Source organism: Podarcis raffonei, chromosome 7 (assembly GCF_027172205.1).
Source record: "Podarcis raffonei isolate rPodRaf1 chromosome 7, rPodRaf1.pri, whole genome shotgun sequence".
Taxonomy (NCBI): domain Eukaryota; kingdom Metazoa; phylum Chordata; class Lepidosauria; order Squamata; family Lacertidae; genus Podarcis; species Podarcis raffonei.
Genome location: NC_070608.1, coordinates 25,369,452 through 25,643,881, shown reverse-complemented (window position 1 = coordinate 25,643,881; position 274,430 = coordinate 25,369,452). Strand labels below are relative to the sequence as shown.

Genomic DNA, 274,430 nt, shown 5'->3' with positions numbered 1-274,430 from the left:
CATAGAAGTTGCATAGAATCCGCTCCTGGGAGTAAGCTCCTTTAAACAGTGAGAATTGCTTCAACTGAACCTGCATAGGATCCAACTACGCTCCTGTGCATACAGTGGTACCTCGGGTTACATACGCTTCGGGTTACATACGCTTCGGGTTACACACTCCGCTAACCCAGAAATAGTGCTTCAGGTTAAGAACTTTGCTTCAGGATGAGAACAGAAATCGTGCTCCGGCGGCGCGGCAGCAGCAGGAGGCCCCATTAGCTAAAGTGGTGCTTCAGGTTAAGAACAGTTTCAGGTTAAGTACGGACCTCCGGAACGAATTAAGTACTTAACCCGAGGTATCACTGTACTTGTGTCTGAGTAAACAGCGATACGTGCTTCTAAATGTGTGTAGACTCGCTGAAAGTAATTCTATAACCCTCAAAACATTGAACGTTGACAATAACAAGAGCGCCACATCGCAGGCAAACTATGATGTGATAAACATTTATTTACAACCATACTGTTTATAAGCCATACTGTACTTGTAGAAGATCTCGTAAAAGTCAGATCCAGGATTTTAAAAATCCTTTTGAATTCACATTATTATTATTATTATTATTATTATTATTATTATTATTATTATTGACAAAATATCATACCATCCACCACCACCCCTAAAAACCTACCATTGAATCACAGACCACATCAGTCTCGGAGGACTGAGCGGTATAAATCACAGGTCTTGTGCTTTCGGGGGCAGAAACATGGATCCAAAACCATACTCCGTCATGCCTGACCTTGCCCATGTCGGCGGAGGCTGATGGGACTTGGGAGCCCTATAACATCAGAATGGAGAGAAATGCCCTAACTATTGCTACATCGGGATTCTCCCTAACTCCCAGAGGCCCAACAGGGATACCTGTTAGATAAGATTGCTCTGTGACTCTCTTCCCCGCAGCCACCCCCTTTTGGCACGGCGACTCTGGCCAGAGGCTAAGAAGGAGCTCTTCGAATCCGAAGCAAGCTCCCACGCGCAACAATCTCGCAGGCGAGCGAGCTGCAGCGCAGTGCGCAGACTCAAAATGTTCCATTGAGAAGAGATGTTGGTAATTTTTTTATGAATGGCAGTCGGTGCAGAGACAGTTCGCCCGTAGCTGCTGTGTGCAGACAGGCAAGAATTGCCTGTCTGGAATGACTGACGATATTTTCCCTCCGTGTGTTAGTGTGTGTCTCCGATTGTTGCTTACGGTGCGAAATCATTTGCCCTGAAAAAGAGGGCGGGGAGTGCTGGAAACACTGAGCAAGTTAATTCCGAGCGCGGCGGCTCCCTCCTCCCAAACCTGATCGCCCAGTCCGGCGGCGCCACAAAGCTCCTGCTCGGGCACTGCTTCCTGCAGGCAGCTGCCCGCCCGGGACTGCGCGCACGGCTTTGCAGCTGCTGCTTCTCCCGCAGAGAGCGGGAGGGCGGCACGAAGGAGCTGAAAAAAGGCTAAAAAGTGGAATCGGACAGGGATGGGATGGGCATGGAAGGCGGGTCGTCGCGACTCGCGGCTCCTTTCTTCTGGAAATCGCATAAGCAAGTAGGAGAGCCACCAAAGAGCTCCAAAATAAAGAGCACACTGTGAGGTTCTATGAAAAGAGCACACTGTGAGGTTCTGTCTGAAATCAGTGGCCAAAGCACGCACCACCACCCCTTCAAAAAAAAGGGACAGTGTGCTTCGTATTAACTTGTAAAGGAAATATATATAAGCCAGCAACCCTGTCTTGAAAAAGACAACAAGGGGCAAGACTATTCCCACGCAAAATACTCCCCTCTCCGCCCTTGTATTTTCCTGGTTTTGTTTTGCGCTCTGCTGGTGAGTCTGTAGCGCGCAAATCTTAGGCACTCCGCAAAAAAACATTAATGCTCTTGTGCCGTCATCATGTGGGAAGAGACCTACCACGCCAAGTTGGTTGTCTAATTGTCTCCGCCTTGCCATTCCCTAGAAACAAAAAAAGCTGCCTTATTCCGAGTCAGAACAATGGATCGATCTAGAGATGCGCCCAAACTGACAGGGTTTCTCCAGATCTACTTAGGGATGTTGGGAACTGAACCTGGGGAACCTCCTGCATGTGACCCTTCTCCATTGTTTCCGAATAAGCGTCTGGAACTATTATTATTACATTTATTGGTCACTTTTTTGCCACGGCGACTCAAAGCGACTTTTGAGCAAACAAACACACACCATGGGATGGGACTGTAAACCCGCATTCAGTTCAATTGTAGGTATTCTAAGGCTGAAATCCTATGCCCACTTTATTGGGAGTAAACCCCGTTAAACTTAAAGGGACTTAACCTTTGGGTAGGATTACACTGCAAGTGCTCAGGAATTGGGGTTGTTTTTCACAGAAGCAAAGAATAGGAGAGTTGGAAGGGACCGCAAGGATCATCTAGTCCAACCCCATGCAATGCAGGAATCGCAAGTGGATCATACATGACAGAAGGCGCCAGCCATCTGTTTTAGGGCACTGTGTGTTCTCAATTTATGTTTTGTCATTTTATGCTTCATTAAGCCGCCCAGAGAACAGTGTTACTGTCCAGCCTTCTATAAAAATAAGAAACCACGCTTAATTCGGAAGTAGCTCCCAATGGTGTGAACATAAGGCTCTTGTAGTGGGGTCGGAGAATTGGAACCTTGGAGACCAGGGTTCAAATCTGCACTTAGCCATGAATCTCAGTGTGTGACTTGGGAAGAGTTGTGCTAATCTACCTTCTCAGCGTTGTTGTGAGGAGTAGAGGAGAATATTGTACGCCACCTTGAGCTTTTTGGAGGAAATAGGGATTTAACTGTACAGTAGTAGTAGTAGTAGTAGTAGTAGTAATAATCACTTCCTTGCTCAGAAGTCAGTCCCGCTGCTATCAATGGAGTTTCCTTCCTCTAGGAAATGTGCGAAGAAATGCCTCCCGATTCCACGCGTGTTCGTGGAAAATCAGTCACAGGGACTCACTCTTAGTGAAGAGTGCAGCTTATTGAGACTTACTTCCTGGTAAGTGTGCTATAGATTTGCTCAATCAGTCCCAGTCGATTCGGTTTCTCACCCCCATCGTCACCATCCTCTCTGTCTAGCAGATTCGGAATGAAATGTCTCGGCAACAGTTGTTTTGAATTGTTCTCTTTTGACCTCGAGCACTCGGAAAAAATCTGTCAAAATCTTTCTCTCATTTCTAGTTTTAGCTAAGTATTATTATTTATCTACTTGATTTGGGAAGGCAGCTGCGCCCATGGCGGACTCTTCAAACTGCTAGCAGCCTGTCAAATCGCTCCGCAGGAAACCAGCGCTACCCACGGGACAGCTGTTCATCTCCAATCTTTTATTCCGCAGCTTCGGGCCCAGTGGGCGTTTTCTTGGGCTGCAAAGGCTGCCACAGAGGAACTATTTCCAGCTTCTTGAAAATCTATACAGGCTTCTAGGAAGTCCTTTTGGGTCCCCAGCTGTTGTTGGACGACTCCCATCAAGCCTGCCCGCTGGTATTGCTAGCTAGGGAGTGTAGAGTTGCAGCCCAACACTAGCCAGGGACCCCAGGTTGAGAAACACTAGGGCGGCAGCGAGCGAGGGAGCGCGCGATCCAAATCCTAGAGATCTTGCGCGCACTGGGCCAGATGATCCTGAAAGGAGCTGCTGGTTTCCCCGCTGCACCCAGGAATGGATCCTTTCCCCACCGCTGATGCCCGGAGACGAACCGGTCTTTCCATAACCCGGAGCGCAGGGCATCTCAAGCACAGAGTTAAAAGAACCATAGAATTCCAGAGTTGTAAGGAAACCCGAGGGTCATCTAGCCCAAACCCCTGCAATGCAATATTCCCCTCCCCATAAACTTTTTTTTAAAGGAGGGGGGCACTAGTAGCAGGTGGGAGGGGACAGATCATATCCTTCAAGGTTATGAAAACCAAGCCTTACGAGGAGCGCTGAGAGGAGAGATGATAGCCTTTTGCAAGTATCTTCAGGAGGGTAGGACAGGAACCCATGGCTTCGGGTTTCAAGAAAGGAAGTTCCGACTGAACATACGGGAGGAAAAACACTTTCTGGCAGTAAGCTGTTCAAACAGTGGAACAGTCTCCCTCGGGAGGTTGTAGACTCTCCTTCTTGGGAGATTTTAAAGCAGAGGTTGGATAAGCCATCTGTCATGGATGCTCCAGCTGAGATTTCTGCATTGCAAGGGGTTGGACTAGATGACTCTCGGGTCCCTTCCAACTCTACGATTCTATGAAGATGAAACCTGGATTGGTCAGACCAATGAGTCTAATCGTGGGAAAGAGGAATATTCATGTCTAAACGGATAGATCCGTACATATCTTTTTGTTGTTGTTGGGGTGGGTGGAGGGGGAACCATAGCCGCGGAGGACGCAGATCACATCCTTTGTGTGCAGAAGGTCCCCGGTTAAATCCCCAGTATCGCGGGGTAGGACTGGGAAATGTCCCCCGTCGGGACCCCAGTTGAGATGCTGCCCGTCAGTGTCAACGGGACTGGGCTGGATATAAGACAGCTTCCTGTGTCCTTAAAACGGCTGTGGAGCAACAGGGAACCAGCCTCTGCTCCAACTTTTTTGCACGACAGCCCTTCATATATTTGGAGGCAGTTCTCCTTTAACGTTACTTGACTATATTGTTTCCCGGATCCTCACCAATCTGGGCGGTCGCCTCTTCTCTGTGTGGCTGATCTCTGCCATCCTTTCAGATTCCATTTTTTGACACTACTCCGTATGTTCCGTTGTGCGTGTCCTTCCGTCATCCTTGGCACCCAAACAAGAAGCCTGACCTTGTGCCTGTTTACTTGGAAGTAAGCCTCACTGGGCTCCTTTCCAAATGAGTGAACATAGCACTGCAGCCAAATACAACCTTTATTAGTAGGCTAGTCATAGACAGTTAATGGCTGGTGCATTTGTTAAAGGGAAGTCCCTGGTTCAAGTGTTATTTCTGCCATGAGCTCACCGGGTGGGTCCTAAACAAGGCCGCCGCCCCAGCCTTCAAACACTCTCATCCTCTATACGAGGAAGAACGCTGACCTACCTGTCAGGGTTGTTGGAAGGATCACAACCAGGTAACGCACGTGAAATGCTTTGAATAATGCCCATAATGGATTACTGTTGTTATTGTTTTGCTAATTATTACTACTACTACTTGCATTTATATCCCACCGTTCCTCCAAGGAGCTGAAGGCGGCATAGTTCTCCACCCCAATTTATTTTCACAACAACCTTGAGAGGTCGGTTAGGCTGAGAGTGACTGGTCCAAGATGACCCAGTGACCTTCATGCCCTTTTGTTTCCCAGGTCCTATTAATAATATTTTTAATTCATCAGAAGAAGATCCCAGGCCGGTTCACAAAAGGGAAACACAAATTGAGAACCCGGAATACACAATAAAGCAAAGCAAACCAATAACCCCTCTAGTCCTAGCCCAACACTCTTACCACTACACCACACTCTCAGCTTTGTAAAATACATAAAACCAACACAGCACTTTATTTCTTTATTTTGCAGCTCCATACAAAGAAAGAATAAAAAGGCTCCGCTGTGGAGGTGAGCCGGCCAGCCTTTTCCGGGACTTCCAAACTCACGATCGCGTGCGCCTTAGTCCCAGGCAGATGTCCCCTGGCGCCTCTCCGGGGCGCAATCTCCGTCCCTGGGTTAAAGCCCCTCGGCCTGCTCCCCTGACCCGCCCTCGCCTCCTCCCCCCGCCCGGTTGCCACGTCCCTTGCGGGGAGAGAAGCCAATGGGCGGCCTCCCTCAGGTGTGTCTCTCTCACCTGCACCACGTGGGGCGGAGGAAGGGGCAGGTACAGCCACATCCCCAAACAGCCCCGGCCCGCAGCCATTTGCGCGCCTCGCAGGGGTGTAGCCCGCCCTGCGCTGCCGAATTGGCTCCTGTTGCAATTAAGCTACAAAAAGAGGCCGCGTGGGGCAGGCGCCTCCCCCCACGCCCCCGCTCTCCTAAATGCAGGTGCGGGGCAGGGACTGAGGGAGAGCTGAGGTGGCTGGAGGTGTAGGGTTGGGAAGGGGGTAGTATTGCTCCCCTGCACAGGAGAGGAGGAGGAAGAGGAGGGCGGCTTGGGGGGTGGCTGGGTTGGGGGCTGGCTGGGCTGGTTTTGCCAAAAGTTTGGTGAAGGTCCTTCTTCCCGCCCCTCCCTCTGTGGGGCTCATCCCCGTCGGCATGACGACGTCTCCGGGCTACCTGGTCATCTTGTTCGGGACCACCGCCGGAGCCAACGGAGTTCGGCTGGGCTCCGATGAGAGAGAGTTGATCCAGCTGCTGTGGAAGGTGGTGGATCTGACCAATAAGAAGGTACTCCGCTTTCTTTTTTGTTTTCTGCGCTAGGAAGTGTGGGCAGGAACTTTTGTGCCCTCGGCAAAACCGAGGTGGGTCGGAATTAAGGTTGTGTACACTATCTATTTAATACCCCCAAATCCCATTGGGAACTGCAGTTCACCTCTCACCGAGCTACAATTCCCAGCATCCTTAAACTTCTGTTCCCAGGACTCCTTTTTTGGTGTGGGGGGTGCTTTAAATGTGTGAACGCAGCCCAGCTCCCATCCAGTGCACGGTTATTTGGGAATAAATCCAATTAGATTCCGTAGGATTTACATCTTGAGTTGTTAGTGGGGTGTTATTTTTTTAAAAAAAAATATATGCACGGATTTTGACCGTAAAGGTGTTTGAAAAGAAAGTAGACTGTCCCAATAAACCCTTCCGGCTTAAGGAGTGTGCTCGAGGGGTTGTTCAGGCCCGGAGCGGTGCTGCTGGAGCCAGCCTGGCGTCAGAACGCCGCGAGCCCCGACTTCGGATCTCGGCCCGGCCGCGTGTAAACTCTCCGCGTGGTCCCAGTGACTGCCAAGGAGCTTGAAAGCAAGGCTCGATTTGTGCCCCGCGCGCCCTGGGTGACTCAGAAACCCGACGGAACCGGCCTGCACGTGTCTACTCGGAAGTAAACCCTTCCTTACTCTCCCAGATAAGCGGCCGCAGTGTAAACAAACGCTCGAAGAAACGAGGGCCTTGACTTCCAGAGGCTTGGGCCTACATGGGTCAAAGAGCCCGGCGCTGGCCCAGGTTAGATCCGGTTTACCAGCAACCAGCTTGGCCTGTCTTATCTGGGAATGCCTGCAGGGGAGACCTTGGGTTGGAAGGATTTATCTCTTCCTTTTGTCTTCCCCCTCTTCTCTCCGACCCCTCCCTTAATTCCATGGAGTTGGGAAATCTGCATGAGGAGTTGATCGGGCCCGATCACTTGGAGCTGACGGACGAGTGCAAAGAAGAAACCGGCCTCGCCGAGGACCGCCTGGCGCTCGCCCCGCAGCTGGAGCAAGCTCTGAGACAGGTAAGCTAGGCTGGGTCGTGGGAATTGGGTGCATGCAGGTTAAAAGGGGGAGAAGTGCTAAGAAGACGCTCCATTTCTCTTCAGGGATGGGTTGGGCTTGTTTTGGGAGGGGAGGGAAAGCTGAGTCACCGCAGAAGGAGCAGGAAAAAGTCGACCTTCCTCGCCCACGTGTGCCTAAGGAAGGCAGGAGATGGCTTCAGACTGTTTTTCTGGTGTTTCAAAGCTCCATGGCCTTGACATTTGTGTGCGCGCTTGCAAGTAAAGCCAGGAGGATGGCTGTTGCTGCTGTAGAGGCATCACTTCAAAATAGGAACACAGAAATCTGCCTTGCTCTGAGCCAAAACATGTGTCCATCTTGTTCAGTATTGTCTACTCTGACTGGCAGCTCTCCAGATTTTCAGGTAGCAGCTTTTCTCCAGCCCTGCCTAGGGGCACCAGGGATTGAACTTGGGACTTCCTGCATGCAAGGCAGATGCTCTATCACTGAGCTGTGGTCCGTCCCCAACTGCCCCACAGTGACACTTACTCCCAGATAAGTGTGGCTAGAAATGGCAGCCTTGAAAGGAAGGTGGACCCTGTGATTTCCCTACTGCTGGGCCAGAAAAAAACCCCAATTCAGAGTTGGCACACTTCCTTTCCACCTTGTTTACTCAATTCTGTCATTCCATAAGTCTGTGGTTTGTTTTTGGAGTTGAGTAGAGGAAAGACCCGAAGAGTGGGTGCAGTAAATTAGGTCTCTCTAAAGTTGTTGGTCACTACTAGTCACTTCCACACAAGCTGGTGGACGCCACAGCTGACTAGCAAATATATTAAACATCCCCCCCCCAGCTAGCTAACTGATAATTGAGCAATTGCACCTTTCTCTAGGGACGCGGGTGGCACTTTGGTCTAAACCACAGATCTTAGGGCTTGCCGATCAGAAGGTGGCACTGTGGGTTAAACCACTGAGCCTAGGGGTTGCCGATCGGAAGGTTGGAGGTTCAAATCCCTGCAACGGGGTGAGCTCCTGTTGCTCTGTCGCAGCTCCTGCCAACCTAGCAGTTCAAAAGCAAGTCAAAGTGCAAGTAGATAAATAGGTACCCCTCCGGCGGGAAGGTAAACGGCGTTTCCGTGTGCTGCTCTGGTTTCGCCAGAAGCAGGTTAGTCATGCTGGCCACATGACCCAGAAAAGCTGTCTGCGGACAAACACTGGCTCCCTCAGCCAGTAAAGCGAGATGAGTGCCGCAACCCCAGAGTCGTTCGCAATTGGACTTAACTTTCAGAGGTCCTTTTACCTTTACTTTTTTACCTTCCTCTAATGAGGAGGGAACTGCAAGCATACAACTGCCTACAAGGTCTTTCCAAAACGGATAAGAGGTTAAATAATAACTCAAGTTACTAAACAAACTGATATGCCCTCATGTGGAACAATGGGCACATTTTCCTTTATTGGTGGATTTTAAGAAGAGTTTGGGTCTGTAGTGAATCATAGAATACATGATGTGCAAGTATTGTAAGGAAATAAGTGGATGTGGAGCCAAGCTCTTAGCTTGCCATGTTAGGGGCAATATTGTGCTGCTTGTACTATGAGTTAAAGAACCTTTTTTAAAAATCGTGTTGTTAGAGAGTTATGAAACCCTACTGATGGGCTAATCCTACCATGCAACATAGTGAGGCAGTTACCTCGAAACAATTGCTGGGGATGCAGGGAGTGGCCATTCTTCTTGAGCCAGCTGGGATAGCTCAGTTGGTAGACCACTGAGACTCTTTAAGAGTTATGGGTTCGAAGCCCACATTGGGGAAAAGATTCTTGCATTGCAGGGGGTTGGACTAGACGACACTTGTGGTCCCTTCCAATTCTATGATTTTATGATTAAGCAGCTATTTGCAAACTTCTGAGCTGGCAGCAATAACTGTACAGTCATACCTTGGGTTGAATATGCTTCATGTTGAGCGCTTTCGAGTTGCGCTCTGCGGCAACCCGGAAGGAACGGAGCACATTACTTCTGGGTTTCGCCGCTCGCGCATGCGCAGACACTCAAAACGACGCCTCGTGCATGCGCAGAGGCGGCGAAAAGTGACACACACGTGCGCAGACCTGCCATTGCTAGTTACGTTTGCTTCTGGATGTGAACGGGGCTCCGGAACCGATCCTGTTTGCATCCCGAGGTATTGCATCACTGTACTCTCTTTCCACTGTTAGAGGCAATATGTCTCTGAATACCGGTTGTTGGGAACTGCAGGTGGGCAGAGTGCTGCTGTGCTCATGTCCTGCTTGCAGGCCTCCCACAGAGATGCGGTTGGCCACTGTGACGACAGGATGCTGGAGTAGATGGGCCATTGGCCTGATCCAGTGGTGGTGGTTCTTACATTCAGTGCTTGCGTGTTATTGATTGGATCTGGCTCTCTCACTTAATTGCCTTCTTCCAGTATGTCACAGACATGCTGATTTTCCTTTGGGGAAAATCCCTGACCAAGCAAGCAGGACGAAAGGCCACCTGCCTAGCCCACACCTTGCAGCTTTCTTCATGTGATGCATATGGGTGCCGCTGCACTGATGCATTGCATTACAGTGGTACCACTGGTTGCGAACGGGATCCGTTCCAGAGGCCCGTTTGCAACATGAAAAGAGTGCAACCCGCAGTGGTGCATCTGCGCATGTGTGGGTTGCGATTCGTCGCTTCTGCTCATGCATGTGACATCATTTTGCGATTCTGCGCGGGTGGCGAAACCCAGAAGTAACCCTTTCCGGTTCTTTTGGGTCACCGCAGGACATAACCTGAAAGAACGTAACATGAAGCAAACGTAACATGAGGTATGACTGTACATCAGCTGTCTTGAATAAGCAGCACACTGATGTTAATTGGACAGTGAGTGAGGGTCACTGAGGTGTTGGAGAACTGAGTGTGTGTGTGAAACATGTGGTCTACCTTGTACTGGGTCATCTTAGTCCAACCCCCTGCAATGGAGTGGAGCATTTTGTCCAAATGCCAGATTGAACCAAGATCCAGTGGTTAAGTTGGTCAGATTCTGTTTTGGGGATGACGTGAGGTTCATATTCACCTCAGGAAGCAAAGTAACTTGGGCCAACCCTGTGTAAAGATTTGCTGAAGGTTGCTCATATTTAATTGTGTATGATCAAATGCTATTTAAAAAAAATCCTGCCTCTCCAGTAGAAATTGTGTGTGTGGTTTGTATTAATGGCGTTATTAGCTATTCAGACATAAAGCTCACTGCTTGACTTTGGCCAGTCACATACACTTGCCTATCCTACATCACAGGCTATTATGAGGGTAAAAAGGAGCAACGCTGTGTTCTGCTCAGTTCTTTGGAAGAAGGGCAACTAAATCCACAGTGCAAAAAAAATCTTAACAACATCTGTCTAACTTGCAGCCTTGAAATACACCTAAATCTGCTGAAGTTCAAATATTCTTTATTAATTTTGCTGTACCTACACTATCTTTTGCATGGTTGTTTGCTGTTGTGCATTTTTGTGATTCCTCTTGCATTTGTTAACATGTTTTTAACAGAAGCCTATTTGGGCATTAAGTGGTATAAAAATTAATATGTATTAATGTTTTGTTGATAATTTTACTGTTTCATGTAAACCATTTAGAGGTTTTAATGCAATCAAGAGGTATATACGTTTCATTAAATAAATAAAAATAATATTTTGGTTTGAAAGCCACTTCTGGGACTTTGTGATTGAAAAGCAGGATACAAAGTAACGTAAGCAGCACTCTGATTTGGGCAGGTAGTGAATCCTACTGAAAGCATAACTGATAAAAAATATTTATCTAGTATTGCAAAATGTACTTTCAGGTTGTAAGTGGATTTTTCTTTTTCTTTTTGTGTCTTGTAACTTTTAGTTTAACCAGTCTGTGAGCAATGAACTAAATATTGGTGTAGGTACTTCGTTCTGTCTCTGCACAGATGGGCAGCTTCATCTAAGGCAAGTTCTTCATCCTGAAGCTTCCAAAAAGGTAAGAATACTAAGATTTAATTAATTCTGACCCCTTCTGACAATCAGGATATGCATGAATCTATTGCACATAGTTTTGCTTAAAACGAAGTATTTCTCGTCACATTTCCCGTTTTCTGAAATCACTGATGTACAGGGATGTGTAAAAGAAGAGAATGGTTTGTTTTTCACAGTACAGTCTTGTTCTTTTTTGAAAGAAAAAAAGTTACAGGACTAAATATTCATTCTTTACATATTTCTGTTACATACTAACTGCAGTTCTTGCCTGTAATTTCTATTGAGTAGTATAATGACCCAACATGAATTTTAATGTTGAGCACAATTGCATTTTCAAAGCAAAATTGATTGTTAGATAGCATGGTTGCAAGTGTTCCCAGATCTTGCTGCCATAAACAGTATTTAAATCCTAGATGCACTTAAACTACGTACACTTAACTTTTGATTAAGACTCATTGCATTCAGTGGGATTTACATCTGAATAAAGTATGCATAGGATCAGGTTGCATATAACAATACTCATTTTGGCTTGGACCTAATCTTTGGTTGGAAATCCCGCCAAGTTTAATCTGGCTGTGATCATCTACTCTGGTAGGATCATGTTTGCAAACATGCAGTGTACTCTACTTGGATCTTCCTCTGAAAATGGTTTGCATGTTTCATTTAAGTTATAGCTGGCATTGGAGACTTGGATCATATATTGCCAGTCTTAAAAACAACTACACTTTGCTGGCTAGTGTTTGCTTCCAGGCGCATTGCAGAGTAACCTTTAAAGTACCGAACAACTTGGGACCCATGTGCTTGATGATGCCCACTCCAAATCAACCTGCCTACATATTAAGTTTATTTTCTGATGCCTTTCTTCAAATGCTACTTTTATCACAGGGGAGAATTGCTTCAACAAGGGAGGTGGCCTTTTTTTGGTACCCCAGTTGGGTACCTTTCCAGGGGGGTATGTCTGGTCCCAACCTTGTTTACTTGTAGGTGCCAGACAAAAACATTTTATTTCTGATGACTTAAATATTTTGAAACTTGACAACAACTACTGCCTGCCTATATCTACTGCTTGTTTCCTTATATTGTCTATTTTGTTTTGCTTTGTGTCTTACTTTTTGTAAATTACCTTGAAATCCATTGAGATAAAACTTATATAAATATTACCAGTAATGCAGTGGTCGATCTTCCTTCCCAAGCAATGCTTGCTTGGAATTTATGCTGCTTCTGTATAAGAAATCTACGTATGCAGCGTTGCGTATGTACTACATCGCAGGTACACTGCATGTAGATTTCCAGCGCATGTGACAGCAATGCCAGTAAAAATCACATGTGAAGCAATTTTTACTTTGGCTGTAGCTGATGCATTTTGCTGCTTAATCTATCAGTCATCTTTTCAAAGAGATTAAATCTGTGCTCCGCACCTTTCAGATCACGTTGTTGTAGATCTTGAAATTCTGGTCGTGAACAATCTGTGCTTTCCAAGGGTTCCTATTGCCGCTAAAGTTACAGTAGCAAAAATACATGCACGTTTTGAGTCTTGTTGGGTTTTTCGTAGTTGCTTTCAAAAATAAGGAAGAACACCAGTAAACTCATCTTTCAACCCATTATAAAGAGAATACATATTCTCTTAGTAGTTGGGTGGGCAGTCTGGAGTTTAGCACCACCTGGAGAACCCTACAGTTTTCATCAGCTGTGAGGCTTGAAGCAGAGGCAAAACAGAAATCAATCTGTCACAGAAGTATGCCTCTTTTTTTTTTACTTTTCACTTCAGCCCACCCTCCGCTATGTAAATCGGTGCCTGAGGCGTATTGCCCTATAATAGGATCACATTGCACTAGTGATGCGCCAACAGAGCGGGGGAGGGAATGAAGCTTTTTAGCCATGCCCAAGGTTCTAAACCATGTCAACTGCAGCTAAAATAATAACCCCATTCATAAATATAAAGTGGTGCAATGCATTTGTCCTTTCTCAAAAAGGGGTTGAGTTGATATGAAGCATAGCAATATACGGTACATACGTGTGTGAGAGAGAAATAGACGATACTATTTATTTGATCCTTAGAGCAGTCTTTAAACTTCTATAAAATAACATAATAATGGGTGCGTGCAAAATCTGGTGTTCATTTGGGATGAGCTGCATAGCTCGTCCACAGTTCTTCTCGTGAGCATTGCAGGCTCTTCCAATCTTTTATCTTCCAATATATGCACAGGTACAAAAAATGCTGTGTGGAAGAGACTTCTCTCTGTCTCTCTGCTATACAGCCAGGCCAAGCCAGGGTTCAGGGAGCTCAAGCCTGCATATGAATGAGAGAGGAGGTTTTAAGTTGGGAGGTTCTTTATGGAAATGTTTTCCAATAAGGGAGCTTATTGGAAAAGATGGAGAGTTTCTTGCAAGAACGGGGTATCCTTTGATCCTCCAGATCTTGCTGGCCTCAGACTTCAGCATGATCAGCTGTTGGGGCTAATGGGAAAACAACAACATCTGGAAAGCCACAGGTTCCTGAAGGAATGTGTGGGTGGTGTTTTCTTCTTCTTTCTTTTGCACAAGACTATAAATGTGGCCTAGAAGGACTATGGGAGGAATCCAGCATAATGCAATGGCAATTGTTCCATCAGTGCACAAGCTTTTCAGCTTGCCAGGTGGAACAATACCCCCTCTCCCCCCTCCGCATGCTAGTCTGGGGGTTCTCCTAATCCCCCCATCATTTTTGGGAGTGTTGGGTGTGTACGGAGGGAGGCAAGAAGCCCCACTCTATTAGCAGGGACCCTTGCACTGGCTTCTGCTCGTGGGGCTTGTTAGTTGAATCCTGCCCTTAGTCTGAGATGATGTGTTTGCCTTTTCAAATGGGTTCTGCAAAACCTTTCTTGGCTCTGTTAGTCTTCATTTTGTGAGTAATTGTGAATGGGGCACAATTTCTTATTAAAGGACACTGAGGGTGAGCTCTCACGAGGGGAAACTTAGATACCGGTAAGTGATAAAAAGTTGACTTGCCACTTACAAAACGGTTTCCTGTAAGGCTAACTGAGCATGCTTTCAACCTGATAGTGTACAAGCTACACACCTTGACTTACTAGAACTAACATGTCATTTTTGCAGAACATCTTGTTGTCTGAATGTTTCTACTCATTTTTTGATCTGCGGAAGGAATTCAAGAAATGTTGTCCTGGCTCACCTGAAATCGACAAATTAGATGCTAAAGCCATGGCGGAATGTATCCTTTTAAAATGAATGAAGTGTTAAGAGCAGTGCAAGTTTAATCTTTAGAGCGTCTGGAAGAATTGTGTTTCAGTTCAGCTTGCCTCTGAAGCTCCTTTCTTCAAGGTTCTCCTCTTTAAGACCAGTCAGAGTGTCCTTGGAGGCAGAAACATTCTCTGGTTCTTGAATGTTGCCATTTCTGATGTTAGATTTTTGCTACAAGACCACGTCTTGTTTGCTGCAACAGACTTGGCACAGGTACCCCTCTACTCTATCAGTTCCAAAGTTTACCCTTGGAAGTCTCCCGGCTTTTGTGTTATTTGCACACAATTCTGCCTGGCAGGGTGTATCGTGATTAGGTGCAGAGCTTAACCATTGGGGCTGGGGTTGAGGGGAAGAAGGGGGACTGTTCTTGGGTTTCTTCACTGTAGTGTTCCTAATTACACCACTATTGCAAGCACAACATTATGCTGCTTGGTTGCTCTGTGGACTTCTCTGCCTGAGTTAGAGTTCAGCAACATCTAGAGGGCCACAGGTTGACTACCCCTGTCCTGTTCAGATTGGTTCTTTAGGTTCCACTGCCCTGGGGATTTGGAAACTCTGAATTTCATCCCCAGCCAGCATGAGCTGGGGATAAGGGATCATGCTATTGTTAAATCTACTTTGGTTACCTCACTGTGAAATTTTGAAATTTTAAAAAAGGAAAGGTTGGGAAATAATTAACATGCCTTAGCCATGGGACATCTAATCCAACCCTCCAAGGTCTCTCTTGCTTTGCCATCTGCCGTTTCTTTTGAGTGGGAGGCATAACTAGCCCTTTTTATACAGTATCCTGGCCTTCCTCCCAAAGGAGCCTAAATACAGGATTTCAAACAAGATCTACCGGTAACTAACATCGAGTCATTTTCCTTTCTAGTGTATTGGCAGCAATGCTCCTGTTAAGATACGACATTGGCTTTTTGTGCTGCAGCATCACCTTGCTGACTCAAGTTCCCTTGGTCCATTACAACTCATGTGCCAGCCTTAGTTGCCCATCATGTTATATAGCCATAAATGTTAAGGCACTGACTTGTGGGTTTATCAGCCTAGTTCTTTGGTGTGAGATCTTCCCACCACGTTGACCAACAAGCTAAGGAACTGACTGTTCCAACTTGGATCCTAAAGTGGCCCTGTGTTTTATAGCTATCTGCTTGCATTCCCTGCCCCTGCTTCAGTTCATCGCCGTTCTCCACTTGCAAAGCTCGCTCAGCTAGTTTCTGGTTGCAGATGCCTCAAGGGTGGAGTGAATCAAGCTTGCATGGCTGCCCATAAATCATGTGCCTTCGGAGGATACATTCTGCTATTCCCTTAACAGTCAGACATGCAGAAACCATTACATGGCCAATATGAGTATACTTGCAACTTGAAATGCCCACATGACTTGTTTGGGTCAAGGCTTTTGAAATTCCATTCAAATGTTTGAAGGAAATACAGTTTCATCCTCCTAGCACTGTGCCACTTAGGATACAGGCTAGGGGCAGTAGCCTTTAGTTGCAATGTCAAATTACACAAAGATGGTGATAATTTTATTATTCGTACCCCACCCATCCGACTGGGTTGCCCCAGCCACTCTGGGCAGCTTCCAGCAGATATAAAAACTTCCCTATACAATGGTACCTTGGTTTACAACCATAATCCGTTCCGGAGGTCGGTTTGTAAACCAAAACAGGTTGTAACCCAAGGCGCACTTTCGCCAATGGGGCCTCCCAAAAAAATTTGTTTGTAATCCCCAAAAAAAGGGTTGTAATCCAAAAAAAGGTTGCAAACCGGGACACGCACTTCTGGGTTTGTTTGTAATCCAAAACGTATTCAAACCAAGATACCACTGTACAGGACAATTATTTGATTATTTATTTATTGCATTTATATCTCACTGTTTTTCCAAGGAGCTCAAGGTAGCATAGATGGTTCATCCCCCTCATCAACCATCATAATCTTTCCCTCATAATCCCCACAACAACCTCTGTGAGGCAAATGAGGCTGAGAGGCAGCGACTGAGCCAAGGCCACCCAGTGAGCCTCATAGTTTGGCAAGATCCTAAGTACTATACCATGCTGGCTCTCAAGTTATCGGAACGGTGTTCTGAAAAGCAACCTGAAGTAGCTATGGGAGGTGAACCAGCACTTGTGCTACATGATGTGTAGGCTTGAACACAGGAGGGCAGAAGTGTAGAGAGACTGAGGAATGTGCATTGCACCGAATCCTAATTTTGCCAAGTGCATCTCACATTCTCCTAACTTTTGCATATTTAGTCTTACGAAGGTTCCCAATTGCAAGGAAGGCAGGAGGTGCAGCACACCCCACCACTGTTGGGAGTGGGACTGACAAACACACCCCTCTTCCTCTAGTCATTTTTGCCTCTGCTATTAAGCAGTATGCTGCTCTGCAACACAAACATCTTGTGCGTGAATAGCTAGTACATCAGGTAAAAGCCCAGGTAGAAGTCTCTCTGTCTCAAGATGCTTCTCTTCCATTTGCAAAGAGGTTCTCTCTCATGGGGAGCATTCAGGGAGATGCCTCCTCCTGCCTTCTGAAGTGGTACAGCCCTAGGAGGCAGTCTTGCAAACAGACATGAAAGCTAGGAGCTAAATGTCACCTTAAACCTAGTTTATGGACGCAGCAATGGAATGTCTAGGCACACTTTTTTATAAGAAGAATACAAAGCTGAAAATGAATGAACTGCCCCTAAAATGTTATGTTCATTTTTCACATGGTGTAGTCCTTCCCCTGCCGAACCCCCTAATACAGTGGACCCTCTGGTTACGTACTGCTCTGGATGCGTAACTTTCAAGTTACGAGCGCGGCAAACCCAGAGGTATATTCTTCTGGGTTGCGCCACATGCACAGGAGCGGCGCCTCTGGTTACGGACCCCCCAGAACAAATTAAATCCATAACCAAAGGGTCCACTGTGTTCTTAATAGGGTCTCTTCTCCAGTCTTCAGAGAGTAGCTGGAAGTGGGGAGGCAGAAGAAGGTTCTCCTTTCCTTCCACTTTGCAGTTTTAATCTGAAATCTTAGGCGCAGTACTATGCCCAGAGCTCAGAAACTGCTTGCACTAATGAAATTCCCTGTCACCAGATGCACCTAAAACAATGGGAGTTTTGAACACTGCTGGGAGGATTGTGTTGGGTTCTCCCCCCACCCCCCGGAACATTTTTCATTGGCTTTGAGATGTTAATGGTTTGTGGGAAAGGATAAATGCTAGTCGTAGATCTGCTAAGAGTCTAGACTCTGACTTCATCAAGCATGTCTGATTCAATTTCAACCAATGTTACACTGACAATTTGAGGAATCGTATAAAATGGAAGAAATGCTGTGGTTGGTAAGCTGCAGGAGCAGGAGGGGGCTACTGTAAAAACAAAATGCTAATCTGTTGGAGTATCAAAGAGGAAAAAGTCTAATAACGATGTGCAGATCAATGGCCAGAACTAATAATGCAGCATGGCAATTGCAGAGCCATTAATTGTGACTAACTGGGAACAAAACCATTTTATGTAGGAAAAGAAATATTTCTCATGCAAATGCTTTCATGCAGAGGTTTGCAGTGCTGCAGAAGCAAAGAGTCTCATTTTGTGTTTGACAATCTGTTTTATAAAAATAAATCTGAAGCATAAGGAGTGTAATGGATGTACTTAGTTCCAATATACAAAATTACTTTTCATATTTTTTTTGTGTGTGATATATAAATACAGATATATATATATGGATTACAATGACTAATGAAGTAGTAGGGACACGGGTGGTGCTGTGGTCTAAACCACTGAGCCTCTTGGGCTTTCTGAACGGAAGGTCAGCAGTTTGATTTCCTGCGATTCCCAGCTCCTGCCAACCTAGCAATTCGAAAGCATGCCAGTGCAAGTAGATAAACAGGTACCGCTTCAGCGGGAAGGTAAACGGTGTTTCCGTGCGCTCTGGTTTCTGTCACAGTGTTCCGTTGCGCCCGAGTTGGTTTAGTCATGCTGGCCACATGACCTGGAAAAGCTGTCTGTGGATGAAGGCCAGCTCCCTCGGCCTGAAAGTGAGATGAGTGCTGCACCCCAAAGTTGCCTTTGACTGGACTTAACCATCCAGGGGTCCTTTACCTTTTACCTTTAAAGAAGTAGTTCTTCACACAGCACATAGTCAAACTATGGAACTCGCTCCCCCAGGAGGTAATGACGGCCACCCACTTGGATGGCTTCAAAAGAGGATTAGACAAATTTGTGGAGCACAGGGCAATCAATGGCTACTAGCCAGGATAGCTGTGCTTTAACCTCCACGGCTGGAGGCAGCAGTGCTGCCAAATACCAGTTGCTGGAAACCAGGTGAGGGGAGAGTGCATGTGTGCTCACGTTCTGCTCGCTGATTTCGCACACACATTGGTTGGCCACTGAGAACAGGATGCTGGACTAGATTAGCCATTAGCTTGATCTAGCAGGCTTTTTCTTATGTTAAGCATAATGCCTGTTTTGTTACTGTAATAGATTTATGGCTTTAGTGATTAACTTCATCATTCCAAGATCAGAGGAAACACGTTTGAAGCTTTAAAATTTTATATCGTGCGTCAGATCTCATCAAGATTGCGAATATTTTCCTTTTGTACATTTCCAGCTCTTACGTTTCTAATTACTCTTTTAACAGTATGGTGGGTGGGCAGATACCTAGATGTGGAGGATATGAGAGAACAGGCCTAGGGACAAACACCACAGTGAATCAATACAGGTTGATAGCTGGCCCTGAAGCATAATCTGTTTAAATTGCCACTTTAAGATTCTTGACTTAACACCAATGCTCAGATCTGAATCTTGACAAGAGCAGTTCACCACAGAATTTTGGAGTGTCTCAGGTGGAAGACATGGGAAACGTCATTTTAACACTCATCTCAGAACCATACAGTAAGCTGTTTCTGTTTTTCCGGTTGCCTGTTCCTGGTAAATCTGTCATCACTTTGTCCTTTGCGTCTGATTGACAGGGATGGCTTGTTTTTTTAAAAGAAATTTAGGATATTCAGGTGTGCCATAATTTCCTCCCTTCCCCACTGACTATCCAGATACTAAAGGCTGCTGAGCCAGTTCTGTTGCAAGATTAAATGTTTCGAACTAGACTACCAGAAAACCAGCTTAGGAACTTAGAAATCAGCAGAATGAAAAGGAAATTGTGGCGCAGTGGCAGGAAATCTGTGGATCTCAAGATGCTGGTGGACTCCAGCTCTCATCAGCCCCAGCCGGTATGGCCAGTGGATGGGTGTGATGGGAGCTAGAGTCCAGCAACATCTGGAGGGCCACACAGCTCCCAGATTCTGCTATAGCCCTCTTTCCTCGCATGAAAGTACAACACGGATGCAAAGAGGCTGTGGGGATCACATGCTCAGCCTGAGAGTTCTAAATCACATGAGGAACCTACACAGAAATAACAAGACTTCCTGCCATGGTCATCCATGGTGGGTGGACCATAATTTCCAGTTTCTCAGCTTCCTTTCTTTTTTAAAATAGATTCCACAACATGCTAGAAACTTACCCCTAACAGATAAGACAAAATATGCAGACACGATTCCCATTTTTGTCTGCTCATCATATTTTAGTGTTTTACTCCTCACCCCAGAGAAAACTTCCTGCGGGTACACATGCTCTTTGCTTTAAATATTCTCATGTGAGGGACTGAGAGGAGCTGCACAACTTTGGAGGCAGAGACTAAACATAGAGCCCTGTAACCCCACTGTTGCCTTTTTGCACAAGTGACACTCCATTGCACACCAGCTTCAGAAGCAGTTCCAGGCTTAGTATGGTTGGCAGAGAAGAGGCCCCATCAATGTGTGATTGTTGGGTTGACTTGAGGAATCATGCAGCAGTTCTTGAGACAAGAAGTGCTTTTTCGAGGTGTGCAATTGTCCCCTTCTTTGGCAGCATGTTGGAAGGTATATATTACTCTGGGTCTAGACATGTCGCTAACTTCATGCTGCTGTGTTTTGTAGATCACACGTTTTCGGATCCAGAAAGGGTGAACTACAAATTTGAAAGTGGGACCTGGTAAGTGCATGCTCTTTTTGTAACGTGGGAAAGCAACAGTTTCTTTCCATTTTGAATTTGGCTTGCTGTTTTCCTTAGAATACTGTAACTTTAGGGGCAGGGAAATGGATCCATACCTCCACTGCCAGGCATCTTGCTTGTGAACTGACCTGTGATGTCTGGGTGACTATGGTTAAGAGCTTAAAACGTTGTGCTAGGTGGACTAATGTTCTGACCCAGCATTTTTTAAAAAAATTATCATTACAATTAAACTCAACCCTTCTTCCCAGGAGCACAGGATAGCATACTTTGTTCTATTCCTCTATTATCCTTGTAACCACCCTGTGAGGTAGACTTAAGCGATAGTGACTAGCTAAGCAGGTCAGTTGAAATTAAGGGACATAAGTGAGGCATGGTTACTAACTTTAGTGGGTCTACTCTGGGTAAATGTTAGTTTACTAGAACCCATAGCCTTAAATACATTTCACTACCTGCAAGGAGCTTACAATATAAAAATGATAAGGTAGGAAAGAGACAAAGCAGCAAGACTGCCACAGAGCCTATTCAAAACATCTGCAGCCTAGTGGTGACAACATTGGCTCTTGGTTTTTTCCTCTACTTCCATTTTTGAAGATTACAGCATATTGGAGGACAGGCCCATAATTTCAAAACTGGCTGAGATTCTCTTTTTTGGGGGTAGGGGTGGGGATAAGTCTCTCCCTGACTTGTTGCGAAAGCATTTTGAAGAATGTGGGATGTGAGCCTATAGAAGATATCCTTGGCTCTGGTCATGGTTCATGATGATAGGTAAGTTTTAAATATATATCCTTCTGCTTGATCTGCAGCAGCAAGATGGAACTTGTAGATGATAACACCATAATCCGAGCAAGAGGCTTACCATGGCAGTCATCGGACCAGGACATTGCTAGGTTTTTCAAAGGCCTTAATATTGCCAAGTTAGTTCTCTCATTTAGTAACGTTTCTTATTTTCAGCCATGTTCCCAAACTGTTTCCTGGAGTTGACGTGTTGGCTGCCCTTGGCGACCAACTGAAATTGTGTATTTGGCATGACCCTGCTAAATACAATGAAGGCTAAATGCAACTATTGTAGGGGTGAGATCCTGCTCCCCAGCTCATGGCTAAGAAGGAGGCCTGGAAATGTACCTCCCTTGCACTAAGCCTTAGACCAAGTGTGGGGACTGGACACGCTTGCTGAGGTTAATGGGAGTTGTAGTTCAGCAACATCTGGCAGGCAAAAGCTTCTGCACACCTGCCTTTGGCACTCAGGAAGCAGTGGGAAAACTCAGGGCTTTTGAAATGTCTCCAAGGCTCAGTGAAGGAACAGAGCCTCCCTGGGCCTAGGTGAAAGGCAGGGGCTCTCCTTCATCCTGTGTTGTTGCCAGAAGAAAAGATGCACTTGCCAGTGGCAAGCTAGTGAGTGCATTTGTGGATCCTTTATCTTACTTTTTTTTTCATTTCTTGAGTTGCCCAGCAGCTGAGTTAAAAACCAGGTAAAATACAACCACAATGCAGCAAACCCACAGCTAAAATAGTTTGCTTTCTGTTTGAAAAAATGGACTTTAATGTCTTTTTCTGGACTTTCTGAAATTGGCGTGGATGCAAAGGTGGTCAGCTTATGGCCCTCCAGATGTTGGCGGACTATTACTCGCACTGAACCTGTGGCCCAACTGTTGCCAGTCACTTGATTCTGTCATAACAACGGATGACAACTTCAGATGGGCTTGCTGTCATCTGATTGGCGCGGACAGCAAGCCCTGATTTGCCTTTTCGCAAGTGCGGTTTGCATTCAGACCACAGCTGTGAGCAAAGTTTGTGCAGAGAGGGAAAATGTCTGTTGGAGAGCCAATTTGAATGAACAGCACTTTAGCCTCCTGTTTGTTCCTTTGCAAAGACCTCTTTACCTGACATCTGGTGTGGGGCTGGCAGGAATGTTTGGCGGACCCTTCTCAGACATCCTCTTTTCATAGTCCCTTGTTTCATATGCATGAATAAAAAAAAATCCTTGTCTGTACTTCCTTGAATTAATTATTTTTTAAAAACTCTGCAGTAAGAGAACCCCTATTCTATAGCAGGAGTGAGTAGCTGAATTCTCAGTCTGTATACAATTATGTAATCTTCTTGCTTTTTAGGGTAGGGTTTTTTAAAAGCGCACACTATTGATTAAAAAGGTGCTTAAAAAATAAATAAATACTGAGTATTTTTAAAATGCCAGTAGTGGGAACATTTCAGAAGTGAAGGACTTTGCTGCTGAGGTTCACATGCAAGTAGCTACCGCAACCCCATAGTCACCTTTCAAAAGGGAGGTGTGAATGCAGCTAAGAATATCTAGTGCTGCTTGCCTTTGATTTATGTAAGTGCTGGTTTTGTAAGGTGAGACATAATGCTTTGTGTGGCTTACGGCTGCCTCTGTTTGCTGCCTTAACTCTTTAGAGGAGGGGCCGCACTTTGCCTCAACGCACAAGGCAGGAGGAACGGAGAAGCTCTTGTCAGGTTTGTCAGTGAGGAGCACCGAGATCTGGCGTTGCAAAGACACAAGCATCACATGGGGAACCGGTACATTGAGGTATGTTGCTCAAGCTCCAAAATTGGTGTTTGGATTAAATGGTACGGAGGGCTTCTCCAGGCATAATCATTTCCCTTTCCGTTTCTCAGGTGTACAAAGCGACTGGGGAGGACTTCTTGAAAATTGCTGGAGGTAATTGTTCTTTAATCTGGTGATGGGTGTTTTTTTATGGTAGGGTTTTAAAGTATGAATTTACTATTCTGTACACTACTTTGACATTTTATGATATAAAGCAGTATATAAATGTTTTTTGCTTTGCTTATTTATTGCATTTATATCCCACCTTTTCCTCCAAGGAGCTCCAGGTGGCATACATGGTTGTCCCCCTCCTTGTTGTCATCCTCACATCGACCCTGTGAGGTCTGTTAGGCTGAGAGGCTGTGACTGGCTCAAGGTGTGAGTTGCATGGCTGAGTAGGGATTTGAACCCTGGTCACCCTGGTCTTACACTCCCAACTGCTATGTCACACGGGCTACCTAGCATGTTATTACATGGTCAAATGAAACTGTACTATGGAGCTGAACGTTTTGTCTATCCAGCCAAATCCCTGGGCCAGATCTCTCCCTGCTTCCAGAGTGGTCTGAGGGACAGCCTCCCTGCCCCCTCAGATCAGGTATTCTCTCTTTGGAGGTGCAAGGAGGTGCATTTTATATATCTTGGCACTGATCCAGAGGGCACCAGTCATATTTTGAGAATGTGCAGTAAGGTAAGGTTCCAGGGCCGCAGTGGCGCTGTGGTTCAAACCACCGAGCCTCTTGGGCTTGCCAATTGTAAGGTCAGTGGTTCGAATCCACATGACGAGGTGAGCTTCCGTTGCTCTGTCCCAGTTCCTGCCAATCTAGCAATTCAAAAGCATACCAGCATGAGTAGATAAATAGGTACCACTGCGGCAGGAAGGTAAATGGCGTTTCCGTGCGCTCTGGTTTCTGTCACGGTGTTCCGTTGTGCCAGAAGCGGTTTAGTCATGCTGGCCACATGACCCGGAAAGCTGTCTGTGGATAAACCCCGGCTCCCTCGGCTTGAAAGCAAGATGAGCACCGCAACCCCATAGTCACCTTTGACTGGACTTAACCATCCAGGGGTCCTTTACCATTTTACCTATAGTAATGTGGCTTCAAAAAGAATGGGGCACTTTTGGCACACTGGCCAACATAATACAGTGGTAGCTCGGGTTACAAACACTTTGGGTTACAAACTCCTCTAAGTAGTACCTCGGGTTGAGAACTTTGCCCCAGGATGAGAACGGAAATCGCGCGCCAGCAACAGCGGGAGGCCCCATTAGCAAAAGCGCGCCTCAGGTTAACAGTTGTGGGTTAAGAACGGACCTCCAGAACGAATTAATTTCATAACCCGAAGTACCACTGTTTCTGTGTAGGTCTATTTGGGGGGGGGTGTTGTGGGGAATTATTGCTTGTTTGTTGTTTTGTTAAGTATTTTCTGTTTACATGCTGTAAACCGCTCTTTGATCTTCAGATGAAGGGCGGTATATTATTATTATTTATTAAAAATAATAATAGACTGGCATAAAACTGGGTGTGCAGAGAGCAGCCATTAAGGTCTCAGCTATTCAGACGCTACCAATGCAGTGTAGATGGGACTTGCATTGTACAACATTAATGTATGAACTGGGCTTTAATGCAGAACTATTCAGTTGCAAGTATGAAGTGGCTGGGCCTCAAGCTCTCCTTGCCCTGCCATTGTCATGCAACTCTGGCTGTACTTTTTCTAAGCTCCCTGCGTAATTTGGAACCCCGAGCACCCAGGGAGCGAACATGGGTGCAGCAGGTTCCCCATTGCAGATGCTTTTTATGAATGTTGAAGCCAGAAGGAGCCACATGAGAATAGGGAGTCAGTTAAAAGTATGGCCCTGCAGACCCTCACACGGCAGGCCTGTATTTGCCTTGCAGCTGTTTGGATACTGGGGGAAGGCAAAGTGAAGGATATGATAATACATCATCGGAGGTTACAGAAATTGCTTCACTATGGAGTTAGGTGCAATAAGCTTTTAGGTGCCGCTGAATGCTGCTTGGATATGGCTTGTGCAGTAGCGTGATTTACGAGAAAGAGGTCTGCTTCCTGCTGTTGAGAGAAAGTTCTGGTGCTGGCCCAGTTTTGCAAGATTTTATCTGGGTGTGATCATGCTATTATAGCCTTTGATCATGTCACTATAGCCTTATGTCTTTGTAGATGAAGGGCTGTGGCAAGACAGGCTGTTGGCTCATCTGTTGCGCAGAGCGGGGATGTGGAGCCTGTGGCCCTGCAGATGTTGCTGGAGTACAGCTCCCCTCACCTTTGACCTTTGGCCATCCTGGGGGTTGCGTTGTACCTAGAGAGTTGACTGAGGACCTTCTGTCTGCAGATTGTGTGCTCTGTCCCTGATCTATGGTGCATTCTCAAAGCTCCTTGGCACGAATAGTCAGCATTCTTAAAAGTAATAAGATTTCCACACACCCACAATTGGGGGAGGCAGGAGGGACTAGCTGCCATTCAGAATGCTGACTAATTATAGAAAAAATACCATAACTGCAACAATCTTTATGGGAAACTCCCCTCCTGATCTGCTACATATTTCAAAAAGTTGCTTGTTTGAATTTGGAAACCTTTGAAGATATTGCAATCAAATTTCGTGGGTGGTTCCTGAGATCAAGGAGCAGGTTTTCATCCACACTTGGATGCAACTGGACACCGTTTCACGTTGCAGTGGCTGAACGAACCTTTCAAAACAGCAATGATTCTAGCCACCTGATTTCAAAATGGCACTGGGTTGTTTCTTCGAATTCCCAAGCAGCCTTGGACCTGGCATTGCTAATAGGCAAAAAAAAAAAGTGATTGTAGACTCTTTGGGGCAAAGGCCAGTCCCCTTGCATTTATAAGGCACTCCGTACACTGATAGGGCCATAAAAATAGCTTCTAGATTTGGAAGCTTAGCATTTCAAAAGCACTAGTTGCGTGCAGGCTCCGAAAAACTAAACAAATCCCACACGTTGCCTCAGGTAAGGGTGGACCTCACAAACAGCCAAAGGAATTTCATTGCCAGACTTGTCGGGGTGTGTCCCTTGTGGTGGTATTTCTGTCTCTAGTATAGAAGTAAAGAAACTTCCATCCACTGCATACATTGAAGGGCACCCTTCTCCCAGTCGTAGAGAATGCTGGGAACTGTTCCCTCATAGAGCTACAGTTCCTTTACAACCTACAGTTCCCATTATTCTCCCTGACAGGTAAAGTGGCACTGGAGTGCTTTAAATGTATGTTGTAGATGTGAGTCTTCTTAAAATGAGCACAGGCCACACAGGGAGAGGAGTTGCTACATTACATTTCATTATTGATTGATTTAATTTATATACCGCCCTATACCCGGAGGTCTAAGGGAAGTTCACAGAAAAGATCACAATATATAAAATCAAAATAAAAACAATAACCCAAATAACACCCCCCCCCAAGAGCCACATTTTAAAAGCGTATAGGATGTCCATCAGGTCAACCAAAGGCCTGGTTAAAAAGGAAAGTTTTTGCCTGGTGCCTAAAGGTGTATAATGAAGGTGCCAGGCAAACCTCCCTGGGGAGAACATTCCACAGATGAGGAGCCACTGCAGAGAAGGCCCGTTCTCGTGTTGCCACCCTCCAGACCTCTCTAGGAGAAGGCACACGAAGGATGGCCTCAGAAGATGATCTCAGGGTCTGGGTAGGTTCATATGGAACAAGGCGGACCTTGAGGTATTGCGGTCCTGAGCCACTTTACTCTGTCATAACTGTGGGAAACGGAACAACTATCTCAACTTCTAACTTCCTTGGTTCTTCAAGGCACGTCCAATGAAGTGGCTCAGTTCCTTTCGAAAGAGAACCAAGTGATCCTTCGTATGCGCGGCCTCCCGTTCAACGTAACCACCGATGAAGTGTTGGCATTCTTTGGTCAGCACTGTCCCGTGACGGGTGGAAAAGAAGGGATCCTTTTCGTGACGTATCCTGACAGTAGGCCAACAGGGGATGCGTTTGTGTTGTTTGCCTGTGAGGAATATGCACAGAATGCACTAAAGAAACACAAGGACTTGTTGGGCAAAAGGTACATAGAGCTCTTCAGGAGTACAGCTGCTGAGGTCCAGCAGGTGAGTTAAGGACTTGATTTAATGTCATAAAAGGAATCTGTTGTGAAACTGAAGTTTTGTGGGACGGAGGAAGTTATAGCAGGAGTCCATTCAGTGTTGGGTCCAGGGCCAATACAAGATTATTTACTGTTTTATTTCATAAAATTTCTATTTTGCTTGATTGTATAACAACTTGGGTATTCCTGAGCTTCAACTGTCAAGAGGTATTTAGGAGATGAGTAACTATATAACCTTCAGAAGACATCTGAAGGCAACCCTTTATAGGGAAGCTTTTTAATGTTTAATTGTGTTTATATATAATATGTTGGAAGCTGCCCAGGGTGGCTGGGGCAACCCAGTTAGATGGACAGGGTACAAATAATAAATGACGATGTCAGCTTTTAAGTCTTGCTCAGAATTGCGCATTCAGATCCCGGCTGCAACATCTCTGAGGAATGGGCTGTAGCTTGAGAGAAGAAGCATGATCCAAGAATGTAGAATTACAAAAGTGATGATTGGAAAGTGTGTTTGTAGCGTACCAGTAACTCATTCAGTAGTCCCTTTCTGTTTTCATTCTAACAAATGGGAGCGGGAATGTTGTGGTTGGAGTGCAGTGGATCACAGCAGAGGGTTTTTCAGAGGCCAATTCCGCTATCATCCTTGCAAACTTTTTAAATTGCCAGGGAGCCATTCCTCTTTTACAGTTTAAAACCTTTAAAAGGTCTGGTGGTGCTGGTGAGCCTGGAGAATGCTTGCCTGATGGTTCACCAAGCCCAGTCCCTCTTGCCACCCTTCCTTGGTCCCTTTTGGGATCCAGCACCCTCACAAGCACCCTTGGCAGGGTTGCAGGGGAGGGCCTTCTCAGTGGCTGCTCTTCGACTTTGGAACTCCTTCCCTAGAGAAGTTAGGCTGGCTCTTTCCTTGTTGCCCTTCAGCCAGCAGGTGAGGACCGTCTTATTCCTAAGGCTTTTGGGAGCAGACGGCTTTTAATGAAAGGGCTGGTGCTGTGCAGCTTCTATTGTTATTATCTGTATGTTTTTTATAGATTTTTAAAATATGGTTTAAATTATATTAATGTTTAATTGGTTTTTATTTATTCCCCCCTAATGTTTTTAGCTCTTCTTATTTTATCTGTAAGCCACCTTGAGTTGCTGTCAGTGGGAAAAGTCAGGGTACAAACAAACACACACACACACACACACCCAGCCATATTATTTATGAATAATAAAATGGTTGTTATTATTCTTATATGGGCCTCATGCTGGAAGGATGAGGCAGATCATTACTGCGTGCAAATGTATAGTTTGCCCTTCTGCCCTAAAGGGAGCCCAGGGCGGTTCACACCAATAAAATCACATGAACACAAATTAAAACGCTCATCTACTAGTACTACAGTCGGCAGTTTAAAAGCAGCAGTATAAAACCTTTGCCAGGCTACTGTCTCAAATGGCAGGCCTAACTCGGGTGGGCTGAGAGTTTGATGCCTCTGTGCTGCTCTCTGCTGTCAGCGTTTGGGGATGCAGCATGAGACGTGCAATAGGCAGCCTTTACCTCCTGCCGGTTCACAAATGGAAGAGTCCTTTCATAATCATAATTTATTATTTACACCCCGCCCATCTGGCTGGGTTTCCCCAGCCGCTCTGGACGGCTCTCAACAGAATATTAAAAACACGATAAAACGCCGAACATTTAAAACTTCCCTAAACAGGGCTGCCTTCAGATGTCTGCTAAAAGTCAGATAGTTGTTGATTTCCTTGACATCTGATGGGAGGGCGTTCCACAGGGTGGGCGCTGCCTGGTTCCCTGTAAGCTCACTTCTTGCAGGGAGGGAACCGCCAGAAGGCCCTTGGCGCTAGACCTCAGTGTCCGGGCTGAACGATGGGGGTGGAGACGCTCCTTCTGGTATACTGGACCAAGGCCGTTTAGGGCTTTAAGGGTCAGCACCAACACTTTGAATTGTGGTTGGAAACGTACTGGGAGCCCAATGTAGGTCTTTCAGGACTGGTGTTATATGATCTCGGTGGCCATTCCCAGTCACCAGTCTAGCTGCTGAATTCAAGAGTACAGGATCTTCTGGTGTGCCTTGGGATTCCTCCTGCCAGTAAGAAGCCACCTCTTCTTTTTTCTCTTGGCCTCTTTGTACCCCATAAACCAGCTGCCCACTCAGAGGAGTGATCAGGCATGAGCTGTCTTACTTTGCTTTTAGTTAAATGGGAACTTAACAATGCTAACAAAATACGATGTGACGGTGCAGGCTATAGTCCGAAATACAGGGAAGCCACTCGGCTGTTTTTATTTTATTTTATTTTATTGCAGGTACTGAACAGATACTCATCTGTGCCTCTCATTCCTCTCCCCGCTCCGCCCATCCTTCCCGTACTACCTCAGCAATTTGTACCTCCCACCAACATCAGAGACTGCATACGGCTGCGGGGGCTTCCGTATGCCGCCACTATAGAAGACATTCTGGGATTCTTAGGGGAGTTCTCTGGAGATATCAGGACTCATGGGGTTCACATGGTATTAAATCACCAGGTAAGTGGAGAGGACAACCCCATTTTTCTCACAAGGGCGCAGTAGCAGTGGGGAGCCTCTAGCCTAATCGGGCCCACCAGGCCTCTCCACTTGGCGCTCTTTGAGGCCATTTCAGCCAAGCCACTCTCTCCTCCCTATGCCTATAAGTTTGGAAGATGTGTGACCGAGCCAAATAGGGGGTTATTTTCAGATGCTGATGATCAGCTGATGTGGGGGGGGGTGGCTTGCAAAGCACTGTGCACTGAGGCTCCCAGTTCCCCACTACTGCTGTATAGAACCCCCTTCCTGTGTGTTCTTGGCTTTTATAAAGGGTTGTCCTCAGAGAACTAAATAGTGGTGAACTCTGCCGTGGCTCGCGGCTCCTATGTATTATTATTATTTATTTATTGAACTAAAAAGGAACGTTTTTGCCTGGCACTTAAAGGTGTATAATGAAGGTGACAGGCGAACCTCCCTGGGGAGAGCATTTCACAGACGGGGAGCCACTGCAGGGAAGGCCCGTTCTCTTTTTTTCTTTCCAAATTTTTTAATTGATTTTAACATATAAAACATACAAAAGAAAACACACTACAATAGTACAAAAAAAAATAGAAACATATTCTTTCAAAAGTTCATTTTAAATTTTATTGTTAACTGACTTCCTCAAATCCCCTCTAACTGAATTTCATTGTATCACCTTGTAACAGTTCTCCAAAATCATCTTACTACTACAATTAACTCCTTCAATTCACTATCTTCATCTCTTTTCTTATTGACTTAGCTCCATATTAATATACAACATTCTTATTCTAATTCTTGGCCTGCTTGGTATTTTCAAGTATTTTCTACTTATCCTATATTACAATATTTAACTAAATAGTCTTTAAATTTCTTCCAGTCTTCTTGGTATTCCTCTTCTTTCTGATCGCGGATTCTTCCAGTCAGGTCTGCCAGCTCCAAAAACTCCAACATCTTCATCTGCCATTCTTCTACCGTTGGCATTTCTTGAGATTTCCAATTTTTAGCAGTCTTGCCACTGTGAGAAGGCCCGTTCTCATGTTGCCACCCCCTGAACCTCTCGAGGAGGGGGCACACGAAGGAGGGCCTCAGAAGATGATCTCAGGGTCCGGGTAGGTTCATATGGAAAGAGGCAGTCCTTGAGGCAGAATTCACGGCACGTCAAAATTTCTACCTCCCACCTCGTTATGATGCTAACTGGGCACTACTCCTGCAGCCCTTGGTTGTGCCACAGCTGTTCTACACTGGTCGCATGATTATGGGATGGAGTTGTACAGCTGACTTGCTTTCTCGGGTGCCTAGCAACGGCCAGCGATGTTTCCCGGCTACTGCTTGTCGATGTAGAGATGGGTTTGGGTTTCACATTGACTACAAGCCTGGCTCAGAAAGATGTCCTGCAATTATTTATCCTAGGATGTAACATGAACTGTTTTAATCTGTGCTCTTCAAAATAACTTCCTGGTACATAGGAACTCTGTCGGACTGTCGCCCAACAGGCATATTGCTGCTTTACAGCAAGGAATAAAAGTTATACTTTCCCCCCACTATTGAAACATAACGGCTGCTAGGTAAAACTTAGAAGAGCTATCATCACGGATGTTTTTTTCTTTAAAAAAATGAGTAAATCCTTTTGTCTTGATGCTTCAGCCTCTCACCTTTCTCCTTTTCCCCTCTTAGGGTCGTCCCTCCGGAGACGCTTTTATCCAGATGAAATCTTCAGACCGAGCATTTATGGCTGCTCAGAAGTGCCACAAGAAAACCATGAAGGACAGATATGTCGAAGTCTTTCAGTGTTCTGCAGAGGAGATGAACTTTGTATTAATGGGGGGCACTTTAAATCGAAATGGCTTATCCCCACCACCATGTAAGTTACCATGTAAGTTTAGCTTGGGTCTTGGCGCTACTTTCTGCTGTACGCTGGTAGGTGTTGGAGCTTCTTTCACCCATTCTGTTTTTGTGTTCCTCTCTTGGAAGGGATCAGCGTGTCTGTGGGGTCTGGGATGCAAAGCTTTTCCCATCTGAAATCAGTAGCAGCCTTTGATTTTTGTTCTCCCTTTTGGCTGTGGACTACTGTGATTTGGATAGTGATTGGCTTCTTTACTCTCGCTTTTCTGCTGACCCACACCTTCCTACCCTCACACCTTCTGGAGTGTAATTTGCACTGGGCAAGTGTTGATTTCGAGCACTTCAGCTCAGAATTGCAGGATCATGTTTTAAACCAGGGGTCCCCAACCTGCGGCTCATGGGCCGGAAGTGGCCCACGGAGGCCTTTCAACCGGCCCCCGAGCCGCCCCCGAACTGAGCCGCCCACTCGGCGAGTCCCCATTTGCTGTGCTAAATCAGTGCGGTGCGGGGACTCTCTTTCGTGGCTCTGGAAATTGCGTCTGCACATGTCTGTGGCACTGGAAATCGCTTCTGCACATGCCCAGATGCACAAAAATCGTTTCTGCACAGGTGCAATTTTCAGCATCTGGGCATGCGCAGATGCGATTTCCGGCGTCATGCTGCTCTGGTCAGGCCCACAGAGGATCTCTGCGGGAGCAATCCGGCGCATGCCTGGTAAGCCTTGCCGACCCCTGTTTTAAACTGACTGGCAGCAGAAGCCAATATCAAATATGGGTGCCTGGAAATGCAGAGGAGCATGTACAGGTCATTTCGTTACACCAAAGTTAGCCAAAATTCATGATGGATTGTTAGGGAACAAAGAGCTTTTAGCTCAGATGGGTGAGACCTATGTATTCTGGCTGACATAGTAAAATCCTACAAGTATGTATATTTCAGTATATTTATGCTTAAGAACCTCAGAAGGTATAGGTGACTATTTTCAATAGTCGCAGCCTGGGTCAGAGAGGTAGTTAATTTAACATGGAGTCCAGGAGTGCTTTCTAATGACATGGGTGATTTGCCAGTAGTCACATCTGATCATAACTGTTCTACGTCAGGCTGAAAGTGGAATAGCATCTTAGCTTCCAGAATCCAAATGGTACCCAAGTGGGCAGTTCCTCAGTCCCAAATGACTTTCAAGTGTGGTGACTTTCATTGGGACCACTGAGTGCAAGGGGTGGGGAGAGAGAAATCCTCCATTCTCTCTGCGCTCTGGATCTGGCCCAATCACCTTCTAAATCCAGCCCGCAGATGGTCTGGGAATGAGCGTGTTTTTATACGAGTAGAATGTGTCCTTTTATTTAAAATGCATCTCTGGGTTATCTGTGGGGCATAGGAAGTCCTTCATTCCCCCCCCCCCAAATATAGTTAGGCCCCCAACAAGGTCTGATGGACAGTGGACCAGCCCCCTGCTGAAAATGTTTGCTGACCCCTGTTCTAATCACTGTGTCGATTAGATTCCCCATTCAGAAATGAGTGAACAAAGCCTGGTTATTCCACTATCAATGGCCAGTGAGAAGCTTCCAAGTTGAGTTTAGTCCAATATTTCTCCCTCTGTTCACATTCACAGAGTAGTTGCGCCTGGTAAAAGTCTCCCAGGTGTATTGATCGGTTGATCTTGGACTAGCTTCTGTTTGCTCTGCAAAGTAAAACATAAAGCGAAAAAGCTGTGTCAAAAGAAATCCAGATTTGGAAGCCAGCAATACTGGGTCTATTTGCTTGTTTTGTTTAATTCCCATTTGACCAGCTCATGATCGTCACTAGGGAGTTACTTGGGGAGGAGATGGACTCCAAATGCCCTGAGCCTGATCCAGCCCTCAGTAGATCTGTTGCCCCTGCAGGCGTCTTCCTTCCTGTTTGATTTTATTGCCTGAAAGCCTTCTGTACCCTTAACTCCTAACCATCAGTAGTGTGAAAAAGAAGCCGAGTGGGACTCTGGGAAGCAGGAAGGGCCCCTTCCTCCTTGTGCAGTGTCTCCTCCACCCCTTCTCCACTGAGGATCCAAACTGCAAACTGGCACAGGTGTCATCACAAAAACTGATGCCAGAAAGATATGCCACAGATCCTCCAGGGATTTGGGGTCTGGGCAGGGGGAGAAATTTGCACAGGACAAACTCTTTTCTCAGCTAGCAAGGAAATGCCAGTTAAGTTGAATTAAAACTAATAGTTACAGCAGGGATGGCAAACATGGTGTCTTCCAGATGTTGATGGACCACAACTCCCATTGCCCCAGGCAATCTGACCAATGGTCAGGGAATGATGGGAGTTGTATTTCAGCAACATCTGGAGGGGATACCATGTTTGCTACCCCTGCTGTACAGTATACAGTTGTACCTTGAAGTCGAAAGGAATCCATTTCGGAAATCTGTTTGACTTCCAAAACGTTCGGAAACCAAAGCGCGGCTTCTGATTGGCTGCAGGAGGCTCCTGCAGCCCAGTTGGAAGCCATGCCGGATGTTCGGCTTCCAAAAATAGTTCACAAACCGGAACACTCACTTCCGGGTTTGCGACGTTCGGGAGCCAAAACATTTGAGAACTAAGCTGTTTGAAAACCAAGGTACGACTGTATTGTTATGCCTGCCTGCTCAGATGTAAGCCCTACTGAGCTCAATGAGGCTTGCTCTCGCCAATAAGGTAGCATCTGCAGGGTGAAATATGTCCAGCTTCTTTCTTTGTTTCTTTGTTCCCCTCCCTCTCTCCCCCACCCGCTTTGGCCAGAGTGAAGTTGAGTGTCACCTGCTTGGGGATGGGGAAGGCTCTCTGCTGGAACTGAGAATGCAGAATGTCTTTAAGTCAGGAAAGAAGTTTGCACAGGTCAAGTGTGTGTGGATTGTGAAATGATTTGTCAGGTGACTTCAGTGGGGGATTAGGATTACCTGGTAGTTCTGGGAGGAAGACTAGCCAAATCTGTAATGGCCTCAGCTTTTGTGGACTCAAGCCTACTTCATCAGATGCATCTTTGATTTGTTTTTGCTGTAAGAAGCTAACGCAGCTACAGCTCCACAAATTATTTTGCATTTCAAAAGCCATCTCAAGGGCAGCCTTCTCTTTTCAGGATTCTTGTCCAAGGGAAGCTTATCAGCTTGTGCTCTCTTAGTTTTCAGGAGGTCAGTTAAGACTTGGCTCTTTTATAAAGTAATTGGAGTAGCTGGTTGTGTTGGCATGGAAAGGTTGTAGCTCAGTGGTGGAGCACCTGCTTGGTGTGCAGAAGGCCTCAGGTTCAATCCCTGGCATGCCCAGGTAGGCCTGGGAGAGACATCTGCCTGAAATCTTGGAAAGTCACTGGCTGTCAGTGTTGACAGCCAGTACTCAGCTAGATGTAGCTAATGGTTTGACTCAATATAAGGCAGCTTCCTATGTTTGTTGGATACTGGTGAATTGTGCAGTACTTCCATTTTTATTGGGTTGTATTGGTTTGGCTTTATTATTATGGGTTTTCATGTTATATATGGAATTTTAATTTCTATAAGCTGCCTTGGGGGTTCTGCCAGGGCCATAAAACAGAGTGTAAACATTAATTTCAGGGCAGAGACCTTTGAAAACACATTCTTTCTAGAAAGGCTTTGATCCTGACTTATTCCTTTTAGAAGTTAAACACTCCATACTCCAGTATATGCCAGTCTCAAAAACAAGGAAGGCATTAAGTCTGGAAGAGGATGGTGGAACACATTTTTCATCCTCATTGTTGAGAACAGGACTATAATATGCAGACAGAGCTCCTTTTTCTGTATTGTGTATCTTCTACTAATCCTGCAGCTTGACATGAGATAACATCCACTTCAAATGGGTGTAGTTTGGGTCAGTGTTTTGTCCCAAATTCCCAACATGTCAGCTACTTAGGTTTGTGTCTGATTTAGGAATAGCCCAAACTAAACGTGCAATAAGATCTTGGAGGCAGACCAGTGTTCAGACAGAAGAACTCTTTGAGTGATCTTCCTTTATGTATAAAGTTGGCGTTCACAGGGGCTAGTTTGGTTGTAATGCTAAACATGGTTCAGCACTATGAGAACAAACCTACCACTCCTTGGGCTTCCATGCTCTCCCCTCAGCTCGCATAGCCACAGGTGGGAGTCTGGAAGATCTCGCTTCCATTTTACCAACCACAGCCTGCCTTGCCATCTGGTTAAACTTAACTGGTTAGTAGAACTAAATCTCCAAACCATAGTTTGTGAAACTGGCTAGTTTTTGCTAACCATGGTTTTAAGTTCAGTCACAGTTTAGGGTTCATGCGGCATTCTAAACTAATCTAATCTAAAATAGCCCCAACCACCATGACTACTAGTGGTCAGATGATGGGAGTTTATAATCCCAAACATTTGGAAGGAAACCTACACTAAATGATCAGGCAGGATTCTCCCTAGGCCACACCTCTCACCACCTCTGCACCCTCTTTGAGTGTGTGATTGGTTTAATTGTTTTTTTAGATTTTTGGATCTGAATACTTCTTTCCAATGAAGGCCGCAATATGACTCAACAGATTAAGAACAGTGGTCAGCAAGAAGTATGGCCTTTTTGTGTATGTGTCAATTAGTGTAGCTTTTCCTAGAAGTGTAGTAGGATGTGTGTGGCACTGTGGTCTAAACCATTGAGCCTCTTGGGCTTGCCGATCAGAAGGTTGGCAGTTCGAATCCCCGCAACGGAGTGAGCTCCTGTTGCTCTGTCCCAGCTTCTGCCAACCTAGCAGTTCGAAAGCATGCCAGTGCAAGTAGATAAATAGGTACTGCTGCGGCGGGAAGGTAAATGGTGTTTCTGTGCACTCTGGTTTCCGTCACAGTGTCCCGTTGCACCAGAAGTGGTTCAGTCATGCCGGCCACATGACCCGGAAAGCTGTCTGTGGACAAACGCTGGCTCCCTCAGCCTGAAAGCGAGATGAGCGCCGCAACCCCATAGTCCCCTTTGACTGGACTTAACCGTCTAGGGGTCCTTTACCTTTACCTCCTAGAAGTGTGAGGGCAAAATATAGCTTGTGGTATAATTGCACCTTTCTGCTGTGAAATGACCACCTGGATCGGGAGTGTAGCCTGGCCTTAATCATGCTTTGTGCTTTTAAAAAAGGTTGCGCCCAGAAGCACTGACCTTCTTCATCTCTGTCTTGTTCTGTCATTTAGGCATGTCTCCTCCTTCCTACTCCTTCCCTGCTCCTGCGGCAGTTATCCCGACGGATGCAGCACTCTACCAACCCTCCATGCTCCTCAACCCACGGACGCTTCAGCCTTCTACAGCATATTATCCAGCTGGCACTCAGCTCTTTATGAATTACACAGCATATTACCCTAGGTAAGCAAAACGCCAAAAAAGAGAGAGTGAGGGACAGACTTCTTTTGTAGCGGAATATAGCAAGCTATGAACATGCTATGTTGCAGCAAAACAAGCTGTTGCTTATCACTGATCAGGATGCATTGTGGATTGCTGCTGTTGTGTTACGGGTAGGGAGAGTGAGTTTGGGCTTGTGACCTGTTTGAAATGTTTTACCGGTTGGAAAGGATGTTGACCTGTCTTAAAATAACGCTGACTTGGATCCTAAGTGGCTTTCTTGTCCGTGCAAGGAAAGGGTTTGTTTGTATATGTGATTTCTGTCAACTCCCTTCTTGATCTGCTACATCTCCTCCTTACAATACCCCCACACTACCCTAAAGGGCTGCTCAATCCTTAAGAGCAGGTTTTCAGGGGGCTACAAAAGGAAGCAGGGGAGAATTCTGCTCCATGGGCTCTCTTCATTCATGGAAGGGAAGTTGGGATCCAAGCTAATGTCTTGAGAGATGTCCTGGTTTATAGGAGCCAGTGCTGGAAGCGCATCTCTTTCAGTGAGGCAAAGTTAGTAAAAGAGCTCCAGAAATTAGTTGACACTTTTTTTGGGGGGGGGGGAGACTGAGGTTGCAATCTTGTGCACTGGCATTTCCTAAAACTATGGATCTCCAGATGTTGTTGACCCCACATCATAACAACCAGCCACAGCCCTATGGTCGAGGATGAGGGAAGCTGTAGTCCCTTAACATCTGGGAACCCAAGTTTGGAGAAAGATTGCTGTACACGCACACTTACCTGAGCGTATGTCCCAGATAACTCAATCAGACATATATAAGAGTACAGAGCACCTGTAATTGGTCAGAAATTATGTACAAGGGTGCATTGCACTAAAGCAAGGGTAGCCAGTATGGTCCTCCAGATGTTCTATTCTGTAACTCCCATCAACCCCGACCACTGACCATGCTGAGTAAAGCTGATGCAGTGATTGGCTACCCCACTATTTCCCAAACTTGGGTCTCCAGCTGGTTTTGGACTACAGCTCCCATCATCCCTAGCTAGCAAGGGCCACTGGTCAGGGATGATGGGAATTGTAGTCCAAAACACTACAGTTCGGAAACACTGGACTACCCCCATACTATTTAGTAAATGGACTTTTGGAAGCACCTGGTGGGGAATATCTGAATATTTACTCTGTGTGTTGGCAGCCAGTCTAGCAGTGACCGGGGGGGGGCGGCATGTGCCACAGGCATTCCCCTTGGAAATTTAATGGAGCCTAGCAGGGTTAGAGGGGATGAGCCCCAGAGAGCAGCATAAATGAAAAGGAAGTCCAGAAGCTCAGCATATCGGAGGAATGGAGGCTCATATGATGGTGGAGCTGTAGTAGTTCTTGAGCACTAGGAAAGGAGCTGGTTTGTGATCCTGGAAAATGTCCTGGCTGAGACTAGGATGAGGACAGAAGAAGGTATTGAAATGGAAGCCAAACCAAACCCGAAGTCTTTTGGGAAATATTCTAGTACCCAGTTAGGCTGCGACTCTTGAGGTCCTGAACTTCCTTATGGAGTTGTATTTTTAAGTTCAAGTTCGGTACAGGCTGTTCACTAAAACTCCGCTGGCTTTCCTTGCCCCAAGTGCATATTCTGAGAGCCTGACCTGAGTAACCAAGCACATCTGGAAAAGATTGCTATCTAATCAATCTTCTCTACAATAATCGTGATTAATAGAAATCCATGTGTACCTTGGGGTCTTTATTCAAGACCACCGGATGCAGGGGGGGTAAAACTGTGAACATTTGATAGCAATTGCCATTTTGTGGTTGCTGAAAGCCTTCTCTGGAATCCAACTTTTACTTAACTGTAAATGTTAAACAGACACTAGGAATCAAGTAATAGTGCTAGCAGACAATAGACACACCTTACGCTCTTTATGGAATGAGCCTGGGATGATGTTACAAGCTATGCTTTGTGTTAACAACTGTTCCCCTTGCAACACATATTAACTGTAATTTTTATAGTATGCAGCAGAGAATGGATCTGTACACACAGATGAATCGGCCAGGTCAGTGGCCAAAGAACGGATTTGTCTTCAAAGGTCCAAGCAGTTAGATTTTCCTAACAAAGGTAAGGTTCAGCAACATCTTCTCCCAAATGCACAATGTACGCACTGAACTTTGGGAGTAGCTATTGGGGAGTGGGTGCTTACAATTGCCCCCAGATCTTTTTCCTTCCTCCTTCCCTTCATTCCCCTCCATGTCCTTCCAAGCCTTTTGAAGCCAGGATCGGCAGCTTAAATAATCCTACGTTGCCATTTCCAAATGTTGAGGGGTGGCACAGTGCTTTAGTAGATGACTGCCCTTGTGTACATGCCAACTTGTGGTTGTATGCTTGGCATATTGTATTTAAGGCTGCATCTGTGTTCATGCTCAGCTTATTGTGTTTAAGGGTAGCTGTTGCCTGAATCCATCTATTGAAGGACAGCCCTCACATGGTAATGAACTGGTAGATTGGGGCCGGCAGGGTGGAGTCTGTTTAAGACTATAAGCAAAATGAATTTCAGCACTAGTTTACAGAACTCTCAGAGCTTGGGTGTAACCGACGCCTCCCTTTCCATGGAGGCACAGATTGCAGCCACAGCAAAGGTGGCATTTTTCCCTCTCCGCCGTATTAAGCAGTTGGACCCTTACCTTTTTCGCCCTGATCCTGGCCACAGTGATCCATGCGACGGTCACCTCCAGGCTTGATTATTGTAACTCGCTCTATGCAGAGCTGCCCTTGAAGCTGACCCAGAAACTCCAGCGGGTGCAGAATGCCACGGCGAGGCTCCTTACGGGGTCCTTGCCACGGGATCACATTCATCCAGTGCTATACCAGCTGCACTGGCTCCCAGTGGAGTACAGGGTCAGGTTTAAGGTGCTGGTTTTGACCTTTTAAGCCCTATGCGGCCTAGGACCCATGTACCTACGGGACCGCCTCTCCTGGTATGCCCCGCGGAGGACCTTAAGGTCCACAAATGACAACACTTTGGAGGTCCCAAGTCGCAAGGTGGTTAGATTGGTCTCAACTATGGCCAGGGCCTTTTTGGTACTGGCCCCGACATGGTGGAAGGCTCTGTCACAAGAGACTAGGGCCCTGCAGAACCTGACATCTTTCTTCAGGGCCTGCAAGACAGAGCTGTTCCGCCTGGCCTTTGGTTTCGACTCAGTCTGACCCTTATGTTTCCCTCCCCTTATGGTTTTGATCTATGGGCCACTATTAAAATGAGACTGCATTTTAAATTGTATTTTAACCCGTATTTTAAATTGGTCTCCCCCCCCCCCCAATTATGTTTTTATCGTAATTTTACTGGTGTTAGCAGCCCTGAGCCCGGCTCTGGCCGGGGAGGGCTGGGTATAAATATATTATTATTATTATTATTATTATTATTATTATTATTATTATTATTTGCCTGTTTCTTTTAGGCTCCACTTAAACTTCCTGCACAACTTCAGCCAACCAAATGCCGGTCCCTCTGACTTCACTCCTAATTCTACAGTGGCTGAACCCTTCTAGCACATGGGAAGTTTCCACTGTCTTGGATATCTACCTGTCATTTTGTGTTTTCGTGGTGTTTTCTAATTATTATTTGGAAACAAAAACTAGGCATAGGCACAGTTGGCCATAGGGATGCTTCTCTCCCTCCGCACACCCCAGGTGCAAGCTTGCCATTTAAAGTTTCTGGGACATTCACTACTTTGATAGCACAGTTGCCAAATTCACAAGGGAGGGATATTGCTGAATGTTTTCTTTGCCCTGGCATTCAAAGTGTTAAATTCACCTATCACACAAAGGGTCCTCCTTGAGATTAAATCACTACAAAAACAAAACAAAAACCCAAATTGTTTAAAAAAACATATCATGACAAAACCAACCTTTCATTTTTATTTGCACACAAAATTATTATTTTTATATATCCATAAAATAAAGGCTTCTTAAGACCTTGGGATTGTGCCTTTTGGGTTTTTTTATATATATAAAGAATTGTTTGCTTTGTGTTTGTATATATTTATTTGTTTAAAAAACTGGATTCTAGCCAGGCTTACTTGACAGTCTAGATTTGGTTAAGAATGTGAAATGCAATACTTTGAGGGAGAAAATGCTGTAACATTTTTGTAAAATAGATTATATATTATTATATGCATATAAAGTATAAAATGTAATGTTCTAAACTTGTATATTGCACATTTGGACTACTGTATATTTAAGTTGCTGTCCCATGATTATTTTAATGTGGGGGAATGAGGGTATTGTAACAATACACAAAACCCTTCAGTTCTTCTCTCATAATATACAGAACTTAGAATTACTGGTATGATAATAAAATCTGACACTTGGAAATAATGGGAACACAATACTTGCTCACAGTGGTCTTGACTACGGAGGCAGTAATTAGATTGGATGGTATTGGAGGTTTATCGGAGATTATTGGGAGAATTGTAACCCAGAAACTCTCCTTTTAACTTTTAGTACCTGCCCCGTCTGCTGAGTTAAAAGAATGAATTGTTACCAAAAGCATAAAAAAAAATTAAAAAACAGACCATATCACTGTTGTAGAAGTGCGTTTTTTTGAGCTGCTCTACATGGATTTTGTACCACCCTGCTATGTGGATGTTTTGCTCCTTGACTTACTTTGCATTTGCATCTTCAACAAGTATTAAAACTGTTTTAAATCCATTTGTGGACCCCTTGAGTTGCATTCTGTACACACACCATTATTGCTTGATTATTACTGAATGTTGGTCACCTGCTCTCCCAGCAGAGCAGAACTGGCATCCTTCAATGGGGCTGGTTCTTGTAAAAGAAACAGCTGCAATCCCGAGCTGTGTGGAAATACCGTATTTTTCGCTCCATAAGATGCACCTGACCATAGGATACAACTAGTTTTTAGAGGAGGAAAACAAGAAAAAAAATATTTGGAACGAACATGGATGTATGATTTTTGTGGTTCATGCTATGGCCAAAGACATGTGATTTGATGGTGAGTTTGGGAGTAGCCCAATGCTAAAATCCTGAGAATCCATGTAGATCCGTGCTTTGTAACCACGTTTTTGTGTCATTGCATGATCTGGGCAATTCGGCCCCAGGGACCGTGCATTCGCTCCATAAGACGCATAGACATTTCTCCTTACTTTTTAGGAAGAAAAAAGTGCGTCTTATGGAGCGAAAAATACGGTAGTTTCCCAAAGATCATTGCGCAATCCAGACCTTTTCCGCAAGATTTCCTGGCTGGCACATGCCATCTTCATAACATATGCATCAGGTCCTTCGAATGCAAGGTTCTTTATAACCGGTATTATACTAAAGTGCCGAGGGTTTGCTGCGTGTCCATTTATTAAGGAAACATCACTTCAAAACATACAGCCTCCTGCCGCCACCCCTCCCTTCTGGGAGGAAGAGAGAACACAACTGCCATGAACGAGACCAAATCACTTCTTCATAAACCTCTGTCTGAGGAGGGAGGGAATGAAGTTGGGATAAAAGTGCAAGTTGGCCCTCTCCTTCCCCATCTATGTTCAAAACCTGACCAGAGTGACAGCTGACACTTCAACGCTAGCAGTTGGGACAGCATCCTCCACTCCACCTGAGAACAGCAGGTTGGTTTGGGGAATGAAGAGGGGCCGCATTTGCACAGCTCTGTCCTCCCAACAGCAATGGCCAGCCCTGTTAGCAGCAGCAGTCTCAGCTGCTGTAAGGTAACAGTATTCTAAATTGCAGCTGAAGATTCTTTCCCCCCTCTTCCTTTCAGTTTACTGCTGTAATAAACATCTTTGTTGTTGTTTAAAAAAAGATGTGTTTAAGTTTTCAAAAAACCTGCAGACAAGACAAAAAAATGAAAACAGAGGTCTCTGTGGAGCACACTATTGAGGTCTATTCTTAACCTGAAACTGTTCTTAACCTGAGGTACTACTTCAGCTGATGGGGCCTCCTGCCGCTGCACGATTTCTGTTCTCATCCTGAATCAAAGTTCTTAACCTGAGGTACTATTTCTGGGTTAGCAGAGTCTGTAACCTGAAGCGTCGGCAACCCGAGGTACCGCTGTACAGTAGAATCTGCAAAGGGGCATTTTGGAAGTAACAGTCCCATATTGATATGGAGTAGCCTTGCCGTATAGGGCCTATGCAGTGTACTATCTTTATAAAGCATGTAATTGGAAACCATACAATATCAAAATGGTCTTGTTTTGTAACCCCTCTTAAAGACCTCTTCTGATTGGCTAAACGCATAGACATGACGATGCTCCACACCTGCTTGGACCATCCCTTTCTAGGGGGATCTGATGCAGACTCCAAATGTCTGTCAAGTTCAAGTCTGGCATAAGAGCATTCTACTGTGTACAGAAGATGTGCCAGAGGGAACAAGAAGGCTTGGCCTCACCCCTCTCTTTAGTGCCGGAGAGCACATGTACCCCATTTTGAGAGGGGGGTATTGGTGAGCAGGAAGTACAGTGCTTTCCCCCTTGCAGTAAGTCTGCCATTGTTCCCTACCCATGAGATTGCAATAGGAATTTATTTCTGGGTTGCGGCTAGTATAATACGTAAGTTAGGTGGGTGGGAGGGAAGGGAGAACTGCCTCTTTTAAACATCTGGTGGAAGGCGCTTTTGCAAAAGCTGTTTGAAATAGGAAACACCTGCATTCAAAACATGAAGGCCTCGCGTACGATATTTCCACCTTGATTTGTTCAACTCTGCAACCTAGTAATAGTGGGGAAGGCCACTTCAAAAGCACCATCCGCATTAGATTCTCCAACATTTTCTTAAAAGCTCATGTGGTGCAAAGGTGTGTAGAGAAGTAGCTTTTGCTTTCATCTGGCTTGGCTGCTTCATGGTGCCATTTCATCTCATTAGCAAATAGTGTGCTTTACTGGCCCAGCTTAGTGGTTTTAAAATTTGCTGCTAGTAGTTAAAAGTACAGAGGGATTTCCACACACCCTTCATCTAAGAAAAGGTGCTCTCAGCAAAAGAGTGAAATCGTTGCCCAGGTGACCATGTGCCCAGCTTTATAGAAGACAGCTCTCTGTTGAAGGGCAGTCTATTTCAAGACCATTTTAAAGATAAAGAACCATAAGAAGGCAGAGCAGGTACCTTGAAGTTGTCCTGAGAATCTGGGCACAGATGATCAATCACCTGATCAGGCACACAGGTCACCTGATCAGTCTTGCCCACTATGGTGAGATGAATTCTGCAAACCTTCATCATTTTTGGTTATACCGTTAGGCCACCCTTACAGTCGCATGCATAACTTACATAAGTCATCTGTCTGAGTATAAAGCGAAACAGAACTAGAGATAATTTAGATTTGAGTATTCTTTCTCTCTCTCTGCATCAGATGTACATTAGCACTTATCAAAACTGCCATGAAGATTTGCCCATACTTTCTAACAAACTGACACCAGCGAGCATCAAGCTCCACAAAACGACAAATTACTAATTTTCTCGGCAATATAGCACACACTGCTGTTCTGAGCCATTCCAGAAGAGGGAGCAGGAAATCAAACAGCTAACCTGCTATTTCTTCTATATCTGCATAAGCAAAAACTTTCTAATAGCAACAGCTGCAGACAGTGGAACAGACAGCCTCTGGAGGTAGTGATGTCTCCTTCACGGGCAGTATTTAAGCATAGGCTAAATGGTCATCTGCCAGGGGTGCTACAAATTTGTGCATTGGGCATGGAATTTACACCAGATTATCTTCCACATCCCGTGATTCTGTGATTCTACAGCCAGCATGAAAATGCAAGCTGCTAGCCTCTTGAGCTTAACATGACTTCTATCCAGAGAATTGGTGGAACAGGGGTAGACTTCCCTTCCTCCGTGGCCATCACAGAAACCAAGTAGACTAGTGGAGGCGGGAGAATATTTGTTCCCTCCCCACCTGTACTGGAGTTCCTTGCTGCCAGTGGATGCTAGCTGAGTTGTTAAATACAAGGCTGATTAAAATGGTTTGGGCTTGCTGTGGTGGAAGTTAAAGGCACAGAGAAGTTCTCTTGCACAAGCTTTGTTGAAATGGAGGGAAGTTGATCTACCCTGAAAAGGGTGTCCCTTAAAAAAAACAAATCCCTCTTGATTGCTTTCTTCCCTACTTGTCAGTATGGGGGGAAAAGATTTCCAAACTGGCTAACAACAACAATCTACTGAAACATGTAACAGAAATGTAACGCCAGTGTAAAGGTCAATGATAAAACAATAAGCAATTTAAAAATACCATAATAAGAGCAACATGAAAATATTGCCCATTAAGCCACAGTGCCAGGGCAGGGCTCGGCTCAGCTTGGCCAGTTTGAGTCAGAGGCAAATGATATGGTCCAGACGGGACTGGTTGGGTTCTGAGTCAGGCAGATGTTGATCCAATATGTGCCAGAAGTGGAGGACGTGATCTGGGATCCAGATCAGTTAAACAAGGACCTATAGATACACTCTGGCCAAGAATTGCCCTAGTGGTGCCTGGGCCCTGCACAATTTGAGATCCCTGGTGCCTTATACAATGTAGGCTATAGTGAGTGTTTTCTCAAAAGAGCATTCCACAGGGCCTTCTTTGTGGTGGCCCCCCAAATCCCCAGCTGCCAGTCACCTAACCTACAAAGTCTTCTGATACAGCTTTTAAGGTATGGGCAGGTTCTTATGCGAGTCCTGTTAATTAGAAAGGAAGAGAGCATTTGGACTTCCTCAGGTTTGTAATATCTTCAGACAGCTCTGATCTCTCTGTGTGCTTCTAAGCAAGCACTATTTGAAAACACCAAGGGGGCAAAGAACAATGCGCTATGGGGGTGGTGGAGATATATGGATTTGAATCTAATTCTGCAACAGTCTTTGCCCAGCCATGTCTAAGTGTCGTATCTTTGGGGAGCAAACATTGGCAATGCTTGTGGAGCGCAAAAGCACCAAGTTATGTCTATTCCTTTCCTCCCTCCTCCCCCTTTATCAAATGCCATGCTGAGACTCCGTCGCTCCACACACATCAAATTGTTAGAACTTAGCATGAAAGCAAGCAAGGAGCTCAAGAGCTGGTGCCGTCTGATAAATATTAATGATCTGAAACGGGGAATACGGGAAAATGAAGTACCCTTAAAAAGCTCTGGAGTTGAAAATTGTCAGCACTATTATGGCTTTCTCCTTCAAATAATAAATGATTCAACAACTGTACGGTTGCCATGGGGACAGCTTCTCATTGAGCCTAAAATTACCAAGCTGCTGACAAGCCCCTATTTTTAGTACCACCAGATGTGCCTCTTTAAAAACAGTGGAGGAGTTCTCTCTCTCTCTCTCTCTCTCTCTCTCTTTGTGTGTGTGTGTGTGTGGTGCACGCGGTGTGTATACAAATCAGTGAGTGAGTAGTCGGAGTTGTGTTGTTGTTATTCATAGAGGGCCATCCATGTAAACATGAGCCAAAAAAGAAGAAGAGAGTGAGAGTGGGGAGAAAAACATGACCAAGAAAATGTCATGTCCCTGCCCTTGAGGAATTCGTAATTATAAATTTCAATATGAGGGAGATCACAGTGGAAGGGACAAGGGGGGATATTGGTAAGGAAACCAATGCAGAATATGTCCCATCGCCATCTTCAGCAAGGGCCAAAAACAGCATGCCGTGGAAGATCCCTGTTCGTGTACCCCAACTTTTTAAAGTACAAAGTAGTCACAGGGAGGCTCCTGCTTCAATAGGAGAATCATCATTAGTGGGATGAAGGACGATGCTTAACCCTTTCCCCCTGCACTGTTTTCTCAATCTCAAAATTGTGTCTTTGTGCTTTCCTCAGGTGCTGTTAACCTTACTTTTTTGCTGTGGGAGAGTGGAAATAATGCAGGCCACATATACCTCCGTGTAAATTGAGGTTCATCGATCAAATAATTCTTGGAGAAATATTGATTTAAAAAAGAGAGAAGCAAATGAAGGGGCAGAATTTACCAGAATGAAGCTGAACGAGGCAGAGGATTGTCAATGATTAGAACTAGATGATCTGCTGTAGTAATAAGAGCGTTGCATTGTCAGTATATATTACATCAGCTGCTGGGTTTTCTGTTGCATTTGTCACATATACTCGTTGGAGATATCCTAACTTGACACACCTTTTCATCTGTCAAGTCCCGTGACATGTAATTTGCACAAAATGGAACTAAAGCTATTATTGATTCTGGCCATTATTTCACACACCAGCCCTACCTGTTCTTTCAGTGGGTTATCAGTCTAAGATCTCTCTGGGACAGACAAGGAAACCCATGCATTAAGACTTTGGAAGGCATTCTAAGAGTATTTAACTGGCGGGTGTGTTTATTTATTTTATGTATTTATTAGATTTATGCTCTGCACCTTCCCCCAAAGGAACCCAGGGAGGTTTTGTTAAACATATGGAAAAATAAACATATGGGGTTGGTGTCACATGTACCTTTATTCCTTGGTTGTGCATACAAATTGTACATTAGGCCTGACACTCAACCAAGTCTGTGGGTATTGTGTTTTTGCTAATAAAGAGTTAACTCAGTCTTTGAACTGTGCGATTACTAACCAGCACACTCCTGTGGCCTGATCTAGGAGGGCTTTTCTTATGTTCTTAAGCTGAATTGGTTTGGGGTCATCATCATCAACCTTTTATTCGACCGTCAGTCAGAAAAAAGTACATTTGTCAATACACAGTTAAAACATCCAGGAAGATTTTAGAACTTAGCCAACACTAAAATGGGCTAAACAGATAGCCCCATATCAATACAGTCAATTATAGTCTTGCGACGCTTAAAAGCTAAAAAAAGAAATTTGGCCACCAAGGAAGGTATAGCTCTAGTGACATTATTCAGCAAGTGTAAAACCTGGTTTTCTCCGGGTAGGAAGCTAAATTGACATAGGAGTGGGTCTATAAAATTTTGTCTAAGCTCTGCATAAGAAGGGCAAGTCAAGAGAATGTGTTCGGTGGACTCAACCACACCCATGGCACAATGACAGGTTCTTTGGCGTATGGTACTCCCCTGTACCTTCCCCACAATATCGCAGAGTCAAGGACATTTAATCTAGCCGCTGTAAGAAGTCTGCGGTATTCCACATAGTGGATTTCTGCAAGGTAGGGGGCTGGTATGGTCCGATAAATCTGGTCCCCTAGGAACATCCCTGGTTTTACCTGGGCTATGTCCTCTTGTCTGGCAATGTCACTCAGTCTCCGGGAGATCACAGCTCTAGCTTGATTGTACGTCATAGACTCAAAGTAAAGGTGAGACAATCCGCAGGATTGAACCTCGTTAATGACCTCCCTTTCCCACGATGATTGGAAATCGTCCCTCAATATCAAGGGGGCAATACCCACTGGTTTAAAACAAAGCTTGAGCCATAGCCAGAGCTTCGTCTTCAAGGCCACATACTGTAGAGCTTGCCAGCTGACCTCTAATCTCATAACCGCACCCGCTACCGAGGGGGGAATCCTAAGGATGGCTCTAAGGAATCGCGTTTGGATAGAATCCAGTTTCAAAAAATCCCTACGGGAGCCTAAAGAGATGCCCACCAAAAGAAGGGGGAGGACTTTCATTTGAAAGAGTCTCAAAGCTATCTTCACTGATTGAGCCTGATTCTTAGCATATAGAGATCTAATCTGGATGGCTGCTTCAGATGCATTAGTTGTTATATAGTCTCTATGGGCCAGAAAAGTCCTATTTGACCGTATTACTTGTCCCAGATATTTAAAGCAGTTAACCTGCTCTAGGGGGATCCCGTTCATCGACCATCGATGGAGTCTCAGTCGGGCAGAGAAGACCATGATCTTGGTCTTAGCATAGTTGGGTTGGAGCTCATGCTGATCACAGTATTCATGTAGAGCTTGCAACATTCTCCTCAGTCCAATAGGGGATCTGGCAAGAAGTGCGGCGTCATCCGCATACAGAAGAACATTCAGAGATCGGCCTGCTAATTTGGGGGGGTGGAAAGCATCATTGGCCATGTGAGTCACCAGTGAGTTAATGTAAAAGCTAAACAATGCTGGGGCCAATAGACAACCCTGTCTTACCCCTCTAGTGGTGGTAACAGGGTTGGAGACTAGGCCTTTATTGTCTAGCCTGATTCTCAGAAAGGTGTTTGTATGGAGGCTGATAATCAGATGAGGGACGTGGGTGGCGCTGTGGGTAAAAGCCTCAGCGCCTAGGGCTTGCCGATCGAAAGGTCGGCGGTTCGAATCCCCACAGCGGGGTGCGCTCCCGTTGTTCGGTCCCAGTGCCTGCCAACCTAGCAGTTCGAAAGCACTCCTGGGTGCAAGTAGATAAATAGGTACCGCTTACTAGCGGGAAGGTAAACGGCGTTTCTGTGTGCGGCTCTGGCTCACCAGAGCAGTGATGTCACGCTGGCCACGTGACCCGGAAGTGTCTCTGGACAGCGCTGGCCCCCGGCCTCTTAAGTGAGATGGGCGCACAACCCTAGAGTCTGTCAAGACTGGCCCGTACGGGCAGGGGTACCTTTACCTTTACCTTAATCAGATGAAGGAGACGACGATCGATCTTTGTAGCAGCCAGTTTTGTCCATAGCTGCTTTCTAGAGATTCGATCAAATGCCTGCTTAAGGTCAATAAAAGCCACATGAAGAACCTTTGGGGCTTTGCCGGCATACTTTTCCGCCAGGTGATTCAAGGTTAATATTTGGTCTGTGGTAGATCTTCCAGGGCGAAAACCCGCCTGTTCATCGGCAATGATATTGTCGTCTTCCAGAATTGGTTTGGGGTTTTCTGAATGGGAGTTGAATGTCTGGAGATGAAATAATTTCCAAGGTAAACTGATGTCAGGGCTTCAGATTCCACAACTACAGTGGTACCTCGGGTTACATAAGCTTCAGGTTACATACGCTTCAGGTTACACACTCTGCTAACCCAGAAATAGTGCTTCAGGTTAAGAACTTTGCTTCAGGATAAGAACAGAAATCGTGCTCCAGCAGCACAGCGGCAGCAGGAGGCCCCATTAGCTGTTGCTTGTCTTCAACTGCACTCCTAGAAAAGTAGCGAAGCAGCATCCGAGAGGCTCTCTCCCTGATATGATAGTTGTCAGCAGGAAGGAAGCGTCTCCCCTGCCCCCAGCTGTGTGGGGGTTTTCAAAGACGCAGCTGAAAGTGATAAGAGCCTGGCCAGAACTGTAACTCCTGATCCCTCTGTCCATAACATGCATAAGATTGGTTAGCAAGAAACCCATACTTAAGAAAGCTTGTGCCACACTAACCGTTGGGGAGTCGATGATGTAACATTTTGCAAGACCAGGCTAACAACAGCTGCCCTGGAATTCATTTCTGTATTCTCTTTGAAAAAAACACACCAAAGCACTTTACAGTTCTGATCACCTGGATCAGATTAATTCCAGGGTAGCTGTTTTAGCTGCTGAGTCTTGCAGAAAGGAAAAATGGTGGCATTGCATCATATAGACCAATAGCTGTCACAATTCAGAGGGAAGGAAGCTGTGATGCCAAAAATGTTAACTCCCTGCCTCATTCAAAAATGACTCAGGAAGAGAAAGGGAGGGAAGGATAAGAGAGATAACTGGCAAAATATACTGAAGCCCTGTGTGGATTTCAACCTCCTGAAGAAAGAGCAAGGCTTCATCTTTTGCTTCTCCTGTTCGCACTAACAGTCCGAAGGCTCTCAAGCAGTTTGCATTCAAAACACTTTTCTGTATGGGCACCATCTAATCACAGTTGCTAAACTTCTGCGGTTAGTGATATACACCCTTGAATTAATTACTTTAATTAAAAAACAAAACCCTAGTCATCAAGCAAGATATTCAAGATGCAAGGTGTTTTCTTCAGGTGTTTGTTTACTAACAATATTTATATGCTGCCCAATGACAAAGCTGGGATATAACAGAGAGGCCACAATAAACAGTAAACTATTGGCTATTGTGGGAAGTAGTAATTGGTCATTCTAAGTGGAGCTCTGACCTGATCCAACAGGGCTCTTTCTTTCTTTCTTTCTTTCTTTCTTTCTTTCTTTCTTTCTCTCCCAGCTTTGATGATGCCTACAGTTCTAAATGGTCCACTGAGTAATGCTTTAACAGCTAAACTGGTTTCTCTATCAGTTATTTCAGTCTGACTCATAGAAGCCCAAATAAATTTAATACATAAGAAACCACATACATTTTTCACAATCCAGCACAGAGTAAGGCACATGTAAGCCTGTTGATATCAGAGTGACTTGTATGTGTTAAACAATAACATTTGTTAACATTTTCTGAGAAGGATCTCACTGTTTCATTTATAATACTATTTCATTTGTTTCATCCTGCTCTCTGTCCTTCCCAAATGGGATGTCAGGCATAGCAATACAAGAGACAGGGTCTTGGTGGTGGTGGTGATGATGTACTGATTGTGGAATTCCTTCCCAGCAGAAATTCACTCATGTTCCCCTAATCCCCTTCTTATGGAGGATAGTAAAGACTTTTAAAAATCAAGCCAGCTTCTAAATCAGTGACCTGCTATGTGTGTTAATAAAGTGTTAATACTGTTGCCTCTCATTGCTTTAATTCTTGCAGGCAGTGTGCATTTATTTATTTATTTATAAAACCATTTATATATTGGTTTGCAGCCCTCAAGGCAGTTTACAACATGGTTGCATTGATATTTTTTATTTTTGAATTCATAAGTTTCTGCCTATGACTTGGATCTCAAGCAAAAGGGGAGGGAGGCACAAGGGGAAACAGGCACTGTTTTAGAAGCTTCTTCACCTCTTAAAGCAGATATTCAGGGGCAAGAAAGGGATGCAGGGGGAGAAGGAGACTTAGTTAAAGTTGCCTCCATCATCTTCTGCTGGTGGGAGCGTTCTGTGAGCAAACCTCTGCTTGGGCAGCATTCCTTCCAATGGGCATAAACTCAGGGTCCCAGCTATTACCCTGTTATTCTGAATTTTATTTATTGTAAATTGGTTTGGCTATCATCTTAATTGATAAATAGTGTACAAATATTAAATAGACTAATCCAAGTAGCCCAGCAAATAAAATACAAGCTGCCTTCCTGGCCTGCCTGTGGGCTTTGCAGAAGAGTCTAGTTGACCACTTTGCGAAACAGTATGTTGGGCTTTTGCAGGGAAGCAGGTGGCGCTGTGGGTTAAACCACAGAGCCTAGGACTTGCTGATCAGAAGGTTGGCGGTTCGAATCCCCGTGACGGGGTGAGCTCCCGTTGCTCGGTCCCAGCTCCTGCCAACCTAGCAGTTCGAAAGCACGTCAAAGTGCAAGTAGATAAATAGGTACCGCTCCGGCGGGAAGGTAAACGGTGTTTCCGTGTGCTGCTCTGGTTCGCCAGAAGCAGCTTAGCCATGCTGGCCACATGACCCGGAAGCTGTATGCCGGCTCCCTCGGCCAATAAAGCGAGATGAGTGCCACAACCCCAGAGTTGGTCACGCCTGGACCTAATGGTCAGGGTTCCCTTTACCTTTACCTATGTTGGGCTTGATAGACTCCTGGCTCTGGTGCATGGGTCAGTCTCTCTGCTGAAACTATTTATGCAAGTAGATAAATAGGTACTGCTGTAACAGGAAGGTAAACAGTGTTTCCATGCGCTCTGGCTCTCGTCATGGTGTCCCGTTGTGGCAGAAGCGGTTTAGTCATGCTGTCTGCCTGTGGACAAACACCAGCTCCCTTGGCCTGAAAGCGAAATGAGTACTGCACCCCATAGTGGCCTTTGACTGGACTTAACTGTCCAGGGGTCCTTTACCTTTACCTTTTACCTATTTTAGAATGAAGAATTGATCCGCTACACTAGTTCTTCCTTTTTGCCAACTTTTTTTTTTTTGGCCTGTTTTTGTAACTGTTGGGAAAGGCCACGTCACCCTGAGCCAGCCAACATGCTATTTTAATTAGTAAACAAGGTTGCAATTTGCAAAACGAACAGGACAAACCTATGCACGTTTGCTTAGAAGCAAGTATCATTGTGCCTATGGGGTTAACTCCCTAATTACTTGTGTACTTGGGCTTATAGCCCAAGTTGGAAAGAATTTTTAAAAAATAAGGCTTAAATTGAAAGGCATATAATTCTCAGTGACACAGAGGACTGGTTACGAAAGCAAGTATTTGTCTATCCCTTTTGCAGCTAGGCTTCTTTGTATCTGAAGAATACAAAATCTTTACATTAACGTGCAGTGAACATCCACATTTTTATTTTATCTGATGAAGAGGTCTGTGCTTCTCATATACCTATATATTCCTTTAGTGAGAAAATGTTGCCATAATAAAAGTGACTTGGCAGATGCATAAAGAGATATTAAAAAGACAGAAGGTTTCTGGGAATTGGGAAGGACAAGGGACTGAATTAAGCTTAGATTTTCAAATTTTGAAAAGCTTCACTATAAGGGGGTGGGAGGGAAATAAGCTTGCTACATGACAGTGTTGATTTTGGAAACACCTAAGCTTTCTGTTTGTTTTACCTTTGCTATTCTTGGCTTTAATAATCACTGAATAACATTTACTCTCATGTTGCTGTAGAGCAGGGGTGGGGGCTAAATGCAGCCCCCTATGGCTGAAGGTTCCCCACCTATGCTATACAGAATACAAGGAGGAAACAAACAAACAAATAAAAAAGGCTTTTACCACAAAAGCTTGTTCAATAGATGCTGTATATTGCAACAGCTTCCCTTCCACATTCGCCCCAAACAGGAGTTGTGAACCAAACTTGTCCATTAGCGTAAAGAGTTATGAAACTCTATTTCAAGATCAATTTGCCTAGAGCACATGTAAGGAATACATAATTACTCAGTGATACAATTTCAAACATCTGCTTTATATGAAGCAATGACAAAATGAGTTACATAAGTGCTGAGCTAGATGGGACTGAAACAGATTTAAGTATTTAAACACTAATCTGCCCAAGTCATGTAGGTTCCGTGATTCCATTCATTGTTGAAAAAGGGGGTGGGAGCCTATGCAAAAGAGAAAGAGGGGCACAGGACCCCCATGTTCCATTTCTCTAGGTCCTTTTCTCCTTAGCCAAACCCTAATATTGAAAGTGTGCTTGGTTGGAAGAAACACACTGGGGGTAGGGGGAAGGTGCAGCCAAGTGAAGTGGTCTACGCTCCTTACTTCTTGGTACTGCAATAGACTCTTACTCTCCAATTCTGGTGCGATTAGAGCATACCAAATTGGTGTTTGCAATTAAATCTGTGTTCACATCCATCTGACCATCATGTTTCGTTTGACCCCAAGACTATACAACTAATTCCTTTACCATACCAAGCTGCAATATTTCCTTATAATGCAGAATTTGTACATAGGTTTAAAGAAGATCCACTCCAAGTGTGCTGAAGCAGAATCCGCCTCCCCCCACACGTAGGTTATCAGTTTTGCAATTAAAACTTAATTGAATATCCTATCAAGCTTTGCCAGGCCTTAAAAAAAAAGATTTTGCTGGCACCTTTTGTAAAGAGAGAGTAAATTACACAAGGATTCATTTAATTTTTTTACCCATTTACCTTCAGATGAGACCATATTGACAAGGTACCCATCAAAGTCAGATTTGTCCAGAATTGTAGTGGTAAAGGCCTGGCAATCCTGTTGAACCATCAAATCTACATTTGTTACTAGAATTTTATAAGTCATGGGTTCACACTACTAGTTTACTACCTGGCTGGCTAAAAAAAAATTGGCAAAAAATAGCGAGGTAAATATACATGTGTCCTATGTTTAACACTCTATTTATTTAGTAGTAGCAGCCATTACATATGACTTTTTGTATAATTATTACTCGTTTGTTGGGTAGGATCCAATCATCTTCTCTCCCTCATCTTCTGCAAAGGGAAGGGCTATCACATTCTTGCAGCATCTACCAATCATTTGTGCGCACAGATAGTTCTAGCAGCAAGTAAGCTATTCCTGTCATTGCTTCCAATTTCTTTTCTAAAACTCTAAGAAGTAGTAATCTTAACATAGCCCTTCTTTTATTGCAAAGCATTAGAGCATGAGGCAAGTACATTTTCATAGCTTTATTGCCTTCCATTTTCTTCTCGACACAATCACCATCTACTACAAAGAAGCAGATTTTGTTTGCAATTGTGACACAGAGGCAAGAGGTGGAATAGCATGCTTTAGTTCATTTGTACCTTGATGCAGAATAATCCAGGACAAATGCCTTAATGTGAGAAGTGTTCTGAGGACATTTGATTTAATTGGCATCTAGGGAAGGCCATTCTTCTCTCACTAACACGAATGAGCAGCCTCCTCCTGATGGCAGTGGATCTGGATTGGGTCCAAGATTCCTGCATCTCAATATTAATCAAGAAAAGAACTGCTGCAATGAGAACTACATCATCCTTTCTGTTCTTACCACAAAAGTGGGCAGGGGAGGGAGATGGGGTGAGAATAAGGGGTTGCACAAACACAAACACACACCCTTTATAGTATTCTAAATTTTCAGTGGTTGCATCAAATAAACTAGAATGTGCACATTCCAAGAACAAAACTACAAAATGCACAAGAGGATTTCCGAGCCTGGAAGAATGTTGCTGGCAAACAAAGGGACTGAGTTGCATTCAAAGACTTTGTAACCAGCTCTTTGCATCGCACAGCCCAGGTTTAGTCCCAACCCCCATACTCCCTCGCCCACCTCGTGAAGGCTTCACAGAAGAGGAAACAATTGATCATATATACAGCAAGTGGGAACACTAAACCACTCTAGTGCAAAGACGACAGAACACAGAATTTCTTTTTCATATAAAAGTCTACCACGTTTATTCAATACAGACATATTAAAGACAAGTCCTGAAAACCAGGAACACAACTCCAACACTCCGTTACGAAGTGTATATATATATTTATATTTTGTCAACAGCCGCTTCTGCTGATTGAGCCATTGAGGTTCTGTGTGTATTTATTCATTTTTATTTTTTTGCTTTTAATTTTAAAAAGCTCATTTTTTAGCTACCTTCTGTGAACAATGTGCCTCTTCGCCCTCAGCCTCTCACTGCATGTTAGCCAACCACTTTCCGGCATGAATATTCACATTTTTAAACGGCTACATACAGCCGCAAAACAGATTTATGTAAAAGATAAAAATGATGAAAACCCCAAGAGTCTCCAAAAAGAGAATTTACACATAATGCAAATGGTTCCAGTTGAGACAATCCAAAACAAGAGGCAATGTTTCTTTTCTTTCTTTTTGTGTGAAAGAGGATTGACTCACAAGGGAAATTTGGGGATCATAGACGGTGTAAAAGAGGCAAACCAAACACCCTTGGCTGGCCAGAGCCCCAGAGATTTGCTTATGACTGGTGGGGAGGGGGGGAGATTTCTTAGAAAGACGGCTGTAACATGACCTCCTTTCTCAGAATCCTGTTTGTAGGGAGAGGAGGAGCTTTTAGAGAGAGAGGAAAAAAAGGGGGGGGGAGAAAAGCACAACAACTCGGATGGCAACGTGTGCGTCCTCAGGAGACTCCCAGCCGTTACAAAACACACAGGGTTCGCCCACAGCCCAGTCAAAACAAGCTCGGATAGGATTACGATCTCCAACTGCCTGGGGAACGCAACATGAACAAACAGAGCCTGGACGGGGAAGGCAGAAAGGGGTGACCTTGGCAGAAAAGGGTGGGGGGCGCAGCTCTTCAAACCAATTCATATTTGCATTCAATAGTGTACTGGCTCCACCCTCCCTTTCCAATAGAAAACATCTGACATGCCTTTACTGTTCAGCACCCCTCGCCCGCCCCCCTCAAGCAGCACACCGGCGTGTGCGTAAAAATGATTCCACACTAAATAATGCCATGCGGGATGGTCCCTTTTTGTTGTTGTTGCTCGCCCCCCCCTCCAAAAAAGAGCAGGCTACTGCGGCGGTGGGGCACTAGCGTTCAGACGGAAAGCACACATCCTGGCGCAGGAGGCAGATTCGGGTCATCTTGGCTGGCTCTTAGCTAGTCGACGGGAAAGGCTGCGAGGGCAACCGTCCAGGGCTGCATAGCACCACAATTTTCTTAATAAAGAGAGAACAGTGAGTCAGTAGCAGCCGTGGCTCCGTCCGTAACGACGAGCTACAAAGAATAATAATCGTTCAGTGTCTCGTAGCAAATAGACAAGTCTGCTTCAAGTATATACGGCGCTGCCTCGATAATCCGCGTCTGGGGATTTGCAGTCGCACCTCGTCGCCGTCGCGTTTGGCCTCCCCCCCCCCCCGCCGCCATAAATCCCTAACTGTGTGTAGCGGAGAGGAAAAAGGTGCAAAGCCTCTTCCCATAGTCTGCCCCCTCGTGAAAGAGTCTGTCGGCGATCGGGAGGGCACGGCTGCATCCCGGACGGGCAGGGTGGGGGCGTCAGGGCCGGGGCTGCAAAGCGGAGACGCCGTACGCCGAGGCTGCCGCCGAGTCTCCTTCTCCGCTGCTGCTGTGACAGCAGCAGCTGCCGGTAGACGAAGCCGAGCCGGGGGATGCGGTGGCGGAGGAGGCCTCGGCCGGCGCCGTCGAGGGCGTCGTGGCCGCTAGCTGCAGCCGCCGGACGGCTTCTTTGATGAGGTTGCCGGACAGGATGAGTTCTTGGAGGAGCCGGTGCGGGTCGTCGTCCTCGTCGTCGTCGTCCTCGTCGCCCGCCGACAGCCGAGAGTGGTGCTGGCGCTGCTTCTTCCCGGCGCTCCGCAGCCAGCCCCGTCCGCACAGCTGCTTGGCCACCCGAGGGCTGCCCTCGCGGTCGGCGGCGCTGGGCGGGGACGGAGGCAGCAGCAGCAGCGAGGCCGGCGACAGCGCGTGGGGCGGCCGCGGGTGGTGGTGGTGCAGCGAGGCTAAGAAGCCGAGCCCCCTCGGGGACGAGTAGGGGGCCGCCCGGTCGCGGCCCTGGCGCTTGGGGGGCAGGCGAGGGGCAGGCGGCGCACGGCGCTGGGCGCTCAGCTGCAGCACCTCGCCCAGCTTGGCCACCAGCGCGTCCACTTCCTTGGAGCCGCTGCTCGCCCCGACGGCGCCGCCCGGCAGCGACACGGCGTGCTCCAGCAGCAGGAAGCGCTCTGCGCCCGCCCGCCGGCAAGGCATGGCAGCAGCCGGCTCCGCTTTCTTTTCCTCCGCTTGGCGCGCACGCTGCCGCCGCCGCCGCCTCCGCTGCTCGTTCAGCAGCTACCAATGAGGCGCCCTCTCCTCTCGCTCGCTCGCTCTCAAAACGCTGTTGTTGCTGCTGCGGTTGGTTTGTAAACAATGGGTGACGCGGCCGCGGGCGCGTCCAACTGCTACAGAAGCGAGGGGGGGAGCTCCGGCCCTGTTTGCCCACCTCGGCGGCCGTCGCTTCGCAGCCCGGACGGTACAGGAGGGGGGGCAGGCTAGTCGCAGCAAGGGCAGGCACGAAGGTGTCAGTGTGCGGGAGCGTGTGGTTTTATTACCCCCTCAGACACACCCCTGTACTGTGCGCTCAGGTGGACTCGCCCGCTTTTTCAAACGCCGGCCTGTACAGTAGGGAGGCAGGGAGGAGGCGGGGCTGGCGTGACCGCCGCGGAGTCAGTGAGGTCAGAGCTCGACATGGCAACAAACCAGGCGGCGCGCGTAGGCGCACGCGCAGAGCCGGCCACGCGCTCGAGACCTGCGGCGGCAGCGGGGTTGGGGGAGGCCGTTAGGTGAGATGCCTCAGTGGCCGCGCTCGCCCAGCCAAATGCCTGTGAGAAGCCCACCAAGCAGAGCATGAGCGCATGAGCAGTGGAGGTTAGAGCATAGCCGTCCGGCTAGTAGCCCCTGAGGTGGCGGCGGCCGGCACTGCCTTCCCGGGAGAGCGAGTTCCATAGCTCAGGGCTGTCTCCACACTGACTGGCAGCGGCTGGTCAGGATTGCAGGCCAGTGGTCTCTCCTAGCCGGACCTGGATTTGACCCTGTGAATAGTTCAGTCGGTGCTGTTGTTGTTTAGTCGTGTCCGACTCTTCGTGACCCCATGGACCAGAGCACGCCAGGCACTCCTGTCTTCCACTGCCTCCCGCAGTTTGGTCAGACTCATGTTTGTAGCTTCGGGAACACTGTCCAACCATCTCGTCCTCTGTCTTCCCCTTCTCCTTGTGCCCTCCATCTTTCCCAACATCAGGGTCTTTTCCAGGGAGTCTTCTCTTCTCATGAGGTGGCCAAAGTACTGGAGCCTCAGCTTCAGGATCTGTCCTTCCAGTGAGCACTCAGGGCTGATTTCCTTAAGAATGGACAGGTTTGATCTTCTTGCAGTCCATGGGACTCTCAAGAGTCTCCTCCAGCACCATAATTCAAAAGCATCAATTCTTCGGCGATCAGCCTGCTTTATGGTCTAGCTCTCACTTCCATACATCACTACTGGGGAAACCATAGTTTTAACTATATGGACCTTTGTTGGCAAGGTGATGTCTCTGCTTTTTAAGATGCTGTCTAGGTTTGTCATTGCTTTTCAGTCGGTAGAGACTCTTAATCTCAGGGTTGTGGGTTTGAGCTCCACGTTGCACATTGCAGGGGGTTGAGCTAGATGACCCTTGGTGTCCCTTCCAACTCTACAGTTCTGCTGTTCTGCAGCCGTTCCTAATCCAGCGCAAGGCATGCTTTTTGGGAGTGGGGAATGCTGAGTACAGTGTACGTAAACCACATTTGATTCATATTCCACCCACCAAACGAAGAGTCCTGGAACTAGTTCACTAAGGGTGCTGGGGATTGTAGCTTTGCGAGGTATCCCCATAACTTTAAAGCACATGACAACCCCTCCCCCCACAAGAATCCTGGGAACTGTAGTTTCCCCTCTCAGAGCTACAATTTCCAGCACCCTTCAGCTCCCACAAGTCTTCGGGGTGGGGGTGGCATGTGCTTTAAATTTATGGTGTGTACTCAACCTAGATCAGATGACATGGTTCTTAAGCCGTGTAATTTGCTGCATGTGGTTTAGGCCTTCCTTATCAAGACTTTTCTGTTATGGGCTGCTTTTGTCTTTTATCAGACTGATCATGTTTTTATGTGGCAAACTTTGTTATTTTTTACTGTTTGTGGGCCATGTTTCTATTTTATACTTGTGTGTTTTATATGACTGTTTTATTATGAGATCATGGTGATATTTCCCATTATTTGAAGCCACCCAGAGTAAATGCTTATGAATTAAAGGGCATGATATAAATTCTTGAATTTAAAAAAATATAACTGAATGAGGCTGGTGGTTTCTGATTAATGTGCTGTCAGTCCTAGGAAGGAGGAGAGAAACCTCAGGAAACACATGAGTGTGGCAGCAATTTCCCCTCCTGTTTGCAAGGAGGATATTGGCTGGGTCAAAATGCTTCTTGCAGTCCTTAACAGAGTATTTGTGGTTGACCATAAGTGATTGTTGGTAGACCTGGATAGAACTGAAATATTCTTCTCAGTTGTCCAGGACATTTATCCTGGGTATAGGAAGTATATAATCTTATGCTTTTCAGGCTTGTTGAATACTTTCTGTGTGAGGACATCCCAACTTCTCTGCTCTGCATTCTAGAGTGCAAGAAGCCCTTCTTGCTGTGATAGGCTATCGGCAACTGGGAAAAGTTGGAATGGGTAAAATATTTTTAAAACTGAAACAACTATCTTTGCATTATCATGGTTAAATATTTAGAGCAAAATGAAATAGTTACAGACAGTTACTTTGATTCTTTTCAGAACAAAGTAGTACAGAATTAATGGTTGATTGAGCTACTGTGCTTCTTAACAAAAAAAAAAGTGATTAGGCATCATTGAAAATATGCAGGTTCCAAAGGTCTTCCAAAGACAAAGCAATTGATAAATATTTGGAAATATGGCAAGTAAGAGATTTCCTATGCAGCAGGGTCATTGCATGCACAGTGTTCATGCAGCAATATCTTATACATGTTTACTCTGAAACAAATCAGACTGAACTCAGTGAAACCCACTTCTGAGTTAGGTCTCCATAGGTCTGCAGCTTTTAATGATAAAGACCAGATAAGACCTCCTTTTATTTGCAAAAATGGAGATTGCTTTGGAAAATGAGTTTCAAACTAGGGTTGCAGATCTAAGTACATTTTCTAGGAAGTAAGACAATGGAGTAACCTCTGAGTAAACATGGATAAATTCATGCTGCAGCTGACTCTTAGGACATGAGTTTTCACATGCAATATGTTGCTTCAACAGATAGATTGGGACCAACTATTGGGTTGCAGGCTGACCTAAGATGGGTTGGGTTACAGCAGCAGCTCCATTAATATTCAAATGTATGGTTAAAAAAAGTGGTGGATTTCGAACTGCATGTTTTGAGTAAACACTTTTTCAGGGTATATACATGAAGTTGTCTGAAAAAAGTGGGAGGTATATACAGCCATAAGTAGATGTGGAGGGGGAAGAGCATGTGTGAAGCCCTATTTGTCTCTCATATCACTTTCCAAGAAACAAATATTTAGAACAAGTTTCCTTCCTGCTTGGAATGGGTGCCATAGTTGGACCAGTCCCCAAAATAAGCTTGCTTGTGGCTCTGTAATACCTGCCGTGTTCCTAACTTCAATACAGTGATATAGGCAGATGTGACTGTATTGGATTATGGTGATGATATTGCCAACCCTTCACTAGTAGTTTCCAGAGTGGATTACAACAAATTGAAATTAAAAACAGCAGATTTCAATCACAGGAATAGGGTGGGCCTTGCAATCACTCATCTCAGGTGTTAAAAGGCCAAGGAAAGAGGTGCATCTTGAGGATTTGCCAAAAGCTGCATAGTGAAGAAGCCAGATGCACCTCTGTGGAGAGGGAATTCCACAACTTTGGGGAGAATGTCCTCTCCCTTTTGACTCTTTTTCTCTACAACTTTTGGATCAAAGAAAAGTAGAAATGCCATAGCGATAGCCAGTGAAGGGCCCATCTGTCTTCCTACAAAACATACTGTTCCACGCCACCCCAATCTCTGATTCCATGGGTTCCAGGCACTTTCTCAGGGTTCATGTTTCCTTTTGGAAATGAGGCACAGTGGAGACTTTGGTGTCTTTATGATATACGGTTTATTCAACCTGAGCCTGCAATTGGGGTTGGGGGGAGGTTCACAACACTAATTCCCTAAAAGGATCTTGTTTCTCCCATAGCCACAACCTTGGATTCAGGAAGAGATCCAGCATGGTTCTCTGTCTGCTTGCTGCTTTGCTTCTAGGTCACATCACTGCAAACTCATCTCTGTCAGGCTTTGTCCTTCTAACTAACCACAAACTGGGAGAAGGGCCCCACCCATTTGCTATCTCACACACAGCCTCTTTCCTTTGTTTACTTTAATGGCCTATCACCCAGGCTATCATCTCAACACAGGGAACTGGTGTGACTTATATTTTAACCCTTTTTGGATTCATGTTAGAAGGATCTTGCATGCAGCCTACTCCCTCCTTCCTCAAACTCATAACAATACAAAAGGAACAGTTTCTGCAGATATAGTCAATGGGACTATCTCAGCAATGGGACTATCTCCATACAATCTATGCACAAATTGCAAGCCATACACAGAGTTGGTCACAGCTCTCTGTTAGTTCATTCTGGAAGAATCTGGGCAATTATCCCATGGTGCCCCTACTAATGGTGTGAGAGGAAAATAAGACAAGCCTGTTTTTCATAGCCTGCCATGGCCTTTGGAGTGTCTCAGAGATGTGGGAAGTAGGATGAGGCAATCTGTTTACATAGGCCTGGAGTCCAGTCGTCAGAAGTTTCAATGCTCTGTTCAATACTGTAAATTTAGAGGGAATGTTTACATTTTTTCCTGCATATATGCTCTAGAGAAGTCTTGCCTTCAAGAGTGCCCTGACATGTTTGCAATTCCCTTTATGGCAATCTTCTGCAAGCGTCCATCTCCATTTTATTTATATTTCTGTTGCCAGATAATTCATAGTTTTCAATTCCATGGTGATATTTCTTGTCTTCTGTATGCACAAACTGTCTTTCCATCCAGCAGTGCATTGATTTACAATTTCCCCCTCCTTTGAGAACATAGCCTGCATTATCAGAATTAGCAAAAATGACTCAACCAGACAAGTTCACTGCCTGTACAGATTATTTTTGAGAAGTCTGTAGTAGAGGATGAGAACGATGCGGGGTGGGGTGGGGTGGGGTGGTGTAATTGGAATGGCATCTCTTCAGGACACAAATACAAAACCAAGTAAACAAAAAAATTGAATTAACAACAACCAAAAGCTGATTAACTTCAAGCAGTGTGTGATGAATTCACAAAATCAGTTTAGTGGTATGAGTTAGGCACATTGGGCATATTTAAAACTGTCTTGTTTATTTATCATTCAATAATAGGTAGAATACTTTCAGATATATGTTAACGTTACCGGTATTCTATATATGGATTGGTTATCATTTATCTAGCTGTCTATGTGTGGCTGCAGTTAGAGCCTCTGATCAATATTGCATTCAATTTTTTAAAAAGCATATTCTCTATTGTCCCCCATTCATAAAGTGTTAAATTCTGGAATCACGCAGGGATAGAGAGCAACAAGGTTATTGTATAGGGTAGCTGTTAGTTACCTGTGTGCAGAATAATGGCTTAATAAGGGGGTGACCCCTAATGAAAATCACATTCTGTTCTTCTTCCTGCCTTGTGATTCTACAATATCACAGTCTGAGAAGAAAAAGGGAAAGGAATGTGGCAGAATGCAAAATGAAACAGAAGCTTGCAACAATTTGTACTGTAAACATCAACTTTGCCAAAGCACTTAAGGTTGCTAAGTGATAATAAAGCACTCTCCAATCACAGAGGTACAGAATCCAAGCACACCATGATAAGGAACTTGTTTTTAATATTTCCCCCACTAAACAAATATGTGGGTGTTCAATGGTATGCATCTGTTTGGGTGCTTTGCTTGAGAAATTTTAGGGAGGGACTGGCTTCATGGCTTGGCAAACATCTTCATTAGACCATCTAGAAACAAAAATACTTGTTTGTTTTGTCCCTGCATGTGCCTGAATTTGCAAGTTAATACTGGGTGCAGCCTGCCAAGCACCTCTTTCATTTCAGCACAGCCTCGTGCAGAATCCTTGCTCAAACCTCGTAAGATCAATAGGATTGTGCAGAATCAGAGCTGGAAAATTGAGAATGGTGAGGGCACAGGACAGGCACTCAGGAATTGTTTCTTCTCCTGCTGGGTTGCCAACTGACTGGGATGGGGACAAACCTGGTCTGGCTTGGCATCGTGCCTTTAACAACAGCTTGGGGGGGGGTTCATGGCATGGACTAAAGCACTGCCACCTAATCAAGGTCGGCACATCAGGTTCCTGTTAAAGGCAGTAAGGCACTAGAGCAGATGCTGACAGAACAGTTTGCAACCCTGCTTGGAACATATTGCAGCCCATCAGGTCTGTGTATCTGTCTGCTTACGTGGTGTGAAGAAGAGAAAAATAGAGAAGGAACAGGAAATACTTTTGCTTCTTCCATCCCAGGAGAGGAGGGGAAAGGACATCACACAGAGCCTTCTCTACCAATTACAGTACATTTCTGTGGTCACCGTAGGCCTATCAAGCAGTACGGCGCTATGGTCTTAACCCTTACACATTCTAACTAGGAATAATATGCATTGTTAGATTTGACTGTATATTTCCCACAAATGTCTCCATTTTTCACATCCAGCTTGTGAAATATTGGTGTGTGGGAGAGAAATTAGATATACAATCAAAAGAGGAAAATAAAACACTGTTTTTAATACAATATAAACCTACAGGTTTCAGATGTATGTATATCACTTAGTTTTTTACCCCCCTTTAAAAAACAAAAACAAAAAACCCACCACTAAACCTAACTTCAGTGGAGAAATTACTATGTGAAAGGGTGGAGGCAAGTGGGAATGAGTATACTAACGCTTGCCCAATCCACCCGTGTTTTCATCACCTTCCGCAGGTTGAAAGGCAACTGTATGCAGTGGGGGAAGAGGCTCTGTGGAGGCTCCTTGTACATTTTGGAACCCCTTTCTCCAGTAGCTACTTGCCCCTCATTGCCAAAATATGAAATATGCATCAACTGAAAGAGAGACGGATTTACATATTCTAAAGTAAACAGGCAACTCCACACTCGTGTGCATTTGAATCACGTATGACTATGCACATGCTCACATTGAAGTAGGACCTGGGAGACCAGGGTTCAAATCCCCACTCAGCCATGAGTCTCAGTGGGTGACCTTGGGTCAGTCACTTGCTCTCGGCTTAATCTACCTCACAGGGTGGTTCTGGGGATTAATTGAGGAGGGGGAGAACCATATACACCATCTTGAACTCCTTGTGGGGAGGGGGAAAGGTGGAATATAAATGCAAATAATAATCTGACTTAGACTGACCAGCCCTTCAGATAAAGGAGTTCTTCAAAGAGATGACTGTTCTCTGACAGCTCTTCAGAATAGAGGACTGTCCTCTGTAAAGTGGAAGGCTCTGCAGATAGAAAGATAACATCTGTAGGCATTTAGATTCACACAGTGGGACGTTAATACTAAATGGTGTTAAGCCTTTCTCTGTTGTGTCAGGCCCTTATAGGTATGTATGTCTATTTTCTTTAATGTTTTATCATTACAGTTTTTCCCCCTTCACATGCTGAGATAAAAAATCAGTTAGTGCTTATTCTTCTTTTTTTAAAAAAAATCAGTTAGTGCTTCTCAGATGTTTCCCTTGATGATCTGTTAAGCAACCTGAATTATAATAAATCCTTAAAGTTGGCAATCAATAAACAAGTTCATAATGATGAATCACAGTATGTTGCTTTTGTGGTATTTAGGTTACAAGCTTAGAGATGAAAGAGACTTGTGTGCATTAAAGCACTCATTCCGCACAATAATGTATCTTGTTACCTTGGCTCTTAAACTTTGTAAACACAAACTTGCATAAATTAATAAAAAATTATATTCATTTAATTCATTCTGTGAGTAAACAGAAGCCCAGGGAGTGGGGGAAGAAGACATGCATTGTTGACTTTCATTCTCTTATGTACACTTTTAAAAATTTAGTTTTAAAAAAGCAGCAAGTACAATCACTTCACTAAGGTTGCCATCTCCCCTCTCCTGCAACTGGCCTCACATGTGTTTAACAATTAAATTCAATAGCTAAAGCCTTCCTAAGAAGAATATTCCCTTGCAGAAAAAACACTGTGCCAGCTACATTTTCTGCCCCCAGATGTTGGATTACAACTCCCGTTATCCCTGATCATTAGTCTTCCTGGCTTGGGCTAAATGTGAGTTGTTCTTCAACCACAGCTGGAGGGCATCACATTGGGCATCCCTGAAGTCTAGTTGTATTAGGGGGAGGGGCAACATCTCAGTGGTAGAGCACATGCTTTGCATGCAAAAAGTGCTTAACACCTCCATATCCATGTAGAGATGGAAAAGACCATTGCCTGAAACCCTAGAGTGTGTTGTCTATCAGTAGATGATATAGAGCCGGATGGACTATGTTCTGACTCAGTAGAACGCAACTTCCCAGCTTCCTAATCATACGTTACCATTCAGAAATGAAACGTCAGTGGCTTGTAATTCAAAGATGCTACGCATTTGTTGTCATTCTGAACATGTTGCTACCATTAAGTAACAAACAATAAATTAATTGCTCATGTCACCTTTCCAATGCTGACTGACTGTGTTCTAATTCCATCTAGGTGGAGATGAAAAAGAAGATTGCTTTGTTCTTGAAGGCAGCTGCAGCTACTCACCTCCCAAAGGTCCAAGTGGGGAAGAAAAACTCTCTGATGTAAACAATCAAGACAAACAGAGGTTGGTGATTACATTTTCTGCTGCCCAGGTGAAAGGTGTGTAGGGTCCTTTAAGCTATTGGGAGGAATTCAGATGCAAAGAAGTTAATCAGCACAAGAAGAACCCTCATGCAGTTGATAGTTTGATTATGCACAAACCTGCAATCACAAAGCAGTGACTGATGTTTGACATTCTTCAGTGGCTGCTCCTTCAGCAATTTGCCATAAGGCATTTTCACTCAAACAAGGCAGATTCAAAGTTTCAAAATACCAGTGAGCAAGGAACACCTGGAGGCAGAACCTGGTAGGTTTCCTTTATGTTGCAACTGGGCATAATCTAGCTTCTCTCAGTAACTGAGAGAACTGTTTGCATCCCAGCAGATAATCAGACTGAATTCTTACAGCTGCTTAGATGCATTTATTCTTTTGACTGGTGAAAGGGGGACAGATTGACATTGCAGCTTTTAATATACTAACCTGTTCTCTCTCAAAAAAAGTTCTTTTGCCATTATTTTAAAGTTCAACCTTATCTTACAGGACTAAACTTAAATCCCCATGCAACCACTTTTCTCAACCTCTTTCTCTGCAGGTGGGGGCCCCATGCCCAGTATTCTCTAGTGACTCTGATATATTGTCTCTTATGGTCCCCTGCATTTGTTCCCACCTGCAGTTCTTACGTTTTGATAATTCAACGGTAAATTACACATGTCAAAAAGTAAAGGAAGATACTCATAAGTTAATATTGCATACATTATTTGTATACAAAAATAGTTTTAAATAACTTAATCGACTAAACAAATAAAAAATAATTGACTAAAGGTTGATAAATATATGTGTAAAGTTAAAGTAACATTTCACTATGTTTTCTATGCTGTGTGTGGCAGGGGTATTGTTTTCATTTGGTACTATGTTATATGTTTTGTGAAATTGTATTGTAAACTGCCCCGTGATCCTCTGATGAAGAGTGGTATAAAAATTTAATTAACAACAACAACAACAATTTAATAATAAAGGAAAATTGTAATTGTAATTGGTAGACCTGGGTGGAGCTTGTCCAGAAACAGTTGTTTCAGTAGAAAAATAAGGAAACATTTTGAATATGTGAAAGAAAATTTTAAAAATCCTTCCAGTAGCACCTTAGAGACCAAATATGTTTGTTATTGGTATGATCTTTCGTGTACATGCACACTTCTTCAGATACCATATGTGCTGAATATGCATTGGTCCAGTCATGGTGTCCAGAATGTAATAGGACCTAAATCAGATCTCCACTGAGCCCAGCATTCTATTTATAGCCAACCAGATGCCTCTTGAGCAGTCCACAGGTAGGGCATAAAGACGATATCCAGCAACTAGTGTACAGTACTGCCAGAGAAGATGGAGGCTACATATCACCATCATGGCAAATAATAATTGATAGATCCATCCTCCATGAAATTGTCTAATTCCCCCTTTAAGACTAGTGGCTCTCAAGATCTTTGACTCTCCAGATGTCGTTGGTCTACAGCTCCCATCTTTCCTGACCATTGACCATGCTCAGTAGGGCTGATGGGAGTTGGGAGTCCAACATTATCTGGAGGGTCACATCCTCCCCATTCTTGCCATAGCACATTGGTAGCTCATGAAAAAAGTTCCAGGTTTTGCCATTGGCATATTCTGTTAAAAAGTATCAGGTAGCTGTGTAAAAGACCCTTAAATCTAGTCAGCCAGTGTCGGAAGCAGAGTGTTCAACTAATCTGGCCCACAGAGGGATCTCCGCTGGAATGAACCGGCCCAAGCAAGGTAAACCTTGCTGACTCCTGGACTAGATAGAGCAAAGCTCTTCTTCTTCTGTCAAGTTACCTATACTGTTACCTATATCTACTTTCTCCACACCTTGATTTAAAAAAAAATAAATCCTCCCCCCCCCACTCTTTGTTCACTCTGGCTACCTCAACTTGCATCAAGTTTTACTAAATTTTTGCTAGTGACCCAACTCTCTGCCACCTGACGTTTAAGAAGGATGTCTGTATCTTACGACTGGGGAACTGAATAAAGCACCAATCTGTTGTTTGTGCCAGAACAATATATTACTGTATGAAACTGCCGCTTATCTATTCCAAAGGCAACAAAGGAGGCAGCCATAATGAAAGACTGTCTTCAGGTGAAATCGGGAGACTCTTATATAATTGCACAAAAAAAGGATGGTAAAAAATAGCAGCCACCTCATACATATTCAGCAAAATCAGTGAATAATATTCATAGCCGTGCATAAATAACATAGGTTTCCTCTGTAGCATTTCAGAGTCATTGCATTATGTAGTCTGATGTGAGTAATTTTATCCTTTAGATTCTCCGTGTAATTGCGTAGATATTTAATAGTCTTAAAAAGTTTGATGACTAGCCGAATACCGTTAATTCGACTTGCCGCCCACGGTATGTCAGTCAGATCCACTCTCTCACAACATTCAAAAGAACTTTCCCCTCTGCTAATAGCTTTTAGCAAGGGAGACCATCCACCAAGCCTTGTGGCAGAATAGCTTGTGAGTGGTTTAAGTGATACTAGGCGGTGGTGGTCATAGCTCAAGGAAAAGTCAAGGCCAGCCCGAGGTGGGAGGGGAACACCAGCTTCTCCGCTCCAAGGCAGGTTTATTACTGGTGGCATGCAACAGAAGCACCAGCACTGAGGGTCATCTGCCATTACCCAAAATGCCCCAATGTAGCATTGCTCCAGGGCATCGTCATGGACTAGTTGGATGCAAAGGAGCTGTGGGAGGCACCAGCTGCAGAAGCCCTTAGGGAACTCCCAGGAGAGGAAAGCGCAGAGCCAGGGGATTGGTGGTGGCACAACGAGGAGTGGTTACAGATTGGAAGGAGAAGGTGACAGAGTTAAGTGAACAGGAAGATGCTGCAGCAGAGCACAGTTCAGACTGCGAGGCAGAAGCAGGGGCTGGGGAGAAGTGGGGGAGAGGCAGGCTGCTGAAGAAGCCAGGGAGTCTCCCACTTCTGATGCCCCAAAAACATGAATGTGCATCTGTGGATGGGGAAATGCAGTGTGGACAGAAGCACTGCCCACAATCATCCCAATCATAGGAGCCAACTCTTAGGGGCCAAGGTCTCCCCCATAAAATATTTGAGGAAGCCACCCCTCAAATTTGGTGAGCATTGCCATTCAAATGGTTTGTGTGCACCACGTATGCAGGGCAGAGTTTAACTTGCCCCCCATATTTTATTCAAGTTGGCACCCTTGCCCCCATTGTACCCCCTGCATGTAGTCTAATCCCACTCTAATCTCACAGTTTTTCCTTGTGTTGAGTGTGGAAGGCCTGCAACTTTTACTCAAGGTCACTTGAGCATGTGTACAGCCCTCTGCGTGACTGCGGACCCTGATAAAGCAGGGAGTCCCTTCCTGTTTGCACACGGTTTTCTGCTCAAATTTAAGTAAATGTGGTGAGTAAAAGTTCCCTGCAAAGCTTCCCCCTCTCAACACAAGGAAAATTTTGGACTGAGATGGTGGGAAAACATGCACAAGGATGTCAGGGTGGAGCTTGTATGCACTTATCACACCCTTGTCCCCCACCCACAGTTTTTGTTCAGACAAATTGCTAGATACACCTGCTGACATGCCAGAAAGAAAGGAAATTATTAACTGTCAATAGAACACCAAAATTCACCCACTCATGTTGTTATTATTTCCCCAATCACCCTATTAGGAGTTCCTCTGTTGGAGGGGTCAGTTCCAGGCATAAAGAGGGAATAATCCTGGGGATTGTGTGTCAGGCAGCTCCAGTTTAGATAGTGAGAGCATGAAATCATTGCCAGTTCCATGCCCTTTCAGTAGCAAAGGATGCTGGATTTAACATATCCATTGGAACCAGCCAGCCACTTCCTCATCTGCAGGCATCAATCTTGACATATTCAGTCATCAGTTCTTGACTCTCTGTTGGAGGGTGGGTGTGGATTGATGGTCCTGCCTCATCTTGTTCTGTCATTGCCAACTAGGGTGACTGTGTGTCCTACTTTACAGGCCTCTGTCTGAAATGCTCTCTAAGTCACTGCCCAGTTTAAAGGTAAAGAACAGTCAATAGGCGGATCATGGACCTTGAGGGTGCCCTTTGAAAGTAAGCTCCTGAACAGCACTACCATGAAATATATGTTTATTTAAATTAAAATGCTCATCCAAAAATACACAAAGGAGGACAAGTCTTACTCCACCCCACTTAAAAGATTAGCACCACAGTAGAGGGTAGCTTTACTACCAAAGGACTGGATTAATAAAAATGTCTTAGGCTGGCACCTAAAAACTGACAATGATAGTGCCAGGTGTGTTTTCCTTGGAAACACATTCCACTAACAGGCTATGGATCAAGTTGATGCAATTTCTTTCTTAAGCAGCACATGGCTCATTAACCTATTTTATTATTGAAAGGGTTTTTTATTTAAAAAAATGGATATTAGTATTTTTTCCTCTGTGCTGCTTGCCATTCCTCCCCCCCCCCCCAAAATCAAGAATAAGCTGCTAAGGTATGTATGTATGTATGTATGTATGTATGTATGTATGTATGTATGTATTTTTCTACCCCTGCTGCCCACTATATAGTGGCAGCTTAAATATATATATCAAATTCATTAGTAACTGAAAATCAATAAAACACAAATTAAAAACAAGCAAACATTGCTTATAGCTGTGTGCTCTTGTCAGTAAAATGTTTCCTTATACAGCTGTGTGCATGAAAAACAGTTTTCGGTTGATGCCTAGATGTTCTGTGCACCATTCACTGTTTCTAGAAACGAATTACAGATGAAGTTCAAAACTAAGTAGGTTAAAAAAAGAAGTTTCTGTGAGGCTTTGATTCCTCCCATTGACCCATTGATCCTTCACAAATCCCACAATGCCAAGCACTCAGATCTAGTTTCCTCTTTTGAAGCCACCAGAGCATGTTTATAGTTGTTCCCAAAAAAAGTATTAATGCCCTTGCAGTTATTTATGCTGCTTAATTTAGCAAGGACATATACAGTATGCAGAACCAGGCCAGCACACATTCATCTCTTATTATGTCACCAGAAGAGGAACTGCCTTCTGCCCATCACATTTCTCTGCTTAGTGTAAAATGATCTGGGCTTGAATGGATCATATTATGATGGCTTGCCAAGATAACAGGCATCCTTGATGGTTTTTCTCTCTCTCACCACCAGTACTTATTCCACAGAATCCCTGTGTTTGATTTTTCCACTTCCTCATACTTTTTACATAAGCATTTAAAGCCGCTGTTGCTTCTAGCAAAAGGTCTCCTGGCCAAGGATGGCTTATACAGACAGAGTGGAGAAAGTAGGCACTAGAGAACTGGACATGTATCGGAATATCTGATTCCTGTTGTAGAAGGCAGGATCTAGACTCAATCTAACTTGAAAGCAGTATATTGAGGACAAGCACGGATGATTCCGGACTGAGGAAAAAAACGACATTTTTGTGCTATAAACGCGTACACAGCCTTAGAATAATGAATTATGTGCTCAAAACCAGATTCTATGCCTATGCAGTGGCATGACTGAGGAACTGTAGAATACATACTACCAGGCTCAGGGCTGCCTGTGGAGAGATCCATAAAAGAATTTGTGCTCACATTCGACAACAGCCACATGGATGCTGTTAGCCCAGAGATGGAAAGAAGAAATAACCCCAACCAGAGAAGAATGGCAAACCAAGTTGATGGACTATGCTGAAATGGCAAAATTAGCTGGGAAGCTCAGAAATCAAGAGGACAAAAACTTTAAAAAAGAATGGGAAAAGTTCACAATCTACTTACAAGACCATTGTAAGCAGGTTAAAACATTAGCAGGATTTTAACCACACTTGTAAAGTAACGGAAAGTATGGATAATGTGGAAGGATAATAATTTGGACAAGTGTTGATATGGAGTTGTAAATATTATCATTAGGACCCATGGAAGGGATGGGGAAGTCAGGCGGTTCAGAGCAATCTCAATATTTGGATCTTGAATTATTTTTTGATGTATGCTTATATTTTTTGAAAATCAAATAAAAAAATTATATATACAGTGATACCTTGGGTTAAGTACTTAATTTGTTCCGGAGGTACTTTCTTAACCTGAAACTGTTCTTAACCTGAAGCACCACTTTAGCTAATGGGGCCTCCTGCTGCTGCCGCGCCGCCGTAGCACAATTTCTGTTCTCATCCTGAAGCAAAGTTCTTAAGCCGAGGTACTATTTCTGGGTTAGCGGAGTCTGTAACCTGAAGCGTATTTAACCTGAAGCGTAACCCGAGGTACCACTGTATATAAAAAGAATTTGTGCTCTCATGGATTCTGGAACATATAGATCTGTATTCTAGCTCTGGTACAGTTGCCACGACTTAAGAGAACCAGGCATTCCACACACCTGGTGCCCTCCAGATATTTTGGACTATAACTCCCAACTTCGCTGACTGTTGACCATGCTGGGAAGGCACTAAGTTGTTGAAGGCTGCAATAGATTAATTAAAACCTGCATACTTGCCCAGAAATCTAGAAGAATATGTCTGTATTGCCTTTGCCTTGTGCTTTTCCTTCGCCAACTGGGACAAGCAGTATCATCACCCAAGATGGCATACGTCAGTGACATAACTCACCTTAGAGAGAACTGGACTTTTAACCGTTGATGGCTGGTGTTACATCATATCCCGTGATGCCATTGCTCCTGCTCATCAAGGCTTCCCTTAAATTATGTAACCATTTTTTCTGTGTGATCACTCATTTCATAATACATCACACTGGTACATCTCTAAACTTCCTCCTTCCCATCTCTCCCCTGCCTCCATATTTCACAATGATAATAAAGGATCGAACCAGATTATGGGATGCAAACTAAGAAGAAGAAGAAGAAGAGTTTGGATTTGATATCCCGCTTTAATGTGTGTGATTTTGGGTAGTGACCCGAAGGAGTCTCTAAGTGGCTAACATTCTCCTTTCCCTTCCTCCCCCACAACAAACACTCTGTGAGGTGAGTGAGGCTGAGAGTCTTCAGAGAAGTGTGACTAGCCCAAGGTCACCCAGCAGCTACATGTGGAGGAACAGGGACGCGAACCCAGTTCACCAGATTACGAGACTACTGCTCTTAACCACTACACCACACCACACTAGGGATGTGTCTCTCCTATGCTACTAACTACTGTATAGTTAAGCTAACCCCATATATTGGGGATCAGAATATTGTTATCAGAGTAGACGTTTTTACTAGATAAAAGTAGGTTTGACCCCAGCACCTTTCTCTCTTGCTCTTATGTGAACAGAACCTGACAGTTTTGCCTAACCTTAAGTGTTCCCGGCTCATTATGATGTGATGTGAAAAGCCAGCAAGTTCCAGTGATTATGCAATTTGGGAAGGGATTGCATATATCCCCCCCCTTGATGTTTGGAGGATTTGAGGAAGCATCTGGTCTTTCTTGTTTACTGCAGCTATATTCCCCAGGAAGTTGGCTTGAAGGGCTCCTAGGAACATATTTTTAAGGAAATTCTCTTTACTTCCTGAAAATATCCAATTCAGTAACAAACATTTTGAGACTAATGTGTCATCTGCAACTTATTATTTCTGTTACGTGCTTCAGCCTGGGACACAGGAATATATAGCTATTGGGAAAACATAAGGGGCAAGGACTGTTTTCAGGTAAAAACCCATTCCTGAGCTTCATCAAACTCATATTGTGCTCACATCCTCACGTTGCACTCAAGAGTATTCCACTGCGGTCAGAACTTCACAGGAAAACTCAGCACAGCACAGAACGGAGTTAGTAAAGGGCAGAGACGACACTTTCAGTCTTACATATCTGATGTTAGGCACCTAGATCATAGAGACATAAATAAAACAGGAGAGGGGAAATAAGGCCTTTAAATATGGCTCAAGGTACCTAAAAGGCAGCTAGTGTTAACTTACAGGTATTATTTATGGTCTGGTATGTGCTTGAATAAGTGTCAGCAGTTGCTCAAGCAAGTAGTTCAACAGCATGTTTAAAATGAGCATATTACAAGCAGACCATGTTTTTAAAAAGCATCTTTTTCCCCCCAAGTCTGCTTTCCCACCCTAAAGGTATGCAGCTGAACTGCCTGCCATTGGCAATTGTTAAGTTACAGCTGGGGAAAAGTTGCAGAACCTGTCCTGATTTATGAAAAGCAGTTGGCTTTGCAAATGTCAAGATTCCTTATGGGAGCAAACAACAGCGGCACTTTTTACAGATTGGGAAGTTACTCCCACGTTCTGGGTGCCACTCCTGTGATAACACAGCCGCTGGTTCTCCCAAACATCCTCCCATTGTTAGAGATTTTATCATATTTGTAAGGAATGTGTTTTTTTAAAACCCTCAGTATCTCTTTTCAAAATGGTAATAATATCAGAAGACTGTAGACATCCATCATACCAAAACTCTTGCAGTTATGAAGTCTTGCTGCAGGTGTGCAAATGGGACAGAAAAAGGGAAGGGAAAACTATCTCTCAACAAACAGGTAGGTCAGCTATTTCAGGTCCTTTGTGGCGGCACAGAGGGTCTTTGTTAGCCTTGTAAGTCTGGTACTCGGAGCAATTGGTTCTGCTTCCTTGTTTGATGTCACAGCTTTAATACTACAGAGCACCACATAGCTTGCTTCTATGAAGCAATGGGGAAAACATTGCTCCTGCATTCCAAGGCCCATAGAAACTCTTTAATTAAATAGTCAAAACTTGGATAAACATATTAGGGGTGAAGGTTCAGCAAGTGGTTCTATTTTACTGTGAAGAAGAAAAAGGGTGCCTCTGAGCATGTGCAGTATGCCTTTCTCTTACCATGGATTGCCTACCACTATGTCTCTTTCATGGGGGCAGGGGGACTTCTAGGTTAAATGATATGGCTTACGGCCAGACTTGGTTTCTGCTTCCTTAAAAATTAAATCATCTCCCTTGCCCTCCAATCCTGTTCAAAATTCAGATATTATATATTAATTGTCCTAGATATTCCATGCTGGGCCAGATTTGGAGTACAATTTATAACATCTCAAATCCTCACATTTTATAACTTCCTGTCCATTCACTGATACCCTGATTGAGTGATTTAACACAGCTAAAGGAACTGGAATGTCTTGTGTTCAGTATCAAATGTAAGGGCAGCTTGATCTATAAATAAACTTAAGATGAGGAGGGAGAAAGAGATATTTATTTGAGAAATCAGTTTCTCCTAGTTTTGTGTAAGTGCCCCACTCTGTTTTGTTATTAAGTGACTGGTGTTTTTTCTTAATGAATGAAAATAAACTAAAAAAGCAATGACCTCTAACCAATGCAGTGCAGCACAGATGGCTCTATTTGGAACACAATGTGTTGGAAAAACAGTACAGACAACTATTACGCCACCAGCAGAAACAATGAGTCAGCTCTGCCAAGGTTGTTATGTTGGATGATAAACACAACTGACTATAGATCCAGATGTAAACAGAATTAAGTCAGAAGGCTTGTTATATCACAGACAAGGAAATGTAACATGTTGGCTCTGAGTATTACTCAGGATTGCAAACACTTTGTAAACATCTGATTATGTGGCCCCAGGTTTACTCCTATCGTCTATTTATGCAGAGTACTGAATTAATTAACATGAAAGGAGACCCAAGCTTAGCCATATTCTGTGACCCACATCACTGACCCATAAACCATGCTCTTTCCTATAGGTAGATTTCATAGATATACATAGATACAGATGAGTGCTTTGCCAACATAATATCATGTGAAATTTCTCCATTGCATGGAAGAAACAGATATTTAACTTGTAATGCTGAGTGGCCCACAAGTATTTTTATCTGTACAGCTCTAAGGGCAGCTGCGATCCACTAAGGCGGCAATCCTAATCCCACTTTCCTTGAAGTAAGCCCTAGTGAATTCAGTAGGACTTACTCTGAGTAGACATGGTTAGGACTGCAGCCTAAGTTTTTGACCACACAAAATGGGCAGTGGCCAGTAAAATTATGTGACACCATTGCCTAATACAATAATTTTGTATTTTCTTATTCTTCCATGGCCAAGACTCCTCCTAGTTTTCTTTAGGTGTTATATGGAACTGATGAAGGAGATAATGGATTAACCCAGAATATCTGCAAAATCAGACAGTTTAGGACTTCCGGGTTAGCACCATCGACTAATGGCGGATTCCCTCTGAGCTCCGGAGGGAATCGGCTCCGCAGGATCGGGTCTTGCCACTGCGGCGACGCGGGGACCCTTAAAAATCACAGGCGGTGAAGCCTGTGAGCGTGGTGACTCGGTGGGCACCATTTGCGCCCCCCCGAGCTGCGAAGGAGCCTTTTTAAAGGCTTCGGAACGGGGACGGGGTGAGCGGCGCGGTGCTGAGAGTTGACTGCTTCTCCTGCGGAGTGAAGCCGCACTGCTGTTGTTGGAGAGTGCTGACTTCTTGTGAGCAATTGGACTTTAAAGTAACAACCCGTGAGTAGTACGGAAATTGGAACTGTAAAGAAAATTTTTATGAATTAGGCACGATCGGGGAAGGTGTAAACAGGAAGTCCGCCTCCCCTCCTTGTAAATAATTTAAAGCAAGGACCTGCTAACTAAGGTCGAGAGAACCCTTCCCCTCCCCCTTCTTTGGTAAAAGACTTTAATTTCACGGTTTGGCAGCATAAGAAATCTTACTGGAGGATAAAGAGCTAATTTTAGGAGCTGAAGTGCCACCCTCCCGGACCCGGGAGTGCTCCGCGAGAGAGCCTGTTGATGAGGTACTGAAGAGTTTGACAGCTGTCAAATTAGCTGTCAAGACGGAAAAAGAGAACTTTGTTTCTGTTGCTTCTGCTGGTTATATTTGTTACAATTTTGTTACAATTTGTTGAAAACAAGGAAGAGCTGATACAAACTAACTTGATTTTTGGATTTGAACTGGAATGAATATCAAGGAACCAAAATCCCTCTAGAGGGGTTTTTGGGACATTACAAGAATGGTTGGAGGAGGGAAAATTCAGGCTGAATTGGACAGAGTATTTGTTCTCTTGGGAAAGTTACAAGGCCAAATTGTTCAATATCAAGGACTATCAAAAAAACCGGCAGAGAGGAATTGAGAGAGAACTAAGAGCCTCGGATGTGAGATCTCCAGGCTAATAGTAGACTAAGACTGATGGACATTTGTCGGGGATTGAAACCGGGAAAGGGGTGTGTGTGGAGTTTGGGAATCCAAAGGGTACATAATTATAATCTGTTCTGTTTTTATTTTGTTTTTGTTATGTGTATGAAAATTGGGAAATTCGTGGAAGGGAATTTGGGTCGACTTTAGAAAAAATGTTTTAAGAATGAGTACTGATGTATAAGTATTGATGTTTAAGTTTGGATAAGGTAAAATTGGTTTTTCAAAATGAACTAAATTAAATGAAAATAAGGTTAGCAAAAATAAATTGAGGAAATGGATGAAAGAGAAAAAGTAAAATAATAATATGTTAAATTAAGTATAGAAATAGGTTAAAAATTACGGATAAGGATTTGCTGAACTAACAATTTGAATTGGAATACAAGAAGGGGAGGTATGAGGAGGTCAGGGAAATATGTTATTGAAAAATAAGTATTGTGAACTCTATGTGTTTTTAAACTTTTTTCCTTTTTCCTTTTTGATTCTTTTTTATTGTATTAAATTTGAAAACTTTAATAAATATATTTAAAAAAAGAAAAAGAAAAATCAGACAGTTTAGGGTGGGGAGAGATGGAAATACAGATAAAGGTAACTTGGTAAAGGCTATGAAATGAATGAGAAAGATCATGACATTGATTTTTGCGTGTGTGTGAATTTGGCCTCATTGTGCACAGAATCCTAAGCAGCTTCCAAGCAACTGAATGCTGCTGGGTCAAGGATTCATGAAATTAATGAGCACTTACCTATTATTTTTACTGGAAATGATCTGACCTATAGGGGGAAACAAGGCTTTTCCAGCAATTTTAAGTAGAACGTGGATCAAAAGGGGACATAGCTACTGCATTTGCTGCACTTGCAGTGTTGTATAGGCAAGCCTTTTTTTGAACATCCATACACTGAACTACTTGATCACTTTGAAAGAGGCATGGTTTTCTGAAACTTCTAGCCAGTATTAGAGATTATTACTGTATTGGCAGATGGCAACAGCCTAAAACGCCCTGCTTGATAGTGGGACCACAAATTCAGGTTTCATCAAGATTAATATTATTATTTATTAAATTTGTATGTCACTCTTCATCCATAGATCTCAGGGCGTTTCACAGCATATGATGATCAGTCATTATGGGGAATCCAGAAGAATTTATTAGACATAAATAAACTTTCACTGAAACTTTAAGGACTAACCTTTCTTTTTCTTTGCTTGGTATTGACATGTTTTCATACCTTTCAGTACAGCATTTCAGTAGGCTTTGCAATATTTATTTACAGCCTTTTCCTTGAATTCATAGCAGACGTCTAGCCAAAAAGTAAAAATAAGTTTTTCATAATAAATTCCAGCCGTGCAAACTCCATAGCATGTGAAACTCATTATGAGATCCCCACTCCACCCCCTCATGTGTTTTCAGTGCCATCTCACAATTCTGTTTAAAATGTAGGAAACAAAATAGAAACCATATTTCCGCCTTTTAGCCTCTCCTGTGATATTTATGTGCATTTTTGAGTGACTCTAATTCAGTTTCGAATGCACAGAAACCCAGGTTTTAAACCGACTGAGGTTGATGAAAAGGAAACTGTTAGGCATGGCAGTTAAGTAAGCTCCCTATACAGAGAAACAAGATACCGCTAGGTCAGAGGTAGGCAACCTAAGGCCCAGGGGCCGGATGCAGCCCAATCGCCTTCTCAATCCGGCCTGCGGACGGTCCGGGAATCAGCATGTTTTTACATGAGTAGAATGTGTGCTTTTATTTAAAATGCATCTCTGGGTTATTTGTGGGGTATAGGAATTCATTCCCCCCCCCCCAAATATAGTCCGGTACCCCACAAGGTCTGAGGGACAGTGGACCAGCCCACGGCTGAAAAAGGTTGCTGACCCCTGCTCTAGGTGTAAGTTGCTAGAAACAAATAGGAACAACATCACCTCAGCCCCCTGCATACGAGCACCAAAAGTTATGCAGCTGACCACTGTTGGAAACAGTGGAGTAGGGACTGGGCTTTTGTTTGATCCAGCGAAGGAATTTCTGCGCATGTAAATGCATATTTATATTTACATGTCAGCCTTTACGTGTTTTATATTGATGAATGAACCAATGTGCTCGGCCTAATGAATGGTTAGTTATCCATTCAGCACAATTACATATTTGTATGCTTCCCAGATTACGCAACTGGAAGAGTGTTCTCTCCTACATAAGCTAATGTTGGGTGGGGTGACTGTTACAGTGGGAGAAACCTCTCATGCGAAGGGAAGTCAAGCTGCAGCAGTAGTGATGTCAAACATTCAAGAGTACTAATCAAAGCAGTTTTGAAGACACGAGACATATCTTGGCCTGCCCTTCAAAACAGTTGGAGGGAGGAATTCCCTTACATATGAACATATGGAACAAAACCTCAAAGTCTTCTGATATTAGGGCAACACTGTTTCTGAAGGGGGCAGTTTGGAGGAGAGGGGCAGTGGAAAGAAAGGGGACTCCCTTGCTACCTTATTTGCTGTTTTTCTCCACATGGTTGCAGGTGTATGTGTGTTACTCTGATGTCAGGACCATGGAGAGTCAAGACAGGCAGACCCGCACACGGTTCGTTGGAAGGGCCAAAGGAGAGTATTGTTATTAATTTGGGTGGGGGTAGGCTGTATGCCGAGACCCTTCTAACCTCTGAATCCAGCAAGTGTTAAAATATAAGCCTGGATAGGTTCCTAATGAGGTGATCACTTGGGTGATGGGCCTTTAAGGAGAAGGGGCTCTGTGTGAGACAGCACATGGGTGGGGGGTGCAAGATGGCAAATTGGTGGGACCACTTCCTCAACTTGCAGATAGTTAGAAAGAAAAAGTCAAGGTTGAGAGCAGAGAGTTTGGGGCAGTGATGCAGGCTAGAAGAAAAAGCTGCAAGCTGGAGAGACGGAGAGAGAACAATGCTTGGTTTCTGTTTGAATCCAAGGCTGCAACTATGGGAGATGAAAGCCCTCCATCCTAGGCTCAGGTTGTATATATGTGTAAATAAGCCATACACACACACACACACACACACACACACACATGCCACAGTCTCTGCTGTGTCTCGTTCCAAAGGAAACATGAGCCCTGGGTAAGTGCCTGGAATATTGCACCGCTCGGAAATTGGGGTGGTGTGCAACAGTATGTAGTTCAGGTCAACCTGAAGTCAAGGTCCAAAGTAGCAAACCAAGATCAGAGAACCCACAGACAGATCTGCAGGTGGGGAGCGTGCTCTTGCACTCAGCTTCCACTTGTGAGCTTCCCCTGGGCATCTGGTTGACCACTGTGAGAACAGAGTGCTAGATAGGCCTTTCGCCTGAACTTTTTATGTTCTGGAATTCAAGTCAAGTTCCAAAAAGGGCAAGGTAAGGTGTAGGAATCTCAAGAGCAACTGTTACAGTTGACAAATTCCACAGAATGAGGAACCAGGCCTGAGGCAACAGTTGTTGCTAAAAAATGGAAAAAGGAGGTCAAAAAGGGGCACATATCTGCATAAAAACTGCCTTTGCTAATTTACATGAATAGATGCAAAAATGTAGCAACTATTTTTTCAGGGTGGGGGAAACCTGTACAGTACAATAAAAACATGTACAGTGGTACCTTGGTTTGAGAACAGCTTAGTTTATGAACAATGTGGATTAAGAACGCTGCAAACCCGGAAGTAGGTGTTTTGGTTTGTGAACTTTGTCTTGGAATAAGAACATGTTTCGCTTCCTGTTGAGTGTGTTCCATTTGTAAATTGAGTCCCCCGCTGCTATGGGAAAGCACACATTGGTTTAAGAACAATTTGGTTTAAGAACGGACTTCAGGAATGGATTAGGTTCGTAAATCAAGGTACCACTGCAATGCACTTTCTGTAATAAGAGGGGCTTGTCCTGATGTCCTTGGCCAAAAATATCTCCTTCCCTTATTTGTGTGAACTACCAGGATATGCCAGCTGGATGCTGAGTTCCATTCCAGAGATGGTTACACTTTCGTGTTTATATATAAAGTTCATAGAATGATTAACAGCACAGTCCTATAAATGTCTAAGAAATAAGTGCAACTGAGTTGAATGGGTCTTATTCCCAGGTAAGTGGGTGTAAGTCTGCAGCCTTAGGACCCAGCAGGATAAAAATGTGCTCTTTAAATGGTTCTCTTTAACTGGTATTGTTTGTGGTAGGGAGAAGGCACAGTCTTGAATGAAGGCTGGTTCACGCTTCATCCTGCTTCCAGAGATCACAAGAGTTTTCTCAAGACATTTCTAAATATATCCTAGCGCTAATTAGAGTTATGGCTGAACTGTATAATTGCAATATTTTAAACATACCAAGTAGGTTTCTAGATCTTTTAGATTTTAAGCCTTGGGTTCATCCCCCACCCAATCTCTCTTTCTTTCAAATGTCCCCCCCCCCCAGGTTTATTTAATGTTGGGTCAAAATTTATAGGTAATTTTTTAAAAGGAATGTCCTGTAATTATGATATTGACTTCTTCATTCCCAGACTTAAACCAAATACTTCTAGCAAATGAAAGACTGCAATATGCCTGCCACTTCCAGAAGTATATGTGGCACCATTGAATTCCATGGTGTGATGTACCGGTGTGTGTTTGTTGGGGTGAATTTGTTATCAACTGGTCTGTTTTGAATTGGAAAACATGTCAGGCTACAGGTGCTTAAATTGGGTTGTCATGTGCTCTACTTTACCAAAGACAGTCCTCTGTTTGAAGGCACCCTTTCTTTCAAAGAGTGCCCAGTCAAAGTTCATCTTAAGAATAAAAATTAATAAGGACCAGGTGCCTGGCAGGTGCCCACCAACTGAGTTAGCACAGGTCACCCGCTCTGGCTTCCCCACTTTGGTGAGATGTATTTCTATTTAAATTATAGTATTTACTTCTAAATTTGCACATTTGCTCACATGATTAGCCACTAGGCTATACCAGGACCAGTTTCCTTAGCTACTGAGCAAAATGGGTCACAATAATACCCACCCAGCTCAAGCCATATCCTGCAATAATAAACTTGTTTGTTTATTTACCAGTTTTTTATCCCATCTTTTCATCAAAAAGCTCAAATGGGCAGGCATAGTTTCCTCTTCCTAGTTTTATTCTCACAACAACCCTATGAGGCAGGTTAGGCTGAGTCGCTCAAGGTCACTGTTATGTACTGAGTTGAATAGGATCCAAAATGCAGCAGTCTGATTGGTCCTAGAACAATAGAATTCAGAATGCAGCAGTCTGACTGGTCCTAGAACAATAGGATCCAGAATGCAGCAGTCTGATTGGTCCGCAGGAGCCACCCAATCTAACTCTGGGTGGAAGTGAATCCGCAACCTGATTGGCCTACAGGAGAATCCCAGAATTAGCCAATCACGTGGGGCCCATTGTGTAAATAATGTATATAAAGCAGACATTTCGGGGGAACTTCCATTCCTCACTACTCTGAGCTGAATAAAGAGCATGAAATCCACACTCGACTCCGAGTATATTTCAGTCACCAAGATAATTTTGTGGCTGAGTGAGGATTTGAAATCTGGTCCCCCAGGCTGTAGTCCAATACTAACCACTACACCACACTGACTTTCTGAAATGCAAAATATGAAGGCTGGGGCACTGGAATATGCCATTCATTATAACAAAGACGGTTATATGCTGATCTGGTAATTGCCCAGTGTTGGAAGCATGATCCAGAAGTGCAGTGCACAAGTGCTGATGGTTGCACTAGCGAAAGGTTGCCCTTATGCTCCAAAAGTTCTACCAGCAGGATGAACCCTGACATTTAATAAAAATCGGAAGAATACAGTAAACTGCCCCTGGGACATGGACTTAATCCCAACATTACTAATGAGAAGAATGGGACACCTTTGCAGCTCATTAACGCAGAATCACAGTTTCATTCCTGGAATCAAGTCCAACTGCAGCATAGTTGGCCATAAAACTATATGACACAGAAGCTCCTGAGGGTTTTGTGCTCAATGAACTCAGGATGCACAGTTCAGAAGCCACTTGTTCAGGCCTGCTCTCTTATTTGTTTAACAAGCCAGAGAATGTGACTATTTCAGATCTTTTAACATTAATTCTACCCTTGGCTGGTCCTGTGAAAACTGTTTTATGACTGTGCAGTGCAGCCTAAGCTAGATGTGAGGTGGGAGATCTGTGATGCCCGAAGCATTTTTCTCTATTAATTGAAGATCAAGGAAGCGGCACTCTTGAGAGAAAGTGCTTAACCCTTTCCTCCTGAACCCCTCGCTCTCCCCTCTCCCTTGAAGCTATTGTTAGATTCACAGAGATGGGGTGGGTGGGAGACAAACAGAAGCAGAGATCTGGTGTGGTGTAGTGGTTAAAGTGTCATGCTAGGACCTGGGAGACCAGGGTTCAAATCTCCACTCAGCTCACTGGGTGACCTTGGGCCAGTCACTGCCTCTCAGAACGACCTGCTTTACAAAGTTGCTGTGAGTATTAAATGAGATGGGGAAGAACCTTGAGCTTATTGGCAGGAAAGGATATGAATGCCAATAATAAATAAGTAGATAAATAAATAAATAAATAAATAAATAGCAGCAGCATGCTGCTAAGAGGAAGGCGGGCTTCATTTTAGTAGTGCATTGCTGCCTGCAAGGTTCTTTGAAGTCCTGACTTTGGGATTTCAAAGTGTGATGTCATTTGTGATGTCACTTGATTGACAGGTGGGATGTCGCACCCACATGTCAAATTTGGCCTGCAGAGCCAAAATGGTTCTTCACCCCACCAAAGGCAGGGCTGATGTGTGGTGTGAGCAACGGTTAAGTTTAGATCAGCATAGCTGCCTGCATTTTTGAGTAGTTTGGGGCCCAAACCAGTAGTTCGGAGTCCAGACTGAATGACAAGCCAAGAGACAAGATCAAGAACCAAGCCGGAAGCTGGGCCCTAAGAATACAGGAACACAAAGGTTTACCTGGAACAAGGGTGGTCTGTGATAGTCCCTCCTGTCTAGGTGAATCCAGCCTGGATGGGCAGGATTAGTGCAGGGCCTAGGCAGACATTGCATCATACAGTCCAGTGGTTCACTGATCAGGGCTGCTGCACACAGATGCAGAGTTCCTAGTTCGAGCCCTGACGCCACTGTGCCACCATAGATTCTCAACAGTATGGGCACATAAGAACATAAGAATCGCCTTGCTTGATCAGACCAAGGCCCTCTCTAGTCCATCATCCGGTTTCTACTACCAGTCAGTTAGATCCTCCTGATGGTGTCACACCAGGACCAGAGCTAGCTAAACTCCAAACTAGGGAGAGATGCAGTTTTAATTGCGTCGATGAGAGAGCCTCACCTACTGAGACAGGATTGGGCATTACAATAATTACACTGCTTTAATAAAACGGAGTGAAGTGTCAGCTTCACTGACACACTGAAAGGCGTTAATGGAATCCTATCATAACAAATAAGGGTCTTTATTGCATTATGCAATGGCACATCGCAAAATGGTAGCACTTCTTCATGGGGAGCATGACATTCTAAGTGAAAAGTGGGAACAGCGCCAGATGTAGATGTTTTTCATGTAGCTGGCATGAGGATGACAGATTTCCTTTTAAATTCACCTTGCTCTTCCTTCCAAAGGACTCATTTCAGTTAGGCACCCTCCCTCACTCCAGTGCTATTGTGAAAAGAGTGGCGTTCTAATTCTTAGAAACTTAGGCCCTAAACATCCTGGAATGGCTTGTTACCATGGTATCTTTGGTCTTGATAACTCTTACAAGGTCAGGCAAAACAAACAAACATAACAGTTATGTCTAATTTTTCTCTTCTGTGTTAGCTGGACGTGTACCAAACTGCCTGTGTGTTGTCGTTGGTTACAGAAGAAGTTCTGAAACATCCCCCTCCCCTACGACAACTTGAAATTTGCTGGGAGAATAGAGGGACCCTTTACACAGAGCCTAGGACTTGCCGATCAGAAGGTTGGTGGTTCGAATCCCCGTGAGGGGGTGAGCTCCCGTTGCTCGGTCCCTGCTCCTGCCAACCCAGCAGTTCGAAAGCACACCAAAAAGTGGAAATAGATAAATAGGTACCGCTCCGGTGGGAAGGTAAACGGTGTTTCCGTGCACTGTTCTGGTTCGCCAGAAGCGGCTTAGTCCTGCTGGCCACATGACCCGGAAGCTGTATGCCAGCTCCCTCGGCCAGTAAAGTGAGATGAGCGCCGCAACCCCAGAGTCGGTCATGACTGGACCTAATGGTCAGGGGTCCCTTTACCCTTTACCTTTATGTAGCATAGAATGTTATAGCATACATTGTGATGCACTGTGCTATACGCTGTGTAACTTTGAATTGCATTTAATTGCTTCATATATGTGTTTGTATATATACACGCACACATTTTTGTATTCCATAAAGTACAAATGTTAATACAATAAAATACAAGCCAGTGCGGTTCAGCAGTTGGAGCGTTGGACCCTGGGAGGCCAGGGTTCAAATTCCCACTCAGCAATGAAGCTCACTCGGTGACCTTGGGCCAGTCACTGCCTCTTGTCCTAACCAACCTCATAAGGTTCTTCTGAGGATAAAACAGGAAGTGGGGAACTATGTACACCACCTTGAGTATCTTGAAGGAAAATTGGTATATAAATGAGGTCAATAAGTAAATAAATTCAATCTAAGGTATTAGGGAGTGGATACACATTATTGTTTCACCATAGGCTGTGAACCAGGACACATGGCATTTTTTAAAATGTGACAACAGTCCTCCTGGATGGCTGCAGGGGTGTTGCTAGATATTTAAAAGACTTGGCAGACAGGTCAGAGATTTGCCTCTGAGCAAATTAAGTTGGCAGGTAGCTGTGGTCTCAGTGGTGCTACCCAGTCACCCTGTAAGCACAGCTTTTTCAAAAATTTAAGGGAGAATTTTCAGACATTATCAGGTCTGGGCTTCCCATAGACATTTGGTTAGCTACTATGAGAACAAGATGCTAGACCAGGGGTCAGCAAACTTTTTCAGCAGGGGGCTGGTCCACTGTCCCTCAGACCTTGTGGGGGGCTGGACTATATTTTGAAGGGGGGGAATGAACGAATTCCTATGCCCCACAAATAACCCAGAGATGCATTTTAAATAAAAGCACACATTCTTCTCATGTAAAAACACCAGGCAGGCCCCACAAATAACCCAGAGATGCATTTTAAATAAAAGCACACATTCTACTCATGTAAAAACAAGCTGATTCCCAGACCGTCCATGGGCCGGATAGAGAAGGCGATTGGGCTGCATCTGGCTCCTGGGCCTTAGTTTGCCTACTACTACTACTACTACTACTACTACTACTACTACTACTACTAATTTTTATTTATACCCCGTCCTCCCCAGCCAAGGCCGGGCTCAGGGCAGCTAACAAGCAATAATAAAAACAAGTTGAATGAATACAACCATATGCTAGACTACCATATTTACTCAAATCTAACACTCACTTTTTTGGCCAAATTACGTTGCGAAAATTAAGGTGTGCATTAGATTAAATGGCACATTTACATTCGCCAGTGAATACTTTTTTTGGTTTCAAGGTTCTGAAAATTGAGGTGCACATTAGATTTGATGGCACGTTATTCAAGTAAATATGGTAGATGTTACTATGCTTCTTTGGGGGTGGGGATTAAGAGAGTACTTCTCTTATACCTGTTTTATACAGAATGGGGTTGCTTGTTTCTTTTTAAAACCCCAGGCCCAAAGCTTTCTGCTACTGACTTAAACAGATTCTTATTTTTCAAAAAAGAAAAGAAACTGAAAAAGTGACCTTTATCAAAACAGATAAGTACTGCAAATGGAAGCAATATATTACAGTATCAAGAGTGCTGTCACCATTCAGGAATATGAGATAAATCAGAGCTCTTATATAACACAAAATGGAACAATAAACACTTCAACAGATTTATTGTGTGTAGATGCTCCAATAAAAGGATTGTTGAAAGTTGTAAAAGGACTAAACATTAATGGGGAAGATATCTTAAATAATGTTATTGCACAGAGGCAAAGAATACTAACTATGAGAGAGGGCATTCCTTATTATTTGCCATCCTTTTACAACACCAGGAGGATCATGGGGTTGATTTTCTAGGTAACACACAATATATGTTCAGTCATCACCAAAACTGCTTCATATGTCAGGTTTGGTGCTCATGGAATTGCTTTTTGCAAGGTACAGTGCTGATTAGTGGTGTGATGACCTGCTAGTGTATGACTGTCTTCTAGGCACATTAACCCAAGTCTGGGGTTCTATTTTGAACCCCAAACCATCTTGGAATGCAAACAAAGTGATGTTCAGCTTGTAAGAAGAAAAGCAATAAAAAATAAATCAGAAACAACAACAAAAAGGAATGCACAAGAAATTGGCTCCTCGAGGATGCAGCTATGACACATCCTTCTCTGCTGCTGTTAACAAGCGGAACCTGCACTCTTGTTCAGGGTTCTGGCCAGCCATTTTTTAAGATATTCCTTTTAAGATATCTGTTAAGATATTCCATTCAGCCATCCCAGCCCCCATTTTTCTTTCCCCTTTCCTTCCCCACCAGTCAATAAGCATTCCATGGCTGCTGAACATGCTCAGTCCTCCCTGGAACGTTTTGGGGGCTCTCCTCCTGAAGTTTCTTCCTAAGGATTTTGGTACTTCTGCAAACTGTAAGGTTCCCCTGAGCATAAGGATACTTCCCTCTCATGTGTGGCTGGTGCCATTTTGGCTGCTTAAACTTGCAGAACAAGCTCAAGCAGGTGCCTAAGGGCACACTCTGCCCTGGCATGTCTCTTTTCCGGATAAAGGCATCACAGCCCTCTCCACCCATGGAGCCATTCATGGAAGTTCCTCCATAAGGAGGAACTACAACTTACGTCAAGCACTTTTTTCATTCAATAAGAATAACTTTAAAAACGCCTTCAACCCTGGCCACTTCCTTTTTCAAGAAAAAGCAGGCATGTGTCTTCTACACAATCCAAACGGGGAGCAAAGCATGTGGATAGGAGGGGGTTAACTATTTACTACTCCCTGTACTGGTTTCACAACAACTTGGCTGCTGTTTGCCCCCCAAACCCCAGCCTGAAATCACCTGAATCACTTGAGGGGCATGGCTGCTTTTTCTTGCAAAGGTAAAGAGGCCAGTGGTAAGCACACTTTTTAAAAAAGTGTTCAACACAAACATTTAGTTAGACCTTAGACATAGGCATTTACTCTTCTGAGATTCAAAGTATGCCCAAACTCTCCATCATGCCCATGCTTACATGGTTCTATGTGGGATTGTCCTTTGTTAAGAATGTAACAAAGAACCGGGCTTTATCAAAATTCCTTTGTGTTGTAGATGTATTTAACAGGTGCCTTAGGTAAAGGTAAAGGGACCCCTGACCATTAGGTCCAGTCGTGGCTGACTCTGGGGTTGCAGCGCTCATCTCGCTTTATTGGCCGAGGGAGCCGTCGTACAGCTTCTGGGTCATGTGGCCAGTATGACTAAGCCGCTTCTGGTGAACCAGAGCAGTGCACGGAAACGCTGTTTACCTTCCCGCTGGAGTGGTACCTATTTATCTATTTGCACTTTGACGTGCTTTCGAACTGCTAGGTTGGCAGGAGCAGGGACCGAGCAACGGGAGCTCACCCCATCATGGGAATTCAAACCGCCAAGCTTCTGATCGGCAAGCCCTAGACTCTGTGGTTTAACCCACAGCGCCACCTGTGTCCCTAAGAGGTGCCTTAGGTCATCTTATATAGCTCTTGAATATAGGGCCACAGCCACAGCTCAGTGGGAAAGCATCTACTTTGCATGCAAGAATCAGAGTGTCCCAGGTTTAATTCCCAGCATCTCCAGGTATGGCTGGGAGTGTCTTTGTCTGAGAACCTTGGAGAACCACTGCCAGTCAGTAGACTATGCTGAGCTTGATTGGCTCAATAGTCTGACTCAGTATAAAGCAGTTCCCTAGGTTCTTATGGTTCCTATCGCTTGCAAATTTGCCTCAATGGCTTATGCAAATGGGTTTCTTTATTCCTGGAGAATATTTGCTGCTGTGCCTCTGGTGACAAAATATCTTGAGCTGGCCCTGTGTTTCGAGGACAAACCTGGATGCAGGAATCAAGAATCTTACTCATTGTTGCATCACCCTTGAGAACATTACATGAACAACTTACGCCTATTTTCCTTTCTCAGATGGGTACTTTAATTGACAGTGGCTAACTGTTTCATAATTTTAGGCTTTTTCTTCACTCATGGGGGTTTCCCACCCCATCTATACATTCAAACTTACTTCCTTAATTTTCCTTTCAAATCCAGGAATGAGATGGCCCAGATTTTTTACCCAGTAAAAGCCTTCATAAGGTATTTCAAATAGCATTTGGATGTTGGGCATCAGTGCCTCCTGAAAATCATCTGTTTTGTAAATGTACTGCCTGTAAAACTAGCACTGCCTTTCACAGATTAGCAATTCTGCAGAAAAAAGTGAGTAATTTTATTACTTCAGTCATTTGGTTTTCAATACACTACAAAGACTCTGGAGAACAAAGGTCAAGGAGGAATCAATGCTTTATTGTGCAACAATACTACTAAAAGTGAAACAGATAAATGAAAGCAGATTACCTGAATTGTTGTGTACTGAATGTACCATAACTGTTGTACGCTGAGATTCCCCACAGGAATCTGGTTGGCCACAGTGAAAACAGGACGCTGGACTAGATGGACCATTGACCTGATCCAGCGGGCTCTTCTTATATACCGTATTTTTGGCTCTATAACACGCACCAGACCATAACACGCACGTAGTTTTTAGAGGAGGAAAACAAGAAAAAAAATATTCTAAATGAAACAGTGGATGTATGATTTTTGTGGTTCATGCTGTGGCCACAGACATGTGATCTGACAGTGAGTTTGGAGTAGCCCAATGCAAAAATCCTGAGGATCCATGTAGATCCATGCTTTGTAACCACGTTTTTGCACCACTGCGACCCTAGGCAACAGTGGGTGCGTGATTTTTTTGGTGCAAGATGTAGCCAATGACATGCTATTTGATCTGATGGTGAATTTGGGGTGACCCAGTGCAAAGATCCTGTGGATCCATGCTTTGTAACCACGTTTTTGCACCATTGCAGCCCCAGGCAACAGTGGGTGCGTGATTTTTTTGGTACAGACTGTAGCCATGGACATGTAATGTGATCTGATGGTGAATTTGGGGTGACCCAATGCAAAAATCCTGAGGATCCATGTGGATCCGTGCTTTGTCACCACATTTTAAATGGGGAGGGAAGGAAAAACACAGAAGGGACAAGGAGCACAAGAGGGGTGTGTGGAGAAGCAGCTGGCTAAGAATGCAGGGGAGGGGTTTAACGGGGGGGGAGGAAAGGAAGCCAAAAGTTTTCCCCCCCCACCCAAGCCAGCCCTCTCTCTCTCTCTCCCACCTGCATGTTTTTCGGCTGCCTGCGAGTCCCTAGAGCACGGAGAGGAGGAGGTGGTGGGCTGGAGCCTGTGCGCAGTGTGACTAGGAAAGAATTAGAAGGAAGGACTCGATCCTTTCCTTAACCCTCTGCTTGCCAGGAGGGCAGGGGATTCTCTGCTCTTTGTTGAGTTTGAGCAAACGCAGCAACAGAAGCGGGTGGGCAGTAAGACCCTGAGGCAGAATGCAGGAAAGCAGCAGCTTCCGCCTTCCCTCCGACCGACCGACCGATCTTATTTTTGCCTGATTTTTGCCTATTTTTACCCCTGCGCTCCGGCGAGTCAGCTCCAGGGACCACACATTCGCTCAATAACACGCACAGACATTTCCCCTTACTTTTTAGGAGAAAAAATCTGTGTGTTATAGAGCGAAAATTACGGTAAACCTGGGTAGCAGATGGCTACTTTAAGAAGGGTGGGCAGAGTCTTGGTGATGACTGTTAGAGGTATTAGTTGGTTGCTCGAGAGCAATCAGGCAATATGCTTCAATAGTCTGTTTTAAAGCTTTCTTATTGGTGATAAAAACCTTTAGAATGCAGAGCGCCTCTATTCCGTGGCTCGCTCATTCACTGGCAGAATCTGAGAGTGGGCGGTCCTTAAACCTTCCCCAGCAGAGTAGCTTCTTGACGCCCAGTCTGCGCCTCTCCTTTCTGCGCGGAAGCCTACTGCGCAAGGAAGGTGTGGATAACGGGGGACCTCTTTCCTCCCCGCTTTGCTCAGGCAAGGTGTCCTGGCACCGGTTTGCCTCTTCCGAGCCCTGCCTCTCCTCTCCACTAGAGGCGTGGCTTCCTTCCTCCGCTGAGGAAGTGCTGCTTCCCACGATCTTTGGGTGCTCTCTGTAATCCATCCGGCTTTTCCCCTCTCACCCCTGAGCCGATGGCAGTTCCCTGACACTGGCTGATCCTGGTGGCAAGGCACCTACTGTTACTGTTACTTTCTAATGTGGGCTGCCAGCAAGTCCCACATAATAGCCATCAACATTCCTTCAATAGACCCTAGGTGGGCAGGGTGCCTGCGGGGGCGCTGCCACTTGGGATTCCACTGCCTGAGGCAACCTTCTCAGTCCACCTCATGGGTGAGCTGGCCCTGAGGAAGGGCAATTTGTGCTTTGATTTCAGCTGCTTTGGAAGGGGCAGAAGGGATGCTGGATCCTCGTGTCGACCTCCCAGCAGAGTGGACAATATCAATGGAGGCTGCGGCCAGACAAGAGAGGAGGCAACTCAGGAGGCAACTGCAGCTGATCAGGAGCCTGAACAAAAGGGTGCACTATGGGAGCAGGCCACCTACCCCAGAGGTGCACACATTTACAATCTCAACATTCTCACAAAAGCTAGAGAGTCTCCTCATTAAAAGCTTGGTGGGCAGGCTGTGGTAACTGTTAGGACATCTTCTTTGATTCCATCCAGTTCTGAACATCTTGCCTGATCCTTGAACTCCTGAATTGTGACTCGTGAACTCTGCTTCCAAGCCTGTACAGTTACTTGCCTGAATAAATATTTCCTCCTTACTTACATGTAAGAGCGTGTGTGTGTGTGTGTGTTGGGTGTGGGAGGGTGTATGTTGGGAGGGATCGTGATTCCCTCCAAAACTGCATTTTTTTTTGTGAGGGTGGGAAGGGACAGATATAAAGGCAATGCTATTTGGAAATGAAGGGACAATAGTTCAGTGGCAAGTCACACACCTACCTTGCAGAAGGGCCTGGGTTATAAAAGAGGATCAAGCAGTAAGTAATAGGAAAGGCCTCTGCCCCTGGGTGTGGCAGACAGTTATCGTACACAATACTTGGTTGGATAGACAGCAGGTATAGCAATTAAGATTTTTATATTCAACGTTACACAAATTCAAGTAACTAAATTAAAAACCACACATTCTCATTTTAAAAATCAGTTTTGAGGCCATGTGTTGCCTTCAATATATTTGCAATCCATACAGTCAAGCAAAGGTTTGATAATATTGTGTGCTATTAATCAGTAACCAGAATTACTATCGTGCTTGTCCTCAGTGTGATGCTTTCAATCCATACTACGGTAATTATGGATCCTGCCATCCAGGAGGGTGCATATGAAAACTTGATATCCATTTCAAAACTCTTCCTTTGATTAGGTTATCCATGGCTTTCCCTCCCTGTACATGCCCCAGGCAAATGAAGGAAGAAATGCTGATTGCGATCTAGAGATATGCTTAATCACAATGACATGGGTAGGTGTGGATACTCCACCCCACCCCACCCCCCTAACTACAGCTGTTTTCAAACACACTGTGGGGTAATGCAGAATCAGTCGACAATGAGCTTTTATTTTCAGCATAAAACCAATTTATCAAAAAGCACTTTGCAGGGGCAAAAATATGTGCAGTAGATCTTGATTGTGTATGGACTATGTAGGGGGGGGGAGTACTTGATCTCCATTGATTCTAGAATAAAATGATGTGTGAATGCAAACTATCAGCATACGGGAGTAAATGAATGACCACTTTCAAAATTGGCACCAATTCCTTAGAGGCTCCTTGGTGGAAATTCTCAAAAAGTACCTTCCCCTGACTCTCACTTGCCAGACTGCAACTTTCCATGTCTGAGCAATTTAATGAAAAAGAAAGTGATTGGCAGAACGGGTCAAAAAATTCCATTCACTCTTTCTGTGATCTTTAGGGCAGGAGCAACCTGTTCAAAGTATGAATGTGAAGTTATATAAACCTGGGAGGGCTGAGAACATGTCTAAACCTATTATCTGATGCTGTACAGAAGCACAGCAACTAAATCCTATCACAAAGCCTTGATCTCAAGGTCCTCCTGTCCTAGTAACAGTGTAAATACTTGGCATTCCCATAATGAACGCGGCACGTTAGTGATGTTCACAGAGATGAAATAATATGCATGAGATCTACTCATGGTACATTCGTTTATTTTATTACAATGGGTTTCCAAAGATACCACAAGAATGACTGTCCTTCAACGCCCTCTTAATTATCTGTGTGTAAGTCATTCAAAAACCAGTGGCAAAATTAACAAGCCTACTTGTAATCCTCCTTGGGGAAAATAATAAGCTCAAACATGAAGGAATTTTCCATTGTCACTTTTTCAGACAATACCAAATCTGGGCTGTTTCATGCATTACAAAAAAGGCAGAAAATACAAAGTGTGTTTCCATACAGTAAGAATCATGGGTGTAGCCAGAGGGAGCAGGGGGAGCAGTTGCCCCCCCATCAAGTGAATAAATAAAAATACTTAGCTAAAAGTAGAAATAATCAGAATATTTGAAATTTAAATGTTTGCTGAGGTCTTTTACCCTACCACAAAAGGGCTCTGCTCATCTCTCTTGCTCAGCCATGCACCACTTGTACCACAGAGTGGTCATTCAGTACCTTGCGGAGAGAAAAGACCTGGTTAAGGTCAATGTGATGACAGGAGAGCGTCTCAACGGGCTGTGCTTACTGTGTGTGCACAGAAAAACTGCATTGGAAAAAGGAGGAATTTGAGAAGGAAGTGGTGAAAAGATTTTCAGCAAATCCACGCAAACTTGTTTTAGTTTAGATTTTTTAAAAATAAGATGAAAAAAGGCATGTTCTTTGTAATTTTGCAAAATATACTCGATAACCGCATGAAAGGTACTCCCTGTTGTTAATTGTTTATTTAACTTCCTCGTTTTCAGATGACTGAAGGTATTGACAGATTTTTCTGAGCACTTGGGGTCTAAAGAAAGTAATTTAAACAACTGTTGTTGAGACATTTCATTCTGAATCTGCTAAACAGAGGCAGACAGAGGATGATGACAAGTGGTTGTCCAGCCCCTGCTAACATAACTCCTGGCTACACCCATGCTTAAAATGCTTTGTGCCTTTTCCTTGATCTATAAGGCAAATGTTAAAGCTATGTTGGGTAGTATCCCACAAATGCGTCCCATCAGCACAAGGATTTGCACTTGTTCAGTGGAATGTGTCTCTTTCTCCTCCACCTGTATGTACTTCGTGCCCTCCCCAGATCTGTTCCAAAAGGAGTTGGAGGAACTCCTCAAAATTTGAGGGGCAAGGGGGAGAGGGGGAATGTTCCATTGTGCAAGCATAAATCCTTGCGCTGATGGGATGCATTAGTTGGATGCTACCTGTTATCTCTGTTCATTTATGCATAGATGGCTCAGTTTTGCTTGTTGTTCAGGAGGTGAAGGCTTGGTCCACACCAATCAGGTATATGGTCGCTGACTGTCTACATCCAGTGCTGACATCAGTGGTCCACATGAGGACCTGCTAGCCAGACAGCAACTGCATGTTTGCATGGTGCAGAATTAGCCACCTTCTTCTGCCCCTGGTGTGTTTCTTGTCCCTTGATCACTATGCAGAAGGAGCAGGTGGATTCCACCAATGAACCATTCCCTCTGCCATCACTAGCTTTCACTTCTCACATTGCTGCTCAAAGCTCTCAGATCCCAACAGAATCTCTTTGCGTGGTGATGATGAGCCAGACCAGAGGATTAGGCTGAGTGCTTCCAGCCCACCGTTATGAAAAAGGTGTCAGTTTGTGAATGGATGATTGATAAAAAAAAGAAACACATTGCATCATGAGTTTGATATTGAACAATCATTTGTTGGCACCTAGCAGTTTTAATAGTAATACTTAGCATTTAAAAGCAGGTTGTATATCCACAGCAGTGACCAGAGGAATGACCACTAGGAGGAGTGCAGAGAGAAGAAATGTCATGGCGCATCTGTATCAGCAAAACCAGACACCTTCATCTGCCCCACCTGCAATAAAACATGTTTCTCCCGTGTCGGTCTCTACAGCCACAGCAGAAACTATAACTGTCCAATGGTTTGACTTTACTCCTTAAGACTCACTCTTCCATTATCTCCCGAGACAGACAGATGCCAACAACATAGTGTTTGTATGTTCTTCATAATGGCTTTTAATTTATTTATTTTTGGACTTCTTATTGATAGTAGTGCATCATTTTCAGATTAGGCTGTACACCACTCTGGGTGCTTTTAGCAGGCAAGTTGATATTATTGATAACACCACAATATGAGAAGAGGATGTTATCCCCATATTGTGGATGCTTGCCAAAGGAAACCTAGAACTATATAATTAGAAGGGATTTTGGAGGTCATCAGGTCCAAATGACTACAGCAGAATCCTCTGCATGTTTACTCAGAAGTGAGTGTCATTCTATTCAGTAGGACTTCCTTCTGCATAAGTGTGCATAGGCTTGCACTCCTACTGAGTTCATAGTAAAGGTGAGATTTAAAACAGAAGTGCCCTAATTTGTAGTGCAGATTCTTAGTCATTAGACTTCAGAAGCCTTCCTGACTCTTGTTCAACTGTCAGGTTCTGTGTCATACATCCAGTTGCTCTCCTCTGTTAATTATTACGGGAATTGCTGTCAAAGCTGAGAACAATTGTAGGTAGCAACAATCCATTTATGGCGCGAGAAGCAGGAAGCAAAATATTGTGAATCATCTCTCTGGCAAGTTTACACGCGATAGGCAAAGAATGCACCTACAGCCGGAAATTTCCCAGGAGAAAGCTTTTATGCAACAGGGCGGCTCTGCATCATTGCAACCCAGTTCTCATAATATTTACAAAGGGCAAACATCTGTACCTGTCATTTCACCTACTTTCTTGCTCTCCCAATTCTTTCCTAATATCACTTAACTTGAGGATCCTGTAAGGCTAACAAAAACAACAACAACATCAAATGTAAGCTGATCTCAGGTGCCATGTTGTCCGTGATTCAGAAAGTGTGGAAATAATATGCATTTCCTGCCTAGTGCTCCCAAAGCCACACCTTGATTTATTGACCCACTTTTGCTTCTCAGAAATTACACAAGATTTCCTAAGCTGCCTGAAAACTGGGTGTCTACATCCTGTAGGATTATTTCAAAACAGCAGCTGACTCATGGCCCTTTCTAATGTTATAGGTGCCCCCAAAGTATGTGGGGACAGGACTGAGTGCCCACCAATCTTGATGGGCTGGGCCTCACCAGCGGCGGGCCTCTCCACAGTGACGAAGGGCATCACCGGGCCTCCATGCAGTGGCAGAGGGCCCTTCCAGGCTTTGCAGCCTCCTCCTGATGCATGTGACATCACGTGTGTGTCGCAGTGTGACGTCATGCTCATGCAACGAGCCCCCCATGTTGGGCAGAACTCGGCACGTATGCTTGCAGTGGTTTCCCACGCAAATGGGCTGACAAGATCCATACCAAGTTGGTGTCATCAATGCTGAGACATTAGGTGCTCCCATGCATTTACATTTTTTAAAGGATCAGTGAGTGGCTGGCTATACATAAAATGTTATGTGGGAATTTGCAATCCACCTACTTAAAATGTTTGTATCTGACCGTTTTAAGTCTGACTTTTATCCATCACATATTGCCTATTTCTTTTAAATTTGCTTTCTTCGATGTGGTGGGGCCTACACCACATCCTGTGGAACTTTAGCTTTCAATGCTTTTCTTAGACTGACATTCTCTCACACCTCATACTTGGAATGAATGGGTCGGCAAGCACACAAACATGCCACTCTCTTGATGACTATATTAAAAACTGTTGAGTGAATCTGGCCTAAATTTCTCTCTGACACATAAGCTCCTCTTTCCCCCTTCCCCAAAAATATCAGGGCTTGGTCACATGGTGTGCTTTGAACCAGAACATTCAGGTTTATTTATTTAAAGCATTTTGGCCCGCTCCACAGAGGCTCCAGAGAGGCTTAGAAGTAAGTAGTAAGAGTTATGCCCTCGGACTTACAACCTAAGGAAACATGACACATAAGGAAAAAAGATGAGGAGGGAGAACAAAAGAAGCAAGATCATGCACCACTTCTCTTCTAATGTGTCACACCTTATAAAGACCAACTGGGACTGAACCCGTTCAGGTTGCCTAATGGGAAAGGCTGCCACCAAGTGACAGTTAAGGGGTAGCTAGTCTCTCAGCAGAGGCAATAGAATAGCCCTGCTTTGCCTCTCTGCAGAGTGCTGGAAGTCAGGGAATTACCGTATTTTTCACTCTATTACACGCACCCGACCATAACACGCACGTAGTTTTTAGAGGAGGAAAATCCGTAGGCATGCCACCCGTAGGCATTCCCTCCATAACACGCACAGACATTTCCCCTTACTTTCTAGGAGGAAAAAGGTGAGTGTCATGGTGCAAAAAATACGGTAGGTTGTCCAGCTTTTGTCAAAGTAGGGAACTTGAACATCAGAATCTGCCTTATGCCGACTCCATCCAGTTCAGCACTGTCTACACTGACAGGCAGTGACTCCCCAGAGCTTTCTCCAGGAATTGAACCTGGGACCTTCTGCACGCAAGGCATGTGTTCTACCACAGAGCTGCAGTGCTTTCCCATCCAGAGAAGAGCTGCCAGCAAACACCAACAGACTTCCTAACACCAATTCACCTATCTGCACCAGGTGGATTTTTTTTTATTCTGATAAAGTAGGGTGTGCAGTATCTCCTGATAGACCTTGGGAGAGTTGCAGTAGATGCCAAGATTGTCTAACCACCAAAATACTTCATTAGGTTGCCATAATAGAAAAAGCAGGAGTTCGGGTGGGTGGAACCATGAGGGGATTGTGCAAAAAGTGTCCTGTTCCTTGACCCTAAATGTAGATCCACCTGGCTGCCCCAATCCACTTTTTCGCATCTCGTTTAGGTTGGTGGTAGTAAAAAACCAAAGTAGGCTGAGATCTGCCTCCCTATGCTGTAAAGGCTTCAGGATGAGCCTGCTGTTCTGAACAATCAGGAGGTTTTGCTCTGCAGTATATGGGTTACCATGTTCCCTCATTTTAATAGGAGCTGGGGGTGGTTGACAACAAGCAACAAAGGAGCAGCTTCTGTCCTTTTCCTCTTGACATTTAAAAGCCGCATGGTCAGCTAGGAAGAGCCTTTTCTCCTCTGTCGACTCCACCCTTAATAGATGAAGTCCCTGCCTTCTGCATAGGATTGTTTTTGGAGGATGAGGGGTGGGGAGGAGTCACATATCAGTACCAAGAGATGCTCTGGAAGCTGACAGGCATTGATGACTACAGGGTCAGGCCAGCAGCTCCCTGCTCTTGCTTGAGCAGCTATCCAGATCTGCTCCAAATCCACCATGATGTTGTTGTCACAGAACCTCCTTGAATCCTTGAACAAAGCTTAGTCCTTTCCCAATTGAACTACTTTCTGAGCTGGCTCAGGGAGCCCCCCCCCCAGTTGATGGGTATTGCTATCAAAAAGAACATTGGAGGGCCCAAAGTTGCCTTGGCCCCTAGGAGCCGGTGCCTATGTACACCGGCCAACCCACATTTGCCTCTGGCTGCACCCATGAGTGGCCTGTCCCATTTTGCCGCCTGAGGCAAAATGGGAATTGTTGCCTCATGCCCCCACCCCCTGTGCTCCCCAACTTCTGCATCTGGAATGTCCTGGCTGTCACCAAACTTGGCGAGAGCCAGCGTCTTCCACAAAGCATTGCCACTCGGCTTCTCCGTCCGGGGATGGGGGAAATGAGTGGCTACATTGCACACCGGAACGTGTTCTTCTGGTGGTGGAAGCACTGGGGCCTCTTGCACTACCATTACCTGAGGCAGGTGCTTCACTCTGCCTCATGAGTGGGCCGGCTCTAGCCCTGCCCACCACTGGCGTGCAGCTCCGGGAATCTCGCCCGCAAGGAAACACAGCCCATCCCTGCTTCTGTTAATAAAGAGGGAGAGAGACGGAGATAGAGAGACAGAGCTGCTTATCTATGTGTGCTAGTAGGAATCAGTTGAGTGCCATGGATACTTGAATGGTAACCTGTCTCCTGCTTTCCCCCATTCTGCTTTCTACTGTGATATTTTGAATACAAAGGTGGGAAGGGAAGAGCAGCAACCATGCCCTCTAGAGGCACAAGGGTTTCTTGCAGCCTTTGGCATTTTGGAGGGTCTCTATGAACTCATCAACAAAAGCCACATCATTTTTTGTCATGATGACAGCAAATGTATATTTTATTATATCATGCATGTACTTATGCATAAATATGTATGCGTGCTTGAATATTCTTGGCCAACTTTACTGGATATAGCCATACGCATAGTGTTTTGCGGAAATAATTAAACGAGGGTGCGGGAAAATGGTCCGTAGGTTACCAGGCATAATACAGAAACAAGTTTTAAATAAACAGCCAAGGTCCAAATGAATCAAAACAACATTCTCAAGTTTGGACAATGTAGTTCGTTTAAGTATGTAGATATTTGAAACATAGGAAGCTGCTTTCTACTGAGTCAGACTATTGGTCTATTTAGCTCAATATTGTCACACTGACTGGCAGCAGCTTTCCAGGCTTTCAGGCAGGAGTCCTTTCCAGCCCCACCTGGTGATGCTGCGAATTGGACCTGGAACCTTCCACATGCAAAGCGGTTGCTCTTCCCATTTATTCCAAGGCAAAACTGCACCAGCTTCACTTGGTTTTACCCCCTGGTAAGTGTGAATGGGATTGTAGCCTGAATCATGTGGAAGCACTTAGAGCCCTGTGCCTCCCAAAATGTTACTTTCTCTCATTTAAATAGGAGACTAAACAAAGTTATACATGAACTGAAATGCCATAAACAGTTACTGCAGCAACATCTTCCTGAGGATAATTTATTTCAGATTTAAGAAGGGGAGGGCCAAGATTCTCAGAAAGGTTTAAATGCCCTTCCTTGGATATACCCAAGATCACAAGGCAGCAAAGAAGTGTGTTTTCTCTGTTATGTGTTTGCATTGGTATGCCCCATATAAATGATAGCAGTGTTACCAACGCAGGACAAACAGGAACTCTTCCCCAACATCATCACTATGGGATTTGTGCTTTGGGCATATGTGGGGTTTTGGACTGGGCGGGGAGGGTGAGAAAATGGTTCCTAAGCCCTGCTCAGCCATGAAGTTTAAGAAGAATCCTGGTGGATCACTAACAAAAGACCCATCTCAGTCCAGCATCTAGATGCTTATGGGAAGCCCAAAAGCAGAATCATAAAATCAGAGTTGGAAGGGACCGTTGAGGATAATCTAGTCTCACCCCCTGCAATGCAGGAATATGCAGCTGTCCTGTATGGGGATCAAGCCTGTGACCTTGGCATTATCAGCAGCACCATGCTCTAACCAGGTGAGTTACTCAAGAGCAACAATACTCTCCTGATCCTGTTACCTGATCATCTTTCGTCAATCATTCTTTCAGAGCATCAGAGAATTGTAGAGTTGGAAGGTACCTTGAGGGTCCTGTGCAATACAGGAATCACAGCCAAAGCATCCCTGACAGATGGTCACCCAACCTCCAATGAATAAGAGTCCACCACTTTCCAAGGGAGTTGGTTCCACTGTCAAACAGTTCTTACTGTCAGAAAGTTCTCCTTACTCTGTTTAGTCTGAATCCCCTTTCTTGTAATTTGGATCCATTGGTTCGGGTCCTGCCCTCTGGAGCAGGAGAAAACAAGTTTGCTCCATCTTCCATGTGACAGCCTTTCAGGTATCTGATAGCCTACCTCACAGAGTTGTTGTCAGCCTGGATAAAATTGGAGGCAGGAGGAAGGGCCTTGCATGCTATTCTGAACTGCTTAGAGAGAATATGGGATAACAAGTTAAAAAAATAAATAAAGGGAAAGCCCTTTGTTCATCAGCAATAAATAGTTGGCCTCATAGATACAGAAGCAATGGGTTAGCTACAATAATTACATGGGGTGGTTCCCCTGATAAGAACTAATTAAGAAATCTGCTTCAATGGAAAGGCATTGTAATAAGAATTATAAACACTACATTTACAAATGCTTATATTGTGCATTCTGAAGCATGCAGAGTCAGCTTTCTGAGGGTGGGTCTTGGCTCAGTGTTAGAGCATTGGCTTTGCGTGCAGAACATCTCAATTCAACCCCCAGCATCTCCAGGTAGGTCTGGGAGAGGACCCTACCTAAAACTCTTGGGAGTCACTGTTAATACTGAGCTAGAGCAGGGTTTCCCAAACTTGGGTCTCCAACTATTTTTGGACTACTGTTCCCAGCATCCCTGACCACTGGTTGTAGTCCAAGACGAGCTGGAAACCCAGGTTTGGGAAACCGTGAGCTAGAGGGACTAATGGTCTGACTCAGTGTAAGTTGTGTGGCTGCATACACGCCATACATTGAAAGCACACTGAAAGCAGATCCCCCACCCAAAAAATCCTGGGAACTATCTTGTTAAGAGTGTTGGGGACTGTAGCTCTGTGTGGGGTAAGATACTGTTCCCATGATTCTTTGGAGGGTGGGGGAATGTGCTTTAAATTTGTCTGAAAGAAAAATAAAGTGACAAGGAGTCCTGAAGATTAAGACACTGATAATGGCAGAAGCGTTTGTGGGCCAGAGTCCACTTTTTCAGATATGCAGCAGACAAACAGAGCAAGGGGGAAAGGTCTGTACAGAGCCAAACAGAAGCAAGATTGGGTGAAAAAAACGGGTAAAGGAATCCATCAGTGGGGGTGACCCGCTCCAGACTGGCAAAGCAAGATACAAAGCACAAATGAAGACCTAACTAGCAGCAGTTGCTTTGTGGTGAGCTAGCACTCCCCTTCTCTATTCCAAGTCAGATAGTGCCAAATCTGCATATGAATTCTGATTCGATGGCTTCAAGCTAGGGTCTCCCTTTGAAACATTTTGCTGCTGAAGTATGGCAACTTTCAAGCCTGCCACTGAATGCCCAAAGAGACTGAAATGATTCACCATTGTTTTCTGAGCAGTACTCTACTGAGTGAGACTGCTGAGCAATGGAATTCATATGCAAATCTGACACTATCAAAGATGCTTCGAATAGAGACTGGGAGTGACTAGCTCACAATAGAAGGTTATTGTCCCTTGTTAGGCATTCATGTACACTAATGATCGCTCTTTGCCAATTCATTCATTACCTGTTGGGAGAGTGGGTCGCACACCAACTTCAATAGAATCTTTTAGCCCCTTTCCTGGTTCTTGTCTGCTAAGTAATAGCTCCTTTGCACTGCTAAGCCTTCTGGCCTCCCTTTTTAATAATTTCCCCCTCCTCATGCATCTTACAAAGTGGGCTTTTATGCCATGGTACATTTGTTAGTTTTTAAGGTGCCAAAGCACTCCTTTTTGCTTTTGCTTCAGTTGCTGCAGTGCCAAAGATTAACATACTGTAGTTGGCCTTTAAATGGAGGGTATGTGATCTGTATACATTAGCTTTGAGAGGTAAATTGTATGCAATTATTTACTATAACAGTTCTGTGCTGCTTTTCACATCAAATCTGCAGGCAGTGTACAATAACTTTAAAAGCATAAACACCAGCATTAACACAGCAAAATATGTGGGAATCTCAACACATAGTTCCCCACCCAAATTGAAACCATACCAGACCCTGCTTAGCTTTACAAATGTGTTAGCAATTGTATTGCTGTGGTTAATGGGAGCTGCTACAAACTCAATGTTGTTAGAAAAGTGGAATACATAGATTAAATTATGAGAGAAACTTCTATGAACTTTCTCCAAACCATGCATAGTATCTTATACACTGCCACTTCCCCCCTAAACTGAAAAGCATCAATTGTTGCAACTTTTCCTCAGAGGAGAGTTGCACGAGCCTCTTGATCATTTTGGTTGCTGTCTTTTGAACCTAGTCCTAGACAGACAACTTCTCTTTTTAGACTAACTAGGCAGTTCACAAAGAGTGTCATATACTGTACAGTGGTACCTCAGGTTAAGTACTTAATTCGTTCTGGAGGTCCGTACTTAACCTCAAACTGTTCTTAACCTGAAGCACTACTTTAGCTAATGGGGCCTCCTGCTGCTGCCACGCCGCTGGAACACGATTTCTGTTCTCAACCTGAAGCAAAGTTCTTAACATGAAGCACTATTTCTGGGTTAGCGGAGTCTGTAACCTGAAGCGTATGTAACCTGAGGTACCACTGTATAGTCAAAGAGCCCTGTGAGTTGGAACTACAATACCAGAGTTTGAATCCCTGCTCACTACTGAAGCTCATTGAGTGATCCTGAGCCAATCAACAACTTCTATAGCCTATTCTTGTTGTAAAATGGGGCTTGTTGTAAAATGGGGCTTGTTGTAAAATGGGGTGACTTGGATGAACTGTCTTAGTTGGAGGTTAGGAATGTGAAATACTAAATGCAAATGTGTTTCTTAAAAAAAATGATGTGAGCATAGGTTTAGTCCTGAGACTTAAATTGTAGTAACAGGAGACAGGAACAAATCTCATCCTACACAGTGGAGAATTCGCTTCCTAGCCTGCAATTGTGCATGCGGATGAACCTGCATTATCATCATAAGCAATACAGAGCAAAAGAGAGGCTAGGAAGCCTTTGTTCCGCGCTTTGCACCCGAGGCTGGCACCAGGGCGGAAGTCGTGCGCGGGAGACGCGTCTCTGCCTCGGTACGCGCCCGAAATACGCGCCTCCTGCTCCCTCGATCCCCGAGCAGGACGTTCCGCTTCCGCCTTGAAGGAGGAAAAGAGAGAGATGCTGGCTGGGCGAGAGGGACGCTGACGGGAAGCGAGAGGCCGCCTCTTGTGCAGCCCGAGCGGGGCGTGTGGGGCTCGAGTGCGGCCGGGCGCGGGGGAAAGAAGGAACGGAAGACCCCGGCCGGCTCCTGAGCTCCGGAGAGGCCGGCTCCACACCTCCGGGGGCTCGTTCGCGGCGGCGGCTGGAGATGGAGAAGGAAGGTGGGCGCTTGGGACGTGCCGCGCGCTTCCCTTTCTCCTTCCCAGGCCCCCCACCCACCCCTCTCGACCTGGGGCTGCGGGGCTCCGCGGCCGGGCTGGAGGAAGGCGCTGCGGGTTGAGATTAGGAGGGGCGTGGATGTGGGGCTTGTGTGTCGGGCTCACTGAAATGCAAGAAGGAATGTGGACACTGGGAAGCCAAAGGGCTCGTGGGGAGGGAGTTAGGAAGGCGAGGACGACCAGGTGGGCATTTAACTCCCCTTCGTCCCTGTACAAGTGAGTGTGTATGTGGATTTCCCCCCCTCCCTCTCTCTTTTGGCTTCTCAGTTTCTGCAAACAATTGTGACACAGGTGAAACCAGGCTTTTCGAAACGCAGGTGACAAAAGTAAGCGGTTGGTTTTTTCAAGGAATGTGCTATGCCTGTTAAGGAGTTCTCTGCACAGGAAGCACTTGGGGGGGAAACGAAATCTGCAGGCGCCCAACAGGGGTGTGTGATGGTTTTGATTCTCTGCGTTATATGGGGTTTTTGTGCGTCTTCCTACACGGAAGAGCTTTCTGTGTGAGGAGGTACAACCCATGTTTGTTTTAATGGGCTTTCATACTCGTTTGCTTCCATCCTCAGTGCCTTTTTAAAGTTTTGAAAAGTCTAAACCGCTGGTATGACTTGATGGGACCCTCAGGGTGGCTTCCGATGAAACAAGGTTTAAGCAAGATTGTATTAAATGCACAAATAAACAACATATCTTGTACCAAAGTTGGCAGGTATAGACATTTGAAGGAATGGAACAAAAATATATTAACAGCCCTCTATCTGGTTCTTGTTTGAAAGAAAGAAAGAAAGACATATGTCAGCTCAGCAAGATCTTGCCTTTCCAACTCCAGTGGCTGTTGCAACAAAAATATTGTTGCACCAAACTTGTGAAACAGAAGCAAGATGGCCTGCCAGATCTATTGATGAAAGAGAAGTCCTGCTCTTTAGCTTCTGGCAAAGATAGGACTCTGAGTTCTCCCAGCACCCCCTTGGGCCAAGGCTGTTTTGAGTTAGGTTTAAAGCTGGGTTAGAAAATCTCTGGCCTGGGACCGAAATGGCCAGGGACCCTTCATGCCTGGCCCTCAGGACTCCCTGCAGGCTGCACACCCACCCTGGCCACACTGTTAACCAGCCCCGCTTTGCACCTTCCTTAAAGAGTTTTTGCCAGGTTGGGATGTGTCCTTGAACTCTGATAATGCTTCTTGCTTGCCTGTGTGGAGGAGAGAGAGGGGTTGTGAGCATATGTGGAAACTACCCTACCTTACAAAGGTCAAATTTACACCCAGAGGGGAATGTGGGCCTCGGACTCAAATTGGTTCCCCTGGTTTAAAGGTTGAATTTGGTGCTTTGCATTGTGTCAGGAAGCCAATTGGGAGCCAGTGCCAGATCTGCTAGCATGGTTGTACCGTGCTCTCAGTGGCTAATAATGAATGGGACACCACATTTTGAATTAACCGAAGTTTCTGAATAGTTTTCAATGACAGATCAATGTAGAGTGCATTGTAGTACCCCAGCCTGGGAGTTACTAAAGTGCTTGTGTATGTCTTAAGTATCATGTGACATCCCTACCTCAAAATATGTGCCCCAAATAATCTCACAATATTTAACCACACTCATATCTATAAGGACAATTCTATAAACTAATGTAAAAACAGAAACTTTCATTTAACACACCACCAGATTTTTATACAATGGTACCCGTTGCTTGGTCTCTGCTCCTGCCAACCTAGCAGTTCGAAAGCACGTCAAAGTGCAAGTAGATAAGTGGGGGGAAGGTAAACAGCGTTTCTGTGCGCTGCTCTGGTTTGCCAGAAGCAGCTTAGTCATGCTGGCCACATGCTCCGGAAGCTGTACACCGGCTCCCTCGGCCAGTAAAGCGAGATGAGCGCTACAACCCCAGAGTCGTCCGCGACTGGACCTAACAGTCAGGGGTCCCTTTACCGTTACCTTTACCTTTACCTTGGTTTACGAACTTAATCCGTTCCGGAAGTCCATTCTTAAACCAAAGCGTTCTTAAACCGAGGTGTGCTTTCCCTACTGAGGCCTCCTGCTGCCAGTGCCCTTCCACCGTTCGGCTTCTGAGGCAAAGCTCTCTAACCGGAACACCTTCTTCCGGTTTTGCAGAGTTTGTTTTCCGCATACAGTGGTACCTCAGGTTACATATGCTTCAGGTTACATACGCTTCAGGCTACAGACTCCGCTAACCCAGAAATAGTACCTCGGGTTAAGAACTTTGCTTCAGGATGAGAACAGAAATCGTGCTCCAGGGGCGCAGCGGCAGCAGGAGGCCCCACTAGCTAAAGTGGTGCTTCAGGTTAAGAACAGTTTCAGGTTAAGAACAGACCTCCAGAACGAATTAAATACTTAACCCGAGGTACCACTGTAGTTCGTGAACAGGGCTGTTCATAGACCAAGGTACCACTGTATTTGTCTTACTGTTCTCTTTCTTTCCCCTTTCCTTCAATTAGATAAACAGAATTTGGTCTAAGCTACATGACCGAAACATAATATTAAGTTGTTTTTTTCATTCTTTGAAGCATGCTGTCTTCAAGTTATAATAATTTTGTGGAACATACTTCTGGGTGACAGGTTCAGCATACGTATAGATGATGAGAGTTTTCCATGTCTCTCAAATGCAACAGTGATCTTTGCAATATAAAAAACTCAGATGCAGTACATCTGCTCAGTCAAATGTTAACTTTTGGCTAATAAGCTAAACCTACCTGAGCAGTTAAAGTCTATGCATGCACTTTGCAAGCATCCTTCAAATGAGCGTGAATTAAAGAAGAAAGACTAGTGGTGGCCTGTTACCCTAACACTGTTATCCTTGAAGCACTGGCTTGGTTACATCATGCTTGTTTTAAGGTAGTTGAGCAATTGGCAGAAAGAGAAACTTTTATGTATTATTGCCGTCGTTGCAAACTGGTGTATTTTTCATTGACATATTGCTTGTATCTCATTTTGCAATATGTTTAATGTGCCCTGTTCCCCAGTCTGCATCCACCATCATACACACCTGCAGTCATAAGCCACCTGCCCTCTTCCACCTCCCATTTCTGTTACTCACCCACTCTGCTCGCTCCCCAACCTGGAAAAAGATTAAGAGAAGTGGGGCCGGACAGTGACCTTAAGCAACTGCTGTTTTTGCACCCTTGGACAATCTCCTCATCTCCTTTACAGATACTTATTTTTGAAAGGAAACTTAACATTTTGCTTTAGATATGACCTTACCACATCATAACATTCTTGGCTTTGTTGCACAACATAGTGCTGCTCATATCAGGTTTGTTTGGTATTGTGAATGTGTTTACCTTCAAAGATCAGTATATAGTATTTTAGATATCCTAAACATCTGGACAGACCAGCTCAGAATTCAGAATGTCATTTGCATCTCTGAAAATCTCTAAAATTCCAGATAAGGGACTACAATGCTGACTGAGATTATCTAGATTCTTCCTAGTGACTGCAGATGAGTGAGATTTTTATCTTCTCTGTGGAAAGAGGTTTGTAACATTCATTGGGCTTCGTGAGCCTGACAAACTTGTTTCATAAGAACGCATGAAGAGTCCTGCTGAATTTGGCCAAGACCCACAGAGTCTTGTGGCCCCATCCATACATGTAAAGCAGTATCATACTGCTTTAAACAGTCAAGGCTTCCCCCAAAGAATCCTGGGAACTGTAGTGGTTTTTTTTAAAGGGTGCTGAGAAACTATAGAAACTATTGTTCCCCTTAGAGAGCTAACTATTCCCAGAGTTCCCTGGGGTTGATTGTTAAACCGCTTTGGGAATCTTAGCTCTGTGGTGGGAATAGGGATCTCCTAAGAACTCTCAGCACCCTTAACAAATTACATTTCCCAGGATTCTTTGGGGGAAGCCATGATTGTTTAAATTAGTATGATACTGCTTTAAATGTATAGTGCAGATGGGGCCTTGTATCCTGGTTCTTGGAAGACCTTGTTTTTTCCAAGGATCTGGTATTCAGAAGTGTTTCACCCCTGGAGATGTGGAGATTCCATTTAGGTATTGTAGCTTGTGGTTAATAGCTTCTAGTCCCCTCCCCTGCCCCCATAATGGGGGTCCTTTGAAATGCTAAACATCCTAATTATGTGTCAGAATGGAAAATCTGTAGACCTATTTTTAGCACTTAACCTTGCTCAACTTTCCCTTTCACCTTGGTAAAAGGTATTCAGGAGTGAAAACAATATTTTCCTTGTTTTTAAAGCAGCAGGAAACTAAACAGAAGCAGTTTGCTTGTGTGTTTTGGTCACAGTTCAGCAGTCTGTAAAATCAACATGTACGTCATTTAGCAGACTTCCTCTGTGTTACAGTGTGGGTGTTTTAATGCTTTTTATTTAGACCTTCCTGTTATAAAAAAGGTTTTGAAGCTCAACTATGTGAAAAAACGTTAATTTGCATAGTCTTGCCTGTGTGCGGTAAAATAACCAGTGGTATAGAACTGTAGTGTTCAAAGCTGTACCATTTTTAAAAAATAGATTACTTACCTGCCCTTTACCACAAGGTCCCAAGGCAGTTTACAACAATAAAAGGCACAATGATAAAACAAAGAAAATAGATACAATGGTGAAACCAGAAAAGTGTAAAAATAATTGAAAAACAGCTTCACATATAAAAATAGTTTCAAAGTGTTCCAGTACAGATGCAGTCTGGAATAAGGATCTCTACTTAGCTAAGAGTCTCCCTCTGACACACAGGTATTTGCCGGAGGCCTTCTCATAGGAGATCACAAGTAGAACCTGTCAGAAAATGCTGTAGTGGGGAGCTGTTCAGGGTTCTGGTCATTTCATCCCCCCCCCCGTCTTGATTTTCACTCCCCCTCCCCAACAACAGTCAGTTCCTACTGAGCATGTTCAGTCCTCGTTGGGCCCTTTTTGGGAATTCTCCCCAATTTAGGGGTCCCTCCCCCCAAAACCCCAGTTCTTTTAAAATACTTTTTCTTGTGAATGTGTTGGTGGGAGTTTGTAGGGGTGTCAGCGGGCAGAAGTCTTGTGTCTGAAGACTCTCCTGCCAATTCCCCCCCCCCTTTCCCTCCCCGTGTACTTAATTTCTGGCCTTGGAATCTGGATGAATTAAAAACAGGTTAAAATCAGCCAAGATAGCGATAGTAATTGGCAGGGGAGAATTGGCATAGCGGGAGAAGGATTAAAACATCTGCCTGCAAGTGCCCTCACACTGCACTTGCCTTCTGATACCTATTATTTGTTAATTTGCAATTTGTTTATTAACGGGATTGTTCCTCAGTGCTCTTCAGTGCCGTGGAAAGGGGTCCACTTGGGCCTCCCAGGTTAGGGAGTTCCACAACATGGGCACTAAAACTGAAAATGTGGCCTAGGACCCACGTACCTACGGGACCGCCCCTCCTGGTATGCCCCGCGGAGGACCTTAAGATACACAAATAACATCACTTTGGAGGTCCTGAGCCTCAAGGAGGTTATATTGGTTTCAACTAGGGCCAGGGCCTTTTCAGCACTGGCCCCGACGTGGTGGAATGGTCTGTCACAAGAGACTAGGGCCCTGCAGGACTTGACATCTTTCTGCAGGGCCTGCAAGACAGAGCTGTTCCGCCTGGCCTTTGGTTTGGACTCGGTCTGACCCATGTTTCCCTCCCCTTATGATTTATCAGCTACTTTAAAATGAGGCTGCATTTTAAATTGCATTTTAACCTGTATTTTAAATTGTGTTCCCCCCCCCTTTTTCTTTCCCCCCTCTCTTTTTCCCCTATTAGGTTTTTACTGTGATTTTATTGGTGTTAGCCGCCCTAAGCCCAGCTCTGGCTGGGGAGGGTGGGGTATAAATAAAATTTATTATTACTATTAAAATGCCAGCCAGCCTTCTGTTCATGTCAGTGAGATGCAAAGCAGGGCCTCTGACTATGATGGTGGGTGGGCTGGCTGCTTATGTAGGAAGGCTGCCCTTTGAATACCCTGAGCACAGACAGTTCACTGGGGCTAATGCTTGCCATTGTTCAGCATTTTGCTAATATATGGGCACCACACCTAATTAGAAAACTTAATGAAACACAATCCTGTTTGGAAGAAGTCCCACTGAGTTTCATGGGACTTGTTCCCAGATAAGAGAGAGAATGTGTATTTGTAGGGTTGCAGCCCAATAATAACTTCTGGCTCTGTTGTCAGGAGCTGCAGATCTGAAGCAGAGAAAGAAGCCGAACAGTACAGAAGCTGAAGGAAAAGCTCCTGAAGAAAACGATGAGGAAACGAAAAAGTCAAAAAAATCTCCAAGATGTAAGTTGTGTCCTTTTTTTTTTAACGTGGCACTCTACTTCTTTCATTGTAAAATCGTGTATATGGGTTAAGATTTTCTCTGTGTTGCAAATTCACTTTGCAATTCTTCTGTTGCACCACATGAAAATCTTTACATTGAGGGGGAAAAACTTGTGGCTGCAGCACACTATCTAATAGTGCAGCCTTGTAAATCAACATGCAAAAGATTCTCTAGCCTGTAAAAGAATAAAATACTAGCCGACTACAAAACTAGGAGTCTGCATTTCTGTGCTGGCTGTGGAAGAGAGAAGCTCTCTTCTTTGAGACAGCAGGGAAAACACATATGATCTAACCTCTTAAACTAGCAAATGATATTTGATTTCCAGTAATTGACTGCTAAATTTGGGCTAGCAGTCAATTACTGGAAGGGTGGACCATTTTGTCTCTTCTCTGCCAGGCTGCTGAATTTCTGTGCTGGCTGTGGTAGGTGAGAGTTCCCTCCCTCTTTGGCTAGTATGGAAAGCTAGTGGGATGTTGGATGAGGAATAGAGTGATCTACCCTTCCTCTTCCAGGCTGCCCACTTGCCTCCGTGGAACAGCTGCCAAGCAAAAGGCTAGGCTGTCTTAGCAGTTGACTCTGCGCTTCATGCTGGTTTCACAGTTACTCTTCTGAAAAACAGTCACGTTCGTGCATCGCTTCCTTTGCCTACAGCTGTACTGCTGATGGGCTATCTACATGAGAAATGTACAGTAGCTAGAAACGGATTCAGTTTATGCTTTTCCCTAAAGAACTCTGAGAACTGCAGTTTCCCCTTAAATAATGCCCCAGTTCAGTCTGGGTGGCAAGCTCTGTCTTCAGTGAGAGAAGCTTTCCTGGTTAAAGTTCTTCTGCCCATTTCAGCAGCTTACAGAGTGGTGGAAATTGTGGTTCTGCAGGAGCATCTAAACTGGAGTCTGCAGAGTTGGAGGGTGATGACACGACTTCCTCAGACCACAGAGGTGTTGGCAGAATGGACTACTTCTGTCCTGGAGGTTCTGGGGAACAGGAAACCAGTGTGTCTCGTCCCTGTGAACAGTTCCCTGTTCTTCCTTCAATTCTTCCTCCAAGTCCTCATCCCCCAAAGAGGGGAAGGTCATGGCATTGGAAGGCTTAGACTAGGACACACTCCTCAGGAAGCTAGATAGGAAAAACAGCAACAGGAAATTCCAGATTGAACTATATAATGACTAAAGTATATAATGGCACTATCCACACAGCGTCCTGTAGCTTCTGTGTCTTGTTGGAAACTCTTGATCAGGTCACTGGAACTGGCTGATATGAGAATACGGGGTTAGGCGAACCATTGGTTTGGCCTTGAAAGCTTTGTTCTTTGTGCTCAAGACCTAGAGCTTCCTGGTGGCTTCATGTGACGTTCCTAACATTCCTTTACAGATGTCTTCATTCCACGTTTCGCAAAGCTTTTCTTTGGCTGTCTTGCAGCAGTCATAAGTGGAATGATGTATGCCATGTACCTTTCGACATACCATGAGCGCAAATTCTGGTTCTCTGGCAGGCCGGTAAGGAAATAGAATCATAATTACAAACAATACAGAAAACGCTCTATCTTTACCTTATTCAGAAGAGAGGAGCCTCTAGCCCTTGGGTTGAATGTGGCCCTCTCTGCCCTTCTTTCTGGCCCTCAGATCTTCCTCCAGGCCATGTCCCCTTTCCCCCCTTCTCTGCACCCTTTATTGGGCTGATCTGAACCTGAAGTGTGATAAACCATCTTGCTTACTAGGACGGGTGGGTACAGACACCTTTCTCTGCTGGAAAAGGGCTGCTACCAGATGGAGTACCAGTATCAAGCTAGTTAGGCTGTCATTCTGAAAGAACATAAAGGCAGCTCTTTATAGCTCATAGATACTCCAGATTAATTCCCATTATTGTGGTGAACAAGTGTGCTGTTGCAATTGCCAGAAGCTGCAACTGGAGTTTTGTGCTGACCCAGGTCTTTTCCATTGAAATATTTTTCACAGCCTCTGTGCAAGGAGGAGGTGCTTTTTGTTCTTTTGCTGTGTTTTACTGTTGGCTTTTAAATCTTGTTAACATTTTGTAGTGAGCCACTCGTGGAAGTTCATTGACAAATAGCTCAATAAATCTTATAACTATTATTGGGTGATATCCAACATTCGTCAATAAAGCAGACCCACTGAAATCGTTGGACTTGTCTGCACTTAGTTTGCTGTGAGTATGACTTAGTTGAATATCACCCATTATTGCTGTTAGGTTTATTAATGAATGGAAATGACACTCCAGTCAAACTTCCCCCATGATTTATTAAAGATGTATCCTTTCTCATTGGATGGTTGTGTCATGAATATCAAATGAGAATATGATTTTGGTTTTTTGATTTTGGTTTTCTAGGAGCTTGAACGAGAAATCACATTTCAGGGTGATGGTGCCATTTACTACTCATTTTACAAAGACTTATTAAGAGCTCCCTCCTTTAAAAGAGGTAAGACACATACATTTACTAAATAGCAAATGAGACAAAATCAGAAAAGATAGTATGAGTAGCTTCTTAGGATGGAGGAGAGAAAGCGTTTAAGCTATCAGACTCCACAAAGCTATTGCACAGGCATATGTAACTCCGTTTGCACATCTTCTTATCAATGCAAAGTTGGTTCATCAAAGCTTCCACTTGTGTATTATATCCCTTGTTCTCTGGGATAATCTATTTCTAATCCTGTTAGGCCTTGTGGTCTGGAAACCCTAACCCAGTGGTCAGGCAAAGGAGAACCATGGACCTGATCCGTTCCCCTACAGGAGACAGCTGAGAATCCCCTGTGAGGCACAGAACTTCACTCCACCATCAAAAGCTCTTTTCCCTGGATTGTGCTGCTAGCTGTAGAGTAGAGCAGGGCCTGCGCTGCTAATGAATTGTAAATAAAGAGCTAGATTTCAGGACTGGCGCAATGAAGCTTGCACACTGTGTCGTCCAAGGAGCTGCTGTGTTCACTGCATAGTGGCAAAGCCAGAGACTGCCTGTCAAATTCTTCAACAGGAGGCAAATGCAGGCTTTGTAACAGGACTAGTTCTGGAAGGGAGTTACTAGCCTCCCAAGCAAATGGATATACATCTGTCTAACCTTGCTTCTTATGTTATGAGATGGCATCTAGCAGCTTTTCACAAAGCACAATATCCCTGAAATCCTAAAGGCTATTCCAATATTTCACCCCATGGAGATGCCCTATGCCTTTGCAGGTAGCCTCCGCAGAAGTCCTGTTCAACCATTTAGAGAATGGCAACACAAGTAGTGGATTTGTCAGGCACACATCAGTCCTGCCTATGGTGTTCCATCTATTCCATCCACCTCCAATCTTCTCTTGTTCAGCAGGAAGGTCTGCATTCAGCTGAACGTGCTTAGAAGCCTCCCAATAACTGGGAATACTGTGCCATCTGTGGTCCCAATTGCAAGGAGCCTTCAGAGCCTGCTCAGCCAAATACCCTTTGGACCTTCCTACTCAATGCAGGAAGGATGGGGCCAGCACATGCAAGGGCATTGGGGGGCGAGACTAGTTGGCCTGGCCTCAACTCATGTAGATGTTCCATTCTTAGGCATGACTCCTGAACAGGGCTCAAGTTGCAGAAATCAAACATGGCAGAACCCTTCCTTTTGTTGATCTTGAGAAATTGCATAAATAATGCTGGCATCCCTTCCTCCCACCCAAATCTCATTCTCAGGCGTTAATCAATTAACCCACGACAACAGGACTCTCTCGCTGAAGACCATGAATGTCGTGCGGCAAATGACGTTGTATCCAGAATTGATCGCCAGCCTCTTATACCAAGCATCTGGCAGTGAAGTATGCTTTGCCCCTCTCTTGTTTCTTTACGGTCCTAGGGGATAAGTAGTTGAGAAGTGTGTTGCCCTAAAAGCAAGCAGCTTGTTTTCCTCCAGAGCATTATATGTGGTGAGCTGTCGGAGGACTGCTACACTGTGCACTGAGGGTTCTCTGTGTGCCTAGAGAAAGTGCAACCGCCTCTGCGTGTAATCAGCCCCTTAGTTGAGACCTGGGTGTGGGGTCTCAGTTAATGGAAGCACCCCTAAGAGTAGCTTGAGGAGTGTAAGGAAGTCCATATCTTATATTTTGAAAAGCTGAAAGCTGCATGGCTGCAGTTGATTGCTATGAGGGTTCTCAGTGATCCATGCAAATAGCCTTTGCCTTTGCTCTATAAAGGGGTTAGTGTTTTGCGGCAACAGTAAGGTGCTGCTGCTACTCCCCACTCCCAGTTATTATCTTCCAGCCCATCAGCTTCATGGTCTTCTCTTTCCATTTGTGAATTTCAAACGGTGCTTTATTGTTGTAACTCAGCTGCTAGTATTGCGTGTTTGAAAATATTTATGTCTTTAATTTTCAGGAGGTTATTGAGCCAGTATATTTTTACATTGGCATAGTATTTGGACTGCAGGGGATCTATGTGACTGCGTTGTTCGTAACCAGCTGGCTAATGAGTGGGACTTGGCTGGCAGGGATGCTGACTGTTGTCTGGTTCATTATTAACAGGTAAAGCAAATCTTTACTACCCACCCCACCCCATAATTTGCTATTCTTTCCCTGCCTTGAACTGAACAAGCAACTGTATTCCTAATTCTTTCTTTTCCTTTTCCCTTCTACGCTATTTCCAAAGGGAACTTTTATGAAAGTTTCTAGTTGCTAATGTAGAACACTACCAGGAAAGGTTCATTCTGTAACTGGAAATATTATAAGAGCGGGAAATGGATCATATGAATAAGAATTGGTTATGGCCTTTCTGTTTCACACATACACACACCATACTTTTTGTCCTGCGATTTTTGTTGGTTACATTTGCATGTTGGGCATTAAATGTCTGGAAAGTGTCTTGAAGCCCATCGTACGAAATTCTCTGTGGAGAGGTTATAGGCTTATGGATTCCTGATGGAGCGTGTCACTTTCCTCATGCCATTTCATGACAGGGCAAGGTATTTAATTCTTGTATATGTAGTTTATACTCCAATTTGTGGCTATAAATGTGCTGTTAATAAAATCAAATATATACATCTGAGAGGGAAAGAACCCATTGCATAGACCATTGCTTTTGCAGTATTGCTGTTTAAAATTTAGAAATCGAAATGTTATTGTAAAAGCTCATTGTCCTTGCTTTCATTAGAGTATGCTTCTATTTGTAGAAGGCAGTCTTTCCCAACCAGGTCTTTTGGCCTGCAGCTCCATTCAGGCCTATTGCCCATGCTGCCTGGACCCAATATGTGTTGTAATCTAAAGGGCACCAGGTTGGGTTAGGGTGAAAAATGACATCTAGGATTAAATAGCAACGCTATTAATGATCAGTCCCCCAAAAGTTCTAATCGCTAAAAACTCCAAGGCTCTTTATTATGGTCAGTGACTAATATTCAGAAAAAAAGTCATACAAATGAATATACAAAAGAATACCAAACAAAACAAAATAGAGAACCATAAGTGTCGTACTATAAAATGCCCGGCACAGAGAACAAAATTATCAATTTGCTAAAATTAGTCTCTGGAGAGTTGTACACACAGCAGCACAATATTGAGCCATCCTGGAAGAGATGGATGTGTTCTTATCAGAAAGGAGTAAAATAGCATTAAATGCATCCCGTCGTTCTGGGAATTTCCGTTTGAAATGGGTCAATAAAAATCATGCATATCACAATAGAAGGAGCAATACGTAAGAACCCCAGTTATCGATTCTACCTCTCCAGATTTGCAGGGACATTTACATTGACCACAGAGGATTTTTTAGAACTTCCCTTCCAAAACTGCCGATCGCTTAAGGCTTTATTGCTGTTATGTTGTTTCTGTCAAGAGCAATAGTCAAGCCTATATTTATGTTCTAAAGTAACCTGTATATTTTAATGGGTCGTCCCTGTATGTTTTCCAGGGCAGATACCACAAAAATAGACTATTCTATCCCGTCAAGAGAAAATTGGGCATTGCCATATTTTGCTTGTCAAGTAGCAGCTCTTACTGGCTATTTAAAGAACAACATAAATCCTTCTGCTGAGGTAAGATGAAGATGTTTTCAGTCAAAATATAATAGTATAAATAGGCTGATCAAATTTGAGAATCTTGATCCAGTAAACCATTTAGGGCCAGGGGCTGAATGTGGCCCTGCAGGCTTCTGTGTTTGGCCCTCTGAACTCTCCCCAGGCCACACCCCCCTCCATAAACACACTTTCTACTGGCATTCCTTCGCATCTTGAGTACTTTTGCCTGGCTGGCATGTGTCCTTAAACCCAGATAATGCATTATTGTTTCCGTGGATGGAGGATAAGAGAGGAGCGTTCATACCATACGAAGGTTTAAATTTACATGAATTGCTCCGCCCACTCCCCTGGCCCAATCCAGCGCTGCCATGTGGCCCACGGGAAATTGCCCAGAGGCAAATGCAGCCTTTTGGCTGGAAAGGGTGCCCCAACTCTGCTTTAAAAAATGAGATGGTTTTGCCTAAGGAAAAATGTAACGGACCAAAAAAACATTCATTTTCGAGAACTGTTAAGGCCTCTTCTTCTTGCTACTATCATATTAAGAATAAAAATCCATTCAAGAGTTATGCAGGATTAAGATGGAATGCCAGTTACTGATACTATATATTTTTCCCAATCTTGCTTTGTATGAAAATAAGTACATGGTGATTAAGATGTCTTCCCTTTCAATTCCCCCAGAGGTTTTGCTACCTGTTGGTGAGTGCTTCAACCTACACTTTCATGATGATGTGGGAGTACAGTCACTATCTGCTGTTTGTCCAGGCTGTGTCACTCTTCTTGTTGGACACTGTGGGTTTCACACAGACAGAGAAGGTATTTCGGCACTTGAAACTTACCAATTTTAATACCAGTTTAATTGCTAGCTTGCTGCTCTTCCCCTCTCTTTTTGCCAGCCTTCTAAACCCGTGAACTGTTCATTCTGCTAACAGGCACAGATAAAAGGCTGGCAGAAAAAGTTTAAATATAGAGGACGGTTGTTTCTTGCAGCCGTGATCGCCTGTTGCTTTGAGGGTCAATACCTTTTTGCTTTTCCCTTCCGCAGGTACATGAAGTGTATAAGGTCTACCTGTTTTCTCTCTTTCTGGGATACATGTTACAGTTTGAGAATCCAGCTCTGTTAGTGTCTCCACTCCTCAGCCTTGTCGCAGCGGTGCTGCTGGCAAAATACCTCCAGGTAATAATTGGGAAATCATTTGGTGGTTTGACCTCTGCCTGTACTGCTGTTTTTCTCTCTCTCTCTCTAGCAGAGGTAGTGAATCTTTTTAAAACCTGAGGTCTGTGTTCCACCATGGACAATCTTCCATGGTCTCTTTGTCATGGACGGGCTGGATACAGTGGAATGGTGGGAGGAACCAGCTGGGGAACCCCCAAGGGAAAAAAGCCCAGAGCCCAGGGATTGGTGGTGGGACGATGATGAGTGGTCAGAGGGAGAAGAGGGAGCAGACTGGGAGAAGGAGGTGTCAGAAGCTGAAGAGGTAACAGGGTTTAGTGAGCAGGAAGAGCTTGTGGCAGAGAGAAGTCCAGAATCAGAAGCAAGAGAGGATAAAGGCCAAGAGGTGGAGGTGTTTCAGGCTGGTGAAGAAGCCAGGATGTTTCCACCTCCGGCTGCGACAAGCTCCCCTCCCCCTTGGTCTCCCAGAACCAGGAGAGGGATGAAGTGAAAGGAGCAAAGGCAGGCATGCCGGCGTAATCTCAGATGGCTTGGGAAAGACCCGGGAAAGGAGGAGACTTAGGCAGCTGTGGGAAGGCGGGGACATTCAGAAGAGTTGCTGTGGTCATTAGGCCTGGCACTACTGAACAACCCTTGTTTCTTCTAACTCCTGACATCTCTGTATGTGGGGCATGAAAGGCCCAAAGTGAGGGGGTCTGAGGCAAAAGTTGGCAGAGCAACCTAAGTAGGATGCATCCCAGCCATGAAAAGGGCAGAGTGTTCTGTAACACAACACATCTCTCCGTGCAGGCAAGCGAGATCAGGGACACATTCCAGTCAGGGAGAAGCGCTTGAGAGAGTGGAGAAGGGCAGGCGGGGGCCATGGTTTAGGAAGTAGGGGGTGGACGTAGCCTGAGTGGGTTCTGAGAGGCCTGGAGGGCTCCATTTGACCCACAGGCCTGATGTTCCCTGTCTCCCTCCTCTATAAGAGCTAGTGTGGTGTGGTGGTTAAGAGCAGTAGACTCGTAATCTGGTGAACCGGGTTCGCTTCCCCGCTCCTCCACACGCAGCTGCTGGGTGACCTTGGGCCAGTCACACTTCTCTGAAGTCTCTCAGCCTCACTCACCTCACAGGGTGTTTGTTGTGGGAGAAGAAGGGAAAGGAGATTGTTAGCTGCTTTGAGACTCCTTAGGGTAGTGATAAAGTGGGATATCAAATCCAACCCCCTCCCTCCTCCTATAAAGTTAATACTTTCTTGTCTGTTTTTTAGATGAATACAAAAAAGGGGACGCTTCTTTCAAGGATGCTGAAAGTCATTTACTTTTATTTGGTATTCACAATAACAGTGACTTTGAATTTTGTAGTGAAGGTAAGATTTTATTTTTATTTTTTAAAATTAATCGTACAGGATAATGAAAGCATTTGTTTGTTTTTGGATGTTAGTTGCCTAGGGAAATAATAGTAATCTCAAAATTCCTCTTCCTGCTGTGCTTTTTCTTTTTCTAGTGGAAAAAGGTAATGGATAGAACTGGTAAAGAATTAACCCATCTTTTGAAACTCTCAACATTGCTAAGTTTTTTTGTTTTTTTAAAAAATATTCCAGTAGAAAATGTGATGCTGCTAACTGAAAGATTGTTTATCTCTTGCGCTGGCAAATGTTTGTCAGATGCAGCAACGGTCTGTCTCAAAAGTGTGGTGCTAACACACAATTTCCTTTCTGTTTGTTTTGCAGACTTTTATTCCCCATAAAGAAAATGAACATTTAATGAAAGTGCTTGAAGTAAAATTGGGTTTAAACATTACTAAGTAAGTCTGAAGTGATATTTTGTAAAATGCAAGGAGTTGTACATTACGATCACTGGAGGAGAGCTTGGCGTCTGTTTGAGAATCTTATCAGCTCTAACCCAGTGGCAGCTGTCCAGGTTCACTAGCAGAGCTTTACACACTGAGATGGGGGCAGTACTTGTTATTACTTGATTTTCAGTATCTTAGGGCAGGTTGATGAAAATGTCAGCCAATGTGCAGCTGTTGTGAAAGACAAATTCAGTGTTGGGAATCATTTGAAAATAAAGCTGCTGATACTGTAATGCGACCGCATTTGGAAAACTGTATACTTTTCTGGTTGCTGCATTTCTAAAGGGACATTGTCGAGCTTTAAAAAGTGCAGAAAAAAGGCAGTCAAAATGGGCTGGAGCAACTGGAAAGGTTATAGCATTTGGAGTTCTGTAGCTTTAAAAAAAAGCAAGGGAAGGGAACGGGGACATGATAGAGGTGCGTAAATTCTGCATGACACTTGGAGAAATTAGACAGAGTTTTTTCTTCCTCTCACGATACTAGAAGCTGGGGTAATCCAATGGAGCTGAATGATAGCTGTTCCAAACAGAAGGAAGTGCTTTTTCACACAACACACTAAGCAATGGAGTTCACTACCACAGGATTTGGTGAACGCCAGCAATTTGGTGAACAGCTTTAACGGGTTTAGAAGATCATATGGAGGATAAGGCCAACATAGCTGCTGTCTGCCACCTCTAGAATCAGAGGCAGTATGGCTCTACATACCTGTTGCTGAGGGTCATGGGCAGAAAAGTGCAATTGAGTTCATGTCCTGCTTGTGGGGAGAAGCAAGTCACCCAGTAGGGTGGAGCTGCAGTCCTAGCTTCCCAGCAACAGGGTTGCTGCCACTTAACTGGGAGGGAAAAGGGGAGGCAGGCACAGAGGCAAGAGCACCAGATAAGATTGGCGTGGTGCAAAACCACCAGCGGAGCCATTCTGCCTTTGCCTTCCGTTAAGAGTTTGGGTGTAATCCTTGACGCCTCCCTTTCCATGGAGGCGCAAGTTACAGCAACAGCCAAGGCGACATTTTTCCACCTTTGCCGCATCAAGCAGTTGGTCCCTTACCTTTCCCGCCCCGACCTGGCCACAGTGATCCATGCAACGGTCATCTCCAGGCTTGACTACTGTAATTCGCTCTACGCGGGGCTGCCCTTGAAGCTGTCCCAGAAATTCCAGCGGGTACAGAATGCTGCAGCGAGGCTCCTCACGGGGTCTTTGCCATGGGAGCATATTCACCCAGTGCTTTTCAAGCTGCACTGGCTCCCGGTGGAGTACAGGGTCAGATTTAAGGTGCTCCTTTTGACCTTTAAAGCCCTTCACGGCCTAGGACCCTCGTACCTACGGGACCGCCTCTCTTGGTATGCCCCACGGAGAGCCTCAAGGTCCATAAATAACAACACCCAAGTGGTCCCAGGCCCTAAGGAAGTTAGATTGGCTTCAACCAGAGCCAGGGCCTTTTCAACTCTGGCTCCGGCCTGGTGGAACGCTCTGCCTCATGAGACCAGGGCCCTGCAGGATCTGATTTCTTTCTGCAGGGCTTGTAAGACAGAGTTGTTCCGCCTGGCCTTTGGCTTGGAGCCAATTTGATTCCCTCCCTCCCTCTCTTTCTTTTTTCTTTTCCTTCTCCTCCTGCAATGAGGCTACATTTTAATATTTTAATGTTCCATTATTTTAATGTTGTATTTTATTTTTGTTTTTAAGTTGTAATCATTCTTCTTGTTTTTATTATTGCTTGTAAGCCGCTCTGAGCCCGGCCTTGGCTGGGGAGGGCGGGGTATAAATAAAAAAAATATTATTATTATTATTATTATTATTATTATTATTATTAGAAAGCAGCACTGCCCTTGCTTCTGGTCTTCCCAAAGACATCCAATTGGCCACTGTGGGAGCAAAGTGCTGGAGCAGACAAGTCTTTGGTCTGATCCAGCAACTTGGTGATATTAGAAAATGCAATTGATAGGGTTTATACTGACTGGCTAAGCTCATGACTGCCCTCCCCCCCCTTTTTTGCAATTTTTAGGAACTTCACAATCAACTGGCTGCTTTGTCAAGAGTCCCTTCAGACACCATCCCAAGACTTCTTTCTGCGACTCACTCAGTCCTCACTATTGCCTTTCTACATTTTAGTGCTAATCATTTGCCTCGTGTCTGTTGGCCAGGCCACCTTCAGGAGAATTAGGTAAGGTAACTTCTCTCTGTTCTCAACCGCATGGTCCGTAGCTTGTTTATGACCTTATGTGTTAGTTGCTGCATGTAATGGATGTACCTTCAACAGCAAACACCAGCTGCAGAACAAGAACTTCCAAGCTGGAAAACACTGTTTTTGAGGTAGTACATATAACTTCCCCTTCCTTTGCATGTAACATAATATATGATGCATGCATATCTGTTTGCATTTGAATTCTGCATACAGAAATGCATTCTGTATTTACATGTGAAAAAATTATGCAGAATAGTAGTATAAATCCTGAGCTGTTGCATGGAGAGGTGTGATTGTAGGCAAGTATGTGCTGCACAGGGACGTGGGTGGCGCTGTGGGTAAAACCTCAGCGCCTAGGACTTGCCAATCGCATGGTCGGCGGTTCGAATCCCCGCGGCGGGGTGCGCTCCCATCGTTTGGTCCCAGCGCCTGCCAACCTAGCAGTTCGAAAGCACCCCTGGGTGCAAGTAGATAAATAGGGACCGCTTACCAGCGGGAAGGTAAACGGCGTTTCCGTGTGCGGCTCTGGCTTGCCAGAGTAGCTTCGTCACGCTGGCCACGTGACCCGGAAGTGTCTGAGGACAGCGCTGGCTCCCGGCCTATAGAGTGAGATGAGCGCACAACCCTAGAGTCTGTCAAGACTGGCCCGTACGGGCAGGGGTACCTTTACCTTTACTATGTGCTGCACACAACATAGAATATATACCACTCTTAGGTAACCCTGGTGCCCTCTGAGGTTTTTGACTACAACTCCCACCAGCCCCAGCCGGCATGTGCTGGAGGACATCAGGTTGGCTAAGGATGGTGACATTACGGTGGTGACATTAGTTCACTGTCACACCATCATGCCTAGAGTGCTTCAGAATTGGAGGCTGTGTGAATCTGCTCAAAGACTGAGCTGAAAAAGATTGAAATTGTCAGATTGGATATGTTTAATGTTTTAATCGTAGCTGGTTTTGGACAAGCAGTGGCTGTGCTGAATAAAGATACTGCTGCAAAAAGGGTTGGTGGTGGGGCTGGGGGGAATATTCCAAGAGGAGGGGGAACTTAAGAGGTCTGTTCTTGGGTTATTGTAAGGCTCTAAGTTGATATCATGGACTGGTTGGAAGAATGGTGGGAGGAACCACCTGGGGAAACCCCAAGGGAAAGAAGGCTCAGAGCCCAGAGAGGGGTGGTGGGGCAACAATGAGCGGTCAGAGAAGAAAGAGGAGACTGGGAAGAGAAGGTGTCAGAAGCTGAAGAGGTAACAGGGCTTAGTGAGCAGGGAGAGTCTGTGGTAGAGAGAAGTCCAGAATGAGAGGCAGAAGCTTTGCCAAGGGGCAAAGATGAGTCAGGCTGGGGCAGGGATTGGCTGGACGAGGAAGAGTGGTATAAGCCAGTAGACCAGGAGGCCCCTGAGGTGGAAGGGGACTTTGAACCAGGTTTCAGACTTGTGGGACAGGGAGAAATCAGCAGCAGAGAATGAGAGTGAAGGGGAGAGGCTTGAGGTAGCCACAGACATGGATAGAGAAGGAGCAGGGACTGTGTCTTCTCTGCAATACAGTCCTGGTTCAGCTCCTACCCTTCCCCAACTCTCAGTGCAGGAATTAAGGGTTGAGAAAAGGCTACAACAATTAAGAAAAGTTGAGTCGCAGCGAAAAAATGTAAGGAGGAGGGAGGTATAAATAAGGGGGAGAGAGGACAGAACTTTAGCTTCTGCAGCTGACGTGCTTATCTGATGAGTGTGCTGTATGCTGACTCCTTGGTTACTGAGCAGAAAAGTTAATTACTGCAAGCACTGTGCCTGGTTCCGCTTACAACGTTGGACGAAAGATGGAGGGGCTTTTCTGGCAGCCTGACTGGCTGGTGAAGAGTCACAGGTGTCTCCCCCTCCTGCTGTGATAAGCTCCCCCCCCCCCCAGTCTCCCAGAACCAGAAGAAGTATGAAAAGGGCAGAGGAGAAGTTGGCTTCATGCAGGCACAGTGTCTGATTGCTTGCTTGGGGAAAACCCTGGAGAGGAGGGACTTTCAGTCTCGGCATCTGATCCATGGGGCAAGACTTAACAGTTGTGGGCTGCTGTGCTCATTAGGTCTGATGCTCTGTCAAATTTTTGCAGATCGTGTTCTTGCTAAAAAAAAAAGTTAACTTCAACTTGCATGGTGTGATTTAATGCAAGCTTACTTCTGACAGATGAGCATAAGGAAGAGCCCCATCTTGGGGCTTGATGTGGACTGCTTAGTTGTCAATGGACTCTATAGTTTTTCTTTGTCTTCCACAAGCTGCAGTGGTGAACCAGTCAATGACACAGCGAAGCTTGAGGGCGGGAGGATTGGAGAAAGGCCAGAGGTGGTGTACCATGTACTTCACACACTTTCGCTGGGATTGCTTGCAATGATGATGGAAGGGTGAGTTTGTCTAGGTTTGTTTTTCCCTGGAAGTGGCAAGGAATTTCTCTTAACTTGCTTTTGTTTCTTTCTGGATGTGGATGGAGAAACTCTTTCAGACAAATATATGTGCTTGGATCAAAATGGGCTTCAGTTGCAGAATCAGATTTTAACTGCAGAATAGGGCTATCTGCACCTTAGGAAATAGAGGCAAGAAGACCCCTCGGACAGCTTCGCATTGCATGATTGAATAGGATTCTTATGGGTCTGCGAGGACCATTATGTACTCCTGCACCCTCTGGAAGTGCTGTTCTATGAAAGCAGCTTCAAATGCCTATTTTGGATGCCTCAAACAGGCTTAGAAATGGGTTTGAGTCTAAAGAAAGCCCACACAGAAGTAGTTTGTTGGAGGACGTAGAGAAATTGCTGTAGGTTTCTTTGCAGTCTTCGATGGTGTCTTCTTGATGTTTACAAAGCTTTTCGCGAAGGCACTCGGAGATGGTAGTGGGACTGGATGCTGTTGCAATCTCCCTTGAACAATATATGTAGGAACTCATCTCTTTATGGATTTGTTGGTGGTTTTCTAGAATGAAGTACGTGTGGACTCCCTATGTTTGCATGATTGCTGCATTTGGCGTATGCTCTCCGGAGCTCTGGATGACTCTATTCAAGTGGCTCCGACTGAAGGCTGTGCACCCTATTTTGCTGGTGAGTTCCTAGTTCTAGGTAATTGTATCCATGGAGGAGCTGTGTGCATGCCAGCTCCACCCGCAACTTTTCCCCACTGCATGGGGGAGAAAACCTGAAGGGGAATGATAAGCATGTGCAGCTGAATCTGCTTTCAGTCATCCCCAACGATCAGGAACCCTGCGCACTGGATACAGTGCCTGTTCCATCACAATTATTTCTGGTCCTGTCATAATGTTAGTATAGGATTGCTTTGTTAAGCTAATTAACCGACAGTACAGTGGTACCTCGGTTTACGAACTTCATTCTGGAAGTCCGTTCTTACACCAAAGCATTCTTATACCGAGGCGCGCTCACCGAATAGTTCGTTAACAGGGCTGTTCATAGACCGAGGTACCACTGTAGTATTTAGAACTCTTCGGTGCAATCCTGTACACGCTACTCAAGGTAAGTCCCATTGAATCCAAGGGGCTTCCCTCCATTCAAATGTGTGTATATTACTGCAGTCCCAACGAGTGAACTGTAGTGATAAGAAGGTATCTGCGCTTGCATGGTTGAGGACTTAAAAGAGCAAATCATAATCTTTTATGGTGTGTCTGATTGATATTTCAGGCTCTTATCCTGAGTATGGCAGTCCCAGCTATCATTGGCTTCAGCTTGTGGAAAGAGGTAAGATAATATGACGCTCCCATTATTACTAACAGCAGTCAGCATTATCCAGTTGGAGTATTGGTTGAAGGGGACTCGACAAGGGTGAGCAGGTAGTTCATTTTCATGCTCGTGCAGTTCTCCAAATTCTCCATATATTGCTGTATTTTGAGAGAGGCTTTTCCGACATATCTCCTTGGCCAGAAATCCACAGCTAAAATGGCAGCAGCAAAAGTGTATGGCCACTAGGTAGCACTGTGAGTCTCAAATGCAGGCCTGGTTGGTTTGCTAAAGTAAATAAATAGAAATAAAAATGAATCTTTATTGAGGAAAACGAACACTTTATATTAACAAAAAATTTTATTAATAAATTGTGGATAATTTTGTTGGGAGTATTTGAGTCAAAGGGATTCCTTTTTTCTTTTACTAATGCATTATGAAGAATAAAATGGATTCTGTCCACTCTGATGGAAGCTAGCCTAATAGTGTAGCAAAGGGCTCTTGAGCATTGATGCTGCTGCGATTTGATAGTAAAGCTAGAAAGATGGTTTTTAGTCTGATCCCCTGCATTATTTAAAGTTCTGTAATTTGTTTTCCCACAGTTCATAGCCTTGGTGCTTCCTTTTAGTTTTTTCCTAGGATAATGGCAGAACTTTCAGAACTGCAGGAGTTTTATGACCCTGACACAGTTGGACTCATGACCTGGATCAAGTAAGCCATCCCATTTTGCGTACTTTTTGGTGTTCCTTCTTAGCGCAGGATATTTTTTGTAACCTAAGCTGCAGTCAGTGCAGCTGTTGTTTCCCTCACACATACCTCTAGCCAAGCTCCATGTGGCCTTGCCACTCACCTTTTTGGGTTTGCACTCGGGACTGTTGCCCGGTTGAAGAAACCTTGGTGAATTGAATGTGTGTGTTTTAACCCATCTAGATTGCATGTTTTGCTATTGGCAGCGTTACAGCTGTGCAGGAGCCCGTTCCTGTCGATTCCTCTATTGCGCAGCCTGGAGTGGTGTGATGTGTTGAAGCACCGTCTATCTTTTGCCTCAGACAGCTAGATGTCTTAGACTGGCCTTGCCTTCACTGCTGCATTTTGCACCAGCTGAAGTTTCCAAATACTTTTCAGAGGCAGCCACACACAGAGTGCCTTATCATACTCCAATCCTCATGGAACTAAAGGGTGGTGACTGTGGCCCAATACACCCTCTCTAGGAACAGGCGCCGTGAGCACTGCAGTCTTAAGCTGTGCAAGATCACCCCTGGCCTGGCCGCTATGTGGAAGCACAGCCAGGTCCCAAGAGCATTTTCAGGCTGTACTATATAATTTTATAGAATTACTTAAGTGAGGACATGGTTTCTCCCCCCACCGCAGAAGACAGGCTCCTATCGCTGCTGTGTTTGCCGGCAGTCCGCAGCTGATGGGCACGATCAAGTTGTGCACTGGCTGGATGGTGACCAATCTGCCCCTGTATAATGAGGAGGACCTGCAAAAGAGGAATGAGAATGTGAGTCATCTTTGCTTTGTATGATTTTTAAAGGGCTTCTCACGTTTTGTAGTGTACTTCGAAATCTTTAGCCGGGGATAATGTTGCTGTTGTTCCCATTCCACGGGCAGGAAATGGAAGCTGAAACTTGCTCATGTATTTTGAATGCAAGCTTAGAAAGTTAAGTTCACTGAAATCAACAGAAATTTAAACTCCACACTGTATTGTTATTGTTGCTGATGATTCTTCCAAGTGGAAATAAAAACCATTTAACGCAATGGGGTCTGGCGTAAGTCTGTGTAGGATTCAGGAGTAAAACTCACTGATTTTTACCATGTGCCTAATTTACACTCGATTGCACCCTTTGTTTACTGGCCTTAGTGGCTCTGACCCAAATATCTCTGTGGAGTTCAGTCTATGTTTTTTTGCCTCTAGTTCCAATGTGGAAGTTGATCAGCCGTTTCACCCCTATAGAGAAGGATTCTTGAGGGTGACTGCTTTTGTTTGACACGATGAAAAGTCTTGTTTAAAATTCTTGCATTAGAATTGTATCCCCCCCCAATAATTAATGAATAAGGTTATTAAATTTCGATTGCACATTTGAATCCTACAGATTTTTCAGATCTATTCCAAAAGATCAGCTGAAGATATTTATAAGATACTCACGTCATACAAAGCCACCTATTTGGTTATAGAGGATTCCATTTGCAATGAGGTGGGGCCTGTGAGGGGATGCCGGGTCAAAGACTTACTGGATATTGCCAACGGCCATGTAAGTAGCACCTTGAGCTTCTGTCAAAATTCTTTTGCAAGTTTCCTTTTAGAAGGTATAAAGTTTCCTGGAGGGCTTTATACTACATTCAGTTTAAGCCATGGGTAGGCAAACTAAGGCCTGGGGGCTGGATCTGTCCCAATTGCTTTCTAAATTTGGCCCATGGACGGTCCGGAAATCAGCGTGTTTTTACATAAGTAGAATATGTCCTTTTACAGTGGTACGCCGGGTTAAGTACTTAATTCGTTCCGGAGGTCCGTTCTTAACCTGAAACTGTTCTTAACCTGAAGCACCACTTTAGCTAATAGGGCCTCCCGCTGCGGCTGCGCCGCCAGAGCACCATTTCTGTTCTCATCCTGAAGCAAAGTTCTTAACCCAAGGTAATATTTCAGGGTTAGCGGAGTCTGTAACCTGAAGCGTATGTAACCCAAGGTACCACTGTATTTAAAATGCATCTCTGGGTTATTTGTGGGGCATAGGAATTTGTTCATCACCTCCTCCCAAATATAGTCCAGCCCCCCACAAGGTCTGAGGGACAGTGGACCGGCCCGCTGCTGAAAAAGTTTGCTGACGACTTTTGCTTGCTTGTTAGAAGGAAGTCCCACTGTATTCAGTACTACTCACTTACCAATGTGTCTATAGGATTTCAGCCTGTTTCTTCACTTACACAGGTGCCCAATTTCCATAGGGGTAACTCTGTTAGTCTCTTGCAGCAAAAACACGAGCTAAAGACTAACCAGTTCATAACGGAAAAGATTTCATGAACTGCTGTACACTTCATCAGACGCGTTAAGTGTTAGGAAAATGAAACGTCAGAGGGAGACTGCAATGTGAAATTGCAGAGTTAAAATTCATTCAGTGCTATTACTTGGGGACTAAATTGGCACAATGGATTTATGTCACACTTTGTGAGTTAATTGGATTACCCATGCCAGAGTGTCTGTTATCTTCAACACAACTACTTTTCTTTTAATGGCCACTGTTAAGAATGTAATTATAACAACCTGTACTTTATGTATTTCATTTCTTTCTGACTTCACTCATTACACCCTCAAACCATGTTTATACACCTAGAGTTTCCTGCCACAAAATGTGTTGCTGGCCACTGGTGTAGGTTGCTTTAGAAGGGAATTAGACAAATTCAGGGAAGATGGGTTTATCAACATCTAATAGCCACAGGGATTGGCTAGCTCAACAAAGCAGAGCTATTGGCTTCATGTCCTACTTATAGGCTTTCCAGAAGTCTGATGGATCTTTGGTCTGATCTGTCATGACTCTTTTTCTGTAGGTATGGAGTAGCTATTTGACCATCACAACAGCATTCACTGAGTACAAGGGCCTCAAAGGCAGTGGTCAAGCACCACCTTGACTGGGTCATTGTGGTTCAGTGTCACTCAATAATTTGTGAGGAATTGGTGTGCACAAACTTCTATTTCTGTTTTGGACATCTTTTTTTCTGTCTTTCATGCTTTATCAATTAGATACCGATTATCTCTCTAAAGCCACACAAATGGATCCAATCTCATGCCAATGAACTCAAATCTTTTTTTTATATGTTAGACTGAGTCTGAGGTTTTTTTTAATGTTCATTTCTTCCTTATCCAGATTAATGATAAAATATATTTCACTCGCTACTGCAGGACTGGGTAACTTCATTCAGTGCTAATAATCACTTCAGGCAGAATATGATTATTTGAATATTATTCATCATAGAATAATTGAGTTGGAAGGGTCATCTAGTCCAGTCTCCCTACAATGCAGGAACTAGGTCATACATGACACAGGTAGCTTGCATTGAATTTTCTCATATGGGATAATAGATTCCGTGCTGTTAACGAGTGGCTCCTACATTCTACAATATACTTTTAGAAAGGATTGTTGCTCTACAAATGAAATGTTCCCCTCTCTCTTTCTCCAGCACAGCTAGACTAGGTTCGTTCACAGTTTCTCAGATCGTGAAATTAAAAATCAGTTAATGTCAGTCCTTTGTGTGCATTGAGTTAAAATACACATTTTCCTTGTTTCTCCCCAGGTGTATTATGAAGAAAACGACAGCTATGGCTACTCTAAATATGGACGGTTTTGCCAGGAGATCAAAATGAACTATTCTCCGTACGTGAACTACTTCACTCGAGTATACTGGAACAGGTCCTATTACGTATACAAAATCAACACTGTGATATCCTTCCAGTCCTGAGATACCATTTTGAAGACTGACTTGAGTTGGCAGAATTCCTAAATGGGAAGAGGTCATTTACGAACATACTTTTTTATATCCCATATACAGTATAAACACACACACACACATCCTTGAGAACATGCAAAACGGTACCTGACTGGAATACTGCGGACAGACTACAGAACAGCGAAAGAGAGAGATGCTGCAAGGCCATGCGAGTAGAATATGGACTGTCTTCCATATTTTAAAATACCTCTTCCCAGCTTTTCCAGTTTTAACCTTATTTTAATGTGCATTGATTTTATTTTTTATTGTTTATAGCAACTGCTGCCTTTAAGTAGTTTTATTTACTTGGTTAAATATAAAAAAAGGAATGTGTAAACCTTCTGGGCATGATCCTGAAGCTATGCATATTTATCTGGGATTGTGGGAGGATATTCAGTCCTTTTTGGAGCTGCAGGTTCCCACCATATTTTTTTTAATGAATGGAAGTGGAGCAGGAGGGTTTGGAGATTGCTGGAAATTATTCGGGTTGGGTGGGGTATGAGTTGTATACAGGGTATTGCTTGGCTGAGATTGATTCTTGTTAATCATGGTTGCTAGCTATGATCTGCTTTCTGGCAGATCTGTCATTGATCTTCAATGGGGCACAATTTTACCCTATGTTTGGTGAAAGACTACATCCTAAGAAGGTAGCACACAGTGGACTACATGTCTTTAAAAAAGAAATCAGTGTCCCAAATAAGAGTTTACTCTTAATATGTACAATTTTCTTTGAAATGCGTAGATGTGTTTTAGGAATATACATCTAATATTATGATGGAGACCTTCTAATTGTTTCAAATATACAATTTAGTCCCTAAACAGGAAAGGGCTTGGAGAGGTTTGACTTAACCATTTTGCAGATTTCAGCCACTTTGCAGAACTGTGCATCCGCTTAAACATGATGGGTGGGGTTAATCACTTTGATCTGGTTTTATAGTCTTGCTAAAAGTTATTTCTCGAATTGGATTTTAAAAACCACACACTGAAGACCAAGCTGGTAACAGCAGATTGTATTTTGGGTCGAGTTGTTTTTAAAAATTTAAATATTGTTATGGGACCTTAGCAATTTCTCTCCACGTATTTATGCTGTTGTTCTTGGTAATTTTCTTTACTTTTCTGTGTGTGTGTGTGTGTCCCCCCCATCCCTCTGAGTTTGATATTTATGGTCTTTCAAAAACAACAATCCTGAGGAGTTTTGTTTTTTTAAAGTGTAAGCTGTGAGAGCATTCCTTCTGTGCTTCACGGAAAGCCTTCTATCCACTGACTAGAACTGAAATTCCAGATGCTGGCATTTTCATTCAAGGTATACAAACATGAGAACAACCAGGCAAAGCAGATTTAGTATGTGTATATTTTATTACACACGTTATGTGTGGTACTCATTGCTGCCTATTTTATGCAGGTCAAACAACTTGGTAGTAATATTTTGAAGAGGAATTCATTATGAAGAACTCCAGCTCATAGAACTTAAAATCATATTGGTGTTATGATTTCTGAGAGGGTATATATTGTACTGCTGAGTGATTGGATGTAAAATGCCTTATGACATTAGCCTTGAGATGCATTCACTTCGACAATGTCTGTATCCGTGAGGTTTTGTTTGCCGCAGTCATTCTCTGTGTTCCTTTACAAATGCAATTATGCCTCTGCATTGAAAAAAAATTCTGATGCTGCAATAAATTGCATCAGATGCACTTACCTTGAATTTACTGCAAGGGAATTTACGTACGTTTCAATACTTTTTTGTACTGATTGAAGGGCTGCCCATTTTGACATGTTTCCGGCATCAAATACTCCACCTCCCTTCACCAGGCACTGTCGTGGTGTAATCACCTTTGATTTCTATGAGGCTTCCATGGAAATAGATGCAGGTCATGCAGTAACATCAATATGTCTGGCTAGCTCTAATATAATATCATTAATGGAGGTAAACCAGCAATCTCTATGGTAGTCTCTAATGTTCATGAATTCCACTCCTAACTATTGCACTTCTGCGCTGGCTGAATTACTTCAGCCCTAACAGTCTTGCTCAAAATGCAGTTATATCTCCACTTCTGAAATGGGCTCCTTTTGAATATTTACTCCAGTGCTGAGTAACTTTAAGCTTGTCCACACAGTTGAAGATGAGCTTGTTTTCCAGCCTGAAATTTTGTTTTATATGTTCTGAGCACACAGCGCATAAGCCCTTACCCCTGATTTTTAAGTAGTGATGTTGCTTACCCATATCCCACTCCTCATGCTTGAAGAGAAATGAAATCCGATAGCTCTTAAGTTCCAGAAACTTATTACAGCAACAAGGGGTGGAAAGTGCCGCTCTGCTAATAGAGATGGAGGTATTCCACCTGGAAGTCCCCTGCATGCCTGTAGAGAAGAGGGAAACAGGACATGGTGGGAACAAGCACGTATTCCTCCCCACAGTAGCCAATGGGAAGGTAGAAGAAAAAAGCTACCCCTTGCCCTGTCCATGGCAAAATCTTGGGACAATGGATGAGGACAGCTGCTATTCTCCCTATTGCAAATGTGCAGTAGGATTGCTCTGTTTTGTAAGCTTTCTCTGTGAGTTGTGGGACCTTTTGAAATCAGATTTGCAGCTGTGGAAGGAGGAGGTGGTGGCTCTCATGGCCTCTGGTTAGATAAAAACTTCACAAACCGTGATAGTGTTTTTTCCCCCATAGAGAAAAAAGTAGCAAAAAAATTAAAACTGCAAATCTAATGTTGGTTATTGGACTAGCTGTTGAATAGCCAGAAGTGGGAGGTAGATGAGGTCTTTTTATTTTTATTAGTTGTGCAAAACGCAGCATTTTCCTAACATTCCCTGAGGACTTTGAAGGCGGTATTTGGAAAGCTTGTAAGCATCACTCTAATCAAGTGTTTTTCGGGCATAACCTGTTATGGTTCTAATGAATGGAGAAATAACTAGTCCTTAAAAAAAAAGCATTCAAACCTCTTGCTGTCGATGTTGCAGTCCAGTTGGAACATGTGCCTTGTAAACCTTTTTTTTATTAAAGAAACAAACTCTAACCTCTGCACATTTTGTTGATTCTTTTTATGTCTAAAATCCACAGTTGAATTTCAGTAGGGACAAATGTCAGGTTCTACACTTAGGCAAGAAGAACTAGCTGCACAAATATAAGATGGGGGACACCTGGATTGCCAGTAGTATACGGGAAAAGGACCTAGGGGTCTTAGTAGACCACAAGCTTAACGTAACAGTGTGATGCAGCAGCAAAAAAAGCTGCTGCTATTCTAGACTGCATCAACTGAAGTACAGTGTCCTAATCAAGGGAAGTAATAGTACCACTCTATTCTGCCTTGGTCAGACCACACCTGGAGTACTGTGTCCAGTTCTGGGCACCACAATTTAAGTAGGATATTGACTAGCTAGAATGTGTGCAGAGGAGGGCAACCAAGATGATCAAGGGTCTGGAAATCAAGCCTTAGAAGGAATAGTTGAGGGAACTGGGTATGCTTAGCCTGGAAAAGAGGATACTGAGAGAAGATATGACAGTCTTCTTCAAGTATCTAAAGGGCTGTCACATGGAGGAAGCATGTTTTCTCTGCTCCAGAGGGTAGGACTGGAAACAACAAGAAAGGAGATTCCGACTAAACATCAGGAAGAACTTTCTGAAAATACGAGCTGTTTGACAGTGGAATGGACTCCCATGAAAGGTGATTGACTCTCCTTTCCAGGAAGCTACATGGTCTGGGCCCTATGGAGCAGTTGCTGCAACCTGAGCCGTAACCTGAGACTTCTGCATTGAAGGTGCTGCTGTGCTTTTCGCTTCAAGCCCATAGCTGTCGACTTTCAGATTTGAAAATAAGGGATCAGCAGCCTCGAAAATAACGGATCAGCAGCCTCATCTGTCCCGGGGACAGTCTACGGGATATCTAACAATCCGGGATAGCAGCGGGAAACAGCGCTGGAATAAGGGAATTTCCCGCAAAAAAAGGGAAGGTTGACGTTCAAGCCCCTCTTGGTTCTAGCAGACAGCGAGGCGGGGGAAGGTGGCCTACGGACCCGTCTCGTGGCTGAACTTTCTCCTGCGACATCTGGCGCGCCTTCCCCTGTCTCAAGTCTGCCCTGACTCTTCCTCCTGCCTTGCGGGCGGCATCACACCCCCAAAACCACTGGTCATCGCTTCTGCGAGAGTGATCTTACGCACAGAATCTGCAAACACGTACCGGTTTCGAGAAAGAGCGGGCCGTTTTTTTCACACCATCGACCCGCACGGTACAAGTTTCTAGGCAAACGCACTCCGCCTCCTCTCATCCGATTGGCCGCTCTTGCGCGGAGGGCGGAGCGCCCGTCCCGTCCGTCCCTCCACGTGGAGTCGGCGGTGCTGGGCGCGCAGTCTCGGGCTGCTGGAGAAATTGCCCCGTCTCTGGGAATCGCTCGGCGCCGCACCGAGGGGGAGAATGAGGGACTCGCCGGCCGGGGCCCGCCGATGGCTCCTCTTCCTCTGGCTGGCGGCCGGCTCGGGCGGCTCCCCGTGCCGCTGGCCCGCCTCGCCGCGCGCGCTCTGCTTCTATGGGCAGGTGCCCGAGAACAGCCCTCCGGGGACGCGGGTGCAAGGGCTGCGGGTGCCGCTGCGGAGGCTGCTGCTGCGGGCGCCGTCTCCGACGCCGGGAGCCGCCTGGGCCCTGGAGGGCGACGGCGCCTCGCACTTCGCCCTGCAGCTGCTCCCGCCCGGGGCTCCCCGTCGGCGGCCGGCGCTGCTGCTGCTTTTGCGCACGGCCGAGCGCTTGGACCGGGAGGCGCGTCCGCGCTACAGCCTGTGGCTGACGGGCCCCTCGAGGGCGGCGCTGCTGCTCCGGCTGCGGGTGCTGGACCGCAACGACCACCGGCCTCGCTTCCCGCCGGGCCCCACGCCGCCCCTCGAGGTGGACGAGCTGGCGCCGCTGGGCTCCGAGGTGGCGCGCCTGCGCGCCCTGGACGCCGACGAAGGCGCCAACGCGCGCCTCACCTACCGCTCGTGGCCCGGCGCCTCCGAGCCGGGCCGCCACCTCTTCGTGGTGCCGCGCAGCGGGCAGGTGCTCACCGTGGGCTCCCTGCTCGGCCTGCGCCGCCTCAGCCTCTGGGTCTCGGCCCAGGACCACGGGCTGCCCCGGCCCTTGCGCAGCCCCGCCAGGCGCCTGGAGCTGGCCGTCAGGAAGAGGACGACGACGGCCGCCGTCCAAGGCGCTGCTCCGTTGCGGCGCAAGGCTCGCGCCCTGGCCGCCTCCTCCAGCCCCAGCTACAAAGTCCGCGTCCCCGTCGGGGCGCCTGCGGGGGAGCTCATCTTCACCGTCCCGGACACCCGCTACCAGGAGGCGGGCGGCAGCTGGTTCGAGATGGTCTCTCCGGCCGCGGCGGGGGCTTTCCCGGTGGAGCTGGACAGGGGCTCCGGCCGACTGTCCCTCGTCCGGCAGCTGGAGAGGGGAGGCCGGACGGAGGTGGTGGTCAAGGTGCATCGGATAGACGGGCAAGGTGAGGCTGCCTCACAGCTGGGAAGCCTGCTAAGTCGTGGGGGTCTCTGAGCAGGTGCGAAGCAGATGCAGTGACATCTTAGGGGTTTTAATAAAAACAACAGGTATAAGCCAGTCCTTTACTCAAAGTATATCTTTTGGGGTTGTCGACACAGAAATTTAAGGTAAACGTCCCAGGAACGCAATAAGATTGAGAATAATGAAACCATCTAACTATCTAAATGCAGCATATTCTAAAATGCTTGAGCTTGATGCTGAACGGAACACAGTGTTAGGTGCCAGGTGTGGGTTGTGTGGTAAATTGTGACATGTGGTCAGAGAACTGCTTTGCCACTAAGGCTGTTCTAGTTGCATAAGCAGCCCAAATGATTTCTTGGGATAGCAATGTTTTTGTGGTGCTGTGGGAGCAACACTGAAGCAGCAGGTAGACTGAAAGATTGGTGCCTGCATTCATGTGATTATTTCAAAAGAGGTGCTGGAGCTCACAGACTCATTCCCCTTTTAATTATTTTGATTTAAAGCATATATTGACTTGTGTGGGAGATTGCATACCTTAGAAATGCATCAAGCATGTAAAGAAACCTACTGAGCAGAAATTCTGCCTCCTAATGCTTCAGACTTGTGATACAGCTACTCTCCATAGATGAGGCTTGTCTCATGCTTCAAACTACACATCGTGCTCAAGTGTTCGTAATTTTGCTCAGCCTTTTTCTCAAATGAAAATGGTCACAGGTCTGGTGGATGGGAAGGAGGTGATTCACTCTTTCTCCTTGGGCCATTTCTCCTGATGGGAAAAGTACACAATCCTTTCATGTTTTCCCTTTGGAGAGAAGAAAGACATGGGAGAGCAATATTTGATTAGAAAAATGGTTTGAGAGGCTCTTCCACCTCCTCCCTCATTTCTTCGTTTGAGATTGCAGCCTCCAGAGGCTGCTTCTTATTTTAAAAGAAAAAAGTCAGGACAGGTAAACACGATGTCACGCTGTTTGATCCCAGGTGGCAGATGTTTTGATTTTTCTTCAACTTTGTATTTTATAGTTCAGCTGTGTGAGTTCATCATTTGTAAAGATTTCAACCGTTTGGAGCAGAATATTGAGTTATGGTGCAAACATTCACAAGCAAACAAGACATGCTGAAACACATTTCAAGCTGTACATCCCATTATCCTTGGCAAACAGTGTGTGGACTGAGGGATCCTTCCTAACCAGTGTGAAAATGGTTGCTTGTTTGCACAAAACTAGTTATTTCAATTATGCAGTTTGCATTTGAATAAATGCAGCTTCCTTTCTAAAGAGAGAGGTCATTAAACAGGTGCAGCCGTAATATCTGAAAGTGCAATATTGATATTCATTGCTTACATTACTTGATTGTAAACATCCCCCCTCCCCAGTGAAAGCACAGTGATTCAACCTCTTGAAAATCTTGTTTCTTTCTTTCTGGGGGGGGGGGAATAAGTTTCTAGTCTTCAAGATTTATAAGATGGAACTGATTGTGGTCGAGCAAGTCTCTTTATTATGACTAACCAAAATGTCACAAAAAGCGCACAAGCTCTTTGAGTCTAGCAAAACTCTTTATAATGCTGGATGTTAAGCAAAGTGGGAAGGACGGGGAGCGGTGATAAGAGAACTGGTTTGATTTTGAAGCCATGGTGTCTGGATTTTCAGTAGTACACCTTCCTTCTCTAAGTAGAGGCAAGTGCCTACATCAGGGATAGCACGTTTTCTGCCCTCCAGATGTTACTGAACTACAACTTGCCTGTTGACTGTGCTGGCTGGGGTGCCTGTGAGTTACTCTTGCTATCTACATGCAGGTGGTACTGTTAAAGGGTGTGTTATTGGTCATAGAGTTTGAACATATTTAGATACACTTTGTATATGTGTTCTAAAGCTTCCTCCTTGTTTCCCATCCCTGGACTTCAGTATAAGTTGAGGTTTCACACTCAAGGGCTAACAACACATTTATTTATTTTTGGTCATATGAAGAAGCCAGTTGTGTTCTCAAGGTGCTAACACTGTGCCTGTTGCAGCAGAAATGGGTTGCCTGTAGCCCTCCAGATATGGCAGCTCCCAGCTGGCATGGTCAGTAGCTAGGGATAATGGGAGTTGTATCTGGAGGGCCACACTGAGCTGTGGAGCGTCTCCAAGTGGCTCAGTTTCCATCTCTCATGACTCTTTCCATTGTCGTAATCTAGGCAAAGTGCAGGTTTGATGCAACAACATCTGGAGGTCTTTCCCATGCTTACTGTGTACATTTCTGTTTGCAAATGTCATGGATGAGGACATGGTAACAGAGGTCGGCTATTTCTCCATCTGGTCCAGTATTGTTCTCTCTGGCATCAGAGTCACAGGCAGATGCTCTTTCCCACCAGCTGCTACTTGATCTCAGGGGCTGAACCTGGGACCTTCTCCATTCAAAACAGCGACAGAGAACCTCTGGCCCTCCAGGTGTTCCTAGGTTCCAGTTCTTACTAGACCCAACCACCATGGCCAATGATCATAGATTATGGCAGTTGTGATCCAAGAGGGCAACAGGATCTTCACTTCCTGGTGTAAACCACATGCTCTACTACATCCCTTGAATGTTTTAAATAGCTATTTTAAACTGTCCTTATGGATGATTTTACTGTTTGGTTCTTTTTGCAAACAGCTTTGAGTTCTTCTTCTTCCTACAACCAAGTGGAGTCTAAATTTTATGAAATGTATAAATAATAAAATATTGAGCTGTGGTTCGCCCCCACGCCAGCCCCTCAGACGGTTTAGTCCCATCCACCTCCACTGCATTAAAAGTCCAGACAAGGCTTTTTGTGCAGGCTTGATCTAGCTTATTAAGTTAAAAGCAGGCAAACCGATGAAGGGTATTGCTGTGTTAACTTGTGAAGCCGACTGCACAATCGGCTTGCTGCTCTTATGCATTGTTGTTCTTTAAAAAGAGCTTATTATGATCTCTGCCATGATCCTCTTTGCAAAGCTGTGTTCTGCTTCATCCTGTGCCCAATAACAATATCGACAAGACAAAACGCCTCGGGGTGGAAATAATTCCAGTGATCATGTAGGACAAGGTCATAGCCACATTTCCTCTAGAGCAACTGTTCAAAATTAAATTACATTTGGAAATCTTCAAAATAAAACATGCTGGAAAAATGTCTGTGTGGTTGCTTATAACTGTTAAGCAGTTCCGGGAACTATTAAGTTTTACAAATGCACTCGGAAGAATTGGCAAAAACCAACCCATTGGTGGCTCTTGCGATGGTGCAATACTGTGGAATGCCAAGCTTGACCCAGATGCATTTCATGAGTGCATGGAGCAAACAGCCCTCTACCAACATCCATTATGTGGACTATAAAGATGAGGAAGGAAATGTAAAGAGAATTCTGTAATTTTTTTAGTGCCGTTCATTTGAGTAGGATTACACTTAAGCAGACAGTACAAAGTTGCCCTGTGTGGTTGTTACTTATTTATTAGACTTGTTGATCCCTTGCTACCCAGAGGTCTCCGAACGATTCACAGCACATTTAAAAACAAAATATAAATAAGCTATATAATGAAAATGGAATAAAGCAACTCCCATAATAACCACATGTTAAGGAAGTTATCTCTCAACTTCAATTTCCTACATATTAAAATGGGAATACACCCAGTGCGTAGAATTGTTTAAGGATAAAGTTCAGGCAATATTATTGCCCACCATGGATATTACGAAAATGTAGGTTTGATGCTTTGCTGTCTCTGGTTTCATTATTTTGTGTGCTATTCTCATAATCATTTAAGGTTTGTGTACATTTCTCTGTCATCTCAGAACACCCCCAGTCATGATGAATGGCTATAAGCTTTCTGTGCATCCTTGTCCCTGGGAGTCTAATTTAGTCTGTGGGGGTCCCAATTAGCAAAGGAAACAGATAATTACAAAAGCCAATTTAATTTCCAAATTAGTCTAAATTTTTAAAGATAGGAAAATACAAAATCCATTAAATTCCCAGGACTGCTTCTTTGTACTGGTCGTTATTGCTTTCCTTTTCTTCCAGTATAAATCCATCCTTTGTGTACTTTCCCTTGATCTTGCTGAGGCTCTTGGTGTCTGCCCTACTTGAGAGACAAAGTGACCATAAGCTGCATATTGAACCCTGCTGCAGCTTTATGAAAGCGAAAAAAGCACCTTTTGTGAGTGTTTGAGAGGAGTTCCAAGTGCTCCATCACCTTATTTCTTAGCAAAATGGAAAGCCTAAAAGAGCAGGGTGTAAAAAAGGGGAAAAAGTTATATGTTCTGTATTTCTGAAGGGTGGCTGCTCATTGTCCTTTAACACTCTGTATAACAAATCAACTCATTTTATGTGTAACATTTATCATAGAGCCCATAACAGATGTTCTCTGAGTGTTAAAAGTGTGTATTCTAAAAAATGCACTTTTCAGATAGATCAAACACAGAGTTAAGTGCAATGAAAACCGATTTGAATTAAAATGGAACTAAATTAAAAATGGTCCACATTCTGCCAGAGGAATTTACTGTATTTTTTGCACCATAACACTCACTTTTTTCCTCCTAAAAAGTAAGGGGAAATGTCTGTGCTTGTTATGGAGGGAATGCCTATGGGTGGCATGCCTACGGATTTTCCTCTTCTAAAAACTACGTGCGTGTTATGGTCGGGTGCGTGTTATAGAGTGAAAAATACGGTAATTTTCATCAATTCACCCAGAACTTATAGGAACGACTTCAGAGATATTTTTGAACTATTTCAGTGAATTTGTTCCAAGTACTGGCAGTACCTCACATGATGAAGGAAATATATGTCTCTTCTTTAAGCAGCTTACGTTTATTATTGATTTGTATAGTCTTGGAATAAGTTGGTGGGACGAAAGTGTAGCAGCAGTGGTTTGCATTCAGTTTTCAACACTTATTTTGGTCTAAGTAAACTTTCCCAGATCGGGCACATGTGGTTTAAGTAGGTAGTAATATCCCCCCCCCCCGCACTCTTCTGTATCAGTTTGGCTTAAACATCCTGCTGATTTTGTGTCTTGCCAGATCACTTTCTTCTGGTGACAGATCAGTATTGACAAATAGCTTGGCTGTAACATCAAGCTGTTTATGTCAACGGAACAAAATGTTGTGTGGTCGTATTGATTCAGCACTAGCTGAACGCTTTTGTATGTCTGATTTTTTTTTTTTTATTTTTTTGTCAGGCGGGGGGCTTGGCTGAAAATCGGGAGCCAGGGAGGCACATTTCGTAGTCTGTAAAATGCTTGTCTGATGTAGCACTGATGTTAAGTATTTGGGTACTTCTGGATTTTTGGCTAATAGCATGTAACATTCTAAACACAAGACGGTAATTTGGTTGGCTTTTGTACCATTTGAAAAGTGTGTCTTGAGCACTAAACCACAGGAATTGTTTCTTCACCAAAAGCCCCGTCAACACAATCATCAGAGTTGGCAGCATTGTGTAGGTAGCCAGCCAGTGGGCGCCAAATTTTGTCCTCACTCAGGGCACCATATTACCAAAGTCCTTCCCTGCAGAATGGTTCCAGTTCAAACATAAGCCAGTTTGAATCGATTGCTATAGCTTGTTATCCTCTGGCTATTAAGTGACCTATGTGCAAATTAGTGGGTGAGCTCCGTGAGTGGTTTCTGAGAGCTTGTTTGTAAGCTGTAATGATGGGCTTAATGCCTTGTGGGGTTTTTTGCATTGCAGTGGGATTATAAATCTGTCACTTACTAACTTTGGAAGGTGGTGGACTCTCCTTCATTGGAGGTTTTTAAGCAAAGTTTGGGTGGCCATCAGTAATGGGTGCTTTAGTTGAGAGTCCTGCATTGGACTAGATGACCATCTGGTTCCCTTCCAGCTCTACAATTCTGTGAGCAACAGGGAGGTTGTTGTCAGGAGCTCAGCCTGCACTTGAGTAGGACCCTGGCAGAGACACATGCCCGACTGGCATGTTCTATCCCTCCTGGTCGATCATTCGGGAGCTTCATAAGCTTTCTTCTGCCCGAACATCACAGCGACTGATGCCAACAGACACTGGCACACTTAGGGATCCACAGAGTCTTTGCAACTTACGTGACAGACCTCAGCAACTCAGCATTTTGGCTAATCTACTTTATTTCCATATAAACACACACGGAGCACTGCAAAATGGCTCCCTCTCTCTCTCTAGCATCAGACAGCAAAGAGAAAAAGAACAAAGGACAATAGTCCCACTTCACGAAACACAGTAACACAAACATCCTGTCTCCGTCACTTCCCACTCTGTGGAGTCAAAACATAAACCGTCACGCGAAAGACAAAAATCCCATGGCTGCAGTCATGGAGCAGGAATTCTAACAGTTCTCCCCCCCCCCCCAAAAAAAATCCCACCGTTGGTTTTGATATTCCTTGAAACAGTCCCTCTTCTGATCAAAATAAAAACGGGAGTGGGGCTTTCAGGAAGGAGTATAGGTGGGAAATAATTCAGCACTCACTCCCTGCCTACCCCATTTCCTTATGAAATTCCTTTTCTTACACATGCAATTTATAGTTATTCAGTAGCTACCTATCTTCTGTACATTCTAAGATGCCCACTGAAATACATGGGGTCCTTCCTAGCAGCCAAAGGAGTACATTAAACCAAGACAAAGGATTCTTATCACACCATTTGTGTTAATTAGGTGTCCAATTAATTAGCCAGGATATTGGTGCTATATATGACAGTTCCTGACAAATGATTTTTTGTGCTGTTACAGGTGTTAATACAACCATCTTGGCAGTTAACCACCAATCTTCTGCTGTAAAAGGCTGAAGATGTGCCTGCTGAACTTAAGCTCTAATTATTATTGGCAGCTCCCACCTTATCATGTTCTCCTGCCAGCTAAGAGTAGGGCTGGGTGATACCTGGCTCTCAACATCACAATATATACCAGATAAATATATTGATATCACAATATATATCTGTGGTGGCGGAGGTCCTCCCTGGGCCTCCCTGTGTAAGCTCCCAAATTCTTATTCTCTCCTGGTATGCCCCACAGAGAAACTTATGGTCTTCAAATAAAAACATCTTGAAGGTCCCAGGCCACAGAGAAGTTAGGCTGGCCTCAACTAGAGCCAGGGCTTTTTCGGTTTGGCTCCGATCTGGTGGAACACTCTGTCACAAGAGACCAGGGCCCTGCGGGACTTGACATCTTTCCGCAGGGCCTGCAAGACAGAGCTGTTCCGCCAGGCCTTTGGCCAGGGCACAGCCTGACTCCCTCCCTCAGCAATCTTCGCGGAGCTCTGGCCCAATGGTGGCCAGTGGCTTGAATTAATTAATTTTATAATGAATGATTTTAGAGTGTTGTTCATGCTGTACTTTTGTACTGTTTTATTGTTGTTAGCCACCCTAAGCCCGGCTTCGGCTGGGGAGGGCGGGATATAAATAAAATTTATTATTATTATTATTATTATTATTATTATTATTATTATTATTATTTACTTATTTTTTCTGTATCCCTTGCAGACCATGACTGGTATTTGTGCCGTGTGGTGATTATAGCCGTTGAAGAGGAGCTCATCTCTTGGGAAATGTATCCGTACCCCTATTTGGCACGTGTTGATCCTGACGCTCGAGCCGGCACATCAGTCTATCAACTTGTTGCCCATTACAGTGGTAATGAAAATTCTAGTGTTGGGATATCCTATGCTCTGATTGCAGGTAAATAGGTGCTGCTTTCTGTCTGAAATGAATTTTGCCTCTTTTTATTTTGAAACCCATTGATGCACTGCCAGGATTCAAGCCCTGACCCACTAGGGTGCTTTGAATTTTTCAACTTTCCAATTCCAAAAATGAGTGTTGCTAAAAAGGTGTAACATGACTGGGGAAATTCAAAAGATAGTTGAGTTAACTTAATATAATTTAGGTTGGCTTGGCAAGTAAAATGTGTGCAAAATTGCATAGAAATCATTAAAATGATTGCAAAGTACTTGCAGTTCTATTAAATATTTATTTATTTATACTTATATTTTTCTTATTATTTTATTTAGCATTACCTGACATTTTCAGTAGGTAAAATTAAAACTCATAGGTTTTCCAAAAGCAGTTTATGTGCTTCTTCATCAAATGCAGATTTATCAAGCTACTGTATTTTTCGCTCCATAACACGCACCCGACCATAACACGCACATAGTTTTTAGAGGAGGAAAATCCGTAGGCATGCCACCCGTAGGCATTCCCTCCATAACACGCACAGACATTTCCCCTTACTTTTTAGGAGGAAAAAAGTGAGTGTTATGGTGCAAAAAATACGGTAAATGTTGTCCAGTCACAAAGATAATAGCAGATTTGAATTCATCACACCCAAAACCATATTTTCAAAACCCTTCATTGAAGAAATTTGCAAAAATTAAGTATCACCCCTTAAAATGACACACCCTACTGACCCACCTCTGGAGATTAAACTGCCCCAGCTAGTCTCTTTTTGGCAGACTTAAAAAGCCTTTGTTACGTTGCGTTGATTATGCATATTTTAATTGAAAAGTGACTAAGGGATTGCATCTTTACTGCCCCATTTAATGTCCCCACCTCAACAAACCCCACTGCAGCCACAGCCAAACTACGTTTTGTGCTGAGTCCTAGATTAGTTTGAAGCGTCAGTGCTCTGCAAATGGTCTTTTCTCCCCCTACTGCTGTTGCTTTCCCCTATAATTCACTTTCCCTTCCTATACCCTTCATTCTTCTGTGCCATATGCTTGATAGAAGCAGCAGATGAGATAGCGTAATGTAGTCAAGTGAGGTAAATTGGTTAGGGACTTGCTTGATTTAATCACTAGTCCCAAACCGCTTTGCATAAATGGGATTTTTAATTGGCTCAGAGTGTACACAGGAATGTGTGCAAGCCCTGCTCTTTCCTGTGCCACTGGTGTGTGCAGGAGACAATGGCAGCTCATGTGTGCTACTAACTTTGGCCCAGGAATGGGAACAGAATTCCTGTTCAGAATACTGATGGTGGCAGCTCAAAGTCTTCCTTCCCAGGCATAATAAGTGGAGCACCAAGTTTGGTGGATGTGCTAAGCCACCCTGCTTGCTGATTTAGCTGCCACTCAGCCATCAAAAGCATCTTATTCTGTCCACTGCAATGTGTAAAAGTCAGTGTTGGTGGGAAATAGTACTGGGAAAGAAATTTGTGTAAGTGGGGAGCTTGGTGCTAAAAGGTAACAACACCTCTTTTCATAATTTTTTGTACTCCTTTCACTCAACAGGTGGTGAGGAACGATTTGACATAGATATGGACACAGGGGTCATATTGACAACTGGCTTGCCTTTAACTCTGAACCAGGAGTATGTGGTCACCGTGCTGGCCATTGATGAATATGGCAGCAAAAGCCCATACGCTTACATCTCTATCCTGGCAGGCTCCAGGCCTCCTCAGTTCACAAATATGTCATACAGTGTGTTTGTTCCAGAAAATACTCCAGCAAGTGAAAAGTAAGTGGTGAATTAATGTCCTGCTGTACTAAAAGACTGCGTCGTAGATACTTACGCACATTACTTAAACATAAAAAGCTTGCATTGTAAAACCAAAATTTATTTTCAGTGTGTAGTTGGGTCCAGCTTGCTCTACTGGGGCGACCCTTGATGGCTGCTTTGAAGTTTTATCAGGTGAAAAATGTGGAAATCTGCTTCTCTATGTGAATGGGTCAACAGGAGCATGCTACAGCTCTAGTAGCTTCCTGTTGTTTTCTGAGCCCAGTTTGTGTCTGCAGAAACCTAATGGCCACATCAGACAGAACACCAGGCCATTAGCTATGGTTGAGCAAATCGTCCTTTGCACAATCTGTATGGTGGTGTGCACAGCCCTGTAACTCCTGCTTTGCTTGAAACAAACCACGCAGTAGCTGGCTTAGTATTGATGTCCCAGTCACCTCCCCAGTTGTGGTTTGTTTGGGAGAAACAGATCGCCATTTGTTTGGTAAGGAACAAACCATAGGTGCTGGTAATTGCTAAGCCAGCTGCCTCCATGGTTTGTTTTCCCACCCAACTAGGGGAGGAGCAAAGTGGGAGGACCTGGACTGACTGCAGCAGCCTAATTTGAAGTCTAATTTCAGGAGTTATTTTTAAATCCATGTACTGAAAGTGTAAAAATGAAATTTGCAAGGAGAAACTGGTAACTTGGCAAGGGATCCTGGTTCACCTCTTTCATCTCTTCTGCCTACCCAGGATTAACAAACTTGGTTAATCTTTCCTTTTCAGAGTGGCTGTTATTGAAGCAGTCTCCTTCCAAAGCCAGCCTCTCTCTTACGCTCTGCTGATGAATCCCAGTGGCCTCTTCAGCATGGACCCAGAGACCGGCATGCTAAGCTTGACTCATACGGTGGACTACGAGAGCGAGCATCACCTCTACCATTTTTTAGTTAAAGCAATGGAAGCCGAGAGTTTGCTCAGCAGTGTCACTGAGGTAGAGCCAGGGTTTTCCTTTCCGTACTTGGTGCTCTGTTCATTTCAGTATAGGGGGGTTGCATGTTAAGATCATTACACAGAGCATATCGAAATACTAGTCCTCCAATGCCAGCCTAAAAAGTTTGGGTATTGAATTAGAATGGCAACCCCAAATGGATTTTTTAAAAAAGGCACTAGCGCTTGTGTATGGAGATTTCCCTTTCTCCACCCATGCATGCCCTATGGGTTACCCAGGGACGCGGGTGGTGCTGTGGTCTAAACCACTGAGCCTCTTGGGCTTGCCAATCAGAAGGTCGGTGGTTCTAATCCCCATGATGGAGTGAGCTCCTATTGCTCTGTCCCAGCTCCTGCCAACCTAGCAGTTCGAAAGCACTCCAGTGCAAGTAGGTAAATAGGTACCGCTCCAGCGGGAAGGGAAACGGTGTTTCCATGCACTCTGGTTTCCGTCACTGTGTCCCGTTGCACCAGAAGCAGTTTAGTCATGCTAGCCACATGACCTGGAAAGCTGCCTGTGGACAAACGCCGGCTCCCTCAGCCTGAAAGCAAAATGAGTGCTGCAACCCCATAGTCGCCTTTGACTGGACGTAACCATCCAGGGGTCCTTTACCTTTACCTTTACACCCCATGCCATTCCCAAATCTGCTCTGAAGGGTTGAGAGAACCCCCCGGAACAGATTTAGGGAACTTGGAGAGAGGAGTGGGGGGCAATCCATCCAGTGCATGGATTTCTCCTCGTGCAGTGGAGCAGTCTGCTTAATGCTATGTTGAATAGCATGAACAGCAGCAATAATAAACAGAAACAAAAGGTGCCCATTTTTCAATACATGGTTCCCAAAATCTGGATGCCTGAGGTGATGTGTTCATCAGTTCCTTGTTATTTGGTTTATCTACTGCCTCATAATCTGTGTTGTTGTTATTGTTTGAAGTTCAGTTCTTTATATTTTTAGATCTAAAATATAATTTTTTTAATTACCTTGTCATGTAAGATCATTGAAATGGCCATAGCCCAATGGTAGAGCATCTGCTTTGCATGGGGAAGGTCCCAGGCTCAACCGCCAGTGTCTCTAGATAGGACTGGGAGAGACCACTGTGTGAAACCCTGGAGAGAGCCGCTGCCAGTCAGGGTAGACAGTACTGGGCTAGATGGACCAATGGTCAGACTCAATATAGAGCAGATACCTAGAATTGTTTAGTTATCTAAGTTATGTAAGCCGCCTTGAGTGGTTGCTTTAGAACCAGAACTCCAGGGTGTACATTTTCCAGGGACTATGGAAAATGGAACGAATTTCTCTTGGCAAAGAAATATGCGCTTGATCGGATCCAATGTAACTAAGCATTTCTCTTCTGTCCCCTTGTAGGTCATAGTTCATATCACGGATGAAAACGACTGCTCTCCAGAATTTCAGCAATCTATTTATAGCCGGGAAAGCATTCTTGAATCAATCCCTATAGGCACGTCTTTATTGCAAGGTAAACCAGAGCCATCATTCCCTTGCCTGTCTTTGCAAAGCACCACATGATGAGCCGAGGACTGCAGGCAAGCTACTTCAAGCAGAGATAGGTGCAGCCCTTACTCACAAGAGTCTGTCCCTGCTTGGGTAACTAGTATGAAAGTGGGCACATGCGCCTCTACCCTGGTCCTGAGATGGAGCACTGGGGACCCTCCTCCCCACCCCCAGAGCCCTTCCCAGATTCCAACAACACTCTGTCCAGCTCCGGACTTCCATCTTCCTTCCCGCTACAGGGAGGCAGGGTGCAAGGTGTGTGTGGGGGGGGGCTCAGCGGACATCTGTTCCAGCCTCCTATCCCTCCTCATCTTCCTCCAGAGCCTCCCATCCTGGGGCTGAGCCTGATGGTATAGTCATGACACTTGGAAAGAGTAAAGGTAAAGGGACCCTTGACCGTTAGGTCCAGTCGTGACTGACTCTGGGGTTGCGTGTTCATCTCTATAGGCCGAGGGAGCCTGCATTTGTCGGCAGACAGCTTCCGGGTCATGTGGCCAGCATGACTAAGCCGCTTCTGGCGAACCAGAGCAGCGCACGGAAATGCCGTTAACCTTCCCGCCGGAGCGGTACCTATTTATCTACTTGCACTTTGATGTGCTTTTGAACTGCTAGGTTGGCAGGAACAGGGACCGAACAACGGGAGCTCACCCCGTCACAGGGATTCGAACCACCGACCTTCTGATCAGCAAGTCCTAGGCGCTGTTTAGACCACAGCGCCACCTGCGTCCCTTGGAAAGAATACATCCATGTATAATAAGATTTCATTCTGGCATTCTGCTTATTCCCCCCCTCCCCCCTTTATTATCACACTTCAAACAAATAAGCAGTCACTATTATATTTTGCTTTTTTAAAAAAACAAAAAACCCTGTTGCTGAATATTTGGACAGCTCTTGGTCTCGTGCCCGCAATATCTTGAATGAATACCCAAAGGTCAGTGAGTTTCCATCCTCTTAATTGCACTGGGGATTCTGAAAAAAGTGTTTGCTCCCATAGGGCTTTACAACGTGTTTTCTCCCTGTGGGCAAGTTGTGAAAACATCTTTCTTGGGTGTTAGAAACAGCACAGAACAGCTCTTCTACTTCCTGTCATGTTTGACTCCACAGTGCAAACACCAGCTTTTTGCTAGGTTGCGTTTGGCAGACTGTGATGGTCTCCTCCCAGCCACCGTGGGCCCCCTGCCTTCTGATGGAAGGGTGTTTCCTGCTAACACAGAGTGTAGCCCTCTGTTCACTCTCCCGCTTTAAAGACCAGCTGCCACCAGACAAGGTTTTAATTATTTCCACGAGGCTACCCCTTACCAATCAGCCTCCAAATTTACCTGGTGTCCTGTCTGAATCATTATTACTATTGGTACTAATTCCTTTATTTTCTGCTCTTCACTCTAAGGTCCCAGAAAGTGTTTGTGTGTCTGAGCAGTTCTTTGTTAATTACTGAAACTTCTGTTGACTAGTCTTCTGTATTGGGGCCCCGCTCAAATGTCCTCATTGTTTTTACCCTTTTAAACATCCCTGGCTGCAGTTCTTGCAGCGGACTGTGACTCTGGATCCAACGCTGAGATCCTCTACTTCATTCAGAGTGCGGATTTTTCCATCACGCCCGAGGGTGTCGTCAATTCCAATCAGCGGCTGGACTATGAGCGAGCCAACCACATGTATGAGTTTGTGGTCATTGCCGTGGACAAAGGGCACCCTCCTCGGACAGGGACGGCGTCCGTGCGCATTCGCTTGACAAATGTGAATGATGAGACCCCGGTGTTCTCCCAGTCAGTGTAAGCAGAGCTTCCTTTGCAGTGGTACCACTCCTGCATTGCAGATTTGCTGTGTAATCTTGTTGTGCCAGTCAGAATGGTTGTTAGGTCCTAACCCTTAGCTGTCTTAAACTGACCTGCAGAAACTACTGCAATGTTATGAAGGCGCATTGCACAAAATAGCTGCAATATCTGATTTTTTGGACCATCAGGATATGTAAAAATATGGCGCTGCTTTTAAAAAAATAAAAAATAAAGACAACTTGAGGTAGATGTTTTGACTACAGCTGCTGGCTGGGGCTGATGGCAGTTGCAATCTAAAACATCTGGAGTGGACCAGGTTTGTAAAGGCCTGTTTAGTCAGACATATTATGGGATACATAGAATCAGCAATGGCGTGACTATGTGGTAGATGGAGGCTGATGAACTTACCTTTAGTTCCTGACCATTTCCTGCTAGTTCCTACAGCAGGTTTTAAATTACAATTCTCTCAAAATTCCAGAATGTATTCTCTTCCCTTCCTCAGAGCTAAACAATGTATTACATTTATTCAGTGTCAAATGACATAAGCATTTCCCTTGCTTCTGGCACACAAATGATGTACAAATAATTCTAGCATCACACAAAGTCCACACGCTATAAGCCAAAATTCTCCTTTCCTAAAGAGCTGTTTAGTCACAAAGTGAAATCAGGCCAAATTATTATCATTATTATTATTATGAATTATTATTATTATTTATTTATACCCCCCCCCCATCTGGCTGGGTTTCCCCAGCCACTCTGGGCGGCTTCCAACAGAACACTAAAATACAATAACCTATTAAACATTAAAAGCTTCCCTAAACAGGGCTGCCTTCAGATGTCTTCTAAAAGTTTGGTAGTTATTTTTCTCTTTGACATCTGGTGGGAGGGCATTCCACAGGGCGGGTGCCACTACTGAGAAGGCCCTCTGCCTAGTTCCCTGCAACTTGGCTTCTCATAGCAAGGGAACCGCCAGAGGGCCCTCGGCGCTGGACCTCAGTGTCCAGGCAGAACGATGGATAGCAGGGCTGTGCAAACACCGTGCCTATAAAGTACATTTCTTCCTGCAAAGAATCCTGGGAACTGTAGTTTGCTAAGGGTGCTAGGAATTGTAGCTCTCTGAGGGGTAAATTGACAGCTCTGTGGGTTTTGTGGGGGAAACCAAGTGTTTTCATTTTCTGGTGTGTCAACCTGCTTGCCCACCTAGCCCCAGAGGCATTGCTAGGTGCTTAGTCCCATAACACACATTTACATATTATTTACATATGTGGGGTGTTTTTTTGGGGGTGTAAATATGCCTCTGGGAAATTAAGGTGGTGGCTGGGAGTTTCACCAGCACTGTGCTTTGCTATATGCCCAGCCCACTCTGTACGAAGTTTAAAGAACTGTACAATGCTGTTTAATGGGAAATTGTTGGGTGAGTTAGGAATTAGAATGCATTTTTTCTTTCCTTACATCAGTTACAGAACTTTCCTCTCAGAAGATGCAGGCCCTGGTACATTAGTGGCTACCATCCACGCAAAAGATCCTGATGGAGATGGAGTGCTGTACTTAATTACGGGTGGGAACGAAGAAGGCAATTTTGAATTGGATAGCCATAAAGGTAAGGAAAGAGATGCTGAATGTTAGTCTATTGCATCTTCTTCCACACTGTAGGCATTGCCTGTACAGTATTGATAAACCTAAGTAGGAAAATCCTTGCAAATATGTGCAGGCTACTCATTGTTTCAGCATAGCTTTCCTGGCAATGCCAAAATAAATTGGATTTATTCATTTATTATAAGTTGTCATGTTTATTTATTTGTGTAGCCAAAGCCATTCAAAAGGAAAAGTACAAGATAAAATATATTACACAGCTAAAATAGTTATAAAAACCAAGCATTCTGTCAAATAGAAAATTGCTCCACCGATGAATTTGCCTGATCACCCCCACAAACATTTCCCTTTAGAAGTGTCACTCTAAAGATAAAACAAGCCACCTTTTCCAGAAATCTATGGGGACATATTGTTCTCACATTTAAGACCCTTATGTCCTGTAAAGAGAGGTACCTTTTCCTTTTCCTTGTTGGTAACTCCACCTTCCTTCCGACTCCTGAATCCAGGTATCCATAATTTTCTTTTGCTTTCTTGATCTTCAATCTTCTGAATCCAGGTATCCTCCGACTTCGCAGAAACCCCCTGCCTAAACTGAAAAGCCCACAGTATGTTCTAAATATCTCTGCCATAGATGACAATTCCTCGGGGGGACCACGATCTCTCAGCAGCTTTGCAGAAGTCGTGGTGGAAATAAATGACATTAACAACAACAAGCCTGTTTTCAGGGAGGTGAGTTGACTTGCTGCCCCATTCGTGTGTCTTTAATTTTTTATGTAGCAGCAGAATTGTTAGTAGTTTTGACTTCTGCTTGTCAAACGTGCAAGATGTGGTATTCTCTATGCTTGGCTGCTGCTGATTTTGAAAAGTTCAAACCTGTAAAGTTTCGTCCAGTTTTAAGTCGGTCTTTGAAGTCTCCCTAAATAACTTGTGCTTAAAACTTTCTCTCTTCCTTTCAGATGAATGCCTCTGACTCCATCTGCTTTATCTTGCACTTAATTTGGTTGCCAGAGTACTGTGCCTTACATGATAATGGATTTCTGAAGTTGCTCAAGTTAACTTGCTGTTTTCTTGTATTGCAGTGTGCTTACTACAGTGACAGTACCTGGGTTCTAGAGAACCAGCCTCCAGGAACCTATGTTCTGCAGGTGGAAGCCTACGATGCAGACTTTGGAGTGAATGGAGAAGTGAAGTATGGCCTCATGCACAGAGATGGAGCTTCACCGGGCTTCAGTATTGATCCTGATTCAGGTAAGAATTGCCTTTCATAGTCTGGCTAGCGCTGCATTCTTTTTCTTTTCTTTTTACAATAATTTTTATTGGTTTTCAATTACAACAATCCAATGATAGCCTCATTATAACAATGCCAAATTATAATGCAATTACTAATCCCAATCATTCAGATGCCAAATTATATAATTCAGGTGGCCTCCCATGTGCTAGAATGGATGGTTTAATGATTTACTTCGTTTCTGCGTTCCAAAATCTTATTCATCTCAGTTACACTCCAGTCAAAATAACAATCCCTTATACAACAACTGCAATATTAACGACATCCATTCGTCTTGACACATTAAATGTTTTATACATCTATAGGTGAAGCATTCAAACTACATCCTTATTCCTCCTGTGTGTGACAATTATTCTGTCCGTGGTGTTCCTTCCTGTCCTTGTAAAATATTATGTCTTATCTTTTCCCAGCCATCGCTGCTCTCCATCATGTCTTGGGCGGAGCTAATATCCCATTGTTCTTTCAGAAGGTCTCCACTCTCAAATGCCGGGCGAGCCAGATCCTGCATAATCAGAAAGTGTTAACTCCATAGCCTGTTCCCGTCTTACTATAGGAACATGGGGAACTGCTTTATACAGAGTCAGACCACTGGTCCATGTAGCTCAGCAATGTCTGCCCTGACTGCCAGGGCCTGTCCAGGATTTCACATGGCTGGGATCTCTCCCAGCCCTTACCTGGAGACACCTGGGACCTTCTAGATGCAAAGCAGGTGCTCCACCCACTGAGCTCTACAGCTCTCCCTGTATGGGAGGCACTTGCACTAGAGTGCTTCTGAAGACTGTTTGTTTGCTCATGCTTTCTCTGGCTAAGTAATTGGCCCATTGACCCTGACACTGCTCCTGACATTATATTCATATTTGTGAAAGGGGTGGTGGTGGTGGTTAGTGTTTTGTTTTTGCTTTAACTAGTTATCTTGTGCTTTTATAATGTATTTTTATCTTGTGAACTGCCCTGAGATTTTATGTATATTTTAATACAGTGGTACCTCTGGTTACGTACTTAATTCGTTCTGGAGGTCCGTTCTTAACCTGAAACTGTTCTTAACCTGAAGCACCACTTTAGCTAATGGGGCCTCCCGCTGCTGCTGCGCCGCCGTCGTGTGATTTCTGTTCTCATCCTGAAGCAAAGTTCTTAACCCGAGGTATTATTTCTGGGTTAGCAGAGTCTGTAACCTGAAGTGTATGTAACCCGAAGTACCACTGTATTCATTTTATTTTGCATAGATTTTTTTTTAACATTTTAGTGCTTGCTATAAATGCTGCAGGACCCTTGGATGGGAAATTGTCTATAAACTATTGTTATGAAATAAAGCAATAAATTATATCCTCAAATTTAAATGGAGATGAACCATTTGAAGGGGTGATGGGGGGTTAAATACCCCTCTCCTCCCTGCCAATCCCATTGGAAATAGTTTTTCTTCATCTAAACTGGTTGTTGGTCTACTGTCACTTGCTTTAAGTGTATATCCTTGTACTTATTTCAAGCCTCATGGTATTGTGCTTCTAAATAATGATGAAAAATTATTTGGGTGCACAAGTATTTACTGAATTTTTGTTTTCAGACTCTCGATGCATTTCAAGCTGACTACTCATCTTCTGCTTATTTCAGCAGAAGCTCATGATGCATTCTGTAGTTACATTATTTCTTTCAAATAGCCCTTTACCCTGAAGAAGAGAGAAATTGGGTCAAAACACATTGGGAGTTGGGCAATTTCTTCAGTAAATGTTTGTATACCATCCAGTGGCGTAGCGTGGGGGGTGCAGGGGGGGCCGGCCACACCGGGCACAACATCTGGGGATTAGGGTTAGGGGGCGCAAATCCACGGGTTAGGGGGCGCAAATCCACGGGTTAGGGGGCACAAATTACTTGCCTTGCCCTGGGTGCTGACAACCCATGCTACGCCACTGATACCATCTAAGCTATTTTGTGAGACACAACAAAAATAAATTGCAGAGTGGAAGAAAAAGGGAGCTCCTCTGTGCAGGCAAACATTACAAGGGATAAGCTTTTATTAAGCCTGAATGGTGGGAGTGAGTTGCTGCAGACTTGTGAAAACGTCTGATTAAAGCCAGCGGTGATCCTGCTGACTCTTTGATAGTAATGTGTCTGTTTAGGTGTTATCGTTTCGACTCGGCGTTTTGACCGAGAGAAACAGAAGGAGTATACGCTCTCTGTGACGGCTACAGATCAAGCTCAGGAGCCACTGATTGGAGTGTGTCAAATCACCATCTTCATTGCTGATATGAATGACAACGATCCAAAGTTCGAGAACAGCCGCTATCAATGTGAGTAGGCACAAACTGTTGTTGCACTGTGAGAGTTGATTTAAGTTTGCGAAGTGTGTGTTGAGCCCAGAAGCCTTCAGTTAGATTCCTTCTCTGTAGGGCTTTAAGATGGCATAAATTTCCTTTCAAACCCATGTTCATCACATGCAGCAATGTTTCCGTTCCACTGCATTTCAGTTTCTGGCAAAAAGTTATCATTACATTATTCCACACCATTTGTTCCAGTTCAAAGGCCATTCATTTCATTGTATAAGAAATGCAAGGCAAATGGGAAGGGGGATAACATCATGAAATACATATTGTTTGTGTTACGTATCATTTGCAAATGGGGGCGGGGGGGGGTGCAGAAGCAAATTCCAATTGTATTCAATGGATTGATTTCCATTCTTGGCACGGGACGATTGAGTGAATGTTGGCAATTTCCGCTTCTGTTTTTATTGGAATTCTGCAACATCTCTGACTGTGGCTTATAATCGCCTCACCTGTGTGAGCAGCAGTGCAGAAGCCAGCTATACTAAAGCTATGTGAAGACTGCTTTGTATGAGAAAATGTACATTTCTGGTCACTGGCCTAGGTGGGTTACTTGTTAGGAAGAAAATGTATGCTGCCTTAGGTTCCAAGATGAAAGAAAGGTGGGAAGTAAATAAACACCATCTTAATTTTATTATTTATGTGCTGCCCATCTGACTGGGTTGCCCCAGCCACTCTGGATGGCTTCCAGCAAAATATAAAAACAATATAACATCAAACATTAAAAAACGTCTCTATACAGGACTGCCTTCAGATGTCTTCTAAAGGTTAAATAGTTACTCATCTCCTTGACATCTGATGGGAGAGCATTCTACAGGGTGGGTGCCACTACCCAGAAGGCCCTCTGCCTGGTTCCCTGTAACTTCACTTCTCACAGTAAGGGAACCACCAGAAGGCCCTCAGAGCTGGATCTCAGTGTCTGGGGGTGGAGACACTCCTTCAGGTATATTTAGGGCTTTAAAGGTCAGCGCCAGCACTTTGAATTGTGCTTGGAAACATACTGGGAGCCAATGTAGATCCTTTAGGACGGGTTTCTATGGTCCTGGCGGTTGCTCCCACTCACCAATCTAGCTGCCACGTTCTGGATTAGTTGTAGCTTCCGAATCACCTTCAAAGGTAGCTCCACGTAGAGCGCATTGCAGAAGTCCAAGTGGGAGATAATCAGAGCATGTACCACTTTGGCAAGGCAGTGCACAAGCAGGCAGGGTCTCCTCCGGCGTACCAAATGGAGCTGGTAGGCGGCCGCCCTGGACACAGAATTGGCCTACATCTCCATGGGCAGCTGTGAGTCCAAAATGACCCCCAGGCTGCATACAGTGGCTGTCCGCAGTTGGACTCCGCCCCACCAACCTCATTCTGTCCTTAGCCAGCCCCTACCTGCCTGCCTTCTTACATACAGTCAGTCAAAGGGTAGCTTTACCTGTTGTTGCCTCTGGCTCCACCTACTGTTGGTCCCTTTCCTCCTGCCTTACCAGCCACATCAGGCACAAGTTGTCACTGGGCTAAATATTGCTTCCAGGATCAGAGGCAACAATGCCTCTGAGTAGTCCATTGGGGAGAAACAGCAGGAAGAGGTTATTGCCATCATGTCCTGCTTCTGTGCTTCTTAAAGAGGCATCTGGTTGGCCACTAAGATAGAGAATGCTGGACTAGATCTGGCAGGGCCTTCCTTGCATTTTTATGCGCCGTGATTGCCATCACTGAAATGCCACTTTAACTAGGCCAGGGCATGTTTAGAATGAACTCTGTGCTTCCATCTTTCCAAAGACTTTCTTCGTGAAGACACCCCAGTGGGGACAAGTTTCCTCCATGCTGCAGCTCATGACGATGACCAGGGGGTAAACGCTGCCATCACGTACTCCATGTTGCCGCAGGAGCCAGAATACTTCCAAGTCAGCCCCAGCACAGGCTGGGTGTACGTGAATCTCGTCATCTCCCAGGTATGCTTCTGCATACAGCAGAGCTTTCCAAACTGTGTGCCGCGACACATTAGTGTGTTGGCTCAGTGTGTAGGTGTGTCACATGAACGCTCTCCATGCTCCTCCCAGAGCTGGAAAGGGGTCAGTTTAACCTGGTATGCTACTAAAATTGAACTGCTGTGTTGCGAAATGATGCATGTCTAAAAAAGTATGTCACCGGCATGAAAAATTTGGAAAGCTCTGGCTTACAGAATATAATCTGGCAGGTGGAATACTTGCCGCACCTGCTTTTTTTTTCAGCCTTTGTTCTAGCAAATGAGCATTCATGTTTTGGTGAACGGCTGCTAAAAATTCTTTTGCAGATATTTCAGATCACAAGATACATCGTGGCTACAGATGGAGGGAACCGGAGCAGCACGGTGGAACTGACCGTCACTGTAACGAACACACTTAATCAGTCGCCGCAGTGGGAGAAAAGTGCCTATTCGGTCACGATCCCGGAGAGCACGATTCGAGACACCAAGATAGTGGTACACTTTAAAAATAAAATTGGAAACGTATTTGTTTCAGGATGAAAGGAAGCTGGTTTACACTGAGTGGTGCTCAGAACTGGGCACAAAATAGAGCGGGACTATTAGTTTCTTACCTTTCTTCCAAGGAGCTCAAGATGGTGTACATGGTTCTTCTCTATGAGTCATGGTCCCTCCCCTAATTGTTCTGAAATTCTGCAGACAAGTCTTGCTCCAGTCTTGCTCCACAAATGAATCCATATGTCTGCATCCCTGATTTTTATTTTTTTTAAAGGTGCCACCAAAGAATTGGCTCCTTTTGCTCCACAGCTCATTTCTGTTCTTCCTTAGATGTGGATTCCTGTGTGAAATGTGCGTGGCAGTAATTTGAACATCCTTCCCCAGGCTTTCCAGACATTTTGAAGTACAATTCCCATCATCCCTGACCACCAGTTTTGCTGGTTGGGGCTAATGTGAGGTGTGGTCCAAAACATCTGCAGAATTAGAGAGTTGGTTATTATTACTAGGAAAGCAGAGCTTTGATGCCATGGGCCGCTGGCCACAATAGTATCATCTGCATTTCGACTCTTAAGGTGGCCCATGTAAATGCATCTCCCCACTGAATGGTGTTCCTGGTTGTTCCTGTTCCTAGACTATCAAAGCAACGTCCCCACTTGGTGACCCAAGGGTTACCTATACCCTGGAGGAGGGCCAGGTTCCGGAGACAAACATGCCTGTCCGCTTCTACCTCAAACCGAACAGAGCAGATGGGTCTGCTTCACTTCTGGTTGCTGAACCTCTTGACTTTGAGACCACCAAGTTCTTTGCACTGAGCATCAAGGCTCAGAATGTAGCCACAATTCCATTGGCATCTTTCACCACGGTTTGTGTTAATGTCACAGGTTGGTTATCCGTTCATTAATATCGGCATATCAAACTGAAATTCCAAGTACTTGATGTCAGCGAACCATGTATTGCTAAATCTGCCTTTTTGTTCCGCAGACGTCAATGATAACGTCCCATTCTTCACATCTTCTACTTACGAGGTTTCTGTACCTGAGGGTGCAGTGGTTGGTACCTCTGTTGTGCAGGTTCTTGCTACGGATTCAGACTCGGGACTCCACGGAGAGGTTCGTTGTTACCTTTCCCTTTACTGATAACGAGTGAGAAAATGCAACATGCGATTCTGTATCCCCAAACTTTCTGGGTGGTGGTCAGCGAAGTCTTGCTCAGAGACTCAAGAACCTAACTTTTTGTACTGCAGTGGAACCTTGGTTTTCTAATGTAATCCGTTCCGGAAGTCCGTTCGACTTCTGAAACGTTCAAAAACCGAGGATCAGTGGGTTGGCTGGAAAGTCAGTGGGGGGAAAAATAATGAAAAATGCACCTTGGAAGCCGTTCGACTTCCGAGGCGCGTTCGAAAATAGAAGCATTCACTTCCGGGTTTTCAGCGTTCGGCTTCTGAAATGTTCGGCAGCCAAGACGTTCAAAAACCGAGGTTTGACTGTAATAGCCTCCTGAAGTAGGAAGTTACAGTATACATATTCTTTTCAACTGGCGCCACATGCCATCTCTTGCATGTGTTAAAACATGTGGATGCCAATATGCATTAATGCACTTGTGTAGACTATACATCATTTAAGACAAAAATGGAAGAATTCTTATTTAATGCCAAAGGTTGCATTCTTCTCAGGGGTAATTTGTTAAGGGCTGCATGCTGGCAGTGGGTGAGACCATCTCTTTCCCTGTCTCTGTCCTTCCCTTCTGTCTCTCTCTGTCCTTCCTTTCCCCTTTCTCACCCTCTTCTTTCCATGGGAGAAATAGATTAACTCTGGCTAGAGCCTGAACTGATCGCTTACTCTTGACCTCATGTTAGTGTATTGTAGGGGACCCTTGGACGACTGTGCTGACACTCCCCCCCCCCCACTTTGTGCTGAGTGGATGGGCCTGTGAGCCTCCATTTTAACTTCCCACGATGCCTCTGAGGTCGCATTACTCAGGGACATTGTGGCAAATTAAAACGGGGGCTTTATGCTACTCAGATTTGATAGCAGAAGTGTTGTTGCCGCCTGCAGGGCTTATTGGCACGAGAGGACTCCAGAAGACACTTTGCTGAGGGCAGCCTCAGACCTTGAAGCCGTTCTCACATTACTCAATAAACAACGGCAACCAACAGCAGATTCACAAACATAGGAATGTCTGATTCTCCAATGCAAAGATTTAAAGACCAGTGTGTGAATCTAAATTGCAGCAATCGGTGAGAGTCCTGAATTGTTCAGTCGTTGACTTGCTTCAAAGGTTATGCCCTCTGTGGCAAGTCCTCACAGCTGTTCAAACTGTAGAGCAGCGGTTCTCAACCTGTGGGTCCCCAGATGTTGTTGGACTACAACTCCCATCATCCCTGAGCTCTGGCCTTGCTAGCTAGGGATGATGGGAGTTGTAGTCCAACAGCATCTGGGGACCCACAGGTTGAGAAAGGCTGCTCCTAGAGGGTAGAAAACCACAGTCCACATATTTGTGGCTATACTGTGGCTACACAGACCTTTCCCTTCCACACAAGCGGTGCTGTTACCTAACTTTCTGTAAGTGCTACAAATGGCATAGGTCTGTGACTGTTGAATATTTATGGCCTTGGAGCTGAACTAAGTTGGATGTCTTGAGAGTGGTTGTGTTCCTGTTTCTGAGTTGTTACGAAGATGGGATAGAGTATAAAGCCCACTCCTATGTTCTTCAATTGCAGATCCACTATTCAATACTGAAGGACGCTAGTGAAGATTACCAATACTTCAACATTGATTCCAAGTTGGGAGTCATTTCTACCCAGGCATCTTTTGACAGAGAGAAGAGAGGATCTTACTTGATTGAAGTTCATTCCCAGGATTCTTCTGAATCAGCCAGGCCTGGTTTATATGGGCAGCCTAACACAGGTAAACCTCAGTGGGTTTAAAAAAGAACATATAGAGGTTCCTGTGGGTCAAAAGAGGGTTCAGAATGATGTGCTGCTGTTGTGGTCGCCTGAGCCTCCAAAGCCAAATAGCTGATTATTTGCTTTTCAGATACAGCGTATGTGAGGATTTTAATTAGCGACATAAATGACAATGCCCCTGCTTTCCTGCATTCAGTGTATGAAATTAATATAGATGAAGACGAGGATGTTGGGTATGCATTTTTGACGGCAACAGCTGATGACAAAGATGAAGGTACACAAACACAGGTTTATTTTATGTGTTGTACAGTCTTGACTGAAACCTCTCTAATTTGTACGCAGTAGTGAGACTATGGCAGGCTGTTCCAGAAGATGAGGTGACAACTGTCCTGTCTTCAAAGGAGCTTTTTCTACATATGGTACAGGAACAGGTTTATAGAATGTGGAATAAAACAGTAATGGCAAAAATTGCATGTCATGTACTTTTCAAAATACGACTATTTGGAAACTAGCTTTATTCAGACCTTTGTTAATGTTCTGTAAAGAGAACCGGGATAATTTTTTTAAGCATTTCTCATAAGCTCATTATATCCACCCATTTATTTTTTTTTAATGGAAAGTAGATTCGGACCTTTTGAGTTAGAATATAGCCAAGCTAAAAGTTTTTGGCTAGTATCTCACATGTGTTAGTATCTTTGTCTGGCACTCTTACATTCCCAAGGTTTTTTATTTAAATAGGATGGATCATAATTTTGGACTGACGCCATCAAGAGTTAGTTAAAATAACAAAGGGACTTGTTATTTTCGTGCCGGAATTGTTATTTATAGGGCAAAATGCTGCTATTAAATTGGAGGACTTACTGCATTTTTTGCTAATTGCTGTTAACGAACTGTAGTCCAAAGGTGGAAAGCTTTGGAAAGTCTAAATATTGCTGCTTAGTATAAAAATGTCTGGACAGTTGCAGTCTCAGAAAAGATTACCGTACATGCAATGCACAAGTTCTGCAAGGCGGAAAAACCCCGCAAACCTTCTGTGCCACTGGGGATGAAACTGTATTTTGTATATTTCTGACCATAATACACAAAGACACTTAACAGCACTTGCTGTAGATAATTGGAAGCCATGTACTCTTTATGGAGCTATTTTCTTTTCACAGAACATATCGCACTGTCGTGTCAGTAGCAGTTCCTATTTGTACATGACTCCTAAATTGGGACAGTTTTCTGTTGTTTGGTCTTTATACCTACTGCATTAGAATAAAATGCAAAGTAATAATAATGACATAAAAGCCTCTGGATTCGCTTCAGAGTCTTGCTATACATGCAGTTTACTTTGGAAGTAGGCATGCATGACGCTTCTACATTTTGGGTTGGATCCAAGCATACGATGCAATCCTAACCTTGTCTACTCAGAACTAAGCCCTATTAAATTCAGCAGGGCTTACTTCTAAGTTATTGGGGTTAGAACTGAAGCCTTAGTCCAGGCATAGGCAAACTCAACCCTCCAGATGTTTTGGGACTACAATTCCCATCATCCCTGACCACAGGTCATTAGCTAGGGATCATGGGAGTTGTAGTCCCAAAACATCTGGAGGGCCGAGTTTGCCTATGCCTGCCTTAGTCATACTGAGAGTAGACCCATTGAACCACATGGCTCTTAAGTCAGTTGATTTCAATGGGTCTACTCTTAAGCAACACTAAGCCTGGATCCAAAATTTTCTTGTTTTTTTAAAAATTCTTCTGAAAGTAATGTTGGGATAGACCCTAGTGCTCAGAGATCTCCTGGGCTGTGATAAGGATAATATGGTAGCAACCTCGTGTTTTTAGGATCTAACGCCAAGCTCAGATATCAGATCACTTCAGGAAATGAGCGAGGAGATTTTTACGTGGAACCTGAGATGGGAACTCTGTTGATTGCCCAGTGTCTTGACTATGAACAAGAACAGCATTATGAGCTTCAGTTGGTAGCTTCTGATGGAAAATGGGAGAACCACACCCTTGTTATCATCAATGTAGTCAATAAGAATGATGAAGCCCCTGTCTTCTCCCAGGACGAATACCACAGCAGTGTCTTGGAGGAACTTACTGATCTGCCGGTAACTGTTTTACGGGTAAGCAGGGTAAATCTGGGTTCAAAAATTATACAAATGACGCTAGTGGAAAATTCCAGCAACTTAAAAGAATTGCAATTCTTGAAATCAAAGCATATTCACTCAGTTTTGAGGAGCTTTGTTGGGTTTATTCTCCATAGTAAGTGTGGGTTTGCACTTAGGATTGCAGCCTAATTCAAGTAATGTGAATTTCTGGATACTAACTGTACATTTACACCATGTCATCGTTGTTTGGTTTCTGTCAGACTTCATAGTGATCTCAGCTGGTTGCAATACAGCTGTCATGTTTGGGCTTTTATTATTATTATTATTTCAATGTATGCATCGCCTGTCCAGAAAATAGTGTGCAAAGTGATTAAGAACAAACAAACATTGTCAAATGTAAACCAATGTACAAGACAAGGTTTTAAAAAACCCCAGATCAATGAAACATCCAGTTAAAAGCAGCAGGAAAAACCCCCAGGTGAGCTTGATGGCTAAAAACCTTTCTAAATAACGTATCTATTGTCAGAAGACCACCCGTGGGGGGCACTCAACAGGCCTCCGTAGGAAGGGCATTCCAAAATTTAGGTGTTTGGTGCTTAACCTTTGTGCTTGCTTTCAGGTTTCTGCAACTGACCCCGATCAGGAAGCTGACCAGAGTGCCCTTCGCTACTCCTTGCACGGTCAGGGTGCCCAAGCGGAGTTCACTATCAGTGAGTACACAGGCGAGATCACTGCAAATGAGAAGCTGGACCGGGAAAAGCGGTCCGTGTGGCGCTTCCTTGTTCTTGCTACGGATGAGGATGGGGAGGGTCTAACAGGCTTCGCCGACGTCATCATTGACATGACGGACGTGAATGACAACCCACCTCTTTTCCTTTGCGCCTCGGACGGTTGCTTTATGGGGCAGATTCCAGAAGACGCCCCCGCTGACTCCACCGTCATGGAGATGTCAGCGGTAGACCTTGATGACCCCAGAGCTGGGAAGAATGCCGTGTTGACCTACAGTATTATTCAGAACGTCCAAAACGAGATTAACCTCAACCTGTTCTCAGTTAACCCAGCTACTGGCACCATCTACACTGTGTTGGGATCCTTAGACAGGGAGAAAGAAGACCGGTACCTGGTGGTGGTTGAGGCGAAAGATGGAGGAGGCCTGACTGGAACAGGGACTGCCACTATTTTGGTCACTGACGTAAATGACCACACGCCAACTTTCACGCAAAAGATCTACACGGCCTTTGTCTCCGAGGGCGCAAGCCTCAGTGCTGAGGTTGCTGTGGTGTCAGCTACTGATGGGGATGAAGGAGAAAACGCTGTGGTGGCTTTCAGCATCGTAGGTGGAGATGAGGACCACAAATTCTTTATTGAGACGGACAAAGCAGACAAACGCGGTATAATTCGGCTGAGGAAGCGGATAGATTTCGAGAAACCCCACGAGAGGGTGTTTAACTTGACCGTAAAAGCAGAGGACCTGGATTTTTCCAGCATAGCTCACTGTGTCATCTATGTGGAGGACTCCAATGACCACGCCCCTCTGTTTTACCCACAATTCTATGAGGTAGCAGGTCTGGCTGAAGACGTCCCCCTTGGAACTAAAGTTGTCCAGGTTATTGCTGTCGATTTAGATTCCGGGCTGAATGGACGGTTCTCTTACCGCCTGCTAAATAAGTCGGACCCAAATGGGAAGTTCTCTGTGGCTACTGATGGCTGGGTCCTTGTGGCAGGTCTTCTGGATTATGAAACTGTGGCACAGTACCAACTCGTGGTCATCGCTACAGATATGGGACAGCCTCCCTTGAGTGGCAGTGCCACAGTCCTCGTGGCTCTTCAAGACGTAAACGACAACGGACCCGAGTTTGAGGCGCAGTACAACCCAGTAGTTTGGGAAAATACTCCTTCTCCTCAGATTGTCCAGATGAACGATACCTCGACACTTTTGTACGCTAAGGACAGGGACAGCCCAGCAAACGGGGCGCCTTTCTCCTTTCACTTACTGAGCGACTTTGGCAGTGTGACTTATTTTAATTTGCAGGACTTCAGCAACGGGAGTGCAATGCTAACTGCATTGCACACGTTCGACAGGGAGGTGCACAAGGTATTTGAACTGCGGATTCTCATTGCTGACAGTGGGATCCCTCCCATGAGCTCAACCAACACATTAACTGTGAATATTGGAGACCGAAATGACCACCCTCATGCTGCTGGCTTCATGGAGTGCCTCATCTACAGCTACAACGGTAAGCTGATGGTGATGAAGCTGGCTTGCATGCTTAAAGGAGACCGCCTTATTCCAGGTCATGTTTTGTACATCTACCTTGGTATTGTCTACTCAAACTGGCAGCAGCTCTGCAGGGTCTCAGACTCATTTTTCCCACCAGCTGACCCTTAAACCCCCCCCCCCCCAGAAACTCTGATGCCAGGGGTTGAACATGAGACCTTCTGCATTCAGAGCATGTGACTTGCCACGAAGCTATCTATGGTCATGCCTGTATTCTGCATTCCCTGTTCACAATCAGTTTCAGAACATTAGGTTGCATACAGAGGTGTTCTTGGTGAATCCCCTCCCAACTTTACATCTCCAATTGGTTTTACCTTGATGCGTGCTTCCCAAAGATTTACGGGTTGTAAATTTGGGTGCATTTGGAGGAAGGAGTAAAAATAGTACTAAAGAAAGTCGGGTGAGTTGAATTGTTCCTTCGTGCAATGTCTTCCATAGTCTGTTCTGGTGAATGCCCAACAGCTTGCCTGCTACCATCAATCTTCCCCTTAAATCACATGGCAGTAGTGATTGTCACGTCCATCAGGCTGTTTGGCATTCTGTTTGCTGTGCTGTTTGGCATTCTGGCTATCTATCCTTACTAAAAAGCATATGTTTACCCTTCTTTTTAAGAGAAGTGTGAATGAGTGCAAACCAGGCTTGGGGAACCTTCTGCTCATGCGTCTAATTAGGTCTCAATTTGGCCCATGAGGCTGTTTTCCCTTAACCCACACCCACCTCCCTTTACACCTGACATCATGTGTGATAATCGGCTGATGGGTGATGTTTCAATGCACCATGCTCTTTGCAAGATTGCCCCATCACCTGGCATAACTGTCATGTCAAGTGACTGGCAGGTCAAATTTGATTGACTGTCAAATTTGATTGAGAGAAGGATCTGGGCTGCTTCGCAGATCTAATTCTAGTGCCTGCTGAAATCCTGGTCTGGGACCAATGATCTATGTGTGGGCAAGTGGAAAGCACTTCTGAAGGTGCAGGGTATTTTGTTGATTTCCCCCACCAGCTGCAGAGCATGCTACAACTTCTGAAAAGCCACTCTAGATGGTGAGAGGACTTTACAGGGGGGGGGGCTGAAACTGGCACATCCCTCCCCCCAGTGCATGGATCATTCCTCATTGGTGGGGCTCATGCATTGAATGCAGAAGGTCATAGGTACAATCCCTGGCATCTTCAGGTAGGGCTGAGAAAGGCTTCCGTTGTCTGAAATTGTGGAGAGCAATGGTGAGTCAGTGTAGATAATAGTGAGAGCAGTGGTCCGACTAGGCATAAAGCAGGTCCCTCTGCTCTTCCCTAGGAATTGTTAGGTCCAAGCCTCAGGTGGCATAGGGGCCTGAACAGGAATTTTGGTGGTTGGTGAGCTCAGCATAGTTCCCATGGTCCTAACCTGGCTGGTTTCTGAGTCTCTGTATTTCCTTTGCTGAGACATTCCCTTCACTTAAAAAACCTGGGTTTCTAAAACAGGTGCCCGCTATAAGCAAGCATATGCAATTTTTTCTTGATTGTCTCAATTCACTAAATTTGATTTTCCTTATTTCACCTTGGAACAAGAGTTTTCTTGCCCCAGATTTTGTTTTCGTAGGCATACAGCCTGCACAGCCTGGATGACAGGTGTGTGTCAGCTTGCAGGTGTTGATATCTTGCACTGATATCTCAACAGCACAGCATGTTTCCAGAATAGTTGAAAAGTAAACATGATAGGAGAATAAAATGAATAGTAATTTTTTACACGTGCAGAATGCCTTCTCACATTTACGTAAGTAGTAGATTTTCTTCTTTTCCCCCATTTTTCTTCTCTTTTTTTTAAGGTATCCTACCCACAACTGTATTGGGTCAGATTCATGCCCCAGACAATGATGACTGGGACCACAAGACGTATCACTTTGAAGGGAAACCACCCAGGTAAATGTCAAGTTCTTATGTTTTTGAAAATAGCTCTCTCTTAATGAAAGAGTCGAGTATCAGAAACAGGTAGCTATTCTGAAAACTAATGCAGTATAGCTTCACAGAACACATGGGCTGCATTCACACATCATACTAAATCAGGGTTGCCAACATGGCAGCTGATACCTCTGAGCACCCACCCACACACACACATTGCCCCCTTTGTCTTAAGGTGCTAAGAGTGGTTTCCTTTTTCTACCTTAAGAGCAACATAGAGCTGAAGAAGGAAGTTGGAGGAGGGGACTCTCTTTCCCACTTCCTCTTTCAGCTCTATGTGTTTTCAAGGCTCACATGGATTCTGCTGAATCTGACTTTTACCCAGCTCTTAGAAATGTGAGATGTATGCACACTTTATTTCTGGGTTTTGTTTTGTTTTAAAGGTAGGCTGCTAATGTAAGGGGTAACCAGAGGCATAGTGCCCACTTGCCCAAAAATCTAATTGTGCCTGTGGACCTAAAAATGTTGGCAACCCTTGCACTGTGCTATAGTTTAGTGTGACGTGCATAAAGTGAAAGGGTGGACATAGGAAAACATTTTCGGCTATCGTTACTAAGACGATTGAGGAGATTTCTAGATATAAATTGCTGGGCCCTATGCTTCACTTATGGGGCAATTTGCACAAGACAATGTAATCTACCTATTAAAAAATAATATTATGTGCACTCCAGACTTCAAACTATGAGAGATTTCAGGGGTGCGAGTGTGTGCCACAGGTTTGGTTTCTTTAGAAGGAAAGTCCTTAAGAGATGATGTGTGTTTTTGCAGTGCATTAATATACAAATTTCATACTTCAAGGTGATTTGGGAAGGGCAGGAGTCCCCAAAAGGTGGTGTGCCACTGCCCAGAAGCAATGGCACTGCCACTCACCGAGAAGTGTGGGGGGGAGCAGTGAGGTGGTTGACACTGTGCAGACACATCAGCAGGAATGCTGGATTGGCTTTTCTACTGGGCCCACAGAGCATGGGTTGCTTAGTTCCTTTCCCCCCAGGAGGGCAGTAACTTCGCTGGCCAGGAGGCAGGTGCGTGAGTAACACCCTTTCTCACTTACTGCTCCTGGACAAATTTATTTTAAGGATCAACAGGCGAGCAGATAAATTTACCAGAGGGTAAATTCACATGAAATGCAACGAGCCAACACAGCAATGAAAATTAAGCAGATGATGTGAATGCATGCATTTGTTGTTATTTCATTTAACAAAATTTATACACCACTTAAGTCAACAGAGAGCTCTAGCCACAGTATGATTGGGTGATACCATGAATGGTTTTTTCCTCTCAGGTATTTTATCCTGAATGACAATTCTGGCTTACTAAGTATCAAAGAAGGAACTCCTTCAGGAACGTATGACATAAGAGTGAAAGTTACAGATGGCATCTGGCCTGATGTGGTCTCCACTGTAAGGGTGGTTGTGAAAGAAATCAAGGAAGAAGCTGCCCACAATGCAGGATCTATCCGTATAAGAGGTAAATGATGAGTTGTAAGCATCTTCTGGAGATCAGTTAACATTATTGAGACTCCTGAATGCCGACCAAGGCCTGCGACTGAGTCACTAAGGACTCATGACCAGGGGTATCAGAGGTTGCAATGTAACAGGTTCATGAGGGTATCATTGTTCTCTTGGTGGAAGGTTGTTGACCCAGGGCCCAGAAGAATGATATTCTAGGACAGGGGTGGGGAACCTTTTCTGGCTGGAGCGCCCGATCTTTATCAACCCGACCTCTGGCAGGCCAATGTTGACAAGGCGGGCTGGACCTCTGACATGTCAATCACCTGACATTATAGCGGCATCCAGTGATGCTTTCCCTTTGCAAAAGCCTCTTTGAAGTGGCTAATGCAGGCACGTTGCTTCAAAGGATGCTTTTGCACAGGGCTGGAGGTCCCCCACCCCTGGTATAGAAGACAGAAAGTGATTTCGCACTGTCAGCAACCTTCCCTGGTTGGATTCCAGCACAAGCTAACTCAACTGGCCCCCAGTATCAGTAGGAGAAGAGCGGTCTGCACCCTCAAATGCTGCCATGACTAGTGATGGGGAACACTGTCAAGTATGATTTCTGTCAAGTTCCCATTTTTTCCATTCTCATTTTCAAATCGGTCTGCCACTCCTTTTTAACAAAACTTTCTTACAAAAATTCACCAGCATTTTAGGGTACATTTTTCTATACTTGTGTTTGTATGCAATTTTGTCTAAACTGCAAAGCAGTTTACCTAATAAGAGTGCATTTTAATGCAAACATTACCCTGGTTTATGCATTTTTGTATACATCACTTGACTAGAAAGCTGCATTGCAAAATTCAGAGAAGTGTGAATTTCAAACGATGGCTGTGTTTCAGGTCGTGGATTTTTTTTCTGTGCGAGCAAAATTTGGCATGTCCACCTTTACATATGAACTGAATCAAATATCTCCCCCATACCTAGTCATGGCATCCCCCAAAACCAGGATTTCAGGTCAGTTTAATAGCCCAAAGGTTCCTGCAACATGTCTGGCCCTTGGTAGAGGCCACCGGTAACCATGGAATACCAAGATGTTGGTAAAGTAGTATGTGTTTATAAAAAAATTAAGGTTTAGGTGTGAGATTGGATAAATTTTCAAGGGATGAATTCCTATGAACTTTCTGGAAGTGGTCTTGCCTTTTAGAGAGGAGATGCCTGAAGGTTTTTATTTCACCGTTGCTTCAGTGTCAGGCTTGGAAATTTGCATGCATATATATATATATATATATATATATATATATATATATATATTTACAGATATCACTGCAGAGGATTTTATATATCAGTCATCCGAGAGTGAAAGTAAGTACAACCAAATGAAGAAGCTTTTTTCAGAAATCATACCAGCCCAACTTGAAAATGTCCACATCTTCAGTGTCTTGAACAGCCCAGGCAAAACACAAGGAGTAGATGTATGGTTTGCAATTCATGGGTCACCCTATTACAAAGCAGAAAAACTTAACGGAAATGTCGCTGTGTCCAAAGCACGGGTAAGTGGTGTTTGTTTGTCATTCCCTCTCTCTCCCCACCCCCAACTTGCAATTCTAGGCAACATTTTTAATGAAGTCTCTACAGAACCTATCTGATGGAATCTTTGTGGATTTCCTTCTAAATTTTATTCCAGATTTTGAGAGTGCAATTTTGCATGGGAAACACACGGCAGCTACTTCAAGATCAAATAGGTTTGAAGATAGTCTTTTCCCCAAAGAACTCCACTCTGCAGGGGGAGTGGACCTGTTGAGATGGCCCACCTGTGGGGACTGGTGGAATCTGATGGTTTCCTAAACACCTGGTGGTGTGCAGGCAAAAAATAAAAATAAAAAACGGTGTGGGGGAGGGGGCAGTTGGAGCACAGGTAGTGTAAATCCCAGTCTGAACCTGAGGGTATACAGTTGTACCTCGGAAGTCGAATGGAATCTGTTCCGGAAGTCCGTTTGGCTTCCAAAACGTTCGGAAACCAAGGTGCGGCTTCTGATTGGCTGCAGGAAGCTCCTGCAGCCAATCGGAAGCTGCGGAACCCACATTGGACGTTCGGGTTCCAAAGAACGTTCACAAACCGGAACACTCATTTCTGGGTTTGCAGTGTTTGGGAGTCAAAAGGTTCGAGTTGCAAGGCATTCGACTTCCAAGGTATGACTGTATTGCCCTTCTTACCGTAGGGTGATGATGGCAGGAAAAGCCATCCAGCAAAACTTTTCCAAGTGGTGAGTGGACTCTTGCCATGTGGCCAAGAGAGTGTTGCTCTTATGTCCTCAGAAGCCTGCTGTAATGATTTTACAGATTTCTAAATGCAATAAGAAATAAAAAATTCCTGAGGGACAAAATGGCTCAGAGTCACACAGAGCTGGACATCACAGTTATAGCTTGCCCAGTGAACGGACAGTTTCAGTTACTGGAGCCTGAGGGTGTGGGGAAGCTGCTTGGAGAAGTGAGGCCATTCACCTGCCCCCTTGACCCTTTCCCGCCTTGGCTTCTTAGAGCTAGCTGAAGGAGACTTGACATGGTGGGTCCAGTGGGTTATTGGAGGAGAGTTGATGGTAGTTGTTGTCCAAAACATCTGGAGGGTACCAGGGTTGCTGAAAGCTGCACTAGTTTAAGACTAAACTGAACATTGGGTTTAATCTAATTCAGTCCAGTCTTTTTAAGAATAAATACTTTGCTGGGCACTGCTTGCTATGAGACAACTGCAGCAGAGCCCAAAAGGTATCATATGTGAAGGCACCTGTAGAGTCTTCAAAGAGGTGTTTTTAGTCTAGTTCTCTTGTGCATTTGGGGTTCCTTTAAAAAAAATAAAATGCTGAAAACTAGATCTAACCCACAACAGCTGGAAACCATCCTGAATATCAGCATCACACAAGTTGGCATAGATGAGTGCGCAATTGAAAACTGCTCTCATAGCGCCGGATGCACCAGCAAAAATGAATTCAGTGCTCTTCCCACGATTACTTCTTCCGGAAATGTTTTGCTGGCCTCCATTACAGTACTGAGCAGTGCCCAGTGTACTTGCGAAGCTCGGGAGAGAAAGCACCATTCTTGTTCCTCCTACCGGATCAATCCATGCTTTAATGGTGGCACCTGTACAGACACAGACCTGGGCTACAGGTTAGTGGATTGGCTTATGATTGAGCTGTGTTGTTGTTGTTGTTTTGAAAAAGTGCCAACCTTTATAACAGGGGTTGGGAACTGGATCAGGGTAGAGCTCCAGATTCAAAAGTAGCCAACCCTCTGCAGGCCTCTTTTGACAGGTGGGTGGGGCCACTCAACTGCCAATCGTTTGACGTCATATAAAGCCATGCGATTTGAATGGCTGCAAAGGAAGAATGGGCTCCCCCTCCTTCCCTTGCAGCCACAGCTTGAAGGTTTGCCTCACGAACTTCCCGCTCCTGACATCAAGTGTGGAAAATGTGGGTGCGGTTGACACAAAATGACCTGGTGACCCGCCCTTAGAGGCCGGACACGTCTCAAGAGGCTTTATAGTGAAGAAATGTTCAAGGCGGATTACAAAATTCCAACTAAAAGCACAATAAAGGAAATACCATTCGCAGATTATATACTTGGGTCACTTTATAAGCTAATAACCAATTCTAATGTAGCTGAAAGAACACCATCTGCACACAAGAGGGAAGTATCTTGAAGCTTGGGAGAATCCCAGGTTTTGCAGAATTATACATCTTTGACCCCAGACATGTTTCTGAAATGGCTTCATGGCTGTCATATTTTTCCAAAACACAAGATGGCAATGTTGGGCTTTGAAGTTAAATCTCTATGGTTTCAAGCTTAAGGATAGCTCCTCTTGCCTCCCCTGATCAACTCTTTCCTACAACCAATGAATAGAAGTGGACCCATTATATTTGAAAGGAAATTATTCCCCCGCAACAAATGTTTTGGGTTTTTGTCTCCTTTCTCCTCCTGAAACATTGTCTGCCATCTCTTGAGTACTTCTCACTGTACAGTGAACTTTCCCATTTCTTTATTTGTGGATGTCCATTAGGCCCTTTAGATACAACCAAGTATCTACCCTTATACTAAAGAATTTAGAAGGATTTTGTTTTGTTAGATTTAGTGTGTGTATGTAGGAGATATATACCACCTTCCCTCTGAGGAACTCAAGGCAGTGTACATAGTCCCCCCCATCCCCCCCTTTTTAATCCTCACAGCAACACTGTGAGGTAGATAATCCTGAGAAATAACGGCTATTTCAGGGTCATCCATTGAGCTGAACGGCTGAGGAGAATTCTTCCCTGCCCTCATCTGACACCATAAACCAAGGTGGGGAACCTGTGGCCTTCTAAATGTTGCTGGACTACAACTCCCATCACCCCTGGTCATTAGCCAAGCCACCCATCTTAGTGGCCCCCTTACCTCCTGCTGGAGTGAGCTACATAGTTTAACTATGCGCTGTGTGAAGAAACTCCGTCTATACGTTACTACTACTAACAATAATCTTGAAAAAAAGGGGGGGTTGTTGCCTGCCCTTCACCAGAAGATCTCAAAGCGGGTTAAATAATGTACTAATAAAATACTAAAATCAGTTTAAACAACTATCAGGAAGAATAAGGTGAGTCCTAGAAACCATTCTTCCGGTGGCAAAGGGTAGCTGCAGCGCTCTCTGACTTGCAATGTGTGCCTGCCTAGGGGTAGAGAGAGGGACAGGAAAAACACGTCGGTTTATTTCTGCAGCTGCAAGTGCCCCATGGCTTTCCATGGGCCTGAATGCCAGCAGACACAGCACACCTTCCGAGGACACGGATATGCCTGGTTCCCGACCCTCAAGCCTTGCTTTCAGAGCCGTATCTCGCTGGATTTCATTACCGAAGCAGCCAATGGACTTCTGCTTTACAACGGGCCCATGACACGCCTGAAGCCAGGGGAAGCAGAGGATTTCATTGCCCTAGGTGAAACATTTCTGTTTCTCTCCCCCCCCCACCCACTCCTTTGTGTGTATGAGAGAGAGACCCAACGCTTCTACTGGATCATAAAGCAGGGGTTGGGAACCACCCCCAGCATTCCCTCAGGCCCGCATGCTAGTGATGGGTAGGGCCAGAGGCAAAAAGGGTAAGAGCAGTGGAAGTGATTCCAAAGGCCTCTGAACTATGACAGTACAGACACTGAGGTCCAGCTCCAAGGGCCTTCTGGTGGTTCCCTCACTGTGAGAAGTGAAGTTTAAAAGGAGCAAGGCAGAGGCCCTTCTTGGTAGCGGCACCCGCCCTGTGGAACACCCTCCCACCAGATGTCAAGGAGATAAACAACTACACAACTTTCTGAAGACATCTGAAGGCAGCTCTGCATAGAGAAGTTTTTAAGGCTTGATATTTGTTTGCCGTGTTTTATTCTGTTGGAAGCTGCCTAGAATGGCTGGGACAACCCAGTCAGTTGGGCGGGGTATAAATAATAAACTTATTATTATTATTCCTCATTTTGCTCTCTACACCTAAGGTATATTCCTCTTCCAACTGTATTTATACTGGACTCATAGAATTGGAAGAGATCGCAAGGGTCATCTAGTTCAAGCCTCCGCAGTGCAGGAATCTTTTGCCCAACGTGGGGCTCAAACTCACGACATGTGAGATTAAGAGTCTCATTCTCTACTGACTGAGCTATCCCAGCTGAGGGTATGCAAAGCCAGCAGCGGCTTGACTGGTGGGGTGCAGCCACAGGAATAGCCTCCCTGCAGTAGCATTGCTGCTACTTACAGGGAGGGACGGGGCAGCAGCAAGGTCAGGGCTGCACAGATGCACTGGTGGAGCCAACTGCGCAGTCCTGCTGGTGCATCCTCTAAGTTGCATCCCCTGCCCCGCACTCCTGGTAAGCGACAGTGATGCTTCTCCTTGGGAGGCTGTTGCTGTGGCCAACTCTCTTCCACTGGGCAAGCTGCTCCTGCATAAAGGTAATGTGAGTTCTTGTAATCTTAGATCAGGCATCCCCAAACTCGGCCCTCCAGATGTTTTTTGGGACTACAATTCCCATCATCCCTGACCACTGGTCCTGTAAGCTAGGGATGATGGGAGTTGTAGTCCCAAAACATCTGGAGGGCCAAGTTTGGGGGTGCCTGTCTTAGATGGTACAAAAGAAGTGCATGTCAGCAAGGATCAATCAAAATTCTCAAGGAAGAAAACCACCCAATATGCTTTTCTCTTTCATTAAACAGAGCTCTCGGAGGGCGTTCCATTGCTAACTTTGAGCCATGGCTCGGGGGCACTGCTTCTGCAGCTGTCGGAAAAAGTCAACGTCGCTGATCGGCGCTGGCATAACATAAACATAATCAACGATGGAAAGGCAAGTGTAAAGTGTACCCCAAAAGGACTCTAGAAGTTTTTGAGCTTTCACACCCAATCTTTATTTGAGCATAGCATATGTTTTTTTATGTTAGTTTATCCTGAATGGAAGTCACATTTGTAGAGGAAGGGAGGAAATTAGATTTGTGATTAGATGCTACATGGGTAGATGCATATTTTTTTCTCAGGTGGAATAATTTGGTTGGGGAATTGGCACAGGGGGCAGGAGACAGGACTCTCCAGCGCTCTGGCTCCAATCTGAGTCAACATAAATATCTTTTCCACTTTAGAAAGTACAGCTGATCTTGGACCACTGCGTAAATGTCTCTGTTATGAACAGCGTCGGTGCCCTGCAGGGAGTGTCGAGGGCAGATAAATCTGCCTGTAAAGTTTCTTCCGAGACTCCAGGAAGTGAGAGGTAAAATATTGGAAATATAAGCTTTGACTGGTAGATCAATCAACTTGAGTTTAGGTTGTTTAATTGATGCAGGCCAATTTGAATCGGTAGGGCCGTGGGCTAAGTCAGCAAATTTCATTACGCCGCAAGACATGCAGGTTAGTGACTTGTTTAATGATAACCTTTGATTCTTTGGGCCACTTCAGACATCATACCATTCAGTTGTCAACAACCTGCCTTCTGTCTGGGGTTCTTAGTTTAGCTACCATTCCAAGGATCCTTTGGGGGGAGCCGTGTGTTTTAAATGCATGGTGTGTACACAGCCACAGTATGAATCCATGGAGAGCTGCTGCCTGTCAGTGTTGGCAGCTAGATGAACCAGTGGTCTGACTCAGTATAGGGCATCTTCCTGTGTTCCCTTCCTCAAAGGCCAGCAGTTATCCTTATCTAGGTAGGCTGTAGGTTTATTAGAACTGTGGGGTGTGTTTTGCTTTTTTGCTTTCTACCTTTCTAATTCTCTTGCTGTTGGTAGATTTCTCAATGTTCACCAGCCTCTCCAGCTGGGTGGAGTGAAGAAGGCCCAGCCCTACCATACGTCACAAAAGCATTTCAGAGGGTTTGTTGGCTGTATCCGAAATGTTGTCCTCGATAGCCAGGTAAGACTGTCAAGGCATTGCACATTCTTCCCCAGCTCCCTGCCATCCCAGTCTACCTGCAGCTGCTTACCGCCATTCTTCTTGCTTATCTATTTTTCTATAGGTATACAATTTAGAGCATCCTGCAGAGTCCTTGAACAGTGCACCAGGCTGCTCTCTGACTGACGGGCTGTGCCAGAAAGCTGGTGTGTCTTCCTGTGGCACCCATGGCAAATGCATTGGCGACTGGGGCTCTTTTAACTGTGATTGTTTCACCGGCTACACAGGAGCAAGATGTGACAAAGGTTTGGTTTGCATTGTGGGGGAAATCTCAGTAATCCCAAAGAAAAGACTCTGGCAACAAGGCAGTGGACTCATCACGGAGTAGAGTTGGTTTCGGTTTTGATTTTAATGAGACAGATTTGTTAGCTTTTCCGTTAGGAGTGCATTATGCACCATGCTCCCACCCCTAATTTTGTGTATTTTTTACTTAAGCGCTGCATAATCTATTCTGCTTCCATAACAAGGAATAGGGAAATGGAGCATGGAGGTGCTGAGGACTAGATATATTTTTGTCCCTAACCAAAATAAAATGCATGCTAATATTCTTAGTCAATAAATGTGTTGTGTTTACGCCTGCCAGCTTAATAGAACACCTTCCTGCAGCAATGTAGTTGCCTGTGGTCCACAAAACCTTGTGCCCTAATAAAGACTCTTTGATTTTAATAAAATATAAATTCATACTAGACACTTAGGAAGTAAAAGGGAGGTGGGAAAGTCCAAATTATTACACAGTATGACCTTCGTCTGTCCTTTCACATTTAGCTCTTCCAGAATGGACTTTTGGAAAGGATAGTTGGATTCACTATGAACTGAAAACGCTGTTTAATGCATACCACACCCGTGTCCAACTTGCAGTACGCACAAGGATGTCCTTCTGCACCCTTCTCAGTATGGCATCTTCAGATGGAAGCGGATACATTAGAGTGGAGGTAAACAATTAATCCACTGTTTTCCCACAAACACTTTTATTTTAATTTTTTTAAAAAAACAAACCAGCGATTACAGGAGCAGAAAATAAAATTAAGTAAAAGAAAGTGTCACATCATACATTGATGTTAAGGAAAAGACAAACCAGATTTCCCTCATCAGTGCAGGTAGAGAATAATTTGCATCAGTTCCAAAAGTGCAATAAATAAAGCATAAAAACAATCTGGGTCTTTCGACCCATTGGAGACCTTTAAATTGTGGGTCATCCTCTCCGAAATGGATATTTCTATAACAACGTGTTAACTATAAGGCCTTCAGTGTTTTCTACCTTTCATAGAATCATCATAGAATCATCGAGTTGGAAGGGATCCTGAGGGTCATCTATTCCAGCCCCCTGCAATGCAGGAATATGCAGCTGCCCCTTACGGGGATTGAACCTGCAACCTTGGCTTCAATCACCACCATGCTCTAACCAGCTGAGCTGTCCAGCTGCCTTTGTGCCATTGAGATTCTGGCTGCAGCCAGCATCCAGCTTTCAAGCACAAATTGCATACATGACCATCCCAGATACTTAAAGAAAGTTGTTTTTACATATTCCATAATTCTATAGCTGTTTTCTCCTGTGACTATGTTAGACACAACACAACAATTATTTTTCGTTTCATTTCCCAGTTAAATGGGTTTCCAGTTAAAAAGCTGCATTTTCTGAAAAGTTTCTTTAATCTTATAAAAACTTAATTGGAGCAGAGCACTTTTCCCACGCAAAGAACAACAGTTTGCTCCCATTAAACCCTCAGATCTTTAAGTATGCTGTATGCGTCTTCCATAAAATTATTTATCAAGACCATGCTTCTCATGTCTCCATGCAGGTAATTGGTGGACATTTTGGTGTGAGCTTCAATTTGGGAGACAAAGACCACACGCTTCAGTTAAGCACTGTGCACATAGACAACGGTCAGTGGGTTGAACTAGCCTTACAGCGGTATCACAATGAATTTTATTTGCGTGTCAATGATGGTGGAGGCGATCATGAGACTTCGGCCATTCTGGGATCAAGCGGACAGTTTGAAATGAATTTGGCAAGCATTGTGCTCGGAAACCGCCTTGCTAACGGTTCAGAAAGCGATTTCCAAGGTACGTGGTGTATCTGATGGACTCGGAAAATTTGAAAACCAGTAAAAATTGCTCATGTCCTTTGTAGAACCACTAAGGATGTGCAGCTCAGAACTTCCTCCAGAGGGTAGCCGCACTGGGCATTTCCCAGGGCCCCAAGACCAGAAATGGGCCCACTCATCTAACAGTACTACCAGTTCTGCTTTGTACAGTGTATCTAAGAAGATCAGAGGCAGATTATGAGAATTTGCACCACCCACTTCTTCCATGTTTGGGGCCCCCACTGAAAATGCCATGCCATCCTAGAATAACTCCTAGGAAGCCATTCATTTAAAAAATATTTATCATTATCATCATTTCTCCCCATAACTGTGGCTTTTTCTATGTTGTATCAATGGAATGCAATTGTAACAGGTAATACATGTTGCTTGTTCAATAGCAATGGAATAACCTTTCTAGATGGTGCATTGGGAAGTGGTTCTCATTGTCTCCGCCCATTTCTCTGTTAATGGGACAGCTTTGCACTGTGCTGTACTTGGCAAGACTAGCAGTTTCCCGCATCGCTGCGCCAGCATGATGCTCCTGACTCGAGTGACATCCAGGGTTCACTGAACATCGGTGCAATGCACTTTCACCACTTCTGATGTCACACTACACTCTGGTTAAAGGAGGACCATTTACAACGAAACTCACTTAAGCCTCTCTTCCTTCTGGTGCCCCCTGCAGGCTGTATGAGGGATGTCCGCCTGAATGGCCAGCCTCTTCTTGTGGATGGCAAAAGCACTGAATACAGCTTCATTGTGGAGCAGCAGGGCATCACCATAGGTTGCCATTCCAGCTCTTGCAGCAGCCAGCCCTGTTACAGCCCTTTCCACTGCGTAGACCTTTGGAGGAAGTATGAGTGCAGGTATATATGCCCTGGTCTTACTTTGTTCTCTTTTCCTTTTGAAATCTTTTTTCTTTTGTAAAATCAACTGGTTGGCCACGGTGAGAACAGAATGCCAGCCTAGGTGGCCCATTGGGCTGATCCACCAAGGCTCTTCTCTCATTTCTGTGGAAGGAAACAAGCCAGCAGTAACCCTACCATATGTAGCAGCAGAATGTAAATGTCCCTTGTTAAGTCTTTTTGCCGCAACATCAGTGTGCATGAGCTCCTGCACACAGACAAGAAAGGAACCTCGCCACCTGCACCCAGAGAGTTTTGCATTTTTCTTTAGTTGGGAGCTGGGACTAGCTTACTTTCTGGGACATCATCTATTCCCGAGAACATTTCCTGGCATCGTTCCAGATTTTGTGATAACTGTTCTAACTCTTCTGTAGAGGTCATCAACATTGATGCAGGAGCAGGCAAGCACTGGCTTAATGGGGCTGGAGAGCATTGCACCACTTTTGAAAAATCACTCCGTTCCCATCCCTTGCTTTTAGAGGGGCACCAAGTAGTCCAGGGTCCTTATTGGCCTGCACACATCACCAAGGGGCCACAGGAAGTATTGCTTCTGCTCCATCATTTCAGGAGCACAGCCACACAAGATAGGTGCTCCTCCCAGGCGATCTGTTTATTCTGCATTGATCCTGGTTTGCTTGCACAACACTTATGCTGTGCCTGGCCTTTATTGAGCATGCATTCCGATTCATTTACGTGGCAGTTCTGTAACAATGAACAGTCACACTGCTTTGCTCGTGGAGTGTTAACACATTTTCCTGCTAACCCCACAACTTTCAGCGCATTTTCCCCATCAGAGTCCATTTGCCGTTCCTATTAATTGGGTTTGTTGCACTAGGGCATAGGTAGGCAAACTAAGGCCCGGGCCAGATCCGGCCCAATCACCGTCTAAATCCAGCCTGTGGACGGTCTGGAAATCAGCGTGTTTTTACACGAGTAGAATGTGTCCTTTTATTTAAAACGCATCTCTGGGTTATTTGTGGGGCATTGGAATGCCTTCATTTTTTTCTTTTCAAAATATAGTCAGGCCCCCCACAAGGTCTGAGGGACAGTGGACCGGCCCCCTGCTGAAAAAGTTTGCTGACATCTGCACTAGGGCAGCAGAGTGCCCCTATCTACTTTAATCATGCAAACTGAATTTCTGGCGTATGCTTGAATCCCTCCTGCAAAATAGTGGAGCCTGGAGACATCCAGAGACAAAAGCAGCTTAGGTGGGACCCAAGAGGTACCTGCCGTTATTTCAGCCACTGGTTCTGCTCGCTCCCCTAAAGGAATTTGTGGGTCCCCAAAGCGGATGCTTATCAAATTGCTCCGGCAAGGGATTTCCGATCCTTCTTTTGCATTTATAAACATTGCAAAATAACGGAGCGGCTTCATGTTTTATCTCTTTTATGAAAACGGTGGGTTTCTCTTCATCCAGGTGCCCAGCTGGCAAAGTGGAAGTGATGGATAATCTCACGGGCCTGAAACAGTGCACATCGTCGCCCTGCGGGCACTGGAACTGCAGGAACGGAGGGACCTGTGTGGCCCAGTCCCGAGACAAATATGTCTGCCAGTGCCCTGAAGGTTATAAAGGGAAATGGTGCGAAGTCGGCCCCGTGAAAGCAGGAAGACCCGTGGGGCTCAGCTCTGGTTCCATCTTGGCTATCAGCATGTGCCTGCTTGTTTTTCTAGGTAGGAAAGTTTCACCTCTCTTGTGCTACAACTTAATACTGTATTGAAATGAGGACACTTAGCAACGCCTCTGCCTTCCTGTACTGCTTTAACAACTGTTAGTAAAAGATACTCCATGGAGATCTGGCTACATTCTTCCTTCCTTTCCCTTGCCCCAGTTCTTCCCATCTCCCCATCTATGGTCAAGATTGGCACACGTGCTAGACAAAACGGAAGCTTATCTACATGGTTTTGAATCTATATGGCAGGCCTAGTCCCACTGCTCCTCTGTGCACCCCGTAAAATTCCCTGCCCTGGTGCTCAGATCAGCATTGGGCAACTGGGTCGAAGACCTGGCATTTACATTTCCCACAGGACCCCAGAATGCTGCTATGTTGGGCTCTGTGGGCAACCACTGTAGGGAAAGAAAGGGCCAGTGGGTGTGATTCTACTCCCCGGCTGTGTGCATTTGGATAACAGCTGAGCAGTCTTGCTAAAGCTGGTTGTGTACCCAGGCTCCCCTTCTTTGCCTGCTGTCTTCAGTGGAGCTCCACAGATGCATGCGGCTTGGCAGTGAGAGATCCTCACTTGAACCTCCAAGGCTGCCTCCCTGCATTTAACCCTGTGCTTAGGACTTTGAAAACCCAAATGCAAAACTGAACTCAGCTTTGAATGAATTGTTAACTCGGGAAAGATAAAAATGAGCCCGAGGATCATGTGCATTGCCTGGAGGAAAGGCAGGAAATAAAGCAAAACAAAAGCCTCCCTCAAATAGTCAGCTTGGATGGTGATATTTCTGCTGATATAAGCACAAGCTATTTACCCATGTTTTCACAGCCCCTTCGCTTCTCTCTTTGGATGTGGGAAGAGCCAGGCTGGATCAGAGCATCCTGCTTTCCACAGCAGCTAGCCAGATGCCTGTGGAAAGTACACAAGATGAGGACAATTGCTCTCTCCCACTGTTGTTCCCCAATGACTAGTATACAGAGACATGCAGAGTTTCACCCTGGAAGTAATATATAGCTATAGCAACTATTAGTCATTGAACAAGCCAAGATATATTAAACCAAATTCAAACCGTGATTTAATATCCTGACTTGTTCTGAAGCTGGCACCAATAGTTTCATGATTTAGATGAAATGGGAAACTATGGTCATTTACAGACTTCCTCATTTCATCGTGGTTTTCAACAAGGGGAGAGGAATGAAGGGGCTGCACGCATGAGTAAAAGGTTCATGTGCCTCAGCTTAAGTCAAGATACGAGCATACACTGTGTACATGTCTCAGAAAAGTAATGACTCAATTTATAATACCACTTTAATCTTCATTAAAACAGTGTTTTACTTACTTTGGGTATCTTATTTACTCAGGATTGGTGAAAGGCCAGAGACTGGCCAAAATGCCCTCTATTTAAATGTCCTAGTGGATTCCTGTAGGTAAGTAAAATACCCTTTTAATGAAGCTTGATGTTAAGATATAGATGATTCATTACACTCCTGAAAAATGTACTTTTGTTTAATTGACCCTTAAATTAAAACACGGAATTTCCTCCATATAAATACAAACCTTAAATGCTTTGCTTTTCTTCTTTATGAATTGTATACAGCTATGCTCTGCAGGTTGAAGGCTGCTCATAACCAATGTTTCTTTTTTCTTTCTTTCTTTTTCCTTCCTCAGGTTTATTAGTTTCCTATACTGTGTGGAGTCAGTGGGGGAGATCAAGGTTTCGGAAAGGAGGAATTTACCACATCCCTGAGGAACACGAAAGCTGGGAAGATGTTAGAGAAAACATCTTCAATTATAATGAGGAGGGTGGAGGGGAGCATGACCTGGTATGGTTTTGCATGACCTGGTATGGCATCACGACAGCATTTTAAATTCCTTAATAGGCCAGATTCAAATATGCATCAGAGAAATAAAAAAGAAGTAAAATAAACATTTTGAAGGCATGATTGCAAACTGTTTCGTCAGGGGAAAAGTTTCGTAAATGAAATACTTAACCATAGCTAAAGCATAATGCTGTCCATGTTTATTCAAAAGTAAGCCCCACTGTGTTCAGTGGGGATTACTCCCTAGTGTGCAGGTTTAGGACTGCATAAAATTAATATTTATTTATTGCTTTCAAGTTTTGTTTACAAAGCAGTTTACAATATGAATAAGAGTGGGGGGGGGAGATAAACAAGAAAAGAGTGAATATAGGGGAAAAGATAATCAGGGTAAAATACATACACCCTTCCCCCCAAAAAATGTACTCCAGACAAAAACATTGCAAAGAATATTTGTGCTTCCAGTTTTTTTAATTAGTTTTTATTACTGTTATTGTGTTACAAAACAAATCTTAGTTACATTCTTACAAAACTGGAAGAGATTAGAAATTACAGTTGCATAATGCAGCCCCTGCCAAGCTGTATGCAGCTTACCTGACCAGGTACTGAAGTCCATCGTTTATAAGCCTCTTGCTGCGAGGTTCCAAATAGAACAGGTTAATTGACTAGCAAAGCATGGGCTGTGGGTTTGATACAGGAAGTATGCCATGAAAGTTTTAAAAAACAAAACTGGGAGGCTGGGAATGGGTGGGTCAGTGAGGAAATAAGTGTCACAACCACTTCCAGAATTGTAATGGGAAAGAGATGTTGCCTTTGTGATAAGACCCCCTTTGCCCTTGATTTTATCCCTGATGCCTATCCCTCAAATATTCTCATTAACATTGATTTAAAAACCCTAGACCCTGACTTCTTAGCATCCTGGACCACATTCACCAGCCCAGACTTATTTGTCTGAGGTAAACATTGAGTTCCCATAGACCTCCCTTGTGTTTCACGTCTCTCCCCTTTTTGTCATTGTCACTTTCCTTTAGGGTGGTTCACATGAACCCCTCCACATGGAAGGGATCATCATAGGGCCTTACCTGTCACTGCCACATTCCCCTGAAGTTTTCATGTTCAGTTGAAATCGGAAGGAGTTCTACCTGTGTACATCTACATGTGGGTACAACTCTTCCTGATGCCACTGAAGACACGGATGTTACAGAGTGTGGTGGTAGTAATGCACAACTGTGCTAGCCCACACAGACCCTCCATGTAGTCCTTTACTGCACATTTATGTGAATTCCCCTTTGAGTACTCCAGGGCTGGCTCAGGGGATGATGAGGTGTGCTTCTGAGGAGGCTTCACGATGGGTGAAGGGCCCATCATCCCACCATTCTCCTTTTGTATGGAGCCCTCCCCGTCCCAGTGGCAGCACGAGAGGATTCTCAGTTTGCATGACCTGCTTCTTCCAGGTTAAGAGGGCCAGGGTTGCCTTGTCTGAGCGCCCCCCAAAATCCAAGAGCCGGGTCTGGAGTACTCGCAAATTTTATTGGTCGCCACATTTAAAAGAAGAGATAAAACTGAATACAGTACTTTCAGCTGAGGCTAAACCAACTCTGAGTACAAAAGGTACTTAACACTGTCTCTCCTGTCTTGTGTTTAATATTAATTAGCATTAACTTCTTAAAAAACTGGCGTTGTGCATTTTAACTGTGTTGTTTCTCTGGAATCAGCCAGAGGTCTTGCTCTAGGACTGACGTTTTGCCAAAACGTTCCCTCATGAGAAGTCTCTGAAAGCTATTTCATATACTGTAATAAAAATTTCTTAGAGTTTGATCTTCATGTGGGGAAAACTATATACACTGTAAATTAAGAGGTCTGGCATGAGTGGTTCTCCCCAACCATCAGTACATGAAGTTTGAGTCTGTATGTTCATTGGCTAGTAAGTCTGTGGACCTACAGAAGGGAAGCAGAAATCTTTAAGAAATTTTGTATGACCTGACCTTGATTGTATGTAGAAGTGTGTATTTGGTGGGTGGGGTTAAGGGTTAATATGTGAAGCACTGCCATTTATTTGACTGAGTTTTTGAGAATCAATGTGATTCAGTAGATAAAGCAGCCTTTCCCAAACCAGTTATTTCCTGATGTTTTGGACCACAAGTCCCATCACTTGTGACCATCAGCCATGCTGGCTGGGGCTGATGGGAGTTGGAGTCCAACAGCTTCTGTAGGCCACCATATTGGGGAAGGAGAGATGGATTTGGATCTGGAAAACTCCCAATGCAAAATCCTCCTTCCTCTACCATGGTCTGAATATGGCCTTGAGTAAGTCCATCATCTTACTACCATGGTCACCATCTTTCAAACAGGACAAATAGTGACGGACGTCCCAGGGCACTGGGATAGAAAACAGAATAAAGACTTGAAAGTGATGAAAAGTGTGATAAAATAATTAAAGGTAGTAATTTTATTTGCTTAATGTTTTCTTTCCATTTCCTCCCTAGAGTGCTTATAATATAGACGCATTGAAGCAACCCCTACAAAGTATACCTCATCTTTCCTCAGGAAACACTGCTTCACCCCTCAGATCACATTCTGGACCACAAAGAAACCCACTTGTGAATCACGCATGCCTGAAAGAATCTTCGTCTTTGGTCCCAGACCTCAAATATTATGTGTCTCAAATACAACAGGATGCAGACAAAGATTTGCAGAGCCTTCCAGCTGATACTGTTCAAGTTTATTGTCGAGAGTGCCAACACTCTTTGAGTGGAAGCTTGCATTCCTTGGACCTCTCCAGCATAGAGGAAGATCTAAATTATAATTATCTCCAAGAATGGGGACCAAAGTTTGTAAGGTTAAAAGAGCTCTGTGAACTTCCAACTGAACAGTTGTAAAACGTGGGAGACAGGAACCTAGCACATTGCTGTGTGATGGATCCTACTCCTAGGAGAGCACACTTCAAAAACATTTTAGTATTTTATTTAACAATCCAATTTTGGTTCTATTTATTCATGCTGGTTATTTGGGAACAGTAGTGTGGTTGATCTCCTCACCTTCCCTTAAATTATCTGTATACAATATTTTAGTGTCTGTTGTACAAATAACGTTAGAGGGATATTTGTTGTGAAGCTTTGAAATGCTTTGAAATGAAGGAATTCTGTAGCACTGAAGAGTAGCCTTTAAAGTATCTGTAATGTGTGAATCTTTAGTAGTAATCTAGATGTGCAAGTAAATTTCCACCATATTGTATTATTTAATCCTCTTAATGCTAAATGTTTTGTGTAGATATTGTAAAATACATTTGTTTACTTGTCTCTCTCTTTTTGTACTTGGGCGTCAATAAAATCTTCACTCATTTTTCTAAATAAGGGGAAGAAAATAACAGTTGGGCGGCAGCAGGAACCACAAATAAAATGTAGAATTAGTATAGAATTAACCCACAGCTCCCCATGGGCATATGGGAAGCACTTCTTTGGGTGGTGGGTCTGATGCTGTTGGGCTTGCCTGTGAATGATTTGATACCAAAGGGCATTGTTCCTTCTAGCCTCCTGCCTATAAGTTTGGGTGCTGATTCCTGTGTGAGAGCCAGAAGCAAGCAGAAGGGGTGTGTATGTGACTAACCCAGATTCTTGCAGAGATACGGAGTGAGAACATACAAGCCAACTTCTTTGGCGATCACTCATGGCCGAGTAAGATTGTCTTCCATGAACACTATCTTAACAGTGAGTCTGTAAGTGACTACGGAGGCCAATTCTGGTTCCACACATCCTTCCACAGTGGAGCGCTTGCAGGCCAGTGTTTCCCAGTTATCAGTGTTTATAACGCATTTTTAAAAGATTTGCCTTGAAAGAGTCCCTCTTTTGCTGACCACCAGCATTACACTTTTCATTTTTAAGTTTGGAATAGAGTAGTTGCTTTGGAAGGCTTCCATTGCCACATACAGAGGATGCTTGATGGGTGGGAATGTGGTATTGAGCTCACCTGTTGTGCTGAGCACTTCACTTGGAGGAAAGAGGGAAAATTAGAAAAAGGCTGCAGGTACCTGGGTCAGAGAGAGCAGATGGTGAACCACCATTACCAGGGCCCTGGGGAAGTGTGGTGGGCAATAAATGAGGGAGTAGACGTTTGTAAACTGCTCAACTCTCGCCCACCTGTTGGTGCTGTTGCTCAATGTCAGCTCAGCCCACTATAAAAATCCTCCGCGATTGGACAGTGGAGACACAGCTGATCCGTATATTTGCAATCAGGCGGTGTAGAAATGATAAGACGAATCTCTGCAACTTATCTCAAGGAAGCGGATAGTGCCAAGATAATGCGCAGAATTCCACCGTCTTAAACACACACGCACGCATAAATGCTCCAGCTCCCCCCGGGATTAACAATCCATTAAACCTTTTCACCCGCCGCACAGCTGCCCCGGGAGAAGGGCTACCGGTTGAATTACTGCTTCTCGCCGCGCACGTGCGAGTTCTGCGGTCCTGGGTGGAATCCTGCGCGAGCGAGCAAGCAAGCAAACGAAAGGCACTATGCTTAGGCGAGGGGCAACGGAGGCGGAGGCAGCCGGAAAGCGACGAATCGCTTTCCGAGCCCGGCCTGCCGCCGCTTCTGGATTGGCCGGAATCCAACAATCGGGGCGGAGCAAAAGCCCGGCCGGCTGGCTTTCCGTCCCTCCCCTTTCCCCGAGGCAGGGCGGGCGGGATAAGAGCAAGCGGCGCAGGCGGCGGCCATTTTGGTTGGTGGCGGGAGGAGGAGGCGGCGGAGGTGTTTGCCTGTGAAGGGTCAGAGGCAAAGGTGAGGCCAGCGAAGGGGCTGCCGCGTCGCTGGGCTCCAGTGGTGTGGTGGTGGGGAGTGCTCTGAAGGGATGGGATGTTTAAATAGGTGGCGTGCGGTCTTGCAAAATAAAAGGGATGCAAAGGAGGAGGCGCTGGAAGATGTGCCGCAGGACCCGGAATGTGTCGCTTTGCACCGCTGCCGTGGCCCCTCCAAAACGGGGTCTGGATGCAGGAATGGTTGCCCCCCCGCGTATGTGAGATGCAACAGGGTGGTAGCCAACACACACCTGAAAGGTGACGCTTCTATGCAAAGCTCACTGTTTGCAACATTTGCAACGTTTCTACGTGTATCCGTGTCAGCTGATAATAACAGCTCTAGTGCACATGGGGAAGACAGCTCCGGTGCACAAAAGCAAAGGCCTCAATGAAATCCTTTTAAAAACAAAAAAAAGAGTCACTTCATGTATGTTTTTTAATGAGGGACTCTATGTTGGTTTTCGTGTAAGGATGCAGGTGAAATGGAAATGGAGCCTAATGAGAAGCGTTTAATGTTGTGAACCGCCCCTGAGATCTATGGATGTTTGGCTGCAGACCAATCAATCAATAATTAAATAGCTATTTGTTTATTTGTTTGTTTTGCATTTTATTTATTTTGCATTTGTTTTGATGGTTCTGGAGTGTGTTGCTTTCGTACAAACAAACAAACAAACAAACAAACAAGAGATCCATCCCCGCTCACCCCGGATCCCCATTTGTTGTGTTTGTGTTGTGGATCTCAGTGAGGATTAGATACTCTGCAGTTGTAGGAATATATTGCACTGTATGGAGCAGCCACGTTGTGTTATGATGTTGCTTTTAAATCTGGTGCAGCTGCTGGCCCAGCAAATGCTTGAAGAAAGGGAAAGAAACTGCAGAGAGGAAGATGAGTGCAGAAGCTGCTGACCGGGAGGCCGTCACTTCAAGTCGACCTTGCACACCTCCCCAAACATCCTGGTTTGAGTTTTTGCTAGAGGAGACTCTGCTGGACAAACATCTGAAAAAAGTTTCACCTGGTTAGTAATATCAAAAAATCTACAGAGAACAAGAGAGCTTGACTGTGTTGTTTCTGCTGGAATGGTTAGGATTCTCTTTAGTTCTATGTATAGGAATTCTTTTGTTGTGAGCTAAATTTGTTACTTGGCATTTGAATGTGGCTGTACAGTTAAGCTGCTTAAATCCCATTGAAATCAGTGGCATTTTAGCCTAAGGGAATGCCACATACTATGAATGTGTGCTCATGTTTAGCAAAAATGTATAAAAGGTATCATATTGAATAGATATAGGGCAAACATTTGCAAGCACATATCATAAACATAGCCATGATTGGTTACACTGTTCATTTGGTGGTAGCCCTGAGTTTGTGTCTGTGTGATGTGTGAAAGGGCCATAAATGCAGGGTTGTAATCATCAGTATTAAATAATCAGACAAGTTTGTTTTCTCTAAATAAAAAATCATGGCTGTGCGTTCATCCTGGAAAGAATGCTGTTTGCTTTATATTGGTTACCTCTTTTTCTCTAGTATTTTCATCCAGATCAAACTTTTCCAAACCTGTCTTTTCTGCCCAGTAGATCCCTCACCTGTTCAGCTAATCGTTCAGTTTTTGGAGCAGGCTTCCAAACCTTTGGTGAATGAGCAGAATCAGGTCCAGCCTCCACCTGATAACAAGAGAAACCGCATTTTAAAATTGCTTGCTCTGAAAGTTGCAGCACATTTAAAGTGGGATTTGGATGTACTGGAGAAAAGGTATCAGTGAACTTCTTGGTTAATGTTGTTAACATATAATCAATGGGGAACTTGCAGCTCTTGGGAATTGTAGTCCAGAAACATCTTATTATCCCCCACCATTAGCCATACTGTCTTCGGCTGATGGGAGTTGTAGTCCAACATCATCTGGAGGGTCCCAGGGTTTAGACAGCATTCATTTTTTAAAAAAAATTTACATCTTTTGTGCACGTTCTCTCTGATTTTTATTGTTTTTGTTGTCTTAGAGGAGCACATGCCAATACAAATGTATGCTTTAAAAAGTACCTACAATGCTATATTAATAATTATTAATCATGATTCAGCAAGCCTGCTGAAAGTAAACAAGTCTGGTCAGCGCCTGTATGGGAGAACACTTGGAAACCTGATGTATGCTACCTTAAGTTGTACAGTGGTACCTCAGGTTACAGACGCTTCAGGTTACAGACTCCGCTAAACCAGAAATAATACCTCCGGTTAAGAACTTTGCTTCAGGATGAGAACAGAAATCACACGGCGGCGGCGGCACAGCGGCAGGTCCCATTAGCTAAAGTGGTACCTCAGGTTATATAATAATAATAATAATTTATTATTTATACCCCGCCCATCTGGCTAGGCCTCCCCAGCCACTCTGGGCGGCTTCCATAAAAACCAAAAATACAGTAAAATATCACACGTTAAAAACTTCCCTGAACAGGGCTGCCTTAAGATGTCTTCTGAATGTCAGGTAGTTGTTTATCTCTGACATCTGCTGGAAGGGCGTTCCACAGGGCAGGCGCCACTACTGAGAAGGCCCTCTGCCTGGTTCCCTGTAGCTTTGCTTCTCGCAATGAGGGAACCGCCAGAAGGCCCTCGGCGCTGGACCTCAGGTTAAGAACAGTATCAGGTTAAGAACAGACCTCCAGAACAAATTAAGTTCTTAACCCGAGGTACCACTGTATTGCTTTAAGGAAGTTTTGTAGCAAAGTACCATTCTGTAACTTCAGCAATCCTTGGTCTTTTATTCAGCTTATCGGTTCCTGTATTGAACATGCTGCTGAACGAACTGCTGTGCATTAGTAAGGTTCCTCCAGGAACTAAGCATGTAGATGTGGACCTTGCCAGTTTACCTCCAACCACAGCAATGGCGATACTACTCTACAATAGATGGTGAGAATGTCATTGTTTGAGTGTCATTGATGTAATTCAAATATGGAGACAAGTGTTAAGATTAAATTAATCTTGATTATATTGCTTAAACTAAACTGGTCTAATTCGATAGTCCTATGACAAAAATGTTGTATGCACATTGGTTTGCAGTTTTCTTTGAGATTTAAACCAGCAGTTGTAATCAATCATTATTTTCAATGTGTACGTAGATCCCTAACTATAACATTATTTTGTAACTTACATAAAAGATCAAGGAAAATTTTAGGGATATACTGTCAAGTTATTGAATTGGAGGAGAGGTTGACCACAATCCCATTTTAAAAGTGGTGTAGAGTCTTAGATTTGTTTGTTGCCATTTTTCGTGGGTGGGGCATATGCAGTCATGGATAAAGTTTCACATATTTTTCCTTGTAAAACAGCTTTTTGATACAGGGGGCCATGCAAGAAAAAAGTTGACAACTTCATTTGCAATACTATACATGATATTTTTTAGAATCAGATAGGCTGTTGGTGCTTTTTGATAACTTGTGACTCTATCACACTTTGAGTGCTATTTTAATGTAGCACAAACTTTTGTTTGAAGCTGTAATAATGGATAGAGCTGATAATGATGATAATAATAATAATAATAATAATAATAATAATAATAATAATAATAATTTGTATTTATTTATTTATACCCCGGCCTCCCCGGCCAAAGCCGGGCTCAGGGCAGCTAACACCAGTAAAATTACAGTAAAAACATAATAGGGGGGGAAAACCAATTTAAAAATCAGGTTGTTTCCATGACTGAACTCTATGCTTATCACTTAACTTTCTTTTAATAGGGCTATTAGGACCATAGTCAAAAGCAGTTTTCCTGTCAAACAAGTGAAACCTGGTCCACCTCAGTTAAATGTGTAAGTTTGTGCATCTGTTTCACACCCTTACAAACAATACATTAATCAACTTAACTTTAATTTTAGCAAGGCATAGCGGTGGTTTAACATCATGGATCATTACAATAAATATTGTTCAGCCGTTAAATATTATTGTTGGTTACATGGTCAATTGAAACTTTACTGTATTTTTTTTAAAAGGGTGTGTGTGCATGCGTGCTGGTAAACTTTTTTTTTTAAGAACCCTGCCACTGAATAGGTTGAGAATAGGTTCTGGACCTATTAGAACAAATTTTATTCAGAAAAGCTTTGTAAAATGCCTAAAATTTAAAAACGGAATCAATTCTCTATTACTGAGGTGTTGTTGGATAAATTTAAAATGCTGTAAACAAAAAAAAATTGTTTTCTTAAATTCAAAAGATGTAAGCTGTTTTGAAAATCTAAATATAGGGGCATCCATTTAATATTGCTTTGAATGGTACGCTCATTGTTGCTTTTGCCTTTTTTATTTAGAATGAATCAGATTCAGCAAGAAAAGGAAGTAACAGAAAATATCCTGAAAGTAGTAAGTGCCTTTTTCTTTGCTAGATGTGAGTGTGAGTGGATTGACATATTTTAGGGGAAAATGTGGAACTTTGGATCAGTGTACTGAATTTAAACCCTTCCTGGATAAATATGGCCCTTCGTAACTTTCTTTTCTTTTTAATAGTTTATTTGCCATAGCACATATTCCAAACATTCTCATGCTCTTAAAAACCATAGAATAACACGTCATGTGCTCCAGTCTCATTAAAAGGAAGGAATACATTAAGATGTGAGTGAAAATTAAGATGCGAGTGTATTAACACAGCAACTCCTCTTGCTTTATTGGAGACACTGGCTGTAAATTTTTGCCCAATCCATGCCTGTGTAAATAACTGTCTGCTTTAAGAGTTCCTTGCAAGAATACTATGTGTGGGTCCATTTTGTATAAATATGTTGCTATTCTGACCTGTTTTACCACATTTCCCAGTCCCTTCACATTTAAAGTAATTTTGTTGGTGTTAGTACTCATTCTGACAGATGGTTATTAATTACCCCGCCCCACATTAAGTTGTTCTGTAAAGTTATTATCATTATGGCAGATAGCAGTGAGTGACTGCCATCGCTGAGCAAGCAATGTCAGCAAAGCAGGTTCTTGAACACTAGTTTCTAAGATTTCCTGTTGTAAGGATCTACAGTTCCTGAGTCCCTAATCCATGCCGCTATTAAGTGTCCCGTATACAGTCATACAGGCATTACAGACGCTTCAGGTTGTGTTTTTTTGGGTTACGGACCGCCAAAACCTGGAAGTACCGGAATGGGTTACTTCTGGGTTTTGGTGGCCGCGCATGTGCAGAAGTGCTAAATCACACCTTGCGTATGCGCAGAAGTGCTGAATCGCAACCCGCACATGCGCAGACACGCTACTGCGGGTTGTGAAGGCTGCGGGTTGCGAACGTGCATCCCGCACCGATCACGTTTGCAACCCGAGCATCCACTGTACTATACGCGGTTGCTGCATCTTCTGTTCAGGCAGATGTGCTGTTACGTCCGCTGCTAAGTCCTTCACCCAAGTTTCTGGGTGAGGAACTCCAACAAGCAGTGATGCTACTGCCTTATGTGGTGAACCCAATTCCTGATCCTCAAGCTCCCTCATTGAGAGCCAGGCAGATGTTGTGACCATACCTGCCTCACTGTAATGTTTTTTCCCCACCGAATCAGAGATGTTGCTTGCCGAAGGGGACTGGAGTGTGCTTATGTTGTTTCGTATTTTGATGAATAGTTCGTTGTGTGTTCCTTATTGAAGATAATGGGTTTTCGTGAAGACTTCTTGGATTGAAAATCGATTGGGTATGCTGTAGGAATCTTGAACTCTGCAGAAATCTTTAAAAGACTGGATTTCAAAAGTTCAAGCCTTCTGATAATCCCTTGTTGCTCTTCCATTGGGAGGTTTTTAAAAGAGCATTTCAAATTCTCCTCCCAGTTGCAGTTGTCTTTGGTTAAATCTTCTGATTCCAGGCACTTGATCAGATCCTCTGAGAGGGGGTTGCTTAGGCTATTTTGAATTCTCCTTATTGGTGTCCTGTTGCTGTTGTGATGGCCAGCTGCTTTAGGGTTATCTAATAATGGCAATACAGTCAAATTTTTTAAAAGCTTGTGTTGGAAAAACTCCCATATCAGTCAGCATAGACTTGGCATGTTGTAACATTGTCAGGCTACTGGGACTACTGAAAGATAGTAAAACTTTCTGTGTTTGTTTGGGGCAGATCAGAGACTCTTTTAGCTGATAGAAATGTGGACCAAGGTAGGAATCTGCCTTTATAGGTGCATATCGTAAGGCTGACTTGGTTTGCTTGCAGCACTAAATGTTGCTGCTCTTACATTCCACTGCCAGACTTCTGGCTTGAGTTCTCTCAAGGTTTGGGACTCGTGGGGCGTTAGAGGAGGTACCTTTGAAACCCTGTGACAATTCAAGTAAATCTCCCTACCGAGTGTCCCCTTGACCTTACTGATCAAAATATCCATTTTGGAAAGTAGTAAGTTCAGCGTTTGACTGAACTTAGCTGTCATTAGAATCAGCTCAGCTGGGTTCTCCTGAGTAGCACTCGGGTTCGTCTCAGCCTTCTGGGGTTCTGAATTTGCCTTATTATGATTGCTGTTGGGCTCCCCGATAATGCTGATAGGCTCTTCATATGAATCTCCATGTACTTCATCTTTTTATATATATATAATATTTTTATTCAATTTTTCCAATACAAAATTTATACAATTCATACATCTTTTTTTTAATCTCCATTCTCTTTTTGACTGCCCTCAACTTGACTGATACTCCTTCCCTTCTTAATTTCTTACACATTTCTAAGATCTTATTTCCATTATTTTTATAAATTAGTTATTATTTTTGCTCACATTCTAACATTTCTTCTCACAGAGCTTCATTAAAGCTTACAAGCGTTATTTGATTATCACTTAGTTTATGCGTATATTCTATAAACTTTTCCCAGTCTTCTGTAAATCTCTGATCTCGTCGATTTCGGATCCTTCCCGTCAATCTATCAAGTTCTGCATAGTCCATCATCTTCATTCTCCATTCATCTAGCGTAGGGAGCTCCTCTTGCTTCCATTTCTGTGCCAAATCTCCATGTACTTCAGCTAGCACTGCAAAGCGATTGTGAAAGGGGACTTGTGCAGACATAGGAAGACATGCTGGGGGGGGGGGGCGGAAATCCTGATCTTAGACTGTTGAGCTGTGGAGGGGAGGGGAGTAGTCCTCAATTTCTCTAAACAGTTTGTTTGGCCCCCTGCTTATCCTTCCCACCAGTTAGTGTGCCAGACTGATCGGGGGGCGATTGGAAATTACGGAGCAGCCGGCTTAATTAAGCATAGGTTTACTCTAGAAACACTGTTGTTTTTGAGTGAGTTGAACCTCCCACAACCTCTTATCAGCATTAATAGTTGAAGCTGCTTGGACGACTGGGGCATGTTTTGACTACTGCCGGCTTTATCTTCCAAGAATACTGAATAATTTCCTTTCAGGGAGGCCTACACTTCAGACAGCTGGGATGTGGGTGGTGCTATGGTCTAAACAATCAAGCCTTGGGCTTGCCGATCAAAAGGTTGGCGATTCGAATCCCTGTGACAGGGTGAGCTCCTGTTGCTTGGTCCCAGCTCCTGCCAACCTAGCAGTTCGAAAGCACCCCAAAAAGTGCAAGTAGATTAATAGGTCCCGCTCCGGTGGGAAGGCAAACGGCGTTTCCGTGTGCTGCTCTGGTTTCACCAGAAGTGGCTTAGTCATGCTGGCCACATGACCTGGAAAAACTGTCTGCGGAGCAGACAAACGCCAGCTCCCTCGGCCTGTAAAGTGAGATGAGTGCCGGGACTTCCGGGTTAGCGCCATCGGCTAATGGCGGATTCCCTCCGAGCTCCGGGGGGAATCAGCTCCGCAGGATCCGGGTCTTGCCGCTGCGGCGACGCGGGGACCCTCAGAAATCACAGGCGCTGAAGCCTGTGAACCTGGTGACTCGGCGGGCACCATTTGCGCCCCCCCCGACCCGCGAAGGAGCCTTTTTAAAGGCTTCGGGACGGGGTGAGCGGCGCGGTGCTGAGAGTCCACTGCTTCCCCTGCGGAGTGAAGCCGCATGCCATGGTCGGAGAGCGCTGACTTCTTCTTGTGAACAATTGGACTCTAAAAGCAACAACCCGTGAGTAATACGGAAATTGGATTTGTAAAGAAACTTTTTTTTTTTTTTAATTAGGCACGATCGGGGAAGGCACAAACAGGAAGTCTGTCTCCCTGTCTTATAAATAATCTAAAGCAAGGACTAGCTAACTAAGGTCGAGAGAATTTATTCTTCTTTATTGGGTAGAAGACATTAATTTCACGATTTGGCAGTATAAGTAATTTCACTGGAGGATAAGAGCTAATTTTGAGAGCTGAAGTGCCACCCCCCCGGACCCGGGAGTGATCCGCGAGAGAGCCTGTTGAGGAGATATAGAAGAGTTTGACAGCTGTCAAATTAGCTGTCAAGAAGGAAAAAGAGAACTTTGTTTCTGCTGTCTCTGCTGGATATATTTGCTACAATTTGGTTATATTTTGTTGAAAACAAGGAAGAACTGATACAAACTAACTTGATTTTTGGATTTGAACTGGAAGGAAGATAAAGTAACCAAAATCCCTCTAGAGGGGATTTTGGGACATTACAAGAATGGCTGAAGGAGGAAAAATTCAAGCTAAATTGGATAGAGTGTTTCTTCTCTTGGGAAAGTTACAAGGCCAAATTGATGTTTTGGCTACAAATGTTGCAACTCTGGACTTAACAGTAAACAAATTCATTGAATTTGATAAGGACTTGACTCATGAAGTCCATGCAGCTGGACAAGAAGAGAAACTTGAAAGATTTGAGAGTGTGAAGAAAGAGATATATGTTGTTTCTGAGGAAAAGGAAGGAGGAGATGTAATGTTGCAGATGACAAAGGAGAGCCAGAGGCCTGACATGATGGCTACAAAGGAAAATAAGTACTGGATGATGAAAATCTGTTTTGAATTGAAGATTGAAGAATGGAGAGATCTCCTTATGTGGAGATCTGAAGACCTATGGATTACAAATTTGATTAAGGTGAAAGTTGGAGCTTTTGGGACATTTGGACTTAAAAGGAGTAAGAAACAAGATTCGGGCTCCACTTTTAAGTATGGAGGTCTGGCTGGAAGAAATATGGACCCTATCGGGACAGAGCTTCTCCGAGATCTGGTGTTTAATATTAAGGACTACCAAAAAAACCGGCAGAGAGGAATTGAGAGAGAATTAAGAGCTTCGGACGTGAGGTCTCCAGGCTGATAGTAGACTAAGACTGATGGACATTTGTTGGGGATTGAAACCGGGAAAGGGGGGGTGGGGTTTGGGAATCCAAAGGGTGCAGAATTATAATCTGTTTTTTTAATTTTGTTTTGTTATTAGTATGAAAATTGGGGAATTCGTGGAAGGGAATTTGGGTCGACTTTAGAAAAAAGTTTTAAGAATGAGCACTGATGTTTAAATACTGATGTTTAAAAGTTAAAATTGGTTTTTTTAAAATGAATTAAATATAAAAAGTCAAAAATTGGGGACAAGAACTTGTTGAATTAACAATTTGAATTGGAATATAAGAAGGGGAGGTGTGGGGAAGTCAGGGAAATATGTTATTGAAAATAAGGATTGTAAACTTTATGTGTTTTTAACTTTTTTGTTTTTTCTTTTTGATTTTTTAATGTATAAAGGTGGAAAAACTCAATAAATATCTTTTTTTTTAAAAAAAAAAGTGAGATGAGTGCCGTAACCCCAGAGTCGTTTGCGACTGGACTTAACTGTCGGGGGTCCCTTTACCTTTACCTTTACCTTTCAGACAACTGTAAGTCTGCATATAGGCTGAATGTAATCCCCCCCCCCCCCGGATTATCCTGCAGCTACCATCTTCCATTCAATTAATTAGCTTATGTAGGTAACAATTTAAGATTTTAAGGAGGTTTTCTCACCGCTGCTGTATCGCAGTCGCCATCTTTCTTGTAACTTTCCCGTGACCCTGTTGGTGCCCTCCTTTTTGTGGTCTAATTCTGGGTCCATGTTATAAGAAAGAGTTTGTTCAAGGAGGTCAGGGTGGAGAACCTCTGACCCATGGGCCTAATTTGACCTGCCAGGTCATTTTGGCTAAGTCATTCCCACCTGCTCCTACACCTTGTGTGATATACGATGTCAGGTATGGGATAGATAAAAACCTGTCTCGGGGGTTAGCTGATTGGCAGTGTCTGTAAAACCCTACGCAAAGCGCTGTGTGAAATAGTGCTTTAAGGGGGCTTCTGGAGATGACTTTGGGCTAAAAGATCACCTGGTGTCATTTGTGAGGTCACTTGACGGACCCGTCAAACTCTACCTGGAAGGGGGTGGGACATGATCTGGTCTGCTGGACAGATGCAGCTCCCCACCCCGAAGGAAATTTTCTCACGTATGTGTATTGTGGTGGAAGGAACTAGGCCACAAAAGCACAGGAAGAAAGGGCCAGGCTCTTTTCACAAGTTACTGGTCTTATTCACTCATTCATTCATATTTATATTTATTTATTAAAATTATTTGCCACCCTTCATCACAAGATGCCAGGGCAGTTCACAGAATAAAATACAAAATAAAAACACAAGTAAATAATTGAAACAAAAGCAACAATAATCTTCCCTTCTCACAGGCACATTTAAAGTTGGTGTATAAGTTTAATCAGCCAAAGGCCTGGTTGAAGATTGTGATTGAATTCAGTAGGACATGCTTCTGAGTGAGCATGTTTAGGACTGTGATGTTACTTCTGAAGTGTGCAAGATAATCTGAACCGGAAACCAATTAAAGGGTTATTGTTTGGGGTTAAGTAAGTTAGTAAGATCCTATGCTGCTTATGGAGTAAAGGAGAACTTTGTGCTAAATATTCTAAATATAATGAACACATTGAATAAATAAGTGGCAATAATAACTGGATACATGCATTTCTTTGGGTCGTTACAGCTAAAAGAACAGGCTGCCGATTCCATTCTGGTCTTAGAAGGAGCACTCAAATTAAATAAAGATCTTTATATTCACACAATACGGACTCTAGATTTGCTAGCCATGGACCCTGGTGCGGTTAATGGAGAAACAGAGAGTTCCACAGCGGGATTCAACATCAGTGCTGAGGAACTGCAGTGTCAGGTACGCCAGACATTATGCCTGAAAGCATGGCTGCTGAAATGGTGGTGCATATGATGCAATTCATGATGCCTCAAAGCACCACTATTATTCTATATTCAAGCTTCCTTGATTTACCTGTGGCTTCTAAGCTTATTTCATATTTAATTATTTCATAAAATGCATATATCACTTGAATGTGTACTTTTTTGAAAAAAATAATCTCAAAGTGGTTTACAAAAAGTAAGCTTCAAGTATGGAGTCTTGCAATTATCTCTAGGCCTCTGTTCCTTTCCCAATTATTACTAAGTTCAATTTGGATATTTTCCAATTGTTGGAAACGGAAGGAAAACCCATATTCAAGCAGATATGTACCACAGAGTCTTCGACACTTTGAGCATAGTCAATCTTTTCCTTCAAGCTTTTCTCAAAGATTGTGGCAGACACAGAGATTTTATATATCTACCATAGTTTTGTTTGTTTAGATAATTTATATCCTGCACTTTCAACATAGATTTATGTTCCCACAGCGTAAGAAACAAAAAATATAATTTTGAAAGAAATGCTGCTTGTTTGTGTTTCAGGTCTGCTATGATTTAGGTGCCATCTATTTTCAGCAAGGTTCCACAGATTCTGCTCTTTATGGAAACGCCAGAGAGAAATTTTTTAGAACCAAGGAACTGATTTCAAAGGTAAGTCATTCAACAATAGACAGCTCATTTCAGTTTTTGCATGTGTAACCAAATATTTCACATTCATGCAATGCACTTTAACTAGATATATCCTGTGAGCAATTTGGGTTTACCTATTTCAGTTTCCTGATCCTTTGTCTTAAGTACAAGAAAACTGAGTTTTCCATTGGAACATGTAATGCATAATGTTTATACATTTAGGAAATGATTTCATCATATATAGCCTTTGAAGACATTTGTCTTAAATAATGAATTATTTTAAAGTTACTGATAGAAATTGGATATTTCTTACAGATTGGCTCTTCGCTTCATTGCATCATAGATGAAAAAAGGTTAGCTGGTTACTGCCAAGCTTGTGGAGTTCTTGCACCTTCTGACAATACTTCACAGCCATCAACTCCTTACAGTCAAATCCACAGCTGTTTAAGATCTGGCAGTTATCAGGTAAAGGATTTGCAAAGCTTGAATTGCACATCATGTGATCCTTATATTAGTCTGCTTGTTTATTCCTCAAGTAAGGTAAAAAGGTAAACGGTAAATGACCCCTAGGTGGTTAAGTCCAGTCAAAGGCGACTATGGGGTGCGGCGCTCATCTTACTTTTCGGGTTGAGGGAGCTGGTGTTTGTCACAGACAGCTTTCCAGGTCATGTGGCCAGCATGACTAAACCACTTGTGGTGCAACTGAACACCGTGACAGAAGCCAGAACGCATGGAAACGCCTTTTACCTTCCCACCGCAGCAGTACCTATTTATCTACTTGCACTGGCATGTTTTCAAACTGCTAAGTTGGCAGAACTGGGACAGAGCAGAGTGGTTTAGACCAGAGTGCTCTCCGCGTCCCTATTCCTCAAGTATATTATTAGTAGTAAGCAGAATATTATTAAGTAGTCTGCTGTATATAGGAATTGTTATTCTCCTGAGAATAAAAACCAGATAGAACCAAAGCTGTCTCTTTTAATTTTGTATTGTAATCAATTGGTTACATAAATAACAAAAAAAAAGTTCATTATACTTTTAAAACCTTTTCATATTCTGATTTTCGCAGCACGCTTTATATATTGACATGTTTTTAAGTTCAAAACAATGAAAAATAACATTTCACATCTGTATAAGTTGAGTTGTTGTTGCAGTATCCAGTAAACTGGTTCCAGCTAACTTTGAAACTATTCCGTCTTGGTGTTGGGCCAAATGCCATATATTGTCAAACTGATTCATCTTCTCTCTGCATGTTCTTCAGGAACTAGTGAAGATTTTCCTTGAAGATAACCGAACACCCAGTTTACCCGTTCAGTTCAGGCAATCAGTTCTCAGGGAACTCTCCCAGAAAGCTCAACAAGGGTGAGAAATAACTTGAATGAATCATTCCGATGCATGCGTTGCTTAACAGTTAAGGCCAGGCAGAAGGTATAGATTTCCGAGCACTTGGCTCGGACCAGTTCCAAGCCAATTGGTACTTTCAGCTCATGGTTGACAACTTAAAACTCTGAGGTAATTTGGCCTGATTTGCTTGTAGTTCACATTATTTTTAAAACGTTGAACTACTTGCTTTTCATTATTAGAACAGCATTTCAAGCAGGAATTGAATAATCCTAGGTGTCTGGTCCCTACTATTCCCTTAGTGTGAAAAGAATTGAAATGTTTCATTGGTTCAGTGCAGGGCTAACTTGTAAGCATTCAAAATGCATTTGACGAAACCCCCCCCCCCCACTAGGTTCGAAGCATACGCTTTCTGTGTTTATTTCTTCCAAAAAAAAAGAGTTAAGAAGCTGTATTTTATGTTGCCTCATTGAGGAACATCTCTGGGTTATTTGTGAGGCATAGGAATTCATTCATCCCCCCCCCAAAAAATATACTCCGGTCCACCACATAGTCTGAGGGACGGTGGACCGGCCCACGGCTGAAAAGGGTTGCTGACCCCTGGTGTATATCTATCCACAGTCCTGATGCCACATTCATAATCTCTGTCTTCTATCCTGATGATAAATGTGCTTTGAGGTTTTTTACCATACAAGTGCATAAATTTTATGAAATAAATCAATCAAACAAACAAAAAAACAAATAAGAGAATGGCTGGAATGTGAAGGATGAATTGTTTGCCCCATATCTTACTGTCCATCATCAATACCTTTCTCAAACTTGCTTCTGCAGTAGCCCCTTCTGGGCAGTCAAGCTGCATTCTGGAGTGTAAGAACTGTCCCTTATGTCCTTTTATGTGCTTTTCTTCTAACAGCATGTGAACTTTCCGTATTTTTCTAGGAATGATGTCTTGGAAGAAATATGTTTCAAGGTGTGTGTGTGCAACAGTGTTTGTGATGTAATGCAAGGCCGACCAGTCGGTGTCCACTTTAACCAGCTGTTTCTTAGACCCACCAAAGAAAAAATAGACTTTCTCCTAGAGGTATGGAATTGTCCTCAGTTTTAGGCATATCTGCTTAAACTGTTTTCTAAGCTGCTTTTTAAAGCTACTGAATACAGCTTATTGATCCTAATGCACTTTTTAAGTGCTATGCTTTTCACTGTTGCATCTGAACTAATGGGTGCTACTTAACTTTTAAAATATGTGTTACTTAGTTTTGTGGCTATGAAATCATTAGCCGTTCAGTTACGGTATTGGGTAGCAGATTGGTTGACTAGATACATATCCTTACCATGTAATTATTGGTTAGAGTTATCAGACAATTGAGTGTATACATGTAACTGCTTCAGAAGGTATACAACCAGCATGTGGAAGCCACAATAAACAGTATGTTTTCAGATTGCCCTCACCCAAATGAACTAATGTTATGAATGTGAAAAGGTTATCTGCTGGCTAGCTTTGTCTGCCTTGACAAACTACTTCAGGTAAAATCTGCTCTTTCATGGGGTTGATTCAGACATTCAGTAGCATGCAGGGCTGCATGTGTGTAGAGGTGCTGTTCTCATGAACCACCAAATCCATCTGGGATCTTATAACATTTCATACAGTTGTTGTTAGAATGTTTTTTTCCTCAGTGGCTAGCATGCTATCTTTATTACTCCTCTTTTGCATACTCTTTTGAGGGAGCTTATGAAAATGTCTATTTTCTGAAGGAGTATACGCAATCTGAAAAAAATTAAAATGTGTGTGCTTTTGTTTTTGTTTTAAGCTTACTTAATTTTTCACTAAAGCTCAGTTCAGTATTTCAACTTTGCAGGTATGTTCAAAATCAATACAAGTAGAAAGTGCTTCAGAATCCTCAAAAAGGAAAATGGCCTATTTTCTGAAGTAAGTATGCAATACTAGATTACTTTCAGTACTTCTTAAAAAGTTGAGTAGTATCTTTCATTCAGGGAAGTAGTTAAGTGCTAAGTACATCAGGTCCTAAGATATCATTGGTACCAAGGAAGAAACAACAACAAGCACACAATAGTGTTTGTCTGTAAGCTAAATAACCCTCAGACATTTTCTCAGCTTCAACAAATTCCCACATGTGCCACTTCTAAAAGGTGGGGTGATAACTGCTGGTGTAATTCATGGTCAAACCTAAGCTAAATAACTCTTACGTAGAATGCTTTTTGTTCATTGCCATTATCCACTCTAGGTAGGCGAATCAAAAGGCAGTTGTAATTAAGACCTGCTGATTTCCTTAGCCTATGCTACACAAGATACCAGTGTCTCAACAACTACCTTTCTCATGTGGTCAGTTGGACACCTGGCATGATTCACTGTAAGTGCAGTGATTAGTGAATAGCCCCTTGTTTAAAAACATCTTTGACTGTATATTCCAAATGTCATGCCACTACAAACTACACAAAGTGCTGCAATTTCTCTTTCTGCTAATCTTTGCTTAATGAGACCTTTGATTGTTTTTTTACAGAAATCTCTGTTTGGGTTTGGAAGACCTCCAACTTGTCTTCATGATTTCCTCCCACGAGCTCTTCATAGCCTTGCTGAAAGATGATGAACGAAAGCTGCTTATTGATCAAATGAGGAAAAGGTCGCCTCGAGTCAACTTAGGCACTAAGCCTATAACTTCATTTTATGATATTCCAGGTTATTTTCCCACCCTCCCACTTAAAATATTCATAGATAGCTTTTTTCTGAAGATAAATGACAGTCCTTCAGTAAGTTAAGCCCTGAGCAAAGAAGTAATCGGCTTATGCAACAAGTTGCTATAGTATGTGTTTTGGCAGTTATTGTAGATTCCTATTAGTCATCATAGATGGCTAACACTGCAGCCTGCATATTCAGAAGCCATGCACTTCTGACTACCAGGTGCTAAGGGTTCCAGCTCAATATGGGATATCAACAGGCCTGCAGTTCACTACTCAATCTGCGGTAGTTATCTCCCTGGCAAGCATCTGAGTGAAAAATCTAAACTGCACACCTGTAGCCAGTAGAGTACTGTTGCGTGCTGCGCTCTGGCTTGAAAGAGTTGAGATAATGGGACTAGCCGCTGCTAGGTTGTGAAGATGCAGCTATTGTCTTTTGCTTTAAGGGCTACTGGCCCTTCGGGGCAGAAATGAGAGTGGTTGAACCAAGCATACAATCTCTCAAGGTGTTCCTGGGAGCAGGAAAGAGATCTTTTTGCTTGTCTTCCCAGCTTCATTCAGGGAGGCACAGAATTGGACTTACGTGGCTGCAGCTAGGATGACCCATATTTACTTGGGAGTTGAGTTGGAGAGCTTAGAGAAGAGAGAGGCATCATCTTGGGCATTATGTGAAACAGTGGGATATTGCTGTCATGCAGTATTTCTGAGACTGAGATTCCCTTTGAGACTGTTTATCGAGCCCAAGAGTCTATTCGTTTATTGTAGTAACCCAGTGCAGAAATTTCATTTTCCCCATCTTGAAAAGGATGACCAAACACAGTGTGGATGTGTGGTAGGTAGGTAGGTAGGTACAGAAGTGTAACGTTTTTAGGGAGTCCAAAATTAATGTGTTCTGAGGGCTACGACTACAAAGAGTCTTGATGCCCCCTGAAGGTTTCTGTGTATGTCTGTGTCTATGTATGGCAGTGACATTAGCACTGTACATTCAAACATTTATATGGTGGATAGCATTAATTAAAGTGATTTCATTTTGGTGTAAAATAAAAGCATCTTTAGTTGATCCATCTTATCTTAAAAATGTTAATCTTTTGTCTGTTGCCTCCAGTTAGTTATAGCTTGGTTCAGGGAAAACTCAATATAATAAATTGCTCATTGACCCCTGTGATACTTTCTCTTCCAGCCTCAGCAAGTGTGAATATTGGTCAGCTTGAACATCAGCTTATATTATCAGCCGATCCCTGGAGGATCCGCCAAATTTTAATTGAATTGCATGGCATGACATCAGAACGCCAGTTCTGGACAGTTTCTAACAAGGTACTTGTAATTTTTGACTACCGTATTTTTCTGTTTATAAGACGGCCCCTATTTTGGGGGACTAAATTTAAAGAAAATGAGGGGAGATGGCCCAAAGTTGTTGAGCTTTTTTTAGGGAGAATTGCATGAGCACCATCACCCCAGCAGGGCCGTCGCTAGAGGTTGGCAAAGTGGGCAGCCGCTCCCCACACACCACTGCAGGCAGTAAGCTCCCTAAAGTGTGCGCCTCCCACAGCGGCATGGGGGAGGGAATTGCGCACCCACCAACCAGTTGGCTGTGCGCAGCTTCCCCCCCATGCCACTATCTGTGTATAGGACAACCCCAGTTTTTTGACATGATTCTTGAGTCAAAAAACCTCGTCTAATACACGGAAAAATACGGTAAATTCTTTAAATGTGGGCTATATTACAGTTATTGATTTCTGTGTTGTTGCTTTTTCTTAGTGGGAAGTGCCAAATGTTTACGGCAATGTAATCCTAGGGATCAAAGATAATTTGACCAGGGATTTGGTCTACATCCTTATGGCAAAGGGGCTACACTGCAGTACAGTCAAGGTGAGGTAATCATTATCTTGCTAATAAGAATCTTGCCAATTAACATTATGGAATGCTACTAAAAACTATTACTAGGACTGAGTATTATGTTGTTGGAGATTAAGCGGGTGGGATTTTTTAAAAAAAAGATGGTGCCACTTTCCTATTTGTCGTGGTTGTTCTCTTTACTGCAATGTCTGGTGTCTTGGTCTTAGGACCCGAATGGCATATTTGAGTTGCACATAAAGCCACCAGCTTTATGAGAGGGAAATGTGGCTGACTGCTGTAATTTTAGGCTGTGTCCCTAATTTGCTCCGTGTTCCTTTTGCCTGAAGACTACTGGCCCTTCAAATGGGGTGGGATAGGTTTGTGGATGAGTTTCCCACTGTATATCAGCAATAGGTGCTCTGGAATTGTTCTGCCTTTTCCGGGCAGATCTATTCTCACAACTGAGAAAGAGGGGTAGCTGGCTCCATAGCCTGCATTGCTGCAATTGTGAGCACGAAAACATTGTGCTCCATGCAATATTTAGATTTTAAAAAACCTACTACTTTCCTTATTTTCTATGGGTTGATTTCAGTTTATATAGTTCAAAATGTAATAATTTTTAAAGCCTACTAGCCCTTTAAGACAGGATGGAGATAGTCATGTGATAGTCATGATGCAGCACAGTGATCTCCACAGGGTATGGGGGCATGGACACCATTGATTTTTATCCCAGCCTTCTTAGCAGCAACCAAAATCATGAGTGTGGAATTTAATTGTTCCCTTTGCCTCCACCAAAACATATCACCACTTTAGCAAGCGTATTGCATTATGTGCTTCTGTAGGCTAAATGTTTTATTACAGGACTCTGGACTTTTTGTTGTAGTACAGTGGTACTTCGGGTTACATACGCTTCAGGTTACACACTTCGCTAACCCAGAAATAGTGCTTCAGGTTAAGAACTTTGCTTCAGCATAAAAACAGAAATCGGGCTCTGGCAGCGCGGCGGCAGCAGGAGGCTCCATTAGCTAAAGTGGTGCTTCAGGTTAAGGACAGTTTCAGGTTAAGAACGGACCTCCAGAACGAATTAAGTACTTAACCCGAGGTACCACTGTACATGAATGTAGCTACTGTCGTTCTCCCCCCCAAAAAAAAAATCATACATGCAAACTAGAAGAGAAATAGGCAAACTCCTCACACTGTTGTTTTATTATTATTACAGGATTTTGTCCATGCAAAACAGCTTTTTGCCGCTTGCCTTGAACTTGTGACAGAGTTTTCTCCAAAGCTACGTCAAGTGATGCTGAACGAGGTGCTACTTTTGGACATTTATTCCCATGAAGCAGGAGCAGGGCTTTTGGGAGAAACACCCCCCTCTAACCTGATCAGCAGAGTTCGAGGTTACTTAGAAATGAGGGTTCCTGGTAAGAATGCTTGGCTAATTATGTGAGAAAACTTCTTCAGAAGCTTAGGATCAGAGGGGGAGAGGTACCCCACAACTGATAGATATTAGCTTGTAATCAAAGTGAATGATTTTACCTGTATTCTCCAGTCCTGGTGCTTGGGGGAAGGATCTCCACAGGATGCTGAAGTAACATGGATGCACTTCAGTCTTTTTTGCTGTGCTGTCAATTTTAATTATATTTAAATGTTTTAACTTCTTAATGATAATTTTAACGTTTCTTGTAAACAAACGGCTTAGAGGTTTGACTACAATAACGTGGTATATAAATTTTCTCAAACAAATAAACATTGTATGCTTGTAAACATATAAGATGTTAAAAGTATCTAATCAGTTGCTCTTTAAAAATATTGCTTTAGATATTCCACTTCGACAAGTTGTAGCAGAGGAATGCGTTGCCTTTTTGTTGAATTGGAGGGAGAATGAGTACTTAACAATGCAAGTTCCTCTCCCGCTGGTTCAGACCAATCCTTACGTGAAGGTAAGGCATGTTTCGGAACTGACTACCAATACATTTGAAATTGTATAAATCCTAAACTGTCTTAAGACTTATTCTGTTCAAATGCATCCCAAATTAATGGAACTTTATTTTTTAACAACATTTGCTTTAACTCATCTGTCTAGATATAAATTGCATATAGGTATAGATACACCCATACATATACATATACATATACATATACACATACCATATTTTTCGCTCCATAAGACACACTTTTTCCCTCCTAAAAAGTAAGGGGAAATGTGTGTGCGTCTTATGGAGCGAATGCAGGCGGGAGGCTCTACTCAGTGCTCCCTTTAAAGAGCCACGTGGAGTGTGTGTGTGGCTCTTGGGGGCTTTTCTGCAAGGTGGGAGAAGGGACTGATGGGCTGCCCTCTGTCCCTTCCCACACCTCCTGGAAAAGCCAGCAAGAGCAGCTGCCGGGCTCTGCTAAGGGCTCCCTTTCATCCCTCATCCTGCTTTGCTGGGAAGCCAGCAGAACAAGAGGCGCTGCACAGCTATCGCTCTTGCTCTACTGGCTTCAGTGAGAGTTGTGCAGCTTGCTCTGCTGGCTTCTCAGTGAAACGGGAGGAGGGATGGAAGGGTTTAAAGCAAGAAAAGCGAGAGCCGCTTACATGCTCTGCGCAGAATATTTTATTTCTTGCTTTCCCCCTCTAAAAACTAGGGCGCGTCTTAGGGAGCGAAAAACACAGTACACACAGTGCTTTTTTTCTAAAATAATGTTTAGGGGTGCTCTCATTTTGACTCAAGAAAATCACCATTTGATAGTTCAAATTGGGAAACATAAAAACAGTAAATGGACAAAAGTATAAAGATTCACAAAATGTATGTGCTAAACTTGTTGAAATTCTAAATTCCAAAAGCACGTGTTATATGAGGTGTAAGAGTTTGTCTGCTGCCAGGAAAGAGTAAAACATTCTGGACATACACAAGCAACTTTGGGTTTCCTCGAAGTAGGTCTCTGGGTTGTGTAGCTGAGGATTTCATTGCCAGATTTGATTTCCTAGCTGTAACCAGGCATAGATTGCTGGAAAAAGAAACAGCGTGCCTTGAGAGCTTTCAAAGACTGACTGTTCCTTCTTGGTGGTGTGTTTTGCTTAGCTTGGACAGCTTTTGGCTGCCACATGTAAAGATCTTCCTGGACCCAAAGAAAGTAGACGGGCCGCGAAAGACCTTTGGGAGGTGGTTGTACAGATATGCAGTGTAACCAACCAACACAAACGAGGGAATGATGGCAGAGTGAGCTTAATAAAGCAGAGAGACTCAACGTTGGGCATAATGTACAGGTAAGTTGCTATAGGTTTTTTTAAAAATACAACTCAAAGCCAAAATAGGTGTACCTGTAGCCAACATTAGGAAGAGCTACAACATTGCTCCATCCCTAAATTGCATCTAATTAAATTAATTATTGCATATGATTAATTGAATATATGGGTGGGGAGGGAAAAGAGTAAACTGACCTGCTTATTTGTGCCCCTTACAGTTTATAGCACTCTGTTCTGGGGTTGTAGATACACTTCAGCATTTTGGTTCAGGTTTGATGGTTGATTGTACATTGTAGTTCCTGTTGTACTAAAATTTGCTTTTAAAACCTTTTACAAATACATTGAATAAACATAAATAATGAATTACTTTAAATAATCGATAACAATAACCACATGTCTTTTATTATTTAGGAGTGAGCTGCTCTCTTTTATCAAAAAGTTGCGGGTGAGTTTGGAGCTAAAGTTTTTGCAATGGACTAACCCAGTAAAAAAAACACTGTTGCAGGGAAATATTTTGAAGGCGGATATTATCTTTTTCTTGAGAAATGTGTTATTTCCTCATCCTTCGTTCAAAGGGAGTTGTAACAGGAGATGCATTCCCCTTTGTCAGGTTGAGTTTGCCAAATTCCAGATATATGCTAGAATAAATGTAATAAACTGAAGCAAATCAGTCAAACTCCAGAGAGATGGGTGACTACTTCTGTGTGCTCAGTGGACAGTCCCCTTTTTCAAATTGACTCTATTGTTTAGGTTGCTTGTTTTATCATTGATTTAACAAAGAGGCTGCCTTTGATTCCACAAACTGAGAAATACATAGAATGAGAATTATAGAATCACAGAATAGCAGAGTTGGAAGGGACCCTGAGAATCATCTAGGAATATGCAGCTGTACCATCTGGGGATCAAACCTGCAACATTTGCATTACCAGCACCATGTTCTGAGCTATCCAGGCTTAGCTATATATTGTATATTACCAATAATATGCACCAGACTTTCTAGAAACAACAGGGCAGTGGTAGGAAACAAGCTCCCTGTTCTGAATAGAAGGAATACTACTAGTCCAACCCTAAACATGCAGCTGGCCATATAAATTTTTGCTATGGTGTGGCCCTACAGATAAATAGCTTGGGTAACTTACCTAAGAATTGCTACTTAAATATATTTTCGCAAGTAATTGCAAGAACGCCTGTTCTGTACAGTGCCATATTTTAAAATGTTGGTGAGATTTGGAAAGACAGTCGTTTTAATCAAGTGTGCTTCGTAGGCCATGCAGCTTTTTTAAGAATTTAGACTTGAGAAATGCAAAGAGTGACACGCATCTCTTGCAAAATGGCCTTAACCTGTGTGTGAAGTTGCATAGTTTTCTACGACATGTAATATCCTTATCAGTAATCTAAGAGGCTATGTGTATAGATTTCATTTCAAAGTTGTATAAGCATTTTGAAAGTTTGCGAAGAAAAACTGGATTTCCCTGACACTGAAAAGAAGCATTGTATCATGTACTTTTGTTTTTCCGCTATAGGAGCCTCTAGTTTTGACAACAATATTATCTTTGTTTGTCAAGCTTCATAATGTTCGGGTAAGTGCAGTACTCTTCTTATCATAAATATTTGACTTTGATGTCTGCCTCTCGGACTCATTTCCCATATCATATTCTTTCCTCTTCTAGGAAGACATTGTGAATGATATTACTGCAGAACATATTTCTATTTGGCCATCATCCATTCCTAAGTAAGAAAATTGTTTTTGCTCCAATTATAATTGTGAAATGTGCTTTTCTGGGGATCTGCAGATTGCTTCTTGGTCCTGAGTATCTTGTTTCAAGGGTTGTCTATGTGTTACCGTATTTTTTGCTCCTTGAGACGCACTTTTTTCCTCCTAAAAAGTAAGGGGAAATGTCTGTGTGTCTTGTGGAGCGAATGTGTGGTCGATCACTGGCTCCCTTTCTGGCCCCGCCCCCATGCCCAGGCCTCCATTGTTGAATGTTCTGCTGACTGGCTGGTTATCTGTCTGGAAACGGCTCCCTTTCCTTTCCTAAAGAAGCTACAGAACTGTGAGTTGAACCCCATAAAAACAGGATTTTCCCCCTTTGAAAAGCTCAACAACTTTGAGCTGATCTTCAAAAAAAAGGGGGGCTTTTCCCCTCTGCAAAAGAAGCTGCACAACTGTGAGCTGATCCCTCAAAAACAGGGCTTTCCCCCTTTCCTCCTCTAAAAACTAGGTGCGTCTTATGGTCAGGCACGTCTTATGGAGCAAAAACTATGGCAATTATATTTTAACAGTCTTTCAGGAGCAACTCTGCGCCTTCCATTTTAAAGAATAAAATGGCTTTCCTGTCAATTATGCAAGGAACTACACCTCCCATTTTGTTTTCCCCAGAGAGAGCAATGCTTGTTTGTTAAATCTAGAATATTTAGGGCTTGATGCCTTTTGGTTGTGCTTGACTAACTACTCTCATGTGTTAACGAGCCTTTCTTAAAGCTTATGTGACAGTGGGTGATGCCTGAGGAGGACTCTGGGTTTGTTAGGGGAATTGGATAATGATCAGCTTGGAGAGACTATGACAAATGAATATATGTGGAACATTATGGGGCAATTCCCCATCCTTCCTAGAGTGGCTCAAGCCAGTTTTGGCAGTGCATCGTGTAGGATGGTAACTGTACATCTTTAAGCCTGGAGCCAGTATAACACCAATAATGGAATCCCTGTCTGCTCTATGTATCTCCTGGTTGAGGTGTTTTGTTGGAATGGCTGTGAAATGCATTCTGAACAGTTGGAAAGAGAGTTATTTAATCCTGGCTGATAATGGTGAGGGAGAATAGGAGAATTAATGAAGTGGAAAACTGCACATGACTTCTTTCCTGTGTGACTAGACCACTGTAATGAGATTGTATTCTTCTTCAGATGTACACACCACCCATCTTCAAAAGATCTCAGGGCAGTTCACAAAATACAAGATAAAAGCACAATTAGTTGAAACAGAAACAAAGAAATCAATAACCCCCCTTTCCACAAACACATTTAAAAGGCTGTAGAATATTATTCAGAAAAGACCTTTTCTTATGTTTCCACCCTCTGTGGTGGGGGCACATGAAGAAGGGCCTCAGATGATGAATTCAGAGTCTGGGTCAGTTTATATGGGGAGAGGCAGTCCTTGAGGTATTGCAGTCCTGAGCCATTTGGGGCTTTATAGGTCAAAACCAACACTTGGGCCCAGAAATGAAATGGCAGCCAGTGCAGTCAGGCCAGGATCAGTGTAATATGCTCAAACCAACTTGCCCTGGTGAGCAACCTGACTGCCAAATTGTGCACCAGCTGCAGACAAAAATGAAGTGGCTCATGCTGCAGCCTGGCTTCTTCCTGATCACACTTAACATGCCCAAGTGGTGGTATTTCTGTGATCCTGGGGTACTTTAATCATACACAGGAAATGTGTTTAAATAGTGCATGACGATGTGGGAGTTTAATTACATCTTTAAAATTTAAGCGCTACACTTTCAATTTAAAAGTAGGTGACGAATGTTATAAAATGTTTTGTCTTTTCAGCTTGCAGTCAGTGGATTTTGAAGCTGTAGCTGTTACTATCAAAGAGTTGGTCAGTTATGCACTGACTGTAAATTCAAATAATCACTTCTGGTTAATCATTCAAGCGGATATTTATTTTGGTAAGTTGAATGAACTTCTTCCTCTCACTCTTTCATTTGTGTTGCTGGCTGTCCTCTCTCTCTCTCTCTCTCTCTCTCTCTCTCTCTCTCTCTCTCTCTCACACACACACACACACACACACACACACATCTTGTTATGTAAGATATAAGGAAAGATTTGGTGAATAATAGTTTTTGAGACTCCTCTGGAAGCAATGCCTGGAATCGCAAGTGGGGCGTTCTGTCTCATGAGTAGTCATTCTTCTTGGAGAGCTTCTTCAAAAATAAACAGGTTACCAGCCTGCTTAAAAAGTTTAATTTCACTGCACACAGGTGGTGGTGTAGTGACAATAAAGGTTTATTATTTATCATTGTAAAGGTTTGCAGCTGCACTTTCATGCAGAAAGGGATCTTCTTCCTCCACAGCCAGTACAGAAATGTAGGCTTACTAGACCAGGCTTTCCTCAACCTCAGCCCTCCAGATGTTTTTGGCCTAGAACTCCCATGATCCCTAGCTAGCAGGACCTGTGGTCAGGGATGATGGGAATTGTAGTCTCAAAACAGGGCAGAGTTTGAGGAAGCCTGGACTAGACTCTTAGCTGAAAATTTGTTTTTTACCCTTGCTTCCTTAGTTGCCATAATAAATACTAACTACTGCTGTCTTCAGTTAATCTTACCTACTGCATGCTGTTTCAAAAGAGTCAGGATAGAAATTGAAATAAACGCTTAGTGAATTAGAGTGGCATTTACTGCTTGTGTTTTTATTGCTCTCTCCCCAATGCAGCAACCAATCAGTACTCTGCTGCTCTTCACTACTATCTTCAGGCAGGAGCTGTGTGTTCGGATTTCTTTACCAAAATGGTACCGCCAGATGTATATACAGATCAGGTGAGTTACATGTCAGCGAACAAGCAAAAGATGTTCCGCTTCAACATAAAATAGGGCTCTGGTTTTCAAAGTTTGATAACACAAGTTCAGTCGATGGGTTTCCCTAGGCTCTGAGCAGTTCCAGAGCCAAAGAAATCCAGTTCTAGGTAAACCAGAAGCCTGTAGAAATTCATGTTCAGCAAAAGGATAATTGATATAGTTGCCAGATATATTTGCTCTGTTACTTTATTATTGCTAGCTTCAGCCAAAAAAAGTAGCAGGCTAAGTGCTTTGTGGAGGGGCTAGTTGTATCTGGAGTATCAGATGATTATCTCAGATGATTGGATACATTATAGACTTACTAAAAATGGTATATCCATTTCTCTCCAGGTGATAAAACGAATGATAAAATGTTGTTCTCTGCTCAACTGCCATACGCAGGTAAGGCATATATCCGCTGTGTACCTAGAAACAAGTCCTACCAATACAAGTCTGCTAGAATAAAACACAGACTTGTATAGTATAATATACATTGCAGTATAATATAAATGAAATAGGAGCCTCCCTTATCTGGAGTTAGTGACATAGTTACATTTTATCAACTCTCAATTTTTCTAGGTAGCCATTTTGTGCCAGTTTCTTAGAGAAATAGATTATAAAACTGCATTTAAAGCACTTCAGGAGCAAAACAGGTAAGCAAGGTTTTAAATTTCCACATACTGTGCATTTGAATGTATTGACATACATTAACTAAGATTTCTTTCTTAGCCATGATGCAATGGACTCCTATTATGACTACATCTGGGATATTACCATCTTGGAATACTTGACATGTATCCTTTTATAAAAACAGCCACGTGGGATTGGTTTGAAAACCAGGGTGGCTTATACTGTTGAATTGTGCTCACAGAAGGATTCTTTCCATCAAAGTATATAAACTTCACTTTATTTTTTCTGCTGTATGATTCCACGATTCTATTTTGTTGTATTAATGACATTTTAAAATGGTTTATTTTACTAAGATGAAAAAGATAATAAAGCAGAACTTCCATTCATAGGAGTATTTAATAATTGTGAGAGGCTAAAGGATGTGAAAACTGTCCATATAAAGTCCTGCTCACTGTATTTCTAGGTTTCCTTAATTGTGTTTCAGACCTTCATCATAAGCGAGGAGAGACAGACAAGAAGCAAATAGCAGTAAGTTGCTGTTTAAGTTTTCCTACTATGTGCTTTCTTCTGTGCAGCCATTACATAAACAATATGCATTGCATATAAAACACTGAAATGATTCTCAGAACTTGCTTATTGCCAGTACTAACTTATGTTGATGCTTGTTTCAATACTTAGATTAAAGCTATTGGGCAGACTGAGCTGAATTCCAGTAATCCAGAAGAAGTGCTGCAGCTTGCTGCTCAAAGACGGAAAAAGAAGTTTCTTCAAGCAATGGCAAAGCTTTACTTTTAGAGCACCATTTCTAAGAGAGCAAGATAAACGATGGCAGCTGCAAGTTATTTCCAACACTTTATTAACGCATAAGACCTTTTTTTTTTTTTACAAATTTATAAACATACTGTGTGGCATCTTCCTATTTAGAAAACTTAAAAATTCTTCCTTTCTTTTTACAAGATTATACAGAAGCGGGTTAGCTTTTGTAATGCAAACTGGCATAAAGAGGGACAGTAAACTACCTTGGACAGAGCATGACTCTCCGTAGTACTTAAGCTGTTGCAGAACAGTCTTAACTTCACCTGCTTGTTTTTTCACCCTTGCTTTGTGGCAGCTTTTCTTGTATAAAAGGAAAGATAGCACCTCATGAGGAAAGAGGTAGTATGTGACATTTATTCACTGTAAAGCAGGTGGTGTTCCAGTTACATGCTGGTTGCTTAAGTTGCCTGCTGATTTTAGAAATAGTTTCAATGTTTAACTGCAGCCTCTTCTCACCCCACTTTCCTATGCCAATGCTTAAAACCAGTTTTACCTTATCTCATAGCTATACTACATAAGTATAGTAGCAAGATTGATCTCCCAGTAGCAGTTACACTGCTATGCAGGCTTCTAAAATCTGACTAATGCTGTTGAGTGTAGAAGTTGACTGTACAATGTGCTTTCAACAGAAGTCAGCAGAAAATATATCTTAAGTTCATACATAGCTAAACCACTGACACACTCACCCACAGGTATCAAAAAACTCAGTTACTTGAGGCCATTCAACAGGTTAAAAATGTGTAGTTCATTCTGACTGCTGAACAGTTAATTCATAGTCTGTTCTTTACTGGGCTGCAAAGTCAGTAAAGTTGAATGTGAGCTTCCTTTTGATAGTCTTCCCAACCACTTGTCAAGTGTAAAAAGTCCAGGATGTATTTTCCAACAGTCTTACAATATTGTTCAGGTTGGCACACACTCCTGTTGTGCAGGGATTTCATTTTTCAGAACTCTTGGGTGGGGTAATTATTCCTCCTGTAGACACCGGTGATAGCTGGCCTGGTGCTGCAACAGCTACTTCATAGTTGACTTCATCCTATTTAATTAATATTTAAATTAATGCACCAAAATGGTAAACCAAGCAATTTCTGCTTTGCTATTCCCCTATGGTTCAGAGGACATTCCTTCATGAGAGTTTTTGCCTGTGGACTCAAAGGCAGAAAATTGCTCCCTTGCATTCCTACATATAGTCCCCCTTTCCTTGAAAAGGAACTGGTACAGCTAGGGTGCCCTCTCCTCGTCTCATGGTCTGCATCTTTCATGCAAATGGCAAGAATTTCCTTCCTTTTTCTCCAGGGAGGTAAGGGGACATAAATCCACCTCTACCCCATTGCCCTTAAACAAGCCTAGTGACTGGTCAAAATAGCCCTGTTGGATCAAGCCAGTAGCCCACCTAGTCTGAGTTGGGGGCACATTGGTTCTGTTTACAGTATGTCTGTCTACTGATAAAAGACCAACTACTACTGCTCCAACACAGCTTATTTCTTATTGTGTTCATGTATTTAAAACTAGATGCATCTTCAAATTTCAGTTATCTTTATACATTAGTTTTACTTTCTAATGCAACTATATTAACTGCCAAAAATGTACATCCCTGTCTTTACAGCCCTAGTCAGTATTGACATGGTCAGGGACGATAGGTCTTTTAAAACATGAAACACTCTAAGGGTCAGAGGTTTTTCCTGGACCAGCTCAAGTGGAGAAGGAAGCAGCTGGATCTGGCCCAGAACTCACTAGCTCCTGACCTTGAACCAATTTCTTTAAACATCTCTGTAGTGCTATACAAATATGTCTTGCCAGCCCAAATAACTTTTACACTGGAAGTGGGCAAGATACGTGACATTACTTTAACACTCAGAGGTACAACATGAAACTCAGAGTGGGAGAAACAACTCACCAGCATGTCCAAGTAGTTTGTGTGTGTCTGTATATTATGCCTGTCTTCTGCTGCAATTTTCTTAAAATTCTTTAGTTTCACTGGTGATTTTTTTGCAACCTTAAGAAACGGTTTTAGCCACTCTACACATTCTGCAATACTGTCCCACTCCAAGCCTAATAATAAAAGAGAAATTTTGAGTCGAGGTCTTCATAATGCGTATTCACTGCTCTACAACATACAAGAGCTACACTTGATATTTTACATAAACAGTTGGACAGAATTTAAATAAAATTACATGATTACAAATAAAATCCTTTAAGTATTTATATGGCACTCTGCGTATATTACTAAGCCAATAATGCTAGAACAAATCTATTGGAACAGTGGCTTGTTCCAGGCCAACTACTGAGTTCATGGCAGAGGCAAGATTTTCAGTTTCTAGCTTCTCTCATTCAAAGCTTAATGTTCTTGCGCTCGCTGAAATAGCTTTCAGTTTCATTATTGGCCATCAGTTTCAGACTCAAGGCAACCTCAAAACTAGAAAACAACAGTCATGAACCCCTTGATTTCACCACTACTGTGCATTTCTGAAACTTTGAACCTTGTGCAGAGTTTAATATGCCTTGTTTCAGATATAAACAGCCACAGCACAGCAAAGCTAGATGAGCATAAGTGCAAGATATTACCAAATATTATTTCCAAGATAATGGCTGGTGTGCTGGCAAGAGGATCTAGCAATTCTTATTCCTATTGCAAAGGGATAAAGTATTACCCAGCATGTCCAAGGATAACTCCTAATAGACTCAGCTAGTGACAACTGCAGATAAAACGCCCTCTTGTTTCTCGTTAATCTTATCATGCTTGGAGTAATCACAGTTTGCACATGGAGGAGAGAAATGGAACAGAACAGGATGAAGAGACGTTGTGTAAAAGACAGGAAAAATCCCATTGTTTGGGTAGGCAATTTTTAAATGTGCCCAGGGATAAGTGAGAGGTAACCCTAGAATTCAAAATTCAATGTAGCACGATTAAATGCGAGAAAGCTCAAGGGGCAGCAGAGTTATGAGAAAGCATGAGCTAAGGGCAGAGGTGGAAGGGAGGAAACAGAGGAAAAATTAGCCTATTGAGAAGTACACAGACACAATTTGTGAGCAGGCTCCATAACTAACCCTGCAGAGAGTGAGAACGACCCCTTTCAATCCTGAGCCAACAGCCCCCTCAGCCACAATATTGGGTAACACACCAGTGATACAATATTGTTGAGGAGCCCTGCTTGTACTTTATTTCTAAAATAAAAAGCCAGTTTGTATGCCCACATATTTATTTATGTGCCAGTTTTCATGCCCACATATTTATTGCAGCCTCAGACATCTTACAATAGCCAGGACATGAAAACCTGAGTAACAACAAAAAAGATGCTCCATCTTACCTGAGACTCTTGTAACTACATGTACTGAGGTATAGTGACAGAGTGCAGCCGCCGCCAATATTCTATACTGGAAATCCAAAGAATTGACATCTAGAATACATAGATCTAAAAGCTGCAAGGAAGGAAAACCCACATTTATTAGTATAAATACGTGGTTATAACCAATCTCGTATTTGATAGCTAATCACTACAAGCTGAAGTAACTCGCAGAATCAAGAGTTGGAAGGGATGCTGAAGGTCATCTAATCCAGTCCCCTGCAATGCAGGAATCTCAACTAAAGCATCCATGATGGATGGCTGCTTGTCCATTGCTTGGATTATGAGGGTGCAAAATTACAAATAATGCCTGTTGGTTGCTTAGAGTTTAGGAATAGCACCAGTTTCACTAAGCTTATGTTACTTCCTCATAACACTTAAGACTATTGTGTCTGAGTAGGGCTATCCAAAGGATGAATTAATTTAATAAAATCCAGATGTTAAAAATATTTTAACTGAATTAAGATCAAATGTATTTGGAAAACATTTGCAAGCTACAGTCTCACATAATCGTCCTGAGTCCTCGAGATCAACACTGCATTGATGCTAGCTCATGAGATTCCTCATCACATTTTAGAATCCAAACCAATTGTCTTATGTATCCACTTGCCAAGAGCTCGATGTGCTGCACTAAAGGTTTCTCATCTTATAATTTGTTTGCAACCAAGCACTGCTTTGAATCATCCAGAGACCAGGTGAACTGGGTACCTCCATATATTTTGAAGCGGGGAGGCGGGGTTATATCATACAGGCTTTATAACCAATGCAACAAACATGTTCTCTTCTGCATTTTACTGTATTACAATGCAATATATAAGAAAAGCTCGAATTAAAATACAATTAAAAATAATACAGCATCTAGCACAATTGCTCCAACAGGCAAAATAATCGTTTACGTGGTCTGCCAAGACCCTTCACAATTTTCAAGTCGTCTGTGGGAGACCACCGCTGGAGACAGCTGTATGATCAAGCACTGAAGAAATTTCCATCACTTGATTCTTGCCCTGTCCCTCAATGTCATCTTCCTGGTGTTCAAACATGAACCCTGCAAGTTGTCTACCTGAGCTGAAATCTTGCATCTATATATCTGTATGGTGCTCTTATGCACCAGATGTGCAGGAATAGGAACTTACCTGTGCTATTTCAATAAACTTTTCCTGAGAATACTGAGGTAGCAGCACCTTTGGGACATCTTTCAGAGCATCCACTTGGAGATAAAGGTTCAGCCAAGAGATGATCGTTACTGGGCACAGCTCCCACTTTAGAGCCTACATGTGTGTGAACATCATAACAAAGGCTTTAGGGCATGATGCCTACATCTACAAACTTAGCAAGTAAACTTTTATTCATGCAGCCCCAAACCCTGCACAAGTTCTCACACAGCAGTGTGCAGAACTCTTTCTGCACTGTATCACTGACGCGTCAGGGAGAACAGTTCTCTATTTTTTCCTTCTCCCCAACATGCTCAGCATTCTTTGTGTAGAATGAAGCAGAATTCAAGTTGTGAGCACTCCCCTCATGCTATCCTATGATACAGAAATCCACTCGGTCTTTTCATCTACTGCTCTGCAAGACTTAACCCTTGCACAATGCCCTAAATCAGGAATAGAGAGCCTGTGTTGCCCTCTAGACGTTGCTGGATTCCAACTCCCATCAACACATCTGGAGGGCCACAGATACCCCATTCCTGCCTGAAAATATGTACAAGATCCCAGTGCCCTCTCCTGGTACTGGCAACAAGCCTCCGATTAAGCACTCCCATTCTGAGAATGCCAAGCAAAACCAGTTCTTATGTAAAATCAAGTAAAGTTGCTCAAGTCACAGGCAATTCTCTTATCCCAGAGGGTACTGTTAGAGCATTCCAGGATGAATACACTGGCATGAGATGTTTAGCTGCTTTATACATAGCTCCAACTCTTTCCAGCCCTGAGATGGTGGTCAAGAAATATCTTCTGTAAAATACAAAGCTTAAAATGGATCCACTCTTTTCACAGAGTGTATCCAAGCAGCTTTCACAGTACACATCAGAGTCAGATTCCAAATTTTGGAGACATTGCTAATAAATAAATATGATCTGTTCTGCCTAAGAAGCCAATAGAGTAGGAGGAGCAAATATGATACCCCCCCCCAGATGTTTTGGACTTCAATTTCCATCAAGAGCAGCTAGCATGGCCAATGGTCAGAGTAATAGGAACTGCACTTAAAACATCTGGAAGGCACCATGTTAGCTACCCATCCAATAGAGTAATTCCTAGGATGCAGACTCTTAAATATGTGCTAAAATGGTCACCATCTTCATTTTGTTACCTTTAATATAATGAGCTCCATTCTTATAATATCATCTTCACTACAAGCACCATCAGTAACATAGGCAAATTCCTGTAGTTTGGGAGCATAAATCTCCTTAAAGGAAGAAGAAAAAGACAGAATGTTAGAACAAACCACAGCAAATCCAACAGGGCTTACAGACTTGTTGATCCATTCTCCTACAACCCCATTCTGCATACCACAGCTATTTCAATTTCACAAATTAGATTCAGATGCTTTTAGGCTCCTGTTACCACCCATGGGAGAGCAGCCATTAGCATGCCAACTTATAGGCTCAGCTGCAAATCCTTGTTTCCATGTAGGAGTGGGCAAGCACTTGAAAAAGCAAAGAGCCAAGCACGAGCTGAGATAGATCCTCAGCCACTACGGTTATGCTCTGATCCCCACACATGGAGAAGAAACTTCACAGAAGTGGTACTACTGTGCAAAGTCTCATATCATGAGCCCACTGGCAACGCCATGAAATCCTAAGGCCAATTGCACAGGGCAGTCCAAAAGCTTCTTCACTGAACCACTGTCACTTGCCCAGGTCTGACTTGCAAAGCACCACTGTCACAAAGCAGGAGTCAGAGGTGAAATTTGAAGCCAGACCATTAGAACCAAGTCCTTTACCATGTCCCCAACCTAAGCTGTGCTTGAGATCTTTACAGATCTCATCAGTTGCCAGCTTAATTGAAACATTTTAAGATGTACAGGCCCGGCCCATAGAGTGCATTAAAAGATGGTGAAGTTTACAATGAAAACATGTTGCATCATTCAAATGATGTTGACATGTTTGGCCTGCTAGGCATACATATCGGTGCTCTTCTTTTAGCAAGTCTTAGCAAAAGCCAGTGTGGTAGTGGTTGGAGTTTCTGACTAGAATTGGGAGTAAAAAGGTAAAGGTAAAGGACCCCTGACAGTTAAGTCCAGTCGCAAACGACTCTGGGGTTGCGGCGCTCATCTCGCTTTACTGGCCAAGGGAGCCGACATTTGTCTGCAGACAGTTTTTCCGGGTCATGAGGCCAGCATGACTAAGCTGCTTTTGGCGAAACCAGAGCAGCGGACGGAAACGCCATTTACCTTCCCGCTGGAGCGGTATCTATTTATCTACTTGCACTTTGACGTGCTTTCGAACTGCTAGATTGACAGGAGCTGGGACTGAGCTACGAACCGCCGACCTTCCAATCGGCAAGCCCTAGACTCAGTGGTTTAGACCACAGCGCCACCCGCGTCCCTTGTGAGTACCAGGGTTCAAACCCCCATTCAGTTCACTGCGGGAGCTTACACCAGTCACCACCTCTCAGCTTAACAGGGTTGTTGTGGGAATAAAATGGGGGAAACGATGCAGGTCACCTTGAGGTTCTTGGTGAAAAGGCAAGTTGTAAAGCAGAAAGGATACAAAATAAAGTGTTCAGTCTCAGCTAAGTATTAGGAAACTCCCAGCCTTCAGTTACTGAGGGATGCATTTCCCCGTGATCAGAATCCTAGTAAGAACTCTGAGGGCTAAGAACACAGTCAGCTATTTGCTAATGGCAATTAGGGCTATCATTTGTGAGCACACACACACACTTCCAAGAGCTGCTCTTTCAGTGTGCAAACTCTGCAACTCAGACCTTCCATTTTCCTCAGTAATAAGCCAAACTACTTTAATCAAAAGAAAAAAGACCCATTTCTTCCTCAGCTGCTATACTGGGATGGGCCTTTGTCTGTAAAGGACATGCAGCACAATTATGGGTTTAAAATGCTATATTGTCAACGGCAGAATGGTTTCACTGACAGCTACTTACCTCAAGCTTGGAAGCAATGAACAGGGCTGTAATTCCTATGAGCTGAAGCATGGTTTTGTTTAAATTCTTTTGAGTCAGCATGAATCTGTCAAAAAAGTCTTGTGCCAAGTAGAAAGTTTCCCTATGGAGCGTGTATACTTCACATACCTGTTATAGAATAAGCTTTGTTTATTCACAGTCACTATACTACAAACAGCGAGACAAAACATTTTTAAAAAGTTGTAATTCAGCAGGTGATATATTTATGCCTATGTTTTTGTTGTGCCTATATATCAGGGGTCAGGAACCTAAGGCCCATGGCCAGAAGTGGCCTGCGGAGGCCGTTTGACCGGCCCCCGAGCCGCCCCTGAACTGAGCTGCCCGCTCGTGCGCTGCGCTAAACCACCACGGTGTGGAGACTCGCTTCTGCGGCACCGAAAATCGCACCTGCACACGTGCAGATGCCAAAAATTGTGGGCTGGTGCACTCACATGCACACCAATCCGGCCCACGGACGGATCTTTGTGGGACCGATCCGGGCCAGACACGATAAACCTTACTGACCCCTGCTATATATTGATATGCTGACTAACCTTGTGAGCTGCTTTCAGCACAATTTGGAAAAGCAGAATATAAACAAGCATAATACTTAAAAGGGGGAGGGAGGAAGCATTCTGGGTCAGTCTTGCTACTTCTCAGGACTGTCCTTTATACACACATTACATTTATAAGTTCAATACTCACCTCCAGAAGCCAGTCCAATAGGATTGATCTCATGTGCGGCTGCAAGTTGGAGTGTAGAGATGTGAAATGCTTACAGTGAGAATATTTGTTCTCCTTTTTGAGAATGTTGAACCAGACATCTTTAGAATTTCCCCAGCTAAAATCAAAGACAGACATTTTAAATTCCAGATTATTTTTAAAAAGACATAAAATACGTGGTCTCAGCAAAAATTGGACTTCAATGGCATGAAGCCAAATGCTTGGATTTAGTGCATTCAATGTATTATTTCTAGTCTCCAAACTCTAATGACCTTAGTTTTCCAAAGGGGTTCTACTCGAAGCTTGTTTGGATTTCATGAAATAGTTTTTTTTTAAAAAAAAAGCTGAGGTAGAACAGATAAAAAAAAGTCCATTTGCCTGAAGACTACATATGATGCAGATGGCTGTATCTGACTTTTCAGACTTTAAAGGGAGCTGAAGGGATGCAACAACATTTCTTTATAGCATTTTAGCCCCTCTCAACTGAAAGGTCTCACAGCATGGCTACTTCCTACTCCCAACAAGATAAGAGATTGAGGTAGTATTCCTGGGATGAGGCTTCAATCCTTCACCCCTGCACCATTTCTATGATTTAATTATGCCAATGACAAGCATAATAAAAGGTGCTTGCTCTTCCCTTCAGCTGCTGCCCCTGATCAAATGGAGTTGCTTTGAGGTTTGTAAATCCAATCAAGGATGGTCAATGTTGCATGCCTTCAAGGGCAAAAACTGAAAAGAGGTAGATATTACTCAGTAATCAATTCACTGAGCTTTTAAGTGGCTATAGAGACTTGTCAGAAGACAGTAAGTTTTCAACAATTGCTTCAAATTATTGTCATTTTGTCATTAAGCAAAACTGTAACAAGTTTTCTGTCAGATAAGTTGAGAGATGATTTTTCTGACTGACAACAATGAATGACTATATTAGGACTAGGTTGACAATTGGGCAGTTTCAGAACAATGGTCAATTTCACTCAAGCAGGGCAGGGAAAGAGAAAGGACATGGAAACCAACACATACCATACTTTTCCATCTATAAGACAAGGGTTTTTAATTAAAAAATGAGCTTTAAAATTAGCCCTCGTCTTAAACATGGGTAGTGCAGGGGGGGGGGGTGCGATTGGTCACAGCTGTGAGCAGGAGATTCACAGTGGCGATAGTGTGGGTGATTGGTAGCTGTGAGAAGGGCTGTTGGTGATTGGCTGCCGCTGCAGCAATGGGGCGGCCATTTGGCAACTGCGTGTCTTCAGCAATGCATGCAATTGTCAGTGGCGGGTGAGCGATTTCCGTCAACTTCCCCCCACAAAAAAGCTAAACAACTCTGAGTAATCCTCCCCATTTTCTTAATTTGGAGTCCCCCAAAATAGGGGACGTCTTATACATGGGGGTGTCTTATAGATGGAAAAACACGGTATAGGTGCTTCTCTTTACTATATGCATGAATGTGTTGTTCCCAATCTCGCCACCTTCTTGTAGTCCAGTCTTCCCCAATTTGATGCCCTTCAGATGCTTCAGACTACAGTTCCTATGAGTCCTCTCATTATGGATTAAATATGTATACCACCCTTCACCCAAAGATCACATGGTGGTTTCACAACGTAAAAATATGAGAACAAAAAATACGTAATAGAACAAAAACAAATCAATAACCCTCTTCCCCCAAACCCATTTCAAAGGCAATAAAATATTCACAGCATGGTTATCAATGCTTTCACCTGGTGCCTAAAGATGTGTAGTGAAAGCGCCAGGTGAGCCACGCAGGGGGGAAATTCCACAAATGGGGAGTGACCACAGAAATGGCCCATTCCTGTGTTGCCACCCTCTGGGCCTCTCGTGGAGGGGGCCCCACAAAGAAGGGCCTCGTATGATAATCGCAGGGTCCAGGTATGTTTATATGGGGAGAGGTGGTGTATACGGGGAGGTAGCACATCTAAGTTGGAGGGCACTGTACTGAGGAAGACTATTCTAGTCAGTGCAGTTCCAAAAAGTTAGCAGTATAAGAGACTACACAGCAACAATACTTGCAGACATGATCTTAACACATTTTTCATAGAATGCCAGATTTATATGAAATTTCCATCAAACACAGATGACACCTTGGAATATAATTTGTCCATCAAAATTTCACAGCTCACATATTGCCCTTGATGATAGGCAAAGCATTCAGACCAAGGACTAAAACAAGACGGTTTTATTAGCGGTGTTCCTCATTGTGTTTTCTATATGCCACTAGCTCCAAATCAAAGAGTACCCACCAATACAAATTGGTGAAGAACACAGGGGTTTTGCACTACATTCGCTTTGCTGACATATCAAAGTATAGCAGCATCACAATTGCTTTTGGTTATAGGTAACTTACCTAAGTTCCGGTAAAGGTGATGGATTTATGAAGAGGTTTCTGAACCTGTATTTTTTGAATCTGGAAAAATCAGTGGTTGTCGCTTCTTTGTGAGGAGTTTCTATTATAATACAAGGGGAGATGCCGCCTGATATTGTAGATGGCCAACAACTCTACAAATGAGATATTAAGAGCTAGCATGAGAAAAATACATACAACACCAAGCAAGATAGTTTATGAGTAGCAGAATTTGTCCCAGCCTTTTGAAACCTTTTCACTGTCACATAGAATACTGTATTTTTCGCCCCATAGGACGCACCGGCCCATAGGACGTACCTAGTTTTTTGGGGGGGAAATAAAGAAGAAAAAATTCATTTCCCCCCCAGGTGCAGGGCTGGGGCGGGGGAAGCCCAAGCTTCCCCCGACTCCAGCCCCCAGAACAGGCTGCTATCCGCAAGCTGTAGGAGAGCTGCACGAATTTGCACAGCTCTCCCACAGCTAGCGGAGCGCTGCGTGAAGCCCGAAGATTGGGGTGTGCTGAGCTCAGCGCGCCCCAAGCTTCTGGGTGCAAGCAAGCTCTCCGCTAGCCGCGGGAGAGCTGCGTCTCCCACGGCTAGCGGATAGCTTCCTGAAGCCTGGAGAGCGAGAGGGGTCAGTGCGCACCGACCCCCCTCGCTCTCCAGGCTTCAGTGAAAGCCTTCATTCGCCCCATAGGACGCACACACATTTCCCCTTCATTTTTGGAGGGGGAAAAGTGCGTCCTATAGGGCGAAAAATACGATAGATCATCAACCAGCTAATGTTTACTAGGCCTTGCAAATCAAACCCTAAAACATTTTATCCAAACCCTTGCAGCAGCAAGACATTAGGTGGGATATTGGGAAGTGATATAATTAACACTATACATTCCTGGAAGTTGAAAGTAAGTTTTTCAGTGGTGAAATATTCATTGAACACAAATTGCAGCAGCCAACACAACAAAATGAATACAAATCACACACTATGCAGCTGGAGTCATTAATTCTCCCTTATGTATTTAGTTAAAAAGAAAAAAGCTGCTTTCCCTGACAAAAAGTGAAGAATCTCCTGCTCACAATGGACACCACATTAACAATCTAAATTCTCATACATACTGAAGAATGCAGACAAACTTAAGTTAAAAATCAATGGTTACGCAGGTCATTATTACCTTAATTTCATACTGATGTCTCATGTTGATCTCTTCTGTTCTTGTGGGGTCCTTTGGAAAACAGACACAGATGCACCTTGATTAAGAGCAAAGCAGCAACCAAGTGAAGCCAAATTCTCCTGGTACATCAAGGGCTCCCTCAATTTCAAATCGCTCCCTCAAAAATAGGAGCATTAAAGCCGTCAGTGCACAACTATTCATTTTTGAAAGTCATTTACTGGCAACATATGCCCAACCACTGATCACAGCTATTAAACAGTGATAGTTCAAATACTTCCCCTAACTAAAAAAAGGGATAACGGAGGAAACATTATGCAAGTATCAGAATGCTCTTAATAACATCCAACAGCATACAAAAAATAACAGGCATAGTGGTCTTGCTGCTCATATCCTTCACAGATTATGCCAGATTTCTTAAAAAGTGATATGCAAAGTGAGCCAGGACGAGGTTTAAAATCTTCCCTGACAAAGTGCTGCTTAGTGTCAGCACCCCTTCCCTTGACTTGGCAGCGGGGACAGGCAGCAAGAGAGCTGTGATCTGTGGCAGATGCCTTCAAACCACAGAAACAATGAGCTGCTTTGGTTATTGTGGAAAATATAAAATGTTGGGGAAGCTCCACACAAACCAAAATTGGGAGGGGCTGGGGGAAGAAGCAGACCAAGGAATTCGAGACTTCAACATCCGCAGCCTCTTGGCAACCACTTGAGAGTGCCAGGTGCCAATGTCTGCCTTATTTACAAATATGGTGTGGGGTTCACCTAACAAATCCCATCCCCAGACGGCCTGCTCAAAGGCTTCCACAATGGGGCTTCCCTCCCCTCCCCTCATGTACTGTATGTCCCTGAAATTGGCTCTGGAGTGTGTGGGAGAACCCCTAGAACAGTGTGCCACTGTCCCATCTGGCAAGTTGATATGCTTGCAGACGGAACATTTGTAATAGTGTGATGCTGAATTCCCCCCATTATCTCTACCTTTCAGATGTGAGGATGAGGCCAAGAGAAAGGTGGTTTTACGAATATCAATGCCATGAATTCTTGTCCCAGCTTGAACAAGGCAATCCTGCTCATATTCTTAACCACATCTGGTTCCAGGAGACTGTTTCAATTCCTACTTACCTGCATTGCTTTCCTTTTTCTGTTCTGAAGAGACTCTGGCAGTGGCAGTTCTTGAGGAGACGTATCCTGGCAGGGCTGGTGCAGCTTGGCTTGTAAACGGCTACTGTGGAAGTGTAAATACATTTTCCCATCAAGACAGCAGCAGAGAGCATTGCTATACATACACTGTGGCCCCTTAAACACTAACCATTTTTATGATGGCATATATTTATGGGCTGCAGTCAGACTGTATACAGTTAGCATATTATAAAAGTGATGTTTACCTGCGCCTTGACATCTTATTAGGATTCCAGATAGTTGCCTGCAAATGAGAGAAGACTATAGGTTAACCCAAAGTACATACAAAGTGCTGTTTAGCTCATGAATTACATCAAGTCAGACCATTGGTCCATCTGGCTCAGTACTGTCTACACTGACTGGCAGTGGCTCTCCAGGTGCTCAGGCAGGGCTGTCTCCTAGCCCTACCCAGAAACGCTGGGAATTGAATGTGTAAAGCAGATACTGTACCACTGAGCTAACCCCTCAAATTAAGTCCAGCTCCCAGTGTGTGCATGCCTGCTGCTTAAACCCCAAAGATATTTCCAGAAAGTAGCAGAGACCAAGAACATCCAAATGGCAACTGCCCAACATCGTGGGCAAGGCATTTTTATGTACAGCCAGGAGCCTACAAGTGTTCCACAGGGAGGCAGGCACCTGTTACCTCGTGACAATCCTGCGCTTGGAACAGGAAATCTGGGCAAACTGCCCACATTAGTCATGTTCCAGTCCCTGAAAAACCCTGCACACCTGAATTAAGAGAAGTGAACTGGCAGTACATTACCCTGCAATCCCTCTTAGTAAGGGTGGTCTGTGTTAATTGCCTCCATCTCAGCTCAAAGCAACTGTTCTTTACACACACAAAACTGAAGGTCACCCTTTCTCATCATCCATGTGCTCACTGGTCAATTTCAGGTTCAACCAGCTTCCATCTGCTGCCTCCCAGCATCAATGCCAGTAGCCATTTTGTTCCACTTCATGCCTTGCTCCAGGCACCATTCCATTTGCTTCCTCAGAGAACTCTGCTATGAGCATGTAGTCCCAAGGTAAGATTTGCCGACTTGCAAGTTTTGTACCCCCATCAATCATAAGCAGTGCTGGTTTGCATATTTTGCAAATATGTATGCCCCATGCGCTCAGAATCAAACCCCATACATAGCATTGTCAGGAGCCGAGACTACTTGCATGTCTATAAACAGCTATTACTGTACATGAATATAGTTTACACATCAAAATCCTACGTGCAAGGAGATTGCCAAGCTTTACAGTACTTTCACTAGGATCTTATCACTTATGATGACTTTTTGCAAAGACACACATTTTGTTTCGAGTGAACTAAGTAAACCACAAAGACTCGAGCTGCCCCCTCCTCTTTCTGCCATTTGTTCTCCCCGCTGCCTGCCAAGCGGGAAGGGCGGGGGGCAGCAGCTTCAGGAGCCCCCCCCCCAAGCTGCCGAGCCAGCTATACGCGGCTCTCCGGCCCGCGCCAATTTACAGAAAGCGGGTAAATGCAGGAGGCGGCAACAGCAGGCTGGACTCTGCCACCACCCTCCATCCAGCATGCGGGTGAAACTCCCGCTTGCCCTAAGAGGGTGAAACGTAAAAAATAATAATGAAGAAAAGAGCACAGTGTTTTAAAAAAAGTGGGGGAGGGATACCGGAGGGAGTTTTTTGGGGGGGCGGGCAAGAGCGCTCTCTCTCTCGCTCTCTTTTTAAGAAAAGCATTTCCCGCCTACACTTATATATGCTGAGTAGACGACCCCCTATATACTGGGGTTGCAAAAGAGGAAATGTTACAGAGGGGGTGCACGGGATAGGAGTAGAAACCCCGATTGCTCCCCCCTCCTTGCATCAAGACAGCAAGAGAGGGAAAGACCCACAAACACAGCCCCCCTCCCCAGGCAAGAAGCGCCCCCCTCTCTTCCCGCCGTCCCCCAATAAATCGAGTCCAGAGCCAAAGTGGGGAGCTTCTGCAGGATGGACCCCGCACCCCAACCTGCCTCTCCCGCCTTCCAGCCCAACATGGGAGGGGAAAGATCCCTTCCGCCGCCCGAAACACACCTTTTCCTCTGTGGAGACCCCCCCCCGCAAAAACACCCCGAAGGGTCAGGGGGCGAAAGACGGAGGCAAGTGCTCTCGGGTCAGCCCGGGAAGCCACCAGGCGGGCTCCCCGCCCCCCGCCCCGGAGGAGGGAGTCGCTCTCCCTCCAAAAAAGCCTCACACGCCCAGCAAGGGCAGGCCGCCCCAGCCAGTTCCCAGACCACACCGACGAGAGGAACAGGTTTGCTGGGGGTGGGGCGGGGGTGCAAAGGGTCCCCCATAGGGAGACCCCCATCGCCCCCACCCCAAAAAAGGCAGAGACGCCCTAGGAAAAACCGGGAGCAACTCCCCCCCACAGTGCGTTGCAGGGGAGACACCTCACTTTCCCGCCTCGCCACCCCCCACCTCGGCCCCCGAGAGGCCCCCCCGGGCCGGATGGGTGGGGGATCCCCGCTCTTTCCTCGCCGCCGCCTCATTCTCCCTCCAAAAAAAGCCCGGCCGGCGAGCAGGGAGGGCGGGCATCCCGCCTTCTGGCTCCGCTTCCTTCTCCAGCCGGCGCTGGAGCCCTGCCGCCCGCTGCCTCCCCCCCTCAGCGCTTTTCTGGGGCAGCCCCCTAAGCGGCGCCCCGGCACCCTCAGCCCCCTCCTCGCCAGGACATTCACCACACGCAGGGAGGGGGGAAGTTTTAAAAAGCCAGCCCCCCTCCCCATATAGGCCGAAAGCAGCAGGGCGCGAGCAGCCCGAGCTGCCCTCGCCCGCCATCCAGCTCCTTCCCGAGCATTGCCGCCCTCCCGCCCCATAGAGAAGACCCCCCAAGACCGCACCTCAGCCGCCGCTGCCGCCCAAACCTGGACTGTTCTCAGCTGGCGCCGGCGCCAAGGCGCTTATATAGGGCGCCGCCTGCGCATGCGCCGGCCTGGGTCCCAGCTCAGCCCTCTCGTCGCCGCCTGCAGTTCCCGGGCTGCGAGTTCTCCCGCCCGACCGCCCCGGAACCCCGAGGTGGAGCGCGCCCGGCGCCCCGCGCGCTGCAAAAAGGACGAACCTCGCGGATTCCCAGCCGCGGACATACATTAGGAACCCCCGGCTCGTTCCTGCTGGGGTTTTTTTCCCCTCGGAGAGGGAAACACTACTAAATATATATATATACACAGACACACCAAAAATATACTATATGCAATGACAGCAGGGCAGCTTTTTAGGCACGCCCGGTGCACGCTCCCGCGCATCGCCCAGCCATACCCGCACCCCGTCCGTCTTCTCTCCCCCGCCCCCGGGGGGGGCATTGCGTAAGAGTGTCCCCTTAGGAGGACGTCCCGCTTCCCCCGCCAGTCCCGCCAAATGCTCGCTCGCCACCGAGGCCGGTCGTAGATGGCAACCGGCTGTGCCCGCGACTCGGAGACGCGACGGAGCTTTTGCAAGAGCTTGACCCCATGATCGTTGGTTCTCCGGGGCCGTGGGTGCCATGCAGTGCGCATGAAAGGCCCTGGCCCCGAAATGTGTGGGTGCCCGGCCCCTTCATGGGTGGGTGCTCGGGCACCCAGGGCCCCAAAGAGTTGGCACCCATGGGGCTTTGACAGCCGAGGCGGGAGGGGAGAAGCCCCCCGCCAAGGCAGGTGGGGGAAGTAACCATAGCTGTCAACCTTCCCTTTTTTGCGGGAAATTCTCTTATTCCAGCGCAGTTTCCCGCTGCTATCCTGGATTGTTAGATATCCCGTAGACTGTCCCCAGGACAGGTGAGGCTGCCGATCCCTTATTTTCAAATCTGAAAGTTGACAGCTATGGAAGCAACCAGCCCTCCTTCCTCCCCAAACGTCCTCTCAGCCCGTTGTTGCGCGTCTTTTACATACCGGTTAACAGCTCGTTAACCCTGCAAAGCCGTGTCAGCTGCGTTCCCGGGAGCCCGTGCAACCAGAATGGCTCCTGCGCCGGCCGCGGCTCTCGGCCTGGCATTAGCAACACGCGCGCTTAGACAGCTCGCCACGTCGGGCTCCACCTCTGGGCGGAGCCGCGCCGCGCGCCGCGGCCAATCAGAAAGCCGAATGGCTCGGCAACGTGGACCTGTCGGCAGAATGTAAACACGGCTCGCGGGAAGCCAGGAGGAAGGCCGCTGTCAAAGATGGAGGGACTGTGAAAGCACCGTTAAGGGGTGCTGGACCTTCTTGCAGCGCGCAGGGCTGTGTCCAGGCTGTGGCATGTGGTCAGGAACACGAGAAATGTTCGATATAATAGGGGGGGGGAGATTTCTCGCAGGGGTGGGGAGAAAAAGAAAGGAAAAAGTGCTTGAGACTGTAACAGAATACGATCTATAGGTAAATAAGTACTGGCAGTATCCTGATGAGTACTGTATACAATTATTAGTAATTATTATAATAAGGAAGACGAGAACTTAAGGTGAGCCCACCTAGTAGCCCGGCAGTCTGTTCTGTTCTCACGATGGCCAGGCAGATGTCTGCCTGCGGGAAGCCTTCAAGCAGGACCTGAGTGCAAGAATAACCCAGGATTGCTCAATCCGTAGAGCATGAGACTCTTCATTTTAAGGGTGTTGTAACTCAAGATTGATTAAAGACAAAAGAAGTATTCCAAATGCACTATCAGATTTATTTATTGCAGGGGGCTGGACTAGATGACCCACAGGATCCCTTCTAACTTGGCAGTTGTATGATTCTAAGAGCACTCTCTCCTGCAGTTTCCTGCAACTGGCATTTATTTACCAAAGTTTATACAGCGCTTGATTGCTTTTTAAAAAACCCCTCAAAGTGGCTTGCAAAGGGAAAAGGAAAAACAAACAAAACCAGGCCTTGCTCCCTAGATGTTTAAAACTAGGGGTAGGATCCAGCCATGGGCCGGATGCAGCCCAACCGCCTTCTCAATCTGGCCCAAGAATCAGCATATTTTTACATGAGTAGAATGTGTCCTTTTATTTAAAATGCATCTCTGGGGCATAGGAATTTGTTCATTCCCAAAAAAATATATAGTCTGCCCCCCTCCAAGGTCTGAGGGACAGTGGACCAGCCCACAGCTGAAAAAGGTTGCTGACCCCTGTTTAAAACACTTCCCAACAGTGATCATTTAAGCAAATTGAGTACTCAGACCAATTCAAAGCTAGTCTTACTCAGAACAGACTGGTTGAAGTCAATATATATTGACTAACTTAAATACATTAATTTCAGTGTGTATTCCTTGAATACCACCCCAAGGCTTTTGAATGAACATTGTGCAAAATTACCATTTAGGAAATTATAATCTTCATCTTTCCCTATATAATCCTTTCAAACTGCAGCAGCACAGTGACAAGATTGTTTCTGCATTTTCTGTTTTATCTGCTGGTGCTGATATCCTTTGCTTTTGATTAAATTCAGGGCTAGATGAAGATCATTAAAGGCCCTAAATGCTGAAAAGATTATGGTGCCTCCCAATAGGTAATTCAAAATAAAAATATTAAAGCATAAAATAAAAGATTACTTTCTAAAATGACACACAATTTAAATATATGCCGAGATGTAAATGCACATATGTCAGGTGCTAATGCGTGCCATCCTTGCATTATTTCAGTCTACATTAGGAGTCCGCCCCTTGGTTTTGTTGGGAGTAAGTAATGAGAATACAAAAAAGGGGGAAGAATGTGTAAGGAAGTCCAACAAAGGTCAGATTTTCCCTTGAAGACCACTTTGATGCTTCAATGATTGTTCCCTAAGCACCAGCTGAGCCTCTTTTAATGGTGGGACCCTTCACAGATATTAAAATCAGTTGCCAAAGATAAATGCTGGGACTGCGTCATTAATGTATTTATTCATATGAAAACTATATCCTGCCATTCTGTTGGCTATGCATCACCCAGAAAAGCTGACAGTGATTTAAACCAATCATAAAATACAATAGCATTTAAAAGAGAAAGATAGAGAGAAATGGGGGTGGGAGGTGGGATTTGCTTAAATACTGCATGTCTGTTTTGCAGCACAAGCAGGCATTGCCAAGAGCATATGTGGATGTGAAATCCCAGAAAGGAGAAAGAAATGCCATTTATGAAGCTGTGTTGAGTCTACTGTAGCAAGACAAAAGGCATTATGGCATCTTAGGGAGTGCATAATTGGTTTAAGACAGGAGCCCTCCTGCAAATGCAATCAGTGAAAGTCTTGTCATAGTAGGATGGTGTGGATTACACCTACTGCCATCATTAACTGCTTCACTGCCAATATGTGTTAAAGAAACAGTTCCATTGTCTGCTTAAACAGCATTCAGGACTGGATGATGTTGTAAGCAGAGCGAACGAAGCAGGGTTAATAAACTTGAAGTGCAGATATTTTCAGTTGTGTCCCTCTCTAGGTGTACCCATTGTTTTGTCTCATCTTTGAGTATATATGCTATTATATGGTGTATTTGGTTGGAAATGTACTTTCAGCAGCCAGAAACACCAGACACTGGAGAGACCTGTCAGGAGCAAGCATGGACCAATGGTACCAAATAGTATGGGAAACACCCCTACTAGAAAAATTAACCAATAAACTGAAACTGACATGGGGACAAACAGAAGAAGACGCCTTCACCCCAGTATGGCTCCCCTTTATCACATACACAGCCCAACAAGACAATAACAATAATCCAGCAACAGCATACAAATCAATATGGCTAGCCTGATCACCCACCCACCCCACTCACACACAAAAACTAAGATCACCACAGCCAATCACAAACAAACAACCACACCCTAGGCCAACCCCAACCTCTCTCACCACCAAAGGAACACAAGTGAACAGCACAAGCAACGCTGACACCAAACCCTACATACATTAAGCATAATAGAAACACCGCCACCCGACCCCACCCCCCTATCTTCCCCCCCTCCACCCCCTTTCCCCCCCTTCTCCCCCTAATGTCTCAACAAATGAAACGGATTTGTAAAAATGTTACATGGAAAAAATATGAGAGACATTATACTTACTTCTCTAAAACAAGGAAATCTTTAATAAAATAAAATAAGCTTGAAGTGCACAAAGCTGCATTGCCAAAGCCTACCCCCAGCTGTGGCTGCAATCCTCAGCATACCTGTTTTCCAAAGAAGAAAAGAAATAAAAGTTCCTTAAAGCTCTGAGGAACTTGCTGCCAAATAATGTGATCAGAATCAAGGCAAAACCCTTGTGTTTTGATGCGGAGACCCAGTCCCAGATCTCTGCTCAGTGCAGAGATGCTTAAGCCTATCCACTCTCTCAGCCTAGCCTACCTCACAGGACCATTGTGAAGATAGAATTGGAGTAACTTGGTATTTGCATTGGATATAAGATAGGAAAGAATTCTAAAGGACCAGAAAGCAGTTGGCAGACCATTTTTCTGTACAAAACCTATAGGTATTGCTTACCACCTTTGGGTTGCATTTAAATTTTTTGTTTTTGTTTTGTTTTTGCTCCTCCTTTGAGATTGGTAAAGGTAAAGGTAAAGGTACCCCTGCCCTTACGGGCCAGTTGTGTCCGACTCTAGGGTTGCGCGCTCATCTCGCTCAAGAGGCCGGGAGCCAGCGCTGTCCGGAGACACTTCCGGGTCACGTGGCCAGCGTGACTAAGCGGCATCTGGCGAGCCAGCACCAGCGCCGCACACGGAAACGCCGTTACCTTCCCGCTATAAAGCGGTACCTATTTATCTACTTGCACTTAAGCGTGCTTTCGAACTGCTAGGTGGGCAGGAGCTGGGACCGAATGACGGGAGCTCACCCCGCCACGGGGATTCGAACCGCCAACCTTGCAATCAGCAAGTCCTAGGCACTGAGGTTTTACCCACAGCACCACCCACGTCCCCTCTTGAGATTGGTAGTGACCTGAATTACCAGGTTCCCTTCTGGGATTCACATTCATTTTTTAAAAACAGCAGCTGAATCTCACTTGAAACTGCTGGTGAAGAGGGCATTCCCATCAGAGCAATTTGCATCACTATACTAACAGAACTCAGCCTCCTGGGTGTGGTGTGGCCAAAATACTGCAGCAAGGTGTGATCAAGGTCATCCATATTCCATTGCCTTAGCCATAAAAAGTACAGTGATGTGGTTCAGTTTGCAGATAAGGAGATTAGCCGGCCCAATCATAAGATAACGCTGTCAAAAATGAGCCTCTGCAAGGAACTTGTGATGACTCATAGCTGCGAGAGAAACAGCAACTGAAAAAGTAATCAGTGTGGCTCCAGTTCTGTTTTAAACAGCCTGTTCCAAGCTGGCACTCTTCATACTACAGCTCCCATCAACCACAGCTGCATAGGACTGATGGGATTTGTAATCCAAAACATCCGGGGGGGTCACCTGGTTGCCAGAGGGCTGGTTAAAAGAAAGAGTGGAAGTTTTACAAGATCATAGAATCAGCCACAGACCATCCTTGGAAGCTGGCAACAGGTGAAGAGAAAGAATAAACATGCATGCCTGAAGTATTTTCCTCTCACCATCACATCAATTGGCTCTCCATCAACTTACATTAAGAAGAGGTTTAAGGGAGAGAAGGCTAACTTTCAGATGGCTTTAGGCCCTACTACAGTTCAACTTATAAATTAAGTTCTGAGTCCCACTAAGGTTGCAATTCTAACCCACTTACCTAAGAGTCAGATCCACTGAGTACTTCGGAGTAGACATGGTTAGGATTGTGCTGTACTAGTCTCTTGACCCTGAAAAGTGTTAACTGATACCTGAGGCGTGTGTTTTCCACCCTATCCTTGTGATTGTAATCTGTTTCACCTGGTTTTAGTTTTTAATTGTTGCACTCTGCCCAGGGACCTACAGGTGAAGGATGCATAGTAAATGCAATGAGGATTATGGAAACCAGGCAGCAATTTAACATTTTTGCAAAGGCCAATGGATTCATACTGTGTCTTTGGACAAACGTATAAAGAAGGATAGCAAGAAGAAGTGTGCATGCACACGAAAGCTCATACCAATAACAAACTTAGTTGGTCTCTAAGGTGCTACTGGAAGGAATTCTTTTTAAATATTTTGTTTCAAGGATAACAATGTTAGATCTGAAATAAACACACATCTTTTTATGTTTCAATTCTACAACACCATCCCTTCCCCCCCCACGCCTATTTACAGGAACAGAGTATGCAAATATTCAAATGCAGCATGCCTCTGAATACAAGCTGCTGCAGAGCAAAATCAGAAGAGGTGTCTTGCCTTCCATGTCATGGTGGACTTCCCAGGTGCATCTAGCTGGCTATTGTGGGAAAGGAGCAGATGAACTAGATGGGCCTGTGGTCTGATTCAGCAGGGCTCATCTCCTGTTCCTATCTCAGAATGTCAGTTTGGCATGATATAAACTTCATTAATACATTTTTAATGCCATCAATTCAGCTGGCATTAAAAAAAAATCAGTGTATTCAGGGTTGTGGGCCCAAGCTTGTGGTACTCTCCACCACCTGAAATTAGACAAGCACTCTCCTTGCTGAACATCAGGTGCATGACTAAGGTTTCATTGTTCCAAGATGCATGCTAAGGTAATGTCTGGTTTTATATAAGAACCAAACCACTTGAAGCCAGTCTTACAGATGAAGCCCTTGCAAAATGACTGGGGGAATAATGCTTACATGTTTATGAGTTTTCAAAGGAAGCAAGTTCTCAATGTGAGGGGGGAAGACCACCTGCAGGAGCGCTACGCCATGTAGCTGGCGCTATTAAGGGAATGTTCTTGCTTGCAAGCTTCAGTCAAAAGAGACAGCAGGTAACGGGGTAGAAGTACCTCCGTGCAGAGCACAAGAATATCCAGCCAAAGGCTGGCTCTGCTGGAAACCCTCATACCATCTGGTTTATTAGGTGTAAGGATTTCTCTCCCCTCCCAATCCCGAGGGTTTGTGCAGTCACTAACTTGTGGTGGCACACTCTGTAGAGATGTGCATTGATTTTCACAGTGAAATAAATGAGCTCTCTTCATTTTTATAATGAAAATGAAAGGGGAAGAAAACAAACTGCAAAGTGGGGAAAGGGGTGTGTGAAATCCATTTAGGGCAGGCATCCCCAAACTCGGCTCTCCAGGTGTTTTTGGACTATCATTCCCATCATCCCTGACTACTGGTCCTGTTAGCTAGGGATGATGGGAGCTGTCGTCCCAAAACATCTGGAGGGCAGAGTTTGGGGATGCCTGACTTAGGGCTTCCCCAACCCCCATTCATTTTCAAGTTGCTTTGCACTGGCTACATAGTCTGAAATGTGATGTATATGTGCATCTCTCTGGGGCATAGAGAGCGTGTGAAATCAAGTAAGACAAACTGTAAAGCTCTACCTTGTATGTGGATAACCCTTATGCTATGTCTGTACTGGGTGCTTTTAAAAATTGGCTGGTTCCTCATCTAGCCTTGGGCACCGTTTTGAATTACAACCCCATCAGAAGCTGCCAGCACAGTTTAAGCCATGGGTAGACAAACTAAGGCCCGGGGGCCAGATCCAGCCCAACTGACTTCTAAATCCGGCCCATGGACGGTCTGGGAATCAGCGTGTTTTTACATGAGTAGAATGTGCGCTTTTATTTAAAATGCATCTCTGGGTTATTTGTGGGGCAAAGGAATTCATTCTCCCCCCCCAAAAAAAACAAATATAGTCTGGCCCCCTACGAGGTCTGAGAGACAGTGGACCGGCCCCCTGCTGAAAAAGTTTGCTGACCCCTGGTCTAAGCTATATGAAATGTGGCAAGTCTGATATTGTTTGTATATATGAACAAAGGCAAATCCTATGCCATTGAGGTGGGGATCACCAAAAGGTTGCAGTCTGCCGAAGATTGGATGGATCTCCCATTGAAATCAATGCAGAAAAAGAAACAATAACCATCAAGAAACAAAAGGAATGCAATTAATATAAATGGAAAATGTAACTTAATATGGAATTAAATGGGAAAACAATGCCCCCTGCCCCGTATAAGCCAGATCATATAGATGTGATGGAACATGGGGGAAATATATAAACACATTGAAGTCTATAGACAACTTGTTGCCATTGAGCTGCTTGTTGGACATCAATCCCAGCAGATATGGGCAATGGTCAGGTATAATGGGAGTTACAGTTCAGCAACTTCAGAAAGGCGACAGGTTCCCATCACAAAACTAAATGGTATACAGAACCAGCTGAAGTATGCACCTGCTATACTGCAATAACCATTTCCAAAGGGGTTATGTTTAATAAGTACCATAATAGTGTATCTCTGTCTCATTTTCTGCACAGGAAACAGATTTGCAGTAACTACTCAAGCACAAGCTACATTGAGATATTACTGTATATTGTAGAATCAGGGTGCTAGAACCTTGAATATCTAAAGAACTGCTACAAGGACAAAACAAAAATGTCTCTAAAAAGAAGCTGCCACTGGTAATGCATAGACTGGTGTACAGTATTTATCCCAACAGAAATATCCCTTTTTTTAGTCTTCAAGTTCAAGTCTGCTGTATACAAGTCACTTAAAAAGGCACAGTTTTGTTTACAATACATATGAAAAAACAGTTTAAGCAAAGTTATTGAATCACCGTTCAGTACAGCACAAGGCCCCCACTTTTACAAGTTAATACCATTTTTTTAAAAAAAACACCCCCACACACTATATAAAAAGTCATACCTACTCACAAAACACATAGCATTAGAAAAGCAAAAAAATTCTAACAGTCCAAGACTTCCAGGCACATTATAGAACTAGTAACAGAAATATGCAAGACAATTAAGAGTCAAACATAATGATGTAATGCAATCATTCCTTTCCCAACGGTATTATTTCCAATATTAAGAACTGAAAAGCACATATATTTGTGCAACAAGCTTGTGTGTCTACCTCAAAAAAAGATAAGCTTCCATCACTAGAAAGTTATCCAGTAAAATAATGGTAAGGAATATTTGTATATATCAACTAGAAAGTCTAACTTCAAACGTTTGCTAACATACACAGATAAGGTGGGCAAGGTAATCTTCATTTTAATATTCCTATAAACAGGAAGGAGAATGGTTTCTGGAGACAAAAGATGAAGGCTAAGAGCCTACACAGACCTATTTGCTAATACTTTATTTCAGTTAGGCAAACCTCTAAACAAGTGTACCTAGGACCACAGTCAAACACTGAAGCGTTCCTGAGTTTATAAATATGTCTGTGGTGTTTGCCCATGAAACCGAGAGAAGCTTAACAGTATTGGGTAACCACTGAAATAAGGTAAAACGTTTGTGTAACTTAAAAAAATGAACAACTGGCTGAAATTCAGAATATCCTAGTATGGAAGTAAACAGAAAAATGGCTCTGAGGAACTCCAGATGTCAAGCATTAGACTCAAATATTAATTTGTAGACAGATGAAGACTACCACCACATATTTCTTAAAACTTCTAAGTTATTTGGACCAAATGGTCAAATTAGACCACTTTATAGTAGAATGGTTGCTGTTTTTTAACTCGTTAAAAAAAAATTAGTTAAGCTGGTAGTATTTCAAGTGAAGGAGAGTACTGGTCAAGTGATCATCTGTCTCTATACTTATATTGTATAGCCTGAGACACTGGAAATGTTTGTCGCTGTCTTTTGGGTCTAGAAGGTCCAACATACCACAATGACCCTCACTTGCATGCCTGCTTCAGGCTCTGCTCTGTGGAGGAAGCTGGCTAAACCACACCGAGCAATGGAGGTTAAGCAGACGTTGATGGGAGGAAGTCAGGTCACACAAGATTCTTCCCCTGCCCCATAGACAATTCGCTCGTCATTCAGAGTTCAATGCCATACAGTCTATCACATTTTAATAATTGTGTTCAAATGTTAACAGCAAGGGTGTGGAACCTGTGGCCCTCCAGAAGTTGCTAACCTGCAACTCCCATCAGTCCCAGCGAGGTTGGTCAACAGCCAAGAATGATGGGAGGTGTGGCCCAGCAACATCTGGCAGGTCAAAGGTTAGCCACGCCCATTAGGTTAAGAGGATATACAGTATACACAGATCGTTGCAAGTGTATGGCTGACCCTGAGTAGTTCTGCAACTGCATTTGGACTACAAAGTGATGTGTCGCCTGCTCTGCCTTGGTTAAAAAGGCCAATAGAAAAACAAACCCACCCATCCATCCATCCATCCGTCCGTCATAAAAAGGTTCTAGAAAGTCATGTACAAAAACGAAAAGAGCAAACCCCCAGTCACACAAACACTATTGTACTGATATGTTTCCGAGCCATGAATAAAATGTAGTAAAGTCATTCTGTGAGGAGCACACGGTTACAACAATGTGGTTTACAACCTAAATGTAACACTTAGTGATTGTGTAGAAATAACTGATGATCAGCCTAAGATTGATCTCGCCTTCATTGCCTACACATGAAAAATACAAACAGCAAGTCAACCGATAATATTTTTTTTGAAGAAGGAAAAAACAACAATGCAAGATGCCCTCAGTAATTATACTGACGCTGGCAAGGCTGGTGAACAAACAATCCGTTGTTCTTGAGTTGCCGAGAGTAGCAATCCCTGGTGAGGTTTTGGCGACGGAGGCAGTTTCTGTTCAGATATTGTCTTTCGTTGTGTCCTTTTATCCACTGGGAAGGACGAAAACTCTTGGTCTGTTCGAGAAAGGTTGAGTGAGCAGTGATTGCTGCAAAATAGCATCGGATGTGTTGACCCCTTTCACTTTGGGCTTCTGATCTAGAATTCAAAGGAGAGAGAGGTTATGGCACAATCATTGATGGTCTGCGTGTCAAAACGCTCTGGTGACAGTGACACAAGTCAGTGTGTGCTTGTGGCTGGCACAAAGGTAGCTCTTTGTCGTGTGGTAATGATCTGGTTCTGTGGGTTTAAGAATCCTGCTTAGGGGCAGCATCAAGGGTGGGCATGGCTGGGCAACTGCCAGGCCCCAGTGTTTGTCTCTCAGAGGGTGGTCTCTGCTGATCTCTGGCCCTGCTGCTGCTCCTGAGAGTAAGGAGAAGAGACCTCTACATATGCCTTTGCCTTCTCTCCTCGGGAAGGTGCTATGGATTGGGTCCAGAGGGAGAGGCAAATGAAAAGGCCCAGGGGAGCTAACATGGAGCCCTTCAGAGGTTGCTGGATGACACCTCTCATCTATCGCAGCCTGAATAGCCAATGGTCAGGGAGGGCGGGAGATTTAAAAAAAAAATGTTGTGATGGTGGATTGGCATTACAAAATGTTTAAAACAAACACACCCTTCCAATATCCTATCCTAGTACATAAGAGAATACAGTTAAACGAATCTTGTTTATATTTTTGACTGTTTCATCTTTTTGGCACTATTCAGCAAATGAAGTGGGAGTGTGAGGTGGTCTGTTGCTGCTGGAATTACTGAAGCCTTTGTTGCTTCTATGATATACAGTGGTACCTCGGGTTACAGACACTTCAGGTTACATACACTTCAGGTTACAGACTCCGCTAACCCAGAAATAGTACCTCAGGTTTAGAACTTTGCTCCGGCGGCGCGGCAGCAGCAGGAGGCCCCATTAGCTAAAGTGGTGATTCAGGATAAGAACAGTTTCAAGTTAAGAACGGACCTCCGGAAGAATTAAGTATTTAACCTGAGGTACTACTGTATTTAATAAAATCACACCATGTTAAATATATCTTTTTTGTTATGCCTTTATGTAAACACATGAACTTTGGATTAACTATTCAGATAGGGTCCAGTTCACGGTTCTATCCTACCAATATTCTAAAGTGGAATTTTCCAAATATTTCCAGCATCTTGTAAAAATTAACTAGCTGCTAATAGAAGAAAGCTGATTAGATCCTCATTCTTGCAGTCCGTATTTTGCCCATCCAAAATATTTACTAGTGCAAGCTCCCTAGGGTGGATGGGAGATGAAATCCTACAATATATGGAGGACCCTGTGCCCTGTTTCTGCTTTAGGCAAAGGGCTTGCACAGATTAATGTTCGCTATTGAGTTCAATGTACGTAAACCCCCTTTGGGCTGGGGCTGGATGCATGTGGCCTGAATGCATCTGGTGGTGGACTCCTTCTTCATCATGTGAAGGTGTAATCTTGAGATAGATGGGCAGAAGTATTCTTAGTGTGTGCCTGCAAAAGGATAGATGGATGGATGGATGGATTTATGTATGCATATATGGTCTGGAAGGGAGGGATGTGTGGTCTGAGTGTGCTTGTTAAAGAGAGGGGGACATGCATTGTGTGTATGTGAAAGGTAAACAAAGTTAAGGAGAGGAAGGCAGGAGAGGATATGGGGTTCATTAAATCAGATCAGAACATTGTAGTAGGAGCATTCATGACGGGGTTGGGTAAGAAGGAGGGCGTACCATAAGGAGAAGAGAGGAAAATCCTTGCATGTACCAAGGATAAAAAAAATCACGGGGGGAGAGCATGGGCATAAACCAAATGGGAAATTTGGTGGGGGAGGGAGTAGTGTCACAAATACAGAGAAATAGTAGAAATGTACCAGTGGGAAGAATCAGGGGGGTGAGGGGAAGAGAAATAGAGAAGGGAAACGGAGCGTACTAAGGAGATTAGGCATGGGATGATGTGTGGGGTGTTCTGCACATGTTTGAAAAGCTTCTTTTGCACACAGGGAGTTTTGCTAGGTGTCTGGGGCTCACCCCACCACCAACGGAGGATAACATTTCATACATCTGATGAAGTTGGCTGTATTCCAAAATGTGCTAATTTTAAAGGAATATTTTCTCCCTAGTGAACATTATTTATGTTCTGTACAAATCAAGGAGCAAATATCTTACCTAGGATTGCTTACATCACGAGGCTCTGTCTCCTCCTCCTCCTCTTCTTCTTCCTCCTCTTCCTCATTACCACCACAGCTCGTCTTGTTGAGGCTGTGGCGAGTATTATGGACTGCATATACAGACATGCTGGGATGTTCGATCAGAAGGTTCTCCAAGGGGCTGGTTTCCACTTTGAGAGCGGTCAGGCCACCCGCAGTGAAACATGGAGGTGGCGTAATGAACCAGCTCTCTTCCATGGGGCACGAGTCAAACTGGATAAAGCAAGATTCACTGGCATCTGCCAAACATTCCAAGGAAGGAGGCAGACAAGAGCAGACGGGTGAATTGTCCACAGGCGATGCTTTATGGATATCTTCTTCTTCCTCCTCCTCCTCCTCCTCCTCTTCAATCATTGAGAAGTTAGTACAGGTGTCTATTGGGAGTTACAACAGCCATTGAGATAGATGGGCGAGGTTGATTGACGCAGCCAGAGTTCAGATAGTTTACAGTAGGTGCAAAGAATATGTCCCCCCCCCTCAAGATATTGTTGGACTACAACTCTGCAAGCCTTGGCCGTTCTGGCCGCGTCTGAGAGTTGGAATTCAAGAACATCCAGAGAGCCATAGGTTCCCCAGTCTTAGTTTGCAAGGAACAAAATATCCACTATTTTATACCGCTAATGGATGCTGGGGAGACCTTTTAGGTAACAAGTGTCTAATAAATAAAATAAGCGGTTGTACTCACCTATGATTATTGTTGTCAGTGCAACTTTTTTTTAGTAGTGCTATGGAATATTCTCCCTTTCCTCCCCCCCCATACCCCCTAAATGTCTCCTGGGGTTTTCCCCAACCTCTGGAGCAGATTTGGGGATGGCGTGAGCATTCATGGGGGCAAAATCCCATTGTGCTAGCACAAGAATAGGGGCACTAGTGCAATAGGCAGTGTAAAAACACAGGAATGACAAAATCTCTACACGACAGTTCTCTACACGGGATGATTCTCCTTCCATGGAAGAGCAGGGCATAAATGCCCACTCCTCCTCTATAGGGATAAGGATACAGGTGGCGACCATTTCGCATGGGGGTTCCAATCCCAGCCCCAATGCATAAGCATGCATTGCCCTGTTACACGCACTACCCTCCTCTTCTGGGTCCAAAAGGACCCGCATGTTGGTGATAGCATGTCAACTGGTCATCGGCCGTTTTACGCTAAGGTAAGCATCTGAACCAACCCACAAATCCTTCCAGAGGGTGGGGGGTGGCTTACAGTCTACAACAGCTGAACAAAGTTGGGGCAAGGGAAGGGGGAAGAGAGGAGAGATCAACCATTTATAATTACTGAGTTGTGGAAATTTGTTGGCAGTATGGAACTTGGCCCAGGAAAATGCCTTGTGTTGAGGGCAAGATACTTTCCCAGCTTCAACAAGCTGTTTTTTATTTTATTGTTTCCCTTACACAATTTCTTGTTTAACATGAAATATTCCCTGCAATAAAAAAACAAAACACCTTTGTAAACAGAAAATAAAGTTTGCTTCCTGATGCAGAAATGATATTGAAATGGAGATCTTACCGATAAAATCCACCAGAATCCACTCCTCCTCTTCTTTCTCGCTGAACTCTGGCTCTTGCCTGGGCAAATTATTGATTTCTCCCACAAACATATTATTCAGCCTCTGGAACATTACTAAGGCAATAACAAGACTCTGGCTGGAACGTCTTCGTATGCAAGAGTTAAGGTACAGGTTCACAATGTACTAGCCAAGGGCGCAGGTAGAAGATTAAAGTGCACAAATACTTTTATCTGCTTAGGCACAGAACATGGGGAGGCATGGCTTTCTTTGTAAACGGTTGCTACAAAATCCTGCAAAAAAGACAGAAAAAAACAAGTCTTAATGCTACATGCACACACAGAAAACATACACTGTTCAGGGGCTATCCCACACATTACATGGCAGCGACCCATATTTGTCACTGAGCCACGTGGAGCTGCAGGCACCATTTTCAAGTAGATTCAATGGCACAATAAAAGGGCAGTTTCAAATTTCTATAGAGGGGAGATGGTTCCAATGGTGTCTTCAAGTACAAAACAACCAGTGGCTTTTCAAAAGCATTACAGTGGTACCTCAGGTTACATACACTTCAGGTTACAGACTCTGCTTCAGGTTAAGAACTTTGTTTCAGGATGAGAACAGAATTTGCGCTCCGGCGGCGCAGCAGAAGCAGGAGGCCCCATTAGCTAAAGTGGTGCTTCAGGTTAAGAACAGTTTCAGGTTAAGTACTTAACCGGAGGTACTGCTGTAGTTCCATTTTTTAAAAAAGAGAAAACAATACCACTATAGAAAATCTGAGATAACTGCAGGGCAATTAAGATTCCTCATCTCTCTCATCTTTATACTTGCCCAAATAGGTGAAATCAGGCTCACGGGGTAATCAGCTCTGCCCACTGAACCATCATATTGTACTTGCCATCCCCACTGCTCCATAGGTTCCCCCCCCTTCCCAGTCCTGCCTGGAGGTGCCAGGATTTGAACCCGGGACATTCTGCATATAAAGCATGTGTTCTATCACCTAATTAGAATGCTTTCCTTCTCTCTAGTCTCCAACAGTAGTTAGTTTCCTGGAAGTGCTAGGGCTTAAGGTTGTATCTAAAGAACAGCCCGTGTTCTGGAACTCCTGGTTCTTAATCCAAAATTTTTCTTCAGAGATGTTTCACCTCAGCTGCAAGGACAAACTTATCAGCCTCCTTCTCATCTCTTATTAAGTGTTCTAGGGATAAGCTTTACAGAAATGAAAGTCCATCAGTTCTATAGTACCACATTCACTGTTTCAAAGATCAGCAATATAACTGTTTCCAGCAGGGGGCTCAGAAGCGCAGGTTTTAAGTTAAAAGTAGCATCCCCCCCCCACATATCAGAATAGTATTCTGCAGTGAGATTCCAGTTGCACAGCTAGGGAGTCTCACTAGCTTATAGAAATTCTTAATGCTGATGATATTGAGACACCGAGAGAGTTCTTGCTTGAGGGCATGCGGCAGCCAGATAACATGAAAGTAATGGCACATTATACAGTTTTTACATCATCTCAGTAGGCCCGATCTATGTTTCCCAAACTTACTGTAAATGGGAAGTATTAAAATGTTGAGGGGAAACCATGTAAGAAACACACACAAAAACTGGTAGAAAGCAGAGCAATGGAACAAGGTCCAGGACAGGCTTCTCTAAGGAGGTCTGATCCCTGCCCTCTTATGCATTGACTGGAGAACACAAAAGCCACCCCAACATTTCCCAATCAGGCAACCATCCTGTACACAGCATTATCTGATTCCTTATATTAATCTTCAGAGCTCCAGTGCTGGGGGCTCTTTTTCTTCAGGGCTTTTGCTACTTAGGGATTCTTTCCCAGATACGCCTTGATGCACCCGGGGCAGGAGCTGGGGGGAAAGAGAATCACCACCCATGTTCTAGGCATTTGGGTAAGCTGCCTGGAATTCCCCCCCAGATCTACCTTAAATGATACTTGCGCCTCTTCTCACTACCCCTTGCTTAAATCTACTCCCCCAAAGTCACAGGCTAGAGCAGGAGACGGCCAACTTTTTCAGCAGGGGGCCGGTCCACTGTCCCTCAGACCTTGTGGGGGGCCGGACTATATTTTGAAAAAAGAATGAACAAATTCCTATGCCCCACAAATAACCCAGAGATGCAATTTAAATAAAAGGACACATTCTACTCATGTAAAAACATGCTGATTCCTGGACCATCCGCGGGCCAGATTTAGAAGGTGATTGGGCCAGATCTGGCCCCTAGGCCTTAGTTTGCCTACCCATGGCTAGAGTGAGCGACTTTTTTTGGCGGGGTTTTGTTTACACATGGGGAGAACTGTGTGAATTGTTTAATTTTGTAGCCAACTCTGCCCTGAAGTCTCAGGGCAGAGAACAATAGATTAAAAGGCACCAACAGAACAACCAGTTACCTCCTCCACCTTTTCCCCATAAGCCCTTCAGTTTTTAACTCTGCAGCCACCCAAATCATCGAAAAGCAAAAGCCTTGTAGAGAGGTTCTCAGACATGAGTGGGCAGATTCAGACCACCCATCTAGCCTGTGCTCAGGCTGGCAGATTCTCCAGAGTCTCTCAGGGAGGGGGCACTGTCTTGAGTGGGTTATTTAGTGTTGAGCTTTGTTTGCCCTTCACCCGATAGTCCCAGGGCAGAAATATGCACATTCTAAATAAAAATGAAACAGTACTATTAAAACAGCATAAAACCAAATATGCATCTGCAACCTTAATTCAGATATGCAGTACACCTCAGCCCTCCACCAAAGCCTGGGCAAAGAGGTATGACTGTGCCTACTGCCAAAATGATACCAGTCTCAAGGCAGTGAGATGCAACTCAGAGGAGACCTCATTGCAAAGTCGAGCATCTCACTTCTGACAGCTCATTCAAAGCTGTGCAGCAGGCAGCAGCTAACAGGTAAATCATTTGATAAAATGTTTTTTTGCACCATTCAGAACTTTTCTTCTTGTTGATTTTCACTGCTTTCAAAGGCAGCTCCATGAAAACTGAAAAATAGGTTGCAAAAGCTTGAACAATGGCTGGCTCCCCCTAATCCAATCAGCACAACTTTGGTCTGATCAACATATAGAGGAGAATGAAGTTAACAGAAGAGACTGTGCTATTTCAGGCTGCCATTAGAGGGTGCCATCTTTTTTTAAAAAAAGTACTGTATTTGCATTTGCATTTTGTTTTTTGTTACCACTGAGACAGAAACAGACACCAATTAAGGGGAGACACAGATATGTTGAAAGACAGGAAAAAGATGGCCATGAAGAATGGATTGCAAATCAAATGATATTTACAATAAACATAGCGAAGGATTAAAAAAAAAAGATTCCTGCCCCGTGTGCAGTTTGAAGTGGTATTGTTAATTTTACCATGGATGAATTCTGCTACCACATTCCACTACATGGGTAGGCAATGTCTTAAAGAGAACTTAGAAGTTTGAAACTGCCTACCGTAAGAGCTGAAAAGCAATCATGCAAGCATTCTCCACCCACCCACCCAAAACCATCTCCAAAAGCCCTCGGAAGCCTATTGGAATGCTCAGAGGTTGCATCAGACAAATGCTCGGAGGTTGCATCAAATGTGAAATGTACTTGCAAAGCAAAACAAATGCAAGTCCAGAACAGTTTGCCAAAGACTAGAGCCTTCTGTGGAAAAATAAATACTTGTGAAACTTTAAAACACATGGGGGGGAACACAACTAACTTCCTTGCCCCACAAAGCATCAGGAACTCCTATTGGAAAGTTGCACAGCAGAATGCCCACTATACTCAGTGGGAAGGAGCCATGAAGTCTGTGATCAGCAGCTGCATGCAAAAGCAGAAGGTCCCAGCTTTGTTCTGGTGGCATCTCCAGGTAAAGCTGTAAAAGATCCCCATCTAAAAACCCTGGGGAGCTACTGCCAATCAGTGCAGACACTGGGTGGAACAATGGGCAGGGGTCTCAAACTGCAGTCAATGAACCAGAGCTTCATCCAGGTTGTCTACAGTGCGGATCTGTGGTTCTGCCCATACTGTATTGATTTTTATTACTGCTTTTACATTTTATTGAATTGCAATCTGAATTCTGCAAAATGTAAATCGTAATACCATATGAAGCAATTAAACTGCAATTAAGAATAATAAGTCATCTAGCACGACACATCACAATTACTACAAACAGGCAGAGAAATCTTGAGTGGTCTGTCCGTTTTCAAGTGATCTATGGTAGTGTGTGTGTGTGTAAAATTTGGGAAGCACTGCCAAAGGAACCTTCCTAACTGTAGTTACATAATGAGTGACTTACACAACTGCTTATCCACAGGGGGTGCTGTGTGTGTGTTATAGGAACCAACTCCTAGGAGCTGAGGTCCCTTTGGGGGCCCCATAAAATATTTGAGGGGGTCAGGGCACTGTCATTCAAATGGTATGTGCGAGCCACATCTTGTGATCAATTATGTAGGGCAGGGCTTACCTGGGCCCCCCAATATTTTATTTAAGTTGGCACCCCTGGGGGTGCGTGTTTACGAGAGCACATAGCTTGCTCTTGTCTGTTCATGTATATTGGGCTTCAGGATGGGGCCTCAGCAGGTATCGGGCCTCGGGGTGTCGACCCGGATTGCCCCCCTCTCCCCTCCCTTGGCGGCCGTGAGTCACCAGTTCCTGGTTTGTTTTGATCGCGCAAGTTGCCTCTTCCCCGGGCGGCGCCGCTTGGCTGCTCCGGCGAGGTTAGTCACACACCTGAACCCGACTCAACTTCGGAGTCCAAGATCCGCCCCGACGGGAAGAGACGGAAGCCTTACACCAAGGGAAGGGCGGTCTCTCTGTCAACAAAACAGGATATGCGGAAGGCGGGGGGGGGGGGAGCAACCCGATCCCTTTCCAGCCCCCTTGGGCGGATCAGGCAACCCCAGCTCCTCCTCGGCCTCAGTCCCCCCACTCCCTCTCCAGGGGGCGGGCAAGGACAGAGACAAAAGGGAGGGGGAGTTGCTCCAACCACAAGGCCGGGTAGAAAGTGGGGAGAGGAAGCGGAGGGCATCCACAAGGCGCCTGGATCGGCTGCACTGCCTGGGCAGTTGGCTTGGAAAGGACATCTCCAAGGCCGGAGAGCTCTCTGTCCACGCCCCACGGCCCTGGCCGCAGAACGACCTTCACCCCCGCCCTTTAGGGGGAAAAGGGAGGTCCCCTGCTCTCCGCCCGCCCAGCTCGGCGCCGGACTCCACCCTGCGCCTCCCTCGCCAGCAGTTTGAAACTCCGCTCCGGAGACGGAGCGCGCAGGGCAGGCGGGCAAACGCGCGCGCCCTTCTCCGCAGGTACATAAAGTTTGTCCGCGCCGGATTATTATTCAGCAGGAGCGTGCGCGGAACGGTGCCGGGATCCACGCGCGCCCCCGCAATTGATATTGAAAAGGGGATCCTGAACCCCGATCCTACAGATCTGGCGATAGTAAGGTTGAAGGATGCGATCCTATGCGAGCTCACATCAGGATAAAATCACTTGGCACTGAGCACTCACAGAATTGCAACGCGGAGCCGTTTATTTGAAATCAAAAGTCGCACCGAAATCAGTGGGGCTCTCCTTTCAAGTTAGTATGTTAGGGATAGTGTTTTTTTTTAAAAAAACCTACTGATTTATATTTAACGGGCTATGGGCTGGACTGCTAGATCTCACGAAAATAAGAGTTAATTCCGCGAATTTTAATAAAACAACCCCACCACCATCACCAAACGAAAACACCCCTTAAGGTACTCGAGAGAACAAGTTATAAGACGCTTTTTCTTTTCTTTTCTTTTTAACGATCTCAGCCTCAGATGAAACCCGCAGCAGGCTTAACCAGGAAGTAGGAACAACTGAATTTTGCAGGGCTCGCTTCCAGGCAAGCGGCTTCGCTGGCTGCGAGGCTGGCTGGCAAAACTACGCCACAAGTGGTTTGTGAGCAGCCCAGTCGGAAGGCGCTGCCGAGCGACGGACAAAGGTGGGAGGAGGATCGCGCAGTAATTTACCTTTAAGGAAGTAGAGCCGGGGGGGGGGGGGAGGAGGAAGAGAAGAGAAGACTTTGAGAGTTAGTTCTCCCTACATGAACTCCGGTGTTATTCGCCCCCCTCCCCGCATCTCTGCATACAACTTTGCAGAGGGACGAGACGGACCCTTCCCAGAAAGCGGAACGCAGAAAAGGGCCAGTGGGTAAGCGATTCTGCCCAGCAGCCAGATATATAAATATACTAAAGTTTATAGGCGGAGGAGATGGTGGGAATCCCCCTTGCCCAGTTCTTAAAATAGACCAGATTTCCTTTTCTCTCCCTCCCCCCCCCGGCCGCATCCAAACGGAACGCGCACCCAACGCCAAGAATATCGCGCCTAAGGTCACTTGTGGCCAAAAAACACCCACACGCACCCGGTACAAAGGACGCCCGCAGCCCTTCACTCACCGTCCGCAAAGCAGCCGGGCAAATCCGGAGCCTGGACGGCGGCGAAGTGAGGTAGATTGCGGGGAAGCTGCTCCTGCGGGCGCCCCGAGCCCTGTTGCACCGGCCAGTCTGCGCTCCCCGCAGAGCCTTTTGTTGTTATAGAATCCGGCGAACAGCTGATCGGCAGCGCCCGCCCCCTCGCCCCGCCCCGCCCGCCTCTTTTGCCTCGACGTTCCCACCCCGCGGCGCGCTGCTAGCAGGGGGCGCGCGAAGGAAGGGAAAGGGGGCGGGCCGCACAGCCGCGCCTGCACCAATTGGGAGCCCCGCGGTGCTCCGGGACGCGCCGGGACAGGCTGTCACTAACGCACGTGACGCGGCTCTGCGAGCTGCGGAGCCAGACGAGGCGGCCTGCAGCGTCCGGGATAGCGAGCCCGGGCAACAAAAGGAAGGCAGGGAGAAGGAGAAGCAGAGAATAGGAGAGCTGGGGAAGGAAGAGGAAGAGAAGGGGTGCGCGGAACGAAATGTGGAGTGGGGTGGGGGGAGGGAGAGGCATGGCCCAAGTGGAAAAATACAAGAGAAGTTGGGCAAGGTGCGGGGAAAGAGCCTGGAAATGCACAGCCCTCGTTTATTGTTACCCTCTCGTCTTCAGAAGAATACCCAGTTCCCACCCCGGGGACGGGGGAACATGAAGGGAACCGAGGAGACGTCATTCTGACCAAAGTGCCAGACCACTTTGGAAAGTCCCCTGCACGCAAGTGTCTCCACACAATTTTTCCAGCTGTCTTGACCAAGAGAGAGAGAGGGCATGCTAGGGGCATGCTCAGTTTGGAAGTGAGCAAGGTCTTGAAGGATTGGGAACACACACTTACACCCATGCATCCTAATTATTCAGGGCCTGGTGTTAAGTATGTTTTTCTACAAGCCACTTGCAGCAATACCACAGTATGTTTTGATGCCAGGGCCTGAAAATCCAGTGGTTAAAAATAATGGAGTAGGAGTTATTTGGGTGCCCATTAATGAGACCCCCCCCCCAGAACTGTCAGCTAAGGCTGGCCCTGAATCTCTTGGCAAACCCTTGCAAAAGGAGTTCTGTGGTGCTAAATCAAAAGCCTGCATTTCCTTCGTGCATGTGTCCTAGATGTGTACACTGGCTGTTGTTGCCCACCATTTCACTCCTGCAGGGATAACACTGTCAGTATTTGAAAGCCCTCTATAACCCAAGAGGGTTGTGGCCAAGGAATGAAACTTATTCATGTCTGTTTCATTCTGGTTTGGGTTCAGCTGTGACTTAAGGTCTTTCACTTTGGTTCATGCCAACAAAGTTCCTCACACTGGGACTCTGCTGGCCTAAATGGCAAGCTTTTTGTAAAACAACTAACTTTCTCTCAAGTGTATGCTAGTATATAAAAGTAGGGACCTGCAGTAATAGGTTGCAGTGTATTTCCAACTCCTCTTACAGGAATACTCCTTTTCAGGGCTCTAACTAGTGTGGAACAGGAGCCTTGTAGTCCTGCTTGTGATTTGCAGAGAAGGTGAAGATTCAAGTGTTGGGGGGGGGGTAGGGAGAGAAGGGAAAATTACCTTGAAGTATATTCAGAATTAAAAGGAGGCGATTTGAAGATGGGGAATACGATTGGGTAGGAAAGCTATATATGTGATGCAACAACTTGCAGATGTGATGAGAAAATAAAATAATACTACTTGATACATGTTATTTTGATGCAGTAGGTTTTTTTGTTTTTTGTTTAAATGTAGAGAAATATTACTGTGTAAGTAGAGTCCACCAAGGAATGTCCGCAGAAGTCCAGTTGACAAGAAAGCAAATGGCAACTTGGGCAGGAGAAAATTATTGTGCTTTGCAGCCAAAGTCTGCAGGGAAGAAAGAGAAAGCAAGAAAGGGGTCATATAAGGACACTCAATATAGGTTTTTTGCTTCCTCTTTTATAAAAAAGTGGAAAGTTAAGGGCAATCTTTCTAAAGTTAGTTTCCTGGTTTGCTTTCATGGTGTTTACATATCCTTTTGTTCATCCCACAGTTTTTGATGCATTTTCCAATCACTTTTGAAACCACAGAAGACTGTTTTTAAAAAAAATTAAAAAGTGGGTTCTCTCTGTAGCACTAAGTACCACATCCCATCAGCACAATGATTTCTGCTTGTACAGTGGAATGCCTTCTCTCCCTTCGCCCTGCACACCCTTAAATCTGTACTGGGTTTTCCCCCAACCTTTCAGAGCAGATTGGGGGGGAAGAGTATGTGGGGAAAGGAGGAGGGAAGGTTCATTGTGCAAGCAGAGATCCTTGCACTGCCAGAACTCAGTAGTATATTGTCCAATGGATTTGTTGCAGTTGGGTGACGGAGTGCTTCAGTCCACTTTAATTTCACAAACCTAGTGCTCTAGTATGTGCTTAACTCTCTACTGCAGAATATTGGTGGTCTGGTGACCCCCTCAGGTAGCTTCCCATGTTATAGCTTCTGAGTCTCCAGCTCTTGTGCTGGTAAGCCTCTTGTCCGGGAAGAGAACCATGAAGAGACATATCTGAGATAAGGAGGCTATTCCAGCAGAACAGAGGCAATGATGTGATTTGTGGCTTTTCAGTTTGCATTATATGTGGCTGGTGCAGATGTGGAAATTCATCTCACATCTGCAAAACAACAACAACATCCAAAGCATGCAAAATCTAGAGCAGCTCCAAAAGGGAATCTTTAGGCCCAAACATAACTGCTGCCTTTTTCTTCTTCAGGAAACCTTGCATGTTCTATCTGACTGGCCAGGGAAACAGGTTTGGTGGGTCCTGTGAGGTGATGTAGTGACTTAATTAGACCAAGTTGCATCTAATCAATCTGTGAACTCCTCCCTGCTCCCTGTGAGCTGTTGTTATACAGTAGAGAGGATGCAGGGCTTAGGAGACATCACACCAAATCCTTGGTTAGCCAAAACCTTGGTTACCCTGAGTGGTAAGCCACCAGGTTTCGGCTCCTCCTACCTCACAGGGGTGCTGTGAGGATAAATATTATAGAACAACTTTTGCAAATAGGTCAGATAACCTGCCGCCCCTGGTCTCTGAGCTGCCTCCCCACCCCAAAGAAAGGTGCCTTCTCACACTGCTCCACGGGGGTCTGGGAAGAGGATTCCCCAGTCTTACTGGCCCAACAGAGACTGGCCAAAGGTGAACATGAGGCCAACACCTTATCTTGGGAGACAGCAGCAGGCGCTGCTGGGCCTGCAAGGTGGAAAGAGTCTCAGTTTCCAGGCAGGCCTTGAACACAGCAAGCACAAGAAAGGCCAGCACAGCGCCTGCCTGACTCCAAGGCCGCCTCAGCTCCTGGCAACCAGCACCCTCTGGCCAGCCCCAGAGGCAACATTTGCCTGTGGAGCTTGTAGCCAGGGCTGCTGCAGCAAACAGCTGTGCAAGCCTTGGGGAGGCAGAGACACATCAGAGGGAGGGAGGGAATGAAAGAGGGACAGAGGTCAGTGTTGCCTGTGGCACCCCAGCCATAATTCAAGGCACCCATGGCACACTGGTTGAAAACCACTGTCATAGTAGATGGACAACCTAATTCTATGCATGCTAAAGGTAAAGGGACCCCTGACCATTAGGTCCAGTCATGACCGACTCTGGGGTTGCGGCGCTCATCTCGCTTTACTGGCCAAGAGAGCCAGTACAGCTTCCGGGTCATGTGGCCAGCATGACTAAGCGGCTTCTGGCAAACCAGAGCAGCGCACGGAAACGCCGTTTACCTTCCTGCTGGAGCGGTACCTATTTATCTACTTGCACTTTAACATGCTTTTGAACTGCTAGGTTGGCAGGAGCAGGGACCGAGCAACGGGAGCTCACCCCATCGTGGGGATTCGAACCGCCGACCTTCTGATTGGAAAGTCCTAGGCTACTCAGACACAAATCCAACTGAATTCAATGGGATATACTCCCAAGTAAGTATTATAGGACAATGCAGCCTTTACTCAGCTGTAGCAGCAGTAGTAACTGCTACATCACTTAAGGCTGAATCTCCGTTTCTCTTCCAATGTTGTAACAGTGTTCTCTTAACTTTACCTGGTGTCACAGTGACCTACTTGAATGCTAAACTGGAAAATCTTTTTTGAGTACTATTGAAGAAGACTGGAACAAATATAGGACAAAGCATTTAGGAGGTGGCTTTGCAGTTTTGCTGGTAGGAACAAACTAAGATTAAACACCACATTTTAAAAGACAGTTCAGTTTAAGAAATGACCTGACCTGGAAACTTGAGATTTTGCTTTCAGGTCTCTTTGCTCCAGAGCTGCAGTTCTTTCTCCGTATTTGCCTCTGCTATCAACTATCTATACATACATTTATTTCTTGTTTTATTTCGTGTTAACACAATGTAAATAAGTGGACGATACTTAACATTGATTGATAAGAGTGTTTATTTTTACTTTTTTTGTTTGTCTTTTTTCTTTCTTCTTTTTCTTTTGCTATATGCCTTTTGTTTTCTGTGGAAAATTTCAATAAAAAGCAAATAAAATATTTCTTCTTTTATTTGTATGTCAGGAAATTAGAACCCTTTCCAGTCCCTTTATTAATAACAGGCGATCATTGACATTGGCTTCAACCATGTTGGCATCCGTCTGTCTCAGGAGACAACAGAGTGCACGTTCAGGGGTGAAGTCAAAGAGCTGCATCATCAGAACTGAAGTGACCTCCCTGGGACGCAAGCCTGGGCAGTGTGTATGGAGGTCCTGGGCTGCCCAGACGATAAGACAGCCCCCCCGGCCTCACTGATGTGGTCCAGAGGAAAGCAGAGCAATGCGTTTGACACCAGCTTGGCCACAGGAGTTGCTGGAAGAAGGTGTACAAGGCGCCATCCAGCTGCCTTAGAGACTCCATTCCGCTCTTACGCTGGCAATATTAGCAGCCTCTCGGCTCACAAGTCTTAGATTCCAAGATGGGTATGAGTCTCAAAATGCAATCCAGGAGACTTTTTAGCCAGTGTGCATAGTGAGACACACTAGCAGGTACTCCCAAGCAGGCCAGTATTATACATCTAAAGCACATGACTTTCCCCAAGGACTAAACTGTTGGGGCCTAGATTCTTAAGGGTGCTGACATTTGTAGCTCTGTAAACTAGTTTCCAGGATTCTTTGGCGGAACCCATGCGGTTTCAATGTATGGGTTGTATACCATCTTATACCCTGCGTGTGTGCATCTCTACAGTCTGCTCCAATATGTGCATTCTCCAATTCCTTTCTTCCTGCCTATTTGGGGATGATTACCCTTGAAAAGCCAGGGCTGACACACTGATAGTGCGCAATCTCTGGACACCACCACCACCACCCCCACTTAAAAACCCCCAACAACCTTGGAAGACATGCAAATAAGTGATGACATCCACATCACAAAAATAAAAAAGCAACTCTGCTCTTGACCACACCTGTCCTTGTCAAAAGAATGCAAAGTAGTTTGCTGTTGATGCAGAAGTAGGCTAGAACACACAAAGGGAGTGGTCTGAAGTTCAATGAAACATAATAATAAAACAGCAGCTAGCAGAAGGGCAGCATTTTTGGAACGCAGCAAGTGGCCTTATACAAGAGCGGAGTATTTATTCATCTAGCCCGGTATTGTGTACTTCTGATGGGCAGCTGCTCTTGGGCTGTCTCGGGTTACAGGACTTTCCCATAACCTGCTACCTGATCCTTTGAACTGGAGACGCCAGGATAAGACCCAGGACCTTCCAAGCACGTGCTCTACAACAGAGCTAGGCTTCTCCTCCTTATTTAGAAATATACATACTACAGGAAATGGTGTGGGGAAAGGGAAAGGAGAGTCCCACAGCATCACATTACTCATTGTAAAGTTTTAATAGCTGCCTAAGAGCAAGAGGCCAAAGCGCTTACCTAAGTTCAGTCAGGAGCTCATTCCCTGACTACATGAACTGCTCCAACAGGCCACACTGTTTAACATGCATTTGTGGTGTTCACTATGTGGTTCTGCTGCCTCTATGACACAGGAGCTGGTGGTGGCACATGGCCTGCTTCTCTAAGAAGGTGACAATGGCTTGTGCTGTCTGCTCAGCATGGTGCTGCTGTGGCAGCTACCCATAGATATGGACATTGTTGGGACTGGCAGGGGATGAGCCAGAGGAGACAGTGCGGAGACAGTGCCTCTCTGGCACTGCCCCATAGGTCCATATTGCTGTGGAGATCTTTGGGCTGTGATGCTACTTGCCCCAGTTCTCCCCTGTGGACCATCATGCTGTTTGCATACTCTGGCCTCAGGCCCATCCAGTACACATGCCACCAGCTGACCCCCCAGGCAACACAGAAATCTCTCCTACTGCTTTCTGTCACCTTGGCCTTATGCCCCTACTGTGCCCCACTGCCTAGGCCTGCTCCAGGACCTACTCTTAAGACCACCCTTTGTCCCCCACCCCTTGGCCTCCCACCCGTATGGTGGTTGCAATATCCAGAGAGCATTATTATGGCTGGCAAGTAAAGCAGTTTCCTGGATAAAGCCCAGCCTTCCCCATGTTCCAGCCTTCTGGCTAGTGCAGGTGTAACAGGTAGGTTCACATACAATCCTCATATTTATGGACACAAACTGATGGATAATATTTTCTGATGCTGCTGTGAGCTTTGTCCTTCTAAAGGCAACATGTTTATCCAAGTCATACAGAAGACACTCTCTATTGGCACACCCTCACTGTGGACATGAATCAGCAGTCCAGACATCTATTTCTCTCTCATTTCATCATATACGTATTGGGAAATAAAGGAGATAATGATCTGAGCTTTCCACTGTGTACATTACATTAAGTTTTTGGCTACAGGGGTATTTGCATATTGCCCTTTAAGTGTGGTAGATTAGACAATTACCAAGGAGTCTACTTGGAAACCAGGATATCTGGATTTAGTGCAGTTAAACATTTCCTGTGTAATTGTAGCAGGTTGATGCCCCAACTTGCTAAGAAGAAAGGGAATAACCACCATAACCCAGCTTGATCTGGGCATAGAGAGGATCCAATTCCAATATTGTGGCTTCCTTCCCGTGAAAAGTGGCCATGTGAACAGAATGTGACGTCACCGACATGCAGAGTTTGCTGGAGCTCTTAATCCACAGATTGTAATGATCTGTCCCATTTTTAGCAGGATTACTTCAGCAGACCTCTGGTGCCAATGTTTGAATCATTAGAAATTACCTCAGCAGGCCCTCACTGGGAAAATGTCCAGTGAGACTTAATGGATGACTCAAGAGGGTAAACGGCGCTCTGAGGAACCAGTATGTCCATCAGAATGCAATTGCCTCAGAAAAGCGGTTGTCAGCCTGTGTGCCAATAAATAAATGGTATGTGTCTCCTCAAGGTTAACTAGAGCCAGTCCTACCATTAGGCAAAATGAGGCAGCCATCTTAGACAGCAGATGCTAGGCGCTGGCAGCAGTGATTCCTCATGGGTAAATGTGGTGCCCCCTCCCCAAAAAGAAGGGAGGGTGGAACAAAGCATGCTCAAACCCATAGAATATGCAGTACAAATATTGACCTCTGGCTCCACCTCAGGGATTTGGGTTTGGGGGACCATATAGGTAGAGAAAACAGGCAGCACGCTAGTGTGGATTATATATGCTCTATCTACTGATCTAGAATATAATATTATTTTAAGCCCAATTTTGTGCAACTTGACCTGGAAGGGAGGACACACCATTTCCTACTTGACTTTAGGCAGCAAAATATATTGGACCCACGCTGAGATAAAAGTGTTTTAGGTCTCTCAGCATGTATCATTCAAGGTTCTCATTTGAAAATGCCCCATACAGACTCCATGTGTAAATGTGTAATCTCTGAGAGAAGGCGAGAGAAAAACCTGCAACATGTCTGGACATGACTTTTGATGGTGAGAAGGTGGGGCTTTAGAATTCTGCATCTCTTTGACCCCTTTCCAGGATAAACAGAAGCAAGAAAAATGCAGGTGTATTTAATTTGTATAATATACAGTGGTACCTTGGGTTACAAACACCTTGGGTTACAGACACTTCAGGTTACAAACTCTGCTAACCTGGAAGTAGTACCTCGGGTTAAGAACTTTGCCCCAGGATGAGAACGGAAATCATGCAGCGGCGGCACGGCAGCAGTGGGAGGCCCCATTAAGCGAAAGCGCACCTCAGGTTAAGAACAGTTTCAGGTTAAGAACGGACCTCCGGAACAAATTACCGTAAGTTCGTAACCAGAGGTACCACTGTATAGAGAATGCCCAGCTATGTGTCATTCCCTGATGCAAACTGAATTATGATAAAGCAAGAAAAATGCAGATGTATTTAATTTGTGTAATATATAAAGGCTGCCCAGCTGTGTGTCGTTCCCTGATGCAAAATGGGCACAGATTTTGTTCTAAAGTACAGAGACTATTGAGGCTCACGTGAATCCTTATCAAGTCATATTCAAAGAGGGGAAGGCATGGAAGAAGCCATTCTGCCCAAGACGGCTGCCTGAAGGTGGATTTTATGACCATACACAATAAGTTGGACTGTTGGTCCAGCAAGCTCAGTGTCATCCACACAGAATGGCAGCAGATCAGCAGTGTTTCAGAGTTTTTCCTACGCTTAATGGAAAATGTCAGGGGTTGAACCTTGGACTTTTTGCATACAAAGGATATATTCTGCCACTGAACTACACCCCTTGTAGCCAATGCCTTTTCTGATCAACTTAAGTTAATATGTGATGACGGAAACCAACATTACTGAGACAGGGAATTTTGCCCTGGCAGACAGGAGTGGATTTATTTTATTTTATGTCTGGCTGGTGTTACTTGATTTCCAGCTGCTGCATAGTAGTTAAGGTCTGCACTATGTCTGGTATTTCAGGGAATGCACCTGGGGAGGTCACAACTTGTACTTCTGGAATGACAAGATCAACTCTCTCTTGTCTGTCTGTCAAAATTTGCCAGTACAGAAGGTGGTTTTTTTGGTCAAACCAAAAATAACTGTTCTGTCCAAACTGAAAATCTATGTAATGCAAAGTTGTGTAGTGGAAAATTTTGAGCTGCCTGCTGGAGCTCGTCATTTCAGCCTTCATAGCCACAATCCCAAGGAATGTATAAAATGCAGGTAGCTGGGTCCATCAACCCTATCCCAAAAGAGCAGCAGTACATAACATAATGCTAAATCTATAAGGGCTGGCATGACTTCAATCCTGATGCATAGTTTCTGAAATATACTCAGAGTCGCGAAGTGATTTCATGCTCTTTATTCAGCTCATAGTGGTGAGGAGGAATGAATGAAAGTCCCCTCAAAGTATCTGCTTTATATACATTATTTACACAATGGGCTGCACATGATTGGCTAATTCCGGAATTCTACTGTAAGCCAATCAGGTTGTGGATTCACTTCTATCTGGAGCATGATTGGGTAGTTCCTGCCAACCAATCATACTGCTGCATTTTTCTAGGACCAATCAGACTGCTGCATTCTGAATCCTATTGTTCTAGGACCAATCAGACTGCTGCCTTTTGGATCCTACTGTTCTAGGACCAATCAGACTGCTGCAGTTTGGATCCTATTCAACTCAGTACATAACAGTTTCATATGAACGTAAGACAAGCCAGCTAGATGAGGCCAATGGTCCATCTAGGCCAGCATCCTGTTCTCACAGTGGCTGATCAGATGCCCGAAGGAAGCCCACAAGCAGGACATATGTGCAATAGCACTCTGCCCACCAGAGATACCCAGCAGTGGAGGTAGAACATAGCTATCATGACTAGTAGCCATTTCCTGGGAATACACTCAATTGCATTCAGTGGAGCTTTCTTTTGGCTGCATACGTTTGTCTTGTAAACCACAGTTTTAACAAGAGATCTTCAGGTAGGTGAAATGCAACCCTTGGCTTTTCATTAGATACACAAATAAGTGTTACCATTTAAACTGTGAGCATTAAGGAGGATCTACCCCCCCAAGGCACTTGATTTTTTTTGTTAGGCTGCTTGATTGTCACTATTTTTCAGACAGAATGCAATTTCATACCAGCAGATTCAGCTCACACAGTTAAAGTGGGCTTGATGCTTTTTGTGCAACAAGCTTGCTTCCAACCCCCCCCCCCATATTTCTATTTTTTGCAATATGGAAAGTGATGGGAAAATGCACTGGAAATGGTGGGTAATAATAATAATAATAATAATTTATTATTTGTACCCCGCCCATCTGGCTGGGTTTCCTTTTTTTTTTTAAATTTTTTATTGGTTTTTCAACATATAATATAAGACAATACACACAACAAACACCAACAAACAAACATATAAACATGTATAATTTCATGAATTTTTTCGTATACCCAATTTCAACGACTTCCCCATGCCTCCCTTTTCTGCATCCCTGTTCTAAATTTTTTTCAGCGACCCCTGGTCTGAATTACTTATTAATTCCTTTCTTTAACCCTTTTCTTTCCTCTTGTCCAATCATTTATCGCTGCAAATCTGCTATGCTTTACCCATGACATTTTAACACTCAATAATTTTGCAAGAATTTTTAAGATAAAGTTTAAATTTCTTCCAGTCTTCCTCCACCGTCTCTTTCCCTTGGTCACGGATTCTGCTCGTCATCTCTGCTAGTCCCATGTAGTCGATCACCTTCGTCTGCCACTCTTCCAGTGTGGGTAGTTCTTGTGTCTTCCAATACTTTGCTAGTAGAACTCTTGCTGCTGTTGTAAAGGTAAAGGTAAAGGTACCCCTGCCCATACGGGCCAGTCTTGGCAGACTCTGGGGTTGTGCACCCATCTCACTCAAGAGGCCGGGGGCCAGCGCTGTCCGGAGACACTTCCGGGTCACGTGGCCAGCGTGACAAAGCTGCATCTGGCGAGCCAGCGCAGCACACGGAACGCCGTTTACCTTCCCGCTGGTAAGCGGTCCCTATTTATCTACTTGCACCCGGAGGTGCTTTCGAACTGCTAGGTTGGCAGGCGCTGGGACCGAGCAGCGGGAGCGCACCCCGCCGCGGGGATTCGAACTGCCGACCTTTCGATCGGCAAGCCCTAGGCGCTGAGGCTTTAACCCACAGCGCCACCCGCGTCCCATGCTGTATGTATGCTGCTGTTGTAGCATACATAAAAAACGTCCTGTCTTTCTTTGACACCAATTGGCCTACCATGCCCAGGAGGAAAGCCTCTGGTTTCTTATGAAAGGTACACTTAAGCACCTTCTTAATTTCATTATATATCGTTTCCCAGAAGGCCTTAATCCTTGGGCACGTCCACCAAAGGTGATAAAAAGTACCTTCAATTCCATTACATTTCCAGCATTTGTTATTGGGCAAGTGATAAATTTTTGCAAGCTTGACTGGGGTCAAGCCACTCTGGGCAGCTTCCACAGAGACCAAAAATACACTAAAACGTCACACATTAAAAACTTCCCTGAAGTTTAACAATTGCTTGTGATGTAAATTCCCCACAAATAAATCAGAACAATTGTTCAATAAACAGTTGGACTTCGCATAACCTCCCCACAAACTTTGTGCAAACAAATCAGGATGAACGCTCAATAAACAGGTTATCTGGAAGTGACCTCATTCTCAGACTTTCTCCATGCAATTAAAGCAAAACCTGAATGCCTCATTCACTTGTCAGAGCAAGGAGAGTCTATAGATTAACCTGGCACTCCAGCCGATGACATCACCACTCCTTGCTCTAAAAACATCTGAGAGCCACACTCCTCTGCATTCCCTCCTACTATAACCAGTAATGCAGTAAAACTGCGTACAGTACTGTATATGCTTGTACATCTTGGACACGAATTTGTTCAAGGAATCCGTACTTCTGTACAAGTTCTAGAAGAGCCACATTCCGAGAACTGGAGCCAGCCAATTCTGAACAGCCCCATGATTCAGTCAAGAAAGAAATGCATTTACAGAAGGGCACTCTTGACTGTATGGAATATTTGACAATATCTGAGTGCAACCAAATAATAGCAGGTCAATTGGGCTGGCATGCTGACCCTAGACGGCTTCCAATCCATTCATTGTCTACGATTGATCTGGGAATGACTTATGGCCCACTACAGTGGAGCTGTCAAGTCTAATAAGCAAGCAAAGCAATCTGACTGCACTGCTGAAGACAAATGGTTTGCACCTATAAATCTCTAGTAGGCAGGCTGCCATTCAAGTTTTTACTGGAGATAATAATGGAACTAAGGCTTGAACCTATAATGCACCAGGGTTATTTTCCATGCCTTTAGTAGGAATCAATACATTGTGACAGAAGCATTTTGCAATTGAAGTCTTGCAGGGTGCTCTGCCACAAATCCTTCCTGGACAGCAGAGGCAGCTTTTGGAGCTGTGCTTAATGCTAGTTTAGCCAGAGAATTCACACAAGCTAAAGTAATGCCAAAAGCATTGTGATTTTCCCTGGACAACACAGAATTTCAGCACTCGGGAAATTTTCATACACAAAGTTTGGATTCTATTCCCTTAACGGATCTTAATGTTGACAAAAATGTATCACCTATTGGACCAGCTCCAGCATTGCGCAGGCCCCATGTAAAGTGCTCTCTGGTGGGCCCCAAATTACACTGGGCTTATCTGACAGTGGCAACAACAGCAGTATTTCAAACTGGGACAGAGGGCTATGAGTTGCTGTTTGAATTTCCCAGGAACCTCAGTAATGCTATTGCAGGGAACTTAAAATAGAGTCTAGCCAACTCAGCAGTGTGAAATGGGGAGCCCTGAGGCAGGCAGGCGTCAGCTCTGGTGCGGCCTGCTACTTTAGGATGACAGGTGCCCACATCAGGCCTGCATCTATTTTTCTTCTTCTTTAACAGAATTCACATGTGGAGCCAACAAAGCTTCTTAGTGTCTCAAGTGAAACATATGTGAATGAAAACAACCACCACATTAGAGTCAGTATGTTATGGTTGGCTCCCTACTTTCTAGTTTCTTCACCCACCCTTTAGTCTCCACTATTCATTGGGTAAGTTGTCAAGTTTATTAAACACTTTCAGAGAAAGAAGATAAATTCCAGGGCTCCTTAATAGTTCAGGGAATTTCCATGCAAGCACATTCCACAGCTGGGAGGAGAGAGAGCTGGGCTAGAGAGAGAGAGAGCTATCATTGCAACAAAGGAAGGGTACCTTACATGACCACTTTGTGAGTAATTGTACTATCATACTGCTCTTTGCATGCTGCTTTTTAAAACCAAAAAAAGCCAAAGCAGCTCACAGTCAAGAGGTTACATATGAAAAATATCAGAAAACACCATCAAAATCCTGTTATTAAAATTGCGCGTTAAAGAAATTAAAAATCTGAAACTATCACATACTGGGGTTGTGGTTAGAGTGCTGGACTAGGATGAGGGAGATCTGGGTTCAAATCCCCCATTCAGCCACGTACTTTGAGCCAGGCACTCTCTCTCATCTTAAGCTCCCCTACAGGGTTGTTGAGAGGTTAACATGTGGACAATGTACACCACCTTGAGATCCCTGGAGGAAAGGTAGGATATATAAATGTAATAAATAACACAATCAAATCTCAAAAGTGACCCCATTCCCCACTTTCTCCATCACGTCAGATCCGTCACACAAATTGGCCTCCAAATCTCCAGCTGTTCTCTGGCCTCAGCTTATAGCAGCAGAGGGTGTGTGTGTGTGTGTGTGTGTGAGAGAGAGAGAGAGAGAGAGAGAGAAAGAGAGAGAGAGAGAGAGAGAGAGAAACACAGACAGACAGATAGACAATCCCCCCTCAGCCCTGTTCTGTTCAGATGCTCACCCCTGTTAGGCGTGGAGTAAAATAGCTGTTCCCAGAGTCACTGCTCAGATGGGAGGGCCAACTCCTCCCAGTTTCTTGCAATGGTCTCCACTAACACAGGCTAGCAGCCACTGGCAAGCCGCTTAGGCACAAACTGGAGGTGCCAAACACTAACAAAAAGTGGTCGGTTGCAATAGAGTTCCTCAGTCAACCCTGCTCCCCACTGCCTAAAATGAGCCAAGAAACTCGTATGTCTACTGGTTCAATCAGTTTGGTCTAACTCACTCTAAATAATAACTAAGCATACAGACTCCAGTTGCCGAATGTACCTTAATATGAATGCTTTTGCGATATTGCTCATGTGGATACCAAACACTATTTCCGTGAAATGTGTTTGATATATTTACAGCTGTTTTTCTTTTACCTATACAGTGGTACCTCGGGTTACATACGCTTCAGGTTACATACGCTTCAGGTTACAGACTCTGCTAACCCAGAAATATTACCTCTGGTTAAGAACTTTGCTTCAGGATGAGAACAGAAATTGTGCTCCGGTGGCACAGCAGCAGCAGGAGGCCCCATTAGCTAAAGTGGTGCTTCAGGTTAAGAACAGCTTCAGGTTAAGAACGGACCTCCGGAACGAATTAAGTACTTAACCCAAGATACCACTGTATATTATTGATTGGTTTACGGTTCTTGTGAGCTGCCTTGTGCATCGGTTGGAAAAGTGGCTTATAAATTAACTTGATGATGCTTGGTGACTTCTTAATTCATGTTACTTAAGTTGCCCTTCAGACAAAAACACGTTTGAATTATTTTCTATACAGATGGCTTCCATGCAAGAGTAAAGTAATGTCTGAACAAATCCAAAATCCTCCTGTGGATTCATTCTCTGCATTTATATGCATTCTAAAAACGGGTGGGGGGGAGAAGAAAAATAGATATGGTCCAAGAGGATTTGAAGACTTTTTAGCTTGGGTGCCCAGAATAAACACTGACAAATTGAAATGGCGGCGTGGCCAGAAAACTCTTATTGTGGATACTAAAAGTTGTGTATGCACAGGTGGGAGTTTCTATTTAGATCCAGCTGTTTCCCCCACACCCAGCCAAGCAGACAAACCACATTTTCGACTTGCATGTTTAAAACAGTTTGCAGTGTTCCAAATCTAAACCAAGATAACCAGCTGCTTAAAGGATTAAATTTTTCTTGCTGCTGCATCTCTTTTGTGCACAACTGATGTGTTTACAAGTTGACTACAATAGATTTTTAACATTTTGATAAAACAGTTGTTGTTGTTTTAAAAAAACAGCAGCAACAACAACCCACAAAATTCTAATCACAGGCTTATGTGCAGTGGGCATGGATCAGTTTCATCCAGAATGGTAGTTCATAGTACACACATTGTAGGCTATTCTTAACATGCACGTTGTGGCCACGTTGTTACAAAGAAAGGTAAAAAGTTGAGGATCATAATTTATCATGGTGAAAACACAGAATATGCACTGTACTGTACATGCTAGGACTGTTGCAAACTCCAGAGATGTCAGTCTTGCACTGCCAACTTGTTTGGCACTTTCTCTAGATGTGAGGCTACAAAATATCATGCTTTTCCCACACAAAAGAGGTTGCAGAAGAATGCTGTATTTTTTGAGGTAGGCCAGAATACATTTTGGGAATGGTGGTGCTTTTCCGTCTTTTCTGGTTCCATGATAGAATCATAGAATCATAGAATCATAGAGTTGGAAGAGACCACAAGGGCCATCGAGTCCAACCCCCTGCCAAGCAGGAAACACCATCAGAGCACTCCTGACATATGGTTGTCAAGCCTCTGCTTAAAGACCTCCAAAGAAGGAGACTCCACCACACTCCTTGGCAGCAAATTCCACTGTCGAACAGCTCTTACTGTCAGGAAGTTCTTCCTAATGTTTAGGTGGAATCTTCTTTCTTGTAGTTTGTATCCATTGCTCCGTGTCCGCTTCTCTGGAGCAGCAGAAAACAACCTTTCTCCCTCCTCTATGTGACATCCTTTTATATATTTGAACATGGCTATCATATCACCCCTTAACCTCCTCTTCTCCAGGCTAAACATGCCCAGCTCCCTTAGCCGTTCCTCATAAGGCATCGTTTCCAGGCCTTTGACCATTTTGGTTGCCCTCCTCTGGACACGTTCCAGTTTGTCAATGTCCTTCTTGAACTGTGGTGCCCAGAACTGGACACAGTACTCCAGGTGAGGTCTGACCAGAGCAGAATACAGTGGCACTATTACTTCCCTTGATCTAGATGCTATACTCCTATTGATGCAGCCCAGATGTCCTATATGTTCTTTCTGTAAACTGCTTTGAGGTGGGGTTTTTAAAAAAACAATCATGCAGTAAATTTTATAAAATATTTTTTTAAAAAAACACTGAATACCTAATAGTTTTGGCAGATTCCCAGTCAGATTGGGAAATAGTCATTGTATACACACACTCATATAAACATAGCATAGGGAGGCTGATGGGATTTTCTTTTCCTGTGTAGCCCAAGTCAGTGAACTGGAATAAACAATCATTGACAGCCTAGAGTCTCTCTCTTGAACACATGCATTGTGATGGAAGATTTTTAGAAAAACCGTTTTTGGAAAGAAGTTTCTCTCTATGTGCATATTTTAGGCTTGCAGTCCGTTGTGCTCAATGGTGCTTACTTTTGAATAGATATATATAGTTGTACTTTTAACACATTTTAAAGAAATGTTGTGACAATTTTTTTTGTTTTGTTTTTGGAAGATCATTTTGGAATGATCTTTGGGAAGATCATTCAGGTTGAACCTACAGAAAAGTAAATAAACACTATTCTTCCTGGATATACTCACAACCTATACTTTGTCTGTTCCAGATGCCAGGATGAAAAGACCCAGCTGCCAATGGTAAGATTCACATTACTCCAGGTGCCTCCAGACCACCGAGGTTTCATTGGTGCTTTAATACTGTATTTATGGTCCTATTTAGCAGTATCTTTTATGATTTTGCTGTTATCATCATGTGAACCACCCTGATAATTTCTAAACTGAACTGTGGTACAGTATGTATATATATAAATCATATTAAAACATATTTTTAATAGGTTGGGGGCAATCCAGATGATACCCGTGGGTTCTTTCCAACACTGTGATCCTGGGACTGTTAGAATCTACAAGAGGAAACCTGGTGAACCAGTTCGACTAGATCCTTTGTTAAGCTAACCAGTTAAGTCCTTCCATTTGCATGTCCAAAGAGGTTGCCCTGTTGCCATAGAGACAAATGGATAGGTCTTTTCCCACTTCACCTGGCTGGTCATCGTAGGCAAGAGAACAATAAGCCAAGGGACTGCATTGCTGCTTCACTGTGATGCCATCTCTCCTCCCTAGGAGAGTTCATTCATTTATTCAAGATTTGGCTGTTGGGGCAAAGAAGGAGTAGGAAACTTCCTTTCTATAAACTTCCTTAAGTACACTTATTATAGAACTGAAGCCAGTGTACTTCAGGAAAATGACCTTTATCTTATTGTGCAGGTAAGTTGACTGTGTAGTGCCCTTAAATGCTCAAAATGCCCTATAGGGCTCTCTGAATGGATTTGTATACTTCAGTGTTTCCCAAACTTGAGTCTCTAGCTGTTTTTGGACTACAGTTCCCATGATCCCTGACTACTGGTCCTGCTAGCTAGGGATGATGGGAGTTGTAGTTCAAAAACTGATGGGCGACCGAAGTTTGGGAAACACTGGTATACATGAAAGCACTATTATCTGATTTGGCAGCAAAGATATTTATAGTCAGTGAATCTTTACAGAATCCCTCTGTCCACTTTAATATTAACTATAATATGGACTCATAAATATATAAGTCATTTTACCTCACATTAAAGCAGGGAAGGGAGAGGGGAGCTGTGGCTCTTTAGATGTTGTTGAGACTCCAGTTTCCACCAGTCTCAGCCAGTAGTCAGGGATGACCGGAATTGTAGCTCAGGATCTTCATGGCCACAGGTTCCCCACCTCAGATATATACCGTATTTTTCGCCCTATAGGACGCACCTTTTCCCCTCCAAAAATGAAGGGGAAATGTATGTGCGTCCTATGGGGCGAATGCAGGCTTTCCCTGAAGCCTGGAGACTGAGGGGGATTGGTGCGCACCGACCCCTCTCGCTCTCCAGGCTTCAGGAAGCTATCCGCGAGCCGTGGGAGAGCTGCGCGAAGTCACGCAGCTCTCCCACGGCTCGCGGAGAGCTTGCCTGCACCCAGAAGCTTGGGGCGCACTGAGCTCAGCACGCCCCAGGCGTCCGGCTTCGCGCAGCTCTACGCTAGGCAGCTCTCCCAAGGCTAGCGGAGAGCTTGCCTGCACCCAGAAGCTTGGGGCATGCTGAGCTCAGCACACCTCAGGCTTCCGGCTTCGCGCAGCTCTCCGCTAGCCGTGGGAGAGCTGCACGAAGTCGTGCAGTTCTCCCACGGCTTGCGGATAGCAGCCTGTTCTGGGGGCTGGGGTTGGGGGAAGCTCGGGCTTCCCCTGCCCCAGCCCCGCACCTGGGGGGGAAATAATTTTTTTTCTTTATTTCCCCCCAAAAAAACTAGGTGCGTCTTAAGGGCCGGTGCGTCCTATGGGGCGAAAAATACGGTATATAAATATGTGCCTTTTTGCATTGACAAAAACACACCTGTTTAATTTCTTTGTGTCAAGCTACTGTTAAAGGCACAGGGCTTTAACAGTTGGCAACCTTATACAAGTTATGCGGAATCACTGCACTGCCTGTTTGCATAAGAGCTCAAATAATGCCTTTAGGGCCTGATGCAGTGGCCATAAAAATCAATGGCAGGAACATCTCAGAATGTTTTTCCCCCTGAAAATAGCCTTACCTTAACATGAAGTTTGGCCTACAGTTAAGGAGAGTTGAGGGTGGAGAAACAAGTAGGTGGAGCCTTTCTGGACAACGGATATAAATCTTTCCCCATCATTTCCTGTTGAATTTCTGCCAGTATATTTGTGCTCTCATCAACATTGCTTTGTGTTTCATCACACTGTTTGTTACGTATATTTAAGGTTTAATGGTCACAATCCCTTCTCTTTGAATTTCATTTCCTAAGGACCTCACTGCTTCTCTATTTCCCTCTCCCCCAAAAATGTGTGTGTGTGTGTGTGTGTGCACGCACACACGCACACACACACTCTCTCACACCTGTCAACTTAGAATAACACCATGCATTTGATGAAGTGGACTCTAGTCTACAAAAGCTTATGCCGTAACACATTTGTCACTCTTTAAGGTGACATTGGATTTTTTTTCCTGGTTTTTGCTTTTTACGCAGTTAAAGACTCTTTTTTTCTTTATTTTTTTAATGGAAGCATTAACCATGATCCATTTTCAATTGTCCATTAAGCAGTGCCTCCTGACTGTGAAACAATTAACTTTTATTCGAGGCGGACACAGCTGTGTGTGGAATCTGCTTCTCCGTTCCATTGGACACCTGTTTCCATTACATTTATTACCATCCCTGCAGAGTTGCAACAACTAGATTGCTGTGGACAGAACTTCTCTGATTCCCATAAAGGCAACATTAACAGAGGCAAGCTGGCCAGGAAGACAAGCAGCTTATTCTGCTAAAGATTGTACATACATTCCTGTTGGCTGAGGAGCAGACAGCTGTTTTATGGTTTTAAAGGGCTGGTATTACCCCGCCTGATCTGTTTTGCTTCACCCTCACACAACCCAACATCCACACCTGTATGAGTTTATTTTGTATTTCCAATATTTTCTAGAATCTTCTCTCCAGCTCATATAAAGGACTTGCCCTTGGCCAGAGTTGGAAACTGAAAGGGGGAAGGGGGATCACTGTGTGTTGTCTAATCCATGGGTAGGCAAACTAAGGCCCAGGGGCCAGATCCAGCCCAATCGCCTTATAAATCCGGCCCGCTGATGGTCAGGGAATCAGCACGTTTTTACATGAGTAGAATGTGTCCTTTTATTTCAAATGCACCTCTGGGTTATTTGTGGGGCCTGCGTGGTGTTTTAACATGAGTAGAATGTGTGTTTTTATCTAAAATGCATCGCTGGGTTATTTGTGGGGCATAGGAATTCATTCATTCCCCCCCCCAAAAAAAAATATAGCTCTGAGGGACAGTGGACTGGCCCCCTGCTGAAAAAGTTTGCTGACTCCTGGTCTAATCCAAGTACAGGAAGCAATGAGAAACACTTGACTTCTGGACAGAGGCGCCAACTTGCGCCAAAGATTGAGGGGCCAGGTGACATCACACATGCGTCATGTGGCGTCACATGGCATTTTGGAAGGAGCCAGGGGACGAAGCCAAAAGCGGTGGCCATTGGCTCCTTTTCTCTCATGCTCAGCAGTCTTCCATGGCAGAAGAAGCAGCAGCTGGCCACTGAAGCGGTGCTTGGCCTCCTCCACCCCCTGACAGTAGGGGACATTGGGAGGCAGCCCAATGAGCCTGCCTGAAGCAAGTCTATGGGAGGGACATTTATTCTTCCAGAAGTGCCACTGATGGGATGTGCCCACAGTGTGGAAGAGACCTGTGTGTTCCTTCCCTGTTTCCCTGTTCCACTGACATCCCATTCTTTACTCTGTCCTGCTTTAGGCATTCTGCCACTATGACAGCGTAGAATTTTGCATTCTGATGTTGTATTTGCTTATTCAGTTCAAAAAAATTCTTTCATAAAATTTATACACCTGAAAGCGGTTTACAAAAGATAAAATCAGTAAGGTCAATTAAAAAATACAACCCTACTTTAAAACATACAATCATTAAAATACCAAAACATTGGTAGCAGCGCACCCACCAAATCCTATTGTCCCTTAGCCAGCACATCACCAGTACACTACAATCCTGTGCACTTACCTGAGAGTAAGCTTGTTCATCAAACATTAGTAGTACAACTGCTGGGTTGCAGTGTTGTTTTATGCTTAAGCCACTCTGGTAGCTTCAGCAGAAGAGAGGCCAATAAACACTTCAAAGAAATAAAACAGAAAGACATTTAATAAGCAAAGGCTCCCTGCAAAAGAAGGAAAGGCCATTTTTAATATTTTCTTTTTCATTCATTAGTATAGCGACACACCAGGTCTACACACAGAGAGAGAGACTTTACCTTTAACCCCCCTGGTTAAAACTGGTCCTCAGCCAAAGTTTTAGTGGGCTGATCTAACAATTAAAACTTGCATTTTTACTTCCAGGGATTTTAGCAAACACCAGTAGTGTAGCTGTGGCAAAATCAGGAATGCATTGTTAAGGCAGAAGTGACAGCTTGGGAAAGGTGTTAGGCAAAATGCTCTTCAGCGTCAAGCCTTCCCTTGTGGCTTAATTTAAAGCATTAGCAGTGAAACCTGAAAAAGTGAAAGCAGCAAATATTAAATTGTAAATACCAGGCAGACTGTGGTGTAAGCAGATGTAATTGCCAGACTCGCAAGGACAGCAAACATCGTCCCGCTATCAGAACAAACTCAGCTGTTAATGGGGCTGCCAGGTCAAAACACACCACAGTATCTGAAATGGAAGGCCTGTGTATAGACTTAGCATGAACATATTGTACTTGAGCTGGAACAAAGATACCGTTTTCTAAATCTCTGAGTAATAAACAGAAGGTGATGTACACATGCAGCTTCTATGGGTAAAGTAGAACACAAGTTCTATGTAAAGAATCAGAGTTAATGCAAAGCTATAAAGTCCACAGAAGACATTATTAAAAATAACACAGATTGTCATCATCTGAAATTTTTAAAAATATATATTTTTTAAAAAATACAGTATTACTTTTCCCCTTCCCTTTTTGTTTTTAGTCTGAGAATTCACCAGTTAGTTATAGGAAGAAGACAGAGTATAGAAAGAAAAATAAAATGAAACAAAATTAACCTGACTTTCTGCTAACACCCATAGCTCCAACTTCACTCTAAAAATACTGAAAGGTGGGGGAAACCAGGAAGGCTCATCTCACAGAAATGGCTGTGAATAGTACATGTACAGTTTGTTCCATCACTTTATTTCCAAGAGGACTAGACCTACTTTAAAAAAAGGGGGGGGAGCTCAGAGTCTGGGGGTCCAGCTGACTGAAGGCTTGCAGTACATCCATACAGTCTGTGTACCCACTTCTCAGTGGTCCTACTTCATAGACCCAGGTTCAAATCATGTGCATGGCCAGGGGGGCAGCTGCCCCCCTAAATCAATAAAAATAAAAGCCAATACAAATATGAGGTTCTGCCCCCCCCAACAAAAGCCTACCCCACCAACAAAAATCCTAGCTACATCCATGGTTCAAATCCCTACTTTATTCCTTTATTTCAATATTTATAGGCCACCGTTCAGGGCAAAGCAAAGCAGCTGACACCATAATACAATAATAAAATACAACCTTACACTTCAATAAAAATAAGCAGTTAAAGCAGCACGTGTTGGCATTACAAATTCTGAAACAGTTTCAAAAACGCTGCACAACAAATCCTTCAAGCAAAAAATGCAACCTGAAATGATGAGACTTCTAAAACTCATTTAAAAGCCTGGATGGATGGGGCCTGCCTCAACCTGTATTTTCCTCCAACTGCTTACCCATTTGTAGCATGGAAGAAAAGTTAAGGCAAGAGTGACATGTTCTGGTTGGCTGGGCAGCCTGATTTGGAGCCGTTTCATTAAAGGTTTTGCACAAGTAAATAGCGACATGGTAGGTTGCATTGCAAATAAAAGATAAGCAATATTGTCTGACTAGCACTTGCACTTGATATTGATCCTGAAATGTGTTTCAGTATCTTATATATGAAAACAAAGCATCTTTCTTCATGCTGAAGGTATTGGGTTTCATTCTGGAAGGGCACCAGTAGAGTTTCCCCAGGACAATAAAGATGAAAGCAAAAATATATTCACAGCTATCCATTTTTTAATGCTGTATTCCAGGGGCAATAGCAGACAGGTTGGCGGCAGTGTTGGTGGAAGAAAGTTACCAAATGGCTAGGGTCCTGGGCTCCCTCAGGTTTCACATGTACACAGGACATGTACACAGGACGGCCATACTTTACACAATGTTTCACCCACATTTGTGACTTTACGGATGCTGAGAGTTGTTAGGAGACCCCTATTCCCCTCACAGAGCTACAGTTCCCAGAATTCCTTGGGAAGAGGGACTGATTGTTGAACCACTTTGTGAGGGGAAAAGGAGAGGCTAAAAACCCCCACATAAAATAATACCACGTTTTCTCTTTCTGGAGCTTTTGATACTAATTTCAATTCCATGGGAACAATGCTGATTTCCTAAAACCCCCATTAAAAAAAAAGTTGAGATCACTAGAAAAGCATATACTGTATCCTGGAACATTATGATTTACACTTGCATTCATTCTCCCTCTCCATCATTTTGGCAGGTGTTAAAAATTATTATGAACTCCTTAATGAGGGTTCATCCTTGTTACAACATGTACAAAGTGCCTAGCTTCTGAAGAGGAGCTTTACAAAAAAAAAGACACAATGCCTTTACATATGATAATGTCTATTATTTTGAGAAGGGTGAAGAGCATTCTGCCTTTCTCCCCCATTACTATAGCAACAGACATCTGTGAGTAATAGCTCTTTTAACTGTGTCAATTAGGCTTACATAAGAGTATTTTAATGACAAAAAGCCTGTGCAAAGTGCAGTCTAAGGTCTGGCAGAAGGAAAACTTCACACTCCAAGTGTTAAAAAAAACCCCCCAAAAAAACCCTTGCTCCAACTTCCATGTGCAATAATTGCCATGTTCTGCATTCGTTAGCTACGGTTCACTGACGTGTTGTAGCTTTCCATTAAAATCTGGAAGTCCGTTTGCTTCTCAGGCTCCGGGAGATAGAGCGAGCACTTGTTACGTGTCTTCTATAAAAAGACAACAGTATTAGGGGGTGGGGAGGAGAGATGGCAGGCATGCCATGCCAGGTGGCTGTGCTATGCCAGGACTATTACCACCATAACATAACTTTCTTCAGGAGTTAGGACTCCCCACAGAAGTAGCATCATGTGGAGGAGAGCTGGGGTGAGTTGTGCCAAGAAGCTCTGCCTCCCTATGCCACCCCACATGAGCTGGAGGGCAAAAGTGTGAGCAAGGGAGCCTCCTCTACTTGTATAGAGGCCTATAACACAATTTAAAGTCCTGGAAGGCCATAGCTCTCTTGGTAGGCCATGTTGTAAACAAAAATCTGCTCTTTTTTCCCCTTATGGGGTATCCAAGAGCCCATATAGAGTCCTTACGTAGGTTCCCTATTGGTAGGAGAAAATAACAGAGGCCAACCAGAGAATATTGAGAAGCAAAGCAGCTAGTAAGCCTGATCTTTATTGATCTGTTGCAACAGGGTGCTCCCCTCACACACAGGAAAGGAGGAGGAACCCAGAACAATGGCGCACAAGGCCTTATATAGACATTTTAAATTCCCTGCCCTGGAGCTCAAGACCACCCCTCCATACATCATACATACATCACAGAAGGGGTGTAACCTAAGACCACCCCCCAGATACATCATACCTACATCACAGAAAAGGCGGTCTACAGCAGAAATGTGAGTGACGTGTTTATCTCGTCTGACAGGTTACCTTCTTTAATGGTCACTTGATTGGATTGGCTGGGGAGCCTGGCCAGCCTTTTGTAATGATAAATACTTAGTTCCTGAGCCAGGTCACAGGCTCACACCCTAGTCATATCTTAAATGTGCCCTTAAGACAGGATTTGTGAAGGAAAAAGACAATGGGGAGGTTTCCCACTTTGACCTTGCAGAGAAATAATTGAGGTCAATTTGTTCAGGACTTTATTTCTGTGGGGTTTTCAGACATGTGGTTTATATATTTATGTACGTGTTTGCTTGGTACATTTATGAACATTTATTACATATCTAAGACCTTAAAATTCTTATCACAGCCACAAAGATGAATGTGCTAGCTCTATTCCCCCCAACCTCCAAATTGTCATTTTCATCACCATCATGAGAACAAGCTGTGTGAGGGCCAGTGGTCCATTTAGTCCAGCATCCTGTTCTGACAGTGGCCAGTTGCCGATGGGAAGCCCAAAAGCAGTTAGCTCCTGAGAACAACAGCACTTGAGATTGATGGACAAATCCTTCAAGAATCTGTCTAATCCTCTTTTATTTTTTTTAAATTAAATTTGTATACCGCCCTCCCTCTGCAGATCTCAGGGCAGATAGCAACGTAAATTTACAATATAAAAACCACAAAAT

At 44.3% G+C, this 274,430-nt stretch overlaps 7 protein-coding genes and 1 long non-coding RNA gene across 26 annotated transcripts; 5 read left to right on the top strand and 3 right to left on the bottom strand.

Moving 5' to 3' along the window:
• Positions 1 to 6,065: 6,065 nt before the first annotated feature.
• ESRP1 (epithelial splicing regulatory protein 1) lies at positions 6,066 to 41,539 on the top strand. Of its 2 annotated transcripts, none has more exons than XM_053395631.1 (15): positions 6,066 to 6,301; positions 7,203 to 7,331; positions 11,180 to 11,293; positions 14,383 to 14,497; positions 19,296 to 19,394; positions 20,471 to 20,525; positions 21,350 to 21,460; positions 22,956 to 23,088; positions 23,178 to 23,220; positions 26,890 to 27,191; positions 29,487 to 29,705; positions 31,380 to 31,578; positions 36,695 to 36,863; positions 38,845 to 38,950; positions 40,288 to 41,539. In XM_053395631.1, the coding sequence occupies exons 1-14, from the start codon at positions 6,170 to 6,172 to the stop codon at positions 38,933 to 38,935; spliced, it is 1,911 nt and encodes a 636-aa protein (XP_053251606.1). In that variant the 5' UTR covers positions 6,066 to 6,169; the 3' UTR covers positions 38,936 to 38,950; positions 40,288 to 41,539. The 2 variants fall into 2 exon arrangements, with proteins under 2 accessions (XP_053251606.1, XP_053251605.1); XM_053395630.1 differs by having other exon boundaries at positions 6,079 to 6,301; positions 31,380 to 31,566.
• Positions 41,540 to 55,489: 13,950 nt separating this feature from the next.
• On the bottom strand, positions 55,490 to 58,149 carry LOC128417232 (GSK-3-binding protein-like). The gene has a single exon (XM_053395626.1). It carries the CDS (start codon positions 57,793 to 57,795, stop codon positions 57,091 to 57,093), a length of 705 nt encoding a protein of 234 aa, XP_053251601.1. The 5' UTR covers positions 57,796 to 58,149; the 3' UTR covers positions 55,490 to 57,090.
• A 248-nt stretch (positions 58,150 to 58,397) lies between these two features.
• Positions 58,398 to 133,241, top strand: DPY19L4 (dpy-19 like 4). Of its 3 annotated transcripts, XM_053395609.1 has the most exons (20): positions 58,398 to 58,452; positions 66,332 to 66,728; positions 110,738 to 110,845; positions 112,257 to 112,381; positions 113,229 to 113,319; positions 114,549 to 114,670; positions 115,227 to 115,372; positions 116,748 to 116,871; positions 117,532 to 117,666; positions 117,896 to 118,027; positions 119,274 to 119,372; positions 119,736 to 119,809; positions 121,857 to 122,015; positions 124,296 to 124,421; positions 124,988 to 125,108; positions 125,700 to 125,756; positions 126,364 to 126,446; positions 127,107 to 127,239; positions 127,832 to 127,990; positions 130,023 to 133,241. In XM_053395609.1, exons 4-20 carry the CDS (start codon positions 112,319 to 112,321, stop codon positions 130,185 to 130,187), a joined length of 1,989 nt encoding a protein of 662 aa, XP_053251584.1. In that variant the 5' UTR covers positions 58,398 to 58,452; positions 66,332 to 66,728; positions 110,738 to 110,845; positions 112,257 to 112,318; the 3' UTR covers positions 130,188 to 133,241. The 3 variants fall into 3 exon arrangements, with proteins under 3 accessions (XP_053251584.1, XP_053251582.1, XP_053251583.1); XM_053395607.1 differs by lacking the exons at positions 58,398 to 58,452; positions 66,332 to 66,728 and adding an exon at positions 104,298 to 104,556; XM_053395608.1 differs by lacking the exons at positions 58,398 to 58,452; positions 66,332 to 66,728 and adding an exon at positions 104,299 to 104,556 and having other exon boundaries at positions 124,302 to 124,421.
• A 1,299-nt stretch (positions 133,242 to 134,540) lies between these two features.
• LOC128417222 (neural-cadherin-like) lies at positions 134,541 to 184,841 on the top strand. Of its 7 annotated transcripts, XM_053395600.1 has the most exons (34): positions 134,543 to 135,681; positions 143,139 to 143,333; positions 144,878 to 145,103; positions 145,869 to 146,073; positions 147,434 to 147,545; positions 149,100 to 149,349; positions 150,810 to 150,952; positions 151,502 to 151,674; positions 152,025 to 152,193; positions 154,348 to 154,518; positions 156,316 to 156,488; positions 156,830 to 156,997; positions 157,629 to 157,878; positions 157,979 to 158,106; positions 159,717 to 159,903; positions 160,033 to 160,176; positions 161,730 to 162,013; positions 162,618 to 164,235; positions 166,082 to 166,175; positions 167,497 to 167,681; positions 168,968 to 169,200; positions 170,535 to 170,812; positions 172,391 to 172,605; positions 173,859 to 173,986; positions 174,276 to 174,403; positions 174,915 to 175,038; positions 175,142 to 175,322; positions 175,843 to 176,009; positions 176,877 to 177,141; positions 177,847 to 178,027; positions 179,484 to 179,737; positions 181,394 to 181,548; positions 182,997 to 183,153; positions 184,029 to 184,140. In XM_053395600.1, exons 1-34 carry the CDS (start codon positions 134,631 to 134,633, stop codon positions 184,037 to 184,039), a joined length of 8,403 nt encoding a protein of 2,800 aa, XP_053251575.1. In that variant the 5' UTR covers positions 134,543 to 134,630; the 3' UTR covers positions 184,040 to 184,140. The 7 variants fall into 7 exon arrangements, with proteins under 7 accessions (XP_053251578.1, XP_053251575.1, XP_053251574.1 ...); XM_053395599.1 differs by lacking the exon at positions 182,997 to 183,153 and having other exon boundaries at positions 181,394 to 181,494; positions 184,029 to 184,841; XM_053395597.1 differs by lacking the exon at positions 182,997 to 183,153 and having other exon boundaries at positions 184,029 to 184,841.
• A 1,545-nt stretch (positions 184,842 to 186,386) lies between these two features.
• INTS8 (integrator complex subunit 8) lies at positions 186,387 to 213,281 on the top strand. 3 transcript variants are annotated; one of them, XM_053395606.1, is made up of 28 exons: positions 186,387 to 186,593; positions 187,170 to 187,351; positions 187,905 to 188,082; positions 189,088 to 189,228; positions 190,056 to 190,127; positions 190,620 to 190,671; positions 197,147 to 197,329; positions 197,890 to 197,997; positions 198,292 to 198,441; positions 199,235 to 199,335; positions 200,254 to 200,284; positions 201,171 to 201,241; positions 201,834 to 202,009; positions 203,189 to 203,322; positions 203,767 to 203,877; positions 205,064 to 205,265; positions 205,663 to 205,784; positions 206,907 to 207,091; positions 207,482 to 207,515; positions 208,594 to 208,650; positions 208,741 to 208,802; positions 210,618 to 210,736; positions 211,500 to 211,603; positions 211,973 to 212,023; positions 212,201 to 212,274; positions 212,351 to 212,415; positions 212,736 to 212,779; positions 212,930 to 213,281. In XM_053395606.1, the coding sequence occupies exons 1-28, from the start codon at positions 186,478 to 186,480 to the stop codon at positions 213,044 to 213,046; spliced, it is 3,042 nt and encodes a 1,013-aa protein (XP_053251581.1). In that variant the 5' UTR covers positions 186,387 to 186,477; the 3' UTR covers positions 213,047 to 213,281. The 3 variants fall into 3 exon arrangements, with proteins under 3 accessions (XP_053251581.1, XP_053251579.1, XP_053251580.1); XM_053395604.1 differs by having other exon boundaries at positions 186,388 to 186,593; positions 200,254 to 200,395; XM_053395605.1 differs by having other exon boundaries at positions 186,389 to 186,593; positions 187,908 to 188,082; positions 200,254 to 200,395.
• On the bottom strand, positions 213,091 to 228,874 carry CCNE2 (cyclin E2). 3 transcript variants are annotated; one of them, XM_053395612.1, is made up of 12 exons: positions 228,790 to 228,874; positions 226,153 to 226,190; positions 225,890 to 225,992; positions 224,774 to 224,824; positions 223,606 to 223,757; positions 221,229 to 221,364; positions 220,506 to 220,652; positions 218,716 to 218,811; positions 217,542 to 217,676; positions 216,373 to 216,484; positions 214,962 to 215,116; positions 213,091 to 214,100 (listed from the first exon to the last, which is right to left on the bottom strand). In XM_053395612.1, the coding sequence occupies exons 2-12, from the start codon at positions 226,164 to 226,166 to the stop codon at positions 214,002 to 214,004; spliced, it is 1,200 nt and encodes a 399-aa protein (XP_053251587.1). In that variant the 5' UTR covers positions 226,167 to 226,190; positions 228,790 to 228,874; the 3' UTR covers positions 213,091 to 214,001. The 3 variants fall into 3 exon arrangements, with proteins under 3 accessions (XP_053251587.1, XP_053251585.1, XP_053251586.1); XM_053395610.1 differs by having other exon boundaries at positions 213,992 to 215,116; positions 228,790 to 228,869; XM_053395611.1 differs by lacking the exon at positions 228,790 to 228,874 and adding an exon at positions 227,987 to 228,006 and having other exon boundaries at positions 213,992 to 215,116.
• Positions 228,875 to 237,294: 8,420 nt separating this feature from the next.
• TP53INP1 (tumor protein p53 inducible nuclear protein 1) lies at positions 237,295 to 251,396 on the bottom strand. Of its 6 annotated transcripts, none has more exons than XM_053395623.1 (4): positions 251,313 to 251,396; positions 243,174 to 243,464; positions 241,623 to 242,037; positions 237,295 to 239,568 (listed from the first exon to the last, which is right to left on the bottom strand). In XM_053395623.1, the coding sequence occupies exons 2-4, from the start codon at positions 243,283 to 243,285 to the stop codon at positions 239,319 to 239,321; spliced, it is 777 nt and encodes a 258-aa protein (XP_053251598.1). In that variant the 5' UTR covers positions 243,286 to 243,464; positions 251,313 to 251,396; the 3' UTR covers positions 237,295 to 239,318. The 6 variants fall into 6 exon arrangements, with proteins under 6 accessions (XP_053251598.1, XP_053251593.1, XP_053251592.1 ...); XM_053395618.1 differs by lacking the exon at positions 251,313 to 251,396 and adding an exon at positions 249,534 to 249,726; XM_053395617.1 differs by lacking the exon at positions 251,313 to 251,396 and adding an exon at positions 249,568 to 249,726.
• A 14,616-nt stretch (positions 251,397 to 266,012) lies between these two features.
• Positions 266,013 to 266,941, top strand: LOC128417235 (uncharacterized). The gene is made up of 2 exons (XR_008331419.1): positions 266,013 to 266,143; positions 266,341 to 266,941. It is a non-coding gene; the product is annotated as an uncharacterized LOC128417235 (long non-coding RNA).
• Positions 266,942 to 274,430: the final 7,489 nt, after the last annotated feature.

What these genes read in the sequence shown, in the direction of transcription:
- INTS8 (XM_053395604.1), top strand. Translation starts at nt 186,478, where the DNA reads ATGTGTCGCTTTGCACCGCTGCCGTGGCCCCTCCAAAACGGGGTCTGG. An exon ending in TAAGATCTGGCAGTTATCAG is followed by an intron (nt 198,442 to 199,234) that starts GTAAAGGATTTG and finishes CATGTTCTTCAG; the next exon opens with GAACTAGTGAAGATTTTCCT. An exon ending in CTTAGAAATGAGGGTTCCTG is followed by an intron (nt 205,266 to 205,662) that starts GTAAGAATGCTT and finishes ATATTGCTTTAG; the next exon opens with ATATTCCACTTCGACAAGTT.
- DPY19L4 (XM_053395607.1), top strand. An exon ending in GCCACCTTCAGGAGAATTAG is followed by an intron (nt 122,016 to 124,295) that starts GTAAGGTAACTT and finishes GTCTTCCACAAG; the next exon opens with CTGCAGTGGTGAACCAGTCA. An exon ending in TGGATATTGCCAACGGCCAT is followed by an intron (nt 127,991 to 130,022) that starts GTAAGTAGCACC and finishes GTTTCTCCCCAG; the next exon opens with GTGTATTATGAAGAAAACGA.
- TP53INP1 (XM_053395623.1), bottom strand. Translation starts at nt 243,285, where the DNA reads ATGTTCCAGAGGCTGAATAATATGTTTGTGGGAGAAATCAATAATTTG. An exon ending in GATTCTGGTGGATTTTATCG is followed by an intron (nt 242,038 to 243,173) that starts GTAAGATCTCCA and finishes AACTCCCAATAG; the next exon opens with ACACCTGTACTAACTTCTCA. An exon ending in CGTGATGTAAGCAATCCTAG is followed by an intron (nt 239,569 to 241,622) that starts GTAAGATATTTG and finishes TTTGAATTCTAG; the next exon opens with ATCAGAAGCCCAAAGTGAAA.
- LOC128417232 (XM_053395626.1), bottom strand. Translation starts at nt 57,795, where the DNA reads ATGCCTTGCCGGCGGGCGGGCGCAGAGCGCTTCCTGCTGCTGGAGCAC.
- LOC128417222 (XM_053395597.1), top strand. Translation starts at nt 134,631, where the DNA reads ATGAGGGACTCGCCGGCCGGGGCCCGCCGATGGCTCCTCTTCCTCTGG. An exon ending in CAGTATTGATCCTGATTCAG is followed by an intron (nt 152,194 to 154,347) that starts GTAAGAATTGCC and finishes GTGTCTGTTTAG; the next exon opens with GTGTTATCGTTTCGACTCGG. An exon ending in AGGAGCAAGATGTGACAAAG is followed by an intron (nt 175,323 to 175,842) that starts GTTTGGTTTGCA and finishes TTTCACATTTAG; the next exon opens with CTCTTCCAGAATGGACTTTT.
- ESRP1 (XM_053395631.1), top strand. Translation starts at nt 6,170, where the DNA reads ATGACGACGTCTCCGGGCTACCTGGTCATCTTGTTCGGGACCACCGCC. An exon ending in TGGATCTGACCAATAAGAAG is followed by an intron (nt 6,302 to 7,202) that starts GTACTCCGCTTT and finishes AATTCCATGGAG; the next exon opens with TTGGGAAATCTGCATGAGGA. An exon ending in CAGCTGCTGAGGTCCAGCAG is followed by an intron (nt 27,192 to 29,486) that starts GTGAGTTAAGGA and finishes ATTTTATTGCAG; the next exon opens with GTACTGAACAGATACTCATC.
- CCNE2 (XM_053395610.1), bottom strand. An exon ending in TCACCTTTACCGGAACTTAG is followed by an intron (nt 221,365 to 223,605) that starts GTAAGTTACCTA and finishes CTTTGATTTTAG; the next exon opens with CTGGGGAAATTCTAAAGATG. An exon ending in AGTTTATTGAAATAGCACAG is followed by an intron (nt 216,485 to 217,541) that starts GTAAGTTCCTAT and finishes CCTTCCTTGCAG; the next exon opens with CTTTTAGATCTATGTATTCT.